Below are 265,355 nucleotides of genomic sequence, written 5' to 3' on the forward strand. Positions count from 1 at the left end.
AAAATACAGTAATGTAATTTATGATTTTCAGACCTGTAGCTATGTGGCAAAAGCCACTTGTTGCCATTTGAAGTTGACCCCCAAATGAGGCAGTGGGGGGGGTGTAATTGAACTGTCTGTGAAAATGCCCCCGCTGTGTGCACGATCACTCAGAATGGGACTGACTACTGCCACGTCAACAGTGCCACCGGCGCTGGGCTGGCGCCTCAGAGGGCGTGCTAGATTCTTTGGTGAGGGAACGGGATCAAAGAGCCCAAACCCGCTGCTGCCCAGACAACTGGCCTGCCCACCACGACGGCTGTAAAGTGGCTTTCCACCGGCATCTCCGGGACCTTCCCCGTGTTCTCCCCCGTCAAGGACTGGGAGGGACCCAGAGGCACGGAGTCCTACACTCTGCGCCCACTCCGTGATGGCGGACATGCGGCCACACCCGGCGCAGGGATGGGTCCGGGCAGCAGTGGAAAACAGTCTGGACAGTGTGGCTCGAGCAACAGCCTGATCCCTGTTGCTTCCGTCAGGGCAGGGCCCCGGGCGCTGGCACAGTGCTCCAGATGGTTTGATCGGCCCTGACTGGTTTCCACAGTGAATTGAAAACATCGCCGTCCAAAGCCCTCCGCTGGGCGGCGGGGTTGCAGCTGACATTATTTATTCCACATTTGGGACTCCTTGACTCAGCAGCCACAGCCACACTGTTTTCCAGCGGGAACTGCCCTGCTCCGCAGGCGTCACTGGTCCCGGTCTGCAGATGAGGACTGAAGACCAGAGAGGCGAGGTAAAGGACTCCAGGTGATGCAGCCTGTGAGCAGCAGATCCAGGATCAAACCTCAGCCCACCTGACTCCAAGCCTGTGCCCTGTCCAATCTCCTGTGGAGCCTGAGGCAGGCAGGGGCCCCGAGCGGAGGAACGCAGTCCCCTTGAGGAGTGGGAGGGGAATAATGTAGGGAGAGCGGGAGAAGAGGAGGGCGCCAAGGGCCAGATCTGTAGGACCCTGGAGACCACTGTGAGGTCTTCGGGTTTTCATCTAAATGAGATGGGAAGGCGCCAGAGGCTTTTAAGCAAAAGAGTGACATGATCTGATTTATATTTTGAAAGAATGACTCAGTGTCCTGCTCTATAAAATGGGCATAGCAGTGGTTCCTGCTCCAGAAGGTTGTCAGGAGAAAATGCAAGGGATTAAATGGGAGGGTGAGTGGAAGGGTCTTAGCTGGTGCCAGGAAGAATAGACCATTGAAGAGATATTGGCCACGAGGATGACAGGAAGGGTGGATTGAAGAGTCCAGGGTGGGGCTGGCAGCCCAAGACGCTAAGGACCGGGAAGGTTTGTGCGCATGGGCTCGAGTCCTACAGGCCCTGCAGTCAGCTTGGCAGAACTGACCCGAGTCAGGCCGCACGTCAGCTCTGCTGCTGCCCGAGAGCCTGCTGGGAGGTGGTGAGAGTGAAGAGGAGCACAGGGTTCTCCAAGAGAGCAAGAGGCAGCGAGGGTCTGAAAGTGGCAGGTCCAAAGACTCTCCATGTAGGAGGAAGACGGGACTGGGAGGAGGGCGCTCAGTCCGCAGGTAATGTTGCTGAAGCGCGTGCTGTCTAACCAAAGGAGGAGGTTGCTGTTGAGATGATGGGGGTCCGAGCCCTGGCGTACAGCCTTGGGGCAGGGGAGGATGCACATCCGGAGACCGCAGCCTGCCCCATCTGGCTTCTCCAAAACCTCTCCAAACAGGGAGAGGACATGTATGGGAAAGAACACAGAAGAGAAGCCCTGGCTGGTGCGGATCAGTGGACTGAGCGCCAGCCTGTGAACCAAAGGATCACTGGTACAATTCCCACTCAGGACACATGCCTGGGTTGCAGGCCAGGTCCCCAGTAGGCGGCGCTCAAGAGGCAGCCACACATTGATGTTTCTCTCTTCCTCTCTCTCTCCCTTCCCCTCTCTAAAAATAAATAAAATCTTTAAAAAAAAAAAAAGAAGAGAAGAGGGAAAAAACCACCAAGATCAATGTTAGGGAGCATAGCATCTCACCCAAGGAGACCATAACAGCCACCAGCTTGTGTAAGACGCTCTTCATTACCACCCACTCTCCAGCAAGCATTAGACTCCGCGGTGGCTGCTACCTGAAAAACGGGCTGTACTTCAGAAAAGTTGGGAGCTGTCTTTGTACCAATCCCAGGCCTTAGGATAGGTAGGAGCTGGAGAGACCGGGACACCAAACATGCAAATAGGCTGAAAGGTATAGAAAGCGAGAATGTTCTCTGCTTGACCTGCCTTGCAGGTTGAAGTGAGAAGTACTGAGGCCTGAAGAAGCTCCTTGCGCGATCAAGAGGCTGTTTGTTATTAGCAAGGATGTTATTGTGATGACGCCAGTGCCCCGCCTGTCAATGGACCGGCCCGCGCGGAAAGGGAAGGCCCAGGACAGGCGGAGGCCAGCGGGGATTCCTCGAGCCAAGAGGTTCCCTCTGTCCGCGACGGACAGAAAGGGTGACTGCGCAGCCACTTCCAGGTCCCGTGACCTGAGAGGAGTTACCGCGGAGGAGTGGCTCCCGAGGCCCACCCTCGCTGGTCGCAAGTTTTCATCTACTGAGTTCCCGCTGGGCGGCGCGAACTGCGCAGGGCCAAGCCTGCCGCAGACACGCCCCACTCCGGGCACGGGGACCTCCGAGGGGCGCTCTGTGCGTCATTTCCGCCCTCGTTCTTTGCCCAACGTAGAGGGGGAGGAGCCGGAGAAAGGCGCTCAATCTGTACGTCACTTCCGTTGAGCCTAGCGGCGACAACGGCAACATGGCTCTGAATGGCGCTGGTGAGGATCTGAGCTGCGGGGGTCTGCGGTCGCGGGGTGCGGGAGGTAGCCTGCTTCCACACGAGACCCAGGTCCAGCCCTGGCTGGGGTGGCTCAGTGGGTGGAGCGCCGGCCTGGGACCAGAAAGGTTGCTGGTTCCATTCCCAGTCAGGGCACATGCCTGGGTTGCGGGCCAGGTCCCTCCCTGGTTGGGGACCTGCGAGAGACAGCCAACTGATGTTTCATTTCTCTCTCACGTCGATGTATCTCTCCCTCTCCTTCTCCTTCCCTTCCCCTCTCTCCGGAAATAAATAAATAAAACTTCTTGAAAAGAAACCCAAATCCCTCGTGCCTTTCTTTCCCCAGAAGTCGACGATTTCCCCTGGGAGCCTCCGACCGAAGCGGAGACGAAGGTTCTGCAAGCGCGACGCGAGCGACAGGATCGCATCTCCGCGCTCATGGGCGACTACCTGCTGCGTGGTTACCGCATGCTGGGCGAGACGTGCACGGACTGTGGGGTGAGGACAGACTCAGGGTGGGGCCACCTACCAGGCTGCTCGGCGCTTCCCCAGCCTCTTTCTGGACCTCTTTGCCCAGCGTCTCACCCCTGCCCCTTGTGCTCTCTGGCCCCTAGACGATCCTCCTCCAAAACAAGCAGCGGCAGGTGTACTGCGTGGCCTGTCAGGAGCTCGACTCAGACGTGGATAAAGATAATCCGGGTGAGGGGCTGCGTGTATTTGGTGGAGAGACGTGGTGACCGCCTTGGGAACAGTAGGCCTGGGAGGTGACAGTGGCTTCCTTGAGTGGGTCGGAGGTAAGGTGCTTTCTCCTTTTAGCTCTGTAGAGGAGCATGCACTCAGCAAGAGCAGTGAGCGCCTCCTGTGTGCCCGGCACTAGGGAGACCCCCAGCTCAGTCAGGCGGAGTCCTGTTGGAAGAGATGAATGGAGGACAGAAGTAAATCTGATACGAAGAAGAAACTGAATGAGTTGCTCTGTAGAGTGGCAGGGAAAACATGTGGAGCACAGCAAGAGCAGAGCAGTAGAGAGGAAGGAGAGGTGGCGCAGGGCTGAGGGAGGGCTCAGGCGTCCTGACCATCCCCCCTGATTTCTCCTCTTTTAGCTCTGAATGCCCAGGCCGCCCTCTCCCAAGCTCGGGAACACCAACTCGCCTCTTCCTTGGAGCTCCCCGCAGGCTCTCGGCCCCCCCCTCAGCCCCCAGTACCCCGTCCAGAGCACTGTGAGGGAGCTGCAGCGGGGCTGAAGGCAGCCCAGGGGTCGGCCCCTCCTGCTGCGTCTCCAAACGCAGATGTCGTGGCCAGCACGCAGGAGGCGGTCCTACAGAAGCTGACCTGGGCCTCCGCCGAACTGGGCCCTAGCGCCTCCCTGGAGACTAGCATCCAGCTCTGCAGCCTCATCCGGGCTTGTGCCGAGGCCCTGCACAGCCTGCAGCAGCTGCAGCACTAAAAGCCCCTCCCCGCCAACCCCGCCCAGAAAAACCCTCTAGAAAAACAGCCGTTCCTCTTGTGTTGTTTGTTCTTTCCACGGTTCCGAGTGCATGCCAGCCCCAGCTCCACCCGCCTATTGGCTGCTTTTGGTCTCACCCTACCGCTCTCTGATCTTGATGCCCGGGGACAGGAGCTGGGCTTGTTCCGCTGTTTCCCCACTCGGAGGATGACGGGGAGGGAGAGGACTATGTGATAGTTGCCCCTCGAAGGCAGGAACGAGAGGGATGGGCCTCTGCAGCACCTCTGTAGCCCCCTGAGCCATCCAGGGCTCGTTCCCCACCCTTGAGTGAGATTGGAATCCAGGCCGCTTGGTTGCTTCTTCCCCGAAGCATCCTGGGACCACCGTCCTTTCCCACCTCCTACCCAGCGCAGGGACTCGGGCACTGACGGGGCGTCGTCAGGTTGCACAGTAGGAACCAAGTATCCTGATCCCGGACTTTAGATCCTTTACCTTGGGAGTTGCAGCTGGACAGAATAATGAAACACAGTGTTGGGGGGGGGGGCATAAAGAGCTGTGAAGGAACCGTGCCCGCCGTTTGTGGTGTCTTCCCTCTCTCCGTCTCCTGTCTATGCCCAATCCCTTTACTCAGCTTTTCACGATCCCGAGCGACTTGGGCCCGTGGCTGTGGCCCTTTTAAGAGAGGCCCCGCCCATGCGGAGGGGTTGGGTCAGGGGCGGAGTCGGAGGCGGCGGGGAAGGAACAAAGCCCGGCCTGCGGGCCGCAGCTGGGCTCGGTCGGTGGGGCCCTGGGAGTGCGGGGCCTGCGGGCGGAAGCCCAGGCAGAGCATTGGAGAGAAAGGCTCCATCGTCGTCCGTGCCGGCCGGGTCATGAATGGGCTGCCCCTAGCCGAAGCGCCGGGCGGTGCGGGCTGCGCCCTGGCCGGACTCCCGCCGCTACCGCGCGGCCTCAGCGGTCTGCTTAATGCGAGTGGGGGCTCGTGGCGGGAGCTGGAGCGCGTCTACAGCCAGCGCAACCGCATCCACGATGAGCTGAGCCGTGCGGCCCGCGTTCCTGAAGGGACCCGTGGCGCCACAGGCGCCGCTAACGCCGGACCTGCAGCCGGTCCCCTTGGGCCGCGTCGCCCTGTCAACCTCGACTCGGCATTAGCTGCGCTGCGCAAGGAGATGGTGAGTAGCTGGGACCCGAGCCAAGCGGTTGGGTGGGGGGTGCTGCTGCCGAACAGGGGAGTCCCGAGGTGGGGCGGAGCGCGGAGGCACGGAACCAGGAACGCCTGGGTCTCGGGACAGGTAGAAGCCAGGCGGACAGTTAGAGGGGATATGGTGACAGTAATTACATCTACTGTTTACGGCAATAGTTACCATGTATTTTTAAGTACTTTAATCGTCTTACTTCACCCTGCTAGATGAGCGTTACCTCCTTTCAACAGCTGAGGGCCAGTGACTTGCCTAAAGAGTCACCGCATGCAGGTGGCATCTGTGTCCCCCAAAACTTAGAAAGTGTGGAAAGATTGGCCAGGGCTGTGGTCTGAGCCGAGGGTGGCCCGGTCCCCAACCCCAGCCCACTCTGAGTCTGTTGCAGGTGGGGTTGCGGCAGCTGGACATGTCCCTGCTGTGCCAGCTGTGGGGCCTGTACGAGTCAATCCAGGACTACAAGCACCTGTGCCAAGACCTGAGCCTGTGCCAGGACCTGTCGTCCTCGCTGCACTCCGACAGCTCCTACCCTCCCGACGCCGGCCTGTCTGACGACGACGACCCTCCCGATGCCAGCCTGCCCCCGGACCCACCGCCCCTCACTGTGCCCCAGACGCACAATGCCCGCGACCAGTGGCTGCAGGACGCCTTCCATATCAACCTCTGAAGAACTGGGGGTGGGCGGGGGGCACGTACCCATGCGAAAGGCTCAGAAGCTCAGCCCTGAGCAGGTGCGCAGAGCAGAGGGCCTGCTTCTCCCCGCACCGTCTCACCCGCAGGAGGGCGAGGCCTGGGCGGCGCAGAGGCACAGCTGCCAGCCCCCTCTCCCGTCTCGGGTTTGCTGGCACTAGGGCAGGCACCTGGGCGACAACCTTTGCCCTTGGCACTGGACCTCCAGTTTTTCCATGTGTGCCCCCCACCGTGGCTAACCTGTAAGCTGGCGGTGGGGCTCGAAGCATCTTGCGTTCCCCTTGGCGGCTCTGGGATTGGGATGAGTGCCTGGCTGCCATGCCCTTTTCACCTTTTGCTGCTCTTGGCAGCCGCTGGCTCAGGGGCATTCCGCTTCCATTCCCCTAGACAAGGGCTCCAGGACCTATTCTTGCACCCACCCACAGCCGAGAGGGCCAAGGCTCCGCGCTGGATATTTAAGTTCAGGAGCCAGCCTCTTGGGCGCATATATAAATAAACACCCTCCGCGCGTGCCAGTGTTCTGACTGCTTGGCTCTGGGGCGGGAACACGGTGTATTTGGCAAGTGTGGTCCCGCGCTTCGCCGGCAGGTGGCGCCAAGGCTCTGTGAATAAAGGCTTGGCGGTGGCGGGATGCGAATCCCCCCTTCCCCTGGCCGGGCTGCGGAGCATTCCCAGCTGGCCCGACTTGGTGCCGCGGTTGTGTGGCTGTGGGCGAGTCAGTTCCCCTCTCTGGCCGGAGGCCGGAGCCCAACCTCCTTCCCCACTTCACTCGCTTTGGCCTCTCCTGGCCAGCGGGAAAGGAAGGAGAAGGAGCCGCCCAACTTGAGGAGAGAAACTTTCCAGTCGGGGAGGAGTTGGGGCCGCACAGGAAATGGGTGGGCCGGAGCCTGCAGGCCTAGGGGCCCCTCAGCGGGAGAGGGGAAGGCGCCTCCGGGAAGGGTCCGGGAGCCAGTGAGTGCCCCTTGGGTGGGAGGGAGGCGCTGCGGAGGCAGAAGGGTGTGAGGTCGGCGGTCCGCCAGACCTCCCAGAGGCCAGGCAAGCCCTGGAGGAGAGATGGGGGCAGGGCCCCAGGCTTTGGTACATAAGACAGGGGTGGCGACCCCAACCTCCCCCACTCAGTCTCCAACGGACTGCCTGGCCCTGCCCCACGGCACTCAGGAGCTTGAGGGTCTCTTACAGAGAAAACGGAGGACCTCACTGCTGAGACTGGGAGCCAAACCCAGATGTCCGGCCCTGAGGAGGAAAGCTGCCCCTTTGCGGACAGCTGGTGCTCACTCCTCAACGCCCACACAGAAACACCCCAAAACTTCTGAGACCAGGAGGAGACGGCCTCGAAGTTGCACACTTAGGCTTTTGGGTGGCTCGGACCCGTGCCCTGCCGCGCAGTGACTTGCCTCCTGCCGACCATTCAGCCGGTGCTCCTGGCAGAGGAGACACCCTGCTTAAACCGATTGTTTACCAAGCACCAGGCTTCTGTCCCTCCACAAACCTGGCTGAGCTCTGGCACTCTCTGGGCCTGACCCCTGCAATTCATTAGCAGGCGGGGCAGCCTGTAATCTAGGTGTAAACAGAACTGCTAATGCCCCAGGCATACTTTCCAGGGGAGGGAAACACATACACCACACCGCCCCCGAGATAACGGATTCCACTACATGAAGCCTCGCAAAATCGGCTGGGCTCTGTGCTCGATGTAAGGTTTCTAGGTACAAATGCAAATTCCCAAGGTTTCATGCTCTCAATTACTCTGTAAAAGGCAGAACTATAATCATCCCCATTTAACGGAGGTAGAAACTGAGCGTCAGTGTGACAGTGCTTTGCCCAAGGTCATGCACTTTTTGGAAGTCAGGATTTGAACCTCCAGCTGCTTGTGAGATGTTGGGAGTGTGTTCCCACTCGAAGCTGGGGAGTCGGGTCCTGAGACGGAACACGGGGTGCTGTCCACAGGCAGAGTCACCCAGGTTAGCGCTGGACTCTGTTCCCTCCTGCTTTGGGTAAGAAGTGGGGGCGGGGGGCAAGCGGGAGTCTGCCAGCCCAGTGTTGAGGACGGCGCTCTGGCTCAGACTCGCACTGTGACCCTGAGCAAGTCTCTTCCCTTTCCCGGGTCTCTGTTTCCCAGTTTGTAAAACGGGGCCACCAGGACGTACCCCACAGGGCTGAGGGCAGGAAGGGAGGCGGCCCCAGCCGCGCTAGCGAGGGCGGCACCAAGCTGCTGGTGGCCCTCTCCCCGGCACAGGCCGTGCAACGAGCGGGCGCTGCGGTTCTGGCGTCCCGCCCCCCCCTCCCCCTGCAACCTCTCGGTCGGTCGCAAAGGCCCCGGAAGCCTGGCTGCCCCGCCCCCGTGCCCGCGAGAGCCCCGCCCGCCTTCCGACGGGGGTGCGGCTCCAGGAAACGGCGCGCTCCGTGTTCAGTGCCACGGCGACCCGACGCGCCCCGGACGACCCCGACGACTCCGCCAGACCACCCGGCAGGCCCCAGAGGCAGCGGCGGGGACAGCAGCTCCGCGTCCGAGCCTCGGACACCATCGCACAGACGGGGCGGGCAGCGCGGCCGGGAGCCTGGGAGGCCATGGGGACCTGGGCGGGGCCAGCAGTCGCGGGCCAGCGGGAGCCCCGGGTCTGAAGAGCGCTAGGGCTGCGGGACGGCAGGGGCCATGACCACGGTGTGGAAGCGCCTGCAGCGCGTAGGCAAGCGGGCCGCCAAGTTCCAGTTCGTGGCCTGTTACCACGAGCTGGTGGTGGAGTGCACCAAGAAATGGTGAGTGGAAGGAGGCCCCGGGGACCCCCAGACTGGCTGAGACCTCATCAGGCCTTTGGAGCCTGAGAGAAACCTATCCCCAGCCCAATGGCTAAAGTGGCCCCTATCCCAGCTTGGGCCCTCATGTCCCAGGCACGGAGACCTCGCAACTTGTGAGCCCCCCTAGAATTGGGGGTTGTGGAAGCTTTGGGGGAGTGGGGTCAGGACTTCCGGGCCTGAAACTCTGTCTGCCCACACTTCCCTCGGCTGTGCGCGGGGCTGAGGGGAAGGAAGGCCTCATGTTTTCGGCCAGAGGGATGATTCAGGGTGGCGTGGGGAAAGGGAGAAAGTTCTGAGGTGTGCTGGCAGCCAGGCTGGGGCAGAAACCTTCGTGGACCTCAGCCCAGCCCAGAACAAGGATGCTGCGGCCCCCCCTCCCCTGCCCACTTGTTGAGCCAGAGGACACCCACCTCCTTCAGCCAGACTGGGCTCCGGGAGACTGGATCCATCTCCACGATGTCCTTAAAAGGGGAAACTGAGCACTGGGAGGGATGAGGAGGGAGGCAGGAGTGTCTTAAAGGGGCCCGAGGGCCTAGGAGGTTGTGGGTCTGGGAAGAGCGGACCGGAGAGGGCAAGGTGGGGTGGGGGGTGCAGGACCTGGCCCGGACTGCCACAGGGCCCAGGGGCATCTCATTCTCGTGTCCCCACCGCAGCTGCCTAGGCCCCTGCGTCACACCCTAAATATATGTGCTCACTGGTGTCAGCTTCCCTTGGCTGGATTAGGGCACAGCTGTGGGGATCTTATCCGCCAGGCGGGGATAAATTTAGGCTCCCAAGAGAAAGGGCTGCTGCTGGGGCAGGAAGGGACCTTGGGTCCAATGGGAGGGGAGTGAAAGGAGGCTGGGGTCCCTTGGGTAGCTGCCGGATTCCTGGTCTTGACTCGGACAGCCGGAGGGCCGGTCAGTCCTTTAGGTGAGGCCCAGAGAGTGCAAGAGTTGGCTGGGGTAACACAGCACAGGTCTGATACTTGAACTCTGGCCTCTGGCTTCTACCTTCTATCCCAGCACCCCGGGTAGGGTCGGTGGATGCCGGGCATGGTCCTGGAGAACAGGCCAAGGGTGTGGGCATTGTCAACGCGTGTGAGTCACAGGAGACAGTCAGGGCTTCCTGGGCTTCTGAGCCTGGAGCACAGGTTAAGAAGCTGCCCCTGCCTAGGTCACAGCTTCCCAGGAGGGCGTGCCCAGCCTGAGTCAGGCTGCTTGGCCAGGCTCCGCCCCCCCAGGCACCCCTTGCCACTTCCCCTTTCTGGGAAGGCCCCACGGATACCCTTGCTCAGCCATTGCCTGCAGTTTGGGGCTGGGGCAGGAGCCTGGCTCCAGGCCAGAGGCCCTGAGGGTCAGCCATGTGACCTTGCCTGGCCCCCAGTCTCTCCAGGGCTCAGCATCCTCAGGAGTTGACAGAAAGCCATTTATCTCGGCTCAGACCCCAGAGGGGCAGGGAAGTGGGTTAACCCAAGAGTCCTGGTGTGGGACCGGGTACAGGCAAGGAGGACTCTTGGGCTGCCCTCAGCCATACCCACCCCCCTGGGCGGCAGCAGTAGGACATTATGAGCCAAAGAGACCCTCTCCCTCCGAGGCCTAGCCACGTGTCAGCTGTGTCTGGGACTGGGCCCTGCACAGGCGACCCTCCTCCCTCTGTCTGTCCCCTCACAGCTCCACCTCTCTTCTGACTGCCCCAGCACACGCTGTGCAGCTTAGATACAACCTGGGCGTCTTCCTTGATGCCCCTGTCGGGAGCCAGTGTGCCTGCAAAGCTAGTCCAGGGCTCCGGGTTTGAGAGGTGGGAGCGTGGCTGGCTCTCTGGGCCCCTGGGCCCAGCAAAGGACTGGGCTTGGAAGACCCTGGGAGGGTATCTGCCTCTCTGGCCGCCTCCCACCCTCTGCCCCCCACTCTGACCCCAGGACTCCCACCAACCTGGGACCTCGCACTTACCGTTCCTCCTATCTGGAGACCCCTCCAGACCCTCACGCAGCCCATCCCTCCCTGATGCGGGCCTCTTTCCCTGCCCCTGCTGCTGCTCTCAGCCCCGGAAGGGTCTCGCCTCTGCCTGGCTCTGCCCTGCCCTGCCCCCACACGAGACTGGGCATGTGGCATGCAGTCCGCAGACAGCTGTGACCGAATGCACGCCTTCTGCCCCGCGCTGTGGCTCTCGCAGGGCCCTTGCTGTCTTTCTCTGTGTCTCTCTGTCTCTGCGTGCTCGTCTCTCGGTACATCTCTTTCTCCCTGTCTTCATAACCCCCGCCAACCCACACCGGGCCTTTGCCCTTCTGTTCCGGGCCGCACCCTGCCTCCGCAGCCCCGCCCTGCTCCCCGTGGCTCCAGATAAGGGGTTGTCCGTTCCCTCTCCTGGGGGAGGGGGTTGGGGGCAGAGGGGAGACATTGGAGATGGAGAGGCTGGGCAGCCTGACTGAGCAGTCCCCTCTCCCCCCACACCCCCAACCCAGGCAACCGGATAAGTTGACGGTGGTGTGGACCCGGCGGAACCGACGCATCTGCTCCAAGGTGGGGGAGATGTGAACTAGGGCAGGGCCGGGGAGGGGGGCCGGGTAAAGCAGGGGAGGGCTAGTAGGGTCACAGAGTCAGGTTCAGATCAGAATCCACAGGATGGAGAGAAAGATGCGGTCAAGGTTGGAGACAGGGGCGGAGGGGGAGGGGAGAGTTAGGATTGGAGGTATTCAGACGGCTCCTTGCAGGCCCACAGCTGGCAGCCGGGCATCCAGAACCCGTACCGGGGCACCGTGGTGTGGATGGTACCTGAGAACGTGGACATCTCCGTGACCCTGTACAGGGTGAGTCTCTAGCCCCGCCCCCAGAGGGGAGCGGGCTGGCAATTACAGCCCCAGGGAACCACAGCGGTCCCCGGTGGGCTGTCAGTCCAGCTAGGAAAGCACAGAGGGGTGAACGGAGCATCCCCTCCGAACGGGACACCAGGGGCCACCTCCGAGTGAGTGGCCCAGAGGTCTCCTCAGAGGTCGCATTTGCCAGCCACGTGCAGTGGGAGAGACAGCTGGGACCGGAGAAGCTAGGGAGGGTCCCAGGCAGGAGGGACCGGCGTGTGCGAAGGCCCCAACCAAGCTCCTCCTGTCCCCGCACTGCCCCTGCCCCAGCAGCCCCCGTACTCACCAGTGCCCCCTGTTCCCAGGACCCCCACGTGGACCAGTATGAAGCCAAAGAGTGGACATTTGTTATTGAGAATGTGAGTGGTTGGGGCAGTCTGGGGTCCGGGGTCCCGGAGACTCGGGGGCAGCACTGGCGCTCATTCTCCCGGCCTCTCCCTCTCCCCGCACACACAGGAGTCCAAAGGGCAGCGGAAGGTGCTGGCCTCGGCCGAGGTGGACCTGGCCCGCCACGCGGGGCCCGTGCCTGTCCAGGTTCCGCTGCGGCTGCGGATGAAGGCCAAGTCGGTGAAGGTGGTGCACGCGGAGCTGAGCCTCACCCTCTCGGGGGTGCTGGTGCGCGAGGGCCGTGCCACGTGAGTGCCTGCCTGCCCACCCTCCCGGGCCCTGGTCTGCAACCTTTGACCCCAGCCCTCACCCGGCCGTCCGGCCCCCCCAGGGACGACGACATGCAGAGCCTCGCGAGCCTCATGAGCGTGAAGCCCGTTGACGTGGGCAACCTGGACGACTTTGCTGAGAGCGACGAGGAGGAGGCTAGCGTTCCGGGGGCCCCCGAGGCACGGGCCCGTGCCCCCCAGCCAGGTGGGCTCACAGCCTGCGGTGGACTGAGACCCCCAAAACCCGGGGGGGGGGCGGCGCTGTAGAGGCCACTTGCTGCGTCGGGGGCGGGGCCAGCTTGCGCATGCCCAGCGATGGGAGCTCTCCGTTGCCCAGCCTCCCCTGCAGCCCTAGCCGCGCGGATCCGGCCCCTGGTCCCGCGCCAGCCCGGGGCCGCAGCCAAGCCCCACAGGATGCATTCCCGGGCCCCTCGTGGCCCTCTCCTCTCCCCTGAGTGGGGGCCTGCCCAGCTCAGTGTCTGCCCCAGATGGCGGCACCAAAAGTGCACAGAGGGGCCGCGGTGCAGTCCCACCACCTCCGCCGCCCCCACTCCGCCCAGTCACTAGTTTCCTCATCCCACCCCTCAGCTCCTTAAGGCTTTTGTTCTGTCTCTCCTTCTGGTCTCTTCTCCTCTCTTCTCTGCATTCGTGGGCCTGTCTCTTGTCGCAGGCCGGGGCGGTGCCCTGAGGCCGGGGCTGTTCCCAGGTAGGCCCAGTGCTCTAGGTGGAGGGAGGGGGTCAGACCCGCAGGGCTCTGTCCTGGGCTCACCTGTCCCCCCAAACCCTTCTGCAGATCCCTCTCGGGAGCTGAAGACACTTCGTGAGGAGGATGAGGGCCGAGTTAGTCGGCCCCAGCAGGCAGGTGAGGCCCGGGCTGGGGTTGGGTGGGGGCTGGCTGTCCAGTTGCAGGGCCCGAGCCTCAGCGCCTACCCCTCCTCCTTCCCCAGCTGCCAGCCCTGCCAGTGCTGAGGATGCCAGACCAGCCCCTGTGAGTGGCCCTGCGCCCCCAGTCAGGGCCTCCCGGGGCCAGGGGTCGGCACCCGCTACTGTAGCTGGGGGCCAGGTGGGGCCTGAAGCCCCAAGGCCCCCTGGAACCCCGCTGGAGACAAGGTGAGCTTTGGGACCAGCCCCATGCCCCCTGCCCTGCCCACGCTGGGAAGCTGCAGACCCCCTCCCAGCCTGCCTTTCCAGCGCCCCAGCACCGGAAGGGTGGGGGTTGGGCTGAAAGTGGGGGGACAAATGGCTCCCCAACACCTCCTGCTGCTCTCTCCTCAGGTCCTCAGAACACCCAGGCCAGGATGTGGCCCCCGTCCCGGCCCCTCGGCTCCGGAAAGGCTCTGATGCCCCCTGGCCCTCAGTGCCCCCAGGGAAGGAGGAGGCCCCCAAAGCCTCAGGGGCTCCCCAAGCAGGAGCGGGTTCTGCTGGGGAGGCCCAGGCTCAGGCAAGCCCTCAGGAAGGAGCAGAGGCCCAGGGGGCCAGGCCAAGCCCAGGCATTGAGAACAGAGGCTGCAGAGACGCTTTGGGGGGACAGAAAGCCGAGGTTGAGGAAGGCGCCATTGGGAACAGGACAGAGGCCAATGGGGTGGACACTGAGCAGGTGTCAGGAGTCAGAGGAGTGACCCCTCAGAGGTCAGAGGTCAGAGCTGGGGAGGCTGAACAAAGTTCGGAAGTTGCTCGAGTGGATGCTGAGCAGAGGTCAAAGGTGAGACCTGTGGACACTGCGGGACCAGAGGCTCCAGGGGTGACATCTGAGGCAGGATTCCAGGGAGCTCCTGAGGCCCCTCTGGGGGGCTCTCAGGAGAGCACAGGGGTCAGGCCCGGGAATGAGGCTCCTGCTATGCAGAGCTCACCCCCAGCAGAGCCTGCAGGGCGTTGTGGGCATTTCAGCAACTCCCAGGGGGCCAGGGCTGCGGCAGGCCAGGAGAGAGAGGGTGCAGAGGTGAGAGGTGGGGCCTCTGGTGGCAGAGGGACAGGCCTGGAGCAGGGCCCCTCTGTTGGAGTAGCAAGCGCCGGGCCCCAGGTGAGCAGGTACCAGAAAGCTGCACCCACAGCAGACCAGGGGGTGATGTCTAGGGATCTGGGGCTCCAGGAGGCAAGAACTGGGGACTTGAGGGTCCTGGGAACAGAGACGGGAGTGGCAGAGTCAGAAGTCTGGGGGACCCAGGAGACAGAAACAGAGGGATCAGCGTTCCCAAAGAGAGAGACTGGAACAGGAGAAGCTGAAATAGTTGAGGCTCACGAGGCAGAGGCAGCGAGGTCGGGGCTCCTGGAAGCAGAAACTGCTGGGGTGGCAGAGCCTGAGAAACCAGAGACCCAGAAGTTGGAGGCTGGGGCTTCAGGAGTTCTGGAGACAGAGTCTAGGGTGGCAGAGGCTGCGACATTGGGGACCCCGGAGATAAAGGGGTCTCCGGGGGCACTGAGGATAGAAGCTGAGGTAGCAGAACCTGTCATATTGGGAGCCCAGGAGACAGAGGTGGAAGGTTTGGGGGTGCCAGCAATAGAAGCTGGGAGGGCAGAGCCTAAGATATTGGGGACCCAAGAGACAGAAGTGGGGAGTTCCGGGGTCTTAGCAATAAAGTCTGAGATACCGGGGACTCGGGAAGCAGAGTTAGGGGGTTCCGAGGTTCCAGGGTTCGAGTCTGAGACAGCAGAGGCAGAGATATCGGAGATGCAGGAGAGAACAGCGGAGGGTCCAGGGGTCCCAGGGATGCAGACTGTGACAGCAGGGGCCCAGGAGACAGGGGGGGACCATTCAGGGGTCTCGGGGCTGGAGGCTGAGATGGCAGAGGCTGAGCGACTGGGGACTCAACAGACAGGAACTGCAATTTTGGAGGCTGAGAAGGCTAAGATCTCGGGGTCCCCGGAGGCAGAGACTGGGCTCAGCCTCGCAAAGGAGGCATTCGAGGCGCCAGTTCCTGAGCGTGGAGTTTTAGGGTCCCAGGGGGCAGAGGCAGACACTTCCGTTTTGAGGGTCCAGGAGGTGGAAGCTGAGGCCAAGTCTGGGGTTTGGGGGGCCCGTGAGGCAGCGATGGAGGGCTTAGGTCTTCCAGAGAACCAATCTGGTGTTTTTGAGGCCCAGGAAGCAGAAGCCGGGGTCTTGGGAACAGAGAAGGGGGAAGAAGCAGAGACCCGCCTGACTGAGGCGCAGGCGGCCAGTGGGGCAGGGGCTGGGGTGCCCGGGCCCTCAGGGGCCTCTCCCCCAGAGGAGCCTGAAGAGGACAGGAGGCTGCCGGGCAGCCAGGTAGGGATGGGGGCCGCCGAGGGCCCAGTCTTCTGCTTCCCACTAACCTGGGGCTGAGCTAACGGCGGCTCTGCATGGACCCACCTGGTCGACCGGGGTGGGGTGGGACAGGGGCTCGGCTTCGAGGAGCCCCCTCACCCCTTCCCCTCAGGATGTCCTGGCTCCCCCACCCTGTCTTCCCTGGGCTGCATGGAGTGGGGTACCCCTCCGCTGATTTTCTGGGCTGACCTCGGGCATGGCTGCTGATGCCCTCTGACCTTGCCTGGGGGTCGCTGACCTCTCAGTCGCCTTTGGCAGATGACCCAGGAGCTGAAAACCCTTCTGCCTGGCTCCAAGGCTCTGGCCCCTGCTGACTCCCGTGAACCCAGAGCTAGGGTGGTTTTATGCCCAAGGGGCTGAGGGCCCAGGTTCACGTTCCTCACGGCATCCCCATGTCCCCAGGCGCTGCCCACCCTGGTCAGCTCCAGCCAGTCCCTACTGGAGTGGTGCCAGGAGGTCACCGCTGGCTACCGCGGCGTCCGAGTCACCAACTTCACGACGTCTTGGCGCAACGGTTTGGCCTTCTGTGCCATCCTGCACCGATTCTACCCAGACAAGATGTGAGCGGCGTGAGGGGGGTAGGGGTGAGCTGGGGGGCCTGCCGGGAGGGCGCGGTGAGCCCAGCCTCTGACCGGAGCTCTCTCTGCAGAGACTACGCCTCCCTGAACCCCCTCAACATCAAACAGAACAACAAGCAGGTGAGAGGGGAGGAGCCGTGCCCGGAGAGCGGGTGGGGGGGGGGGGTGTCCCTCCATCTGTCCGTCTGTTGGCAAGGAGCCCAGGCTGGTGGGCCCCAGCTGTGGCTTGTGGAAGTTCTGCCTCCTTTTATGCTTTTGGTCTTTAATTGTTCATTTTTGTTAGTTTAGGTGTTTTTTTTTTTTTAAGCTTATTTCCACCAAAAGCCATCCTTTTGCTGAGTAACGTGCAGCCCCACATTTCCTCCAATAGGAGGGTGAGGGCGCTGCTAGGCCAACCCTGGCCTGCAGGCCTCGGGGACCCTCATCAGTCCAGGGTGGGTCCACACTGTTGCTGGGTAACACTGCTGACCCCAAGCCCACGGTTCCTAGGCCTTCGACGGCTTCGCGGCCCTGGGCGTGTCTCGGCTGTTGGAGCCCGCAGACATGGTGCTGCTGTCCGTGCCGGACAAACTCATCGTCATGACCTACCTGTGCCAGATCCGTGCCTTCTGCACCGGGCAGGAGCTGCAGCTGGTGCAGCTGGAGGGCGGCGGCGGCGCCGGCATGTACCGCGTGGCCAGCGCCCCGTCCAGCCCTCCCACAGACCTGGACACGAGCGGCCTGGCGCAGCGGCTGCGCGAGCACCGGGCGGAGGCGCCAGAGGAGACCAAGGAGGCCGCGAGATGCGTGGATGGGGCAGCTCCCGGGGGGGCCTCTCAGGACCTCGCAGCCGAGGCCGCCCAGGAGGCGCGCTCTGCGGAGACCCCGGCCGACGGCTCTGGAGCCGGAGCATCCGTGCCGCCCGCGGAGGGGCTGGTGAATGGGGCTGCGGCGCCGGGCGCAGGGGCCGGCGTGCGGCTGCGGCGGCCGTCAGTGAACGGGGAGGCGGGGCCGGTGCCCCCGCCCCGCGCACACGGCTCCTTCTCCCACGTGCGCGACGCCGACCTGCTGAAGAAGAGGCGCTCCAGGCTGCGGAACAGCAACTCCTTCTCCACAGAGGACCCCGATCCGGGGGCAGTTGCCGGAGCCGGGGCTGCGGTGAGTGCCTCCCCGTGGTGTAGGGGTCCTAGGGAGCACAGGGGTGGGTCCCGAGGGCCGCCCAGGGCAGAGCTGGCGTGATGCCTGGACTCGGCTGGGCTCGGGGAGGCGATTTCTGATCAGAAGGCCCGTGGTGCCTGGGGAAGAGCCAGGCAAGGCCCACCAGGCCCGGAGCGGCTGCGGGAGCTGGGTCCTGGCCATCGCTGCCAGCCTTGGGTGTGTGACGCAGACTCCGGCCCTCCGCAGTCCGCGTGTGGTGGGTGCGCTACACAGATTCACACGGACTGCCGAGTCCTGTGGAGGGAAAGGGACAGCGCGGCCACTCCCTCCATAGGAGAGTGCCCCGACCCTTACCTGGACAGGCTTTTCTTGCTTTCCAGTCCCATCACATCAAAGAAGGCCCTCAATATTTCTAGATTTAGTGAAGTGATTACTTCTTACAGATAACAAAAAAGGAGAAAAAGTTGCAGATGCAAGAGGATGATAAAAACCACGGATTTGGTTACATTCCGTCCTTGGGACATCTTAGCAGGGACCTGAGGGAGCTGCTTCAGAGATACCCATGAAACAGCGGCTGTCTTAGCTCCGGGGGAGGGGGTTTCAGCAAGAGCGAGCCTCACAGCAGCCTCGGTACAATGCAGGCCTGGTTCCCCAGGGAAAGCCGGTCTGCACGCCTGGCTCCTGTGTGCCGCCTCGCACGGGCCGGTTTTCCAGATCAGTGCTGGGCTGCATTCGCCACTGCCATGCTAATTGGTTCCCTGTCGGTATGGTGGGTTTTTTTGTTTTGTTTTTTAAGATTTTATTTATTTATTTTTAGAGAGGGAAAGGAGGGAGAGAGAGAGAGAGAGAGAGAAACATCAATATGCGGTTGCTGGGGGCCGTGGCCTGCAACCCAGGCATGTGCCCTGACTGGGAATTGAACCCGCGACACTTTGGTTCGCAGCCCGCGCTCAATCCACTGAGCTATGCCAGCCAGGGCTGGTATGGTAGTTTTGAAGTCCTGGCCCCAGTTTGTGCGGTCACGGGCTTTAGTAGGAGATTCCTGGAAGGCCTCTGCTTGTCAGGGCTCAGCACAGCACTCTGTAAGGACTGTAAACTAGGCTGGGGTTTTTCTCCCCCTGCAGGTGGCCAGGGGTCAGCCAGCAGCTGTGGCCCCCCTGGAAGCTGGGGGCAAGGTTTCCATACTCAGGGGGGCTGGTCAGGGCCTCCCAACCCCGAGAATCTCTGACTTGGGCCTGAAACTCCAGATGCGGGAGACCAGCTTCCCCTTTTCTGTGGCAATGGGAGGTCGGGATCCGAGGCCCAGCTGGCCGTTCTGTCCTCCCCTCCCCCGCAGGCCTCAGACCGAGGGCTGCCAGGGTGTCACGTGGTCACCGCAGCTTTTAAAGGGGAGACTGTCCCAGAGAGGGCAGGGGTTTGCGCAAGGACTCGGAGCCATCGAAGTGCAGGCCATGGGCTCTCCGGGGTGGGGGAGGGGTCCGCCCACTCACAGAGTCCTTCCTGCGACAGCAGCAGGAGCAGCTGTTAGGCTGCTCCGAGGCTTCCGCTGCCCGGGGCTGGCTCCTGGGCTAAGGACAGCGGGGAATGCACTGGGAAATGCTTTCTGGAAGAAGCGGCCACTCGGGCCAGGCTGACGGAACGGGTGGGCTTCCCAGGGGAAGAACAGGAGGGGAGGGTCTAGAGTGGGAGGATCTGCACACGCACAGATGTGGCAGCAGGAAATCTCGGATCTCCTGCAGCGAACTGCCAGGCGTCTCCTGTCGGGCCTGCGGGTGGTGGCGAAGCCAGCCCTGGGAAGCTGGGACCCTGAGGGCAAGCTCAGAGGCCCAGTACGGAGCCTGTGATGGGATGGGAGACAGGGCGGGCCCAAAGGCCCCATAGGAGTTGCGATAGATGGGAATCAGAGGGACACAGTCACCCCGGCTGGCCTTTGGCCTCCGGACATGGCCTTGCTAAAGTGTCAGTGGCTCTTGAATACTAAACAGGGGGCTTCTGGGCCCAAGTTCCAGCGTCTGGTTCTTCTAAGCCAGGACCCCCTCCAGCCCTTGTCCCATCCCCAGGAGCTATTCGACCAGTGGGAATGGAGGGGGCTTCTCTTTGGCCACTCCCACCCCCCAATGGCCCACGTGAGCGGTGGAAGGATGTCAGGCCCGGCCCCACCCTCGGACACTCCCAAAATCCTGGAGTGGGATGAAGTCAGGCACCTTGAAGCTGGGGTGGGGCTGAAGCCAAGCCATGAGGAGGGCAGTACCCTCTGCTGCAATTCTGCAAGGCTTCCTGGAGGAGGGGCCATGCAGAAGGGTGTAAAAGGGGAATTTGGGTCAGACAGGAGGAAGCGTTAGAATTCCCATCAGGGCTGGCGCAAGCAAGCTCAGTTGCTGCTGAGGTTGAGGTTTCTCCGACGTCCTGCCTCTGCCTGCCTTGTGGCTGAGCTCTTGCCCTGCGCCTGGACTGCCCCTACAGCCCCTCACTGACTCACCCCACTGCCCCTTCCAGGGACGGGTGACTATCCCATTTTGCAGATGAGAACATTGAGGCTCAGGGAGACGAACAAAGAGGCAAAGCGAGTTGGTATAGATGTGAAGGCAGGCTCTGAGTGTGAACTGTTAAATGGTGTCCTCTTCTGGGCCCAGCACTGTGGACTGGCTGTGTGACCCTGGTAAAGCCACTTACCCTCTCTGTGCTGCTTTCCTGAAGATGAGAGGCAAAGGCGTGAAAGTTCTTTGCAAAGTAGCCCGGAGGTACCACTTCAGGGCGCTTGTTCAAAAGGGAGCAGTGTGTCCCCCAGACGCCTCCCTGGAGCCCGGCAGCACCAGACGGGGCTGGGCCTTCTTCCCGTCTGACACGGAGAGGCCCGGCGGCTGAGTTCAGGCCAGAGGCAAACAGCGAGTGGGTGGCGGAGCTGGGGAACAGATCTTTAGCCTAGACGGCCCTGGGCCCGGGGCCGGGCCCTGTGTGAGCCTCATCCCTGACTCCGTCCCCTCGCCTGTGAAGGGGAGACGGTGGTCACCCAGCCTCCCAGGGTGGTTGGGAGAATTAAATGAGCCAATACATGTACAGTGCCCAACGTGAATGCTTCATCGATGTCAACTGTTATTTAGTAATGTTAATATTACATGTTTTAAGATTTTATTTATTTATTCTTAGACAGGGGAAGGGAGAGAGCAACATCAATATATGGTTGCAGCTTGCACGCCCCCTACTGGGGACCTGGTCCGCAACCCAAGGCATGTGCCCTGACTGAGAATCGAACCAGCAACCCTTTGGTTTGCAGGCTGGCGCTCAATTCACTGAGCCACACCAGCCAGGGCTAATATTACATGTTTTGTTGTGGACAGAATGTGTTACTGTGTTGATCAGTGCACCCTGAATACATTCTCTGGGCCCTGCCCTGTCTGCAGGGGCTGCCACTGGTCGGGCAGACATGGGTGACCCATAGCCGCCATGGGGCGAGGGCTGGGGTCAGAGCTGTGATGGGGACAGCCCAGCAGGCCGTGGAGGACGCACCTGCCTAGCCTGAGGTTCAGGGGGCGCTTTAGGAGGCGTGATGGCGACGGAGGAGGAGGGGGCAGAAAGCCCTGCGGGAGCCTGAAGGGGCCTCGGGAGGAGCTGGAGGTGAGCCAGATCGTGAAGGTCAAGTTGGTGTATGACAGACTCCGTGCTGGGGAAGCTGTTTGGGGAAGCGAAAGTCTATGGCTGTAGTGGGAGAGGGCCGTCTGGGTGGGGTTTAGGGTGGTGGGAGTCGAGGCCAGAGCTGCCAATGGACCTTGACAGCAAGGCCAGGGCTGAGGTGGGTGCGGTGGGGGTTTTTGGAAGACCCTTGGGTTGTGGCTTGGGGGCAGAGTCAGCTGGCAGGGCGTGGGCAGTGGCTGGTGAGGAGGCACCCAGTGACCCAGGCCAGAGGGGATGGCATCTGAGCAAGGGGTGCCTGGGGCCACCTCTCAGAGAGGGGCAGCATGGGGTGGACAGTGGGTTGATCAGTCCCTTGTCCCTGCTCTGAGACCTAGAAAGGTGGCCAGAGCAGGAGCCATCGACGGGGCCTGGCTATCAGCTGAGCTGACAGTGGGGAGCCCCCAGGTCTGACAGTCTCGGGGGGTCACCAGGGGCAGGGCAGGGCACGTCCCTCCGTTCCAGGCTAACATTGGTAGTTTCAGCCAACCTGTCTTGTTCTGAGAGATTCGTGAAGTGGGGAAGGCTCTATGCATAGGAATTGATAACAGGAGAGCGCCCCCTTTTGGTCAGGGGTGGAGGTACTGGCTCAGGATAGCCACATCAGGCCAGCTGTGTCACTGTGCTGGGCCAGCTGTGTCCCTGGCCAGGATGAAGATGTCGGCGCTAGGTGACGGGAGTCAGAGATGGCCTGAGGGAGCTCCCTGGAGGAGGGGGCAAGAGGGGGAAGGAGAGGCCCCAGCCGGCCCCTCGCAGCCGTTCACCCCTGACTCTCACCCAGGCCCTGTGAGGCCCCAGGAGCAAGGATGGTGAGGCTCAGGGTGTGCCACTGGACTGACCCAGGGCCACGGGGCCAGAGACGGTGAAGGCCGTGGACTTCCTGGGAGGAGGCACTCTTCCTAGAGGGAGTGGGGCTGGGGTGCTGTGTGTGCAGGACGGGAGACAGAGCTCGGGTGGGCAAGTGTGACATTGAGCACCCTTACCCCTACGAGCGAGGCTCTGGCTGGCCCCCAGGCGGGGTTGTTGGGGCACCCCTCCAAGCCCTCACTGTCTCTTTCCTCCTCTGCAGGAAGGCCCGATCCCCACCCCCAGCCCTCCCTCAGCCACAGCCACAGCCCCACCACAGCCCGCCGGTGAGTAGCTTTGAAGGGGTGGTGACCCAGCTCAGCTCGAGCTGCTCATAGATCCTGCGCTGGGGGCCTCCTGGGGGCAGGTGTCAGTTGGAGGTGCCTTAGCCCGGTCTCTCTCTGCAGGTGGCAGTCCCCCATCAGAGGAGCCACCCCCAAGCCCAGGGGAGGAGGCTGGGCTGGTAAGGTGGGCTGGGGCGGGAGGAGCGGATGAGTGGGCTCTTCCCATGCAGGGCCTGGGCTGAACCCTGCCCCCTCCCCCATGTTTCACCCCAGCAGCGGTTCCAGGACACGAGTCAGTACGTGTGTGCGGAGCTGCAGGCCCTGGAGCAGGAGCAGAGGCAGATCGACGGGCGGGCAGCCGAGGTGGAGACGCAGCTGAGGAGCCTCATGGAATCAGGTGGGCCGGGCACCTGGAGTCCGCTCCCCGCTCCCCGCCAACCGCCACCGGACCCTCCCAGTCCTGCAGCCCTCCCTGACCTTGGGAGGAGTCGGGGGGAGGCAAGACTGGGTTCTGGGTTCATCGTTCCCGTTTACAGCTGGGCACGCCAAGGCCCTGAGCAGGGGAGCAGTTCGCTGGAGGCGCAGAGCCCTGGCTTCTGGGGTGCCACAAGGGAGCAGGTCCCTGCCGCCACCCCCTGGGTCAGTGGCAGGCCTGGTGACTGTCTGGGCCTGGTACAGGTGCCAACAAGCTGCAGGAGGAGGTGCTGATCCAGGAGTGGTTCACGCTGGTCAACAAGAAGAACGCTCTCATCCGGAGGCAGGACCAGCTGCAGCTGCTGTGAGTGCGGCCCCTCACTCGTAGTCCTGGCCCCGCCCCTCGCTCGCTGGTGGCCCTGGCCCCGCCCTTCACTCCCAGTCCTGGTCCTGGCCCCGCCCCAGCGCCCCCAGGGCCTTCGGAGCAGAGCCGCTCAGCTGCTTTGGTTAGAGGGACTCACTGCTTTCTTCTCTCCATGAAGAGCTTTTTGAAGAATTGCTCAGCCAATCTTAATTTTTGTCCTATCGAATTTCCTGTATGAAGTGTGTACCTTCTTAAATGGGTGCTGGTTTTACTAATGAGAGAAAAATATGCAGATAGCTCTGGGCTGGGTGCCCCAGTGTGACCCTGTTCCATTACAGTTAGGGCAACTGAAGCCCGGAGATCTCAGCTGGTTTCCTGTGTGGGGTCAGAAACCATTGTAGTCCTGCGTGGTGGAGGTGGTTTATTTTGGATCACTTTTCAGAATAAGTTTAGTTAAATGCTTGCTTTATGAGTAATGATCATGCAAATAATCCCACTGGGGTTGTCTTTATTTTTAAAAACGGGGTGGGGGTTGGGAGAGACAGTGTGAACCTCCAGCAGTTGGAACGGAAGAGGCGACTGATTCCGGGTTATAGCTCTGCCCCCAGCCCAGCCCTCCAGGAACTCACTGGTGGCGAGGTGGAGGGGGGCCAGCGAGTGGTCAGCGCCCTGGGCTCTCCCTCCCATGCCCCTTCCCCTGAGCTGGCATCTCTGCCCCCCCAGCATCGAGGAGCAGGACTTGGAGCGGAGGTTTGAGCTGCTGAGCCGAGAGCTACGGGCCATGCTGGCCGTCGAAGGTGGGAGATGGGGTCGGAGGGCCTGGGGCCGAGGATGGGGCAGCGGGCGGTGCCACCTGACCCTCCGCCTCTCCCGCCCTCAGACTGGCTCAAAACGGCGGCGCAGAAGCACCGAGAGCAGCTCCTGCTGGAGGAGCTGGTGTCGCTGGTCAACCAGCGCGACGAGCTGGTCCGGGACCTGGACCACAGGGAGCGGATGTGAGTTGGGGGGGGGCCCGGAGCGGTGGGGACGAGGGGGGAGGAGTCCGGGAGCGCACTCCCAGGGGAGCTGGGTCTGGCCCGCCGCTCGCTGACTTGCACCCTTCCGTCGCAGCGCCCTGGAGGAGGACGAACGCCTGGAGCGCGGCCTGGAACAGCGACGTCGTAAGCTGAGCCGCCAGCTGAGCCGGCGCGAACGCTGTGTGCTGAGCTGAGGCCGCGCCGCCGCCGGTGTCCTCGGCTTTTCTGTCGCTGCTCCCGGCGTGCGCTGCGGGCGACCGAGCCGCTCGGCTACCGCACGCGGCCTGTAGGGGCCGCCGTCGCCCCTTTACTCGGAGGGGTAGGGCGGCCTTTCAGGCCCAAAAGGGGCAGGAGCGGCCGGGCGGCCGCGCCGTCGGGCCTTATTTATTTGTCCGTGTGTGTGTGTGTGTGTGTGTCCGTGTGTGTGCGCGCGCGCGCACGTGTGTGATTGGGGGTCCCTGGGGCGCCTTGCAGAACCCCTCCCCGAGGGCAGGGTGCGGGCTGCCCGCCCCAGGGGAGTAGGATGGGCGTGAACTGCCGCGCCCACGCTCCTTCTATTGCTGTTCCTTGTGAGGAATAAAGTTGGACAGGACGACACGGGGCCGGCTCTTTCTCGGGACTGCTGGGGTTTTCAGTAGACAGAAGGGGGTGGTGTTCTGGCAGGTAAGGTTGTCTCCAACCCTAAACGGGGCTTCGTGGGCCTTGAGGTTCCCAGATGCCCGAGGAGGCAGGACCTCAGCCTCGGAAGGTTGATGCGGGTTTGGGTTGTTGATCACCGTAGAGAAAAACCATTTTGAAAGAAGAGAGAAAAGCACGGTTGGGGTTGTTACCTATTTTTTTTATTTTACTTTATTTACTTTTGGAGAGAAGAGAAGGAGAGAAACATCGATGTGGGAGAGAGAATGTCGATCCGTTGCCTCTCACACGCTCCCAGCCAGCAACCTGGCCTGCAACCCAGGCAGGTGCCCTGACTGGGAATCGAACTGGTGACCTCTTGTTTTGCAGGCCAGTGCTCCATCCACGGAGCCTCACCAGCCAGGGCCCATTGTGTGCTCTGAGGTCCTCACGCCCACCCCTCCCCTCCCATCTCTGGAGGCTTCCTCCTCAGGCCTCTTCATCTGAAAGGCATTAACTGCATCGCCTGACACCTGTCAGCAAGCCGGGGCCTGTTCTGGGGCTGTGGTTGCCGGGGGCAGGGTGCTCAGAGCCAGTGCGTCCTGGCCTAGGATGTCACCTTGGTCTTCAGTGGTCGAAGGGCCACTGGGCCCGAAAAACTTCACCATGGCATGGACCTGTGGCAGCTCCAGGAATGTCTCCACTGCCAGCAGCATGGCCAGGAGCCCCAGGAGCAAGTAGCCTGGGGAAGAGAGGTTGCTAGGGCAGCTTTTGGGGTGCTGCTGATGCTCCCCGCCCACCTAGCCTGGTGACCCACCCTGGCACCTGATGCCACTCACAATTCTGCTGGCTGGATTCTTCCAACTACAGTTCCCTCCACCTATGAGGCACAGCCTCCCCAGTGGCTTATGGGAGTTGTAGTCCAGACTCCTCTTCCCTCCTCCATTGGTGCTCCTTGGCACCTGGACTCACCAAGAAGTGCCATCTCGCCGAGGTGGTAAAGCACTGGATTCAGGTCACGGCCACGACCGGGCAGCAGGTCCCCCAGGCCGATGGTGCTGAGGGAGCCGAAGCAGAAGTAGACGGCCTCCAGCAGGCCGCCGCCGCCCCGCAGACCCCACAGCACCAGCGCTGGCAGCAGCACGAAGGTGCCGGTCACTAGCAGGCCTAGCACAGCTGCCTGCAGCAGCGCAGCCCTGGCCGGGGCCAGCTGCCAGCGGACAGCTACCTGGGCAACCGGGCGCCCGAGCAGAGGCAGCAGGCAGTGGCGCAGTGTGGCCACGAGCGCTAGGGAAGCTGGCAGCCCCAGGGCCGCGTACACCACACAGAAGGCCTTTCCACCTGCGGAGAGCGGGGCCATGCTGCCATAACCTGGACAGGAGCAAGACAGTGGGCAGTGAGCACTTGAGTGCAATGCCTGCTGGGGTCCCCACTTCCCCTAATAAGCCTCAGCTGAAGGCTGCCCTCTAGTGGCTGAAATTGCCAGAACTGTTCAGGCCCATGCTCTGGCTGGCTCTGCTCCTCCTCCACTGGGGTTCTTGGGTAAGTCCCTTAACCTCTCTGGGCTGCTCTTTTACCTTCTGGAAAGTGAGAGAATTAAAAGAGGCAGTCTCCCCTCAGTCCTCTTGCCTGGCTTTCCAGGATCCTCGGCTCTGCCCTTGACCAATACTTCCACATCCAGCAAGGCAGAATATCACCCACTCTTTGATTTCCCAAAGGTGTATCGAGTTATCCTGTGTGCGGGGCCTTGCGCCGGAACTTGTGTCTGCTCAGGCCCTGCCATTGGATGCGGGGACACAGGCAGGGAAATCTGGTGAGACACGTGATGGGAAGAGCTGCAGAAGAGGCAGCGTGCGTGGGAAAGGGCATTGGGCGCTGGAACAGCCCGAGGGGAGCCCTGGAGAGGTGTGAGAGTGGGAGGGGGAATGGGGTCGGCTAGTCCGAGGCTGCGAACTCCGGTGCCTGGAGGAGCCCGGCGGCGTGAGGTGAGGGAGCAGCGGGGCCTGGGGTGCGCCACGGGGCGCGCGCCCTGCCCGGAAAGGCAGGCCCTGTTCCACTCCAGCCGGTATATTGTCTTGATGTAAGTAGGTTTCTGATTTCTCCAAATGAAGTTGGAAAACAGACTAATTAAAAAAAATATATTTAGAGACTTCGCAGATCAAAAAGACAGCAACAACAGGAAACCGGGCTGTGGTTCCGGGGGCTGAGAGTCTCATTGCTTTGCCTCTCCGGGCCTTCACACCTGCTGTTCCCTGAGTCCCTCGCCCTGTCTCTGTGCCCTGACTGGCATCTCATCCAGACCTCCTCCCCCCCTCCCCCGGGGACCTCTGTGGGGGTGCTCCCGCACTCCCCGGGTTCGTTGCATTTGCCTCCATCTGAGAATCCATTCTTGCTTCACTTTGGGCCCGTGGGTTCCGGGCACCTCTCCTGGGTCTCAGAGGGTGCCTGGGGGTGGGGCTAGGGGCCACACCCCTCCTGGCAGCTGAAGTTGAGGCACCAGTTGGGGTGTGTTGGTGGGAAGAGTCTCGGCTCTGATGTCAGGCCTAATAGGGCCTGGGCTCTGTCTGGCACCTTCGAGCTGGGGGAAGGGCTGCGTCCCCGGGAAGCCCAGGGAATGCTGGAGTCAGGAGCCCCCTCCTGCCCAGCTGCCTGGCAGCCTTACCCGTGGTGGTGAGGATGCTGGCGGTGAACAGCAGGGCTGAGGGCAGATCCCAGGTCCCGGCCTCTGAGCCATTGCCCAGGCTGGAGACCCCGTGGGCCTGGGCCGCCAGGGCGGTGCCCAGCAGCTCCTCCAGGGCCCCGGTTGGCAGACATGCCCCATACTCCGCCTGGAAAGTGGCCAGCTCAGCCCTGAGTTTGGCCTGGAGCCGGAGTGCCGGAGGCCCCTCCAGGGCCTGGAATACCACAGCCCCGAGCCCTAGAGCTAGCCAGTGGGCCACCATCAGTAGCCCACATCGGGCCCAGGGCCTCAGGCCCCCCATGGTGCACCGCCTGGGAGTCTTTGAGGTGTCCTGACAGCCGGCTGCTCCACCTCAGGCCCCGGGGAGGGGCTGGCAGGTGGGGCTGGGAGGAGGTGCTGCGTGGGTGGCTGAGAGTGAGGAAAGCTCAGGGACACAGTTGGGGTGAGTGTGAAAGGGAGGGAGAGGAGGCAGCTGAGGCCTGGAGGGGAGCCGGATGGCTCCCCTCGGAGCCATTTGTTGCTGATTCCCCGAAGCTGGGGCGGTGAGGGTGGGGTGCAGAAGGACGAGGCCCAGAGAGGGGACGGCTGGCTCCAAAGCACACCGCGGTGGTGCCTTGCTCGCCCGGTCACATGTGCTGCACCCACCGCTCAGCAGGGGCTCCCATCCCGAGAACACGGGAAGGACAGACACAGGTGCCGTCCCTCCCGGTGTTCACACAGGAAACGTGTTAGCAAGGGAACACAACAGGTCCCACTGCCGTCCACGCCCTGAAGGAAAGTCTTGGGTAATGGGTGAGCTCTGCGGGAGGGGAAGGTCAGTGGGGCGGCTCCTGTGAAAGTGACGTTTCAGCTGGGGGGCCAGAAAACACCAGTTGGGGGGACAGAGCTGGGGAGAGGGAGGGGGCCAGCTGTGGGGGAGCCCAGACCACGACTCCCACACACCGTGGAACCCCATGGTAGTAAGGAAAGTGGGAGTGAGGCCAGCTGCCAGGGTGGCTCCCTCCTCCTGTGTCCAGACCCTGGGAGAGACAAACCCAGGGCAACCCCTGGAAATGCTGCCCAGAGGGCTGTGGGTTCGAGTCTAACCAGCTGCCCAGGTTGGGAGCAGCTCGGCCAGGGAAGGAGTCCCAGGGGAGGCAATGCCGAGCCAGCCCCTGAGGATGAACGAGGGCCTTGGGCAGCAGTGAAGTTGCTTGCAGTGGTGGGAAAGGCCTGGCGGGGGGCCAGGGAGGCTGACAAGGGCTGTGAGAGGCTGACTCGGTCCCGGGAGGGGGTTATGGGGCAGGCCCCCACCTAGGCCCAGGCCAGCTGCCGGGGACATGAAGTCACCACGGTCGTGTGACGGGTCGGATCCCTGGTTACTTCCAAGAAAGGGGATAGGCTGGGCTTCAGGAGACAGCTTGGGGAGTTTATTTGGCTTCATTGGATCCCGAGGCCAAGGCCCCAGACCTGGCCGGGGCAGCAGAAAGGCACCCAGAGAACCCCGGCCCCAGATGACCCCCGGGGCGGGGGGTCCAGGCACTAAGCCCTGGGGCAGGGGCCACAGTAGCAGGACTTGGTCAGAAGTGCTGGTGACAGCCGAGGCAGCCCCTCTCCCTCGCGCCTCCCCGCCTCCCCTCCTTCCTGCACTACCCCGGGGGGCAATTCCCTGAGACAGCCTGTGGTTCTCCCAACCGGCCGGGTACAGTGTCAGGCCCCAGTGGGGCAGGTAAGCTGGGGGACCCACAGGTTGCAGGTATGTGGGGGTGCAGGCCCCCCATCCAGTGTGAAGGCTTCCTGTGCAGTGTAGTGTTCCTGACCCCCAGAGGGGGCGGGGTCCCTGGGGGGAAACCGAGGCAGTACGGAGGCTCGCCTGGCTCCCGTTCCAGTGTATGCTGTGGCTCCTCCAGGACAGCTGGAGCTCGGGGGGCAGCTCGGCCCGCTCACGGCCCCGCCTCCGGCACCCACGGGGCCTGGGCACCCATGTCTTTGGTCTGGGCCCTGCAGTCCTGAGGCCCGCCCCGGAAGGGGTTGGCAGGCGGAGAGTCCCAGAAGGGGTCTGAGTCTGGGAACAAGGTCCAGGGTGCCCGGCGGGGCGCAGGCTGTGGCGAGGGCAGGGGCGAAGGCCGTGGCCCGGCGGACACGAAGCTCCACGGGTCGATGCGGCTGCGAAGGGGCGAGGGCCGAGGTCGGCTGATGAGGCCCAGGGGCGGCGAGCGCGGGGTGCCCGGGGTGCCCGGGGCGGAGCGCGATATCCCTGGAGGCGGGGAGACGGTGCTTCCTGCGGAGGGCGGGAGAGGGCACAGGGTCAGGCGGCCGCCTCCCCCTGGGCGTCCCCAGGAGGCACTGCCCTGCTCAGGGCCCCGGCTTGGGCCGCGGTTCAGAGCCAGGCCTGCGGAGCAGACAAGCCCGGGCTTGGACCCGGCTCTGCCACTTCCTAGTGGCAGCTGTGAGTTGCTCACTCGCTCGCTCTGTGGCTTCAAGTTCCTTGTTTAGAAAAACATATCTAATGAGAGGGGCTAGTTCGCAGGGTGCTTACGGTGACTGAGTGGGACACTCTCTGAAGCACTGGAAACAGCCCCTGACGACCGTCAACAAGTAGGGGTCTGCTGTCGTCACCGCTGTCGTCACCACTTCTGTTATTTCACAACTGGCCCGGCCCGCCCCACTCCACCCCTGCCCACTGGGTGACTGAGCTTAGAATTCAGTTCCTTTCATGCGTGCCCCACGGCCTGCTACTGGGCCCAGCAGAAGGCTGTGGGCCTGTGGACCGGGCCTGCCCGCCTCCTCCCTCACCAAGCATCAGGCCTGCAAAGGCCCACTCACCACGCCGCTCTTCCTCGCGCCGGGGGCTCTTGGCTGATGGCTGGCCTGCTGGGATGCCCAGGTCCAGCAGCAGGGGCGCGGGGCTGGATGGGCTGGGGCTCAGCCGGGAGCTGGGGGTGCTGGACGTCTTGGAGGAGAAGCGGGCGAGCCGGGAGGGGAGCGGGGAGGGGGGCTGGACCGGAGACGCTGTGGGCTGCGGTGCGGAGGGCATTTGTGGGGCCTCCCCTCGATCTCGGCTCGGGCCCCCGGGGGGCTGCAGGTCACGGCCAAGGCCCAGCGAGGCGAGCAGGGCCGTGCCACGCAGCAGCGCGCGCTGGATCAGCTTGGGAGTCCCGGAGCCGCTGCTGCGCTCCGCCGGGGCTGGGGCAGGCCGCCGTGGCTCCTCCGGCTCCTGGCTCGGCCGTGGAGGGTTCCCTGGTGGCGAGGGCGGGGCTCAGGTTAGGCTGTCTTCAGGAGGGGAGCCCTGGGACCCCTCAGTGGCTCTGGTACACAGACTGGGCACATCTTCCCTGACCAGGCTGGCCGGGCCTCCCTCCCCCACCCCACCCCCCACACTAACTAGCCTTTCAGAAGTTGGGGGCAGGCAGCAGTGAGGGGAGAGCAGTGCAGGCCAAGGAACCCGCAGAAGCAAAGCCCGGGAGGCAGCCAGCTGCCCTGGGGCCCAGAGATGGGGAACCGGGGGGAGGAAAGGGGTCCGCCAGGAGGCAAGCTGAGGCCAGGTTACAGGGGGCCTCAGTGGTCTCCGTGGCCAGCCAGGGGCACCTGGAGGGTCCCAGGGGCAGGACCAGGACCTGTGCCCACCTCCCTCTTGGCCGGGCAGAACCTGGACCCTCTGCCTCCCTGTCCCAACTCCAGCAGTAGCTTATCTGGGGGCGCAGGCCAACCCCGAGGTACACCTCAACGTCCCTGTTCCAGGAATGGGGAAGCGGAGGCTCGGAGCTGCCAGTTGTGTGTGTCCGGCCACGCTGGGTGTTATGTTGCCTGACCCCCGTAGCAGTGCCAGGCTCGGAGAAGTTCAAGGCTGGCCTGAGGCTGCACGGCCAGCATGGGGTGGAGCTGCTCTCTGCCACTTCCCCAGACTCTGCTCTGGATTTCAGGACACCTGGGTCCTACCTGTGGGCCCAGGCAGGCTGCCACTGAGGAGGTGGGGAGGGTCTATGATGGCCTCCCCCAAACCCCAATTTTGTCAGGTCCTCCTTGGTTCTAGGACCTGCCGTGACCCTCCACTGCCACTAGAATAAAGTCCAAACTCGAAATGAAAACAAACAAAAAAAACACTCCAAGCTCCTCGGCTGGGCCTCCAAAGCCCCAGCGCTGTCCCTTCGGCCTCCCCCTTGCTCTTTGGGCCGAGCATGGAGTGGGCCTGCCTGGAGCAGAGAGGAAGAAACTCGGGGCTGGGAGATGAGCTTCCAGTGTGAACCAGGGCTGGGGGTGGGAGGGAGCCCTGTTCTCAGCCACAACCCCGACCCAGTCTCTGCGACTCCTGAGACGGGTCTCTGTAGAAAAAGTTATTATTTCTGGGCCCTTCCTGAACTGGCTCCTTGCTTATTTTTCCAGTTTTGCTCACTCATTCATTCAACAAACTTCTGCTAACAGGTGTGCTGGAGCTAACTACTTCACAGATCCAGCAGGTGCAGGCCAAGCCCCTCCCACCCCTCCCCGGCTCTAAACCCCACTCTGAGCTGCAGCCAGGCTTCCCCTTGCTCAGGTGCGGTGAGCCCCACGCCTCCCAGCGCACCTCTCCCACTCATCAGGACCCAGCTCAGGTGTCACCTCTGTGAAACTGATACCATGAGCTAATACAAACACAGATTTGACCCTGGCTGGTGTGGCTCAGTGGATTGAGTGCCAGTCTGGGAACCAAAGAGTCGCCGGTTCGATTCCCAGTCAGGGCACACGACTGGGTCGCAGGCCAGGTCCCCAGTAGGAGGGAGTGAGAGAGGCAACCACACATTGATGTTTCTCTCCCTCTCTTTCTTTCCTCTCTAAAAATAAAATATTTAAAAATAAATAAAAATATATATTTGATCGTCCCCTCAATCCTGGCACAGAGCTCCTAAAACCCTGGGAATTTTCTAAGTGGTAGAGTGATAAAGGTAAAAGGAGCATGTTTTTTTCCAAAAGGAGCCCTTTTTAAATTCATAACAAACCCTTTGTAACCACTTGGGGTGACTTCCGGTGAGCTGTAGGGATGCCGGAAGTGTCATTAGGAACTGTCAGCCCTGCCCCCTCCAGGGAAGGGAGAGGCTGGAGACCGGGTTCAACCCCCCGATCATCTTGTCCATCAATCACACCCACTAAGTGAAGCCGCTCCCGGAGCCCAGCTGGAGGGGTCCCCAGAGAGAGAGAACTCTCGGAGAGGGCAGGTGTTGGCCCCGCCCCTCCCACACCCCTGCCCTGCACACTTCTCCGTTCTGGCTGTTCCCGACCTGTGTCCTTTACACAGGGGCGTCCCACCTGCAGCCCACGACGGCTACAAACGCAGCCCAACGTAAAATTGTAAATTTACTTGAAACATTACTTGAGTTTTATTATTTATGTTATATGGACATTTCCTATATTAGTGATCACAAATTTGGGACCCGCTTGACAATTTTGAAAGATTATCAAAAGGGCCACTGCATAATTAGGGTTACTACGTGAGCATTTCTGCTCATCTCTGGTGGTGGATCTCACGAAAATTATGCATGGGCCTTTTTTTGCTCATCAGTTTTCGTTAGTGTTTGTGTATCTAGTATGTGGTCCAAGACAATTCTTCTTCCTCCAGTGTGGCCCAGAGACGCCAAAAGGCTGGACACCCCTGCCTTACAACTGACTGGTAATCCAGTAAGGAAACTTTTTCTGAGTTCCGTGAGATGCTCTAGCGGATCACCAAGCCTGAGGACGGGCTTGTGGGACCTCCGAGTCAGAGCCCGTCGGCCAGAAGCGCAGGGGGCATCTGAAGTAGGCGCAGTCTTGGGGGCCGGAGCCCGTGACCTGCGAGGTCCAAGTAACTGCCTCTAGGAAGACAGTGTGGGAACTGAACAGCAGGACACTCAGCTGGTGCTGGAGAACTGGTCAGCGTGGGGAAAAACCTCACACATTTGCTGTCAGACGTGGACTGAGGAGAGTGTAGAGGAAAGCCAGTTTTTCCCTCTCTTAGAAGCCTTCCCACAATGCCCCCACCTGTGCGGTGACGGCTCGGCTTGGCCGTGCGCGGTGCTGCCCCGCACTCGCCGCTTCTGCTGCACGTGTTCATTTACGAACCTGCCTCCTCCTCCCTCCCGCCCTCTCTGGGACCCGGGCCGTGCAGGTCCAGGATCCGGACTCGGACAGGCGCCTGGCTCGTGAAATGCACCGACACGTGTTTGACAGGAAAACCCGCTCTTACGGCCTGGCAACAACCACGTAAGGTGACTGCTGTGACCCCATTTTCAAGGTAAAGAAAGCCATCACTTACAGTGAGTTTAAACAGAGTAGGGGAAAATATGTTTCAAGTAAGCAAGAAAAACGGGACAAAGCTAAGTTAAGATGGAGAGCACTACACAATATGAGTGGAAAGAAGTTACTGCAGTAAACGTCACCAGTTCGATTCCCAGTCAGGGCACATGCCTAGGTTTCAGGCCAGGTCCCAGCTGGGGGCATGTGAGAGGCAGCCAATTAACGTATCTCTCACATACAGATTTTTCTTTCCCTTTCTCTAAAAAGAAGTAACTAAAATCTTTGAAAAATGGTAGTTATCAGCTCCAGGGCAACAAGCAGCACAGGGCAATTTCTGTCGACAGGCAAGTGCCAAGCGGCCCTCTTGGCCTTCCAAGCCTCAGTCCAGTTCCTGCAGCACAGCCAGCTTGGGGTTAGCGGAAAATGGGGTGCCAGACAGGGGTGCAGGCCCCTGCCTCTGCAGTCGGACCTGGTTGAAACCACTGTCCGCTGTGTGTGCCCTTCATGTATCAAGCCCCTTCACTGCTCTGTGCCTCCGTTTTCCCCTGAGTAAAGCAGAGCTAGTAATAACATCCACCTGACGGCGCTGCCCGGCACACAGGGGGGACTCGATAAGTGTTAGCTGCTGTGACTGCTGTGACCAGGAGCGCGGGCGGTGGCGGAGGCGCCGTGCTGGGCGGGGTGAGAGCAGAGAGTCTACGCTGTTTGCTAAAGAGGACGCTGGTCTGACAGCGCTGAGCCAAGTCCTGCGTTCTGGCCGCGCAGAGCAGGGGCAGCGGGGGCTGCAGCTTTCCAGCCCTGCCGATGCCGGACGGCATAGAGCTGAGCCCTGCTCCCGCTCACACGGGAGCCCTGCTCTCTGCCTGACCCCTAGCTTGCCCAGAAGTTCGTATGTTGGAAACCCCTTTTTTCATGTGAAAGCTTCCGAAGAAGCTCACCATGAGCATGGCAGCCAGGGTCAATCTGGGTTCAAATCCTTAGCTGGGGGTTTAGGGAGGTTATCCCATGTCTCAGAGCCTCAGTTTCCTCACCTGTAAAATCGGGATGATAATAGCACCTGCCTTACAGGGCTGTGTTGCTTGGATGGGATGCCTGGCACACAGCAGGTGCTGTGATCATCACGGAGAGAACAGAAGCCCAGAACTGCCCCAGGCTCGGTGAGAAGGGGCTCTGCCCACGCGGCTCTGTCACCCCACCCTCCATGCACAGGCTCCCCAGAAGAACTCTGAGCAGCACAGTGTGGCAGCTACTTGTCCGCCTCCACCCCACCTGGGAAGTTTGCTTCCCCTTTCTCAGCTTAGTTTCCCATGGGTCCCAAATTGAGGGGGTACCATTCCATCTTTCTTCCCTCCCTCGAGTCTGCTGAGGGCAAGTGACTACCACGGGGCTCAGAAAGAGCCCCCTTTCAGGCCAGGCCTGAACCAGGGACCAGATTCTGGGCTCCCTGAGGCATGGGCTGTACCCAGCTCAGTTGTGGGCCTAGAGGTCGGAACTGGGTTTGCTGTACCTGCCGGCTTCTGGGGATCTCCCCGCTCTACCTCCAGAAAGAGCGCAGCAAGAGTCTGCTGGGGGGCAGCAAGGCCACTCACCATTGAGCGTCGGGGGCGTGGAAGGAGATCCTAAGGGGGATGAGTCATCTGAATCCAGGTACCAGGTGGCTTCGTCCATGCGGGACCTTCTCCTGGGTACAGGAGGGGAGGGGGTTGTGCTTCGTGGACCTCAGGACCGCTGAGAGGCACACGATGCTGGAGTTGGGGGCGCTAGGGCACTCACCTCCCATTCTGGGCTTCCCCGGGCTTGGGGGAACTGGGGCCCCAGGCCCAGCACGCTCGGCGCTCTCCATTGCTCGAGTCCTCCTGACGCCGGGGGGACTGGCGGCCCCATGCCTGGCCAGGTTCCGCAGGCTCCACTGTCGAGGGAAAATCGGATGGAGTCCGAGCCAAGGCCAAGAGCCCTCGCCCGTGTTCTCTCCCATCATGAGTCAGGTTCCAGGGGTAATGCCAGAGGATGGGAGCCCCAATCCATCCCCAGGGTGGGCTTTGGGCCACGGAGAACTGCGAGGATGTGGGGCTGGGCAAGTGGGTTTGGGGCCAGGGGCAGGCAGTGGGGTGGGGCATCTCATCTGGTCCTTCACCAGGCACTTGCTGCTCACCAGTCAGTACAAACGCAGCAGAAAGCTGCTGGGTTTTAATTCTGACTCTTATTAGCCGTATAACAGTAAGCAAGTTTGTTTTCCCCACTTTTCTTGCTTATAAAACTTAGTAACAAGAACAGCTACCTCACAAAGTTATTGTGAGAAATTAAGTTAATATTAGCAAAACATTTAGAAAAACGAGGAGTTGTACAATTAGAAAATACTAGCGTCATACAATTCTCTGACTTCCAAAAAACTAGTAAAATAAATGCTGGGCGGGGAACTCAGGGGTGCCAGGCTAGACTGACAGGGGAGGGGGACGGGCTGGGAGGAAAAGGAGACCAGCAGGGTCCCCCCCCCCCCCCAGGATGAGCTCTGACGGGAGAAGAGGCAGGGGCAAGGACACAGAGAGGAGAGGTTTCTTACACTGGATAGCCCGAAACCGGGGAAAGGTGGGCGAGTCCCCAGCTCCGACCTCAAAGACGTTTCTCCTCCGGTCCAGGCCGGGCGAGGCCTGCACAGTGATGCGGTGTTTGAAGTCTGGGTTTGGGAAGCAAGCAGGGTGCGTGTTTGTGGTGAAGGAGAACCAAGATCCCAACCTGCAGAGACCCTGGGTCGGCTCGTAGGCAGGACAGGGACCCGGCCTGGCAGCACGGTGGCTGTGTGACTGGGGCTAGCCTTACTGCCGCCCTGGGCCCCAGGCTCTCTCGGTGACCCGGTCTCCACCGCCAGAAAAGCGGAGAAGCTCGGCGGAGTCGGAGATTCCCGGGAGCCTGCCCGCCCCGCCCCTCGGCCTTCCCAGAAATTCCATAATCCCCGCCCCTCCCGGGCCGCAGCCACTCCCAGGACGACATGCAAATATCCCCGCCGGGACACGCCCACAAACACGCCGAGTCCCAACCCCTACTAGCCTTCAGCTCACGGACCCAATCCGACGCGAACGCCTAACCCCACCCCTCCATCCACGCAGCCAATGGCGGGAGCCGAGCGGGGAACAGCCCCTTACCGAGCGGCATGCTGATGCGCTCGCCTCCGTCGCGCGCTCGGAGCTTGCTGCGCTTGAAGGTGCCGCGGCGGCGGCGCACGTGCGGCCGCTCGCGGTCCACCTGCTGCAACAGCAGCGTCAGCTCGCGCTCGAACACCTCCAGCTCCCACTGAGCCAGCAGGTGCTCGCGCCGCCGCAGCTGCTCTGCCTGTGACCGCTGCTCACGCGCTGCGCGGGTCAGCTCCTCCTCGCGGCTCAGTAGTTCCTGTGCCCCAGACAGTAAAGGCGGTGGGGTTAGCGGGGAGAGAATGGGGCGGGCACCAGGGAGGCACTCCTTCCGGGCGTCTTCTTCCAACCCCCCGGACCCTGACTCCTCCCACCTTTTCCTTCGCCCGCAGCTCGTCGAAAAGGCCCTGGATCTCACGCTTCCAGCCTTCCTGCATGGAATGGAAGGAATCCCGCGGCATTTCCCGCAGGACTTGCGCCTCTAGCGCCTCCAACTGCTGCAGGATGGAGGCGAAATCGGGCCTGCGATGGGGGTCCTGCGCCCAGCAATCTGGGGACACAGCGTGGAGGGGAGACAATAAAAAGGCCTGTGGGTGGATCTGCCTTGGGCCAAGGAGCTCTGCTCCTCACCCTCCCGCGCCATGCCCTTACCGGCCATGAGCTGTGCGAAGGGCTCGGGGCAGGTGGATGGGATGGGCAGTGTGAGTTTGTTCACAGCCACTCCGTAGGCCACAGCAAGGCAGTCGATGCCACGGTAGGGCACCTCCCCAGTCAGCAATTCCCACAGCAGCACCCCAAAGCTGTAGGGGAGACAAACGGTTTGTGCACTCTCCTGTACTCACTACCATTTCACCCCAAAACAACCAGGAACTAAATGGTTTGCCCCCCACCCACCCACCCACACGTCTGCCTGTCTGCCCAGCTCTAGACTCTGGTAGCCCCACTGCTGGCCCCATCCAGCCTCCAACCAGCCGCACCTCCAGACATCGCTGCCCTTAGAGAAGGTGGAGGCCTTGATGACCTCAGGAGCCATCCAGGCATAGGTGCCCGCAGCACTCATTTGTGTGGTTTTGTGCCACTCGCGGGCCAGGCCGAAGTCGGTGATCTTCAGGGTCTTGTGCTCCATGTCATCACCCTCGATGGGCTGCAGCAGCAGTACTAGGGAAGAAGGGAGGCAGGGTGGTGGTTGTTCCAGGCTCAGGTGGTGGGGACAAGGGAGGAGCTGGGAGCAAACTGTCATCTAACACACGCCTGGCTGGGTACGGGTGGGGGGGGGGGGCAGAGAGGTGATCTTGCCCTTGGAGAGCTTGCTGCTGGGTTTAGGGCAGAATGAGACAAAAATAATGTTGGGCAATGCTTACAGAGGGACCACTATAAGCCAGGTGTTTTACACTCCAACATAGCAGTCACACACAAAAAATCTGTCAGGCAGACATGATTATCCCCATGTTACAGACAAAGAAACTGAACAAGGAAATGACTTGGCTAAGGTCATAAGCAAATTAAACAGATTCCAACCTAGTCTGAGTGGTTCCAAAGCCAGTCCTGTAACTTTCTCCTAACACTGTGTTGGATGGAAACCAACAGTAGAGCAGCCACAGCCTTTATGGCTTCAACTTACAGAGAAACCCAAGTCTTGTCATTTTGCTAAGGCACAAGTGTGAATCAGAACCTCCCTTGGGCTGGGGGGCAGGAGGGAGCCCTTTGGTGAGAAAGGAAGCCCAACAGGCACTGCAGGCCCCTGACGCCCAGATCGCAGTGTGGCTAGTGCAGCCACTCCCAGGGGAGAGAGGCTCCAAAAGATAACTACTAGCACAGTCGATGTGGAGAGAAAGGGAGGGGTCTGAGAAAATGATGGTTCTTGGCCAGAAAGGAGGAGCTTGGGATAAATGTAGGAGTGGATGGTTAGGCTTGGCAGGGGCTTGTGGCTTGGACCCAGATGGGGCCACCGTACTCTGTACAGAGAGAAGCAGCTACTTGCAAACCTCTCATCAGGGAAAAACATGGCTCCAATGAGAGAGGTTTTAGAAGAACAGAAAGAGGACCAAGCCATAGAACCATCAAGGCTCTGAAAGGGCCTCTCTACTTTTCTGGCTGGAGACCACCACACCGGAGAGAAGTGCGAGCCGAGCCAACCATGTTCCCAAACGTGGCATTTCAGGGCACATCTCTCGGCTGGCTGTCCTGCCCAGGTGCCTGCACCGTAACAGGGGCAGCACAGGGTACTCGGGGTGGAGTACCTATATGCCACTCACTAAGGGGCGGGCCCCAGCACCTACCACAGCCCAGTGAGTCAGAGAAGACTTCTCAGAAGAGGTGGCAGAACCAGGGTATTCACTTTTCCAGGCCTAAAGTCACAGCTCCTGATCCCGCTTCTGGCCAAGCTCTTTGGGCCTCATGGGGGCATCCGGCACTGCTACCCAACCCTGCCCTGATGCCCTCCGCTCCCGCGGCCTCTGGCTGCTTGCGCTGTTTCCTTCAGGGTTCCCCCACCCTTAGCCTTTTTGGTGCCAGTGTTCCTCAGGGCCAGGCCTCTCTTCCACCTCTGCCCACTGCCCCCAGACTGTCTCGGCCTCTCCCAGGTGCCAGCCAGCCATTGGCATCTCCCGTACTTGCAGTCCCAGGCCAGAAGTCAACGCAGCTGCCCACCAGCTGTCCTACCTGGTGTCCATGTGCCCTCAGCAGCCACCTTCATCCTCCCACCATGCCCGGCAACCCTTCCTGCCACTTATCCCCACTCAGAGAATGGCCCTGCGATCCGCCCTCCCCTCTGAGCCTGCCTGGGGCTGAGTCCCGAACGGTTAATAAAGCTGGGGGAGACAACAAAAGCCACCTCAGAGGACTGTCAGGAGACCTCACTTTCCGAAGCCTTCGCACAGGGCCTGACGTCCAGCACGAGGGTGCTGAAGCCAGTTGTCCTAAACGTTCTGTCGCTCACTAGCACCCCTCTGCAGACTCTCTTCTCTGTCCTCTATCACAGCTTACTCCCAGCTTCGCAGCAGCCTCTGGCCTGGCCGCTGAGGCTCGGGACCGGACCATTTGGTAAACCCTGTACGAGCTCCTTCCCAAGAACCACGACAGGCTGGGGCAGGTGGCTGGAGTGGGACCAGGCAAAAGGCTCCGTGTGCCGGGGTTGGGGAGGGACTCCTGCCACCTCTGGTGCCAGGACCCAGCTGTCCTCTTGAAGACCAACCCTTGCTGCTTTCTGGCTGGGTCTCCAGCCACACGTGGTGCCTCGCAGACTAGTGGAGTGCTTTCTGCACAGCATCTCAGGCTGGGAGGCCAGCCTCTCCTTTTTGGTTAGCTAATCTGAGACCCAGGTAACTTCCCCAAAGTCTCAGGACTTCTCTGTCCTGGTGGCCCTTCCACCCCCTCCCGTTCTCAGCGTGACCTTATACCCCAGAGCCTCCAATCCTCCTCTGCACCTCCTGCTTTTCTGCAAGCGCCTTGAGTTTGTCCCAACCCAAGCTACTCTTCTGGCGACCGATGCAGATCTCGGGAATGGGGTGGTCAGGGGCCACCCAGAAGAGAGGGGGCTAGAGAGCTCCCTCTCGGTGCCCCCTCAGGGCTTCCTGGCCCCCAGTCCCCTCCCACGCCGGCCTCTGTGGGGCTCGGGAGTGGCCTAGGCAGCTCACACCTCTTCCGCTTCCCTCCCCTGGTCCCTACTTCTCCTTTCTGGGGGCCTGGCCCAGGTCTCCAACTGGGGGGGGGTTCCTTTGGGGGAGAACTGGGGGAGGTCGGGCCTAGGCCGGGCTGGCTGGTCAGTCCTGTGACTCGTGGGCCTGGAGAATTCCCCCTCCACTCCCCGCCAGGCTTCCTCACAAGGCCCCCATTGTCCAGGAAAATCATGCCATTGTTTCCTGCCTGCGCCCCCCCAGTCCAGGGACTCCCCCGCCCCAATCCCGCAGACAGCACCCCAGGCCTAGGACTGGGGTTGCAAGGTGGGAGACCAGGCTCAGGGAGGCCGAGGGCACCCTGCCTGCCCTTAACCACCGCCCAGGCTCTGGGAGAGAAGCAAGGGAACTAGAGGGGAGTGGGGGTGCAATCCCTGGCTCTTTCCTCTCCCACAAACCCCCCACCCCCCAGCTCTTTCCTCCCCTGCAGGCAGCTGGGTTGGGGAGGGAGCAGAGGCTGGAGCAAGGGCAGGAAGCCGCTCAGGGGCAGCAGGAAACGCAGGAAGCGGTGGGGAGGGTGGGGAGCAGAGGCCTGGGCTATTGTTCCATTTTCTCTGGAAAGAAAACTGGAGGAAAAACAGAAGACGGAGTCCCCTCCCCCTGGGGCCTTCGGGGAACCCCCCTCAGGCTGTGGCAGGGAGTGAGGGTCCCTAGGCGGCTAGGACACTGAAGTGAGGCCGAGAGGGGGAAAACGCCCCCTGCTCCAGATGAGAGGAGCGGGTGGGGCGGCTGGCAGACATCCCCTGGCCCCTCCAGCCCTGGCAAGGACTTGGGTATCACCGGGTCCTTGTATTAGCCGCCCCCAGGCCCCTTGTCCGTGCTCAACCCAGGCCAGGAGCCTCAAAATATCTATGTTCGCCCCTCCAAGAGCTGCCCGTGCCTCTCCAGTAGCCCCACTGGCTCCTCCTGCGCTTCCTTTTACTCTGTAGACTGCACCCCGGGCCCCACCAGACCCAGTCCTGGGTCCCACTACTGTGCTGGATCCTGCCTCCCGGGCTTTGCCCTTGTCCGGCCCTGTCTGGACATCCAGCTGGGAGCCCCTGTGAATGCTGCCTGCCTTTGGCCCGGTGCGAAGCTCGCCTGCTTGGGGAAGCCCTCCGAGCCTGTCACTCCTCGTCTTGGGCCCCCGCTGGGCAGTGCGTGGGGCCTGAAATACCTGCATGCGGAGTGTCCAGTCCCACCACGCCTACCCCGAGGGCTGGTCCCAGGAGAGGTGGGCCCACCCCCAAATGTCCACACTCACGGCTGAGGACCCACCGTGTGCTGGCATCAGGCACCGGGGCTTGCCAAGTCTGTCAAGCCATCTCCCTCGCCCCGTTACTCCCTCTTTACAGAGTCTAAAACTGAGGCTGTGAGTTGAAATAACCACCTAGAGGCCCCGCAGCCAAGGGGAAGGCTATGGCCAGAACTCCAGCCCCAGCCCCAGGACCACCATGCTCGCCCCTCGGGGCTCTCTGTTCTGGAGCACCTGCCCCTCACAGGCAGAGGGGAGAGCAAGGCACCACCAGCACAAGGGAGTGAAAGTTGGGGGACGGGGCATGAGGAGCGCCAGCATCCGGCGCTCTGCTGCCTTGAGGTGGTGGCCATGGCTGGGCAGGAGAATTACGGCCCAACTAAGAGATCGAAAGTTTTTAAATTTGGCAGCTGTGGGCTGGGTTTAAGGACTTCTGAGGCTGGGGTCAAGAACTTTGGTGCCCCGGTACTCCTGCTTTGGGGACAGTGGGCATCCCAGTCATCCCAGTCACCCAGTCATCCCCCAGGGCATGAGCTCCTGCCTCTAGTATCACAGCAGCCAGACTAAGACAGGTCTGGGGGCCAGGCACCTTTCAAAGGAGCCCCCGGGTAGGTTCAGCCGAGAGCTGGCAACCTGAGTATGCGGGGGCCGTGCCACCCTCCAAGCATGCCCCCGAAAACTCACTGTTGTTGGACTTGAGGTCTCGATGGATGACGGGCACCAGGGCCTCACAGTGCAGGTAGTGCATCCCACGGGCAATCTGCACGGCCCAGTTGACCAGCACGTGGGGGGGTACACGCCGCCCAGCCAGGGCCCGGCTGAGCGGCCCGCCAGCTGCGTACTCCATCACCAGGCACAGGTTGGGCTCCTCGAGGCACACAGCCTTGAGGGCAATGATGTTGGGGTGTGCCAGCATGGCGAAAAGCCGGGCTTCCTGGCGCACACTCTCAGCTGTCACACTGATGTCCTCATCAGGGTCCTGTCGAGCTGCCTTCACAGCTACCAGCTCACCTCGCCAGCTTCCACGGTAGACCTTGCCGAAGCCACCAATGCCGATCACCTCCTCCAGCCGCAGCTCCTGGAAGCTGGCCACCTCGCAGGGGGGCGGGCCGCCCCGAGACACATAGTTGGACGGAAAGATGCCTACCTGGCCGCCTACCTGGCCCGCCCACCAGCCCTCATCGCCTGAGATAGCTGCATCCCGGGATAGCACCTCCACACGGTCACCCTTCCGCAGGGGCAGCTCATCCTGCCCATTGGGCTCGTAGTCGAACAAGGCTGTCCACACAGGGTTGGCGTAAGCCGCTGCTTTCGGGGACCCCTCTGGCCAGCCTCCACCGGTGCCCCCGCTGCCCCCGCCGTTCCATGACCCCAGTGGGCTCTTGAGGAAGAGGTTCTTCAAGGGCTCCATGGCTGGGAGCCGGCGTTGGGGCGTGTGGGGGACCTTCCCTGGGTGCCCCTGGTCTCCACCCCTGCTGGCTGCCGAGGCCCTAGTCCCGGAACCTGGGCATCCGGGCCTTGGCCCTCAGCCCCAGACCCACGCCTCTCTGGGGAGCCAGGCGTGTCTCCTCCTGGCCCGCCGCATCTTGGGCTTTTTGAGGAGGGCCACCCAGGGCAGTGTGGTCAGTCTCGGGGGGTGGGACCCCGGGGTCTCGGGCGTCTCACCATTGCCAGCTCAGAAGGGCCCAGGCGTCCCTCAGTCCTAGAGCAGTCCTGGGAGCTTGGTTCCAGCAACCGCCAAATGTAAGGTGGAGCCGGCAAGGGGCAGCGCCCGGGCTCCGGGTGGGTCTTTTCGCGCAGGGGTGGCTGGAGTGTCCCTAGTAGGGCCAAGCTGCCCCTTCCTGGCCCAGCTCCCTCGGCCCGATGGCTCCAACCCCCGTTCCCTTCTTCCTCCTCCCTTTGTACTTTGGCCCCGGGGGCGGGAGGCAGAGGTGGAGGGTGGAGTTTCACTTTTTTCCGCTCTTCTCCCTCCTGCAGGAAACAGCATCAGATGACGCGAGCGGGTAGCACCGCTCCCCTCCCAGAGGCTGTGGGAGACTGAGCCTGGGGAGTTCTCGGGTCGCGGTCGAGGAGAGGCAGGAGGAGGAGAAGGGTAGCCCCGATTCCTGTCGAAGTTGTCTCTGCTAAGGACGGGTCACCCCCACCCTCTGCATCAGCATCGGCAAAATGGGGTAAAGAGACTGGCGTGAAAGTGGGACAAATCCGAGTCTGGTCTTGGCTCTGAAGTTGTGACCCATTGTCTCTGCGCCCAGTTCTCATATCTGAAAAGGGGAGACCAGAAGCTCTGCTTTGCAGGGCTAGTGGGGTGGGGTGGGGGAGATTGGAGGAGGACGGAACTGGCTGCACCTCAAACTCTTGGAACGGGTTGTCTAAGGCTCTCTCCTCTTCCCTTCACCTGGGAAAAATGCACTTCTTCATGCCCGTTCACCAGTGGGCAGAAACCTGAGACTTGTCCCGAACTTTGCCCAGTGATTGGATTCAGAATAGCTAAGCCGTCCTCACAACCACAGGGTTGACTCCTTGCCTTGGTCCTGTCACTTTAAGAAAAACGACGCTATCCTATTTCGACTATTCCCGCCTGTTCTGGTGGATCGCTCTATAAACACCAAATCTGAGCTCTGACCCGGAAGTAGAGGCAACTCCAGTCGACAGACGCTCCTGACGTTGGAGGTCCAGCAGTAAATGGGGCCGACCACGAGGGGCGTGCTCCAATGGCGGTGAACTCTCACTGTAGCCCTGAGGAGTCCACGCCTCCATTCTTTTACGCACCTCCTGTAACTCACTGGGAGAGCTTTGCGCCTATTAACTCCGCCCACTAACAGATCCTTCGCCAGGGCGTGTGGGCCTGCTCACCAGTGGTTGGTTCTTCGACCCACACCAGAGCATCTTTGGTTCCACCCACTGGTGGTTTTCGCTTGGTTGGCAACGCCTTTGTGTTGCGCATGCGCTCAAGCACTTGTACGTTTTTGGACTTCACTTACAGTTGGATTCTGCGCACGCCCAAAGGGCTCCCTGGCTTCCAGTCACTGCTCCGCCTTCCTGCGCTTGCGCATTTATGCCGTCCGGTTTTCCTTTTCCGGGTCCCCACCGGGCCCTCCGGGCGCATGCGCCAGTGCAGGCTGGCGGCTCGCGGCTCCTTCTTCCGGCCTCCCCCTTGGGCCGGCTCCTGCAGGAGCGGGGCGAGTGCTGATCCCGAAGCGAGTGACCTGTGACCCCGGAAGTGGACCTCAGGGTCCCGGGGCTCTCCCCGGGCCGAAGCCGGGGCGCCGTCGCCTGCAACGCCGGAGCACCCACCCCACGCCCACCTCTGGATGCCGCCGACTGGTGCCCGGCCCGAGCCCCGCGCCTGCTTGCCTGCTCAGCTCCTCCTAGCAGTTCTGGGCCGGGGGTGGGGGCCCGGACCCCACCCCTGATGCGGCTCCACCGCCGCGCCCGGGCCTCGCACCGCTGACCGCCCCGGCCGGCCCCGCCCCCTGCCCGCACCCTCGTCCCGCCGACCCCTCTTCCCCGCTGGGGGAGAGGCCATGGCGTGAGCGCGCGGCCGAGCCCCTGGGCCTTCGGGCGCCAGGCGGGGCATGGGCCGGGGGCCGCCCCCATGAAGGTCCCGAGAGGGGGGCGCGCGCAGAAGCGGCGGGGCCATGGGGTCGCAGGTGTTACAGATTCTGCGCCAGGGGGTGTGGGCATCGCTCACCGGCGGTTGGTTCTTCGATCCGCACCAGAGCACCTTCTCCAACTGCTTCCACCTCTACGTCTGGATCTTCCTGCTCACCTTTCCCTTCTTGCTGTACATGGTGAGACGCTGCCACCATCTACCCGTAACTCCCGCCAGCGAAAGTCCAGGCAGATGGGACAGAGGGTTGGCAGCCTGGCAGGGATTTGGGACTGCGCCTTGGGTGCCGGGGTGCGAAGGGAGGAATCTCCGCAGAGTTTGGGATGTATGGAGAAGGAGCCAATTTTTTCCTTTCCTGGGTTGGGTGACCTTGAGCACCTGGTAGTTTCTCCCGTTAGAGGACAGAACCCCTGACGTGGTATTTGTGCTAGTGTCACTGAGAGGTGATGAAGTCTTTGTGAATTTGTGACTCCTATCTCTAACTGTCATGGTAGGCTCACCCCATGGGGGCAGGGCTGTTGAGGAGGGACCCGACTTGCTTTTGCTGACATCTCCAGGTCCTGCCTCCCAGCTTGATAGTGGCTGGTGTGTACTGCCTCGTGGTGGCTGTCATCTTCACTACCATCAAGACTGTGAACTACCGGCTGCACGCCATGTTCGATCAAGGCGAGATCGTGGAGAAGCGCAACTCTACCCTGGGGGAGCAGGAGGAAGAGCCTGCTCAGGGGGACGGCAATCTGCTCAGGTGGGTGGGGCAGGGGCTGTGTTGGGGACTGAGGATGCTTGGTGTCTGGGCCTGAGCGCGGAAGGATGGAGGAGGTGCTTAGGGGACCTGGGCTGCATGAGTGGTTGAGTGCTCATTCTGTGGACTGTGGAACTGTGAGGGAATTCTTGAGGAAAGAAGTGGTGGGGATGGCAGAGGAAGTACTGTGTGAAGAGGGTAGGGCAGCTCAATGCCAATTCCCTTTTCTCTGCCAGGGACCCCGGTGTGGAGATGACAGTGTTTCGGAAAGTGAGTTCCACACCCCCAGTACGTTGTAGCTCCCAGCATTCCGTATTCGGCTTCAACCAGGTCTCGGTGAGTAATCCCCGCCCTCAACCTCTCCCGCTCCTCTCCTGGGAGTCCTCTCCCCCCGTGGGTGTGTCCTGGGCCTGTGTCCTGCCCTGTCTGCTCCTTCACACCTTCCTTTGCCTGCTCAGGAGTTGCTGCCCCGGATGGAGGACTCTGGGCCTCTCAGAGGTAGGGGGCTGCCGCTCAGGGCCGAACGTGGTGGTGCGGAGCGGGGGTGGCACGCAGCTGTCCGGGGTCCTGCTGATGCCTTTGGGGCCACGGTTGCAGACATCAAGGAGCTGGTGCGGGAGCAGGGCAGCAACAACGTGATCGTGACCTCAGCCGACCGAGAGATGCTGAAGCTGAGCTCGCAGGACAAACTGAGTGAGTGGGCGCCGTGTGGCAGAGGCCTCGGCGGGGGTTGGGGGGTGAAAGCTAGCTGTCTTCATCTTTGAGTCACCCCCACTTTGCTCCTCTGGTGCTCTCTTTGTTCTGGGTGGGCTTCCTGAGGGTCCTACCCTAGCTGGTCTCTCAGGGAAAGCAGAGGCCACGGGACCCCTCAGCTGCCGGTTGCTTTCGCAGTATGCCCTTCGTTCACTGTCTGTCTTCCTTTCTTACAGTTGGAGACCTTCCCCAGACACCCCCGGGGGCTGCCCCGGACCCCTCTCTCCCCAGCACGGACTCTTCGGAACGTTCTCCCTTGGGTGGAGGCGGAGCCCCCTGGAGCGGGAGCAGCATTGCTGACACCCCTATGAGCCCCCTCCTGAAGGGGAGCCTCAGCCAGGAGCTGAGCAAGAGTTTCCTGACCCTGACCCGGCCTGACCAGGCCCTGGTGAGGACCAGCAGTCGACGGGAACAACGCCGGGGACTGGGTGGCTACCAGCCCCTGGACCGGCGGGGCTCGGGGGAGCCCATGCCCCAGAAGGCTGGCTCCTCAGATTCCTGCTTTAGTGGCACCGACAGGGAGACGCTGAGCAGCTTCAAGAGTGAGAAGACCAACTCAACCCACCTGGACAGCCCGCCTGGTGGGCAGGCCCCTGAGGGCAGCGACACAGACCCACCCTCGGAGGCCGAGCTGCCGGCCTCACCAGACGCTGGAGTCCCCTCAGATGACACACTGCGTTCGTTCGACACGGTCATAGGAGCAGGGACGCCGCCGGGCCCGGCCGAGCCGCTCCTGGTTGTGCGGCCCAAAGATTTGGCCCTGCTTCGGCCTGGCAAACGGCGGCCACCCGTGCGAAGACAGTCCCCGCCTGGCCGTGCCCCTCGGCGGCCCCTGCTGGACGGCGGGGGCTTCTTCGAAGACGAAGACACCAGCGAGGGCAGGGAACTGAGCCCGGCCTCCAGCCTCCGGTCTCAGCGCCGCTATAGTACCGACAGCTCCTCTTCCTCTTGCTACTCCCCCGAGAGCTCTCGGGGTGCAGCAGGGGGGCCTCGGAAGCGACGGGCCCCCCATGGGGCTGAGGAGGGGACTGCTGTGCCCCCCAAGCGGCCCTATGGGACCCAGTGGACACCTAGTACTGCCAGCGCCAAAACACACGCCCGAGTTCTGAGCATGGACGGGGCGGGGGGCGATGTTCTGGTGGCCCCCCTGGCTGGCTCCAAGGCCGAGCTGGAGGCCCAGGCGGGGGTGGAGCTGGCTGCCGGTGAGCCCACTGTGCTGTCTGCCGAGTGCCGCAGGGGGCCCGCTGCCAACCAGCCCGGCTGGCGGGGGGAGCTGCAGGAGGAAGGTGCTGTGGGGGGAGGTAAGTGCCAGCTCCAGGGCTGGGAGGTGGGGCTTGGTTTGGGGCAACGGGCGTGCCGGCCGGTCAGCCCGGCCGGTCTCGGGCAGCGGATGGATGTGAACTCGGCAACTGCGGGGCGCTGTCTGCCAGCCTTCCCAGGTGAGCGGGGCTGCGGCGGTAGGGAGACAGGCAGATCTCGGACGTCTCGCATTCGGTCCTGCAGGTAGCACCTGAGCCTGTGCCCCCTGAGGACTCAGCGTCCCGGGCCACTGGCAGGGCAGGGCAGATCATGTCGTCCTCATTTCCGAACGTGGGGACTGGCATGAGTGGTCAGGCTGGCTGGCTGAGCCCTGCAGGCCGGGCATGGCTGGACTCGGCCCGACCTTATCTTCAGAAGGAGCACCTGTCCCGCCCCTACCCCGGCTCTGCCCAAGCCACTGTCACTGATGCTTGGGGGTCTCTCTCTGGGCAGCAGCCGAGGAGTCTGGGAAGAGAGACCACTCAAGCAATGTGAGACGGACCCAGGCGATCCGGAGGCGCCACAATGCCGGCAGTAACCCCACCCCTCCAGCATCTGTCATGGGCTCACCCCCAAGGTGAGCGCCTGCCACTGGTCGGAGGGCGGTGGGGCCAGCTGGCTCTAGGTGGCGCTGACCCACGGCTCACCCTCTCCAGCAGCCTGCACGAGGCTCAGCGGGGCCGGGCTGCCTCCCACTCCCGGGCGCTGACGCTGCCCTCCGCCCTGCACTTTGCATCCTCGCTGCTGCTCACTCGGGCCGGCACCAACGTGCACGAGGCCTGCACCTTCGACGACACCTCCGAGGGGGCTGTGCACTACTTCTACGACGAGAGCGGTGAGCCCCTCGCTGAGGTCTGTGGCCCAGCCCGCAGCCCCAGCTGGCCTGGCGCTGCGTAGAGTGGGACCCCCGCACAGGGTGGCTGAGTGCAGGGCCCAGGCCCTTGACCGGCAGGCCCTCCCCTCTCCAGCTCTTGTCCTCAGTGGCTGGGCTCCCATCCGGAGGGACACAGCTCCGGGTTCTTCTCTTGATGGTCTTGGTGCCCACGTGGGTCGGGCCTTGGTGTTCCTGTCCCTGACGCGTCGCCGCGTGTCCCACACCCCCGCTCCAGGTGTGCGGCGTTCCTACACCTTCGGGCTTGCTGGAGGTGGCTACGAGAACCCTGTGGGGCAGCAGGGGGAGCAGGCAGCCAACGGGGCCTGGTGAGTCTCTAAGTGTGGGCTCTCCTGGGCCTGCAGCTGGGGGGCTGCCGTTTCTGGGAACTTTCTCTGCAAGGCTGAGTTGGAGGCCCAGGCAGGGGTGGGGGTGGCCCTGCCTGTCTTCCCCGTCGGCGGTCTCCGTTCACTGGTTGGGAAAGGGGGGTTTGGGCTGTGTAGGTGTAGGGAGCGGTGAAGGGCAGGCTTATAGGGGTCCCTTGGGTCCCTGGCTCCATGTCACTTCCAAGCAGGAAGCTTCCAGGGCCTTCCAGGAAGCCCAGGGACACCTGCCTCTTCTGGATCCCTCCATTCTGTGCTTGTTCTGACCGAAGCAGCCCCCCACCTTGTGGTCCCAGTTATGGCCTGGTGATGGCCTCAGCCCCACCCCGTGCCAGGGCTCACCAGTGGCCCTGACCCACGTGGCTGTGGTTCCTGCAGGGACCGCCACTCCCATTCCTCCAGCTTCCACTCAGCTGATGTCCCTGAGGTGGCCGGTGGCCTGAGCCTGCTGCAGCCGAGGCCCGTGGTCCTGCAGGGCATGCAAGTGCGCCGAGTGCCCCTGGAGATCCCGGAGGTGAGGGTCTGTCGGGGAAGGACCTGTAGGAAAGGGTAGTGGGGGGTAGGTCACCTGCCCAGGTGTCTGCCTGGCCTTTGACGGCTGGCATAGGGTTTGCATGTGTCTGAATGGTTCGGGGAGCCACTCAGTCAGCAGACACGGCTGGAGTGTCTGTCCTGGAAGGAGCCGTAGTCACGGGAGGGTGGGTGTTAGCAGTGCTCCCTGTGGAAGGGGTGGTTTAGCTCACCAACTGTGGCTGCTGCCCCTGGTTTGGACAGTGGGTCATGTGGTCAGCCTAGCACCGATGCATTAAGGACGTGTGGAACGTAGGGTCAGGGTTTAAAGGGTGCTCACAAGAGGAGCACCCAGGCACCTGACACCCAGGGCCACAGGCAGACCATGGGCGTTGCTCCAAAGCCCCAGGTGCCCTCGCCTGGTGCGTGTGACCTCCTTAACTTTTTCGTGGGGCGGCGGCGGCGGTGCCCTGGCACAGCTGACAGCCGCCTCCAGAGGCATTGGCAGTGTTTCTCTGGCTGTCCATTGTGTCCCCAGGGTCCAGCTCAGGGGCAGGCCGCGTAAGGACTTGTTGAATGAAGGACACAGGAAGCTCGGAGAGGTTAAGAAGTTCACCCAGGGCCTCACAGCACTGACATGGGCAACAGGCCTGTCCTCAGGGCCGGTCTTGGGTGTGCGCCAAGGCGGGCTGATTAGAGTGACCCCGATGGCTTTGTCTGTGGGGGGGGGCATTTGCACCGAGTCCTGAAGGACAGGGCGGATTTCAGGGAGCCCAGCAAGAGGCAGGAGATGGTGCCTGAGTGGAGAAGACAGACACAGGAGCTAGTGACCCTGGCCCCTGGCAGCCCCAGAGGTCCCTGCCAGCAGCCACTGAGCCATGTCCTGGGAACCTGGAGAGCCGAGGAGGCCCTTGCAGTGTAGAGTCAGGGCAGGCACAGGGCTGCTGGAGGGGGGGCACTTTCTGTGTTGGAGGAGGTGGTCAGCCAGCCAGTGTGCGCTGGAGGGCGGGGGGTTGCAGCCGCGGTGGGCCCTGTAGGGGCAAGGGGCTGATGGTGGCGGCTGTGGGGACTGCAGTTTGACCTGCTGGACCAGGACTCCCAGCACGAATCCCAGGAGCAGACGCTGATGGAGGAGGCGCCGCCCCGCGCCCAGCACAGCTACAAGTACTGGCTTTTTCCTGGCCGCTGGACCTCTGTGCGCTACGAGCGGCTTGCCCTGCTGGCCCTGCTGGACCGGTGAGCGCCCACCTGTGTTGGCCCCCCGTCCCTGGGATGCCCCTGGCCCCGGCCTTGCAGCTCTCGTGAACACGTGGAGAGCCCGACCGCCGCAGGTCACTGGGAGTGCGAGGGGGGCTGGGGTCAGTGGTGGGGTGTCTAGGTGCTTCTGGGAGTCACAGGGCTGGCCACGGGGGAGATGCTCCAAGCAGTTTTAGTCCGTTATTTTATTTGATTTTATGGACTGTTTGGGTAAGTGGAGCCCTGTAGCTTAAAAAGCTGGAAAATCACTCGTCTTTCTTTCCGCTTCTCAGGAAACAAAGGCCCAGAAAGTCAGATAGTGGAGTCAGGGGCCCTTGTTGTCTGTAGGGGCACTTCCGGCCTGGAACCCGTGTCCCGGCTTCCTGAGTTCTGGGTTTCTCAGGGCCCCGTGGCCAGTGTGTGCCGGGCACTGCCTGTGTGCGTAGCATGACATGCCTGAGCTGGAGACAGGTCCCCGGGGCGGTGGCATCTGGAGCGCTCAGGCTCTGGAGGGGACAAAGATTGAGAAGCAGAGTAGCCAAGGGGTGGCCTTCTGGAGCAGGTGTAACCTGGCCATGCCCTGAGAGGTCATAGGTCAGAGCATGAGGGCTGGCACAGGCACAGGTCCAGACAGGGGCCTTGGTGGCCGGGCTCTCCCCTCCCCCCCCCCCCCCCGTGCCTCTTGGCCCCATAGGTGGTGAGGGGGTGGGCGTGCCCTGACCCTGCTGTCTCCCCAGGACGCGGGGGCTGCTGGAGAACATCCTTGGCGTCGGCCTGAGCAGCCTGGTCGCCTTCCTGGGCTACCTGCTGCTGCTCAAGGGCTTCTTCACAGACATCTGGGTCTTCCAGTTCTGCCTGGTCATCGCCTCCTGCCAGTACTCCCTGCTGAAGGTCAGGCCCGGCTCCTCCCCCGCCGCTTCCCAGACGCGGCCCCTCCCCGTGGCCCACCTCGAGAGGGTTCAGCCAGCTGAATAAAGGGAAGATGCCTGAGCCCCCGTGTGGCCAACCCCCGTCATAGAAATGAGAGAACCGAGGCTCTGTGCGGCTGGGGTCCTTCCCTGGTCACTGATAGCAGCCCAGTCACAGAACGAGTGTTTCCTGGGGACTCTGGCCCGCCCCGGGTGCCGGCTCTTGTGCCAGTGTAGCTCCCCTCTCTTCCAGAGCGTGCAGCCTGACGCGGCATCCCCCATGCACGTGAGTACCTGGTGCTGGAGGGGCAGTGCCCGTGGGTAGGGGGCGGGGCCGAGGCCAGGTGGGGAGGGGGTGGGCTAGCCCCAGGTCCTCCTCCTTCAGCCCCTACCCGGCCAGGGTCCAGTCTTGGGTCCAGGGCCTCCTGTCTTGGGTCCAGGGCCAGGTCTGGGAATGGGAGCGTGCACGTGCATGCGTGCACGTGTACGTGCGTGTGCAGGGTGGTCCGTGGGGGGGACCCAGCTCCTCACAGGCCCGCTCCCCAGGGCCACAACTGGGTGATAGCGTACAGCCGGCCCGTCTACTTCTGCATCTGCTGTCTGCTCATCTGGCTGCTGGACGCCCTAGGCGCGGCCCAGCCCTTCCCGCCCGTCACCCTCTACGGCCTCACCTTCTTCTCCGCCTCCTTCTTCTTCTGTGCCCGTGACGTGGCCACCGGTGAGACTGGGCAGGGCTGCGGCGGCCCCGGGGGGAGTGCGGCCCAGGGGCAGTCCCGCGGCTGACCGGGCCCTCACTTCCCTCCTGTCAGTGTTCACCTTGTGCTTCCCGTTCGTCTTCCTCCTGGGCCTCCTGCCCCAGGTCAACACCTGCCTCATGTACCTGCTGGAGCAGATAGACATGCACGGCTTTGGGGGCACAGGTACGGCGCACACGGGCGACTTGGGGGAGACAGTGCGGGGCCCACGAGGGCCCACGAATCGGGTCTGTGACTCCAGTCCTTTGCTGAGCCTGCCTCTTCCCTGCCACTCCCCTCCACTTCTCGGGCGAGTTGTTTGAACCCGAGCTTGGCAGAAGCTCCGGAGGCCCCTCCGGGCAAGGAAGAGCAGAACAGTGGGCTGGGGATGGGGTCCCAGGGCAGCGGGGCGAAGGTGAGGGGGGGCCAGCAGACGGAGGTGGGCCTTGAGCTGCTGTTTCCTCCCTCGTAGCCGCCACCAGCCCGCTGACTGCAGTCTTCAGCCTCTCCCGCAGCCTGCTGGCTGCTGCCCTGCTCTACGGCTTCTGCCTCGGGGCCATCAAGGTGGGCATGAGCTGCGGGGTGGGGGCATGCCAGGCCCTGGGTGTTGTTGGGATGGGGCTGTGAATTGGGCTCAGCTCAGCAATGGCTTCTCCCATGGGGTGGGCAGCACACCCCCCACCCCTGTGCCTCCCCTGACCTCCCCTGACCAGCATGGGTTCTCTCCCCAGACTCCTTGGCCGGAGCAGCACGTCCCGGTCCTCTTCTCGGTCTTCTGCGGCCTCCTGGTGGCGCTGTCCTACCACCTGAGCCGGCAGAGCAGTGACCCCACCGTGCTCTGGTGGGTGCTGCCAGTGCCTGTCTGTGTGCACACACGCGTGTGTTTGTGTGTGTCTTTGCATGGCCAGGGGTGGGAGCGCGTCTGTGGGTCTGTGCACGTGCCTGTCACCAGCGGACGCTGGGGCCCCTGGGAGGAGATGGGGTCTCTCCAGACCAGGCACCCAGCTCTTCTCTGCCAACCCAGGTCTCTGATCCGGAGCAAGCTCTTTCCCGAGCTGGAGGAGCGGAGCCTGGAGACAGCCCGGGCCGAGCCCCCCGACCCACTGCCAGAGAAGATGCGCCAGTCAGTGGTGAGGGCCGGAGTGTGGGGTTCCAGTGTCGGGGTGGGGGCTGATGGGGCGGGGCCAGCCCCTGGGTGACGGGCACCCTTGCCGGTTTTTCCTGGCCCTGCAGCGTGAGGTCCTGCACTCTGACCTGGTGATGTGCGTGGTGATCGCCGTGCTCACCTTTGCCGTCAGCGCCAGCACCGTCTTCATTGCCCTGAAGGTCCGTGTGGCGTAGGCCATCCCCTCACTGTTGGTCCTTGCGGGAGCCTGCTTGACCTGAGGGCCCTGGGCAGCCGTGGCCTCGTGTCCCTTGGGCCCTGCCTGGCCTCTGCCCAGCCTCCTGTGGCCCCCCTCACCCCGCCCCCCTTGGCTGAGCCTCCGGCCTCTCCCTCTTGCAGTCAGTGCTGGGGTTCGTGCTGTACGCACTGGCCGGGGCCGTGGGCTTCTTCACACATTACCTGCTGCCACAGCTCCGCAAACAGCTGCCCTGGTTCTGCCTGTCGCAGCCCGTGCTGAAGCCGCTGGAGTACAGCCAGTACGAAGTGCGTGGTGAGTGCGGGCCCCGGGCCGGGAACCCTCCGCCCCACCCGCACCGGCAGGGGCAGCCCCTGTCCGCGCCGCCCTGGCCGCTCTGCTGCCCCCCGTGCCCTCTCCCGCCGGCTGGGCCCCAGGCGGGGCCCTGCTGCTCTCACCCGGCCTGCTCTTCCCCTTGCTGCTCGCCTGTCCCCCCAGGGGGTGGGAGAATTCCAGGGCCTCAGAGAGATCTCTTGTCCAGAACTAAAAACTAGTTAGCGGTGGACTGAGTCTGCCTGGCGCACACTTTCACTTGGGCGGCGGCGCAAACGTGCCCTAAGCCTGTATTTAAAAACATCTGGATTTGTTATACAAAGGTCCACGTTTCTTGTTTTTTTTTAAAACAATGGAAGATTTAGGCTGCTGGGCCACTTTCTCCACGTGGCTCCAGTTAGCTCACACCAAGTGGCAGTGGCCCCTTTAGGAGTTGTGGGGAGCTGGAGCCACCATGTACTGGGCCCCACCCAGCCTGCCCCTGCTGTGGTGGCACGTTCCCTAAGCCCCTCACGCGCCCCGCCTGGGCCTCCTCACCTTCGTCCGAGTGCCCAAGATCACCTCCCGACTCCATGTCCTACGGTCCGCCTTCCCTCCGGGCTTTCTCCAGGGGCACGCCCGCAGGCCCTGCGGGGGAGGGGAAGTGTGGAGGGCCGGTGCTGGCCAGTAGTCACGCCTCGTGTTGCAGGCGCTGCCCAGGTGATGTGGTTTGAGAAGCTGTACGCCGGCCTGCAGTGCGTGGAGAAGTACCTCATTTACCCTGCCGTGGTGCTCAACGCCCTCACGGTGGATGCCCACGCTGTCGTCAGCCACCCGGACAAGTTCTGCCTCTAGTGAGGACACCCCCGCCCCCAGCCCCCGTCTACATCCCCACGTGACACCTGGGGAAACTGAGGTCCAGGAAGGGAATGAGACCTGCCCCACTGCCCAGCAAGCGGGTGTAGGACCTCAGCTCCAGACACCCTTTCCGTTCGGCATTTCCTCTTCGAAAGCAGATGTGTCCCGAGGGGATGACCCTGTTCTCTGAGCCCTCGCCGGGCACCTGACACCTGCCCCTCCCCCCAGCTGCCGGGCACTGCTGATGACCGTGGCCGGGCTGAAGCTGCTGCGCTCGGCCTTCTGCTGTCCGCCCCAGCAGTACCTGACCTTAGCGTTCACCGTCCTGCTTTTCCACTTCGACTACCCGCGCCTCTCCCAGGGCTTCCTGCTCGACTACTTCCTCATGTCCCTGCTCTGCAGCAAGGTGGGCCGGGCCGTCCGTCAGGAGGACTCCTCTGCCCGGGTGGGAGGCTGGGGGGACGACTTCCCAGGGGCCTGCGCCCCCCGTGCTGCCGCTCCACAGCAGCCCCACGTGGGCCTCCGCAGCGGCTCCTTCAGGGGCCAAGAGGAGGCTGTGCTTTGCAGAGGTCCTGTGCCCTGCCTCGGGTCCCCCGGAGACCTGGCGGCCAGCCAGGACCGGGGTCCAGGCCTTTCTGACGTCAGCCCTTGCCCCAAATCACAGTACTTGACTGCCCGCCTGTTAAACAGCGGCTGTGTCTCAACCTTGACCTCGGGACAGCAGCCTCTGGGCTCTGCCCCTTTGCCAGCCGCGGCCCTGGGGCCGAGTTTCCGAACCTCCCAGCGCCTGGGTGCGTGTAAACTTCTCTGCCAGGCTGCAGGGTTCCCCAGCCAGGGGTGGGGGGTCACACCGGACCAAGGCCTGTCCCAGGCCCTGTACCAGAGTCTTGGCAGCCATGCCCGAGCTGGGGCCACAGCGTAGGCCTGACCTTTGTCACAGTCCCACGGATGGCCTGGTCCAGCGCTCTGGTCCGGCCCGGGACGGTGGGGACCCAAACTGTCCCCTCTGCGGGCAGTGCCTGTGACTCCGTGTGGACTTGGGTGTGGCGGTGGAGGCCCCGCCCCCTCAGGCTGAGAGGCACGGCCTGAGCAAGTCATTTGTCTGCCCTGCTCCCTCTGAGCCTCAGCTTTCCCGCCTGTGAAGGGCGGCAGCAGTGGAAAGCTTCCTGGATGTTTGTATGAACTAAATGGCCAGTGTCCCCTTAGAGCGGTTGCCTTGGTAACAGGTGCTTTGAGCCAGGTCCACGGAGAAAGGGCGGGAATGAGCCTGACTGGACCCCCCCCCCCGCCCCCCCGCTCCCCGCCAAAGCAGGCAGCGGGGCAGCCCCACGGCTCTGAACGGGCGAGAGGTGGACCCCACCTCTGTGAGTGACTCACCTCTCTTGCCTTCTCCCCCTCGGACCCTGGCAGCTGTGGGACCTGCTGTACAAGCTGCGCTTCGTGCTGACCTACATCGCGCCCTGGCAGATCACCTGGGGCTCGGCTTTCCACGCTTTCGCCCAGCCCTTCGCCGTGCCACGTACCCGGCCTGCCGCCTGCCGCCTGGGTCGGGGTGTGCAGAGAGGGCCGCGGCTCAGGACGGGAGGGGCTCGGGGCGGGCGGCAGGGCTGAGGGGTGGTGAGGGGGTAGGGCAGGGTCCAGTGTCCTGGCCACGTCCTTGACTCGCGCCCAGACTCGGCCATGCTGTTCGTTCAGGCCCTGCTCTCCGCGCTCTTCTCCACGCCCCTCAACCCCTTGCTGGGCAGCGCCGTCTTCCTCATGTCCTACGCGCGGCCCCTGAAGTTCTGGGAGCGCGACTACAAGTGAGTCTCCTGGGGGACCAGCACCTCGCTCAGAGGGGCCCCGGGAGGCATGGGGCCGCCCAGTGGGGCTCGGAAGGCTGCTGGGAGGGAGGGAGGAGTTGGGAGCCCAAGCTGGCTGGGCTGCAGGCGGTCGGTCCGATGAGGACAAACCCCTGGCCAGGCCGGGCCTCAGGCTCATGCCCTGGGCTTCTTGGCAGGGCGCGGTCCCTCCGGCCCGTGGATCTCAGCCTCCTTGCGTGGGGGCCCGGGGAGGATGTGGTGGTGGGCTGGAGGGACGCGTCCCCCGAACGCTCTGCAGCCTGCTCCCCTGGGCCCACTGTGACGCCGCTCTCTCCCCGAACAGCACTAAACGTGTGGACCACTCCAACACCCGCCTGGTCACGCAGCTGGACCGGAACCCCGGTGCGTGCCCGGCCATTCTGGCGGCTCTCGGGCGGGGCCTCCTGGGGTGGGGAGCCTGGCTTACCTGCCACTTTGTCCACTTGTCTGTCTGTCTGTCCGTCCTGGGGCCCAGGCGCTGACGACAACAACCTCAACTCCATCTTCTACGAGCACCTGACGCGCTCGCTGCAGCACACGCTGTGTGGGGACCTGGTGCTGGGCCGCTGGGGCAACTACGGCCCCGGCGACTGCTTCGTCCTGGCCTCCGACTACCTCAACGCCCTGGTACACCTCATCGAGGTTGGCAATGGCCTCGTCACCTTCCAGCTGCGTGGCCTTGAGTTCCGGGGTGAGCCGCTCGGCCTGGGTCTGGCGCAGGGCGCCGCGCTTCGTGGTGTGCGCCGGCCGTTCTAGCCCAGCTCCGCCCTGGGTTGCAGGTGCCCCGGAGAAGGGCACCCTCCTCCCTGGGTGTGCCCGTCCGAGCAGGGGAGTGGCAGCGTCCCCTCGGGCCAGGCTCCGTCCCTGCCCTGACCTGGGGTCTGTGGTGACAGAACAGGCTTCTGTGAGGACAGCTTGGGCCTGGAGCTCGGAGCTCTGCCCCCAGCTCCGCTGGGCTGCCCTGTGGTCTCGGGCTTGGCCCAGGCCGGGTGCCACGTAAAACCCCTGGCGAGGGAACCAGCTCCCTGTCCATAGTCGGACGCTCACGTCAGTGCCCCTAAGGGTGCACAGGGCTCTGAGCACAGCTCCCGACCTCACAAAAGGGAGCGCAGTCACTTCTCTTTGTCTCGGTAAATGCGAGACCAGAGGCCTGTTCCCTCCACTCCTGCCCCGCTGCGGCCGCTGGGAGTCAGGAGGAGGAAGGGGCTCGTGCTAATTTGCTCGCATACCGTCTGGGTGGGAGGGGAGTGGTGCAGGCCTGCTGTGCCGGCCCGGTCGCTTGCTGGGGAGAAGGCAGGCGGGGGTGTCCAGTGGCGCCCTGACGGGGCGGCCGTCCCCCACAGGCACGTACTGCCAGCAGCGCGAGGTGGAGGCCATCACGGAGGGAGTGGAGGAGGACGAGGGCTGCTGCTGCTGTGAGCCGGGCCACCTGCCTCGCGTCCTGTCCTTCAACGCGGCCTTCGGGCAGCGCTGGCTGGCCTGGGAGGTGACGGCCAGCAAGTACGTGCTGGAGGGCTACAGCATCAGCGACAACAACGCTGCCTCCATGCTGCAGGTCTTCGACCTCCGCAAGATCCTCATCACCTACTACGTCAAGGTACGGCGCGGCGGCCGGCTGGCGGGGGCCGGCCTCTCCCGGGAGTGCTCGGAGAGTCCCTGGCACCGTCTTCCGGGTCGTTGGGAGCCTCTTGCCCCAGGGAAGCGAGGCCTCAGGGAGTTCAAGCACTTTCCCTCTGAGGGGGCGTCGGGGGCAAGTGGGCAGCCCCCTGTGGTGGGCTGCTGATCTCGGAGGTGCAGGTGCTGAGGCCAGCCTTCCAGACCGCCGGGCCCCCTGCTCCGCGTCCCACCAGCGCAGGGTGACAGGAACGCTAACAGTGGTGGCGCTCACAACAGTGCAGGGGCAGCTGCCAAGCAGTGGTGCTGACCTCGCCAGGGACCCCTCCTGGGTTGAGCTAAGCCCACCACACCCTCCAGGACAGGCCACCCCATCTCAGATGTGGCAGTTGGCTTGCAGAGGGCAAGGCGATCCTGTCTGAGGCCCCAGGATTAGGAGAAAGGGGCAGGGCCAGGCTGACACCCTGGGCCTCCCTGTCTCCGCCCAGATGCTCCGAGCCTGGCCTGAGGGTCTTGAGACCCGTTGGGGGTGGTGGGGGTTATGGGGGCACTGGGGAGGATCCAGAAGGAGCTGGGTTCTGGGAAGCCTGGGGTGCCACTTCCCTGTCATGCCTCAGTTTACCCCCTTGAGAAGTGGTGATCATTGTAGCTCTGTGTGATGGCAGGAACTGGGATGCTCTATGGCCCCTGGTGTAAGGGCCCTTATGGGAGTGGGGTCGGGTGTCACAGTCCAGGTCCCTCGGGCTCTCTCAGTGTCTGCCCTGGGGCTCCCTGTGTGGGGCCTGGGTGGGTGAGCCTGCCCACCTGAGCCCTCCTGTGCGCGCCCTAGCTGTCCTTGCGCCTCCAGTGGACATACCATCATCTGTCATATATGGGAGAGCTGTAATCTCTGTCACTTTTCCCTCCATCCACCCACTCCTGAGGAAGGGTTTGTAAGGCCCTCCTCACCCCTTATTTTTACCAATAAAGCTGTGGTCCAAACAGCGACCTTCCTAGCCCCGGGCTACTCAGGGGTCATGGTCCTGGCTACCTTCTCTTTCCACCCCAAGAGAGGTGCTATCGCCCGGCTCACCCTGCAGCCTCCCGGGGCCCAGCCCAGAGCTGGCACAGCCTCCTTGGGGCCGTGCCCCAGGCGCCCAGCCAGGCCCAGGCCTGGCAGGCGGGAGGAGCCCAGTGTGTCGTCCCATAGGGAAGCCAGCTTGCCATGCCGCCTCAAGGGCGAGGCAGAGTCTGAGCAGGTGGGCCAGAGCACCTGGGGAAGGCTCCACTGAAGGTAGAGCATGGGGTGAGGTTTGGGAAGACCCATTTTGGCTGCCAAAGGCAGGGCCTAGGGGACCAAAGCTATGCAGGGCAGCCCCTCCTGCCCAGGGCACTCCAGAGATGTGGCCTGTCCGGCCCGTGGGGTGGGCAGACCAGGCAGAGCCCAGGCGCCCTCCTTACACTGTTTCATCCGCCGTAGCAGCCCTTGGACGAAGCGGGGCTGGGGTGATGGGCCCCGTTTATGGTGGAGGAAACCACTCACAGACCTGCCCCTGCAGTTAGGCAGGGTGGGGGGCAGGGAGAAGAGGTGCTGCTGTCGTGAGACGTGTGGGGGCTCAGCGAGCTGGCCCGTGTGGAGGCACACGTGCTCGCAGACAGGAGCTGGGGCAGCCAAGGACCAGTCTGAGGGCTGGGTCCCGGGGTGGCTGGAGTTCCACAACCCACACCCGCAGTGGCGGGAGTTAACGGAGCACTCCCTGCGTGCGAGGCCACCTCCTCCCCGCACTCCCGGAGGTCTTCTGTCCTGTTCTTGGGGGCTGCGGTGGGAGCCAGGCCAGGGAGGTGCTGTCTGGGCAGAAGGCCGGTCAGGAGCTGGTCTGCCCGGCGCCCAGGGCGCCCCACAGCCAGCTTTCCCCCGCCCTCCCCAGTAGGCTCCTGGAACCCATTCCTCTCCTTCGGCGAGGGGGCGGCCCAGCCCTCCTCACGCTGTCCAGCCACCTCCCCACAGCCAGGTGGTGCTCGGGCTACTTCCTTTCCCGCCGCCACGTGCTGGGAACCCGTGAGGCCCCGTGTGCAGCCGTGGCCTCTAGGTGTCCTCAGGGAGCTGTTCAAGAGCCTCGGCTTTTCCCGGCCTGTACTCCAGTCATTTTTGCCCGGGCCCTTGGCCTCCCCACGCCCCACCTGCTAGACACCCCTACCGCCTGGGTGCCCTCTGTCCACGGCCAGCTGCACGGCCCTCCCCACCCTGGACTTCCCGCCCGTTCCCCAGGCAGAGGGCCAGCCCGGCGGCTCCATCCCAGGGCGACTCATGGAATCCCAGTGACCTCGCTGGCTGCCGGCTGCCGGCCTCACTGCCCCTCCGTCCTTGCTGTGCCAGCTGCCTGCCTTCCCAGACCTCCTCTCCACTTGCCCAAACCCCTGCCTAGAAGCCAACAGTCTTAAGGGGTCCGGTAGCCACCCCCCCCCAACTTTGGGTGCAGGATGCCTTTTTTTTTCTGAGGGTAGGTCCTGTCACTGTTGCACTTTAGCTGCCCAAAGAGACCCTTGACCCAGGCCCCACTACCTCAGTCTGCCCCTTCAAGACTTCTGAGATCCGGATCCTGCGATGTCATGGCATTAAAGGTCTGGGGTGCCCAGCCCAGCCTGCAGTGCTGTGTGAGTCTGGTGCGCCTGGGCCTCGGCCTCCCCTACAGATGGGGCGCCTTCCGAGTGCCCGTGTGAGCACCGGCCGCAGGGCAGGACGCTCTGTACGGACAGTGCTTTCTGTCTGCTTTCTCGCTCTCTTCCCTGGCCTAGGGGAGAGGGGCAGGTTTGCCTGTGGTTCCAGGGAGCTGAGATGGGGCAGGGGCGGGGGCGGGGGGGTGTTCTAGAAGGCAGGTGTCGGCTCAGTGTGAGGGAGAAGCCTCTGTACCCCGACACTTCCTCCTGCAGGGGCCGGGGCCAGGGCGCCGGGCCAGCCCCGACGTCTGCCCTCTCTCCTCAGAGCATCATCTACTACGTGAGCCGCTCGCCCAAGCTGGAGGCGTGGCTGAGCCACGAGGGCATCTCGGCGGCCCTGCGGCCTGTGCGGGCGCCGGGCTACGCCGACTCGGACCCCACCTTCTCCCTGAGCGTGGACGAGGACTACGACCTCCGCCTCTCTGGCCTCTCGCTGCCCTCCTTCTGCGCGGTGCACCTCGAGTGGATCCAGTACTGCGCCTCGCGGCGCAGCCAGGTCTGCCACCACTGCCCCGGGCTGCCTTCTTCCCTCCCTGCGCGGCTTCCTGTCACTCTCCGCCTCCCTTGGCCTGGGCCCCGGCCCCAAGTTCCCCGCCCCGTGTCTAAGCTGGGCCCTGGGGACGGGGTTCGTTGTGCCACAGCCCGTGGACCAGGATTGGAACTCGCCGCTGGTCACTCTCTGTTTTGGCCTGTGCGTGCTGGGCCGCCGGGCCCTGGGGACAGCCTCGCATAGCATGTCTGCCAGGTGAGTGCCCGCAGGTCCAGCTGGGCCTGCTGCCCTCCCCTCCACCCCGTCCATGAGGGCTCCAGGCCAGAAGCCCCCAGGAGCCACCTCAGTTGTTCCGTTAGTGTGGCTCTCTCGCGGGCAGGCACCTCCTAGCTGTGGCCTTGTCCACGCCTCGCCGCCCTGTGAGGCACCCTAAGAAACCGACTTCCCTGTCAAGATGGGGAAACTGAGGCTGGGCGTGAAGGATGGGCCCGGCTCCGACCACTGCGCGTGGAGCCGGGACGTGGGAACCGCGGCGCTCACCTCCCCGCTCCTTCTCGCCCAGCCTGGAGCCCTTCCTGTACGGCCTGCACGCCCTGTTCAAGGGGGACTTCCGCATCACCTCCCCGCGGGACGAGTGGGTCTTCGCCGACATGGACCTGCTGCACCGCGTGGTGGCGCCTGGGGTCCGCATGGCCCTCAAGCTTCACCAGGTGGGGGAGGTGTGCCCCGGGCGGGTGGGCAGCTGGGGGGCGGAGCCCCTTCCCGGGGCGGGGCCCCTGACCCCAGCCCTCTGGTCGTCCCCGCAGGACCACTTCACGTCCCCGGATGAGTACGAGGAGCCGGCCGCCCTGTACGATGCCATCGCAGCCAACGAGGAGCGGCTGGTCATCTCGCACGAGGGCGACCCCGCCTGGCGCAGCGCCATCCTCAGCAACACGCCCTCGCTGCTGGCGCTGCGCCACGTCCTGGACGACGCCTCCGACGAGTACAAGATCATCATGCTCAACCGGCGCCACCTCAGCTTCCGTGTCATCAAGGTGAGGACAGGCCGGCCACCCGCCCCGGCCCCCCCCCCCCCCCGCCCCCAGCTCCACCCCCTGACCCTTGCACGTGACCCCGCAGGTGAACCGCGAGTGCGTGCGTGGCCTGTGGGCCGGGCAGCAGCAGGAGCTGGTGTTCTTGCGCAACCGCAACCCGGAGCGCGGCAGCATCCAGAACGCCAAGCAGGCGCTCCGCAACATGATCAACTCCTCCTGTGACCAGCCGCTCGGCTACCCCATCTACGTGTCGCCCCTCACCACCTCGCTGGCCGGCAGCCACCCCCAGCTGCGGGCGCTGTGGGGCGGCCCTGTCAGCCTGGGCGCCATTGCTCGCTGGCTTCTGCACAGCTGGGAGAGGTGAGCCCTCGCCGCCGCCCCAGCCCCAGCCCCAGAGGCCAGGGGAGGTCGGGGTCGTGGAGCAGGAAGCTGAGGCTAGAGAGACGAAGCCACTCCCTCCGAGGTCTCAGTGAGAAAGTGCTAGAGCCAGGAGAGGCCCTGAGAGCTGACCCTTCCCAGAGCTGTCCAGGCTGGGCTCCACCCCACAGCCGAAAGCAGCCTTTAGCCTTAAGAGCCGTTGACAATGCCTTCCTGAGACGACCCTGTAAAGTAGATGGGAAACTCTCCCAGAGACAGCACTCCGGGGCCCAGGGTAGGCAGGTGACCACCCACCCACCTCTCGGCCGCTCCCACCCCAGGCTTCACAAGGGCTGTGGCGCTGGCTGCAACAGCGGTGGCAACGTGGACGACTCGGACTGCGGTGGCGGCGGTGGCTTGACGTCCCTCAGCAATAACCCCCCCTTGGCACACCCCACACCTGAGAACACAGCAGGTGAGCCAGCAGGGCCCGGCTGAGCCGGAGGGGAGAGGGCCAGCCCGGCTGAGGTCTCTGTCCTCTTTATCTGTCTCCCACAGGCACTGGCGACCAGCCCCTCCCACCAGGCCCTGGCTGGGGCCCCAGGCCTCCCCTCAGCAGTTCCGGCGATGGGCGCCCCCCTCCTCTGCTGCAGTGGCCGCCCCCCCGGCTCCCTGGGCTGCCCCCCGCTTCACCTGCCCCCACTGAGGGTCCCCGGCCCTCCAGGCCCCCCGGCCCTGGTCTCCTCTGTTCTGAGGGTCCCAGTGGGAAGTGGAGCCTGGGGGGGCGGAAGGGGTTGGGGGGACCCGAGGGGGAGCCAGCCTCAGGGAGCCCCAAAGAAGGCACCCCCAAATCTCAGGTAAGTGTCCTGTGGGCGGGGAGGGTCCTGGGCAGCCCAGGTGTGCTCTCCCAGCCAACCTGCTTCCCCTCCCGCAGGCACCCCTGGACCTCAGCCTCAGCCCGGACGTCAGCACCGATGCCTCCACCCCCGGAGTGGCCCAGGACGCTCCTCGCGTGGACAGCAGTGCTCCCGAGAGCGGCACGCCCACGGGCGCCCTGGGCGACTGGCTCAGCCCCGCCGAGGAGCGGGAAAGCCCGGCCGCCCAGCCCCTGCTGGAGCACCAGTACTGAAAGCTCGCTGCTCTCCGGGTCCCCGCGCGGGATTCAGTGACTTGGACCTCGGCCTCTGGCCCTCTCCGCTGGACCACAGAACTGAATGGTGTTGGCGTCCACATCTGAACCCTGACCTCTGGCTACCTCAGCCAGAGCGCCAGAACCGAGTGGCCCAGACCTCTCACCTTGACCCCTGATCTTTCGTCCCTCGTCCAGGGCCTGGACTCTCCAAACTGAGGCCAGCAGCCTCCCAGCCAGGCCCTAAGAGCCAAACCCATGGGCTGGTCCCGCTTCGAGCCCATGGCCGGGACTGACTTGGCCTCTAGCCCTGCGCTGCCTGCAGGGGCAGCCCCTCGGCCTGGACCTGGGGCTGAAATGTGGGAAGGGTGGTTTCTGTTTCTTTCTTTTTTTTTTTTTTCCGTGCTTCAGAGACATCAGAATTAATAACACTATTTTTGATTTTGGTTGGTGGTTTCTTTTATCTGGGGATGTTTGGGTAGAGGTTAAAGGCCATGGCCAGGTCAGAGTGGATGAGCGTGGAGATGGGGAGGAAGGATGAGGGGCTGGGTTATGATGGAGATCAAGGTCAGACCAAGGCGGGGATCGAGTAGACCTAGGTCCCATTCCTCACAAGTCTATTTCCTTTCCAAGCCTTGATCTGAAGTTTGTTCAATTTCTTGCCTCTATAATTGAAGACTTCCAGCTCCAGGGTCTGGCTCCTACAACTATCAGCCTTGACCTTGGCCAAGATCTTGCTCTGAACTCTGTCTCCAGCCATAAGAAAGATGACACCTGCCTAAGGTGTTTCCAGAATAAATGTGTGTGGGCATGGTCAGCGCTTAGCAAGTGCTGGAGGCAGAAATAGTCTTGGTACCTGAGCACGTGTCGCCCATCTCGGGGAGCTGGACACCAGTACCCTGCTCCAGCCCTCCCAGTTGGTCTAGGGGGACAGGCCCACTTGTTCCCGTGTCTTAGCCCAGGCTGGGACAACCGGACGGCTTGCAGGGTGGGCCTAGTTCTGGCCACACTCTACTCCAGCAGCGGCGCTGCAGCCAGTTGCAGGGCCAGCCTCGCCCCGGCAGCTGTGGCCACGCCCCCGAAGTAGCCCCGCCCCCAGGCGGAGCCGCCGGGAGCGGTAGCTGGAGAGCCAGCAGCGGGACTCCAGCGCGGGAGGCGGCCGCCGGGCGGGAGCCCCAGAGGTACCGGCGGGCGCGGGGGAGCAGAGGCACCACGATTGGGCTGGACAGGGGATAACGTGGACTGGCACGGGCTCGGGTGGTGTGTGTGTGGGAGGGGGTTCCTCGCAGCGTTCGCCGCCTGTACCTTCCCAACCTCCCTCCCGGCTCCAGCTCGAGTCCGGAGTCGGCACATCTAGTCCCTTGCCCCAGGCCCCCACCCTGTCCTCTGCATGACTGTCCGAGGCTGTGTGAGCTAGTGGATGGGGCTGTCCCTGATTCCTCGGTGGCACTGGCGACTGCCCCTGCTGCTGGCTGTGTACAGGGCTCCCCCTGTTTGGGGGCTCCCCTTCTCTGTGGGCGGCCTTTGCACACCGCCCCCAGTCCAGGACCAGGCCTGGGAGGAAACATCTGTCGCGCCCCCTGGCAGCAGAAATGGGGTCGTGACCTCCAGATGTGCTGGGAAGCATCCAACGCCTCCTCCTGGGGCAGTCCGGCTTTCCGGATCTGTGGGGGCGGGGCCAGCCCCCCCCTCCCCCAGTGACACAGGCCGAGAGGAATGTCCCGGCCTCAATGGACCTTGTGTGAGGCTGCTGGGTGGGGGGCAGAGCCCAAGAACACCCCCCAAGGCAGGGCCAGAGCCGGGCACTGGGCCAGAGAAAAGCCGTGCGCCTACAGGCAGGGAGCTCAGCTCCCACGAAGCAGAGGCCTTCACAGACCCCTCCCTCACGGCCCGTCTCATCCCCACCCTGGCCACAGCCCAGGGCCAAGAGTTTGGCACATGGAGGTGGGGCTACATCTGCCTCTACACACTTCACGCACGGCCAGCTTCACTCCCGGCATCCTCCATTCAATCTCCCTGCAGAGCTGAGAAGGGACGGGAATGGTTAACCCCATTTTAGAGATAAGAGGACAGAGGCTCAGTCGGGGTCAGCACCAGAGCTTGTCCCGGGAGCAGCAAAGGAGGAGGCACTCCAAGCTTTGGAGTCAGACTAGCCTTGCTTGGTTCTGGAACTTCAGCTGAGGCGTGCACAGAGCCCCTGCCGCACCCCCCACCCCCGGCCCCCCGGCCCAGCCCCACGCCCCGCTGCTGGACGATGTTCAAAGACCCGCTGGCATATGCCTGCACCCCCAGAGGTCAGCTCCATGCCGGGTTCACCGAGGGGTGGCTCCCCGTCGTGTTCTCACACTACCCTGCACACCTGCCCCTGACCTCAGCGCATTTCCGCACCTAGCGGGTCTGTGGAGCCCGCGGTGTCTCAGCACTCTTACATCCTGTGAGCGCACCCCCACCTGCCCCCACCTGCGCACGCAGGGACATGAGTGGGCAGGCGCAGCACTGCCTGGGCCCCTGGAGACTGAGACCCAGGTTTGGATCCCAGCTCTGGCCAGAGCGTCCCCTCACCTGGACCCCAGTTTGACTGCCGTGGGACTCAGCCCTCCGCGTCGGCACCGGGGAGGTCAGGCAGACATCCCCTTGGTGCCCAGTCCCAGCCAAGGGGCCTAATCATCGTGACTCACTCGCCTGCCTCCAGGCGCGGCCTCAGTGGCTTGCAAGAGGGTGAGCCAGGACCTGTCCTCTAGGCCAGGGTGACTCGGGTCCCATGACTGAGGTGGTATGACCCCACCACCTTCCTCAGGATGTGGGGCTGGGCAGGGGGCTGGGCCCAGAGTTGGGGCCACTTCCTGTGCCAAAGGAAGTCCTCTTGTCATTTCTGCTGTCCTGCCAGTGCACCCTGGGAACCCCTGTGTCCTTGAGGTTTTGAGGCTGTGAGGGACTGGGCACTGAGGCCTGGCCTCTGGGTGCTCACCTCCTCCGGGACCCCAGAGGAAGTGGGAGGGGCAGGGAGGAAGGTCTCTGGGGACAGGACGTCCTCCCTTTGTCAAGTGGGCAGGACCCAGACACCAGTGGCCCCATGGGTTTCCCGTCCCAGCCGAGACAAATCGTCTGTCCAGCTGGGCCAGGCCTTGGTGGGGACCCTCCGTCTGGGCCCAGGCCAAACTGAAGGTATGTGAGTGGGAACTGGGGGGCACTAGCAGCCCCAGGGCAGCCCCGGCTCCAGATCCGCAGGGCCAAGGCCGCCCCCTCCCCCCCGACAGCCTAGCCCCCGACAGCCTAGCCCCTTGCCCTGCTCAGCACCAAGCTGGAGGAGGGGGCTGGAAACCTTAGCCCCAGGCAGACGAGGAAGTGGCCAGGAAAGCGGAAGCGGCTTTGATGGTCTCAGAGGGGACCGGAAGCCAACGCGAGTGGTGGTGGAGGACTGAGCTGGAAGCCCGGGTTCCTGTTTTCTCCCCCGCCCACTCTGAGCAGCCCCCTCCTCCCCCAGGGCAGGAACCGGCCTGGCGGCTGGGAACCAAGCAGCCACCACCAGCCCCGCCAATGCGGCCGGGCCCCCGGAAAGCCAGGCCCACTGCACGCCCATGTGGGCAGGCGGCGTTGGGAGCCCTCGGCGGGGCACGGCCCCCGCGCCCACCGATGACCTTTTTGCCCGAAAGCTGCGCCAGCCAGCCCGGCCCCAGCTGACGCCGCACACCTTCGAGCCGAGGCCGAGCCCAACCCGGGGCCCACTCCTGCGAAGCGGCAGTGACGCGGGCGAGGCCCGGCCCCCCACCCCAGCCAGCCCCAGAGCCCGTGCCCACAGCCATGAGGAGGCCAGCCGCCCTGCTGCGGTCCCCACTCGCCTCTTCGCTGACCCGCTGGTGCTGCTGGGACTGCCCCCGGAGGAGCCGGAGCCCGCCTTCCCGCCGGTGCCCGAGCCCCGCTGGTTCGCGCACTACGACGTGCAGAGCGTGCTCTTCGACTGGGCTCCGAAGCCTCGGGGTGCAGGGGGCCACACGGAAGCCGGCTCGGGGTCCCTGGCCTCGGCTGAGGGCCAGACTGCCAGCTCAGACCTGCTGCTTGAGGCTCCTGGCTTTGTGAGTGAGCTTGGGGGCGAGGGAGAACTGGGCCTGGGCGGACCGGCGGCCCCGCCCCTGCCCCCTGCACTGCCCAACGCAGCTGTGTCGGTCCTGGAGGAGCCACAGAACCGAACCTCAGCCTATAGCCTGGAGCACGCAGACCTGGGCGCCGGCTACTACCGCAAGTACTTCTACAACAAAGGTGAGGGGGAGGCCTTCGGGAGGGGCAGAGATCGCTCTCACCTGCAGTGCACCACCCAGTAGGACGCATGAGCTGTCCTTTCCCTGTCAAGTCCATGGCCATACGAAGGGTCAGCAGGCAAGTCCATGAGCCAAGGCTGCTCTGCTGGTCCCTGATGTAACCACCACCCTAAGGCCAACCCCAGCCTCCACAGCCAGGTGTGCCCCTCCGCCTGCATCTGGTCCATCCTCATACTCCTCCAGGCTGGGGAGAGATTCCCCTGCAGCCCGCCCGGAACCTTGTTCTCGTCATCAGTGCCCAGAAGGGAGGGTCCCAGACGTTCTGGAGCGCGTAGGCGTGGCGGGCAGGGTCTCACGGCAGGTTCTAGTCATGGGAGCAGGCCAGCATTGGCCCCCTGGACCTGAGACAAGGTGTGATAGGGCCAGGTCCCTGCAGAGGGGGCAGGGCATAGGGCCTGGAGTCTAGAACAGGCCCTTGGCTGGTTCGAGTGTGGGCGGGGCTTTGGAGGGGTGGGGCTTAGTCTAGGGTCTGCACTAGGTATGAGATGGGGCCTAAGCTGGGACTTAGTGATGGGCCAGGGTCCAGCGCGGGTGGGCAGGACAGGTGACCCACTGCCCGGGGTCCCCCCAGAACACCAGAACTTCTTCGGACTGGATGAGGCGCTGGGTCCCGTGGCAGTGAGCATCCGGCGGGAAGAGAAGGAGGGCAGCGGAGGGGGCACCCTGCACAGCTACCGGATCATTGTGCGGACCACACAGGTGGGCTGGGGTCATGGGGTCAGACCACGGGTTTCGTCCTCAACGACCTGCATGGATTCTCAGTGCCCCTACGTTCCGTCCTCAGCTCCGGACGCTGCGTGGCACCATCTCGGAGGAGGCGCTGCCACCAGGGCCTCCGCGGGGCCTGTCCCCGAGGAAGCTTCTGGAGCATGTGGCGCCCAAGCTGAGCCCCACCTGCCTACGCCTGGGCTCAGCCTCGCCAAAGGTGCCTCGCACGCTGCTCACACTGGACGAGCAAGTGGTGAGTGGCCACAATGCCCCCGACCCTACTGCCAGACCTGGTCTGACCCAGCCTGCCCGGCGCCCAGACACCCAGCCTGACCCTGGTCCTGGACGGGACTGTGGCCTTAAGAAAGCTGGCTTCTCGGAGAGAGGCCATCAGAGGTCACCTTGAGCTTTTCCTCTCAAAATAAAATCTAGACCAGCAGTATCCACATGGTCTGGGAACCTGTTAGAAACACAGATATGTGGCCAGGTCCCAGACCTATTGAATGAGAGCCTGCTCTTCAAGATCCCAGGGGTTTGGGAGGGAGCTGGGGTTCAGGAGCTGGGCTGGAGGTGGGGCTGCAAGGGTCAGGGGAGATGAAATTAAAGTGGGGACTATGGGCGGAGACAGGGTTAGTGTGAAGACGGCGGGGGGGGGGGGGGCGGAGCTGGGGGGAGGGGGTACAGGGCCTGTCTGCATGGGGCCGCAGAGCCTTGAGCTGTACAGTGAGCCCCAGAGGGAGAGGAGCCGGGAGCAAAGAATGAGCAGAGATGGTGCGGGGTTCAAGGCCTCCAAGGGCCGGGGTGGGGGTGCCTGGGACTTGAGGGAGCAGGGGACAGGTTGGCTTTGAGATGAGGGTGACAACACGAACATTTATCAGGATCAGGTACACCGTGTTCAGGGCCCTTCCCGTGAATCACCTCCTTTGTGGCCACACGAGAACCAACACCCTCCCAGTCCCACCCCACCTGTGACCTCCTCTACCCTTCTGAGGACTGGGAGCAGGACACACCAAACCCACGTGACAGATGAGGACACAGAAACGGCTTAGAGAGGGTGGCGCTCAGGGCCAGGCCGGAGGGCGGCCCAGCCTCCAGGCCTGCGCCCCACCCACTCCCCCCGGCCCAGAGGTGGCAGCGGGGAGGGACTGAGGCCTGTGTCTTCTCCCTGTGCCTTCCCCGCCCCCCCCCAGCTGAGCTTCCAGCGCAAGGTGGGCATCCTGTACTGCCGGGAGGGCCAGGGCTCGGAAGAGGAGATGTACAACAACCAGGAGGCGGGACCCGCCTTCATGCAGTTCCTCACCCTGCTGGGCGATGTGGTGCGGCTCAAAGGCTTTGAGAGCTACCGGGCGCAGCTGGACACCAAAAGTGAGGCCCCGGGGGGCTGGGGGCTGAGAGATGGGGGCAGGCTCCTGCTGAGGGGCAGGATGCCTTGCTGAGAACCAACTGTCTCGTCGCTTCTCTGTCCCTTATTGTCGTAGTAAGGTTGGGGACAACAGTGAAGAGTTCTTTGGGTAGGCTGGGGACATGGGTCAGTGGCTGCAAAGGCCAAGCCATGCATGGGCTGGGGGAGGGGGCTGAGACTGTCCCCAAGGCCTTGGTGCCCTGCTGCCTGAGCTGGGACCCAGGGAATTTGGGGACACCACCCCCGTGTCAAACACACATATTCTACCAGCTCAGGCTTCCGGGAGTGCCTCTGCCTGCCGGTGGGAGGGCCCCTGGGGCCCCCGGGAGGGGATTTTGTTCCACGCACGCTGTTCCTGGGCCGACATCTGTCCTCTAGCTCCTCTGCCCTGCCTCCCTCTGAGCAGGCCATTTCTTCTTCTTCTGTGTTCGTTCTGTTTCAACACCCTCAACCCCACCCCGGGCTGGAGGCTGGAATCTTTGGCGGGAGGGAGAAGGGAGCAGCCAAGGCTGAAGCCCTCACGGCCTGGGCATTGGCTGGTGGCGTGAAGGGGCTGCCCACCTGCAGCTTGGGGACACACGGGCTCCAGACTGCACTCGGGGCTGGTCGGTTCAAGCCACCCAGATTACCTTTTCTCTCCCTCTGTGTCCCGACTCCCTGGCCACAGCGGATTCCACAGGCACGCACTCGCTCTACACCACGTACCAGGACCATGAGATCATGTTCCACGTGTCCACGATGCTGCCTTACACCCCCAATAACCAGCAGCAGGTGGGAGGGGGCTGGGAGGGAGGTGGGCGTGGTCGGGAGCTTCTGGGGAGCCAGGGAGGGGGCTGTGGGGCCCGCAATATTTGAGCTTTGGCCTGAGCTCTGTCCACCTTCAACAGCCCTCCCAGCCAGTCACCCTCCTCCAAGACCCAGGGGCAGGTGGTGGAGCCACCAGTGCCCAGGCTCTGCCCTGCTCGAATGAGGTGGGACTTGGAGGCAGACATGCCCCACTCACATGCCCCACCATCTGACCCCCAGCTCCTGCGGAAGCGCCACATCGGCAACAACATTGTGACCATCGTGTTCCAGGAACCGGGCAGCAAGCCCTTCTGCCCCACCACCATCCGCTCGCACTTCCAGCACGTGTTCCTGGTGGTGCGCGCGCAAGCGCCCTGCACCGCGCACACTTCCTACAGGTGGGCGCCCCGGTGGTCTCAGTTCCGCCACTGGCCAAAATTTCCTGGGTCCTTCCCGCTGCCCCTGACTATCACGTCCCTCCCCGCAGGGTGGCTGTGAGCCGCACCCAGGACACCCCGGCCTTTGGTCCGATTCTGCCCCCTGGAGGAGGCCCTTTCGCGGCCAACGCCGACTTCCGGGCCTTCCTGCTGGCCAAGGCGCTCAATGGCGAGCAGGCAGCGGGCCACGCACGCCAGTTCCACGCCATGGCCACGCGCACGCGCCAGCAGTACTTGAAGGACCTGGCCACCAACGAGGTGACGACCACGTCGCTGGACTCAGCTTCGCGCTTTGGCCTGCCCTCCCTGGGCGGCAGGCGGCGAGCGTCCCCTCGCGGCGCAGGCGCAGAACTGCAGGCGGTTGGCGCGTTGGTGTGGGGCGTGCGCGCTGCGCCCGGGGCGCGCGGCGCGGCCGGGGCCCAAGCCAGCAGCCCCGATGGTGCCGAGGTTCCCTGTCTGCTGGGCATCTCTGCCGAGGCGCTGGTACTGGTGGCGCCGCGAGACGGCCGTGTAGTCTTTAACTGCGCCTGTCGCGACGTGCTGGCCTGGACCTTCTCGGAGCTACAGCTTGACCTGTACCACGGCCGCGGGGAGGCGATCACCCTGCGGTTCGACGGGCCCCCTGGGCAAGCCGTAGGCGAGGTCGTGGCGCGCCTGCAGGTGAGACCCAGGAGCAAGGACGCTGGCTGCCCGGGTCCCTGTGCATGTAGGGAGCGGGGCCTGCTTTGGAATCCTTCCCTCCCACCGCCTCTCCTGAGAAAGGGAGAGTCAAGGGGGTCAGACCCAGCCCATTTGACCCCCTTGGCAAAGCTTGGCAAAGCTGAAACTGGGGGGTCCTCGGACAGGTGACCCTTGTCTCCGAGCTACTGGGCTATCATCTGCCCGGCGGCTTGCCAGCGCTCTCCTGGGGGGCAGAGCGGGTGGGGGGAAGTCTGTGTGGCCTGGGATGAGGTGCTTGGGGCTGGTGCTGGGGTGGGCCCTCCCGGGGTCAGGGGTTAGAACCACTTACGACATGCTCTGCCCCAGCTGGTGAGCCGTGGCTGCGAGACCCGGGAGCTGGCACTGCCCCGTGATGGCCAAGGCCGCCTGGGCATCGAAGTGGACGCCGAGGGCTTCATCACACACGTGGAGCGCTTCACGTTCGCGGAGACCGCGGGGCTGCGGCCCGGCGCGCGCCTGCTGCGTGTGTGCGGCCAGACGCTGCCCAAACTTGGCCCCGAGGACGCGGCTCACCTGCTGCGCACAGCGCCCAAGGTCTGCGTCACCGTCCTGCCCCCAGACGAGAGCGGCCGGCCTCGCAGGTCAGGGCACCGGGATGGATGCGGAAAGGTGGGAGGGCCAGGCTGCTGGCCACCACGCAGTGCCTCCTGCGTCACCATTAACATTCTCAGGAATCCAAGATGAAGGCCTTTCCGGTTTGAGAGGATCCCAGCCTCTCAGTCCCTCTGAGCTGCACTTTCCTCGTGGGGAAAATGAAGCCAATTTGTTCTACTCAAACTTTATTTATAGGCCCTGATATTTGAATTTTGTATGATTTTCACGTGTCATGAAATGTTCTTTTGACTTTTTTCAACTAGTTAAAAACATAAGAACCATCCTTAGCTGGCACTCGTACAAAAACAGGCCCGTCTGGGACAGAAAAGGCAAGGGGCTGTGTGCGGTGCCAGCAGGAGTTCCTGGTCTCCGTGCCGGGTGTTGTTATCTACGCTCTGGAAGCGAGGTGCAGCACGACTACCCCCACCTCGCAGGTGGGGAAATGGGTGCCCGGAGTGCCTGGCCCAGGATACCCGGGGCAGCACTGGGATCCGAACCCGGATCTGGGACAGTGGCCAGCAGCCAGGCACACGGTTGCCATTGTCAGGGAACCTGAAGAGCTCTCCTGGGAGTGAGCCTCAGACACAGCCGGGAGCAGGGCTGGTGCCGAGGGCTTCCCCGGGCCGGGGCGTTGCTTCCTGAAGCTGCACCTTCTTTCCCGCAGGAGCTTTTCGGAGCTGTACCGGCTGTCTCTGCAGGAGCCCAGCCGGCGGGGGCCCCCAGAGCCAGTGCAGGACGAGGCCCCTGGAGTGACCCTCATGCCCCTCACCAAGCAGCTGCTGCGCGTGTGCCTGAGTGACAGCGGCAGCCCGCCGGGGCCCGGGGACCTGGCCGAAGAGAGGACGGAGTTCCTGCACAGCCAGAACCCGCCATCCCCCTGCAGGTGCTCCCTCCTGGCCGTGCCTCCCATCCCACCCTGGGAGGCTTGGGCGGGTGGGCCTCTGCAAGCGAGGACCGTAGGGGGCAGCTTCCAGTGCTGAGCTTCCCCCGCTCTCCCCAGCTCCCTGTCAGATGAGGCCCCAGTGCTGCCCGACACCACCCCGGACCTCCTCCTGGCCACCACGTCCAAGCCGCCGGCACCTAGTGCTGGCAGGGAGACACCACCCACTGAGGTGAGCAGACACAAGGCTCTGGAGCCCTGCAGGCAAGGTGGGCCCGGTGGGGCCAGTGGGCATCACAGCATCCATGCCCATTTCTGCCCCTCAGGACAGGCCAGCCAGTCCCAGTGGGGGTGAGGACGGCGGTGACCCGGCTCCGGAGCTGAGGGCCTCCTTCTGGCCACGAACCTTGTCTCTTCGAAACTCCATCAGCAAAAGTGAGTCTGGAGCAGGGTGGCGTATAGGACAGGAGGCGGGTGGGGGAGGCCGGCCTGGGCTTTCCCGTCTGAGCCCACCTCCTTGTGCCCAGTCATGTCGGAAGCGGGCAACGAGACCATGGAAGACGAGTGGCAGTCCATCTCGGAGATCGCGTCCACCTGCAACACCATCCTGGAGTCCCTGTCCCGGGAGGGTGAGACCACTGAGCGGGGGAGCCACGATGGGGCTCTTACTTCCTTCACAGCCTGCTCAAATGCTCCCTCTTTCCCCGCAGGACAGCCCCTCCCAGATAGTGGAGATGCCAAGGAAACCCCAAAGTCTGATGCTGAGTAAGGCCCCCCACCTTGACCTAGCCCCTCACGTCACCTGTGCCCCATCACTGGCATTAAGCACTATCCCGGGGTTCTGCTTTCACGTGCGTGTGCGCATATGTCGGAGGAGACTGGGGGTGGGCCCCTCTCACGCAGCTGGGTCTTGGAGCCAGCCATGGCGCTGCCCTCTGCCTCCGTCCCCCTGAGTCCTGGCCCCCATGTCCTCAGGCCAGAACCCGGGAACCTGTCAGAGAAGGTCTCTCACCTGGAGTCCATGCTCAGGAAGCTGCAGGAGGACCTGCAGAAGGTGACAGGGTGGGCTGGGGTTTGTCGGGGAATCACAGGGCCGCCCCAGGGAAGGGGCTGGCTGTCCTGACTCCCGCTCCCTCCCCCACCCAGGAGAAGGCAGACAGAGCAGCCCTGGAGGAGGAGGTTCGGAGCCTGCGGCTGCAGGCCAGGTCGTAGGACGCAGCCACCCGCCTGCCCCCGGCCTCCCAGCAGCTGGGCTCACCCACCACCGATGTGGCCTGAGCCCTTGGGTCCGGCCCTAGACCCAACCATGGACCTGCTCCGAGCCCCCCGGGTCCTTCAGGGCCCAGGGGTCCCACTGGGCCTTGGCCCCCTCAGGAACTCTCCCTGCGCAGAGGCGCGTCTGAGCACTGCCCCCGCTCCCCAGCCCGTTATCTGGTGGCAAAGTTGTCCCTACCCCATTCCTGTTTGTAAATATTCTGCGAAGAAAAGGGGACTTCAGGGAGTAAAGAAGCCACTGCTATTTGTGCTTGTTTGTGTTTGATGTTTGCCACACGACAGGGTTTCACCCCCAGAGGCCCCAACCAAGAAGGTCCCAGGAGCGGTCAGAAAGGCGGGCCCTGGGGACAGTGGCTGGGGCTGGACTGGTCCTCAGTGAGGGGCTCTCTGTTGCTGGGCCCCCCTTTGGCTTCCCTCCCACAAACACTTCTGTCTGTTGGGAAGCGTGTGGCCATGCCCCGCACCTGTTCTGCTGAGTTGTCCAAGCTAGGCCCAGCCAGGCCCCTGCCCCGGGACCAAACCCGAGGGGCTGCGGTCAGGGGCAGAGGGTAGAGCTACAGGACGGGAGAGCTGGCACTTAGGAGTCAAGGAGAGCCTGGACCACAGCCGTTTGTGAAGGCCCTCTCACCTGGCAAGGCCCTCTCCCCCAGAGCAAGCCCCGCCTTCCCTCTCTAGAATCACTGAGTCCCTGCACCTGGCACTCCCTCTGCCGCAGGGCCGGGGCCAGCGGGGCCCAATGCCAGAGGGGCAGTGTCTGTGCCTCAGTGGCCTGGGACGTGTTCCACGTGCTGGAGGAAGGGGTCAGCCTGTGACCCCTTGTTCTTCACCAGGCTGGGCCCATTCCCACGCGTGCCATCAGCAGGTCTGAACTTGGAGTTCATCTAAACCCTTTGTTTTCTGGATCTGAGGCCCCAACAGGGCACTGACTTGCCCAGCATCACATGGCTAGTCCAGCCCCTTCTGCTGGCTGGGGGAGACTCACCCTGCTGAGGCCCAGGCGCTGGGTCCAGCCATTAATGTAGGCTCCGTCAGGATGAAGTAGGCTTTGAGAAACAGCATTAGAAGGTCAGGTTTTGTGGAGGAGGTAATATGAGGGCTGATTTTTGAAGACTGAGTCAAAGGTATCCCTGATAGGACCAGTCTGGGGGCTACTGGACGGGAGTCGGGGCACAGGCAAGGACCCAGGGTCAAAGAGGCTGGAGCTGAAGTTGAAACGGTGGTGAGAGCTGACTCGGGCTCCTGGGGCAGCAGTTCCCAACACTGCTCAGCTCTCGCCTGGTGCAGACTACACTGGGCAGCCCACGCGTGGCAGTGTGGGAGGCTCCAGTCCCTGTCTGGTGTGCATCTGCAGAAAACCGGTCATGACCGGTGTTCGAGGGGAGAGGACCGAGGTGAGAGACGGGTGTTAGAGCCCTTTGGCTGCACGGAGAGCAAAGCCAGGAAAGAGTCTGCAGCAGCAGCCCCAGGTGGAGGTTGTTGTGGCTTAAACTAGGCGCTAGTGGGTGGAGGTGGGGAGAAGTGGGAAGACTTGTCAGAACCTGGTCAGGGAGCGGACTTGGGGAGAAACTGCAGCATCCAAACTGGTAGCCACGTTTCTGGCTGGAGCCCCCGGAGGAGGACAGGGCCGTGGCTGAGACGAGGAGGGCAGGCTAGGAGTGGCTCTGGCATCTGGAACAAGGCTCGTGTGAGAGGCCCGAGGGACGTCAGAGTGCAATGTTCAGCGGGCTGTCAGGCAGAAGAGAGAGATCTAGGCTAGAGATAAGGATTCGGGACAAGTGAGCCACGAACAGGATGAGGTCACTCAAGGAGTGTGGGAAAGACCATAAGAGGGCTTCCGGGGGTCAAGGAAGGGCACTGCAGGACAATGGGAGTGCCAAGAAGAGTGAAACTAGGCATGGCCGGAATATCCCTCCGTGCCTCATGTTGGCCACGTTTTGGGGAGCTTCGCCACCCACTTCCTTGGTTCAGCAGCCTTCTCACCAGGTAAGGCACCTCCTCGAGCTCGTGTTGGCGCCCACAGCGCCCACAGCGCCGCGGCTCCATCCAGCCCCGCTGTTCCATCAAGCCCCCACTCCCCTGGGGCTGCCCCGCAGGGTCGCCCAGGTCCTGACCTGGTCAACACGACCGGGCTCCGCCCCTCGCGCGGAAGTGGCCGCTGGTGCTAGTCCGAAAAGCCCAGTGTTCCAGGCCCCGCCCCCGGCCCCGCCCCCTGACGAAGAGGCTGGGGCGCGCTGGGTCGAGTTCCCAGCTGCAGACGTTTTCCGGTTCCACAACTTCCCACAGCCCGTCGGCCCGTTCCCCTTGCAGGCGTTGCCCGTCAGCGTCCGCACCCAGGGCAGACCGTGTTCTCATGGGACTCTCCAGCTGTTGAAGCCCGTCCCACTGATAGCTTGCTCGCCCCTGCCTTCACCCCTCCGCCCCAGTGCAAAGCCCGGAACACAGAAGTCATGCGCCTCAGGGCAGGGGTTTTCCCGCAGCACTTCACCCAGTTCCCTGGTGCAGCGTTCTAGCTGTACGCATGCGCACTCGGAAAGGCAGCGCCAGCGGGCCATGGGCTTGCGCCGAGCCCGCTTTGCTGCGCATGCGTCAGGCTGAACCGGAAGTGCCTCTGCTCTAGCCCTCTGAGATGTATTGTAGTTTGACTGTTTGGGCTTCCTGGAGCTGCGGATTGCAGATTCCTTAGGTCCTTGGTCTTAACCAGAACTGGGTATCAAACCATACACCTTCACCTGGTACTTCTGCAACAGATGCACTCTCTCCCTCGACATCCCAAAAGATGAAGTCCAAACGTCTTATGCCCAGTGTTCTCGATCTTTCATGACCTGGCCCCACTGACCATTTCCAACCTCATTATCTTACCCTGCCCACCTGCAAGTGCTTCCCAGCCCCTCTTTGATAACCACCTTCTGCTGCTGATCCACAGGCTAAAGCTCCCAGCAGCCACTGCGTCCTGCTGGCCTTTCACTGCTGGAGGAATCCCACCCACCTTGGCCTACTATCACCCACTGGGCAGCGACTGGAGGTTTTGAAGGGCACCCTCAGACTGCGAGCTCCCAGATAGATGACAGTGTAAATATTCATCCAAGTCTGTATCACCAAAGCCCAACCTGATGTGACCAACAGGGAGGGTGATGAAAGAAGGTGGACCTCACGTAGGCTTGGCAACAAATTTATTGGTTCAGAGTAGAAAGAGCAAGAGTGAAACTGCTTGGATTCTTCAGTAAAAACTGAGCCTCTCAACTGGAGAGCTGCCAGCCTGCCGGCCCCTCTGACTCTCCAAACCCATCCTATTAAGGCACTTAGAAAAGGGGGGGGGGGGGGACGACAGAGAAGCCTCCGACTCAACATCCTGGATCACAGAGAGGGCCAGACCTGTCCCTCCAGACTCTTCAGCCACAGCTGAGCAAGGAAAGAGCTGGTGGAGACCTCAGCAGGGCACGAAGTCCAGCCCCTCAAACGCTGGTGGTAGGCACAAGAACAATGCCGGCATCATGGAAGAGCTGGTGACAGGGGCATTATTTTGGCTCAAGTGTAAATGAAGCCATGATTTAAGGAAGACACTTGATAATAAGGCTTTATGGCCTCCAAGGCCATAGTTCCAGCCTGACCCTTTAAGAGAGTACTAAAAGCTGGAGGGTGGGCGTGCAAGACCCCAGAATTCCCTATAGAAAGGGAGCTGAATATCAGGATAGGGACAGGAAGAGTTTGACTTCTCCCAGCTTCCCCATTTCCAGAGACGTTAATGCTTCTACTTAAGCACCTCCATAATGAGATAGATATTGCCAATAAAAGAATAAAAGGCACCCCCCCTCACCATTAAGTCATCACCCAAAGTTGAGGACAGCTGGACCGCACATCTCGATTCTGTTAAGTGCTTGCTTTGGGAAGGCTTCGATCTCCTGCAACCCAGTGCGCTGGGCAAGGCAGGTGTCCCCTCTTTAGGAGCTGATCTGACTCAGAAGGGCCGACAAGTCCATGTCTGCAATGGAGGCGAAGTCTTCATCCCCTGAGAGGAGGCCGTTGGGGAGCCCAGAGGGCCCCAGGGGAACGGGAGCTGGGTCAGGGGGCCTCTGGGACCCTGTCACCAGGCGTGTTATGGCCTCGGGGTACTCCATCAGCATAGGCTCTGCTGCGTGGGAGGCCATAGATACACCCTGGTTCAGCAGCTGCTGAAACTCGGAGTTGTCGACGGATGCCAGGTCCGTGAACACGGCTGGGTCAGTGTTGTTGCCCAGCAGGGACCCCAGGTCTTCGTCAGCATCAAACTGCAGCTGTAGCAGTGCTTCTGTCAGTGTCCCTTCCCCTGCCTGGGTGGGCTTGGGGACAGGCGGGGCCATGGCCTGAGCAAGGCTGGAGGCTAGGGCTGGGACAGGGGCTGAAAGGGCTGGTGCCATGGCTGCGGCAGGGGCTGGTGCCTGAGCCAGGGCTGGGGGAGGGGCCGATGCCAAGGCAGAGGTCTGGCTTGGGATCTGCCCCGGAAAGACCATGGGGGAAAACTCCTCAAAGTTGATAGTGCTGAGGGATGGCGTAAAGGGATAGGGCTGGGGAGCTGGAAGAGAGACAGAGAGACAGGGGTCAGAGAAAGCCTGAAGCCCACCCGTCCTCTGTACCCCAGCCCGCCAACAAGGCACAGGATCAGCCCCTCCCAGTACCCTTTACCCAACCTGCCCTGGCCCGCGGGGTCCAGTTCCAGCCTCGCCACCTCCTCAGAGCCCTCCCTGCCTACTCTGTCCTAGAAAGCTCCCCAGACTTTCAGAGGAAGGGATGCTTTCAGAGATCAGCCGGTAAAATGTCATCTTACAGCCGCCAAACTAAGCCCCGAGAACACACGGCCCAAGGAGTACCCGGCGAGTGCAGCCTGAAGCAGGCACCCGTCCCTCCTCTGAGCCCCACACCAGCACCTACTTTTTGCTGCTTTAGATGTGATTTGTTTTGTTTCCCTAGTGCCACTGAGAGCTGAGGGCAGAGACTGTCCACTTTTTAACTCGGTGTCCCTGGGCATCCAAAACATGGTTTTTAACTGGCGGAGTGGCTCGAAGATGTCACTGCGTGTCAGTGTCCCCAGGACTCGACTGGTTCCTGGGCCACACTTCCAAAGCGTCTGTAATGGGGCCCTGGGACCTGCGCCTTTACCACCCCCAGACGGCTCTGGCACAGGTAATGAGGCCCCACGCCCTGAGAAACGGGCCCGACACACAGCACGCTTCAGACGCCTGCGGGTGAGGCCGACGGCCCGCCCCGCTCCCAGAGGGCGCAGAAACCACAGGCTGCACAGACCCCGGCCTGCAGCCCCGGTTACCTGGATTGCGGATGGAAGTGGAGCTGCGGGAAGGCACAGCGATGCGCCGGGGCGGAGGCCGGGGGTCAGTGGGTCCTGCGGAGCAAGGCTGGGTCAGTTCCTGGCCCCCCGGTCTCCCGCCTTTGTCTTCTAATTCTCCCCTCCACCCTCCTCACCATTGAAAGGACTCTTCTTCATGATGCTCTTAAAGGTCTCGTAGGTCCTTTTGCGTTTCTCCTCAATCCGGTGACGGTCATCTGGGAAAGTAACGGGGAGAAGTGAGTCTTACTCTCCTCGGCTGGCCCCCCCAGCTCTCCAAGGGCCCTCAGCAGGAAGGCGATGTGCCAGATTTTTAAAGACCCTTTCTCCAAACCTTCCCAGTCAATGCGAAGAGCTGCTAACACTCAACGGCTCTAAGAATCCCACAGCAGCTTTCTGAGAAGGCCTCCGCTGTCGGAATCTGCCTCTCTGAGGGCCGCACGAGTGTCTCTGATAGAGGGACGGCGCACCGCAGGAACAGGAGCCCTTGGGGCGGGGGGGCGGGGGGGGCCAACTGCAGCTTGTTCTCGCACTCGCACCGCTCTTGTCCTGAGCCAGGCCCGGCGGGGATCCCTCTGCACTCCGGGGCAGTCGAGGCAGGATGGGCTTGTGGGAGGCTCCCACAGAGGCCTACTCTCCTCTCTGATGGCTGACAGTTCAGCCTAGAGCTTTCGGGGCTGTCCGTCTAACTACCGCAACACCGGGGGAACTCCGGAGTCCTCGCCCCCGTCAGTCCAAAGCCCGCCTCCGCCTGTCTCCTCAAGAACCTGGCTCTGCCTCCTCCCGTGTTCCCTTACCACCTGTCTGCCCTGTCACCAAAGCCAGAAACCGTGGTGTCGTCCTCAACCTCTTCCTCTCACTCCCACCATCCACGAACTCATCGCGTGGACCAACCATCTACTCCGTGCCAGGTGCCGCCCTAGCCCCTGGGGGCCACAGCCCTGAGTAAGCAGACAAGGTTCCTGCTCCCGAGGGCTGACATCCCAGTGACAGGGACACAACCGTATACAAGTGACAAAAGCACTAAGGAAGAGACCCAGGGTGACGCTAACAGTACTGAAGTGACACCAAGGGGCCTGGCTTAGGGATGGCCAGGAAGGCACTGGGGAGAGCCCAGCGCGCGGAGACCTGGGGCAGGCGTTCCAAGCAGAGCAGCTAGAACCCGGGTCCTGAGGCGGAACCAAGCTCGATGTGTGTGAGACACAAAAAGGCCTGCGGGGCTGAAGGGCGGCCGGGAGGACAGCAGCCCGTGACGTCGTCGCTCCCTGCCACCTCCTCTGCGCGGTGCAGGCGCTACCTGCTCTCCTGGACCGCTGTGACATCTTCCAGCGCGGCCGCCCTCCGCCAGTCTCCGCCTCTCAGAGCCATTGCTCACTGTGGCCCGAGCGAGCTCCCAGCTCTGTTCCTGTCACTTCTCTGCTTCTAAACCCACGTGGCCGTCCGCTGCCTTCTGGACGGAGCCCTGGACTGCCTGCGGCCTAACACTCACGGCGCTCCTGCCTGGGCTTGCTCCCTGCCCGGCGTCGCCTCCCACAGCAACGCTGGCCCAAGCACGCCGTGCGCGCTCCCACAGCCCTGCCCTTCCAGGTGCGGGTCCGCCTGCCCAGGAACGCGCTCCTGTGTCTCTAATTTAAACACCGCCTGCTCCACGCAGCTGCCCCCAGCTCCCGCAGCACTCCGCACACACCTCCCTCCGTTCCACGTCACTCTGTGACTTGAGGATCTGTCTCTGCATGTCTGCCTCATGGGACTGAGCTTCTGAAGGGCAGGGAACACGTCATTCACCCTTGTGTTCACAGCACCTGGCCCGGGCACGGGCACCAAGTGGGTCCTCGATACTCGATCATTATTTGTGGGATGGACTGACAGTGGTTTGGGGCGGCTTTCCAAACCGAGCTGGACTGCTCCCGGGTGGAGAACACTCTCGGGTGAGATGACGGGCACCAGGGAGAGGACCATTCTGGCTGCCCCCGCTGCGGTCAGAGGCCCAAAGGCCTTGACCAAGCCATGGCTGTGTGACAGTGACAAGAGACGCCCAGTGTGGCAATAGGACCCTCGAGCCAGACAGCTTGGGCTGAAATGTTGACTCTGAGTCAGCAGCTATGCGACCTCAGGCCACTTGGATGCTATCTGCTACTTCAAAAGACTCATGGAAAGACAAAACCAGGTAATTCACTGGTGTGCTTGAAATACACGCAAACACGTGGTAAGAGCTCAGGGAGCCTTGGGTACGGTTATTACTAATTGAGGCAAGAAAGAGACTCTGACGCCGTGAAAATCCCGCCCAGCTCCAGCTCCTGACCCTCAACCACAGCCCCAGCCAGCCAGCCAGCCCCGGCCTGGCTCTCCCGGCTGCACTCTCTCTCCCCGGCCGTGTACCTGTGTCTGGCAGGTACTGGAACTCCATGGGCTCGCTGAGCTCCCGGTCAGAAGGCCGCCGCAGGTGCATGGAGACGCGCACGGGGGCCTGCAGGCCGGGGTCGGCGTAGGGAGGTGTCCGGAATACGATGGCCACTTGTCGGTGCACGTCGGCTTGCGAAAAGGAGCCTCGGGCCTCCCAGCCCGGTCCCGTGAAATACACCTCGATGTCCTCTGTGGGGGATGGAAGGGCAGCGCTGGCCGGGGTGCTCAGCTCACCTGCAGCCAGCGCCCACCCGGGGTCGGCACTCGTCTCCTGAGACACATCCCAGCGCCGCCCCCAGGTGCTGGCAGGCGTGCTGAAAGCCAGGTGCCCGACACTTGCCGTCTGCGCTCAGCCTTGCCCCTCACCTCCTGCTCTGGAGTCCGGCCCTGCGTCCTGACACGTACCTTTCTGCACTTTGTCACACAGCAGGAAGATCTCATCCCCACCGAGGCAGCTCCCGGAGTTTCGGTTCACTCGGCAGATCTTGAGCTCCGCTGTGTTGGGGGCGCCTGAGGGTGTGGGTGTAAGGAAGACAGCCCTGAGCCGCCGAGGTCTCCAGGACTGGGCCACGGGACGTGCGACTTCCTGGTCCCTCCGGTCAAGACCCTGCAGGGCCTGCCCAGGCTGGTGTGGCTCAGATGGCTGGGCGTCAGCGCCCAAAGAGAAAGGTCACTGGTTCAATTCCCAGTGGGGGCACACGCCTGGGTTGCAGACTCGGTCCCCGGTTGGGGTGCAGTCCCTGGCTGGGGTGCATACAGGAAGCAACCGACTGATGTTTCTCCTGCACATGCAGGTTTCCCTCCTTCAATTTCCCTCTCTCTAAAAACAAATAAAATCTTTAAAAAAAGAAAAAAAGACAGGAATTCTTTGTCTTTTTTTTCTTTAAAGAGAGTAATGTGTTTTGTTTTGTTTTTAAAGATTTTATTTTTTAAAGAGAGGGGAAGGAAGAGAGGGAGAGAAAAATGGGTTTGCAAGAGAAACATCAGTTGGTTGCCTCTGGCATGTCCCCAGTCGGGGACCAGGCCCGAGACCCAGGCTGTGCCCTGACTGGCAATCAAACCAGCGACCCTTCAGCTCACAGGCCGGTGCTGGACTCAATCCACTGAGCCACACCAGCCAGGGCAAGACAGGAATTCTTGCTTTAAAAAAATCAATAAATACGGCAATATTCACAGCTTGCTAACTGTGCCTTCACAGCCAAGGTCCGACCCCTCACTCCGACCAGTTCAGCGTCTACTTACCTACTGGCCTCGACTGTGTGCCCAGCGCTGCTCTAGGCAGGGAGAACGCAATGACCCACAAGACCTAAACCTTTCTGCCCTCGTGGAGCTCAGGCCGGGGGGAACCAGTCCGACACACCTCTGCTCTCCACCGGACCCACGCAGCCTTCAAGGCCCAGTTCATTACACCCACCTTGGCAACGAGCCCTTCCCTCTGGACCCCTACTGTTCGTTCCGGCTTCCTGTCCGCAGGGCTCAGAGCCCTGTTATTCCCCTTCGCTCTGCCGGTTATTTAAAGACCACAGTTAGTCTATGTCGGAACTTCCTGCGAGCTCTCATCATTGAATTACTACTCTCTAACATCGTCTTGTTCCTGGGAGTCAACTTCCCGGAGTTACTGATGCGGCGCCGGCACGCCAGCCCCCATCACATGTTGGAGACGCCTGTCCTCCGTGTGACGCCCTGCCAGCCTGGAGGCTAGGAAGGGCAGCTCGGGTCTCCCTTGCCCTGTCTCCCACGCCAGCAAGGCCGGACACGGAAGAGACGACCAGCACGCCAGAGGACTGAACACAGCCACAGGCCTCTCGTAGGCCGCGTCCACCCGACTCCCCTCCCCTTGCAGGCCTCTCCCTCCCAGGTCACTCACGGTTGTCAAAGATGGGATGAGAGAGGACAGGTGACAGGCGGAGGGGCCTGCCCGACGGGTCCCGCACTGTCACCTGGAAGCAGAGCCGCACCGCGTTCAGGTCGTAGTCTCCACGCTGCTCCTCTATGGGAACTGCCGGAAAACCACAGTCAGGAGAGCCGGGGTGGGGGCCCTGGGCTGGAAGGGCTGCTGGAGGGCGTGTGAATCGGGAGTCCCAGAGGAGGGAGAGAAGGCTCTAGACCCATCACTGACCTGTGTGACCCCGGATGTCATGTCCCTGCTCTGGGTCTCAGTGTCCCCAGTGATAAAATGGGAGTGTACTGAATGGCCAGCGAGATTCCGTGTGTGTTGTGAGTCTCGGCCAGTGTGGGAGGCGGAGGCCGCCGCCCCTTGGCCCTCACCTTGGAAGGGGTTGTTGTTGGTCTGGATGCGCTGGCGGACGGCCTGCTCCAGGTCCCGCTTCTTCACGCACTGGATCCCCAGGTTCTGGAAGCTGAGTCCCCCCACCAGACATCAGTCTCACATCCCCAGCAGAGCCCAGGCCCTCCGGCCTTGCCCAGCCGCCCTCCCCGCCCCGCCCCCTTGGCAGACCACCGCTCCGTGCTCAACCCTCTCAAACGGCTTCCTGCTGCTTACTTGGGCTGACGAGACCCTCTGCCCTGTGGCCCGGCCTTGGCCGCAGTCCCTGCCGGCCCTGCCCTCAGTCACAAGGGCCCCGCCTCTGCTCTACAGACATGCTCCACTCATCCCCACTGCAAGGCCTCTGCACTCGTCCACTCGGCAGGGAACGTTCTCTCCGCGCTTCCCGGCTCTTCCCAGCGTTCCTCAAAGCCTCCAGGACCTCCCCGTTCAAAGTAATGAGAACAGCTCCCTCGCCTCCCCCACTCCGGGCTATTCTGCCAACTTGTTACTGTTTTATTTTCATCATTAAGTTACTTTTGAACAGTATCTTGCTTGTGTATCTATGTATTTATTATTTACAGCCAGCCTCTGTCAACCGGTATGAGGCCCCAGGAGAGACTGCTGGTTCTGTGGTTTTCCTTCTCGCTACAAGAGACGTGACACTAAGGGTGACACTAAGGGACGAGCTGTTCCAGCTCCCCTCAGGGGCTGGGCGCTCAGAGGCAATTACGGACCCATCCCGTCCCACGGAGCTGATAGCTGATAACTGCCTGGGGGAGTAGACACATAAACAGATAACTTTAAAACAAAGGAAATCTGCTTGCAGAGCTGGGGACAGAGCCGCACTGAGGGATTTGGCCCTCTGTCCAGAAAGAAGTGACACTGTACCAGTGGCACAGCGGCTCCTCCTCCGGTCCTCCCTGCTCGCCACGCCCCAAGCCCTGCCAGCCCACAGGCAGCTGACCTGTGGATGCAGCGGTCCGGGCAGAGCTCAGCCTCGTAGTAGCCATCCCGGCAGTCTTTCCCCACGAGCTCGTGGGGGTGAGGCCGGTGAGGGGGGTCCTTGGTGACCAGGGAGATGCGAACTGTCCCTGGCCCCGTGTAGCCATTGATCTGTCCAAAGTACAGAGAGCACCCTGGAGGCCCAGGAGTTCCGGAGCCAGCTCCCAGACTTCAAGGGGGCCCGGAGGCAAACTCACTGGGGATCCACCGTCTCTCCCTGCCCCCCCCCCCCCCCCCCCCCGCGACCCCACGCCCCACAGCCTGCACTGACCTTAATGGTAGGGTGGGTCTTGGTGGTATCCGTGCTCCTCTCGCCGGGGATGCTGCCCGCTGAGCGGCCCTCGCACTTGTAGCGGAAGCGCATGCCCCGCTGTTTGGGCTGCTCGATGATCTCCACATAGGGGCCGGAGGCCTGGGCTGGCTCTGCGGAGACACGGGCCGGCCGGCCTCCCTCAGGCGGCTGCCCCCCTGCACCCACCCTGGGGGGCTCCTCCACAAGCGCCGTGGGAGGACAGTCCACTTACCGGAGGGGAAGATGAGGGGGAACAGGTCTGAAAGAGGAGGGAGAAAGGGTCAGCACAGGCTCACTTCCCGTCTCCGCCAGGGAGGGCCTCCCAGGGAAACTGAGTCAGGGCCTGCGCCCTAGAAGCTGTGGTGAAACTACGGGGTGGAAGTACAAGAGCCAGAAACACCTGTTTCCTGCGCCAACCCTGGGTATGGCATTCTCCCTTCGCTGGGGGAAACTGAGTCAGGGCCTCTTCCAGTTTCAGAAGGAAAACTAAGGGACCGCACTCCCCTCCCGGGATCCCGAGAGGAAACTGAGTCAGATGCACTCTCCCCTAACAGGGGCACTAAGTCAGAACTGCCCCCACAAACCCCAGGGGGAAACTGAGTCAAAGCTCGCTTCCCCCACCTCTACCCACTCGGCCAGGCCCCATCCTCCCACAGGCGAAAGTGAGTCAGACCCCACAACGCCGGCCCCGCCCCGCCCCGCGCCACCATCCGGCCGGCCGCTCCCTGCACAGCGCCCATCCGCGGAGGCAGGGGCGGAAGGCGCGGAGGCTCCCGCCGCGGTCTCCGCGGCCTCGCGGCGGCCACCCCCCGGGGGCAGAGGGCGCCCTCACCGTCCATGGCCGGGGTCCCAGGGTCCCGGGGGCGGGGCCGGGGTCGCAGCTGGGCCCGCGGCGAACGCTACAGCAGAGCCATTCGCCAGAGGCGGAAATGCGCCGCGCGCGCCCGCCGCCGCGTCACTGCCGGGAATCGGCCGCGCCTGCGCGCTGCGCTGCGCCGCCGCCGCCGCCGCCGCCGCCGCCCCTCCCGGGGCTGGTAACCCGTGCGCGCCGAGCACCGGGAGGCCGCTGGCACGCCTTCTCCGGGGGCTGGGTGCAATTGTGCGCCGCGCCGGGGATCGAGAGGGTTCTCGTCCGGAGGCCGCAGGCGGGGTGGCTGAGCTTAGTTCTCCCCTCGGTCTGGGCCCCGCCTGGAGGGCGGGTCAGGCGATTACTCACAATGTTTTTAGGGGATTTCGGGGGCCCCTCCTGCGGATCGGAGGAGTTTGATGATGTCACCGGGCCAATTCTGGAGCAAAGCCAGGGTTGCTGGGCTGCAGGGAAAGGCCCGGGCCTGCTCAGCCCGCAGAGGCTCGGTGGCCGAACTCCACAGGATTGCACAATCGCTAAAAGGTGACTCTGTGATTGTCGCCGCAGAAGCACTTTTTGATCACCCATCCACTCCAACCTACATGCAGCGGGGTGGGGGGTAGCTCCCGGACCTCTCCACCTGGCGGTGTTTGGGTAGTGGGCTACGCGGAGCCTCCTACACGCCAGAGGCAACCGATACTTAGCCTGGCATCCGCTCCCAAGGCCGGGCTGGGCCGAGGACTCGTCGCCTCTCCGACGCAAGCATCACACTGCCAGCCTTCAGAGGCGTGGGTGCGCAGGAGGCGCCCAGGGGTGTATCTCCGGAGCCTCGTCTCTGCAGCCCGACGCCTCTGTCTTAGAAGATCCGGGACTCCCGGGACCCGGAGTGTCAGGCCGCCGCAGCTCGTCTCCCTAGGGACCTCCTGTTAGGGTCCAGCTGTGGGCCAAAATGTTTCCACTAATTGTCCCGTGCCCCCTTAGCGGGGGTATGTCAAGCTCAAGGCGGCGCTCGTGCGGGATGGGGCGGAGGCTGAGGCTGGAGCACCCCCGCACCGCAGGCCATTTCCTCACCGCGCAGCGAGGATGCTCCACTGCAGGCGGCCGAGTCTTCCCCAGGTGGAAAAAGACTTTATTTTCTATGAATTCGTTCTAAATGAGGGAATCATATGGGAATTGGAAAAGACTGGAAATTCTGACTTGCTTTCTCAGGCTCTGAAAAAAACAGGAAGAGAAAAGTGAAAACACCACCCCTCCCACTCATTCTAGTTTCTCATGTGGCTGGCCCAGAGTAGTAAAGTAAATTTACTTTTTTGAGGAGGCTGACTTCAGATGACAGAATACATGATAAACTTTGGTTAATAACATGCAGTCATTGAACTGTACATAATTGTCTTTTTTACATAATCCTCTTCTTAAAAATTCATATATATTTATAACTTAATAAATTGAATTCCATGGTACCCACTGCGAAACTCAAGGGGCTGGAAAGAACACCACCAGGATTTACATCCACCCATGTGCCCCAGACCTGTCCATCATGCCCAGCCCCCTGTCCAGGGCACCACCATTCAGAATTCTGTGTTTCTTATTCCCTGGACTTTTTAAAAATCTGATACAGTTTTTTTTTTAAAGATTTTATTTACTTATTTTTAGAGAGGGAAGGGAGGGAGAAAGAGAGAGAGAGAGAAACATCAATGTGTGGTTGCTGGGGGCCATGGACTGCAACCCAGGCATGTGCCCTGACTGGGAATCGAACCTGAGATGCTTTGGTTCGCAGTCCGCACTCAATCCACTGAGCTACGCCAGCCAGGGCTTGACTTTTTTTTTTTTTTTAAGAAAAAAAAAATTTACTCACATATACATGTCTGCACAATATGTTGTTTGATTTTTGCTTAGTTTTTTTTTTTTTTTATTGTTCAAGGTTTTTGGTTTAATTTAAAATTTTTATGAAGATGGTATCATATTGTCTCTGGCCTTTGTTACTTGCATTTTTCACTCAACACACTATGAAGGCTCGTGGGTTTCACAGTTCACTGACTCTGCACAGCTGTCCACACTCTGCTGTGTAAACACACCACATGTTCTTCATGCATCTTGAGGATGGCCATTTGAATTTCTAGTTTTATGCTATTATAAGCAGTTCGATTAAGAGCATTCCTGTGAATGTCTCCTGGTGTACAACTATACAAGAGTTTCCTTGGGTGCATGATGAAAAGTGATTTATTAGGGTATAGAATTTCCCTTTATCAGTTTTCTTTTTTTTTAAGATTTTATTTATTTATTTTTAGAGAGAGAAGGGAGGGAGGGAGAGAGAGAGAGAGAGAGAGAGAAATATCAATGTGTGGTTGCTGAGGGTTATGGCCTGCAACCCTGGCATGTACCCTGGCTGGGAATTGAACCCGCAACACTTCAGTTCGCAGCCCGCGCTCAATCCACTGAGCTACTCCAGCCAGGGCTCTTTATCAGTTTCCAAAATAAGCCTGGCTGGTGCAGCTTAATGCACTGAGTGGAGGCCCGCAGACCGAAAGGTCAAATTAATTCCTTGGGTCTCTAGCATCGTCCACAATTGATCTATAAGCATTTTTTAAAAATACCTTAATGGCCCTGGCTGGCGTAGCTCAGTGGATTGAGTGCGGGCTGCGAACCAAAGCATTGCGGGTTCCATTCCCAGTGGGCACATGCCAGGGTTGCAGGCCATGACCCCCAGCAACTGCACATTGATGTTTCTCTCTCTCTCTCTTTCTCCCTCCCTTCCCTCTCTAAAAATAAATAAATAAAAATCTTTAAAAAAACTTTAAAAAATACCTTAATGAATGCATGGATTTCAACATATTTGATATGCTATAACCTATTATAATTATTATTCTTGCTGAGGTTCAAATTGTTTCATATTTGGCCTGTGGGAGCCTTTTCAAGTGGGTCCTCTGACACAGCTGATGCAACTTCGGTGCTGCCCGAGGTCTCCAGTCGGACAGCTGTTTGTAGGAATCCCTTCCGGTCGGGGGAAGATGATACCTAAAGACCAGCGTCGGAGCGCTAAGAATACTTATTGTGATTGGGCTAGTCATTGTAGACATTTTCAGCGAACTGTGAGGTAACATATACAAATTTTTATATGGAATGCACCAGGAATTCATACTGACATCTCCTTCACAGATTTAGGGCCTCAGGGTTTTAACCTGAATCATCTTATGTATCATTCCCATGTTTAAAAAATCCCAATTCTCTTTTTACAGAAACAGAAAAAAAATCCATCCTTAAGTTCATGTGGAATCTTGAGGGACTCTCAGTAGCCAAAACAGTTTTGAAAAAGAACAAAGAGGAGTCACACTTACTGATTTTAAACCTTACTACAAAGCTACAATAAATAAAACAATGTGCACTGACCAGTATGGCTCAGGTGGCTGGGTGTTGTCCCACAGAGGGAAAGGTCACCAGCTGGATTCCTGGTCAGGGCCCGTGCCTGGGTGGCTGGCCAGGTCCCTGGTTGCGGGTGTGTGAGAGGCAGCCCATCTATGTCTCTCTCAAACATCGATGTTTCTCTCCCTCTCTTTCTCCCTCCCTTCCCCTCTCTTTAAACATAGAATCATAAAAAAAAAAAATGTGGGCTAAAAAAATAAGAATTAAAAAAGAAAGAAACCCTGGCTGGCGTAGCTCAGTGGATTGAGCACGGGCTGCGAACCAAAACATCGCAGGGTCGATTCCCAGTCAGGGCACATGCCAGGGTTGCAGGCCACGGCTCCCAGCAACCGCACATTGATGTTTCTCTCTCTCTCTCTTTCTCCCTCCCTTCCCTCTCTAAAAATAAGTAAATAAAATCTTTTTAAAAAAGAAAGAAAAACTAAATAAACAAAGCAATGTAGTACTGGCATAAAGATACGCATCTAGACCAATGAAATAGTGTAGAGTCCAGAAAAATAAACTCTCCGCACATAATTGAATGATTTTCAGCAAGAGTGCCAATGGTAGGAAATGTTTGCAAATCACTGTTCAGTGAAGAAAGGACTATCTTTTCAACAAACGGTACTAGGAAAGCTGTATTTCCATATGCAAAAGAATAAAGTTGGATCCTTACCTAACACCATATATTTTTTAAAGATTTTATTTATTTATTTTTAGAGAGGGAAGGGAGGGAGAGAGAGAGAGAGAAACATCAATGTGTGGTTGCTGGGGGTCATGTCCTGCAACCCAGGCATGTGCCCTGACTGGGAATCGAACCTGCGACACTTTGGTTCACAGCCCACACTCAATCCACTGAGCTACGCCAGCCGGGTTAACACCATATTTTTAAAAAAAATGGATTAAAGAGGTAAAATTATAAAACTGTTCAAAGAAAACATAAGGGGAAAGCTTCACGACACTGGACTTGGCAATGGTTTCTTGGATATGACATAACTGGACTTCATCAAAATTTAAAACTTTTTTCACATCAAAGGAAATTATAAAGCGTTTAAAAAAAAAGCAACCCACAGAATGGTAGGAAATGTTTGCAAATCACATATCTGAGGAAGCTCAATATTCAGAGTATATACATAATTCCGAAAACTCAACAACAACAAAAAACAAACAACTCAATTAAAAAAAATAGACAATGGACTTCAACAGACATTTCTCCGTGGATGATATAAAATAGCCAGTAAATGCATGAAAAGATGCTCAATAGAAAAGCTATCAAGGAAACACAAATAAAAACCACAACAAGATACCACTTCACACCCATCAGAATAGCTATTGTCAGAAAAACAAAATAGCGAGTGTTGGCAGGGATGTGGGGAAACTAGACCCCTTGTGCATCGCTGATGAGAGTACGATATAGCGCAGCTGCCGGAAAACAGTATTGCCGGAAAACAGTTCCTCAAAGAATTAGACAGGATCACCATATAATCCAGCAATTCCGCTGCTGGATGTATGCAAAACAATGGACAGTAGGAACTCAAACGGATACTTGTACATTGATGTCCATAGCGTTCTTCACAATGGCCAAAAAGTAAAAATGAGGCAAATGTCCATGGACAAATGAATGAATAAACAAAATGCAGCCTACAATGCCATGTTCTTCAACTTTAAAACGGAATGAAATTCTGCTATATGCTACAACGTGGATGAACTTGGAAGACATTATTCTAGGTGAATTAAGCCAGATGCAAAAGGAAGGACATTGTATGATTCTATTTATTTATTTTTTTCATTTAATTATTTAATAAAACCAAGTTTCAAATTCTATTATTTAGATCAACATCTTCTACACTGAAAATAAAAGATTCTTTTAAAACCCCTGGAGTTAAAATCTAATAATAAATATGAAGCTGATATTCAGGAAAAAAAAACTATTTGTGACCATTAGTATTTTTTGTCATCCAGATGATTCTATTTATATGAGGCACGTAGAATAGTCAAATTAATAGAAACAGAAAGTAGAATAATGGTTACCACTGACGGGGGTAGCAAGAATGGGGTGTTACTGTGTTTGGGTACTGCATTTATGTTGGGGGTGATGGAAAGATTCTGGAGATGGTGATGACAATTGTATAACAATGTACTTAATGCCACTGAACTGTACACTTAAAATCGTTAAAATGGCCCTGGCTGGCGTGGCTCAGTGGATTGAGCACCAGCCTGGGAACCAGAAGGTCACAGGGTCACATCCCAGTCAGGGCACACGCCTGAGTTGCAGACCAGGTCCCCAGTAGGGGCGCATGAGAGGCAACCACACATTGATGTTTCCCTCCCTCTCTTCCGCCCTCCCTTCCCCTATCTCTAAACATAAGTAAATAAAAGCTTTTAAAAAGTAGTTAAAATGGTAAACTTTATGTACATTTTTAAAAAACCCTAAAATCTCAATGACACCAATTATTCACTTGATTTACCTCACACTGTACACCAAACACTCTCAGAATAACAAGACCAGCTCTACCACCAATAACGTGATGACCGAAACAGCACATAATCTTGCAGTTCTTGTTCTTAGTGGTCTGCTTTCTGACACTATTCATTTGATTTGTCCTACCTAGAATTTTATAAAATGAAATCATACAATATGCACTCTTTTGAGTCTGGTTTCATACGTCATCTACTGTGAAGTTTCCATGAAAAGTTTTTGTTGTTTTGTTATTGCGTTTTTAGAGTTCTTCATACATCTGGAGTACAAGTCTTAAATTTGCAGCACGTGTATTGCAAATAGCTGCTTCCAGGCTGCAGTTCACCTTTTTGTCTAGCTAATGATGTCTTTCTAAGAGTAGATTTTTATTTATTTCGTAGTCTGTGTCTTTTATGGCTCGTGCCTATTTCCTATGAAAGAAATTTTTGCTTTCTCTAAGGTTACAAAATTTTTCTCCTGCATTTTTTTCTAGAAGTTTTACAGTTTTATTGTTATAGTTTAATAGTTTTAGTTTTACATGTAGGTCTATGATCAATTTTTAATTAGTTTTTGTGTAGGGTATGAAGAATCAAAGCTCACCTTTCACAAGTGGATGTCCAGCTGTCTTAGCTTTAGCTGTTAAAAAGCCTATTATGTCACCGAATTCTCTTCACTTTGTCACAACTCATTTGACTACATATGTGCAAATCTATTTCTGGACTATGCTCCATAGATCTATTTTGATACATTTCTATTCTTATGCTAATACTGTACTGCCTGGTGAGCTTCTGATCTCTTTCTCTTTTTTTAAAACTGCATTGGCTATTCTAGGTCCGTTGAATTTCTATGAGCATTTGAGAATCGGCTTGTTGATTTCTACCATTGGAGCCTGTTGAGACTTTGAGATTCTTTTTTGAATCTATAAAATTGAATCTCATTCTTTTTTTTAAAAGCTTTGCTAACTTTTTAAAAAAGATTTTTATTTATTTTATTTTTAGAGAGGGAATGGAGGTAGAAAGAAAGAAAGAGAGAGAGAAACACCAATGTTCAGTTGCTGGGGGCTGTGGCCTGCAACCCATGCATGTACCCTGACTGGGAATCGAACCTGGACGCTTTGGTTCACAGCCCGTGCTCAATCCACTGAGCTACGCCAGCCAGGGCTTGAATCTCATTCTTAAAATAAAAAAGGCTGCTTAGAAACAGTACATTTAAAAATTTTTTTAAACATTTATTGATTTAGAGAGAGAAACATCAATTTGTTGTTCCCCTCATCTGTGTGTTCATCTGTTGCTTCCTGTGCACGCCCTGCTGGGCATTGCACCTGCAACACTGGCACGTCGGGACAATGCCGTAACCAAGTTATCCCCCATCCCCAGGGCCGAGATAGAATATATTTTAAGAAAAAGGAAAAAACAAAAACAAACAATGAAGGAAAAGAAAAAAAAATTAAACAGTTAAAAAGAAGGAAACCAGCTCGCATAGGGAGAAACTGGAACTGGTGCGCGCTGCTGGTGGGATATAAAATGGCGCAGGCACCGTGGGAACAGGCTGGTGACCAAGCCATCCCACTCCTGGGTTTACACCCAGAAGAACTGAAAACGGGGACTCAAACAGATGGGTACGCCAATGTTCACTGCAGTATTACTCACAAAGCCCCAGAGGTGGGAACGAGTCAAACATTCATCAACAGATGAGTGGATAAACAAAGTCTGTACATACAATGGAATTTTATTCCATCATAAGAATGAATGAATTTTTGACACATGGTACAACATAGATGAACCTTGAAGACATCGTGAAATAAAGGGAAACCTCACCAAAAAGGAGTCAGAAGGCCAGTAGGAGCTCTCACATAGTACCACTGACCTCAACTACAGAATTGTCCATGACAGACCCCAACAGCATTGCCAACAAGAAATAATGATCAATTACAGGCCCCAAGGACAAGAGATTTACATTGCTTCTCCTACAGGAAATCCACCACCCCTGCAACTCCGCTAATGAGAAACCTTCATCTCCCTGAACTGTTGCCTTTCTCCAATGGACTTTTGTTCAAAACAACTCCTCCCAACTTTCTTTTTTCCCCTCCATAAAATAACGTTCCTCTTTTGTTTGTCAATTTGCCTATGGCTTTTGCCATAGCTCGCTTGTCCAGAATTACAATTCTTTGTAGTTCCTGAGTAAAGCATTTTTGGTTGGTAAAATAACTGACTGTTTAAGGTCAACATTATGCTAAGTGACATAAGACAGACACAAAAGGACAAATATTGTTATGATTCCACTTATTTGAGGCACCTAGATAGGCAAATTCATAGAGCTAGAAAGCAGAGTCCAGATTACTGGGAATTAGGGAGGCAGAATGGGAAATTGGTGTTTAGTGGGTACAGAGTTTATGCTGGGGATGATGAAAAAGATTCTGGAGATGGAGATCCTGTGGTTGTGATTACATAACACTGTGAACATCCTTAATGCCACTGAATTGTACGCTTATCCGTGGTTAAGAGAATAAACACTCTGTTATGTATATTTTAACAAAATAAGAGTTAAAGTTTTATTAATAAGTTAATGATATATGATCTACCTGCATTTAAAGATAGAAAAGTATGAGGGTGGGTCAGGGCCGGAATCTTCATTTTGTTGTTTTTAAAATGTGTCTCGCCCTGGCTGGCGTACCTCAGTGGATCGAGTGCGGGCTTCGAACCAAAGCATTACAGGTTCGATTCCCAGTCAGGGCATATGCCTGGGTTGCAGGCTACGGCCCCCAGCAACCGCACATTGATGTTTTTCTCTCTCTCTTTTTTCCTCCCTTTCCTCTCTAAATATAAATAAATAAAATCTTTTAAAAAATAAAAAATAAATAAAATGTGTCCCATTAATCTCCGTCCATACTTGGGCTCACAAGGGCAACAGTGTGTCTCCTGAAATCAAGTGGAGGTCCATCTTTCACTTAACTTGGTCATTCAACCAAAACTGACTGCACGTCTAATATTGGCCTCGCACTGTTCTAGATGCTGGATGGGGGTGTGGACAGGACAGCCCCGAGCATAACACAGTCCGTGCACTCAGGGAACTCATATTCTGCTTGGAAAATACGGGTGATAAATAAACACCTTAAAATGTAATGTATCAAGTAGATAAGTGCAATGATGAAGAGGAATTATCTGATAATCTCTTATTAAAGAATTGTGTATTTATGCTCACGTGGTGTGTTGGTCTGAGTCTTTCCTTCAGAGAGCCCTGGTTTGGGTGTCTGGGCAGTGCTGGCCTTAGAAAGTGAGTTGGGAAGTGCCCTTCTGTTTTCTGAAAGAACTTTTGTAGGATTGGTATTATTTCTTCCTTAATGTTGATATAATTCACCAGTAAACCCTCTGGACCTGGTGGCTCCTTTGTGGGTTTTAGTTTATGAATTCATTTTCTTTAGACACAGGACTATTTCTGTTTCTTCTTGAGTCATTTTTACAACAGCAGGCACAAGTCGGATACTGAAAACCCTTAACCAGCGTTTGTGGTTAAAGACCTACTGGTTTTTCGGTGCTCACCGAGCACTGAACACCGTGCCCTACCGGCACACCCGTCCCCCACTATTGTCCCTGTGACCGACAACATCTCTCCTCTGCTTCAGCACCTTTAGGAGAGCGGCAGAAGGGAGACGAGGTCCTCTGTGCTGGTGACACTGCACGTACAACGGAAGGCAGGGAACGCCTTGAGGGGGATTGCTCAGCCTGGCCAGACGCCTACTTCTCTGAGCAAATGAAACTGGAAATGATGGAGTCTGTGCTGCTTGTCAATGCCGGAACCCATAAGTGGAGACAAGGATTGAATCTTTATGGGCGCTTTGTTCAGAGGGCTGGCGATCTGAGAAAACGGCGGGTTAGGTACCCTCCAAACTGTCTTAACATCTTATTTCAAGCCGATCTTTTTATAAGAAGGGTAGATAAGGGATTTGGGAAAAAGGCTAATTGGGTAAGAGTTGCAGTCCTGCAGTGATTTTCCTATTATTTCTTTATCTGTTGACGAACAGTTCTTTATCTCCCCGCCAGCCTCCCCTCCCTGAAACACAATGGCCCAGATACCATCTCCGCTGCCTGCAGACTCCCTGGAGCGCAGGGCTGAACTGCTCGTCAACTTCCTGGAGCCGTGTGGTCATGCATTCCAGTTCCTGGAACAGAACAGCTCTCCGTGAGCATTAATCACTTAAGCCTATCAACTCAGGTTAAAACCTTTAACTCTTGAATTCCCCTATGACAAACACCTCAAACCCAAATCGCTGGAGCTAATGCATAAGCGTGGGCCTGGCTTTTTTCCTCCGTGAGCTCCTTTTCTCTGTCCCAGGCTGTTTTTGACCGCAGGAGCCCCTCCGGCCCCGGCACTGAGAATGCTGGCAACGTGGGGCAGGAAGACCTTCGGAAGCGACTCCCGGCCGGCGCCTGACGGGTGTGGGAAGCTGAGCACCAGTTCCTTGCCCCCGGGGTGGGCCTAGTCCAGTGGAAGGCAGATTTTAAAAGTTTAAATGTTTTTATTTTTATTATTTTTCAAACCTAATTTCAGATCATTTTTTTCAAGTTTCTGTAATTCAGGTTTTTTTTAAGATTTTTAAAATTTATTTTTAGAGAGGGAAGGGAGCCAGAAAGAGAGAGAGAAACATCAGTGTGCAGTTGCTGGGGGCCGTGGCCTGCAACCCAGGCATGTACCCTGACTGGGAATCGAACCTGCAATGCTTTGGTTCGCAGCCCGAGCTCAATCCACTGAGCTACGCCAGCCAGGGCCAGACAATTTTTGTTTGCCTGGGAAACTCAAGAAAATAAACTAAAAAACAGTAAGATAACTAAGGAATATGGCTGGGTAACAACATTTGTATTCAGAAATTGAAAGCCTTCACATATCCAAAAAAAAAAAAAAAACAATTAGAAGGTATAATGGAGGAAAAGGATCTTTTTACAGGAGCAATGACAAAGAAGTAAGGCATTACTAGGATTAAATTTAAGAAGTAAAGTTCAAGATTTACATAAAGAAAACTTCAAAATGCTCCTGAGAAACGTGTACACACACACACACACGCACACACGCTACACGAACAAATACAAAGGTGAACTCAGCAGCACGGAGGTGTCAGTTCTCCCCTAAGTCTGTTTTTATTTATTTCTGGACAGGTCTTATTACACGCAGAGGGGATGGGGCTCCGTCCTTGGCTGTTGCCTTTGTCACCGCTGCAGGGACCCCGCTCAGCTCCTCCGTCTTCCTCTTGGCCGGGACGTGTATCCCCACCCTTTTCTTGACCAACTTCATGGCCCTCCTGTCCGTAGAGACCCGGGTCAGCTCCATGGCACGCCCGACAGGGAACAAAGCCACGCGCCTCTCGGAGGACCGTGTCCCGCACAAATTCGGTGTGCCGGGTGAGATGCCTGCGGCGGCGGCTGTGCCATGGTTTCCTCACGCCCTCGGTTGCCCTGTGGCCCTTGCCAAGGCCCAGGACCACGGGGTAAGGCAGAGCCAAGGCTGCTGCCCCTCAGTCTCTCCCCTATGCCATTAAAATTATATATGTATAATCAACAGGGTTGTGGGTTTTTTTTAGCTAAACAAGTTAATTAAAAATTTTTTACATCTAATTTTATTTTATTTTAAAAATACTTTTGAATTTTTCAATTACAGTCGCCATACAATATACATTAGTTTCAGGTGTACAGGATAGCAAATACACACATATATAGTTTATGACTTCATCTGCCCTGGTAAGTCTAGTCCCCATCTGACACCACACAGTTATTACAATGTTATTGACTATATCCCCTGTGCTATACCTTACATTTCTGACTTTTTATAATTCAAAATTTGCACATATTAATCCTTTCAACTCTTTGCCACCCCTCCCAACCCCCTCCCATCTAGCAACCATCAACATGTTCTCTATATCTACCAGTTTCTGTTTTCTTTGTTCATCTGTTTTTAAAGATTTTATTTATTTTTTGCAAGAGGGAAGGGAAGGACAGAAAAAGGGAGAGAAATGTCAATGTGTGAGATACATCGTTTCTCTCTCGCACCCGCCCCCCAGCTAGGGACCTGGCCCACAACCCAGGCATGCTCCCTGAATGGGAACGGAACTGGCGGCCTTTTGGTCCTCAGGCTGGCACTAATCCACTGAGCCATACCAGCAAGGGCTGTTCATTTATTTTGTTCTCTAGAATCTGCATATACATGAAAGCACATGGTAAACCTCTTTCCGACATTTACCGTCTATGCCCATCCACGTTGCTGTACATGGCAAAATTTCATTCTTTTTCAGGGCTGAGTAATATTCCATTGCACATATGTGCCACCACCTCTCTCTTTATCCATCAATGGACATTTGGGTTGTCTCTGTACCTTGGCCATTGTAAATACTGCTTCGATGAACATAGAAAGATGCATGTCTTTTTTTTAAGAGTTATTTATTTATTTTTTAGAGAGGGAAGGGAGGGAGAAAGAGAGAGAGAGAGAGAAACATCAATGTGCGGTTGCTGGGGGTCATGGCCTACAACCCAGGCATGTGCCCTGGCTGGGAATCGAACCTGCGATACTTTGGTTCACAGCCCGCACTCAGTCCACTGAGCTATGCCAGCCAGGGCAAGATGCATGTCTTTTCAAATTAGTGTTTCCGGTTTCTTCAGATAAATACTCAGAAGTGGAATTGCTGGGTCCTTCTTTGTCTCTTGTTATATATAGTCTTTGTTTAAAGTCTATTTTGTCTGATATATGTATTGCTACCACAGTTGTTTTTTTATTTCCATTTGCATGAAATATCTTTTTTCATCCCTTTACTTTTAGTCTGTGTTTGTCTTCCAGTCTGAAGTGGGTTTCTTGTAGGCAGCACACAGATGGGTCATGTTTTCTTATCCATTCAACCACCCTATATCTTGCAGCATTTAAGCCATTTACATTTAAAGTAATTTTGATAGGTATATACTTATTGCCATTTTATTATTCATATTTTTGATGTTTTCTTCTTCTTCTTCTTCGAATAGTTCCTTTACCTGGTTCCTAATGCCGGCTTCGTGGTGAGGAACTCCTTTAGCTTTTTCTTGTCTGGGATAAAATGTTTTTAGACATATAGCTCATATGTAATTTTACCAAATGCATATATGGTCTGTGATGGTTAATTTTATGTGTCACCATGACAGGGTCTCAGGGTGCCAAGATATTTGATTATACATTGTTATTTCTGGAGATACGTCTGTGAGGATGTTTCTGTATCTTTTTTTATTTAATTTCTCCCAGCGTGTGTGTGGTTTTTTTTAAGACTATTTATTTATTTATTTTTAGAGAGGGAAGGGAGGGAGATACAGAGAGAGACAGAAACATCAATGTGTGGTTGCTGGGGGTCATGGTCTGCAACTCAGGCATGTACCCTGACTGGGAATCGAACCTGTGACACTTTGGTTCACAGCCCGCGCTCAATCCACTGAGCTATGCCAGCCAGGGCTGTTTTTGTATCTTAGCACTGGAACTGGTAGACCAGTGAAGAAGACAGCCCTCCCCACTGTGGGCGGGCATCATTCCATCTGCTGGAGGCTGGAACAGAGACAAACAGGCAGAGGAGGAGGAGAAGTTGCTGTCTGACTGTAAGAGCTGGAACATCCGCCTTCTTCTGTCCTGGGTCTGGAACTTCCACTGGCTCTTCTAGTTCTCAGGCCTTCCATCTCGGACTAGAACTTAAACCATCAGTTCTCCTGGTTCTCCGGCCTTTGTATTTGGAATTGAACTAGACCACCGTCTTTCCTGGATCTCTAGCTTGCAGATTGCAAGGAGGCAGGGATGAAAACTGTGCTAATTGCAATACATAGCAGGCTCTGAATACACATTTATTGACTGTTATCAATGAACGGCTGATTTCAGCAGCCTTCTGATCCGTTATATTCTGGTTTTATGTCCTTCAGTCCAAAGACACTGTTACCATGTAATCTTTCTAAGATACAGACCTAATCATCCTCCACTCGTATCTTCAATAGAAATCACACTGGACTGAATACATGAAAACGTGTATATGTAAGGATACTCTTTTTGGTACTGTTTGTAATAGAGGAAAATTGTAAATAACTTGAATATTCATTTGATAGGGCAATTGGCTGTGGCAGCTAAGGTGCAGCTAAACAAAACACTACGGAGCCATCAGATGGCGCTGTGGAATATTCAGTGACAAGTGTTCACTTTATGTGGCTCAGGAAACACTCTGGTCACACAACGGCACACACAGGAAGAACCCATTTTGTATTTGACACAGCACAGGAGTTTACAAAGTAGGAGGTGGCAGCATTTTCTGTAAAGGGCCATATAGTAAATGTTTTAGGCGTTATGGGTTAGAGATTTATATTTCAGACATAATTATAAAGTTTTAACGTGGAAGAAATGAGAGTCTAAATGTGAGTCAGTGTGGTTACACTCCAATAAAACTCTTTGTGAACACTGAAATTTGAATTTCATAATTTTAACGTGTCATGAAATATTCTTTTGTTTTCCTAACCGTTAAAATATATAAACACTAGTGATCTGAATGATCTTAATGTCCACCCCCCTCAAATGATCTGAAATTAGGTTTTTTCCCCTCCTTACTGTGGTCTGTGTTTCTGAAACACTTTCTCCTTCAAGTATATGCATGGCCCCGCCCTTCCCCCTCTAAACCTTGACTAAAGTAATACCCTTCCAGCCAGGCCTGCCCTGAGCACCCCACATGAAATCACAACCTGCCTGCCCAGCTCCTTTATCTTGTTCGTTCTTTTCCGTTCCCCAAACATTATCAGTCTTTAATAAACTAAATAATTTACTTTTACATATATTTACTGTTTGTTACATAAACCCTTCTTTTTCCTCCTAACCCCCAAGAATGTAAGCTCTATGAGGGCAAGGTTCTTTATTCACTGATGTATTCCAGGCTCCTAGAATAGTGCCTGGCACATAGTAAGAGATTAATTTGTTGGATGTCTGAATGAATAATGTGTTATTTTTTTAACTGGAAACTTAATATACAAAACAACAACCCAGAAAGATTCCGTAAGTCCCCTTTACGCAAGGAATGAAATCCACACACTGGGCCAGACCTTGAACTTCCTTCGCAGTCCCACCCACTTCTCCAGCCTCCCAAACCTTCCAGATCCGCCCCCTACCAACATGCGCTGGTGGATAACTCCCAGCGACATCTCCCACGGCCGCTAGAGGACGACGGAGTCCCGCCATCCTCAAAGCCCAAACACTAGTACCTAGCGAGCGGCCCTGCACCCACGTGACCAGCGTCGCACCGGTGAGCGTCACGTGACAGACTAAGCTTTTCCCCCAATCACTGGGCACGTTGTGGGGATTCCACCCAGGACCCGGCCCCAGGCAAAAAACACCCCATTCACTGGCCAGTCAAAAGGGCCGGCCTTCCGCTTCCAGTCGGTCGTTGGTGTCTTTCAAGGGTCGTCGTGTACAGTGGTGTCTGGAAGCCCGGGCCTAGAGCGTGCTAAGTCCCGGAAGTGACGTTTCCCAGAGGGGCCGGAAGTGGCAGTGGAGGGAGGGAAGATGGCGGAGGTGGTGAGTCCGGTGCCCGGGGCGGGGCGGAGGGAGCCAGGGGAGGTGGGTAGAGCCCGAGGACCCCCAGTAGCCGACCCTGGCGCCGCGCTGTCTCCCCAGGGGGAGATTATCGAAGGCTGCCGCCTGCCAGTGCTGCGGCGAAACCAGGACAACGAAGATGAGTGGCGTGAGTGACGTCGGGGGGCGGGGCTAAGGAACCAGAGGGCGAGGGGCGGGAGTCAACCGAATCCCCGGGAGGGGGTGGGGCCTCAAGAATTCTGGGGCGGGCGGGTCGCAGATACACGGGAGGGGCGTGGCTTGTTGCGGCTTCGAGATAGACAGGGCGGGGCTTGGAGAGGGGGCGGCACTTGGTGACTAAAGGGGCTTTGGAGGAGAGCTTTTAAGTGCTGGGGCGTAGGAATCTGGCCTGGAAGTGGAGTTCATGTCGTAGGAGGGTGGAGCCTCGTGGTCTGACCCTCCTAATGCCCCTATGCTGTTCCCACAGCCTTGGCCGAGATCCTGAGCGTGAAGGACATCAGTGGGCGGAAGCTTTTCTACGTTCATTACATTGATTGTGAGTGCTGGGCTAGGGTGAGGATGGGGGTTGGGGGGCGGCCTCTGGCATTCCTTCCTGAGCCATCCTCACTGCTGCAGTCAACAAACGCTTGGATGAATGGGTGACCCATGAACGGCTGGACCTGAAGAAGATCCAATTCCCCAAAAAAGAGGCCAAGACCCCCACGAAGAACGGACTTCCTGGGTCCCGCCCCGGCTCTCCAGAGAGAGAGGTGGTGAGTAGGTCCCCTACTTCACCTCTTCTTTCTTGCCTCCTACTTCTGTCACCTCTTGGTCTCAGTGGCTCCTGGATGGGTTTGAGGCAACACTTTCCTACCCTGCCTTTAGCTTGCAAAGGATGGGGACCAGGTTGCAGATGTAGCTTCCAGAATCCAGCAGCTATTCCCATGTCCTTGAGAGGGTGGGGTTTGATGACACCACGCTAAGGGGCTCCTACTCCCCTCTCCCATCCCGCCACCATCCCCACCCCAGAGGAAGACCCTGGACCTATCTCTACAGCCGGCCTCCGCCCAGGCCAGCGGGAAGACCTTGCCAATCCCGGTCCAGATCACACTCCGCTTCAACCTGCCTAAGGAGCGGGAGGCCATTCCCGGCGGTGAGCCCGACCAGCCGCTCTCCTCCAGCTCCTGCCTGCAGCCCAACCACCGCTCAACGGTACCCTCAGCAATTCCAGGGACCTTGCTTTCCTCTCAGGTCCCACGTTCTCTACCCTCTGACCCACCTTTCTTGGTTTCTTTCTGCAGAAACGGAAGGTGGAGGTGGTTTCACCAGCAACTCCGGTGCCCAGCGAGACCGCCCCGGCCTCAGTGTTCCCTCAGGTGAGTCCTCCAGGCCACCATTCTTCCCTTCCTGTCTTCTCCCCTCCGGTAGCCCCTCTCAGACTCGCCTAAAAGCCGCCTCTTCTGTTCCTACCACCTCACCTACAGAATGGGTCAGCCCGTCGGGCCGTGGCCGCTCAGCCAGGACGGAAGCGAAAATCAAACTGCTTGGGCACTGACGAGGTAGGTCTGGGGTAGAGGGAAGCTGAGTGAGAAGCAGAGGATGTAGACGGGTTGGAGTTTTTTGTGGCTAGTTTAAAAAGGACCAGCAGGTGGTGGGCAGCTGTGGCGGTGGTGGTGGGCTCGGGAGCTAAGCAGAGCTGGTTCAGGTCAGTCATTGGGTGATCCTTCCCAAGTTTTGGATGAAAACTTCCTAAGTCTTGGTCTCTTTATCTGCAGAGTGGGGGTTATAGGACCTCCCCCATAGGGTTGCTGTTAGGCTGGAACAAGGGAACCTGAGGCAGGGGAGGCTGTGTGAGCTGTAGTCTCCTGTGACCGGTACCCTCTGCTGGTCCTGGGCAGGACTCCCAGGACAGCTCAGATGGCATACCATCAGCTCCGCGCATGACTGGGAGCCTGGTGTCTGACCGGAGCCACGACGACATCGTCACCCGGATGAAGAACATTGAGTGCATTGAGCTGGGCCGGCACCGCCTCAAGCCGTGGTACTTCTCTCCGTACCCGCAGGAGCTCACCACGTTGCCAGTCCTCTATCTCTGCGAGTTCTGCCTCAAGTACGGCCGTAGCCTCAAGTGTCTGCAGCGTCACTTGGTATGAGGGGTCCCAGGTGCTGCCCTACTAGCACCCCAGTCCTTCTCCCACCCTGACCCTCCTCTCTTCCTCAGACCAAGTGTGACCTGCGACACCCACCAGGCAACGAGATCTACCGCAAGGGCACCATCTCCTTCTTTGAGATTGACGGGCGTAAGAATAAGGTCAGTGGCCGAGGGACAGTGGGGACACCTCAGAACCTGCAGTGTGGGGAGGTCAAGTGGATAGCTTCTCACTCAGGGAGACTCCGACTGGCCTGGCCAACAAGCGGGCGTCCTCCCTTTTTACTGAGTTCCGCTGAAGGGCAGCTGCGGGGAGATGCGGCCAGGGTCAGATCCCACCTCCGCTCTCGTAGAGCTCGGTCTGTGGGGAAGGGAGACACACCAGTGGACACTTAGATGCTGGTGGGATAAGTGTCATGGAGCATGACTTTCATGAAGTGGGTTATTAGGACCCAGAGGAGGCGGTCAGCAAAGCTTCACAGAGGAGGTGACTTCTGCTGAGCCTTAACACGAAGGACAAGGCGGGGAAGGGACTCCCGAGCAGTGGAGTTCTGAAGGGCAGGCACCGCTGCACTGAGGTCATGGGTGTCGAAGGCAGAGACTCCTCTGGCCGAAGGGCAGAGAGGATGAGGGAAGGCTGTTAGAAGGGACAGGGCTCAGGTGGTGCAAATAAGGTCACCTGGGGAGCTAGGGACACCCTAAGTTTGGGACTTCAAAACCTGCTTTAGTCTGCCCTGGCTGGTGTGGCTCAGTGGATTGAGTGCTGGCCTGCGAACCAAAGGGTCACTGGTTCGATTCCCAGTCAGGGCACACACCTGGATTATGGGCAAGGTCCCCAGTTGGGGGCAACAGGCAACCACACATTGATGTTTCTCTCCTTTTCCCCTCCCTGCCCCCTACTCTAAAAATAAATAAATACAACCTTAAAAACAAAAAATCTGCTTTAGTCTGTGGCTGTGGGGAGGAAGGAGTAACCTGGAGGGATCTTTGAGAAAGAGACTCTGCCATTCCTGGGGCCTAGTGGGTGGGAGGGAGCGCTCATGCTTGGGTGCCGGGGAGCTGGAGAGGAAGATGCTGCTTTAGGCCACCGCTCTGCATTAAGTGTGGACTTGGGCATGTAGATAGCAGTGCCTGGCAGGTAGCTAAAAGGTCATGTCTGACTGAGCCGGCCTGCAAACTGAAGGGTCACTGGTTCGATTCCCAGTCAGGGCACATGCCTTGGTTGCAGATCAGGTTGCTAGTTAGGGGCATGTGAAAGGCAGCCAATCAATGTTTCTCTCACACTTTGATGTTTCTCTCCCTTGCCCTCACTCTAAAAAGTGGTTTTTCAAATTGATTTTTAGTTGGAGGGGAGTGATAAAGAGAGGTAAACAATGAGTTGCCTCTTACATGCCCCCAGTCGGAACCCAGACCTCAACCCAGGCATGTGCCCTCACTGGGAATCGAACTGGCAACCTTTTGGTTCGCAGGCTGGCCCTCAGTCTACTGAAGCACACCAGCCAGGGCAAATAAAATCTTTTCAAAACAATCTAAAAGTAAAAAGTCATGTCTGAAATGCAGGATAAATTCTGTGCAGAGGTAAGAATAAGATTAACAGGGTGTTTGGGGGGATGGGGGAGCTCCTAGGGTGGTTATTTTTGTATTTGTAAACTCCAGAACCCCTTACTCAGTCGTAGACTCCAGGTCAGTTCCCGGGGGTGTGCCTGCAGGCAGAGAGGTTGTGTCTTCTGACAGCCGGGCTCCCCAGACTGGCACAGGCAGAGCTGGTTCATCAGCTTTGGCCAGTCTGGGGGACACGTCAGTGCACTGACCGTCGTTAACTACAGCGGAGGGCAGCAGCAGGGCCCCAGGGCAGGTCCACGGGCCACACGACACTGTGAGGCAGCCCGGCCTGGGCGGCGGGAACAGCCTGGCTGATGGACTAGGTCAGGCCTCGGGGAAGAATGCGCATCACCTCTCAGCCTGGGGTACAGAGCAGCTCCTGGTTGACCCTGGCTCACTGGCCTGCTTGAGGCAGGGGGCCCAGAGTGGTGACGGGCCTTCCCTTTGCAGAGTTACTCCCAGAACCTGTGCCTTCTGGCCAAGTGTTTCCTCGACCACAAGACGCTGTACTACGACACAGACCCTTTCCTCTTCTATGTCATGACGGAGTACGACTGCAAGGGCTTCCACATCGTGGGCTACTTCTCCAAGGTGCGTGCGCGCCTGGCCCGGCCCAGCCCTCAGCCCTGAGCCCTGCGCTGGGCCCAGCCCCTTCCCCCCACTCACTGGCCCCCCTTTTGCAGGAAAAGGAGTCCACGGAAGACTACAATGTGGCCTGCATCCTGACCCTGCCTCCCTACCAGCGCCGGGGCTACGGCAAGCTGCTGATCGAATTCAGTGAGTACATAGGCTCGCAGCCGGGGGCTTGTGCGGGCGCCTCACGTAGGTGTGCCAGGTTGCCGTGGTCCTCAGCTCTGGCTATGTGCCCCAGTCCCCGCGGCCAGAAATCCCGATGGGCTCTTCCGAGATTCTGTCCTTCTCAGGGTGGCTGCCCTGCCTGTCTGCGTCAGGGTCTCAGCCCCTCACTGCGCCCCGGCCGAGGTTCCGAGTGCCATCCAGCTTTCCCCAGATTTGACTCATCTGTTCCTGCCCAGGCCCACGGGCAACACCAAGTGAGCCGCTGTCGCTCCCCCGTCTGCTACTGCAGTCGTGTGGTTTCCTGAGCCTGGCAGACAGCGGACGTTCACGTGCTGTGAACCTGGTGCAGTCGCCCTCGGGAGCACGCCCACACCTCTTGCCTCCCAGGCGTGCGTCGCCTACACTCCAACGGTCCCTGCGAGATTTGCAAGCAGGGGAGCGCTGGGCGGCAGCCGCCCCGGGGCTAACCCCCTGGACCTGTCCCCAAGGCGCTCTTTTCTGACTTCCCAGTGAGGCAAAGGGGCCCCGCCCAGCCTCTGCCTTGTTGCTTCTTCTAACCTGAACTCTTCACTGTTTCACTGTCCCTAGCTTTTTTTTAAAAAAAATTTATTTACTACTAAGTTTTAGAGAGGGGAAGAGAGGAAGAGAAACATCGATGTGTGGTCACCTCTCGAGTGCCCCACTGGAGACCTAGCTCACAACCCAGGCATGTGCCCTCACTGGGAATCGAACTGGCAGCCCCTTTGGTTTGCAGGCTGGCACTCAGTCCACTGAGCCACACCAGCCAGGGCTCACTGCTCCCAGTTTTAATAAATGTACTCTCAAGAAAAAAAAAATCCTGTTAACTTAGCAGAGCTGTAAGCACTGACTCTCAGATACGGCCCAGGTTCCCTGCATTCAGTTGGATCGGCCTTCTCCTCCTTCAGGAGCTCTTCACAGTCCCAAGGCTCCCTCTGCTCCCCAGCCTCCCACCCCCGTGTGCTCAGCTCAGCACTCACTGGCACAAGCAAGCGCTACGCTGGAAGACGGGGAGGGAACCTTAGCTGTTTGGTGGAGAGTCAGAGGTGTGACTCGATCAAAGTCATAGTCCATTTGAGAAATTTTATTGGTAGAACGATGCCAAGATGGGGTCACATCTTCAGAAGGTCCTCAGCCTGGTAAAGCAGGCAAATGCTTAAGAAGTCTTGGGCCTCAGACTCAGCGGAGAGGGGGTGCAGGCAGGGCCGCCGAGGTGTGCTCAGCTTGGCAGACTGGGCGTGTGGGTGTTAGGGGAGGCGCTGAGGAAGGGCCGGGAGCCCCCACAGCCGAGGAGGCCGTGTGGTGGTGTCCCACTGACCCTGCGGGAGCCTACATGCACTGCAGACCCAGCAAGAGGAAGCGGGGCCCCGTGCTTCCTCTCTCCCAAGCACCAGCCTCTGTCCTTCTCACGGAGTTGCTTGGTGGAAGCCGTGAGGTTAGGCAAGAGGGCAAGACTGGCTGATAAAGATGCCCCAGAGGGAGGAAAGCAGAATGGGCTCTGGCACGACAGGGAGCAGTTCTGACTGAGGGTGAGGAAGGGTCTCCACTAGTGGAGACACCCCAGGGCCCTGGCGGGGCCAGTGAAGACGGCCTGGGAGACACGAAGCCACGCAGGGTTTCCTAGTGCCTGAGGTCTCACCAGGAACTGCCTGCAGCAGTCAGAGTGGGAGGGAAAGAGCGTGGGGGCCGTCACCTGCCGAGGGATGGCCTCCCTCCGACTTGGAAGCACTTTGGTGCTCTTTGCAGCCTCAACCACCTGGTCCGACCAGTCTGTCTTAGAGCTGCTGGCGCCCCTCAGGTCACAGCTAGAGGGCCTTAACTGACCGGAAGAATCCATGCATCTCTGGCCTGAAGCAGAGTGGGGTCTGCCCTCCTCACATGCCCAGGCACAGAGAGAGAGCAGGGTGAGAGGGGACACTGGAGGCCCTTCTTTCCATGAGCCATTTCTCTGCTGCCCCTGCTGTACCTCTAAACCCTCACGGGCTCCTGAGGGCCCCCCACCCAGCTGATTGTAGCTCCTCCTCTCGGTGCACGCGGTGTTCTCCACTGTGCTTGGCACACGGGAAGAGTGGGTAGTCGGTAGTCCTTCATGAGGAAATGGAGGCACAGAGCAGACGAGCCGCACACCCAGGTCACGGAACTACCACGCAGCGGGGCCGGACCGGGAAGCGGGCGTCTGCCGGTGCAGCCGGTGCTCTGCGGCACTGGTGTGTGAGGCCGTGGCCGCTCACCCCTTCCCTCCTTCCCTCTCCACTGCTGTAGGCTACGAACTCTCCAAAGTGGAAGGGAAAACGGGGACCCCTGAGAAGCCCCTCTCGGATCTTGGGCTCCTATCCTACCGAAGCTACTGGTCCCAGACCATCCTGGAGATCCTGATGGGGCTGAAATCTGAGAGCGGGGAGAGGCCACAGATCACCATCAAGTAAGCCTGGCCGCACCTCCCTGGGGCGCATGGTCTTCTCCCCGGCTGTCTCCCCCTGGGGCTCCCGTGGACCCTGGGCAAAGAAGAAGGCCCACGGGGGACCTGCTCTTTGCCCTCCCACAGCGAGATCAGTGAAATCACCAGCATCAAGAAGGAGGACGTCATCTCCACTCTACAGTACCTCAACCTCATCAACTACTACAAGGTAGGGGGGCGGGCAGGGGAGAGAGGTGTGTGCGGGGCGCAGAGTGCACGCCCCGCCTGGGCTGACCTGCTCTGTCCCATCTCCCGCCCAGGGCCAGTACATCCTCACGCTGTCAGAGGACATCGTGGACGGGCACGAACGGGCTATGCTCAAGCGACTCCTCCGCATCGACTCCAAGTGTCTGCACTTCACCCCCAAGGACTGGAGCAAGAGGGGGAAGTGGTGACCAGGCACTGCCGTGGTAGCACCGACGAGCCGCAGAACTGGAGCTGACAGCCCATCCTGTCCCCAAGGGGGACCTGAGGGAGATGGACCGGGCTGAGGACAGTTCCACAAGGAGAGGACAGGCCTGGTAGGGGCCGGACGGTGCCCAGCACCAAAGTGAGCTCAGGGCTCAGGTCATCTCTGAGGTCAGCTGGCTGCAGGCCCAGGCCTGCTGTGAACCAGGGACCAGAGGGAGCCAGGGAGATGTGTACAGTGAGATGGGGGTGGGGCACTCTGTACAGAGGGCTGCTGGATGTAAAAATTTCTTTTGTAAAGTAGGAGTGGGGGGTGGGGTGGGTACTGGCTGCAAAATTTTGGCCTCTCTTCCCTCCTCTGCCCCCTGGCAATAAATTGTTTCCAGAGGCCAGAGCCGTGAAGGATTCTTGTAGGGGAAAGGGTAGTGCTGCCTTGTGGGCTCCAAGGTGTGGGCAAACTCACAGGTGTGGTGAGGAGGTGGTTATTAGAGTGATGGAATCGGCAGGTAAGAAGCGAAGAGCTGGTTTATTGGGTGAAGGGATCGGTGGCTTTGAGCTTCCAGCTGTAGTTCTCAGTCCCCCGGCACCTGTGCGTGAATCTGCAAGAGGAGTCACCTTTACTACTGGATTTCTGGGATGGAGCGGCTGGGGGACCCACGAGCTCCCAGAGGGACCCAGCTGCTCAGAATGATAGCCCCTTGTAGACAGGGTAGAGGGAGCCACACTGCCCTTCCCCAGCCCAACCTTCCAGTCAGAGCCCAGCTCCAACAGCCCCATTGTGCTCCAAAACTGTACAGCCTCAAATCCACTTACGGGCAAGATTCTGGGCAACCCAGGAAATGAAGCTGCGGGGGGTGTGGATGGGCCTGGAAGGAAGATGGCCCATCTATCTACTCACCGCTGCAGCGAGGCTGGGCCAGGTTAGGGCCGCACGCACTTTGGCATCCGGGCCAGGGGCAGTCTCCAGGCCCCACACGGTGAAGTGGCTGAAACTGCCGGAGGCTCTGATAACGCGGTCCTGGGAAAGGGGCGCGGCTCAGCCTCGGGGCCGCTGCTCCCGCCCGCACCCCCTGCCAACCCTGGGCCCCTGAGCTCACGAAGTCCCGCTCCAGGGCCGCCTCCGGGGGCTCCAGCAGCTCCTGCTGTTGCTCGTCATTGTCCGACCCCTGCGGGAAGCCCTGCTTCCTCACCAACACCTCTTCCTTCTCTTCCATCACCATCACATATCCCGCGAGGCCGGGCGGCACCTCCACCTCCTCTCCCCGCAGGCTGCGGCCCCGAAACGACACTTCGAGTCCTGAAGGAAGTAGGAGCAGGGCATCAGTGAGGACCTAATCCAGGCCCACTGGGCCAGCCCAGTTGTGGCCCTCGCACTGCTGCCCCCGGTGGACCACGATTCCCAGGAGCCGTCGCGCCCGCTCTCCCCGACGGGAGCGCGCTGCTGGCGCAGGGGCTGCCGGGAGCCGTAGTCCGGACGCGAGCCCCTACCTTCGGGACCCTGACGGATGGCCGGGGTGAAGAAGCTCCCCACGGGGGCAGGCCGGTTAACGGGGACGTCACAGGGTAGAAGGTGCAGCGTGGCGGGAGTGGCGCTGCGTAGAGTGTCCGGGCGTAGGTGGACTCGGCGCTTCTCCACGCCTTCCTCGTCGCCGCTCTCCATCCTCCGCTGCTATCCCGTAGCTCGCGGGCTAAGGCCAAATCTGGCGCGAAGCCTGTCGGAACGCCCCGGACAGTCAGCGCAGGGCCTCCTGGGAAGTGTAGTCTTTCCTTGAGGTTCCTTAGCAAGCACCGCCTTCCTGTGTTCTGTTCAAGTCCCGGGATTTTTTTCCTTGAAATATTTCTCAATTGTATATATTTTTTATTTTAACTTAAAATACTGTCAGTTACAGTTGACATACAATAGTATGTTAGTTTCAGGTGTTGAATGGTTCCAAAAAGTACACTTTTTATGTTAATTGTTAGGAAGGTTGGTTTTTTTTTTTTTTTGCTTTTGCTTTTTAAAATTTTACCAGGACATCAACTGTTTCTAATGAATTGAAGATATTTCATCCAAATTTGTGGTTTGCCTTCTAAACCTGTGTATATTTGATTTTTATTACACATATGAATTTTATCTTGTGTAGTCAAAATCACCAACCTCTTATTTTTACGTCTTAGTTTTCACAATACTTTTTATTTTTTGGTTTCTTAACTCTTCTATAATGTTTATATGTATTTTTAAAAAGATTTTATTTATTTATTTTTAGATAGAGGGGAAGGGAGGGAGAAAGAGGGAGAGAAACATCATTGTGTGGTTGCTTCTCACCCCCCCGCCCCCGGGGGACCTGGCCCGCAGCCCAGGTGTATGCCCTGACTGGGGATCCAATCTGCAACTCTTTGATTTGTAGGCCAGCGCTCAATCCACTGAGCCACACCAGGCAGGGTAACATTTATATTTGTATAGATACCTACCTTAGGTATGTGTTGTCAAGTTCTCTCATAGAACAATATGAACAGTTAATTAAGCTTAAAATTGTGCCCTGACTGGTGTGGCTCAGTTGGGCTTTGTCCTGCAAAGGGAAAGGTCACCAGTTGGATTCCTGATCGGGGCACATGCCTAGGTTCTGGCCTGGTCGGGGCATGGATTAGAGGCAACCGATCAATGTTACTCTCTCTCTTCCTCTCTACAAAGTAAGTTTTTTTTTTTTAATAAAATTGCATTAAATTCATAGATTTGAGAAAAACACCCCCACTCGTCTGGAGCTGGCCCTGGTGTTCTGCTGAACATGAACCATTTCAGACATGAGGGATCAAGAGAAAAACAAGATCCCTCTGTAATAATGTGAACATGGACCAAGGCACGAACGTTGTCCAGACCACAGAAACAATGAAACATCTCTCTTGGATTAGATGTGACTTGCCTCAGTCTAGTTAAAATTTGTCAACATTATTCCATCATAGAAAAGCTTTGATGGAACTTTTTGACACTTTTTGACAGCATCCCATTCAGAGAAAAGCCTTGCTTCTTTAAACTCTCCCCTAAATCACCTATAAATCCTTCCGAACACCCACTTACTGAGATGCCCCGCAGTGCAAAAGTAATAAACCCACTTGTTCAACTACACATGTGTTCTTGGTGGTCTTTGGCTGGAGGGTGTTGATATATTAATTTAGAGAGTCTTGCTTTAGTTTTCTATCAAGCATAAGATATATAATGCCAACTTCCGGCCAAGATGGAGGTGTAGGTAGATATACTTTGCCTGCTCACGCAACCAAAAGAAGAACAATAAATTTAAAATCAGAAAACCAGAACTGCCAGAAAATTGAACTGTACAGAAGTCTGACACCCAAGGAGTTGAAGAAGAAACATTCACCCAGACTGGCAGGCGGGGCACAGACTGGCAGCCGAGCAGAGAGGACGCACGGCAAGGTGGTGGCGGGGGGACCAGGTGGTCCCACATTTGTGTGTGGATAAAATGGGAGGAACAACTAGGGAGTGAGACAGACCACACAACCCAGGGCCCCAGCGCAGGGAAATAAAGCCTGAGACCTCTGATTGAAAACACCTGGGGGTGTTGAGGCGGCAGCGGGAGAAACTTCAAGCCTCACAGGAGAGTTTGTTGGAGAGACCCACAGGGTCCAAGAATGTACACAAGTCCGCCCACCCGGGAATCAGCACCAGAAGGGCCCACTTTTCTTGTGGGCAGTGGGGGAAGTGACTGAAAACAGTCAGAGAGTGGAGCAAGCACCACTGTTCCCTCTCAAACCCTCCCCCACATACATCATCACAACACAGCGATGTGGGTTGCCCCGCCCTGGTGAACACCTAAGGCTCTGCCCCTCACTATGTAACAGGCACAGTGAGACAAAAACAATGGCCCAAATGAAAGAACAGTTCAAAGTCCATAAAAAAAAAACACCACAAAGCGACAAAGAGATAGCCAGCCTATAAGATGAGCAGTTCAAAACACTGGTATCAGGATGCTCACAGAATTGGTTGAATGTGGTCACAAATTAGAGGAAAAAATGAAGTCTATGAAAAGTGAAATAAAGGAAAATGTATAGGGCACCAACAATAAAAGGAAACTAGGACTCAAATCAACAGTTTAGACCAGAAGGAAGAACAAAACATTCAATCAGAAAAGAATGAAGAAACAAGAACTCAGAAAAATGAGGAGAGACTTAGGAACCTCTGGGAAAACTTTAAACGCTCCAATATCCGAATCATAGGGGTACCAGAAGGAAAAGAAGAAGAGCAAGAAATTGAAAACTTATTTGAACAAATAATGAAGGAGAACTTCCCCAATCTGGCAAAGGAAATAGACTTTTAGGAAATCCAGGAAGCTCAGAGAGTCCCAAAGAAGTTGGACCCAAGGAAGCACACACCAAGGCACATCATAATTACATTACCTAAGAGTCAAGATAAAGTGAGAATCTTAAAAGCAGCAAGAGAAAAGGTACCTACGAAGGGGTTCCCATTAGACTATCAGCTGATTTCTCAAAAGGAACCTTACAGGCACGAAGGAGCTGGAAAGAAGTGTTGGAGTCATGAAAGGCAAGGACCTACACCCAAGATGACTCTATGCAGCAAAGCCATCATTTAGAATGGAAGGGCAGACAAAGTGCTTTCCAGATAAGGTCAAGTTAAAGGAGTTCATTATCATCCAGCCCTTATTACATGAAATGTTAAAGGGACATATCTAAGAAAAAGAAGATAAAAAATAGGAACAGTGAAATGACTCACAGCTATTAACAACCAAACCTAAACACACACACACACACACACACACACACTAAACAAACAACTAGAACAGAAACAGAAACACAGAAATGGAGATCACATGGAGGGTTATCAGCAGGGGAGTTGGTGGAGAGAGAGGGGGAAAAGGTACAGAGAATAAGTAGCATAAATGGTAGGTAGAAAATAGGGGGAGGTTAAGAATAGTATAGGAAATGTAGAAGCTAAAGAACTGATATTTACGACCCATGGACATGAACTGGGGGAGGGTAATGCAGGTCGGAGGGGGTGTGCAGGGTGGAGGGGAATAAGGGGGGGGAAATGGGGCAACTAATAGCATAATCAATAAAATATATTTTTAAAAAGATACATAATGCCAATTACTTATATCTTCTTTTATGTCTATCTGTATATTTGTGAGGTTTTCTTCATACACAATAGTTATATTTTAAAGCTTATTCCTACATTATATTTGCTTCTATTACAAATTAGATCTTTTTTCCATTTTATTTTCTGATTATTACATAGCAGAGTTTGGCAAACCTCACATATAGTTTCCGTCACAGCTGCTCAACTTTGTCATTCTAGCATAAAAGCAACCATAGACCATATGTAAATTAATGTGTATGGTTATGTTCCCATAAAACTTTATTTGCGAAAACCAGCAGTGGGAAGCCCAAACATCGGTGTGACTTCCTTTATTGTGACATTCGCTTTATCACAGTGGTATCGAGCCCAACCCGCAGCATCTTCAGGGTGTGCCTTCCTTTGTGTCATTCGAAGAATTGGTCCATTTCCTTTGAGTCATCAGATTGTGGCCACAGAGTTGTCCATGTTTCCCTGTCCTTTTCCTGTCCACGGGATCAGCAGTGATGACCCTTCTTTCACTTCCGGTATCTGTCGGCCTCCTGGACCGGGCCCAGAGTGCAGCATTAACTGACTTGGGGGCGCTCACCAAAGGGCACCGCCTGCAGGGAACAGGCAGCATCTCCCTTCCTGATTCGTGCCCGCCGTTGTCCAGCAGGCTCACGACAACAGTCGTCACGGGCGGGGGATGGGAGTAAGGCAGGGGGAGCTCAACACGAATTTCTCCTCAGCAAGGCTGATCTGACTACTGTCACTGATAGATGGGTGATGTCCCAAAGGAGAGGCCAGCACCGAGCTGTCCGTAGAGCAGAATATACCCCAGGAGATCAGCCAGACGCTCAGTGTCAGGGTGATGCCATCGGGTCCCTTCCATTATGAAAGTGGCAGAATCCACTGCCGCTGCTCCTGGAGATGGCTGTCCTCCCCGACCACAGTGCCTCAGCCAACATGGTCATGGCCCCACAGGACTGCTTCCCGGTGTGATCGCTCTTTTGGTTACAAAAGAAGTAACGGGACTGGGGCCATGACCGTGGGCATCGCTGGCCTCACCAGGAGCCTGTCCCTGGGGCAGCAGGCTTGCGCGAGTAGTGGTCTGCTGGTTGAAGACTCGGTTATGCCGTCAGCGGAAGACAAGATCTCGTTAGCTAGTTTCAGGCAGCTGTCCTCACTCTAATTATACCCATGAATTTTTAAAAAGATTTTTTTTTTTAGAGAGAAGGGAAGGGAGGGAGAGAAAAAGAGAGAGAAACATAGATCAGTTGCCTCTCGTAGGCACCCTGACCTGGGCCGAACTCACAACCCAGGCATGCGCCCTGATTGGGAATGGAACCGGGACCTCTCACTTTGCCAGAGGATGCCCAACCCACTGAGCCACACCAGTCAGGGCTGTACTCGTGGATTTTAATTTATAGAGGTGACTGCATGATGACAGGGAGAGGCCAATGCCATTGAAAGAAAAGTTCAGTGTTCCTTACAGTTCCCCCAGAAACAAGAGGCCTGGCCCGCCATGCAGGGCCACGTGAGCGGGCACTGGAGTTGGTCAGGAGGCAGAAAGAAGAGAGGGGACAGCACAGGCCACAGCACGTCTTGGGTCTTGCGAGGGAAAGGTAAGGTGGGATAGGAGAAATAGTTTAGGATTGGCTAGCTTAAGTAATTCCAGCAGAGTTCGGGGCGCCGGGCCTGGGCTGGCTGCTGCACTGCTGGTTCCCATGCACTGCAGGGGACCGTGCAGGAGAAGGTAGGAGCTCTGACTGCAGTTGCTTCCGGCCAGAGGACGCCTGGGTAGCGGAGAAGCTTCAGGAGACTCGGCTCCTCCGCGGGCACTGGCAAGGAGGACTCCCTTCTGCAACGGCTCCTCTGCGCCCTCTGCCGGCAGAGCTTAACAATGAGGCAGCTGGGAGAGATACTGAAAGGGTCCAGGCTCGTTTTCACACAGCAGGCAGTGAGGAGTGAATTTGGAGCAGAGAGGCAGCTATACAGCCACCAGTCGGCTTATCTTCTTGTCCTCTCGCCCTCTCTCTCCCACGCTTTTAGGGATATCATTTCTAATTTATGACGATGCATAACATTTTTACTTAGCCATTTACCTTCAGGCCCACCTTTGTTTTAGTCTTAGATCATGATATATCCACAACTATATAATGAAGTTTATCTATATTTGTCATCTCCTAGTTGGATGAAGTGCATTCTGTATCAGATTGGCTTACGGGTGCATTACTACTTATTGAAAAACAGACAACTCTTTCTTATAGCTTTGACACTTGAAGGACAATTCGTGTGAATATAAAAACCTAGGTTTAAGCCCTGGCTGGCATAGCTCAGTGGATTGAGTTCAGGCTGCAAACCAAAGTGTCGCAGGCTCGATTCCCAGTCAGGGCACATGCCTGGGTTGCAGGCCACGGCCCACAGCAACCGCACATTGATGTTTCTCCCACCCTCCCTCTTTCTCCCCCCCTTCCCTCTCTAAAAATAAATAAATAAAATTAAAAAACAAACAAACCTAGGTTTACACTTTTACAAATATTTAAAAGATGCTGCTCCAGTGTTGTCTTGCTTCACGTGTTACCATTCTAACTCTTTTGTACGTTGAGTTTTTTTCCCTGAAAAAAAAAATCTTGAAATCTTGCAATTTTATGAAGATATGTCTCAAAGTTGATTGTTCTGGGTTAATTTTCCAAGGTTCCCAGTGGGCCCTTTGAAGGCACAGATTTTTCTTTCCTGGAAGGTTTTCTTAGAATGCAGTACTAAACATCAGTGCTGGTTCATCGTTTAGTCTTTATCCAGGGACCCAATTACACCAATGCGATTCCTTCTGAAACTGTCTTCTGTTTCCATTCCTTTCTCGTGACCAGCTGAGACTCCCTCACCTGATTTGCATTCTCTGGATTGTTGCTGTGTCTTTCTTCAGGGCCCCTTATTGTCCTGTTTCTTTTCTCTTGTTCATTTGTTCCTGGGTTTTGTCTATTTCTGTTCTTTTAAAACTTCTCATCCAAGGTGGTTTTGTGTATCTTCATGTGCTTTTGAGTCTGATTCATTTTGTTTACAGTGTAGTGTTACAGCTCTGCTTCCAGACTGCTTGTCCAGGGGCGGGGTGTGTGTGAATCATCTGTGGTGGGTAAATAATGAAATTTGCTTTCTGATATTTTACAATAACTCTGTATATATCTACATGCAATCTTCTTTCTTTTTAAAAAAATATTTGATTTTATTTATTTATTTATTTTTAGAGAGGGAAGGGAGGGAGAAAGAGAGAGAGAGAAACATCAATGAAATGTGCGGTTGCTGGGGGTCACGGTCTGCAACCCAGGCATGTGCCCTGACTGGGCATCGAACCTGTGACACTGCTTCGCAGCCCTCGCTCAATCCACTGAGCTACGCCAGCCAGGGCTGCAATCTTCTTTCTTATTTTGAGAATTTTTATGAGTTTATTCGAACCAAACTGACACCAGTGCCAGGGAGCAAGAGCTCACATAGTCCCTCCTGAAACTGTCCATCTGTATGTCTCGTTCATTTCCGTGGTGCTGGGTGGTCTACAAGGTCCCTGTTTCATGTGCCCCCTTCTGTTAACACTGCAAAGTCCAGCTCCCGGAATGGATTTGTGTGCAGAGTGGGTGAGGAGTTGCAGGTCCTCTGATTTTGTTGTCTTGCAAAACCATGAAATTTCTCCATTTACTTCCCCTTTCACGCCCAAACAACTCCTTCCTTCCTTTTTGTGTGTTTCGCTCCTCCAGAAATTATGTGTTTCAAAGGCTGCCCCTTCAAGCTGTACATACTCTGAAACCCCCTTCCCTGGAGTCCAAGCCCTGACCCTTCAGGCACTTTTTGACATCTCAGACTCACGGTGGACTCAGTCTGTCTGTCTGGTGCCGTGTGAGACCGAGAAGAGCCCCCTCGCCCTGTTTGCACGAGTCGAGTCTGTGTTACCTGCAGTGCATCCCGCAGCTGCCCCGGGGCTCGGGCGTTCTGCCCCTCGCTTGCTTTAGGGGGTTGGCATACACCGCCTCCAGGGTCCGAGAGTCTGAGGCTGCACTCTGAGGCTCCTCGGTTTGTGGTCCCAGCTCCTGTAGCTGGAGGAGCTGGCCAGGGGAGGGGGCCGGTTTTTGCAGTTGAGCCCCAAGGAGCAAGGTTTGGGTGGTGTCTTACCTGTCCTGCACTTGGCCCTAAGGGCCTTTGAAGGGTTACACCTGTGATTCTCGGGGTTTCCGTGGCCTTGTTTGATGCCTCCGCTCTGGGGCTGGCAGAGCTGCCTGCACTCGACAGGGCCTCCATGACCTCCTGATGGAGGTGGAGATGTGTGAGCACCATGTGGGAAATTCTCTGATGTGCATTCTCACCTCCGCAATTTCCCGCTGCAAATGGAATGGTTCTTGAAGACGGGGTAGCCGTGGCTCCTGGGGTGAGGGGTGCAAGGCTGGCCGTAGGCTCCCTTTCTCCCCACTCAGATTTTGTCCCTTTCTGTCATTTCTCGCAGACTGTGGGGTGGAGAGGGGAGAACAGTTAGAAGTGCGGCCAGAGCCCTGGCTGGCGTAGCTCAGTGGATTGAGCGCAGGCTGCGAACCAAAGTGTCGCAGGTTCGATTCCCAGTCAGGGTACATGCCTGGGTTGCAGGCCACGGCCCACAGCAACCCCACATTGATGTTTCTCTCTCTCTTTCTCCCTCCCTTCCCTCTAAAAATAAAATAAAGTAAAATCTAAAATAAAAGTACTGGGGAGGCCAAAAATTAAAAAAAAAAAAAAAAAAGAAGTGCAGCCAGCAAACCCAGACTGGGCAGTGTGGGGGGGTCCCTGTGCACCCTAAGTCACACCCACAAAACCTGCCATCTTCGCGCCTCGGAACCGGCTGCTCTAAAAGGGTGACGGGTCCCGATTGCCAAGGAGGAGACTGTTGCTCCTACACAAGGTCTGGTGTCGTGCCCGCAAGTTCCCTGGGCCATCTTTGAGGACTGCCAGGCTGAGCGCTAATGTTCGTGAAAACTAAAACGACCCAGGATTGGCAGGATCACCAAGACCTCGGACCCTCCGGGAGTGAAAGCCACCTCACAGGGTCAAGGTCCTGGAGGGCAGAGGGAACACGGAGCACGTGGTGGAGAACATGAGCTATGAACACCACTCCAGGCTGACATGGAAAAACGAGGATGCCTGGGCATATCTGAATTTCAGAGAAACAACCAATGTTTTACGTGTCCGGGGCAATGGTTGGGGCATACTTATACTAAAAGATTATTTCTCTGAAGTTCCAGCTTAACTGGGCATCCTGTATATTTTTATTTGCTAAAGCTGGAAGCCCTAATTATGGACACGTAACTTGTCACCTTGTCACGCGATGCTTCCTTCTTCGCAGGTAAGGGACAGATGAACCAATAGCCTTCCCGTGGCTTTCCGCATGTCATACCGTGTGTGGTACTGACGGCTAACTTCATAAGCCAATGCATCTGCTATTGTTTATCAAAGTGAATGGCTTATGACTAAGCCGTCAGCACCAGGGTATGTAGGCCCCCACGACCACCAAGGCAGGGCAGACGGCTGGAGGGCCAGCACCGGCCCGGGAGGTTTCGGCCCAGAACCAGCACGCTTCCCGTCTCATTAGCCAAAGCTGGTCTCGTGGCCGGGCCTGACCTCTGCGTGGCAAAGGCCGCAAGCACGCCTGGGTGTGGGACCAGCAGCAGCTGGGGAACACCGCCAGCCAACATCCACACAGGCGGACGGAGACTGAGGGGGTTTCGGGGGTCCCTTTTGGGACGTTTGGCTTGAGGAGGGGTAGCTGTGCGGGAATCAACTGTTGTTGCTGCGGTCTTTGGTGAGTTTGAGTGCGAGCAGAGGTACGTGGGTACTGAGTGTGCGAAGGGGTGAACTGTCGTGGGTGTCATGGGCTGGCTCGCCCTGTGTCCATCCCCACCTCCTCGCACGACTTCCCATAGTCAGGATGCGAAGCTGAAAACCGTAATTACTCTGACACATCTCAGTCGAAGGAAGCACGTGCGAGCCCTACGATCCAGCAGTTCTGCTTCCAGCCGGGACCCTAGGGAAGCTGTCGCATAAGTCTCTAAGGATGTCCACTGTGGGCGTACTTGTGGCTGGTGGGGTGGGAGGGTTAGAGGTCACCTGGTGCCCCGGCACTGGAAGAATGGGGGGGACAGAATGGGATGGAGGTGCAGATGGGTAGAGATGGACAAAAGGGTGGCCAGGGGGTTCTTACACGGGCTGTCTTAACCTTGGACAAAGGACTAATACCACCTCCTGCACCTGAAGTTAAGCAGTAAACAAGCCCTGGCCGGCGTGGCTCGGTGGGTTGGGCCTTGTTCTGCAGAGTGAAAGGTCACTGGTTTGACTCCCTGTTGGTGCACAAGCCTGGGCTGTTGGCCAGGCCGCCCGGTAGGGGGCGCACGAGAGGCAACCACACATTGATGTTTCCCTCACTTTCTCCCTCCCTTCCCCCCTCTAAAAATAAATAAATAAAATCTTTAAAGAAAAATAAAATAGAAGAAAACAAGTACATTTTCCAGACTCACTTGCCACTAGGCGTTTGCTTGGGAAATAGATCCCATTCCTCAGATGCCTCCGAACAATGTGGCGGAAGGAGACGAAGCCCCGGCCGTTCAGCGGCTGTGCAAGGCCCCGTCTTTCCGCAGCAGCAGCCTCAGGGCCCTGGCTGTGCGGGGCTCCCCGCCCCGTGTCCCGGGCTCCGGGCCCAGCTTCCTGGGCGCTGAGAGCCGGACTGCAGGCAGGGCCCTGCATTCCGGAATGCAGCAGCCCCAGGGTGGACTTCCGGAGGACCGCTCTCCAGCCTTCCCGGAGGTTTTCCCAGTACCCGATTCTATCTTAAACCCCGTCTGCTGCAAGCGGCTGGGGAAGCTTATTTCCTGGAACCGAGTGCCTCCTGGCTTGCGAGGGCTTGCCCGCATCACACTGCAAGTTGTTGCTGGGGCTCGAGCTCGTGACAGACGGCCTGACCTGACCCGTAATGGCCCCACTGGTCCCGGGCCCCTCTTCCCTTCCCCAGCCCGCCCGCCCGCCCGCCAGGAGGGGTAAGACTGATGCATGGGAACCCGCGGACCGGGAGCAGAGGACGCAGAACAGGCCCTGCCCCGGGGACCTTAAGACCCAAGCCTCTGGCTGGCCGCCACCCAGCACTGCTGACTGCTGCCCCTGTGGCTTGCTGGGGGCCGGCCGGGCAGAGGACGGGGACTCTGTGTCCTGCGCAGAGCTCTGCTCTGACGGTGTGGTAACAGAAACCTGCTCCAGGGCGACAAGACGTGATTGCCAACCAGATGGGTGACTATTGGAAAATCACTCGGCCCCTCTGGCCCGCAGGTTTCCTCATCTGCGGGGCCCTGCCAGGCTGTCGCAAGGACGAAATGAGGCAACGCGTGTGAAACACACCGGCCCGGCGTCTGGCAGCGGAGCTGGCCTCAATACGTCGGAATCTGGAGTATCTTACGTATTTGGTAAGACCTAGAGGAGCCGACTCTTATCTGGGAAGACTCCTAGGATCACTGAAGGGGTTTCCCGGCTGGGGCGAGGAGGAGCCAGCTCAGTTTTAGCCCAGACCACGGGGCCCCCCCCGTCTCAGATCCAAGACCACGGCTAGCAGGCCCTTCTTAGAACTGGCTCCCATCCCAGCCGGAGGGAGCCTCCCTCCCCAGGGAAGAGGCCGCTGCAGCCTCCTTACTGATACTAGCCTCGGCACCTCGGAGCCAGGGGCCCTGCAAACCTCAGGAGTTGAAAAGCACTGGCCCACAGGCCAGGGGGCCCAAACCTAGCGCCAGGCTCGTGCCTACACTGCTGGGTGGCCTTGGGCAAGGCCAGACCCTCTGGGAAGCAGAAATAAGGACTTGTTTCCTCCTGCTTCCTGGGCAGGAAGGAACTCTGGAGCCCTGCAGCCTGGGGTTCCCACTCCAAAGGCTTTCTTGGAGCCTCTGACCCCACATCTGTGGTCCTGTTCCCAATTAGGGCCAAGAAAACGAACCACGAGGGTCATTAGTGAACGTAGTTTTTAAAAGAAAAGAACCATAGGAGTGTGTCCTGGTCTTCAGCTGACCCTCTTCCACAGGACCCCACAAGGGCCACAAGCCTGTTCCCGTCCAGCCCGGCCCTGCCCGGGGTCAGACAGCCGCTGCCAGCCCCCGGAGGTAGTCCCCGACCAGAGGCAGCACCGTCCAGTCATCGGTCCGCAAGACCACGGGCACTCCGTCCTCCTGGGCTGCCTCCAGCCGCAGCAGCAGCCTCGAGTGTGGGGGCAGGCGGATGGCTACGTGGTAGCTAGTGGGGGGCTGGGCCACCACCACGAAGGGCTCCAGGTGGCAGGACACCAAGGCCTCCAGCCCCCATGGCCCAAGAGGGCACCACAGGCGACTCTCAGTGCCCTTTGGCAGGCAGGAGTCCCAGAGTTCCTCAAAGAAGCCCAGCCCGGCCCCCTCAGGGGGCTGGGGGAAGGGCAGGAAGAGGTCAGCGAATCTCACAGGCAGGGGTGGCAGGTGGGCATAGCACGTGAGGCCAGTGGGTTTGGTGTAAAGGGCGCGGATATCCAGCTGCGTGGGAGCTGGGCGCCGGGGCTGCAGGGGGAGGAGCAGAGGCTGGGCGGGGCGGCCGGGGCACAGGCAGGGGATGTGGACAGCCTCCAGCGGGGCACAGAGTTGTCCTTCCACGCGGAAGCGCAGCTCCAGAGAGTACACGGGCTCCAGCACCTCCACCTGGAGCTGCAGCACGGGGGTGGGGCCCTCGGCCCTGTAGGGCCCCACACTCAGCCGAATCGGGGCCGGGGCCTCTTGCACCATCAGCGCAGCGGCAAAGCCCTGGTTCTCCGCCACCAGTGAAGAGGCCAGCGCAGGTGTAGCAAGTGAGGGGCCCAGGGCCACTGCCAGCTTGGGCCCGGACAGATGGCCCAGGAGGATGTAGTAGAGGCGGGCATGGTCCCTCCCATCGGGGTCCTCCAGCTGCCTGGCCAAGGCCTGCAGCAAGTCCGCCAGGCCTCCCCTGACGCCCGCCAGCAGCAGGGCCCGGCAGGCCCGCAGCAAGGCCTGCTGGAGGCCCCAGTCCGTGCAGTGGGCAGCTGCAGCCTGCAGGAAGCTGAGGGTGGCACTCTGGGCATCCTTGTCTGCCACTCTGGCCAGCATCTGCAGGTGCCAACGAAGGGCCTCATCTCCACCTGGCCTGGACACCACCTCTTGCTGCAACACCACCCTCAGGGGCTCCCCCAGCTCAGGGCCCACTCGATCCAAGAAGTCAACGAAATGGGGAGCCAGCGCAGGCCGGGCTCGGTAGAGTTGGGCCAGTCCGTGGGTCAAGGGTGTCAGCACTGTGGGTTGCCCGGCCAGGCAGCGAGCAACCAGGTACGAGGCCTGGAAGCAGAGTGTGGCCAAGGCCCGGGGGCCCCCACTCAGGGCTGCCCTCTGCTGCAGGCTGGCCAGGAGCTCCTCCAAGTAGCGCTGGGGGCTCTGGCCCTGGCCTCTCCCCTCCTCTTCTCCGTCCTCGGCACAGAGCAGGCACAGCAGATGCAGGCGGGCCAGGAGGGCCATCGGGTCGTGAAGGAGACTCGGCAGGAGGCCCCGGCACAGCTGGGGCTCCAGCAGCAGCGGGGTGGCCTCCTCACCTGCGGGGCCCAGCGGGCAGTTCTCTGGGAAGTTCAGGAGGCAGTGAAGGTAGAAGAGATGGGTGGGCAGGGGCAGGGCTGGGTGCTGGGCGGCCACGGTGAGCCTGCGGAGCAGCAGGGCCTCGTCCTGGGCTGTGAACAGGGCCTCGCCGAAGGCTGCCTTCAGGGCCAGGACGGCGTGCAGCAGTGTCAGCTGTGCCGTGCCCAGCAGCCGCACCAGCTGCGGCTTGAAGAGCACTGGCGGCTGTCCCCGCAGACCTCGCAGCGCCCAGCCCAGAAGCCACAGGAGCTGGGCCTGGGCCACAGGAGTGAGCAGGTACGAGGTGTCCAGAAGCTGGGCCACTGCAGCCCGCAGCTCCCGGGCCTCCTCAGGACTGGGCTTGAGGGCCGAAAGGCCACACTCCTCCTTCTCAGCTGCCGGCCAGCTGGGCGCTTGGGGCTGAAGGTGGGTGCCACCCTCTGCAGTGAGTGTCCAGTTCCAGGGGCCGCCTGCGGTGAGAGATGCCTTGACGGTGAGCAGGTCCTGCAGGCTGGCCCCAGCCCTAGCCTGTATCACCAAGGCGTTGCGCAGGGCCTGCGCCAGCAGCAGACTGAGTGGTTGGACGGGGCCCACCGGGCCCTCCTGCCCCAGCAGGCCCCGCAGCAGTCCCAGGCAGCCCCCCAGCAGCCCAGGCTTGCAGCTCTCCAGCTCCCGCAGGCACTCATATGCAGTGGCCTGCAGGGGTCGCTGCTCTGAGGAGGGACCAAAGCCTCGTCCCAGATCTCTGCCCATTGCCAAGCCCAGCAGTAGGGGCAGGAGCCGGAGGGAGGCTCCCGAGGTGGGGCCCAGGGCACCTCCTGCCACCAGGACTGTGGTTGCTGCCAGCAACAGGGGCCGCCGCAAAGCTGATGGCCGTGGGGGTAGAAGGACCAGGGTATCTAACAGGGAGGTGGCAGCTGCCTCCGCTGCAGGGGCATCTGGCCACAGCTGGGCTGGGTACTCCAAGCTCAAGGCCAGCAAGGAAACCTGGGGGTGGGAGATTTGGAGAAGATGAAGTTCAGGGCGCATGGGCTTGAGGTGACCATATGGGCCAGGGTGGGTGTGGTGGGCGTGCAGGGCCTACCTTGGTCTGTTCGCTCAGCTTCTCACTCCTCAGGTCGTTCAGCAGGTCACCGCCCAGATCCTCACCCTCGGGACCTGCCATGAAGGCAGACGGGCTGGCCCGGAAGGCGCCCAGGCGCTGGGCCCAGGTTTCCCGGCTCAGAGGCCCCATGGTCAGGCACGCGGACCTTTGCAGGGAGGAGCGAGGAGGGATCAGGCCAGCGGCCTCGAGACGAGCCAGCCCTGAAGGAGGGCCCTGCCACTCCAGGGCGCTTTGCAGATCTCAGCCACCCTTGCAAACGCGCAAACGCCAGCAGGGACCCCGCGCCTGAGTCCCGAGATGAAACCGAAAGGTTCCCAGGGTAACACCCGGACGGGCCGCCAGGATCCCCGCAGGGCAGAAACGGGGGAGAGCTGGGGCAGGGGCACCGGGGCGGGCCGCCGGAGCGGGGTGCGTGCCTAGAGCTCATTAGGCCGCCCGCCGGAGGCCGGCACCGAAACCACAGCGCCGCCCTGGTCTCCAGTGCCCGCGGTAACGGGCCGGCCGCGCTTACCTCGCCTGACTCAGCCGCCGCCGGCGCTCGAGCCAGCTGGCTCCTTCCGGGCGGGCGGCGCGGGGCGGGGCGCGGGGCGCGTGGGAGGCCGGGCTGGGGCGGGGCCGGGCGGTAACGGGGCCACCGCCTTCCTCTCAACCCGCTGGCAGGTGCCGACTCGCCGGTTTCGCTGGGGCTGAGTAACTGTCCCGCTGGGTGCAGGCCCCCGTTCACCGAAACCGCCGCAGGCGCGGGCAGGGGCGGTGGACTTGGATGGTCCCTGCTCCCGGATGCCGGCCCCCCCCCACGCGCAAGCTGCAATCCCAGGGCCCTTGGGCGACAGTGACTGCAGGGCTGGCGACGGTGGCAACTAGCCCGCCTCGCGCCGGCGCCCGGGCGCACTGCACCCTGCTCCAGCCTGCGCGGCCTGTGGTGGGGGGCGTAGGGTGCGGGTCCTGGTGCTCCCAGTGTGGCCGCTGAGGTGGGGGGCAAGATGAGGTCTCAGGGAGCCCGCAGGAAGCTCGCGCCCCGGCGCTGGCAGAACCGGTCCGGCAGGTGCCTCAGGGCTTGGCTTGGCTTCTCTGACGCCAGCCAGGCCCCCAACCCGCTCGGCTTGGGGGCGCGGAGCTGGCGCCCGGGTCACAGCGGGAGGAAGCTGTTGACCTTTGCCATAGGCGGCACCGACGGTCGGTTATGATCAGGGCAGCTGGGCCAGGGTAAAGCTGGAGGGACAAGACCATAAACCGTGGTGAAGCCAGCAAACAATGGGATGCAGACGTGCGGACTGGCAGGGCTGCCGTGTCACGGGGTCAAGGAACGGCATGCCCAGCGCCACGGAACACTTAGGCCTCACGGGGAAGACCTGAGGCCAACCAGGGTGGGAACCCAACACTCTTCAACCTACAGAGGGCTAAAGCCAGGCTTCGGGGGGCCAAGAGAGATGGGCTTCCCTAGCAGCCTGTCCTGGGCCGGGGACCCAGGCTGCCCATGCCCCAGTGACCGCAGGTTTCCAGGGTACAGAACTGCGGCTGTCCGGACCCCACAGCCGGCTGACCTAAGGCCTCTGGCTCTTATTAGCTGGCTTTGAAGATGTAACAGGCCTGAGCCCCCATGCTAGCAGCTGCCGACTAGCTCCTCTCCTTCCTGCAGGCTCCCGGTCCCTCCCTCCCTCCCTCCTCCTGCTGCCCCCCAGGTGGGAGGTGGTGGGAGCGGAGGGGTGGCTGGAAAAGAGGCTATCTGTGTGCTGGAGGGACGGAGACGAGGACCCACCCCGAGGGACAGGTCCAGCTGGAAAGCCCGGTCCCAGCTACCGCGGACCCTGGCTCCACAGTTGACTCACAGGCGGCCGCCCCAAACCACTTCCCTCTGGGTGCCTCAGTTTCTCCATCCATAAAAGGGGAGTGACGACTCCCGCCCGAGAGGCTGCGGGGTGGGGCGTCCCGGCTAATTAAGCCTAAGATGAAAGAGGCCGGGATGAGAGCCGCCCCGGGAGGGAGCCTGTCTGGTTTCCCCTGTCTGAGGCCCAGGGGGTGCCGATAGCCGCACATCCCGGCCCTCACCGCTCACGGGGAGGGAGGGCTGATGATTACACCCCTTTTGCAGTTGAGGAGACAGGCTTCAAAGGGTCAGGAGACCCGACGCTGGCTCTGGCCCCCACTCAGCCTCCGACAGCCACCAGCCTTTCTGAGCCTTGGCTCTTGGGGGCCCAGGGTCTGAAGGGGGGGCACCTATATGTGGTGCCCAGTGCTGCGGTGGGCGCATCCACGTGGGCTCACAGCAGCCCCGAGGGGCCCAGAATGGGTACCATTCTTCACAGATGGGGACATAAAGGCCCAGAGAGGTGCAGCCACTTGCCCTAAATCACAGAGCTCCTAAGAGGTGGAGCCTGGACTTCAGCACACAGCCCCTCGCTGACCCTGACTTGGGGCTCCTCCCACACCAGCTACCCTCACCCCTCCTGGGTGTCCAGACCCCGGGATGGGCCCTGCCCTGTTCCTTGGTGGGGGGGGGGGGTGACGCCCTGGCACAGGCCGGGCGTAGAGCGAACGCAGGCCAGCGGCACTGAGGGCATGGATGTTCCGGCCATCTGCTGTCGGCGGGCCTGCCCCTCGAAGTGACCTCCCAGAGATGCCCAGGTGTGGGCCACAGCCAGGTGGCTGAGAAGGGACCTCCCACTTGACGCCCACACCTTGCTGCTGGGTGTCCGCCCTCCCCAGTGCAGCCTAGTTCTGGGGAGAAAGTAGACCCGAGGCTTGGACGAGGGCCAGTCAGTCTCCTGAGGGGTCCCGAGCCTCAGGTTTGTCCTCCGTGACACGGGGGAGGTGGCCCTGGCCAGGCCGCTCCATCGCTGGAGCGGCGTCCCGATGAGCCAAGGCTGCAGGGTCTGCCCTGGGTCAGGGCGCCCGTGGGAACCGACCAATGAACGCACGAGTAAGCGGAGCAACAAATCGGTGCGGGTTCTTTAAATCCTCTCTCCCCCTCTTCCTCTCTCTTTCTAAAATCAACAGATACAAATTTCAACTAGGGGATGCAACCCATCCTCACAGCACTGGGAGCCGGGGGCACAGGGATGTTCTAACAAGAACACGCCAGCCGTCAAGCCCACGGACAGAAAGCAGGGCGGTGAGCGCCAGGGGCCGGGAGGGATAGGGTGGCTGGCGTGCACGGGGGGGTCATGGGGGGGCGAACTCTGTGATGACACGAAAGCCCCTGAATTGTTTACTGGAAGAGGGTGGGCTCACAGTACATGGATCCCCCCCAAACAGCCACTAACGTGAGGCCAGAGAGGTCTCTCGTGTGCGGAACGTGCGCGGGGGCAGGAGCGCCGACAGCAAACGTGCCGCAGAGAGAGCGGGGCAGAGGGGACGAGGGACGAGGACCGGGCTGAGGTGGCCAGCCATCAGGCAGAGAGACGCGCTCTAGGCGTAAGTCGTAGCAGAGGACGGGCCTGAACTGGGAACAGGCTTTGGCCTGTTCAGTGGACGGAAGGCACGTGGCGTGGCCGGAGCCCACGGAACCGGCGGGAAGGGAGAGGCGTGGGGGCAAGAGGCAGCAAGCCCCCAGGACGTGGCCCCACTGGCTCGGTCAGGAGGCTGGTGCCAGGGCACATGAGAAGTGACAGGGGCTCAAGGAGGGCGGTGACCGTGAGACAGAGGGGTGACGCCGGAGCTGATGGGACTTGCTGGTGGGCGCGGGTGTGGGCGGGGGGACACGGGAAGCAGGGCGACTCCAGGCTCTGGCCCGAGTATCCCGGCCGGTTCCAGCATCCGAGCTGGAAAAGGCTGTGAGAACGGTGAGGAGGAAATACAGTGCCCAGGTCAGACATGCGGCCACAGGGGTGAGTCTAACCAGGCTTTCGGCCGCCTCCAGCAGGGCCCGCGCCCCACCCCCACCCCGCCCACCGCACTGTTCCCGAGGCTCCAGCTGGCCCGGGGAGCCTGCTCCTCTGCCCACGGCCCCCCAGCTCCTGAGGAGGAGCTCTCTGCCCACCTGCAGCCCCGCACCCCATTCCCTAGCAGGCCCTATGGGGCCTGGCTCACCCTGGCAGGGGACCGAGAGGCCCACGGGCAGGAACTCAGCAAGAAACGAAGGACGCAGAGCCACCCACAGCCCTTCAGTTTGTTAGGGGCTTTGTGGCCCCCGCAGCGCTGCTGTCCGACAGGGCTGGGAAGGCCACTGTCCAGGCCGGGCAGAGGCCCCGGTGGCCAGGGGCACTGCTGGCCTGCCTTCAGGCTGAGCCCATTTCCTAGGGCTTCTAGCCTTCTGGGCAAACACAAGTTGACGGCGTCACTCGACAGCTCTGAGGAGCAGAGCCAGGACTAGGAGCCACACATGTGTAAACGGGGGCCCTCACAGACTAGGTGGCTGGGCCACGTCCCTGGAGACAGAGTCTGGGGCACCCGGTCGGCCCGGTGCTCTTCCTGCTTGTCCCCCCAGCGCACCTCGGCCTCCAGAAGCTGTCCTGCCTGCGGCCGCCACACCACCCAGCCTGCAGCAGCCTTCTCTGAGGACCGGAAGGGCTGGCCCCGGGCCTCCTCTCCCTCCACCCCACCCCTGCCCTGGCTCCCTGGGGCTTGGGACGGCGGCCAAGCACCGGAGGCAGGTACCTGCCACCACTCTTTGGGGAGCATGGTCCTCACTTGCCTGCTGGGGCCCCCCCTTCCTTCAACCCCTGTCCACGACACCAACGAGGGGCGTCCACTCAGAACGCCGGGAGTCGGCACTCACAGCTCTGTGGGCAGCTGGCCCAGGCCACCATCGCCTCCTGCTCGGACTGGGTGGGCAGCCTCCCTTCTGGCCGCCACCCTCACCCCCACCCCTGACACACTGCATTCTCCCACGACCGGAGTCCGAGCCCACCCACCGCACCGCACCGCCCCTGATGCTCCAGTCCTGCCTCTGCTACCTCAGTTTCCCCCCCGCCTCCCTCCCACTCCCTGGAGATTCAGCACCCCGGCCCTCACTTCATCGAGCGCATGCTGCTTACTCCCGTGCTGGGGCCTTCACGCCGGCTGTTCCACCTTTGGGTCAGGCTCTTCCCTGCTCTGCCCAGCTGGCTCCTGCCTCTCATGCAGATCTCGGCGCCCCCACCTGTCACTATCCCACCACTAGTTAAAGCCCTGTGTCACACTAATCGTTTCCTTAGTTTTCGGTTTGCCTTGCACCACAGAATCCCCAGTGCCTAGTACATGGGTGGTGTTCAACTCACACTTACTGGCCCTGGCCGGGGAGCTCTGTTGGTTAGAGCATCGTCCCAAGATGCCAGGGTTGCAGGGTCAATCCCTGGTCGGGACACACACAAGAATCAACCAATGAACGCATCAAGCCGTGAAACAACAAATCAACCTCTCTCTCTCCCCCCCGCCCCCTCTCTACAATCAATAGATAAAAATTAAAAAAAAATGCTTGGTGACTAAATTAAGGAGTGAATGAAGGATACGTAACTGGCACTGTGCACACAGAGCGAACAGAGCCGGTGGCTGGAGCTCACAGTTCCGCTTGGTGTCTGCCCAAGTTCACGCACGTTGGTCCCAGAGCTGCCCGTGAACCACAGGCCACACACTCCAGCAGCCTGAGTCAAATCCGACCCACATTAAGTATTTTGTTTGACTCATTATGTGTTTTCTTTTTAATTGAGTCAACTTTTAAGAACTGACAGCGTTCACACACAAATCTGGATTTTCTGCCTTTCTTGGAAAATGGGCAGACATGGCTGCAGTGGGTTTCTGTGCTAGAATGACATGCCCGTCCCCGCCCGTGCAGACGGGCCCATTCTCCATGGTCTCTCCCTGACAGTCGGCGCCAGTCGTGTCACCACTGAACTCGCACTGTCGTTCTCCTTATAGGAGAGAACTCTGTGTCCCGGCTGATGTGGCCCCCGTCAGCTGGACCACTGTCCTGTTTACTGAAAGGTCGCGGCTTTGATTCCCGCTCAGGGCACAAGCCTAGGTTGCGGTTTCTGTCCCCCCGTGGGTTTCGGTCCCCCGGGTCGGGGCACATACGGGAGGCAGCCGCTTGATGTCTCTCTCTCTCTTCCTCTCTAAAAACCACCAACTGTATCCCCAGGCAAGAAGGCTAGAAGCCCTAGGCAATTACACAAAGAACTTTGGTCAGTATCCATGCCTGTCCCAAAACTTGGGACGTGAAAGTCTGAATGGGTCCCATGATTTATTCAGTCAACACAGGTCACTGCTAGCCCACTATGCGCCAGGCACAGTGGCAGGCGTGGAGACGGAGCAGCGTGGATGAACATCCCTCCCTCCCGCAGGCCTCATCCCGGATGCTGTGTAACTTGCTTCCTGCAAGTGGAGAGTTTGAGCTGCTCCCCGTCACTGCCCCTGGACACAAGACTGCCTCTTGTGTCCACGGGCAACCCTGAAGACTGCAATAGAGTATTCATTAAGCGCCCACTGTGTACTAGCCCGCCCCTGCCAGGATCAGGTACAACCAAAGTGCTCAGTAAGTATTTACTGAGTGAACGAAATACATACACCTCTCCCCTAGACACGCTCTGTTAGCCCATCTTTCTTCAGGATTTATTCAGAAGATAAGCACATAGTAGGTGCTCACTTACCGTCGGTGGAATGAAACAGCACTGGCTAAGAGCAGAAGGCTGACGGGCAGGCAAAGGCTGCCCGAAGGCAGAGCCCTGGGAGAGGGGAGGGAGGTGAGCGCTACCCTCCCCTGCCGGATCCACATTCCCCTCACAGGGACCCTAGGAGGCTGGTGACAGAAAACAGGGTTGAAAGGAAAGCCCCTTGGCTAAACGTACAGATTCCAGGAAGGAGTGGAGGAGGAGGTTCGCTTGCTCCGCAGGTCCACACTCCCCACCCAGCCCGATGCTCCACAGAAGTCCTGGGGGCGGGGGTTAAGGGCCTCTGGAAGCCTCCCCACCCCTTGAGAACCTATCCTCTTTGACTACATGCCTTAAAGCCGTCTCTTAGTAGGCTACCCCTCTTTTCACTCATGACTTTTGAACCCAGTGAATTCATTTTTCACTCATTTCCTCCTAATCTGTTCCAGCAAACATTGCATATGTGAGGAAGGTGTGCGTGCGTGTGGTAGGGACCCTGAGATGTTTATTTTCCATGGGGTAGGAAGGGGGCTACAAAGAGCAAGGGGTCCCACCTCTGCCCTTTGTCATTTGGTAAGAGCAGCTCTGCTGAGGCCAAAGTATCACAGTGACAAGCCTCAGGGAGGCTGCCAGGGCGTGGCAGGCTGGGGGGAGGGTGGGTCCTTCCAGCCGGGCCTGGGGACAGGCAAAGCAGGATGAATGGATGCAGGGCGGAGTGGGGGTCTCAGGCAGAAACTCGCCCAAGGGTGGGCTACGGGGAGAAGCAGACGAGGGCTTCCTTCCTGGCTGCAGACAGGCTGGGCTTGACTTTGTAAGGGGACCGCGGCCCTCTAGCCTTTCTGCGCCTGAAATCCATCCATTTGGAACAAACATGAGGGTTTTATATGCGTGTGTAAGCCCTGGGGTCTTTCGGGATCTCGGTGGAATCAGAGCGGTTTTAAACGCCCCTTCCTCCACGAAGCCTTCCACACTTTCCGGCCAGGGATCGGCGATCAGCGATCTTCGCTTTCTATTGCGGCCCTGTGCGTAGCCGCCCGACCGCCCACCGGCCGACGCACTCCTGCGGCCCGGCGTGCCCTCCCGCGCGGAGCCCGCGCCCAGCAAATAGTACCTCTGGGCTGAACCAAGAATCGCTCAGCCAGGCCTTTGGAATCCTGGGCCACCTGGACCCAGGCAGGGTTCAACAAGTGTGGGCCGGGCCGCCCGTTCCCGCCCGACGGTTTCGTGCCTCCCCAGGCACCCGGGGCGCGCCGGGCCGGGCCGGACCCAGTTGGGCGAGTTTCATTTCATCACCCCAGAGCGTGCGAGCGCCGGTGCAAATAACGTTGCCTCCTCCCCTCCCCTGCTCCCTCCGAAACTCCCAAACTCCCGTTGGCGAACGCTGCACCCCGGCGGGGAGGTGCGCGCGGGCGGCGGCCGGGCCGGTTGGGCAGCCGGGTGCTGAGTGCCCTGCACCCGCCCCCCGCCCTCGCCCAGCCACCCCGCCCAGGCCGCGAGGCCACCTCACCAGCAGCGGAATGAAAACCGGTTCGACAGGTAACAAATAGGTGGGTTGTCACCGTTATTTCCCAACGCATGCGCTGTCGTTCCCCGGGCCACTCCAAGCTAATTAGCTCAGATCACCCCTGCTCCCCGCCCCAGCCACCAACACACACCGCCGCGAGCCAATAAAGCGTGAACCCGTCCGTCCGGCTCGCACTTTAAGACTTCCCGGGCGGCCGCGGGGGACGCCAGTCAAGCCGGGAGACGCTTACCTGCCGCTTACCCCTCGTCCGGTGCACCTGGCTGCAGGGAACCTCTTTCCGTGGAGTTGGATACGCGCGCGCGGAGTCCCGGGCACAGTCTCTTAGTGGAACGCGGGGGCGCTTTGGCGACTCCTGCCCTGACGTGCCCCCTCCCCTTGGCCGTCTCCAGCCGGGCTCGGGAAACGCGGGACGGCGCCAGCTCTGCTTACGGAAGCGGACGGTGCCGGGCGATCGGGGTTCGAAAATGCCTCGCGCTTTTCTGGTGAAGAAGCCGTGCGTCTCCACGTGCAAGAGGAACTGGAGCGAGCTCCCAGATGAGGAGCGCGGCGAGATCTACGTTCCAGGTGGGTCGCCGGCCCGCGGCCCCTCGCCCCTCGCTGCCCTCCGGCCTGGGGCCCCGTCGAGGCGGCGGACTCGCGGGCGCAGTGGTGCGAACCTGGCGGCCCGCGTAGTTGGAGCGCCGGATTTAATGTTTAAGCGGCCGCAGCCCCGTTAGCCTGCGGCGCGGGGGGGAGGGGAGGGGAGGGGAGCGAAGGGGCGCCGGAAGGAGATGCCGGGTGGGGGCTGGGGGCCGGGGCCTCCTGGTGGGGGCGAGAACGGTTCTCAGACTCGGCGGCGGGGCCAGAGCGGGCCAGTCCGAGACGGGTCCGGGCGATGCCGCCCTCCCTCCACCAGTCCGGGCCGCGGCGCAAGGGAGGCAACGGGGTGTGTCACCGCTCAGGGGACCCTCTACTCTCGCGTCGTAAATCCAGAGAGTCGGGACTTTTATGAGGCGGGAAGAGGGCACTGGAGCGATGCCACTTTGGGGGGCAGGGAGCGAGCTGGAGTTTCGGCTGAGATTTGTGCAGAATGTGAAGACTGAGTGTAAGCCGCCTTCACTGATCGCCCCCTCTTCCCCAGCACACTGGTGGCCTGAAGGTCGCAGTGCGGGGCGGGCGGGCGGGCGGGGTGCGCGGAGACCGTGGGGAAGGCGCTGGCCTGCTCCCTACTTGCCCTGAAGACGGAGGTGTAATCATTTCTAACGCGCCTCCTCCAACCTTGCGGAGAACACAGTTGAGCTAAAAGTTGTGTTAAGGAGGCTGCCCCGCAGCTAGGGGACGAGGCCCGGGGGAAGCTGGTGCACCCAGCTTATTTTTGGAAAGCGCCTTGACCGAGGCGTCGGAGTTACTCTGAAGAAGTAACCTGAGTTGTTTCCTCCTGCCGTGGCATCTTCCTCGGTTAGCCCCGGGAACGCTGCTGCTCCTAGTGGCCTCCCCCGCCCCCACCCAAACCTTCTGTCTAGAGAAAGCCAGTTTCCTTCGGAACGCCCCCTCCTCAGGCCTCGGGGGTGGAGCGGGGGTGTACGGAACACCCAGTCCAGCGCCTCCAAGGGGGGAGAGGTTGTAATTAACCAACCGACTTTGACCCTTGATCCGCTGGCTCCCTGGCACCGCCCCAGGCTTTGTGGGAGAGTGGTGAAATGAGGGCCGCGGTGGCCCTAGGGGGGCTCTTACCTCAATTTCTCTCCTGAGCGCATTTTGGAGAGGGTGGGTGTAGTGAGATCCTCTGGCGTGACCTACCAGGGTGCAAAGGCCAGAGGCGCTCGGGTGTTTCATAGCCCAACTTATCTCAAGCCCTGAGACCCTTTTCCTGTGGCCTCCTTAAAACAAGGGAAGCTGTTCCCCGGCTGGTGTGGCTCAGTTGGTTGGAGTGTTCGCCCACACACCAAAGGGTTTCAGGTTCAATCCCTAGTTAGGGTGCCTACCTAGGTGTCCCCCCCCCCCCCGTCCACTCCCCCACCCCCGGGGGGGTCCCGGATCAGATGTTTTTCTCTCAAAAAGTAGTGAAAAAATGTCCTTGGGTATGGATTAAAATTTAAAAAAAAAGGCAAACAAGGGACTGTGCCACAAGTCTCTGGTGACGCTGGTGGGGTGAATGAGACAAACAGGGGTCAGTGGCCCTTCAGCTGAGGCGGACTGGGGTGGGGCCAGGCTTCTGCTCAGAGTTTCTTGCTGCCCCGAGTTCCCGGCTCGGCCCTCGCTTCCAGTAAGGCCTGCCGAGGGCCGCGAGCCGCTTCCTCCCTGCTGAGCCTCCGCCCTCACCTGTGTTTGACTTGCTGCTTAGCTGCTCCTCGGGATCTGATAAACTGAACTTGGACTGTGGTAAAGGTGAGCCGAGAGCCTCCGTGAGGCTCAGTGTGCTGTTATTTTTAGTTTTGCCTCACGTCGCAAACAGGGGCAGATCATGTGTTGGCTTTTACAAAGGACAAAGAAATTCCGTTTGCTGAAATCATTGACTTCTTTCGCCCTAGTGATTTCCCCCCGTCACCGTGCCAGTGGCCACAGTGGGAGTGGTGGAGGAGAGCTTCTGGGTGTCTGTGTCACCTGCTGCCGCGGCCCCAGGGAGGGGGCCCTGCAGGCCGCTCTGCAGGGTGGCCCCCGGACGCTGGAGGCGGGTGTGACCTGGAGGGTGCACGCAGGAATCCCGGCACACGCCCTCCTGGCTCTGGCGAGGGGGGAGTCCGGCGGGGTCAAGTAAAGGGCAGAAGTTAAAGAACTTAATTTTGCCTCAAAAGTCATGTGGCTCCCTGGAGAGGTTTCCCATAGTGTTTGGAAATGAGAAATGGAATGTTCTCGGGCCACGCTCCGGTACCTCGAATGGCTGCGGCGGCGGGGGGGGGGGGATGTTTTGTAGTGGCCTGTCCCCAGGCTGGGCCATCCATCACCAGCCGACTGTGACCCCAGGAGCCAGCCGGGCACGTTTCCTTCACCCCACTCCACAGACTGGGCACGTTGTGACCAGCTAAGCGTGGACCCCCGCTGATCCCCCCGGAGAGGCCAGGGCGGTGCTGGAGGTCCGACCTTCCTGCCAGGGCCCTCTGCCACCCCCAAAGCGTCAGGGAGCTCCTGGAGGGAGTCTCCTTCGCTGACTCGGGCGCTGGGCCCCGCCTGGCTGGCTCCGGGGCCCCAGTCCGACGGGCACTCCAGCCTCGCCCTGAGGCACAGTCCAAGAGGTTCCCCCGCCCCCGGGGACAGAACTTTTTCCTTGGGCCTCACTCTGCCCCCAAAGCCAGGGAAAAGCCCCAAAGTGGCTGGAGGGCCGCGGGGGGCAGGGTGTGCAGGGGGTGGCTCCACTCAGGCTGGGAGCGAAGAAAGGGCTTGCAGTTAAGGTTCAAATGCTAACCTGCTTAGGCCCTTCACTCCCCCTCCCCGCCCCTGGTCTCCCAGCGGTTCTCCTTTGTTATGTCAATATTGACCGGGCAGTGCCGGGAGTGATGCCGGTTCCTTGAGGATGGACGCTGCCGCCGCCTGTACCCAGGGGCTAAATTCCATTCCTGGGACCGAAGGGGAAGCTCCGAACAGGCCCCCCAACCCCCCTGCGCGCAGTGCACAGTCTCTCCGGGCCAGAAAGGCTCCCCAAGGCAGACGGATCCAGGAAGCTGGGGTGACGCCCTCCTGGCTAGGCGCATCTGGGGGCTTCTTCCAGACCCCCAGCCGCCAGTCCCGCTGCCTCAGAGCCTGCGCTGGCTGTTCTGCCAGTTCACCAGCACATGCGCCCCCCACCCCACCCCCACCCCCACCCCCACTCCGGAGGCCGCCAGGCTAGAGACTGGTGGTTCCTGCCCCTGGCCCTGGTGCCGCAGGGTGGGCACCTGGGCCCCGCACTTTCCAGGCCAAGTCAGAAAGGCGGCTCAGGGTCCCAGCATGCACGTGTGGGGGCGGGGAAAGGCCGGCCTTCTGGTGGTGGTGATTCCTGTCATTCCTGGGAGGTACTGGCGGTGAAGGACACGGAGGCCGTGCTCTCCAGGAAGCGAGGCCGGGAGGGCGGGAAGCCAGACAGTGGACGGGCACAGAAGACCAACGTGGGCCTGGGCAGGGGGCCAGATGGGACTCCTACCCGCCCCATAGGGTGCCGGTGCTCGAGCTGCCGAGGTGTTTGTCCTGACTTGGGTGACCCAAGGCGGGCTCCTGCCAGACCATTGGTCCCGGAAGGAGAGCTGGTGAGGGCGAGCCCTCTGGGCCAGGGGAGGACGGAGCGACGCGTGGGCTTTGTTGCTGTCCGGGTCCCTTCTGGACACTGTTCACCTCCAGCAAGTCCCGCACGGAGTCCCACAGGGATGCCCGCTCTGCGCTGGACAGGAGGGCGGGAAGGACGCCCAGGGAGCACAGCCCCCTGCTGGCCAGTGCCGTCCACCTAGTGTGAGGGCCGCGGGGCACCGCTTCAACCTCGCTGTGGACGCGGCATGAAAAGTGGTTGGGAAGGGGGCAAAGAGAATGCCTGAGAGGAAAACTTGGCATTCACGGAATGGAAACGCCAGGCCGGAGGCAGACCCATTGTGTTTCCAGGGCTGCGGTCTTGGCAGTTGGCTGGCACCGCCTTCCTTTTGGGCACTGCGGGCTGACCTGGTGGGGCTGGAGGAGGCTGGTACAGGCCCCCTGCCCTTGCCGATAAGGGTGTCGGGCCGCCTACTGCCAACGCGGACTGCGCTCCCCCAGCGCCAGCTCGGCACCAGCACCAGCCTCGTGGCCCGAGACCAGGCTTCCTCGCATCTGCTTCCCTCGCTGTCTCTCCCCAGAGAGCTGGGGACCAGCCCTGGTGCCCGGCGCTGGCCTGAGGCCTTAGATGGAGCAGGACTGACACTCTGTCCCGAGTTTGGGCCAGTAGCTTTCAATCCAAGAGAGATGGGGCTTGCTGAGGGTGAGGGAGGGGAGGGCCCTTGGGTGGGAAGCGGCTCGAGGTCAAGGTCGTGCAGGCGGAGACGAGTGGGGCCAGCAGCAGGGGAACCTGCAGGTCCCCCGGGGAGTGAGGAGAGGGCCAGGCCGGTTTGGCCTTGCCACACTTCACGGCTGTGGGCGGGCAATGAGTAGCCACAGCGGCCACCGCCTTGCCGGAAACATCTAATTAGGGGACAAGCAGGGCCCGACCAGTTCTGCTTCCTGCCTCCCGCCGCTCGGTGATACCCAGTGCCGCCGGGAGCGGCACGCGGGCCAGCACTCCCTGTGCGTGCAGCAGCATCAGGGACGCGCTCTGGGGGTGGTGGGAAGACCGGTTGGGCCGGCGGCTGGGATGAGGCAAACAGCCCCACCCTGGCAGCGCCGGCTGCCCGCTCTGGGGGTAGAGGGGCCCAGAGGCCTGGCTGGGCAGGCGCACAGCGGCCCCAGCCCCTCGGCACCGCCGTTTCCAGGTTTCTGTGAAGGGAAAGAGGGAGGCTCGGGGTCTCCTCCAGAACTGGCTTGGGTCCTTGGAGCCCTACCTAGCACGGACCTCCCGTCCACAGAGCCGGGGAGCGGAGGGTCTCGGCAGCTCCCCTCGCTGCGGCCCGTGTGCGGGCGTGTGGCCTGGCCCCGGCTCCGAGGGGCCTCGCTCACGCCCTCCGACGCTGAAAGACAGAAGAGAGTGGACGTTCCTGTGTGTCTCTGCCTGGACTGAGGCAGATCGCCCCGCTCCTGCGTATGCAGACCACCGTCACTGTAGCGAGAGGGACCCCGAGAGCTCGGGACTGACTCCCGGTCCCCCGGGGCTCCGGGAGGTGCCAGGCTAGCTCGGAGGGCCAGGCCAGAGCCAGGCACCAGTGAATCAGCTCCCGGAATGAGGTGGCTCATTAAAGTCCCCGGACAGACGGACGCCAGTGCCAGCAGAACGGGTTCTGGGCGGCGGGCCGGCGCACTCTTCCCCCCCGTCAGACCTTTGTTGTGTTTTGAGGGGGCGAGAGCCAGGGCCTCTCCTGAAACTGCGTGACTTCGGTGCTCTCCTGTTCGCCCGCTATCAGTGCGTTCCTCTGCCTTCCCTCACGTCCCTGTGTGTCCCCCGCGGGGCTCACCGCAGTGTCCCGGGAGAGCAGGGGAGGGCAGCAGCCCCCCTGCCCTGGGGCCTGGTCCGCTCTGGCTCACGGGCTGTGGGCAGCCGGGGACAGAGGCCCTGACCCCCTAACTCGACCTTCTCGGTCCCTCCCCCTGAAGCTCATTCATCCTGTCTGCTTTGGCTGCTCCTGATTTTCCCTTCTGAGGCTTGGAAACCGTTCCTAGTGTGTGAGTGTCAAGTACAGAGCTTAACTCTCGTGGAAGAGAAATCTTGACTAAAACCGAAACACTAGCTGGGCTTGCCCCAGCTGTCGTCAGCTTGGGACTCGTTTCCTCTGTGTCACTCGGAACACTGTTCCTCCTCCTCCCCAGTCAGGACCAGGGCCAAGCCTCCCCGGCCCCGTTGAGTGTGAGGTGTCTGTCGCGGGGTGTGGCTGTGTCAAAGGCTGCCAGGTATCGGTGCTGCAGAGGGCGGGAGCCCAGCCCTCACCGTGCCACAGCGAGCGAGCGGTCCCTGCTGTGGGGGAGGGTTGCGTAACCGCTGGGCAGGCCGCCCAGGAGACTGTTACGCAGCATCCACCTGCTGCTCCGTGACCTCCTCCCCGCTCCACCCCACCTGGCCCGTCTGCCCGCCAAGCTGGGCCAGCGGGGAGTAGGGAGCCTGGAGCCCTAGTGGGCCACAGTCGTGGGGACTGGCCGGTCTGGAGAAGGAAGGGGCCAGGATCACCCCTCCCCCAAGGCCAGCCGTTCAATCTGCCTGGAGGAGAGGCCCAGGGTGGCCCAGGCCAGCAGAACCCTTCTTGGGTGGGGACGAGTCCCTGGGCGCGGGGCCTCCCGTGGTGCCCTTTGTCCAGGCGGGGAGCGCACATGAGGCCCTGGAATCCAGAGGGACTGGCCCAGGCGGGGCAGGCAGACGGCTCTGGAGGGGTAATTGGCAGGGCAGGTTCGGTCCTCCCAGTTCCGCTAAGACACAAGTTACTCAGCGGGCGGGCTTGTGGGTCGTGGCGCTTGGCTGGCGTCACCTGTAATTACCCTAATGGGGCAGCAGGGAGGTGCGGCGCGTAGTGGGCTGGGGGGAGCCCTGCTCCGCGGCATGCCTGTGAGGGGTGGGAGGGAGGCTCCAGGTCCCAGCCGGCTCACTGCCCTCCTGGAACACCGCGGGACCCTCCTTTCCCCCGCCAAGCCCCTGACCCGGCTCTCCTTCTCTCTGCAGTCAGCCTGGGCTTCTGCTCGGCACAGCCCTACCTGGAACCGGAGCCCTCGGTGGCTGAGCCCCCTTCCTGCCCCATGGCTTTGGACATGAGCATGCGGGACTCTGCCGGCTACAGTGTGGCCCCTGGACCCTGCGTGGTGGCCCAGCTGCCCTCTGAAGACACGGGCCGCTTGGCAGACGCCCAGGGCAGAGACCACGGCTTCTTGCGCACCAAGATGAAGGTACGGACCTCACACTGTCTGGAGAAACAGCCGCGCTGGTGGCCCCGTGTGCAGCCTGGAGGGGGGTGCGCGTGAAACCTAGGTAGACGCTGGCCCTGGACCTGGGTCCAGGCTTCTGCAGAGAAAGTGGACCTCGCTGGGGCCTAGGAAGGGGCGGGAAAGGAAGAAAGGTGGGTCCTGAGTGAGAATGGTGAGCGTGGGCTGGGAAGAAGCAGTGGGGTGCCAGAGACAGTTAACCCTTTGGAGTCTGCTCTGGGACTGAAGGAGAGCCCTAAGGAAAGCCACCTCTTTACACGGAAGTCCTAGCAAACTCAGGGAGACGGGAGGCCAGCATAGCAGCTTCCCCCAGCCCCTCGTCTGGGCTGCCGTGCAAGCGAGGTCTGGAGTCCGCTGGGTGGCTGACTGCCCGCCTTGCCCAGGTGTGCCGCTTGCGGCAGCACCCGAGGCCTTGCACCTGGGGCAGGCCAGGTGGGTGCCCTGCTGCGCTCAGCCGCGGAAGCGGGAAGTTGTGTGCCAGGCGACGGAAATGCCCCTGCTTTCGAGGAGCACGCACAGACAACAGGCTTGTCCCTGGCTGGACCTGCCTTCTGGAAAGCTCCAGGACGGGGAGCACCTGCCAGAACCGATCTAGTGGAAGGGTTCGCAAAGCACCGTCCCGTGTGCCAAAAGACTGGGAGAAACTGGCAGGGGCGCTATTCCTTCCTCTGTCACCTGCAGAGGCCAGATGTGTGTGTAACTCAAGGGGAACCACCGAGACCTGTGCCGGGCTGGCTGGAGAGCCGGCGCGGTGCTCCCGGTCCCCTGCATGGCCCCCCTCCCAGCCGTGGGCCTCAGCGGGCAGGGAGGGCGAGCAGAGAGCCCAGAGGCCGCGGGAGAGCCAGTGCGCTGGAGTGAGTCCTGGTCTTGACTAGCCGGCAACAGCGGGCACCCAGCCAGTGCCCGAGCAGCGCAGCAGGAGGGGGAGTGGTGTGGCTGGGCGCACCCGGTGCCCAGGGGCCCGGGAGGCGTTGCCAGCCACGGGCACCCCACGAAGTACAAACAGCCTCAACACCGACGGAGGCGGAGTGCTGCGGCCGCATCTCCACTTCTGGATAGATTCGAGATTTTCCATAAATACAAAAAAGAAAAATGTGTATAAGCAAGAGAGTCATTAGAACAGCAAAGGGACTCAAACCGCACCACGTCAGGCCTGGCCCGAGTAGCACCGGGGGCCGTGCTGCCCCGGAGGCGCCCGCAGGCTCACCGTGGCGGCCTCAGCCCCGGAAGGCTGCCCCACAGACCGGGCCACCGACATTTCCCCTGTCCCAAGGCACAGAACAAGAAACTACAGGGAAGGGTGTGGGCTCGGTGGAGGGAGAACTTTCTAGCAGGCAGAGTTGCTGAGGACAGACTGGGCTGTTGACTTATGTAGAGAGTTGGCCGCTCATCTCCACAAAAGGGGGTCTGGGGGGCAGCCCTGAAAGGGGACTCGGGAACCGCCCAGGAGGCAACACGGACCCGGAGGCTCCCCCAGTCCCGTCTCCGCTCACCTCTGTGCGCTGTGGCACGGAGATGTGGCCTCTGGGGTGGGTGGTGCTGTTCTCAGGGGGCCCGGGGGCCGGCGTCTGTGGCCTCCCAACCGGCCCGTCTGTGGTCCTGGTGCTGTGTAGCTCACGGAGACTGTCCTCGCCCACAGGTGACTCTGGGGGACAGTCCCAGTGGGGACCTCTTCACCTGCCACATCTGCCAGAAGACCTTCACCTACCAGCGCATGCTGAACCGCCACATGAAGTGTCACAATGACGTCAAGAGGCACCTCTGCACCTACTGTGGGAAGGGCTTCAATGACACCTTCGACCTGAAGAGACACGTCCGCACCCACACTGGTGAGCGGAGGCCCGTGGGTGGGCCCAGGCCCGTGGGTGGGCGCCTGCCGAAGGCCTGCTGTCTGGGGGCGACGGGTGGCCTGGGAGGGGACTCGGGGCAGAAGACCCCCTCAGCTCGGCGGCTAGGTCACTCGGGGAGCTGGCGATGGACGGGCCTCCGTCCCTTCCTCGCCCCCAGAGTCGGGCAGCGTGGCCTTCCTGGGTCCGGGAAGCTGCCCTCCGGGTCCCTGACGCCCAGCCCTGTCCTCCTTGCAGGCGTGCGGCCCTACAAGTGCAGCCTGTGCGACAAGGCCTTCACGCAGCGCTGCTCGCTGGAGTCTCATCTCAAGAAGATCCACGGCGTGCAGCAGAAGTACGCGTACAAGGAGCGGCGGGCCAAGCTGTACGTGTGCGAGGAGTGCGGCTGCACGTCCGAGAGCCAGGAGGGCCACATCCTGCACCTGAAGGAGCACCACCCCGACAGCCCGCTGCTGCGCAAGACCTCCAAGAAGGTGGCCGTGGCGCTGCAGAACACCGTCACCTCCCTGCTGCAGAGCAACCACCACCTCTGAGCGGCCCGCCCTGGCCGCGCCGCCCTGCTGCCTCGCCGGCCGGCCGCCCTCCTGCGGCCCCTTGCTGGAACATGGTGACCAGGACTGGAGCCCCCCGGTGCACGTGCCCCCTCGTGCCCCGAACTCACCTCTGCTCGTGTTCGCATGTGTGTGTGACGGGCGGAGGCCGATCCGAGCCCGGGCAGATGTGTGTAAGTCTGGCGCAAGGGGCAGGCTGGGACTTCCGTCCGAGAGGAGGTACAGCAGGGCGGCCCTGTGACGCCTCTGGAACACAGCGGGGGTGCTGCTGGCCCCTCGCGGACGGCAGAGACAGGGTCGCTGGCAAAAAGCGCTCTGAACTACGGCGGCAGCAGCGGAGCAGGCGACGACACGGTGGGCGGTGGTGCGGACGCCCCGGGCCGCCGGGGCTCCGCGGGGATGCGCACGGGGGCGTGGCTTTGAGCTGTGCACATGCGCACAGAGGAGGTCTTGCCACACATCACCTCATTTTTTAAAATCAGCGACAAAGTGCCAAGGAAATTTGATTTCCTTTTTTTTTAAGATGGCAAATGTACAGATATTAATATATTTTGGGGCCGACGATGACTGTTTTTAAGTGAGAACGGAGCTGGCTTATCTCCCTCCCCGTGAGGTCCTATTTATCCAAGACGTTTTCCAAGACTCATCCCCTGGCCTTGGCCCTGGGGCGGCTGCCAGGTGCCACAGCTCGGTACTGCCTGGGGCGTTCACCTGGGTCCTTCCTCGGGCCCTGCCTGGAGGACGCACCGCGCTGGCAGGAAGGGCCGTCCCCTGCTGCCAGGACAGCCTATCACGTCTGCTCGTCCCTCCCACGCCGTCCCTAGGCACGCCTGGGGGGCGGCGGGCCTCCTCGTCTCCCGGTGACAGACCTTGCGTGGAACAGCTCGCCGTTCTGGAGGTCGAGGCCTTGCCCAGCCAGAGCGAGCGTGAGGGGTGAGCCGGGTGGACCGCATCTCCGAGATGGCTGGCGGCGCTGAGGAGAGGGGGGGCCAGACAGCCGGGCCCTCTCTCTGACTGGCTGAGTGAAAAACACCTCTAGGACAACGGCCAACAAACTGGACAGAAGGACAACCAGACACATCAGAAACCTGGTGCGGGAGGACAGTATTAGATGGCTAATAAGTTATTTCCGTCACTTTCTTTCTGACAGTAAATAAGTTATATTTGTAGCTTCTTTTCTGTTTTTTGGAATTGCGAGGCTGGTTCTCCAGCTCCTAAGGGGAGAGCTGCCATCTCTGGGCCTGTTGGCTCCGCCTGAGGGACTGGCCAGGCCCCCCTGGCTTGGCTGGGCTTCCTGCTGATAACAGAAAAGGGGGCGGGCCCAAGGGGAGAGCCGGGTAGGGGTGGGGGCCGGCCTGCTGGGCGGCCCCCAGAGCCAAAGCCCAGGAGAAATGAGCCCAGGCCCAGGACCCGCCCCGCCGAGGGCCAGGGGCCTCGCCTGTTCCCTGGGAATGGAAGACTCTTGCTTTGCTTCACTGTAGAGCGTGTGGGAGCTGCCGTATTCTGGGAGTTCTCTAGGGTAAAACAACACGACCTGGAAGCTGTTTGTTTACACGTCTGTATCCCTGTGTTGGTTGCCAACCGGAGGGCGTCACAAGGCTCTGTGTTATCTATTTTATTTTGTAACTTGCTCCCCAGCTATTAAAATCAAAGAAACTTTTTCTGTCTCTTTTTTTTTTTCTTATAGGCCTCTTTTTCCACTTGCATAAAAATTAATAAAAAATGATTGATGGTTTCTAGTCAGAGCTTTACCCTGTCACGGGTACCAATGGCCTCGGACAAGGACCTGACCCAGACAGATTAAGTGGCCTGCCTCTGGCCTCGGCAGTCAATGCCTGCTGACCCCGGGCTGTGGCAGGACTGGCACCCCCGCCCCCCCGCCACCACCCAGCCCTGGGGCTCTCTTCACCTGCCTCATGCTCCCACATCCTGACACAGGACTCTGCACTGGGCCACTGCCCCCTGGGGGTCCAGCCTGGCTCCTCTTTCCGGCAGATGAAGGATGAAGAGCCACTTCCCAAATAACAGGGCAGAGTTCATGTCACTTCCGGGTCAGACACCTAGCTGCAGGGAGGGCCCCGCCTGCACAGCACTTGTTCTGTGCCAGGTACATTCGTGTGTGATCACGTTAGCCCACCTGATCCTCCAGCCGCCCTCTGGGTGCAGGGTATCGCCACCCGGCCGAGCGAAGTTAGGCAGCCGGCCCAGAGCTCACCAGCGAACCAGCGGTGGAGCCGGACACAAACCAGCCTGGCCCGGGCCTCTGCTGGGAAGCGCGGTGCACACCGTGATGCAGAGACCCGGAGGCGGTTCGAAGGAGAAGGGAGTTTAGAGCTGACCTGATCTTCCCCGTTACCGACCCGGAATGTCTCAGGGAGACCTGATTGCTCTGGGGACGCGGGAACCCAAGTCCCAGTTCAGTGTCCTGCAGCCACGTTCCCCCAGACGGGCGGGGAGGAGTGGGGAGGAGGGGGGGAGCCGCAGGGGAAGGAGGCATGAAGAGGGTCGGCGCTTTGGTGCTGGGAGGAGAACAGAACGCACCGATCTGACCTCTCGGGCTCCCAGGGAGCAGCTCAGAGGGCTGGAAAGGGCCACCGAGCCTCCTTACATCTCTCTGAACAGCCAGGCACAGAGGATGCCTCTGCGTCGCTACAAGCCCCGGTGTGAAAGGCCGACCGAACCCCACTTTCGCGTGTCCCAGGATGAGCGGAGCTCGTTTTTGGGAACCCAGATGAGTAACTGCTATGTACCCTTTAGGAGGAGCTGGGGACAAGCTCCCAGAAAGCCAGGGTTGGGGAGGGGGAGGGGTCCTAGGACTCCCTCTGAGCTCTGCTCTCCCCCACTCCTCAGAAAAGCTCAAGCGTGGGACACCACTCGGACAAGCCCCTCCCCAGCAGGCCCAGGCCGGCGCCAGGTTAAGGGCCCATAGTGATCGCCAGACTTCGTAGTGCCACAAGGTAAACAGGTGCCACGGTAAGATGGGTGCCACAAGGGAAACAAGGAAAGCACAGGGTTCCCCCACCGACCGGGAAACGGGCCTGGTGCAGGAGAGGGAAGAGGTTGGTGCAAGTCAGCGGATAGCTAAGGACAAACGGTGTGGCTGGGCTGCAGATGCTATGGAACCCGAAAGAGAGTCTTGTACCTGAAAGAACAGACCCTTAGAAGAGATGGGACCCAGCGGGGCTGGGAAGTGGAAGATCTGAGTAGAACGAACGAAGAAGGAGCTGTTTTGGGGAGGAAAGAAGAAGAGAGGAGGTGGGCAGAGGGGCTCAGGGTAGCCATGCCTCAGAGATACGGTGGGCCGGGCTGCAGACCACCTCGATTAAGTATCTCGATAACATAGATTGTGGTCTTTTTGCTGGTGGAGGGCCCTGACTTCAGTTTGCAAAAAGCACATCTGTGAAGCAGAGTGCAGGAAAACGGGGTCCGCTTGCCTTCGCCCCAACAGTCTGAGTGTGTGCGCCATTCAGTCGGTGCCCCCATGTGTGTGTCTGGACCGTGTGCAGGCGCCAGCAAGAACTGGCAACAAGACGAGACTGTGAGAGGCAGGGGAGCTGGCGGGGACCGGGCAGGAGGGTCTTACGGAGAATGAATTTTTAAACCAAAAACAAAGCGACTAAGTACAGGGTGGGGAAACTTGACAAGAAGTGCTATAAAGGTTTATGCTTTATATTTTTATGTATTTTCTATGTTTTATACAATGAGCATATATCATTTTTACAATCAGGAGAAAATTAAGTTATAAACAATTTAGGGGGTTTTAGTTGATTTGAAATTCAGCGCGTCAACGGGGAGATGGGGCTGCCCCCTGAAAGGCTGACGGGTCTTGGTGACCAAGGCCACCTCCCTCTGCCTGGGGCTGCTCCCCAGGCAGCGCTGGCGGGGAAGATCAGGGACCGGGTGCAAGGCCCAGCCCCGCCTGGGCTGTCTGTGCAGCCTTCAGCAAAGGACCTATCCTTTTCGGTTTCCTCTCTGTTAACTGAGGTGGGGTCCTGAGTTCAAAAGTCCTTTTCTATTATAAAGACTTTGTGTCTCTAGCCCCCCCTCCCCCAATAAAGCCGTTTAAGACACTGGCAAACCACAGCGGTGAGGAAGAGGTTCCGGAGGCTGTGAAACTGCCCTGCGAGGGGACACACAGCCGCCAGCCTGAAGCAGAGGGAAAGGCCGGTGCAGCGGTTCCAGGTCGGAACCTGGGCCGCGAGGGGAGAGCTGCAGGTTCCGCAGGTGGGAGGGGGGCAGACTCCAGGGCAGGGACCCCCCTGCACAGCCTGCCCCGGCGTGGCCTCGGGGGAGGGCGGGAGCCCCCGGGGGCCGTCACTGGAGGGCCGCCGGCCAGGCCTGGGAGCCGTGGGTCAGGGCCCCCCACGGGACTCGGTCACAGGGCTGAAGGCCTGACAAAAGCATCTCCCAGGCTCTTTCCGCCCACAAAAGTCTAAAAGGTCGGAACAAAATACGGTGGCCACGACCTCCAGGCTGAACCAGCACCCCACAGGGAAAGAAAGGGAAGGGAAGCGCCAGCAGGAGAGACGCAGACGGCAGGCTCCTCCTGTGCGCTCTGAACTTGGGGCGATGAGGACGTTGACTCGCCCTGGGCAGGGGCTCCCCTCGCAGGGCCCCTGGCTCTGGCGCCTCCCCCGGGGCCACCCAGGACGAGTCCGCTTCCTCGGGCGAAGGCAGTCGCCGGACACAGGCTGTCCCAGGCTCTCCAGGTCTCAGACCAGCCTGCCCCCTTTTCCGCATGCCAGCCCCCTCTCCAGTTCCAGAGTCTGTTTCGACACTCCAGCCCCCACCCCCTGGGCCAGCGCCTCCCAGGCCTTTCGGTTCCTGGGACCCATCCGTGCGTCCCTCTCAGTCCCCGTGGAGGCTGCTCTCCTTGCCCGGCAGCTCTCCTCCTGGGTGGCGGGCTCCCCGACCCCCGGGGGCTCGGGTCCCACACCACTGTGGGCCGGTGCTGGGGGCTGCCCTGGTCCTGGGCGAGGGCTGGGCGAGGGCTGGGCGAGGGCTGGGCGAGGGCTGGGCGAGGGCCGTGCGCCCAGAGTCAGATCTGCCGGCTCCAGCTCCGGCTCCTGAACGTGCGGGCTGGGTTCCCATGAGTGACTTCCTCTGCTCCTTGCCTGTCCTCTCCTCTCACAGTGGGTGAGAGCGCCACTCCCGCCCGGGCCAGCCTCTCCGAGCACAATGAAACACAGGCCGGGTCACGGACAACGTGCCCTGGGCACGGGCTGCTGTGGCACGGCTCACGGGCAGTGTGGGCCGCCGGCGGCGCTCCATGCCCTGCCCGAATTTCAAGTGCAGGCACCCCGCCATGTCTTCAGACCCCACCTCTGACTTCAGATCTCAGGGGCAGCTAACCTACCCCCCCAGCCCCTACCACCACCAGGAGAAAACCTGGGCAAAGCTGCCCAGAGCAGGGAGCCAGCCAGTGCCACTGGCCCGGCTGCTGGGCCGGCCCAAGCCACGGGCCACACTGCCTGTAAGCCTCGCGCCACAGCAGCCCGTGCCATTCCCCGGAGCAGAGGGACCCCAGCTCTCGGGGCAGGAGAGCACGCCAAGGGAGGCTCCTGGGGCGCTGCGAGATATCGAGATGCCGGTGCCGCACAGAGCAATCCCGGGGTCCTTGGGACGGGCGGCGGCTCTCGGCACACAGCAAACAGTCCTGGACATCGGCCAATCGCCACTGCCCAGCATGGAGCTCCTACTAAGTGCACGTGCTGCGCTCTTCTCTGACATCATCACGAATCCCCACAACCCTGGGAGGTAGTTATTACTGTTCCTATTTTTAGACAGGGAAGTTGAGGCTGGGGAGTTTCGAGGTCTTGCTCAAGGTCAGGTGGGTGGTAAGGGAGGAGGCCAGCTTCTGGCCCGAGGGCTTTTGGACTCTGGCGGCAGGGCTCTCGTCTTCCAAACTAGCGGCAGTTGTGGAACGGGAGACCCTTTCAGGTCCGCGTTCAGGGGCACTCCGCGCCTACTGCGTGCCCAGCCCCTGGGGAATACGGAGATCAGTAGGGACTGGGCCCCGAGCCCGAGCCCCTCCGGTCAGTGGGTGGAAGGGACAGGCGCAGTAGTGGGTGGGAACCGAGGAGAGCAGGAAGGGGGCAGGGTGTCCCCAGGCCCTACCCTCCAGCAGAGATCTCTGAAGCCCCCAAATGTCACCATGTCCACAGAGTCCAGAAAAGGGATGGGGGAGCCGGACGCAGCTGAGCCCCGCACACCATCTGTCTGGTGTGTGCGTGCACCCCCACCCCCACCCCCCACCGTCTCTGCAGCCCAGGAGAGTGGAGCCACCACGGCCACCTGGCAGCTGGGACTGGCTCTGTACGGAGCATCACACTGTCCTCCCAACAAGTACGAGAAAGAGTGTTCTGGAAACACCAAAGCCCAACTGAGGGGCAAAAGGCAAAGTCCTCAGAGGGACAGCAAGGGGCCCGACAGCGTCAGGGTCCAGCTCACGCCACAGCAATGCCAGGTGTGCTCGTTCCTGCTGGCATGGCAGCCACTGCTGTCTGGGACATTCCTGTCAAACCTGGAGAACAGGCGCGAGGGGACTGGGCGCGGGCCAGGATGTCCCAAACCCGGAGGAGCTGTGACAGGGGCTCCTGCCATCCGCCCCCGTGCGCACCCTGACCTCCTCCCTGCAGCCCCAGTTTTCCAGGATAGCGATCTTGGTAAGAAACTCATCCTGCCCTCACCGCCTGGACTCATCCAGTCCAGCCAGCTCCCGCCCGGCCCCCTCCCTGCCTCCCCGGCCTCGGGGGGGGGGGGGGGACTCCAGGTAACAGGCCCGGGCGCCTCCCCTCCCCACGAGCAGCAGCGGCGGCGGCGGCGGTGGTGAGCTGCTGGAGGAACCCGGGAGAACTGGTAGAACCCGTGTCCCTCTGCCCGAGGCACAAACGAACCTGCCAGCGGTAATAACAGGGCAAAGGAGCGGGCCCGCCTGAGACTCGGGCGAGGAGGGCAGGCTGGCTGCCAACAGCCAGGCCGGAGCCCCGGCCATTAGGGCCTTACCCAGAAGCGAAAAGGGGTCCTTGGAGAGTGGGGTTCTCTACATTCCTGCTCTGCAGACCTGGCTAGTACCCCCCAACAAGACGACCCCCCTCTGACACTAACACCCCTGATACCCTCTCTTCCACCGTTGTCCCAGGAGTTCTGAGACGTTCAGGTCTGCAGCATGAAGCAGGAACCGCTGGGGGTCCGCCCGACCCCCCACCCCCCAGGCAGCAGCTGGAGGAAGTGGAAGAGGGGTGAGGGTCTGCAGGGCAGGGCGGAAGGGGTGGGAGTCACCCTCACGGGCTCTGTGCCCAGGCCCAGAGGACCCCGGCTTCCCCAAGGAGGCCGGGGTGCTGGTGGCGGAGGGGGCACTAGGGGGAGAGCCCTCTGCATTTTCATTATTATACTGTTTGTAATACTATTCACTATTATACTATTTTCATTACTATACTATTATAAGTATTATTATACTTATTATACAGAGCAGGTCTGCTCTGTTTGGGGGGCATCTGTTAAAGAGAAAAGGGAAAGAAAAGGGCAAAGCATCCGTGGTCTGGGTGGGAGAGTCAGGGAAAATCCGTATGTATCCAAATTCGAACGGTGCCTTAAGACGTGATGCCGATTTTGGCCTTAATATTAAGAGTTCTTACGTGTCAGTGAGGAAAACATGCACCATTAGAGACCCGCATCCTGACCGGCGTGGCTCAGTTTGATGGGCGTCGCTCCTCCGAGAGGAGGGTCGCCGGTTCGGTCAGGTCACATGCCTGGGTTGAGGCGGGGTCGTCCCCAGTCAGGGCGTTGGCGAGAGGCAACCCATCAATGTTTCTTACCTTGATGCCCCGCCTTTTCCCTCCTTCCCCTCTCTCTAAAATAATAAATAAAATCTTTTTTTTAATTAAAATTTATTTATTTTTAGAGAGGGAAGGCAGGGAGATAGAGAGAGAAACATCAATGTGTGGTTGCTGGGGGTCATGGCCTGCAACCCAGGCATGTGCCCTGACTAGGAATCGAACCTGCAACACTAATAAATAAAATCTTAAAAAAAACATCTGGCAGAGTGTAGAGGAGCTGTTCATGGAAGAGCTTCAAATGATCAAAATCATAGGAAAAAATTCACCTTCATTCAGAATCAAAGAAATGAACATTAAAATCAGACACAGAAGTTAATCATAAAATAGTATAATAATGAAAAATGGAAACAATAGAAATGTTTAACTCAAGAATGGTGCCATTAAACGCCATTAAAATGACAAGGAAATATCATGTATCCATGAACTATGTTGTGATACAAACATTCACTGACAGGAACACGTTAAAAGCGGCTCCCCAAACAGCGTGACGAGCAGGCATGTCCCTGTGTCCGCAAACACGAGTCAGCACGCACGCGCATTGCTCACGGTAGCGGGATGGTGCTCAGCGGTGGAGGTATGATTTTTACTCTCGTCTGTTTGTCTATATTTTGTGATTTTTCTACAGTGATCCGGTATTGCTCTCATAGTGAAAAGAAGCCTTGGAGATTTTGAAAGGGTCCCGGCAGAGGACATGGAGGAACCACTTGCTTCACGTGTGCGCCGCTCACGGAGAAGTGGCGAGCCTTCTCCCACTCAATCATGGGAGTGGGGGTGAGCGGGGCGGGGACGGGCGGGAGGGAGGCTGAGGTCTGAGGTCCCCTGGGGTTCAGAGATGGGGTAAGGAAGGAGACCCCGGGAGTCCCAACTCTGATGATACTCTGAAATCCCCAGGGGCCTGTGACCTTGAGTAGAAGGTCAGAGGATTGGGAGTCGGAGGACGTGAGTGACTCCCATTAGGGGTCGACCAGTTGACCCTGAGGAAGACACCCTGTTTCCCTGAAACTCCAGGTCTGTGCAGGGGCCACGACAGTGATGCAGACTTATCGTGAGGATTAAACATGACAATTATTTGCTTTGCACAGTAGAAAGCCACAAACAAATGTGAGACACGGTAGTTCCCAGCACTCATCTCTGATTTAACCTAAGCAGGGCAGGTGGCCAGCAAGTCTGCCCTGGCTGATGAGAACTCTCCATGGGCTAGGGTGAGGGACAGTTGTCCCAGGCAGTTCAGGCAAAGTCTTGGATTTCCTGGTCCATAGTAATGGAATATAAAAATACAAAATAAAATAAAAATAAGCTTCCTCTGCGCTCAGAGGAAGGTGTTTGGGGCCCTCTGACTACTCTCCGAGTGAGGGGTGTATATATGGCTCATGAGGAGAAATCCCTGGTTAGTCGTGCCCTGAGCCCTGGGAAGGAGAAGACGACCCAACGTGCGGAGGTCTGTGACCCACCTTCACCTGTCCTTGTTTACCGGTGTTTTGGCAAAACGTCTGGGGGCTGAGTGGGTGGACCGAAGATGCCAGAGCGTGTTACCTAAGGAGACTGGGAGAGGCCGGGTGGTGGCCCTGGTTACATGGGTCCCGCCCTGCAAGAGCCTGGGGAAGCGGTGGCTTCTGGGCGGAGGGTAGGCACGCTTGTGGATCCGGGCCCCTCTCGTTCGTAACTGGCTCGCTGCTTCTTGCCCGAGTGCCACTCGCGGCTCTCACGCACGGTGGCCCAAAGGTCCTCGAAGTGCACGGCCGTCTCCGTCACACGAGATGAGAGGGATTTACTGACCAGGCGACAGACAAGCTTTCTAAGTATTGACCATGTTGGAGACTTATTTTTTATTTTACTATTGTTATTATTTTTAGAGAGGAACGGGTGGGAGGGAGGGAGGGTGAGACAGAGAGAGACACACACAGATTTGTTGTTCCACTTACTAATGCGTTTGTTGGGTACTCCTATATGTGCCCCAGCCAGAGGTGGGACCTACGACCTTGGTGGATCAGGACGACGCTCCAACCCACTGGACTGCCCGGCCAGGGCAGAGGTCACTCCCAGTCCCTCCCTCCCTCAGATGAGATGCAGAATCTTCACTCTTCTTTTCCTCCTTTCCTTATACATCTTGGGCTTCCCCCTCCGCTTTCCTTCCCTTTGTCCCCTTTTCTTCCGATTGTCTTCATTGCTCTTCCTCTCCTTGTTCCTCAGTGTCCCTCTCCTTCTCCTCTCACCCCTCTCTGGTTCTAGATCCAGCCAGCATCTTCCTCCGTGCTCTTCATGTCACAGGCACCCCCGAGCGGAGCCGCCCGAGGCCAGCGTGTCCGTGTCCTGTGTGGGAGCACAGAGGACGGCTGTGTGATGAGGTGGCACGGAGGGCAAGACAGCACTGGCCAGCCGTGCGGGCCACGCCTTCCCACCCGGGCCACCACCGAGGCTTTGGCTTCCCGAGCTTTATTCCTTGTTCCCTCTCTGGTCCCTTCCTCAGTCCTCCTGCCACCTCTCCTCCCCTGTCCCCGGCACCTCCCCCTCCGAGGGAGCCCTCTGGTTTTGCTGCACCTTGCGCTGGTGCTGACATGCCCCAGGCGGAGCCTCCTGCTCCAGGGGTGGTGTGTGCGGTGCACAGAGGCGCCACGGGCCCCCTCGTGCTCGCCGGCAGTGGGGAGAGGAGCCCTGCGCTCAGCTCAGCCGCTTCCCTCCCGTTCCAGGCTTCTCCGGGCTCCTCGTTTATCCCCGCTACTCAGCCAGGTGCCGGGATGGGAGCTTTTTCTGTCCCCTTCATTCCTAGAGCCTCGCCCCACTCTGTTTTTCCTCATCTGAATATCGTTTCGAAATCTCCTGCCCAAGGGGTTTCCCAACACCTCTCAGCCTTGAATCAACCTGCTGTTTACAGCACACCCAGATCGGGAACGGAGATGTCAGGGGGACCGGTTCTGACACTGCACCCTGAAGACACTCCTGCGCCCAAGATAGCAACACCTGGACAAACAAATCTGTTCCCTCCGCGCTTCCCGCGAGGGAACAAACCAAGGAGGCTCCCGGCTGAGAGCAACAAACCAAGGAGGCTCCCGGCTGAGAGCAAGAACTGGCTGGAAGGCAGATACCGACTCAGCTACACTCTGCCCCTGGGGAGACAGCTGGAGGGTTGTTATACACGCAGGCCCAGCCTTCTGCAGAGGCGATCCCGTCCATGCCCGGAACGGAGTTCTCTGCACCCCGGAGTGCCCAGACCCTCTCAGGGGGCCACGCACCCGCAATACAAATCTCAGTTCCCCACCCACAGCTTCATGGGCCAGATCTCTGGCCACAGGGACCCTGAGCCAGGAGGAGCCTCTGGAACAATCACAGAGAAGTGGGTCAGGGTTTTGTGTTTTTTTTTTTTTTGAACAAAGGAAAACAGGTTGTTCTCTGCACACAAAGGTGACCCACTACCTGCCTCCGTAACCTGAGCTCCCGCTCACCAGCAAGGAGGGTGGGCCCGCGTCCCAGCCCGGTTCGGCCCTCGCCCAGAGGCAGTTGAAGGGCCATTGTGGGAGAGAAGTGGCGGCCTGGGTCTCTACATCAGGTCCCAGCCAACAAGACATTTCATGTCTTTTCTTGATTTTTATTGTAGAAACCTATTCAAAGCCCCAGCTCCGGCTCCAAGGCCCGGAGAGCCACCCCCTTGACCAAAGGAGCAGAGAGGAACACGGGTGTCGGGCCGGCCTGCGAGGCTCTCGTCACCCTCTCATTCATTTGGGTGAGCGCTGTGGGCCGGAACAAAGCCTTTCTCCCTGCTCCTGCAGTCCGGGGAGAGGAGTCACCCGATGCCGCAGCGGACTCCTGCTCTTGGCATTGGGTGTCAGTCTTGCTTCACCTTGACTCAGCTCAAAGCCCTCAACTGACTCGAGGCCACCATCACAGAGGAGACGACTTGCTCTCCTCCTCCCACCCCACTACCCTCACACGCACACGCGAGCGCGCCGGGGCGGGGCCCGGCTCTCCTGGAGGAAGGGGGAGTGTCGGGTGAAGGATGACAGGAATGCCACTCGGCCAAGGTCAGGAGGCAGGGCCTTGTCCTCCCCGAGCAGGGCCTGGGTGGAACCTGGGCTCCTGGAATGATTGGTTGCTGACTCCTCCAACATTTTCCTAAAACTCCGAATTGCTCATGCAGCAATCCAATGGTACACACACACACACACACACACACACACACAGTAAGAGTCACCTGACACCCAACTGGCCACCTTTGGTGGCAGAGACACAGAAACTACCACTTGTAGCTACAAGGTTTGCCGTCTCTCCCCTTTTCGACACGTCAGTTCTCAGGCCTTTGCCAGTGCCAGGGCACAAATTCACCAATGCTTTCTGCTAAGGACAGCTTCTGGCCACCAGATGAATGCTGTTTCCGTGTACTTAGCCTGGTCATTGGCATCATTAGACTTCCCCCATCCGCTCCATGGCCGCTGCCCCATCTGCACCGTCTCTCCTGGCCCCCGCTCTGCTCCCCTTTCCTCACTCAAACAACTGCCAGGCTCCTCTCAACAAGGATTTAGTGAGCTGCCCCCAGACTCTGGGCTCGCTGCAGAGCCTCCCTCTGTAAACCCCCCCTCTCCCCACATCGTCTCTAGAAGACGCCTTTGTCCTCCAGGCTCTCCTGTGGGTGAGCAACCCTCCCGGGCACGGGCACGGTGGTTTCCCCTCGGGGCACGGAGACCTCACATCCTTCCCACGAGGGGAAAATCCAACTCCTCCCCGACCCATGGGGATGGAGAAGGTGGGGGAGTCTGAGAGCCCCCGACCAGCACAGGCTGAGTGAACAAAGAGCCGGTACCCACGAAGAGCTGCTGTGGAGAGGGCCGCCCAGCCGAGCCGCAGCCCTGCTTCCGCCAGCTGCTGCCTGCCTCGGGCCACGCCTGTCACCAGCCGACAAAGCACGGCAACGTCTAGCGTGCACGGCTCACCGTGGCCTTGACGTTCTCTGATCCCTGGCCAGGTAACTGAGCAAGAGGTCTCCGGGAAGGTGGAGCTCCCCCCCCCCCCCCCCCCCGACCCCGCCACCCCCCTCCCCCCAGCCAGCATTCTGACGCTTCCACCGACGCACAACAGTGCAGGGCTCACCACTTCCCTACCGCCCGGCCTCTGAAAACAGCTTGTAAACGTGCATCAGAGGGAAACAATCCTTTCATTCCACCCCTTATTAGTTCCTGGAAATATGCAGCCTGGCGAGTCTGCTGGAAATGACAGAGGGCTCGCGTGATAAGGAGACACAACTGGCCAAACTGCCTTTCATCCTCCTTCTTGGAGATAAAAGTGTAGACGCCAAGGTCAGGAACGAGCAGCACCCACCAACCACGCCAACGGGAGCTGCGTCCGCAGCGTCTCCTCCTTCCCTGTGGGCAGCCCCCAGGGGAGCCAGCGGGAGCCCCGGATGGACGGGAGGGGGTGGTCTGTGACCTGCCCCCAGCGGAGCGGCCCGCCAGGTTGTCCTCTTTTTGAAGTTGCTCGGATTGCTTTATGACCGCCGTCTCATTGATCTCACCAACACCCAAGGGAGGAGAGAAAGGAAGAGAGCAGGAGCCGTCTGGTTTTAACAACAACAACAACAACAACAAAGAACGGGGCAGAGGAGCCTTTAGGTGAGCTGTTCACCTGGAAGGTCAGGGAAGAAATGCAGACTCCAAACCCCTGGCCGCACGGCCACAGCAGATCAGACAGAGGGCTGGCCGTGTGTGTGTGTGTGTGCGCGTGCGCGCAAGAGCGCGCGGACTGATTTCTAAAGACAGGCTGACTTTGACCCCTCTTGAAAGGATGCCAAGGTCCAAACCCTCCTGCCCTGTCCCACTCAAGCGCTGTAAGTAACAGAGACGCTCACTAGAGTGATTAGGAGAAGAAACTGTCGGCTGAGTGTTTTGAGAAGGTGCGGCTGGGTGCATTCTGTGTGTTTCCCCTAAAGCAGACCACGCAGGCAGTCGAACACGCGGGTTTAACGAGCTCATAAATTGAGAGTGACTCTTCACGTCTTACAGTGAGGTCTGGGGCTCAGCTCTTCTGCCTTCGACATCAAAGAGGCTGCCACTGGGCGCTCGTCACTGAGCACTTCCTCCCGAGGCTGCTCCACGCGTTCCTTCCTTGGGGTGTCCTCCTGCCCAGGTAACTGGCCCAAACCATTCGGCCCCCCTGTCTCTCGGAGGGAGAGTACGACTCCTGGGAGTGAGAGATGTCTCCTGATGTTTTATCTCCTTCCTTTTGTTTGCTCCCTGAAAATGCCTCTTACACAGGGCTGATACCTTTCATCAACCTCCACGCTTCTTATAAGAGATGGGGCCCTGTCCTGGTTAATTCCTACAAATTGGAAGGGTTTTCTCATGCTCAAGTTCAAGCACTCTAGTCTCAGCAGTCACTGTTTTCCATAATGCTAGTCTAGCCTTTTCTGTCTACAGTATTTCCAAACATGAATTTGACTGAACTGAAAAGACACTGCACGTTTAGCGCAATTTGGCAAACAAATAACGTCCTGTGCCTCGCTGACGGGCTGAGTCCAACGCAGGAAGCCACGCCGTCAGCAGCGTGGCCCCACAGAGGACTACAAACCCCAAACCGCCGCAGGGGCACACGTGGTGACGTCATTCACCTGGGACTTGGCCGCCCTGGCTGGCTCTAAAGGTGCTCTCCCTTCCCAGCCTGTCTGGCTTTCAGAACTCATTTTCAGGATGCCACCTCGCTATGTGACCCTCTTTCTGATCCGGGCCAGCCTGGAGACTGAGCGAGAGCAAGCCTGCAGCCCCGGGCGAGCCTCGTTAATATTCCTGGCTGTGCGTGACCTCACTGTGCCACACACGGAGCTGCCTAGTAATTAGGCGGACGGACAGGCAGCCTTATAACCAGGGCAACTGTACATACGCTGACCTCAGCTCTGGGTTCCAGTGCTTCCTCTCCAGGACGAGAGCACTCAGAGGGAGCGTCTCGCTGACGACAACACAGCAGAGCTCCCCTCATGCCCCGAGGCAGACTCCTTCGTCCTCGGTCACCCCCGGACGTCCCTCGACTCTGGCGTCTGCCCCGCTAGCCTGAGCTTCGGCTTGTTTTGTAGATCTGTTATTCTCGTGGGTTCTTCTGTGTTTCTGATGATATAACCGAGACAAAAAAAGAAATCCTAATCCTACGTACGCTGGCTGACGGGTAAAAGCTTTAAGATAAAGGATTCTTGGGAACACCATCACGACATCCAAAGAATTCGTGGCACAGAACTTCCTCATGCCACTGTGTCACCTGCAAACCAGTGGGAGTCCCGGACCCGCCCGTCCCCAGCTGCCCGAGCTCGGCCAGCCAGATAGGCATCAACACCCTGCGCTGGCTCCCACCCTCCCGAGACAGCGCCCAGCCCGTTCCCTCCCTCCCAGGGCTCCTCCGAGCCGGCGCCTCTGAGGAGTAGCAGTCCTGTCCAGGGGGTGCCAGCGCCTTTCGGGGAGCCTGGCATTGGTGCGCAAGTGCCGCCGCCATCCCTCTGCCTTGGGCAGGCACAGAGGGAGGGTTTGGGAAACCGGGGTGGCCCGGGGTGCAGCAGCCCAGGTCTGAGTGGGGAACGGTGCCCAGTGGGCACGGAGAAGGCCTGGGAGAGAAGGGAGCTGCCTGGCACGTCGCGGCACAGGCCTGAGCTGGGCGGCCGAGCCAGAAGCTCAGTGCCGAAAAAGAGACGCATTCTTTGTGGTGATCAGACTCCCAGATTGGGTCGGCTTGCTTTCTTTTTACAAAACTCATCTCTATAGCGTCTGCTGTCCTCTGGGCGTGCGAAACTCACTTTCTCTTCTTTTTCTTCTTCAGGCCTCTTCCAGGGGCAAGAGGAGGGAGAAGAAACAGGTGCTGAGTCAGCGTCAGGTTAGGTTGGGAGTGGACGGACCATTGTCCGGACGCGCGTCAAATCTAGCTGATCAACACGTGGACCTGACGTCTGCCCGTGTTTGAACAAGGCCCCACAGCAGTGAGGCACCGAGAAAGACATTCTTGGCCTTTCGGAGCTTTGGCAGGGACTGGCCGGCCAGCAGGACTAGGCCTGCCCCTAGCGGCAAGGTCCTCTGCGCAAGGTCACATTTTTCTACAAGGAAGCCTCAGCCCTTACTTGATTTTCATTTAAGATGCACCTCGTACTGGTAACAGCGTTTGATAGTTAGCCTCTGGTTTTTATTTCCTTTTTTAAAAAAAGATTTTTATTTATTTTTTAGAGAGAGAGGAAGGGAGGGAGAAAGAGGACAGAAACATCGAGCGGCTGCCTCATGTGCAGCCCTGACTGGGGGCCTGGCCTGCAACCCAGGCACCTGCCCTGGCCGGGAATCGAACTTATGGGACTTTTGATTCACAAGCCAGCGCTCAATCCACTGAGCCACACCAGCCGGGGCCGTCTCCGGTTTTTCTGTCCTCCCTACCACTTCGGTGCTCCAAAAGGGCTTCATATTTAAGTAAGCCCAGGGAGGAGTCTCTGGCCAAGAGCAGACTGTAACATTTCTGTAAAACGGGGACGTGTTCCCAGGTTCATTGGCCTCCCCTGGGGCTGGCACCAATCCCTTTTTTCTACAACTGGTTTCCATTGCCGCCTAAACCCCAAGAAGGTAAACGACCCACTGCTGTCTGGCCACATCACACGTTCTTTAAGGCCCTGCACATACAAGTAATTCTCGCCAAAGGGCTTGCGTCGTAAGGAAAGGAGAGGTCGTGGGAAACACTGACCGATGCAGGGAGCTCCGGGGATCCCGGCTCAGCTCCCCCACCCGCTCAGGCCAGCCCTCAGGGGATCACGCCTGTCACTGCCGCCCGGCCTCTCTGGTGACCACGTTTTCAGAACTGACGACGAGTGGCAGTCTGATGTGTGGCCTGGCAAAGGCCAGTGTGTCTTCTTCTCAGGAACTGAGGCTGCCTGGGAAAGCGGATGCCACGTGGCTGCATCAGGGACGTCTCGGTCATTCTGCCCATCAGCTCTCTCCCCCACCCCGGATGCCCGGACTTTGTCAGAGTGAGGGCAGCAGATGTTCAAACCATCCTCCACAGGGACCTGCCCGCAATTTTCATTTTCGTTTTTCCCGCCGAATCAGTCTCCGTTTTTAAAAGACTCTGTCAGCAGTAAATGGTCATAACGTCCCCTGCCGATCCAGGCAGGGGGGGTTATTGCTCCGATCATGCCGGCTCTTCTCAGATTAAAAAGTAATTTTTCCAAAAGTAGGGTATCTGGTTAAAAGTCAACCACAGTAACCGAAAGCTACTAGAACCCGGACTTTGGACGAATGCCAGAGAGGACAGCTCCGGGCATCTCCCCGGGAAGGAGGGGAGGGGCTCCCCGGGGGAGGGCGGCCCCGACACACGCGATCGCGTAACAAACAAGACGCAGAGAGACGCTGGAGCCTGTCCGTCCACCCTGCTTCTGTTAGAAGGCTCTTTTAACAACGTTAGGAAAGCGAAACCAGCTGTGGGCGGGGCGGAGGCGCCGCCAGCCGCCCGGCCGAAGGGAACCTGCCGATTGCGCCCACACGACGGATGTGCCCGCTGGCACAGCGGTGGCACCGTGTGGCCTCCGGGAGGACGCCAGCTGCCTGAGCGGCTCCCGCCGGGGTGGGGGGCTGCACCTGCGCTGGTGACCGCCAGCTCATCGGTGGAGCCGGTGAGCGCTACCAGCCCTGACGTGCTGTTATTCCACAGCGTGATTAAGAAACAGTCACCCAGCAAAACAGAGATGCACACGTCAGTGTCGGAGAGACAGCCCGAGGGAGCTGAGGGCCCGGTCAGGAGTCTCAGTGGCGGGCTAGGAGGGAAGGGGGCATGAGGGCAGAACCCGGGCGGTCTGGGGAGGTGAGTCGGAGGCCAGCGTAGCAGTGCCCTCTCCTGGAGGGCCGGGAGCACGCCCCGCCCCGTGGGCTGTGGGGCTGCAGGACAACCCCTGGCAGGCCCGCGGTGTGGGACTGCTTCCACCCAGGTGCGCCACTGCCCCCTGTCGGACTCGGTGCTCTTCATTTCGCCGTGTGGGCGGCCGGAGTGAAACTCCAGGTACAACGCCCACCGGGAGGCCTGGAGCCAGACACAACCTTCCAAGGCTCAGTTTCCACATCTGTAACAAGGGAGTGGTGGTGACATCTGTCCTTGTGTACCTCAAAGCGCTGGTATCAGGAGGAAGTGAGTGAAAGACCGTTTTTGCCTTTGCCTGCCTTCCTACCTTCGGCCCCAACATAATCCAGGTCACTTTGCTGAGGTGGTTTTTCTCTCCAGTGTCTCTGAACTCTGAGTAAGCTATAAAAAATATGTGGTCATGTTATCCTGAGCTTTAAAGCCATTTTACAAGTGGTTTCTCACTTCTAGTAGCTTTAATAACTTCACAAATATTTTAAACATACTTTTTAAAAAAGGTTTTATGTATTTATTTTTAGAGGAAGGGGAAGGGAAGGAGAAAGAAAGGGAGAGAAACATGCGCGAGATCTATCGGTTGCCTCTCACACGCCCTCAGCTGGGGACCTGGCTCACAACCCAGGCATGTGTCCTGAGCAGGAATCGAACCCGCAACCTTCCAGTTTGCAGACCCAGCGCTCGTTCCACTGAGCCACACCAGCCAGGTTTAAACGCACTTTTCACAGCATTTTTTTCATATAAGCATTTATCATAATTTGAATCAATTTTCTGGCAATCTGTTCAGTGTCTACATCCCCCACTAGACTATGAGTCCCCTAAACACCGGAACCGGTGTATCCTCTGCCATCCTTGTATCCCTGGTCCCTACCCAGCATGGCGCCTACTTACAGTGAGTGCTCCGGGATTATCTGTGGAATAAACACGTGGATGAACCATAGGAACTGGGGCAGGGCAGCCAGAAACAGAAAGAGCAAAGTCAGATATTGGGTGGGGGAGGAGGTCTTTTTTCAAGAGCAGTAACACAAACCAATCTTCAAAACAAAAGGCAGGGTGATAAAAAGATTCGAAACTAGAGAGAGGCAGCGCTTGCACGACTGTGTGAATGCACTAGATGCCGCTGGACTGTATGCTCTCAATTGCGTGTTTTGTGAATGTCACCTCAGTCATTAAAAAAAATGAAAGGACCGAACTGTAGTGTAATGATCACTGTGATCCATGATTTAAACGCTTCACAAACACCTGGTGACGTCGACATAAAGAGGATAAGTTTCATACTGTGCTCGACGGTTTACAGAAATATCTCCCCACGAATGGTTTCACTACTTCCCCCCGACGCGGACGCGGACGTGCAGACCCGGAGAACGAGCAGCGCGGATGTCCAGCGAGTGACTTCCTGTTCCTCAAACAGGCCAGGCGCGCTCACCACGCAGAGGCTCTGTCCCCGCCGCCTGCCCCCTGGCCTCTGTGGGGAGGACCCCCCCCCAAACAGCTGCTTGCCCCTCACCTCTTTCTGGGCCCTGCTCTGGAGTCATCGCATCGAGAAGGCCGTCCCCAACCACCCATCTAAAAAACCACGCACGCAAGCACCCCCGTTATATTCTCTGCCTTGCCCGGCTTGGCTTTCCTTCAAAATTCTTAGCTCACGTGACGTACTGATGTAAGTGTTCTGTCTTCTTCTACGGCAGCATGAAGTCCAGGCGATCAGGGATATTTGTCAGCTTGTTCCCTGTTAGAACCCCGACATCTGGAATAGCGCCTTGTAACAAACAGGGGCTCACTCCCCGTTTGTTGAATGAATAAGCAGGAGAGTTTTACTACAAACTCGGCCGGCTCTTCTGGGGGAGCCCAGGCTTTCCAGGCCAAACCACAGGAATGAAATCACGATGCGACTGAGCGAAAATACCAGTTGTTAATGTACTGTAACAAGTCGCCTGCCTGTCGTATGCCTGGCACAGTGCGAACCACGTAGTATTAGGCGTTTGTCTGTACATCAGTAAGAAACCGTGGATTCTGAGCAATACAGACACGAACAGAACTGGCCACAGCACACGTCCAGGTCCCAGCCTAGGCGTGCGCATCGCGGTGGGGAGTCTCTAAGGAGGAGAGGGAGAAGGAAGGAGAACGTGCCGGGCAGGGGTCGGAGTCCAAGGAGCAGCCGAGAGTATTCTGTGTGGACACGGCTGCGGGACCAGATCGATCTGCAGCACGAACCTTGTGCGGTTAATTCTAGCTCCCGGGGAAAAGCGGGCAGGGCTGGCCTCTTGAGAGTTGGGTCCGGGCAGTCTGACAGGATGAACACTCTTGCAAGATGGATGGTGAGCCTCTGAGACCCAGGAGCCTCTAAGAAATGCGTGCCCTGCAGCGGCAGCCCCCTCCTCCAGCTCCTGAATCGGGGGACCAGGCATGATGGGAAACTGGCGTCACACAAGGACGAATGGTAGCCGGCAAACTCCTGAAGCTCTGGTGTCAGCTCTATTTCTTGAGCCCGTTTAAACCTGTGTCTCTAAGCGTAACTTACAAACTGCACATAAATCCACACAAGCATAAATTCCATCCTTTCTCCAACCTGACCACTGGCACCTGTGGGAGACTGTTACCTCCCAAGTGTAACAAAACAGCCCTGGCTGGTGTGGCTCAGTGGATTGGGTGCCTGCCTACGAAACAAAGGATCACCGGTTCAATTCCCAATCAGGGTACATGCCTGGGTTGGGAGAGGCACCCACACACTAAATGTAACAAAATAATTAATATGGACAAATATCTGTTTGTAATCCTGTGCCTCACATTTTAACTTAATGGTACAGAAACAATTTCAACATTTAACAGATCATAAACTTTTAGCCCTGGCTGCTGTGGCTCAGTGGATTGAGTGCAGGCCTGTGACCCAAAGGGTCGTGGGTTCGATTCCCAGTCTAGGGCACATGCCTGGGTTGTGGGCCGGGTCCCCAGTAGGGGGTGCGAGAGGCAACCATACACTGACGATTCTTTCCCTCTCTTTCTCCCTCTTTTCCCCTCTCTAAAAATAAAAAATAAAATATAGAACTTTAAAAAATGTTCTGAAATTGAATTTCTGAAGAAAATTTCAAGCTGTGTAAGCTATGGTAAACACACACACACAAGTACATGCACACATATTTTCACCAAAAGTGTCCTTATTATTCGCCTAAAGTACATGGCTCAAAATTCAAGCAAATTACTCTTTACAAAACAAATTAAACAGATAAACATCATAGCATGATTTGTGTAGCTGCCACTACTTTGGCCACGTTCCGTGGTACAGCTGATGTATTTCATTTGATGGGGGGCTGGTTTCAGGAACCATGACCGTCCCCTTCGTCCTGCACTACCGTCCATGAGCCCCCTGCTGTGGGCGCTCGAGCGTGGGCAGGGTATTTAGTTTTTCTCAATTCCCATGGCACGTAGAAACAAAACGAAACACACTGTTGTTTTTACTTTATAGGCACTGTGTTCCTTAAGGTTCAAAAAGAGTATGTAGCCAATAGTGGAGGCTCGGTTCGACACGAGATTAAATGCTCAAGTGCAGTCTGGCATGAAACTGGGCTAGCCTCTGCGGAGGTGGGTGGGGCCCCCAGGCCTGGCTCTGGCCAACGGGAATCCCAGGGCCCAGCCAAAGGGGTGAGAAGGGCCAAGAGGCTGCTACGCGGGCCTGGGGTGGCCAGGCCCTCTCATTTCTCAAGGAAGCCAGAAACCCAGTTTTAATGTGAGTCTGTAGGTTTTTAAATGTTAGCAATTAGTCCTGAAAATAGTTTCTGGTCTAGTTTCAGGTGTACATAGCCCATAGACCTGATTTCAGGGCTCTGTACACCTGAAACTAATATCAGACAGCACTGAATGCCAACTGCAACTGAAAAAGAAAAAAATATTCGAAGGGCCCAACACAGCACATGTGTGGCCTGATGTGGCACCCGGGCGGCCTATGTGTGGGCTCCGGGAAGAAGCAGGTGCTTCCAGTGAGTTCCAGGCCCAAGCCCGCCAGTTGTTACCTGCTCCTTAGGGTGTTCCCTCCGCCTCCCAGTCACTTGGCGCTGAGATGCAGCCGGCTGCCGAAGCTCCTGCGAAGTGGCTAAGGGCGCCGATTTTCTTGGGTTCGCATCCCGACCGCCGTCACAACGCACCTGCCCTGTCTAACACTCTGATTGACCACTCTGGGCTCCCGCTTCCTCATCTACAGAATTTGGATAATAGTACAACCCTCACGCCCTGGGGGGTGTGGCTCAGTGGATTGAGCGCTGGCCTGTGAACTGGGAGTTTGCAAGCTCCAAGCTGGTCGGGGCACGTGCCTGGGTTGGGGCCAGGCCCCCAGCTGTGGGCATGAGAGAGGCGACCAGTCCGTGTTTCTCTTGCACATGTTTCTCTCCCTCTCTTTCTCTCTCCAGGGGGTTTTTATAAATCCCCTTTCCATTTATTTGTACAAATAAATAAAGTGCTAAAAATGAATAACACAACCCCTCTCACAGGGCTACGATGGGATTGAATGAGATACTGCGCGCGAACTGCCGACATGCAGAGTAAGGCTGACAGTGCGGATCAGCCACTGTCATCTGTAAGCGTGGCACCTCCCTCCTCACCATCCATGCACAGTTAATCAGCACACCCTTTTAAAGAGGGCACCGGAAGCCCTCTCCAATCCATCCTGTGGTTTTCGTCCCCAATTCTCTGCCTCAGCTCGTAGCCTCATTCTCTCTGCCCAGACGGCTCACTGCGGTCCGGTAACAGCACCTCCTGCCCCGCTGAGCGCCTGCCCTGTGCCAGCCAGAGCGCCACGGGCGCCCCACTCCGACCCGCTCCCGTGCTGAAGCCGGTCGGTTCTGACCTCTCCGCTGCGTAAGGTACGTAAGGCAGAGATTGGTGGTGTCATTCTCCCTGTCACCTATGAAATGAAAGCTAACTGCCTCAATCCTCTATCCCAGGCTGTCTCTGCTGTCCCCAGCTCCCATCCGGCCCGCCGCTGTAACCGTCTCTGTGCCCCAGCCGCACCAAATTATTATGTCCTTGCCTTTTCCTGACGAGCCATCCAGTTTCTGGTCACTGTACCTTGGTGACACTATTCCTTCCGCTTAGAATATTTACTTTTCCTCTTGTCACTTAATGTTGACCCCTCCTCAGTTTCTAAGTTCATGCCAAAATGGTCATCTCCTCCATGGAGCCTTCTCTGGTCACCCCTCTAACCGGACCCCGTGGTCAGGTCCTCCCTCTTCTGCGGCTGCCACTGCCGTGGGCACACGGCTCCCCGTCAACCCACCTCACCGTGCGTAATAATCCACTTGTCGAGATGTCTGTCTCAACGTGAGGAAGGAGGACAGGACCCGGCCCTGCACCTTGGCGCACGCCCGCCTGGCACACAGTGCCCGCTCGGGGCTTCCTGAGTGAATGGATGGGACTGACTAAGAGGGCGTTTGAATAAAAGCCCAACAACAATGCCACATTAAACACACCCTGTTGCAAGAAACAGGGATCTTCGGGAACGTGCAAAGAGAGACTAGAATACTAAAAATACATCAGATCACTCAGGAGCCCTCGAGTCCCTGAAATGTAAGCATTTTGGTTAATTTTAGTAAAAAGGGATGTTATAAAGTTCTAGCTATCTGGGCAATTGAAAAGATCTGTACTGACCTGGCTGGCGTAGCTCAGTGGATTGAGCGCAGGCTGCGAACTAAAGTGTTGCAGGTTCGATTCCCGGTCAGGGCACATGCCTGGGTTGCAGGCCATGGCCCCCAGCAACCGCACATTGATGTTTCTCTCTCTCTCTCTTTCTCCCTCCCTTCCCTTTCTAAAAATAAATAAGTAAATAAATCTTTTAAAAGAAAGAAAAGATCTGCACTTACATGGTGGCTGCCATTCGTCACGGCATCTTGATCTTCGCTTTTTCTTTCTGTGGCTTCAGTGGGATGCATCTGATATCACAGGAGAAGACGTGTTCCAGCCAGAGAAGAAGTCTGATTGTTTGGTTCGTAGCTGACGTACCATTCCGTGCAATCTGGAGACCCACACGGCCCCGAGCTGTCCGTCTGGACCGCAGGCCCGTGCAGGCCTCTTCTCCCCCAGGAGGCCCCAGCAGTGTCTGGTGGCACAAGGGCGGCTCACAGTCGGTGACCTGCCAGGTCTGTTCGTTGGCGAGCCCAGGGAGGACACGGGGTTGGTGTCCCGCAGCCAGTCCGTGGGGGGGTGTGATTGTGGGAGAGTGGCATCTGCTTCTGATCTGACTTTCACGCCGAGACCTCTGCTTGGGGGAAAATAAAAGAGGCAAAACCTTCTCCGTGCTCGGAGAATCCCCAGAGAACACTAGGAGCAGATGATCTCAGCAGAGGCAGAGAGCTGGGAACGAAGATAAACATCATTGTTGTTTGGCGTTTGTGGTCTTAAGCACGTGCCACTGAAGCACTCATTCAACAAACACTCACTGAATGAATGGAAGGGCTGCTGCCCAGCCTCACTCCCCACCCCGCAGGCAGGCTCAGAGCACTGGCTTTGGCGGGCTAGGGAGCCGAGGAGGCCGTCCAGCAGAGAGGTTTCCGGTGTGGCTCTGGCGTCAGGCCGCCTGAGACCAGGGCCGGGCACTCACAGTTTCTGGTGGGTAGAGTTGATAGAGTAATAACAGTGCCTACCTCAGAGTGCTGGAAAGATTAAATGACAGAGAACCTGTGAAGTGCTTAGCACGGTGCATGTGAAATTATTCTGATTACTGTATGACAAAAGTTCAGTAAATGTGCCCTGGCTGGTGTGGTTTAGTGGACTGAGTGCTGCCTGCGAACCAAAGAGTCGCTGGTTCGATTCCCAGTCAGGGCACATGCCTGAGTTGGGGGCCAGGTCCCCAGTAGGGGGTGCATGAGAGACAATCACACATTGATGAGTCTCTCCCTCTCTGTCTCCTGCCCTTCCCCTCTCCCTAAAAATAAATAAGTAAAATCTTTTTTAAAAAGTTCGGTAAACGTTAGCTATCATCATTCGTCAGAAAGACCCTACTACTGGACTTGAGCCTTCCGTAGCTTATCCTGCCCACTCTGTCCACGCCCAGCATCTCCACTTTATTGTCCAGCTGCGGGATCAGAGTTCCTTGAGAACGGAGGAAAGAACAAGCGAAAAACTTCTAACCAATAAATAAGCGGGAATATGGAGGCACAGAGAAGGAAAGGAGCCACAGGCACAGAACTTCCGGTCACGTACAGCGGCTCAAGCCTAAAGATAGGTGGGGGCTCTCCACGGCCACGCTTGAAGGGACAAAACAAAAGGGAGTGCCTTCAAACTGCTGGGGAAATTCTATACATGGTCACGCTTCCGCTGTGGAATGAAGACTTTTTAGGCATTTGAGGCTTCAAAGAATGTGAGATATTCTAAGGGACAGGGTTAGTTATTACAGCAGTTCCCCAATAGATGTTAAATGCTACTGAGCCAGGTAAAGTCACTGAATGTGACGAACTGTTTCAAACCACAAGCCCATGCTGAGTGCCTACTATGTGTTGGTTTGGCAGCGACTGGGACAGACAGACATGTGTTGATTTGCTCATGGAGCTCACACACTAGTGGGGGAGAGATACGTAGTGAACAGCTACGGAAGGAAGACTCGGAGTCAGAGAGTGAGGAGGGCTCCAGAGACAGAGAAACCGGGGCCTAGAACTCCAGCTTGCAGGACACAGGAGCTGCCGCAGGCAGGGGGACAAAAGAAATGACAGCATCTGGACACAGTCAGAGAAATCTAGGATGTTGGACATCTATAAGAACATAGGCCTGAAACTCCTTAAAAAGTAGTCAAAACTGTTAAAATACAATAAGAGGGAGATTAATGCAGATTAAAAAGAGTTAACAATCCAATTCCAAAAAATGAGCCTTGATTGGATCCTGGGCCAAGGAAAAACAGTTATAAAAGATGGTTTGGGAATAAGCAAGGATATTTGAATATAGACTAAACATTAGGTGATATAAAAAAATTGTTACTAATTATAACTTATTAAATTAGAATGTAAATATATATATTTTTTAATTTTAATCATTATTCAAGTACAGTTTTCTCCCTTTTACTCCCATTCCAGCCCACCCACCCAACCCTCCCCACTTCCTTCCCATTACCACCCTCCCCCTAGCTTTTGTCCATGTGTCCTTTAAATTTGTTCCTGTTAGAATGTAAATATATTTTTAAATTAAATGTATTTAGGGATTACGGCTATGTAGGAGAATATGTTCTTAGGAACCACGTGCTGAAGTCTGCAGCGACAGAACAAACAGAGCAAACTGGTACCAACTGTTGGATCCAGGTAGAGAATATTTTGTTGTTCGTTGAGCTTTCAACTTTTCTGTACATATTAAAATGTCCAGTGTAAGCCCTGGCTGGCATAGCTCAGTGGATTGAGCTCGGGCTGCCAACCAAAGCATCGCAGGTTTGATTTCTAGTCAGGGCACGTGCCTGGGTTGCAGGCCACGGCCCCCAGTACCCACACATTGATGTTTCTCTCTCTCTCTCTTTCTCCCTCCCTTCCCTCTCTCTAAAAAAAAATAATAAAATAAAATCTTTTGTAAAAATGTCCAATGTAAAATGTTAGATAAAAAGGAATACGAGGGAACACTGAGGAAAAGCAACATGACGACTGGTCGAAGGAATTCTGCTATAGAGGGAGGATATTAGGCTCCCAGAGCTGGTTACTAAGGCACCCCCAACTGGGTGGCTTAAAAGACGGGAAACTGATTTTCTTACAGGTCTGGAGGCCACAGGTCTAAAATCAAGGTATCGTCAGGTCACCCTCCCTACGGAGGCTCCAGGGGAGAATCCCCTTGCCCATCTGACATCTGGTGGCCGTTGACATCCCTAGACGTGTGGCCGCATCACTCCTGTCTCTCTCTCTGGGGTCACATCGCCTCCTCCTCTTCTGCACGTGCCTGATCTCCTGTCTCCCTTGTATAAGGACACATGTGGTGGCATTTAGGGCTCATCCAGGTTATCCAGAATAAGCTCCTCCTCTCAAGATCTTTAATTTGGTCACATCTTTTGCCACATAAGGTAATTTTCACAGGTCCCTGGAATTAAAAAGTGAATGTATCTTTTGGGGCTGCTTTTACACCTGCCACAGGGAGCAAGAAAATAGGGAGGCATGTAGAGGGGAAGATGGGGTCAAGAGAGGTTTAGTTTTTGTTTTTTTTTTAAGACGAGAGAAGTTACAGCATGTATATAATAACATTTAGTAGAGTTCGTTGTGCATTGCAGTTGTAGGGCAGAGGTAAGGCGCATTTGTTCATCGTGTTGGCTGCTTTCAACAGGAAAATCTGTCAAGAAAATAGCAAGTTACCCTCAAGGTGAAAATTAGGGTGACTTTTTGAGAATTCAATTAAGAACAATTGCGATGGAAACAACAATACAAATAACTGAGACAACTTCAAATCAAGGACGAGCAGTTCACATCTGATGGGGAGGTGAGGGGAAACTGTGGAAATGATGACCACGGTGAAGTGATTGAAACAGTGGAGCCCAGCGATTATTCTGGGAATAATCAGAGGGAAGGTCAATGGGGACGCACATGGTCCAGACACACAGGCCGGGTGAGCGGCCTAGCCCGCTAGAGGGTAACACTGGCTCTGAGGGAAAGGAAGGCACAGAAACAGCAAAGAGAGTAACTAAAACCCAGCACGTGCAGTCCCTCTTATGAGACACGGCTTCCCACTTTTTTTCTTCTTTATTTTCTCACCTCTTCTCTTGCTTTTGTCACTTCAGAGCCCCTCGCTCATTTTTAGGAACCTCTTCCAGAAGTTTCCTTTGCTCGCTCCAGCCTGCGTCTTCTCCTGCGACTTGCTCTCTCCTTGATCGAGCAGCGGTGTTCTGTTCTTCTCACCATGCTGACCAGACCCTTCCGGCCCGCCCTACATCTCCTTCTCCAGCATTCCTCAACAAGCTCCTCGGTCACAGCTCTTCTCCAGAAACCGACCCAATTCCCCTTTACCTGTCAACACTATCAAATCTTCTTTCTCCTCAAAATGTTCCCGTCTCCCTCTTCGTCCATCCATCACTCCTCTGTCCCCTCTGGTCCCCCTCTCTGCCTTCACCCCCGGTAGCTCTTCATTCCCACTGTCTTCTTTTAGGCTTATGTGCTCTCTTCCCCTTTCCCACATTTGTCCCTTCGGGGGCAATGATGTTCTGCTTGGCTCTGATTTCCCCTCTGACTTGCAATGCTTCCTCCGCCTGCTTCTCTTTCCTTCTTTAGCTTCAACCCTTCGTCTGCCCTATTCACCAGCACCTGCACCTATACCCTCTTTCTCTTCCATAGAAACAGACTCATCAGTGATACCATTCACTCCAGTGAAGACATCCTCCTCAACTTCCGCCCCCTCCTCAGTCCCCTCTAGTTCTCCATCATTCCTTTCCGCCCTTTCAAAAGGAATTTCCATCTCAGCGCTAGTAACTTCTATCGGTCTTTCATGCCTAGTAACTTCTACCAATCTTTCCATCTTCTCTTCATGTGTGCTCCCCATTCCTGAACCCTTCAGCTTCTCTCCACTAGTCCCCAGCTTCTCCCTCCTGGGTCCCAGCTTCTCCGCACTTGACCGCAGCTTAACTCCAGTGGGTCTCAAATCCTCTCCACTGGTACCTGGCAACTCTCCCCTGGACCTCCGCTTCTCTCCCCTGAATACCAGCCCTTCTCTGCTTGACCTCAGCTTCTCTCCGCTTGGCTTCTCTTCCATCAGCTTCTCACCACTCCACCCCAGTTTCTCTCCCCTCCACCTCAGTTTGTATCCACTCGCGCCCAGCCCTTCCTCACTGCGCCCTAGTTTATATCCTCTGGATCTCATGTCCTCTCCACTGGTCCCCTCCCCATGAACCCCAACGCCTCTCTGAGCCCAGACTCCCTTCCAGACCCTGTTGCAGTCCCTGCACTCTCAGATTCCGCCCCTGCTTTGCGGCTGACTCCTCGCTCCCCCCACATTTCCTTTGGGCTGCCTTTCCCCAGACCCGCCGAAGCCTGTAATGAATGCGCTTGCTGCACTGTGCCGTAGCTTCACGTCCTTCCTTTCCTGACTCGGGCCCGACTTCTCTTTCAAGACCGTCTTTTCCACGGCTCCCAGCCCCGGTACTGAGACTCAAGCTTCAGATCCCACATCCCACGCCTCTGGGTCTTCCCACTCAGGGGCTCCATTCTCTTCCCACACATATTGAGCCCGTCCAGGGCATCCACATTTTTTCTCGCAGCATCTGTGCCCCTCTGCTGCCCGGCTCCACTTGGAGCCACCCGTGGGCCCGGGCCTGGCCTCGGACGCCCCGGCCGCGGGCTTGGTCGTGCCGCCTCGCCTCCCTGTGCGGCTCACGCCGCCGCTCCCCCGCGTCTCTGGGCGGAAAACCGAACGGAACCCTTTTCTCCGCAGACATTAGCCCTTGCCCTCGCTCGCAGCCCATCGCTTCCTCCCTGGTTCCCCATTACTTCCCCACCCCACCTTCGCACGACCCCACCTTGCCCCCTACCCCACTAACCCCTACCCCCTGCCCACTTGCCCGCCACTCCGCCCCGCCCACCGCGTGGGGGCGCGAGACTGGGCTACTGCGCACGCGCAGACCGCGAGCGACCGTTGGGAGGCGAGGCCCCGGAGCCGGGCGGGCGGGAGGCCGCCGGCCTGGGGGCGGGGCTGACGTGGCCGGAGACCTCCGAGACCTCCGAGCTGCCAGTGCCGGCGCCCACGCTGTAGTTTGTTCCCGGCCCTCTCAGTTCCCCAGTTTTTCTTAAAAGCTGGCTCCAGACTCAGGAAGGACAGATGTTGCAGCCAATGGCTTCTGGCAGGATAAACCTGGGACCCAATCGAAACGGGGTGGGGACCACGCCCCACTCCAGGTGACTCCTTGGCAGGGAGAGAAGAGTGTCTCCGTCAGCTGATAGGATCTCCACTTGGTCCGTCCCGCGGGGCGAGTAACCCGGGACAAAGCAGCGGGAGCGCGTGCGCCAGCCACGGAATCCTCGTGTGCTGCAGCCGAGGAGAGTGATGGGGGAGCATCAAGAGGCTGGGAAGGAGAGCGAGGTAAAGGCAGCCCCCACACACCCCTACCAACCTCCACCTCACTCCATGACACCCAATGATACCCAATCTGGGAGGGGGGTGTGTGCGCACTTCTTTGCGTGCAAGCGTGAGCAAGAGGGTGGGGCGCCTCTGTGGCACCTGCAAGGAGATTGGTGAGGATGCCAAAGGAAGCAAGGTTTTACCTTTGCTTTTACAGATGGACAGGGACCCACCACTGCCACTCCTCACCTCCTCAGGACAGACTCCTGCTGGCTTGATGGGGAAGAAGAAGGAGGGATGTTAGGAATTGAGAAGGGGCTGGGGTCCCTTGTTCTTTCCCAAGGTCGGGGGAATCCTGTTCAGCACCAATGGCTTTACTTTTGAATCTGTGTTCATATGATCATAAGACCGTTCGATCTTTATTCTTTCCTCTTGACTTCAACAAGTAGTTACTGAGCAACTTCCCACCAAGGATACACATAAGGTGCATACTTTCGGGGGTTGGAGGCATGTACGTAGTTAGCTATGGCTAAGGGGTCAGGATGGAGCAGCTGTGGTCCATCCTTGACATCCATCTCCCTCAAGCGGTGCAGGTCAGAGCGGAGATACTAAGGCAGCAGGAAGGAGACAGGGGACTTAGGGACCTACTGCGCTAATGAGCTAGATTATGTGTGTTGGCGGGAGCAGGGGGCGGTTGGACACAGGAAGAGCCTTCCCTGGGGGTGTCAGAGAAGCCAAGAAGTGAGGAGTTTGGACAGATGAGGGGGGCTGAGAGACACAAAGTATGGAACAGAAAGTATCTGTTTCAGCATTTATCTATATTCATACTTGTGGTTAAATATATATATATATATATATATGTCTGGCATATAGTAAGAACACATTTTCTTTGGCTATAGTGTTAGCTATTATACTATTGTTGTTGCTGTTGCTATTCCTGTTATCATACGGATGCCATGTGCCCTAAACACGTGCTAGGCTATCGCACTGACAAGGCGCGCCCCCAGCCTGTGTAGGCGCCAGCCTCTGAAGCTCTCCAGAGTAAGCATCGCCCTCTCTAGATTCCCCTTTAAGTGCAGAGAAATGAAGGAATCATAAACATATATGTAAGTAAAAATATAATACAAGAGAAAATGAAATAATATAAAATATTGAATCTTTACTAATCTAATAGAAAGCAAGCAAGAAAAGGAACAAAAAAATCCAGATGGAACAAAGAGAAAACAAAAAGCAAGATGGCAGGTTTATAGCCTACTGTATCAGTAATTTCAATGATTATGAATGGACCAAATGCTCCAATAAAAAACCAAACATTTTCAAAGTGGATTTAAAAAAAGATTTTATTTATTTATTTAGAGAGAGGGGAAGGGAAAGAGAAAGAGAGGGAGAGAAACATCAATGTGTGGTTGCCCCTCACGTGATTCCAGATGGGGACCTGGCCCGCAACCCAGGCATGTGCCCTGACTGGGGGAATTGAACCAGCAACCCTTTGGTTCACAGGCCCGCAGTCAATACACTGAGCTACACCAGCCAGAGCTATTTATTTATTTTTAGAGAGTGGGGCAAGGAAGGAGAAAGAGAGGGAGAGAAACATCAATGTGTGTGAGTACATTGATCGATTGCCTCTCACACACTCCCAGCTGGGGACCTGGCCTGCAACCCAGTCAGGTACACTGACTGGGAATCGAACCAGCAACCTTTTGGTTCACAGGCTGGCATTCAATCCGCTGAGCCACACCAGCCAGGGCTCTACTAATTATTAAAAGTAAATAAATTTAGCAAGTTCCTGGACAAAAAGTAAAGAAATTGTGTGTTTCTCTATACTAGCAACAAACAAATAGAAAATGAAAGTTTAAAAATTATTTAAAATAGCAACAAAAACAAAAAAATCATTGAATACCTTGGAATAAGTCTAACAAAAGATGTATATGCAAAGCCTCTACTGAGAAAACTGTAAGACATCAATGAGAAAAATGAAAGAAGACCTAAATAATTGGCAAGATATTCATGTTCCTGGATCGGAAGCTTAAATATTGCAACAATGTCTTTTCCAAATTGATCTATAGATTCAATATAATCTCAATAAAAATCCCAGCAAGTTTTTTTGGCCTGAAAATTAACAAGCTGATTATAAAATTTAGGTAGAAATACAAAGGACCTTGTAATAGCTTCAATGATTTTGAAAAAGAACAGAGTTCATTCTGTGTGATTTCGGGGTTGCCTGTCAGTCACAACATTCAGGACAGTGTGATATTGTCCAAAACACAGAGACGCAGACAAGTGGGACAGGACAGAGAACACAGAACTGATCACACTCATGAGGTCAACGGATATTCTACCAAGGAGTACAGCGAAGCAAATCAATAGTGAAAAGGCAGCATTGAAACAACTGTGCTAAAATAACTGGCTGTTTATATGGGAAGAACAAATAAGCCAAACCTTATGCTACATAGAAAAGGAATTGAAAATGGACCACGGACCTAAATATAAAAGCTAAAGCTATTAATTTCTAGGAGAAAAAATAGAGTATCTTCATGATCTTGGGGTAAGCAAAAGTTTCTTCAAGAGGACACAAAAATCCTAATATTAAAAGAAAAAAAACAGATCTATTGAGCCTGTGAAATTATAAACCGTCAAGAGAATAGAAGAGGAACCCACAGGGTAGGAAATGTTGGTAACACATGTAACTGACAAAGGGCTGGTCTCCAGTGTATATAAAGAGTTCCTACTAATCGATCACGACACATTCTGATTTTTATTTTTTTTAAGATTTTATTTATTCATTTTTAGAGGGAGGAAAAGGGAGGGAGAAAGAGAGGGAGAGAAACATTGATGTGTGAGAGATAACACCAATTATTTTCCTCTCACATGCACCCAACTGGGGGCCTGGCCCACAACCCAGGTATGTGCCCTGGCTGGGGATCAAACTGGCAACCTTTCGGTTTGTAGGCCAACACTCAATCCTATGAGCCACACCAACCAGAGCTAATGTTTAGGAGGACGGTAGTAGAGGCCCTGACCAGGTGGCTCCGGTGGTTGGAGCAGCATCCTGTACGTCTAAAGGCAGCGGGTTCAGTCTCTGGTTGGGGTGCCTACAGGAGGCAGCCGATCGATGTTTCTGTCTCACATCAATCTCTCTCTCTCTCTCTCTCCCCCTGCCTCCCCCTCTCCCTTCTCTCTGAAATCAATTTTTTAATTATTTTTAGAGAGGGAAGGAAGGGAGATAGAGAGAGAGAGAGCAACATCAATGTGCAGCTGCTGGGGGTCATGGCCTGCAACCCATGCATGTACCCTGACTGGGAATCAAACCTGCGATGCTTTGGTTCTCAGCCTGTGCTCAATCCACTGAGCTACACCAGCCAGGGCCTGAAATCAATTAAAAAAAAGAGAGGGTAGGACAGAAACAAAGATTTGAATAGGCACTTTATAAAAGAAGGTATCTAAATGGCCAATGGGTACATAAAAAGGTGTTCAACATCATTCCTCCCCAGAGAATACAAGTTAAAGCCACAATGTGCTATTACCATACCGCCACCAGCATGGCTCGAATGAAAAGGACTAACAGTTCTAAGGATTGGCAAGGACCAGGTCCAGAGGGAACTTGCATATGATGTTGGGGGAGCATACATGAGTACAATCACCTTGGAAAGCTCTGGCATTATCTATGAAAGCATTTTAAACGCATGCCTACCTTAGGGCCAAGCAGTTCTCATACCCAACAGAAATGAGTATGTAGGTCCCTCAAAAGACATAGAAGAAGGTTCATAGTAGTTTTCTTCCTAATAGCCCCAAACTTGAAATAATCCAAATGTCCAAATGCGGAGTGGATATATAAACCACGATGTGTTCATAAAATGGAATACTACACAGCAATGGAAAGGATTACCGCACTCAACAACACGGACAGTAAGAGAGGTGGGCGGCTTCCGTTTCCGTGCTGGCGAGCAGTGCTTGAAGGCAAAGTGGCTTCTGAGCCTCCTCCTCCTCCTTAGTGTCACTCAGCACAGTGAAGCGGCGTATTGCAGCTGGTGTTCAACAAATGCTTGTTGAATGAGCTCGTGGACGACAGAACTGGCAGCTTGGTGCTTCGTGATTCTTTTCCCTTGGAGAAGCCCAACTGCTTTGCCTACAAGCCGACACCTTCTTGGCACTGAAAGGGAATGGAACGGTCCCAGGAACCCCTCAGAAGAGGCGGGGACTTCTCATCCAACTCTACACCCAGGGAAAGGGAGCCCGAGGGCACCCGCTGGGGAAGGGGCAGCGGAGGGGCAGGTGGGAAAGGGTCTGTTGTAAGGTCCTCTGGGTGCAGCCTGTGACCCTGGGGCATTATAAAAGCCGTGCTGCTGAGGTGGGTTTGGCAGGAGGACAGAAGCCCGCAGTGAGGACGGGCAAAGGGGCCGCCCCTCTCCTGCAGCCCTCCTCTCTGTCAGCGGACCGACAGGGAGACAGCGCCCGGCAGGCGGAGGTCTCTGATGCAGTGAGCGAGCGGGACGAGGTGACTCACTGTTCGAACCATGGCGAGGCTGCACAAGGAGCCAGGGGACGAGTTCAGGTGGCTGCCACAGGAAGTGTTGGGAGCCCGAAGAACCTGCCTCCCTAAGCCTCTGCTCCCCCGGGGGATGCTGGGGAGACGCCATCATAGCCTGTGGGCCCCGTGCCTCAACCTGGCTCCTGCCCCATGAGCCTCTGAGAAAGCGGGTATCTTGGCTAGTCTTTAGTCACCTTCAGCTGAGGCCCCAAGTCCTAACCTTCCCCTGACCGAAACCATGGACCACTGAGCCCCCACTGGGCCTCACTGGGGATGAGGGCTTGGGGAGGACCAAAAGTGGGTGCCTGGGAAGTCTGGTGCAGGGTTTGGGGAGGGGAGGAGCCGGGACCCAGTTCTCAGCGGGGCGGGACGTTCCTCTGGCCACACGGATGCCTCGGTCCATCCGCCGGCCTCATTGTGAGGGGCAGGCCTGGGCGTTTGGGTGAGGGCAGAAGGCTGGCCCCGCATTCCGGGTGTGGGTGGTGGCCTTCTCGGCAGTGAGTGGTCTCCTGGCTCTGCCCCTCTGAGCAGCACCCCCCACCCCCCAGCTCCTCCAAAGCCAGACTTCCCAGCTTCGAGGGAAGAGCTGCAGCAGTTGGGTGAGACACAGCTCTGTCACTCAGTTTGCCAAAATGAAGCAGGGGCTAGAAGCGTGAGTGCCACCTCCTTTCCATGTCTATGACAAAGCTCCAGCCCCAGCCCTCTCAGAACCCCGGCTGTCCCCTGTGGATGTCAAGGGACCCTGACTCTGACCCCAGGGCTGCTCAGGAGGCAGTGGATGATGAGAAGTAAGGAGGGCACTTGAGCTGCCTGCTCTTCTCTGCAGAGAGCACCTGGCTCCCTTAGAAAAGACACTTGCAATTGTCCTGGCTGGTGTGGCTCAGTGATCTGAGTGCCGGCCTGTGAACCGAAAGGTCACCAGTTCAATTCCCAGTCAGGGCACATGCCTGGGTTGCAGGCCAGGTCCCCAGATTGGAACAAGTGCAAGAGGCAGCTGATAGGTGTATCCCTTGCACATTGTGCATTGATCTCCCTCCCTTCCCCTCTCTCTAAAAATAAAATCGTAAAAAAAAAAGACAGTTGCGACGCATGAAGTCTTTCTTCAGCGCCTGGCACCCCACCCTGCAGCAAGACTAAAACTTCCTTTTTTTCACCCTCGGCTGAGGACTCTTTTTTTTTTCTTCCCCCTATTGCTTTCAGATAGAGAGGAAGAGAGAGAGAGAAACGTCTGGACTGGGAGGAAACCCACAACCTAGGCCATGTGCCCTGACCAGGAGTCGAACCCATAATCTTTTGATTACGGGACGATGCTCCAACTAAGCCATGTTGGTCAAGACCAAAACTTCATCTCTTTAGGAGATAGCCAGGATGTGAGCTGGTCCAGAGTGCAGGGGTCACCCCCGGGGTGGGGAGGGGGGAATGGTTCTCGGTGGGCTCAAGCCTCTTGTCAGCTCTTCAAGTGACATGTGCCTGGGGTGGGATGGGTAAACGCCCACCCCAACATCCCACTCTCCCCACGTGTGCCTCAGCTGTGTCCCAGGGAAGAACCGCAAGGAGCAGATGAAGCCCTCGTCACCAGCATGTCACGTGTCAGGGTGACCCCCTAGGCCCGTCTGGACTTAACCTGGGGCCTCAAGTCCACCGCAAAGACGGAGGCCCAGGGGGCTGTGGGAGGGAAGCCACTGTGGGGCCGGGCCTAGAGGGAAACGGTAGTGCCCCCGGTGCCGTGCCCCCGGTGACTTGGTGGGTCTTCTCTTGCTCCCTTAGGGGGGCGCGGGACTTGGAGCACGAGAGAAACTTCCTGCTGGGGTGTCACACCTGCCTCCGGGTGCCCGCCTGGGGGCAGACTGAGTCATGCACTCCCACGAGTGTATGCAGGGCCCAAGGGGCCCTTTATTTCCTCCCCCTGTCCCCACTGGTCCAACTCCCCAAGGGAGAGGAGAGCAGAAAATAAGCTGTATCTGTCCACAGCCACAGACACTGGGGTGGAGCTCGACACGCAGTGGGCTCTGAGGGCGGGCTCTCCCCAGCCGGCCGGGCGGACTGTCACATCCCTGACTTGGCTGCCCTGCGCTGTCTGCAGACAGGAAGTCAATGAGCTGCCAACAGGACGCCCCGCTCCCCACTCCTGGCACTTCTCTGCGCCTGTAATACTGTGCGCGCCCACGAGGGGTCCCTCTGCGGGAGCCTGTGTCTATCTGCTCCAGTGCCTCCTGGGATTCAGGAAACAGGAGGGAGGTTCACCCGAGGGTGGGGTAAGGGGAGGGAGGCTTCAAGCCCCCCCTAAGGCCCCTGCCCTAACTCCTCCCCACCGCCTCCTGGGAGCTTCCTCAGGCTGGCAGAGCTCTTTGAAAGACTAAGGGTGAGCACCGCCTTCTGTGTTGAAAGGCTAACCAGGGAGAAAAGAATCCCGGGAAACGGTAAAGCTCCAGGATAATTTGGGGATCTTCGTGTTCACGACTCCCTGGACTGATCCTCCAGACCGGTTTCATAAAGACGTGCAGCGGGCCCTGGCCAGGGAGCTCAGTTGGTTAGAGCACTGTCCTGGTACACTGAGGTTGCGGGTTTGATTTCCGGTCAGGCCACATACGGGAATCAACCAACAAATGCATCAACAACACATACATTTTTCTCTAAAAAAAAAAAAAAAAAAAAAAATTAAAAAATTTTGCATTAAAAAATAAAGAGGGGTAGTGGAAACAGGGATCCGGCCTCAAGTGCAGGCCTGGTGACGGGGGGAGGTGGGTGGGAACCACGTGCCTCTGGCAGGCAGCATGGTGCTGCCAGCACCCCGCCCCAAACCCACTCTTCCTGAACTCCTCTCCGAGAACGCCACTGGAGCTTGCCAGTCTGTCTAGAATGTGTGTCCACACCTCTTCCCTGCTCATGGTCCCTCAGTGACCCTGCCCCTTCCAGAAATTGCCCAAGACACAAAGCACAAATTCCTTCGTGCATTTAGGCCTTCTGTGACCTGGCCACTGCCGCCCAAGCGCGCCCACTGAACTGCTGGTTCCTTGAGCACACGCAGACGTGCAAAGACTTTAGCTGCTAATCCTACTCAACCACCAAGATCCAAGTCAGACACCACCTCCTCTGTGAGGCCTGCCCTGGAGCGGTTACCAAGTGATGCTAGACAGAGGGGCAGCAGCCCCCCAGGAGCACGGCTGCTCCTCAGCAAGTGCCCTCCCCAGTCCCCACCTTCCTGATTCAGAAGCTGGGATGACGGAATGGCCTCCAACGAGGATCTGAGCTGTCAAGACATGCTGAGATGCGCGAGACTCGCAGGCAGCCAAGCTGTCTCTAACCTCAGGCTAGAGGCCACTGGGGCTGGGGCAACCGAGGAGGGAAAGTAGATGGGGGGGGGGGGGACGACCCAGCAACCCTGCTGGCCCCAGGACCTGTTACACTGGCGGCTGCAAGCTCTAGCCCCCAGTGAGGCTTTGGGCAAGGCCTGCACCGGGAAGTGCGGGCTGTCAGAGAGCCACCAGGGACTGCACTGCTGGTGCCCCGAACGCTTCTCGGGCTAGCAGGGCGGGCCCTGCAGCCCCGCAGTGCCTGCCACTGGGCTGCCTTCCTGCCAGGGTTCCCATTCCTCCCCTCTGCTCTTCAGAACCCACGGACTTCGAGTCCTGCTGAGCCTCCCCTTTCCGCAAGAACCTCATCGGGCTGGGAGAGCTGGAGCTCACACAGGCCAAGCTGAGCCCTCCAGCCTCGCTGACCCCTCTTGCTACCCTCCCTGTCCCAGGCTCTTTCCAAGTGTCCAAGGGGGCTGCTGGTTAGAGGAGCAGGCAGCTGTGAGCACTCCCCTGCCCTCAACAGCAGCAAGCCCCCAACAAATGGCAGCTGTTACTGCCCAGGACAGGGATGAGAGGAGGGTGGGGACAGTTAACCGAGGCACATGGAGAGCAACACCCCATCTCCGGAAGGGAGCATGGTAGCACAAACAGGGGACACCCAAGACCTTTCTCCTCTTCAGGCTAGAGGCTAGCTAACAGCTTGTTTCTCCAGAACACCCTTTCCGCCCTCAAGGGGGAGCCTCAGAGCAGCCAGACTGCTTTGGGACATTCTGTGACGTCTCCCAGGCCCCACCCCAGCAAGATGCCTCTTCCCCACCCACGGCAGCCACTAGTTCTGCCGTGAATCCCAGGGCAAGCCCAAGCCCCACCCCGCCCCGCCCCAGGGCCCTGCAAGAGCACAGGAGGGTGACAAAACCATACTCAGTCACAGGTGTAAGTAGAGCCCCAAACTGGTGGGGGCCATGACCTTCCTCCCCAGAGGGCTGAAGAACAGCCTTCACCCACCTTCTGGCTCTGAGTTGAGTTCACTTGTCCCCAGCCTGTCTATCCACAAAGGGCCTGGTTTTGTAACAAGATGGCCTGCTTTGTCCTCACTTCCCAGTTCAGGGCCTACCAGGCACACTCTCGCAGGGCACTATGGACCAGATCCTGGGGAAACAAGATTCCCACAGCATCCTCACCCATTTTCCCGAGTACCACCTGACTCTCCATGCGGAGGTTCCAAGACCCAGTACTTGGAACCCAGGAATAGCCTTCAAGGCATGGCCCACCTAAGACCAATCACAAGTCCTCTGTATACCCATTTCCTAAACAGTAAAATGCGACCACCCTTCCTGCCTGCCACAGGTACTGACAGGCTCCAAGAAGCAAGCAACCAGCTCCCACTTGAGGCTTTTACTTCCGCTGACTGGGACGGAGGATGGGGGTGCGACTTCTGGGATACCTTCCCCTGCCGGGCAGGTTAAAGCCCAAAGTACAGGCTGGAGAGAGCCCGCTGCAAGGCCAGCAAAGGGCTTGAGGCCCTGGCCAACACCTCCTTAGTTAAACAGAGGAAGGTGGGACCCAGGACACCTGAGTCTGAAGTCCTGGGCCCCACCTAGCCAGCCCCACCCTGGACTCCCGCCACATCTGCAGCAGGCCAAAGGCCCAGCTTGGCTTCTGACTCACAGCAGCCACCAGACCCAGCCCTCATCAATGAGTCAGCCACCCAGGGAAGTAGAGAAAAGACCAGAAAAGAACCTTGAAGGTAGAGAAAGTCACTCAAGAGGTAATCTGTGACTTGCAACTTCCCAGCCCACATCTGGGAAAAACTGGGCAGGGAACCAGAGAAAGGGGCCTCGCTGCCCCGTTGCCCGCCAGGGTCAAGGCTACAGAAGAACTTCAGACACAGAACCCCTTCTGTTGCCAACAACCCCTGCGGATGTGCCCTGACTACTTCCTGAATAGCCAGACTACTGGCACCTGTCAGGAGGGAGAGCTGGCCCGTCACTGGGACCGGAAAGGGCATGGGGGCTGGTTGGGGACAGCGTACAGAGAAGAGACGCTCCCCTCACTCTCCCAGCCTAACACCCCACAAGGTCCCCTGGGCCCCGATCCTGAAACACACACCCTCTTAAGTGAGACTTTTATTATTATTTTTTTTAATTGAAGGTCCCTTACTGGTCCTGCTTCCACGAGTGGCCACGACCAGGTGGAAAAGGGGAGGAGAACCAGGTGGCATGGGGAGGGGTCATCTCCAACACATTCCATTTGTACACAGAACTAAACAGACAAGCACAGAGTCACTATGCGGTTAGAAGTTGGCAGCACGGGAAAGGGGAGGAACAGGTGGGGAGTTGGGGTGTCGTTAAAAAAAATACAGGCTGCCCCCAAACTGGGGTGCCTGGGGGGACTTGGTCTGCTTCAACCCAAGAGGAATCAGAAGATCAAAAGCAGTTTGGGAAGGCCAGAACCGTCAGGGGTGAAGGGGGGAGGAAGGTCCAGGGGGTGGGGGGCTGTTTGGCAACTGGGTGAAGGGACTGCCCTCCCCCTGCTGGGATCCCCCCAGCCCCTCCGGTCTGGCAGGAAGGGGGCAGCCGGCAACCCCCACAGGCAGGTCTCGGGCTGCCGGATGCTCCAGGCAGGGGGCTGGAGGGGGCTCACAAAGGCTTGCCCTCCAGGGAGATGACAGCACTGCCCCCCAGCTTCTCCGCCAGAGTGCAGCGGTCCTTGACCTCCTCGTAGCAGTTTGCTTGCAATTCATGCTTGATCCCTGTGGGGAACAAGGGGGAGTGTCTGTGAGCAGGAAGCACTGAGGTGGGGTTTATGGCTGGGAAGAAGCTAATCAGAACAGATGGGACAAGGTTACCTTCCAACCAGGCAGGGAAGGGGAGGGAGAGGAACCTCCTGGGCCATGCCAGTCACCCTGCCCTGCAGCCAACGCCTGAGCAAAAGTGCATGTCGCACCATAATTACTGGTTCTTACCTGTCAGCTTCTTCTTGATGGCATCCTTGGAGCTGGCATAGATCATTTTGCTCTTAAGGGGTGCAGACTCAGGGGCCCTAGAGAGAAACAGGAAACTTGCAACAAAGTCCTGTCCAAGTCTAGGAAGTGTCCCCGAGCTACAGACGACTCGGAGAGGCATTTGAGCTGGCCCCTAGCATTTGAGCTTTTATCAAGTCCCCACCCCAAACACACACCTCCGGTTAAGTAGGAGACACAGAGTCCCCATCCTGAGAAAGGGGAGCGGGGCAGGGCTAGGACAGGTGACTGCATAGGGAGCTCACCAGAAGATAAACACCAGGTCCTCCTTCTTGCTCTCCTTGGTCTCGTAGGTGGCGTCATAGAGGGCATAGCGGCAGTCTTTGTCCGGCAGCATCTTGACAAAGGTGGCGTAGGGGTCATCTACAGTCTGGCCCACGTCACCTACCAGGATCTCCTTGCCCTCCTCCAGGATGATGTTCTTCTTGTCTTCACTCAGGCAGAAAAGCACCGCCTTCTTGCGCTTCTTCACCTCCTCTGGTGTCGAGGACTTACGCACCTTCATGTCATTGAACACCTTGATGACTCCATCAGAGACAGCCACCCCGGAGGCCTGGGGGATGAGCCACACAGACCTTGTAAGGAAAAGGTTTCTGGGACTCCGCCAGAAGCTCCTCCTTTGCTTTCATAGGAGACCCATCTGGATGCTAGAAGAGTACAGACCTCAGCCCCAGAGGTCACTAACCCTCTTCCCAAAAAAACAAGTGACGATTTTCCCACCCACACCACTGTTAAAGACCTCTGATCACCTAAATCAACATCATCCCTCCTCACCCTGACAATGTACAGGCTAAAATTTAAAGACCTGTGAAAAGCAGAGGGTTTGCCTGTGACGTGGGAATGGAATCGCAAGGCTCCACAGGCTACTGACTTGTTTCTACACTCACAGTACTCCGTCTCAGCTTTTGGAAAAAAGTGCTGACTCAGAACTTCAGAAAGGCAAAGGGGACACGGACACCACACAGCCAGCCATCTCTTCTCAAAAAGAACCAGGACCCCACGCAATGCTAAATGGGACACCAAAGGTGCTTAACAGTTCTGGCAAGTTCATCAGAACTGCTCAATGCAGTTAGTACACAAATTATCCTCTTCCCCGCTTGAGTCTTCCTCAACCAAGACAAAAATTACAACCTCTAATTATGACGCTACACAACTCCCTGTCGTCTGGAATAAATATAGGCCTCAAAAGCCACTAATAGAAGTAAAGAGACCAAAGCCAACTGCCCACGGTCCTTGAGCACCTTTTAAATTTCAATTGTGGTTCGTGTTGAGGGACACCCGGAAATGCAGCTACTGTCCACGGAGAAATCTGCTGCGCCCCCCCCTCCCGGAACTGCAGAGGAAGCCGGACACGTGACTCAGCCGCTTCCGGAGTAGGCGGAGAATGGGGTATCAGCTAGGCTCGGCCTCCTTTCCGAGAGAAACCCCTGCCCAGAGGCAGTAGCACCTCCAGGGACTCTCCCTGAAGGAAGGCCCTCTACCAGGCAGCATATCAGCCCCCTAGGCTGCGGGCCGGAGCCTGAGCAAATTACACGACCTTCGTTCGGTACTCGCAGCCCTCGGGCTGCACACAGGGGGCGGGGTGGTTTCCGGGCGGTGGCCGCCTGGGTCACTTCCCTAAACGCGGCTCCACCCTCAGGCCCCATCCGGGGAAAGTCGAAGGCCCTGCTCATCTAGGGCTTCGGGCCGAGTGGCCAGCTGAATGTGTGCGCACGCGCCGACCCACAGCGCCGTTCCAGCCTTTGCCGAATGTACAGGGCGGAGAACCCAGCTGGCTAAGGGCTCACTCGCTCCGGAGCAGGGCCATGGCCTCTGTGGTGTCCGCTGCATATCGCCCCGTGCAAGCCCCTCATCCCAGGCTCCCGCGCCCGAACCCTGCCGCCTCCGCATCCCGCTAGCCGCGCCGCCTCCGCTCCTCCTGGACGCAGGCATCCCTACCACCTGCTCTCGAGGCAGACCCGCCTGCCGAGGGAGGGTGACGCGGAGACAGGAACAGCCCTTGGGTGGGGCGCGCGTGCCAAGACCGCTCGCGCGCTTTTCCTTCGCCGCCCCTGGGCCGAGTTAGGGGTACCGCCAGCTCCCGTCGAGTGCGCGTTCTCGTGAACCGACTCTCTTCGGCCCCGCTGTGGCGCGCGACACCGGTTACTCTGCGAGAGGAGCGCGCGCGCGTGCCCCGGACCCCTCCCCCACGACCGGTGTCCGCGCGGGCGCAGCAGCGGGGTGGGGGAGGGGAGGAAAACCCAGGGGGCGCGCGAGCTACGTTCAAACCAGCCCCCCCCAAGCGCCCGCGGGCGCGCACGCGCGCCCCAGTGCCGACCGCCCCTCAGCACGAGACCCTCATCCCGCTCCAGGCGCTGGGGGAGGGGGTGCCCACGTCGCTCCCCCTTTCCCTCCCGCGAGCGCAGGCGACCGACTCGCAGTGGCCTCCCCTCGGGCATCGTGGCCTGGCGCTCACCATGTTTCCGGAAGCGAAAAGGAGATAGTGAGAAGAGCCTAAGAAGAGAAGAGCCGATGCAGCTGCTGCCGGGATCCGACTGAACGCGGCCTCTCCCGGCCCCTTCCGTTTAGTATGATCCGCACAATGAGGGGCGGGGCGAGCTTCCGGCGCTCCTCCTGCGGGCTGACGGGTAATGAAGTCCGAGGGTATTGCACCGCCCTCTAGCTTGCTCTTTTTCGTCAACTGGCCACATTGCATACTGGGAAATGTAGTTTGGGGGAGGCGGGGTTACGGCACGGAGCACGAGCCCATTGGTCGAGTTTCCCAGGAAACGCTCTGAGCTCAGAAAGGCCCGGGTCCTTGGCTCTTGGTAATGAGTCGAAAATGAGCCCGGACTTTGCCGCTCTTCACCCCGTTGCGAAATGTTTTTTTATAAGATCCATCTTGGCACCTCTGGGTCCCTTGATCTGAAAAATTTAAGTAAATTAGTATTTTCGTCTCTGAATTGAAGCTACTATTCATTGGCCTGGAATCCAGTCCTCGAGCAAGGAGAATCACAGGTGTAAGGCGCCTTCCATCTAATAAACATCCATTGAGCACCCTCCATATGCAAAGCCATGCTTGACCCTAAGAGGCAATGTGGAACTTCAATAAAATAAGAAAAAAATAAAGGAAAGTATACAAAGTAATGTTTGAAAATAGTTTTGTTCTTGTCTTAAATGTTTAGCAAGTTCACGAGGCAATAAAGGGAGAAGGGCAGGGGTTTGTGCATACAATTCAAGGACTCTGCCTTTTACTAGACAGAAAAGAGGAAATACACATTAAATCAGACTCGAACCTCGTTCTCTAGTTGATAACTAGAAATATGATTAATGTAACACCTACAAAAATGAGACAAGCTCCGTGGGAACATAGGCTGCACAAAATGAAGCTGGGCTGAGGGACCCCGGAAGATTTGTTGGCCTGGAACAATGATCATGACCTCACACTGTGCAGGTAGAGGAAACAGGGTCGCAACCAAGAGAATTAGGGCCGTTGATCCCATAAGTGGAACAAGGAGTGTAAATGAAGAGGTGGAAGCCCGGTTTTCACGATAAGGGGAACTGCCGGGAGTGGGGTACCCGAGATAGCCACGGGTACCTCGCAGAGCATGTCGGGGGTTGTAGTCGGAGAGATTACGCCGCACCGCCCACCAACCGAGCTGCGGGGAGCCTCAGGTAAAGGTGACATCTCGACCCCCCGCATCCAGCTAACGATCCTGCCAAAAGAGGCTGGCTCCACCTTTTTGGAGCTTCAGAGTTTCCAAAAGCCACGAGTAGGGGGTGGGGGAATATCGCAGTTACCCTGGAGACGCGCTCCCGCCCGCTCCTAGCCACGGGATGCCCTAGATGTCCTTATTAGGACAAGAGACTAGAGTGGGCGGGACCAAACCTAACGCTGGCTGGAGGCTCCTTATAAGGCAGCAAAGGGAGGGAGGCGGGAATTCTGCGTAGGCGGAGGGAGTGGGCGGAGTCTGAAGGAGCGGCAGATCGGGACAAACACCTCGCGACTTCCGTTTTAGTTCTGGGGTTTATCCAGTTTCCTGGCCGAGACCCTCGTGCGTAACCCAACTTATCAATACCTGTCCCTCAGCCTGGGATCTCTTTGCATGGATTCCATCTTTAAATCTCCCTGAGAGTCCCTCTCTTCAAATGAGTCAGTAAAACGTCCAAGTGGTGTCCGGGCTTCTAAACCCCAGCCTGCTCCTCCGAATCTAACCACCTGCCGCTCTCAGTCACCTCCCCCACACCTGCCAGGATGCCCAGCACCTGCTCCTTTTCCCTCTTCTAATTGTCCTGTCACCCTCCCCCCATCCTTTGGCCTTCCCTGCACGTCCCCGACTTTGCACCCCTCCGCAACTGCCCTCTTTCATCTCCACCCTCACTCAGCTCGGGAGCACCTTTTCTTCCGAGGGACCTTCAGCTTCTCCTGCGTTAAGTTTGTGCCCTTATCCCCTGCACACCTTCCTAGATATCTCCCCTGCAAATACATCTGCACCTGTTTGTGCTCCCCACCACCTCTCCGGCTCTTCACGAGCCCAATCTCTGCCCAGCCTCCTGTGCTAGGGTGAGGCTGAAACTGACAGCCTCGGTTACTTGCTTAAGCACCACCCCAGCCAGCCCTCCCAGCCACAGAGGGCACTGTCCTCCTTTCTCTCGCTTGCACAAAGAAGACCGCTCTAGAACCTGTCCAGGGAGGAAGGGGCGGGTCAAGTCTCCGGGGGCCTGGGTGGGGCGCGCCCAAAAGGCTGAGAGGGAGGGGCGGGCATGGGGTGGGGTGGAGAGAAAGATCACCGAGGCAGTCCTCTCTTTAGAGTAGAGCAAAAACGGGAAGGGAAGCCTGAGGCTATTTAGTGCCCCTCACCGGACCACGTGATTGGAGAGCTCCCGCCCTTAGCCCTCTGAGCTAAGGGTTCGAATCCTTTATCCAAAACTGGAGGCAACCCAGTCCCACCGATGTGAGGCGCCAAAGGACCAGTCCTGGGGCTCATGGCGGTGCCGGTCCGCCTGGCCCGGAAACGCCCGCTGCCGAAATGCCCCAACCCGCTCTTTGTACGTTGGCTGACTGAATGGCGGGACGAGGCAGCCAGCAGGGGGCGCCGCACACAATTTGTATTTCAAAAGGTGGGTTGAGTTCCGTCTGGGCCTCACGGGGGGCGGGGGGCTGGTACTCGCAAACCCAGACGACCAGGGCAGCCTTGACCCGCTACCGCACCCTCTATTCGCTCCAGGCTCTGCGCTCACTCCGGCGTTACCCACTGCCCCTGCGCAGTGGCAAAGAAGCTAAGATCCTAAGGCATTTCGGCGACGGGATCTGCCGGATGCTGGACCAGCGGCTGCAGCAGCACCGATCATCGGGCGGTGAGCGCGAGGGGAGGGGGTCCGTGCTACCCGGAGCCTGCCTCAGGAGCAGCCTCCGTGATCATCTGGGATACCTTAACGCCCCACTCCTGTCCAGGTTGCTCTTTGAGCTTGGGTTAGTGGCTGGCTGTCGCAGAGCCTCGCCTCTCTCAGCTACCACACGAGCTGGCAGCGTCCCAGACTCTCTCGCCTGGATTCTGGTGAGGTCCTGAGTTAACGTAACGCTCTTCTGCTCCTGCAGGTGATCATGCCCCGGGTTCACTTGCAGCAAACAGTCCAGCCCCGGAAGGGCCACCTGCCGAAGTCCAGGACTCTTCCGTGCCAGCAGAGAAGGGGAAAGGAAAGGTGGGAGCACCAGGAGTAAGGTTTTCTGGCCTGGGGGACTTAGCAGGCTTGGGTCCAGATGGCCCCACCAGTGATGTCTGGTATTGGGCAAATAAGTTATTCTTCCTGATACTTATTTTTCACATGTGTAGATGGGTATGTTGATTGACAACAGAGTCATTTGGAAGCGCTCCACAGTCAGGCTATTTAGGGGGCCAAGCCCAGTACACTGTGGGGGTTGCCGTTACTGAGTTTTCTTGTCTTACCACCCTCGGTCTGCAGCAGGTGGTAGAACAGAGTCCGGGCCAGCCAATTATGCTACCTCCGCACAGCTCTCCACCGACTCTTGCCAGCTTTGCAGATCATCTCACCATCTGGCCTGTCTTGTGGACATGGGAACCGAGAGGCAGCTGAGTGGCTTACCCGGGCCATGCAGCCAGCTGAGAGAGCGCCTGAACCTCATCCCTGCCTGGGGTTCGGTCTTCAATGCACAGCTCTCTGGTGTTTGTGTTCAAAGCCCCTCTGTACCTTGCAGGTTCCAGCCCAGCCCAAGGTGGGAGGCTCTGGCAGCTACTGGCCAGCGCGGCACTCGGGCGCACGAGCCGTACTGCTGCTGCTCTACAGGGAACACCTGGTGAGTGCTGGCTACACCTGAAGTTGGGGGACCTGAGTCCGTGGGGCTTGAGGCTCTCGGAGCAGACTGGCCCAGGCACTCACTGAACCTGCCTTGGTTACAGAATCCTAGTGGCCACAGCTTCCTAACCAAGGAGGAGCTGCTGCAGAAGTGTGCGCAGGAGGCTCCTGGGGTGAGCACTGAGATGAGGAAGGATGGGGCTGAGCGGCTATGGATCTCTCCCCAAGCCTACCAGAGGCTGCCCTGCTTGGGAGCAAGCAGTGGTGTGGGGGCACAGGGGGTTAGTTGGGTATGCTAAGGGTCTCCCCCTCCCCCGTGCACAGGTGGCCCCCAGGAGTGCTCGACCCTGGCCAGCCCTCCGCTCTCTCCTCCACAGGAACCTAGTGCTCAGGACACACCAGCCAGCCAGGTAGGGCCAACTACAGAGGGTGCAAGGGGCAGGGAGGGGGCTGGGCCTGATGTCCTGAGTGGGGCTGTTATCACCCAGCAGCTCGCAGGCTTCACAGCGTCGAAGCTGGGGAAGGGAGGCCTCACCCCCAGGAGCCCACACTGCGGGCGTACCGGGAGGGTCTGAGCGACCAAGCAGTGAGGGGGAAGGGGGCGTGCCCCAGATTATTGGAGGAGCAGAAAGGCTTTGCTAAGGACATGGCATTTGACATTTTTTAGAATTCAAAGGGTAGAGATGCAGGAAAGACATTCCAGAGAAAAAGGAACTGTATGAGTAAAAGTGGGAGGGAGGAAAGTTTGTCTGAGACGTACTTATTGCACCCTCAAGGAATGGCCCCGCGCAGGTCCAGAGAACGCTGACCTGAGGGGCGAGAACACAGCCCGGGGCAGTGGGAATGGAAGCCACTGGACTTATTTGTGCAGGGTACCCAAGGGGGTGGTGAGGCCAGCCTAGCTGGGGGCAGGCAGGAGAGCCTGCCGGGTGTGAAAGAAAAGGAGCGATCTGTGTCCTGTGTTCGTCTCCTCCACCTGCCAGGTACTCGCTGACTCCAGAGGGCCTGGAGCTGGCCCAGAGGTTGGCGGAGTCGGAGGGCCTGAGCTCACAGAACGTGGGCGTCGAGCCAGAGCCAGAGCCGGAGGAGCCTCCGGGGGAAGAGCCGGCAGTGCCAGGATCAGCCTCAACTGAGCTGTAAGCAAGGGGGGAGGGACGGGGGGAGTTCCAGAAGTGAGGCCCACACCCCAGCGGTCTCTGTCACCTACAGCTGAGCTGCGGCTGCCCCACTTCCCCTGGGTTTGGAGGGACACTGCCCCGGCACTGAGGTTCCGTCCTCACACACTAACACCCCCTTCCCTAGCGGCGTCAGCGAAGGCAGCGTCCGGCAGCCACCGCTGGAGCTGAGGCCTGGGGAGTACAGGGTGCTGCTGTGTGTGGACGTCGGTGAGGCCAAGGGGTGAGTGAGGTGGAGGGAAGGGAGGGAGAGGATGCTGGGGCATCCCTGGCCTGCCCTGACCTAAGCTTCCCACCTTGCGATTGCAGGGCGGGGCACAGGACAGAGCTGCTCCGGCAGCTGCAGAGGCTGCACGTGACCCACACCGTGCGCAGACTGCACGTTGGGGACTTCGTGTGGGTGGCACAGGAGACCAGGCCCAGCGACCCAGGTAGGGGGTGTGGACAGTAAGGTCAGAGGGTGTCAGAGGCAGTGCCTGGTGGGTGGGGGGACACGAGCCAACAGGAACCTTGGCCTCTCGGCAGCCAGACCTGGGGAGCTGGTCCTGGACCACGTTGTGGAGCGCAAGCGGCTGGACGACCTGTGCAGCAGCATCATCGATGGCCGCTTCCGGGAGCAGAAGGTGCCTTTTCCAGTCTCTCCGAATCCCCTACTCCCTGCCTGCTCTGGAGCCCCCTTCTCAGCGGGAAGGCCACTTTGGGACAGCCTCGAGGCAGAGCTCCTGGAACTGCAGCCACGCCCCATTTGAGCTGCTCCAGGGCCGCCCTGAGATCAGGCTCCCTCGGGCCCCTCCAGGGACACAGCAGGTGCACAGGGGGTCTGTCTGGATTGAGGAGCATATTGAAGACCCTGGAGTGTCCGGCCCCTGCAGTCTGGCATAAACAAGGCCCAAGGGTCCAGGAATGCAATGGCTCTTTCTCAGTACTGGCTCCTTGGCTGGTGCCGTATTTGGACCACGTACCGGCTGGTGGAGGCTTAAAGAACGGGCATCAGTAAAGATGGTGGGCGGGCTTTCCGTGCAAGAGTGACAGCGTGAACAAAGGCGTGGAGGCCACTCTGAGACAGGCAGAAAGACTAGGGAGGATGAAGGGTGAATTGGTGGGACCAGCGTCCCGTGAAGATGTTGAGTGTGATGTGACAGACAGCCCTGACCCGCCCCCCGCCCCCCACCTTTCTGTTCCCCCAGTTCCGACTAAAGCGCTGTGGCCTGGGGCGCCTGGTGTACCTGGTGGAGGAGCACGGCTCAGCGCACAACCTCAGCCTTCCCGAGAGCACGCTGCTGCAGGCTGTCACCAACACTCAGGTGAGTTGGGAGGGCAGGGTCAGGCTGGCAGGGGTCCTGTGGCCTGTGACTTGGGCCCAGAGCCACCTCCCTCTGGTGGGTCCTCTTGCCCCAGGTCATCGATGGGTTCTTTGTGAAGCGCACAGCAGACATTAAGGAGTCAGCTGCCTACCTGGCCCTCCTGACACGGGGCCTGGAGAGACTCTACCAGGTGAGTGGGTGCACGTGTCTGGCCCTGGTCGGTCCCTTAACTGGGCCCCGGGATCCCTCAAGGAAGGCGAGGCGAGTGAGATCCCCATTTCTCACGTTGGCCCACTGGGGCCTAGGATGTGACAAGGACTGGCTGAGTGGGGTTTCCCTAGAGCTCTGGCCTGGCTTCAACCCCCTCTCCCCTCAGGGCCACACCCTACGCAGTCGCCCCTGGGGAACCCCAGCGCAGCCCGAACCAGGGGCTGGGCCCTCCCCAAATCCCCTCTGCTCACTCCTCACCTTCAGTGACTTCAACGCGGGAGCCATGAAGAACAAGGTACTGCCTCTGCCCAGGTCCTCCTCAATGCTGCCCAGCCCCAGCCCGCCCCCGACCCCCGGTCTGCCCCTGACCCCCGTCTGCCCCCGACCCCAGGCCCAGTCCGTGAGGGAGGTGTTCGCCCGGCAGCTGATGCAGGTGCGGGGGGTGAGCGGAGAGAAGGCAGCGGCCCTGGTGGATCGGTACAGCACCCCCGCCAGGTAGGCCCCCCCAGAGCCCCTTAGGGGTCCGTTGCCCCCACCCTCCCTGCATGGGATTCAGCTCAACCAGTGCAGAGGGTCTGGTCCTGTGAGGGCTGGACAGACTCGGCTGAACCTCGGGGAGTCCCTGCAGGTCAGGTGGCGAGGAAGACAGTGCCAGGGAGAACCAGAGGGTATCTCAGGTGTTGGCGGAGCCCCCAGGAGAGAAGCATTCCGCCTGGTGCAGCAGAAACGGCATCCCTGAGGAAGGGGTCGGGCCATGAAGACTGGGCCGAGAACTTGAAGGACATTTGCAAGAGCAGGAAGGGAGGGCAAGCGGGATGGAGCAGGGCATTGAATGCCGGGCTCAGGAAGTACGCCGGTAGTTCTGACTCCCTTAACCAGTGCAGACCCCTTCCTGCCTATCTCCTGTGACTCTGTTGGCCCACGCTGCTCAGGTGGGCCAGCAGCCAGCCATTGGCAAGGCTTAGACACTCAAATGCCCCACCCCCTCCCCAGCCTACTGGCCGCCTATGATGCCTGTGCCACCCCCAAGGAACAGGAGATGCTGCTGAGCACCATCAAGTGTGGGAGACTGCAGAGGTGAGACAAGGGGCGGGATCTGGAGGGGATGGCTGGGGCCGAAGGCGCCGTGGTCCGGGACCTGACCCTCGTCAGCCTCTCTCTCCGTGCAGGAACCTGGGGCCTGCTCTGAGCAGGACCTTGTCCCAGCTCTACTGCAGCTACAGCCCCCTGACCTGAGGTGTACCACTGGCCGGACCCCAGCCCCCATCTTCCCAGGCTAGCCGGCCTTTTAACCAGAAGCTTTTGGGTTACAATAAAAATCGAAGTGTTCGCAGCTTGACGTGTTATGGAGGAGACGACAGGCTCCCTGGCCTTGTAAAATATCCAGGCGGTTTTTCAACTGAGCCCCTCAGGACGCTGGGGTTTCCTGGTGGAGCAATGAGACTGGCAGGGAGGTGTTGCAACTTTGAATCTACTTTATGTCATCAGAGGGTCCCTGGTCAAATAACATTTCCTTTGATAAAAGGTTCTGTAGCTTGGGGGTGGGGGGGGGAGGCTTAAAAGGCACTAAAGGTCCAATTGACTCATTTTTTAGATTGGAAAACTGAGGCCCAGAGGAGCTACTAGGATTTGTCCAAATTGATCATTTGAGGCCAAGGCAGGATTGGAACCCAGGCCCTCCCAGCACTGCCTGGAGCAGGGTTTCCAGCCCAGCCCAGGTTTCTGCTGGGGCCCGAGTCTGCAGCCTCCTTACCTCCTCCCTCCCCAGGGGGTGGTTCTGATGCCCACGGCAGACCAATCCCAGCCTTGGGAACACAGCTCCCGACTTCTGTCCCCTCAGCCTGAGCTGACCCCTGCTTTAGGCGGACTCGGGCCGCCTCCCACCAGCCTGGCCCCTCCCCCAGTCTGGGGTTCACTGCAGTCTCACCCGCCCCCCTCAGCCACCAGCACTCCTTCGTTCTCCCTTTATTGCCTTTCTCTCTCTGTCCTTCACAATAGCACCCTCCCTTCCAGCAGAACGCCATCATCCCTGAACCCCGGCTCCTGGGCTCCAGGGGCCTCCCCCTCCCTGACAGCTCTCCCCACTCGTCAGAAGGCGTAGGCCCCCACGAAGACCGTGAGTCTCAGTACCGAGCTGGCCCGGTAGCTCATGAGGGAGTTCATGGTTACCATCTCGAGGTCCAGCACGTACTCCCGGGGGCCTGTCACGGGCCGGGCGAGGACCAGCATGGCACTGACGTTGTTGATTTGCTGCGGAGCACAGTGGGTGGGGGGGCACGTAGATCCTGTCAACTCGCACGCCGGGACCCTCCACCAGCATCCTCCCCCCACCCTGTTCCGTGCTCACAACCAGTTGGCTGAGAAGTGGGGAGCCCTGGCCAGGCGGACCCCAGGCTGTCCTCTGGCTCTGTGACACCTTTGATATCCCCTGCATCCAGGCTCCGCCCTCAGGAATCTCCCAGCTAGGTCTTTTGTCTAACTAGGGCCAACTGGTGACTGGGGGCCAGGCATGAGACTTGGGGGAGTGGTGGGGCCTTTGGGGACCCGGAACAGGTAGACTCCCCTTCAAAGCTTCCAACTTCGGAAAGAGAAAACAGGCTCTGACACCAGACGAACCCTTCTCACTGACTCACCTGGAGCCCTCCCTCCTAACAGCTCCACCAGCAGAGCTGAGTCTGGCCCCAGGCCCCTGTGCCAACGCTGCCCCGCACTCTCCACATGCTTGCCCTTGCCCCTAACCTCAGAAGCCCTCTCTGCCAGGCACTTGTTCTAAGGGTGAAGGAGTTGGGGCCAGACACAGAAACCAGCAGGGGGACTCAAACCCCAGTGTCTGAGTGCCTCATTAGAATGACATTGAACCACCTGCAGAACTGAGAACACCCCTACCTTTCTACAGAAATCCCACCTCGAGCTGGGGCTTTGAGAAGAGGCGGGGCATGGTGGCCTAACTGAATCTGCCACTTAAGGTTTCCTGGAATTCAGGTTTCAATTATGCGTGTCATTTGAGGGGGTGGGGTTAGGGGAAAGCCGTACCCTAATGTAGAAGTCCCCCTGCGAGTTGCCGGCACGGATCTGGAAGGCATTGTAGGCACCGGGGTAGACGGAGGTTGCCTGGATCTGGAACACGTCGGCGGGCACGCTCCGCTCCGAGGTGATGCTCATGTAGCGGTGCACGATGGACGAGGGCTGCTCCCGGCACAGGGGGTTGGCGGCCGGGCAGAGACAGCGACTAGGGGTCCCGAGAAGGGGGCACGAGTGAGGTCTTGGCCCGTTCCCCAAATTTGGCCCACCCTCAAACTTACTGATCCCAAAAGGATCCTCCTTCTCCTAGAACAGTATGCGTGGTTGTCATGGACTGCAACTCCCATGAGTCCTTGGGGCACTTGCCAGCCCGAACAGACACCAGCCGCCACCGCAGAGCCCAGTGGGAGTTGTAGTCCGGGGGGCGTGGCAGCGCATTAACTCACTTGTCAGACACCTGGACATAGGGCTCCACACAGCGGTTGGTATCCACACAGCGGTAGCCCCCATAGAAGTTGACACAGGTTTGGGCCTCAGAGCACTGGTGTGCGCCAGATTCACACTCATCGATATCTGTGCCAGGGGAGAGGGGCTGGAACCTGGACATCAGGGCACCGACCCCTGACACCTCCCTGCCCACTCCACCCGGACAGCCTGTACCTTGGCAGAGGCGGGTGGCCAGCAGTTGGTAACCCTGCGGACAGTGGCAGGAGAAGCGGCCAGGCTCGTTGACACAGCGGTACTGACAGAGGTAACTGGAGTAGCTGCACTCGTCAATATCTGGGGGACAGTGGGGAGGAAGACTCTCGGTCAAGGGCAGTCCTCTCGATTCAGTCCCACAAAGGTCCACAGGGACAGCCACGCCTCCTGCTAGGCTCTGTGTGGGAAGACAGAGCAGCATGAAACCAACGTGCAAGGCACAGCAGGGGCGTAGAGAATGCAAAGAAAGGCCCCAGGACTGAAAGGCGGAGAGCTACATGAAAGCACCAGAGGCTTGGCTTTAAATCCTGCAGGCTGAGCTTTGGAAACCTGTTTTCCTGTCGATGAAATGAGCAGGTTAGACCAGGGGTCCCCAACCTCCCATCCCAAAACTACCAACCCCCTCCTGCCAAGGTCCCTGGAAAAAACGGTCTTCCATGAAACCAGCCTCTGGTGCCAAAAAGGTTGGGGACCGCTGGTTAGACTGGCTGAGCCTCGAGGGTGCAGGCTGCTCTGGTTTCCAGGGGTTTGCCCCATTTCTGCAGCCCACGATCAGCCCAACAGACAGTCACCGGCTGTGAACTGGGGCCTGCATGGGCAGGAGCCTGGTTTTCTGCTCTGGTCTTCCCACGCTGCCCAGCCCGAGCCAGGCACCAGTGGGGCCTCGCTCAGCAGCAAAGCACGGTGTGAACAGCGTGCGTGGCCAGGCAACAGGGGATGAGAAGCTGGAATGGGGCCCTGGACCCATCTTGCCCTGGTGGTGTGCCCTCGGGCAAATCACTTAACCTCTCTTTGCTGAAGGACTTTATACTTACTATTTGCCTGTAAGCTTCTCAACACACCTTGAAGGAGAGATCAAGGTCCTCATTTTGCAGAAAGGGGAAAAAATCATACTTACCTCATAGGATTGTTGGCGGGATTAAATAAAGCCAAGTATGTTAGGGAAGTTCCCTGCACAAGGAAGGTTCTGGGTAAATGGTATTCACTTAAAGTGTTGCTGCTTGGGACTTGATAAAGCCTGTCGTCATTTCCTCACTTAATTCTCAAGGCAACCCATTTTACAGATGAGTAAATAGGTTGAGAGAGAAGAGTGACTTGTCACCACTTGTCACCACCCACATCCTAGCTCAGTCTCCCCACTGAGCAACAGTGGGGACCTAACTGCTGTCCCCTGTGCCTTTGCTACCGGGATGGGAGTTGTGGTGGGCAGGCCTGCGGGTGTGCTGCAACCAGCTGGGGGTGGAGTCTGTGGGACGTACAGGGGTGCAGAATGAATGGCACCTGGAGGCATCCAGTAGAGGACCGCGTGGCAGCAGGCACAGCATGCCGCAGGGGGACCAACGGCGGAACACCCGGCAGGGGCGGAGCTCTCACCACTGCAAGAGAAGCCGTCCCGGTGCAGCTCGTAGCCCTGATGACAGCGACACAGGAAGGTCCCGTAGGAGTTGAAGCAGCGCTGCTCACACGGAGCTCCCATCTCACATTCATTCACATCTGCGGGTGCCGGGGAAAATGAGAGGGGTGAGAGCCGAGGAGCAGCCCAGGGCCCCCATTTCACCTGTTTACCTGGGCTGCTCAGGAAGGGAGCCCCCCGCCCCACACCACCCTGCCCAGGACGCAGCAGCCCGGCCCGGCCCAGCCTCACCCACACAGGAGCGGTTGTTGGGCCCCAGCTGGAAGCCCGGCTCGCACTGGCAGCGGAAGGAGCCGGGCAAGTTCACACAGCGGTGCTGGCAGTAGCGGTAGCGGCATTCGTCTATATCTGGGATGGAGGCGGGGGAAGGGGGGCTGAGGTCAGAGGTCAGGTGGGCCCAAGCCAGCTGCAACTCAAGGCCTCGCCACCCACCCGCAGTCTTGTCTGCGTCTGGGGGCCGGGCCGGGCCAGGCCAGCCAGGACTCACACACACACACCTGTGCAGTGCTATGCCTGGCGACCGAGGTGGCAGGGGCCAGGGGCGAAGCCTGGGGGTGGGTTGAAATGGGGACCCACCAGTGCTAGAGGGAGAAGCAGGCCAGGGGCACAGAGCAGGAACTAGCAAGGCGGCCCCTGGACTCACCCACACACTCGGCCCCCGTCTTGCGGTAGCCTTCGGGGCAGGTGCACTGGAAGGAACCGGGCAGGTTGTGGCAATCCTGGCTGGGGCGGCAGTCGTGCAGGGCCTCGGCACACTCGTCCACGTCTGCGGGCGACACCACTCAGCCCCTGCCTGGGAGCCCCGCCCCGCCCCGCCTGACGGGCACCTTGATGTTGCAGGACCCAGGTCAGGAACCGCTCACGTGGGCGTGTGGGTGGCCCACCCCCAGAACAGGAACACGTGGACTAGACCCTCCCAACAGCGCGAATAACAGTCCACCAGCCCGGAAGCCGACAGGACAGGCAGCCCTAACCGTGAGCGCCCCGGCCAGGGAAGTGCAGGAAACAAGGCCCTCCCCACACTCCCAGGAGCACTAGCTCCAGGGCCTTCCTCCGAGGTCCCTGCCGCCCAGGGGTGAGGCCAGATCAGGAGCAGGAGCAGGGCAAGGGGCAGAGGCTAAGAGGCAGAGCTCTTGCAGTGCCTGCAGCAGTGGAGGGCAGGGTCCCAGCGGCTGGCTAGGGCAGTGGGACAGGAGCTGGGACCGTCTGTGACAGGCCCCATGCAAAGTGAGGATCTGGCTGAGGGGCCAGATGGTACCCCCCGTGGCCCTGAGGAAGCTTCTGAGCACAGGAGGAACGTGAGGTCTGAGTGTTTAAGGTGCAGCGGGAGACACGTGGTAGGAGGGCGGCGAGCCTCTGTGCCGGGGGGAGGGGCCCTTACCCACACAGCTCTCTTGCTCATCAGGCTCATAGCCTAGTGGGCAGGGGTTGGGGTGTTGAGCGGGGGGCACTGGCGGTGGTGGTCCCTCGCCATGCAGGTCATTGATGACGGCAGCTGAGCGGGGCAGGCACAAGTAGCCCCCATAGTGGTTGATGCATTTCATTTCCCCCTTGCAGGCCTCGGGGATGGTCAGGCACTCGTTGACATCTGCAGAGAGGGGCCTGCTGGGCACAGCCAGTCTCTCGGGCTGGCCATGGGGGGGTGGGGGGGGTGGGAGCCCAGCTTGGCCCTCTCTGAGCTGTGCGACCCAGGCAGGGCCTTCCCTCTCTGCTCAACAGGCTAAGGCTGCCTGCCCAGGACCCCTCCCAGGAGTCTGCCAGGGCTGATGGTGGGGCGGCTGTTCCACAGTCACCCCCATTCTCTTGCCCCTAAGAGAATCTCTCCCTCCCTGAGATCTGACCTTGGCTCAGCCCAAGAGTGATGTGCAGGCTTCCTAACACATCCCCGCGGACACGGCCCGCCTGGGACGTGACGGGACACAGCTGGGCAGGAGGGTGGCTGGAGACGACGGTGTCCCTGGGGCAGTGCCAGTGCCGGGTTGCTCTCCTGCCTCCTCAGAGGTGGGGGCGGGGTGCCCTGGGTCTCTCTGAGAGGGAGGGGCCTGGATGGCTTCTCTACCCCTGGCGGAGCTGGCCCCCAGGGAGCCAGCGCTGGCTTTGGCAAGACAGAGCCGGGCAGCCGGCGGACAGGCCATCGGCCTCCTGCGGCAGCTCTCGCAGCCGGGGTTGCCATCCCTATCCCTTCCTGGGGGGTGGGTCAGTCCCCCAGGCACACTCACCCCGGCAGTGCTGGCTGTCAGGGTCCCACTCATAGCCATCTGTGCATTCCTACAAGGGGACCAGTGGTGGCCAGCGTTCACCCCCTGTCCCCTCCAACTGACCAGGCCAAGGCCAGGGCCCTGAGCCTAGCCACCCTCCCGGGACTGCTCCAAACAATGGCCCCAGCTGCTCCACCAACCAGGGGAGGGGAGAATCGTCCCCAGCAGGCACCCCAGGATCCTGGTCTCTGGTCCCTGCCCAGCCCAGCCCAGGCCAGTGGCCCCACGGTCCCCACCGTGTAGCTGTCAGGCTCCTCCGAATCCTGGGGAGACGCTGCCCCCAAGAGCAACAGCAGCAGCGCCCAGAGCAGTAGAGACCCGGGGAGGCAGGAGGCGAAGGGGAGCATCCTGGGACTGGGAGGTGGTGGGCAGGGGTCAGGGCGCCCCTGTCACGGCACCCCCATTCCCTGTACCAGGACTCAGAGCCCTGGCCCCAGCCGCCTCCCCCTCGGTACCGCACTTAGGACCCCGGAGTCTCCCAGAGCCGAGGGCTGACTCCTCACGCGGGCCGACTCCTCAAGCAAGCCGGGGTTCGGGGCCCACTCGCCCGGGGCCGCCCCGCCCCCGCCCGGTCCCACAGCGGCGCGGGCAGAGGAGCGCAGGCCTATCTGCTCCTCGCTGACGCCGACTGGGCCGAGGCTCCGGCTCGCTCTCTTCCCCCACGGACAGCCACTCACTTGGGCCCGCGACGCCCCCGCGGCCCGCGGCTCCGGCGGCTCGGCTGGCTCCGGCAGTGCCTGCGGGCAGACGGACGGGCAGACGGCGCAGCTCCCTGGACGCGCAGCCCCAGGAAGCGCCCCCCGCCCGCCCGCCTGCAGCGGCGCGGCCCACCCCGGCGCCTCCGCCCGCCCCTCGGCGGATTCCTGAGCCCGCGCCAGGGGGAGGGACCCCGACCCCCCGCTTCTCCGCCCCTGGCCGGCCGCAGGCCCCCACCCGGTCCCCCGCGGCGCCGCCCGGAGCCGCCTCTCGGCTCTGGGCCAGGGTCCCGTAGCACTAGATCCTGGTAGCACTGGCCCTGATACCAGGCCCCCAGACTCACCCGGGAGTCCCCAGGCCCTCACTTTGTGCACCCCTCACACTGCGCACCCAGACCCCTACCTAATCTGCGCCCCTAGAATTCCATCCTGTGCGCCCACATCTTAATGTGGAGGCCCCCCGACTCCTGGCTGAGCCTCCCAGGATGTCGTCCTGGGCTCCTAGAGCTAACCTAATACTGGGGCTACCAGGTCCTCTGTTTAGACCCTAAAAAACTGTCCTCGGTGCACCCGGAAAGTCACTCTGGAAATACTACAGCTTCCTTCAGGGTCCCCAGACCTCGCCCGAGGACGAGGCGCTCCCAGGCCCAGAACTGTTGGTCTCCGTTCCCTCCCCGTCCATCCCCAGGGCCGTCTTCAGCCCGGTGGTCCCTTCACTCCAGGACAGCCTCCGCGAGCCCTCGGTCCTGGAGGCTACAACAGTTTGGGGGCGGGGGCTGCAGTTCCCTTTTGGCCCAGAATGAATGGAAGCCCCTGAAAAGGCGGACAGGGCCAAACTTGAGTGTGCAGAACGCCAGGATGTTGTGCCAGAGCCTTCCCAGCCCTCCTCCCACCCTCGTTCCCTAAGCCCCTGGGTCTCCACCTCCTCCCCCCAAGCGAAGGGTGCGCCTTTGGGGGTGGAGTTTGGGCGGAGCTGGCTCCCAGGAAGGGGCGGAGCCTCTCCCTGCGCACGTCTCTGGGCGGAGCCGGACGGGAAACGGCCGCGTGTCCAGGCATCCCGGGCCTGGGGGCAGGCGGCAGTTCGCCGTCCCCTCCCTTCCCTTTCTTACCGGTGTATCCTCACTGTAGCCCCGAATGCAGCCCTGCTAGGGGAGGGGACGTACCTAGGAAGGGACATTTCGGTGGGCCCCAAGGTGAGCTCTAGATTCAGAGTGAACTGGAGAGCGTCTTCCCCACCCTAAATGCTTCCCAGCTGCTTGGGTGAGGAGGCTAAAAATAATAGCTGTTTAAACCCAAAAAGATAGACATTAACAAGGGCTGCCAGGCACGTGGAGAACGTGGAACCTTCGCACAATGCGGGTGGGAATGTAAGATGCTGTATCGCTTCGGAAAAATCCTGGCAGGTCCTCGACACGTTACAGGACCCAGCAATTTCATTCCTAGGGATATACCCAGGGAAATCGAAAACGTGTCCACACAAAAACAATGTAGAGAGCAACACTACTCATAGCAACATTTCTCTTCATAGCAACATTATTCGTAAGAACTAGAATGTAGAAAGTTTCATGTCCATCGACTTATGAATGGATAAACCGGAAGATTAAAAAAATGGTGGAATATTATTCAGCCATAAAAAGGAATAAGGGACTGGTATGCACTACCACGTGGATAAATCCTGAAAACACTGTACTGGGTGAAAGCAGCCAGACACAAAAGGCCACGTGTTCTGTTTATGTCACAGCCAGAATAAGCAAATCAGGGAGACAAACTAGGTCGGCCTCTAGCAGGGGAAAAGGTCATGGGGAGTGACTGCTGCTGGGTATGGGGTTCCTTTGGGATGATGAGAACGCTCAGAAATTAGATAGTGGCGATTTGATGATTGCACCATTATGCAGATACACTAAAAACCACTGAAGTGTCCACTTCACAAGGGTGTTTTATGGTGTGTGAATTACCGCATATTATCTCAATAAAGCTGTTATTGAAAATAATATGAAAATATTATTTTGAAAATAGCCCTGGCTGGTGTGGCTCAATGGATTGAGTGCCAGACTGTGAACCAAAAGGTCACTGGTTCAATTCCCAGTCAAGGCACAAGCCTGGGTTGTCAGCCAGGTCCACAGTGGAGAGCGCTCGAGAGGCAACCACATGCTGATGTTTCTCTCCCTCTCTTTCTTCCTCTCTTCCCCTCTCTAAAAATAAATAAATAACATCTTAAAAAAAAAAAGACTAAAATCTCCCAGCCTCGTGGGGCTGGCATTTAAGGGGGAAAGGAGTGGGTCACAGAGGGAGGCCACCCAGCCCCACACGCCCAGTCTCTCCTCCCCAAATTTCCACAACCCCAGCCCCACAGAGACGGATTTTATGACACCCCCCTTTGGCGCTCACAGTGAGACCTCAAGCCCTGAGGGCTGACGTACACGGGCCTTAGTCAGAGGTCACACGCAGCCCGAGGCTAGCTTGGGGCACCTGACAGGCTCCAGAACCATGGAGCCCGGTGCTGCTCTGCGGACGGTCTGTTTACTGAATTTTAATAAAAGCAGCACAGCGGTTTTTTCCAACTGGAGGAGTCCCTTGGCTTATTGTCTGGGGTGGCAGTCGGGGTGGAGAAGCAGCAGAATGGGACAGATTGCTAATGAATGAAGAAACGAGGTCGTGAGCACACGAACAAACGAGGCCACGAACAAACGAGGCCCAGGATCAGAGCCCTTCCCCGTTCACCTCCCTCCCGTCTGCATGGATGGAACCCCTAGGAAACGAGTTTCTTCTCCCCTATCTCTGGTCTTGGGGGCCTGGTTCCCAGCCTGCAGCCTCACAAGGGAGAACCCCAACCTAAGGACCCCTTAAAACCTAGGTAGTCCCTGGCTGGTGTAGCTCAGTGGACTGAGTGTGGGCTGCGAACCAAAGTGTCGCAGGTTCGATTCCCAGTCAGGGCACATGCCTTGGTTGCAGGCCACGGCCCCCAGCAACCGCACATTGATGTTGCTCTCTCTCTCTCTTTCTCCCTCCCTTCCCTCTCTAAAAATAAATAAATAAAATCTTTAAAAAAAAAAAAAACCCGAGGCAGCAGTGACACGTGCACCCCTGCCCAGCCCTGGAGCTCACAGGCTTGGCCTTGCTCTGTCTGAGATGCCAGTCCTCTCTCTTTCTGTACCCTGACCCCCATGCAGATTGTGATGGGAAGGGGATGAGGAACAAAAGGAGGCCAGAGTCGCCTCGGGCTGTCCCCTCCCCTTGCATTTGCTTGTTTAAAACCCACGATGAAAGCCCTGGCTGGCGTAGCTCAGTGGGTTGAGCTCAGGCTGAGAACCAAAGTGTCGCAGGTTTGATGCCCAGTCAGGGCACATGCCTGGGTTGCAGGCCATGGCCCCCAGCAACCACACGCACATTGATGTTTCTCTCTCTTTCTCCCTCCCTTCCCTCTCTAAAAAATATAAATAAAATCTTAAAAAAAAAACCATGATGACTGATTGTTTAGTCGACAACACCCATCAAGCCTGCACCGAGCTCAGCTACATCCTGGGGGCTGGGGACACACCGCAGACACTTCTGGCATGTTGGGAAGGAGGATGCCAGGCAGGCGCAGACACAGCGGGGGCTCCAGGGGTTGCAGGTCACATCAGAGGCTGGGAGAGGGAGCAGGAGGGCTTCTTGGGGGTGACCCTTGCGGCGCTAAAGGAGCTTTGTAGGATGAGCAAGAGTGCTTCCCCTAGGGCGCACTGGCCACCCTCCCTCCACACCCTGTCAGTGGCCAGCGGCCTCCCAGAGCCCTCTGGGCTTACCCGTTGCAGTGCTCATGGCTTTATGTCACGGCCTCTTAGACCCTGTTTCTTTAAGGACAGATCCATCTCTGGATCCCAAGAATTGCCCAGAACAGGGTGGGCAGAAAGCCTTTGTTGAGTAAAGAAAAATGGATGGGAGGGGGTGTAGGCAGGCAGAGGGCTACATAGGGACAAAAGCTTCAGTGCCTTTCTTCATTCAAAAGCTTTAAAGCTTTTTGCTTGAGGGGTCTGCCCTCCCCTCCCAGCCTGGTTTCTCCTCCGTGGTTTCTCCAGCTCCGCCCCCTCACCCCCTCCAATTTGGTGTGCACAGCTTCCTGCCTACTCCACCAGTCTGGTCCGCAGCAACATGGCATTGACTGTCTGTCTCTCCTGCGTCCTGGCCCTGTTGGTGGCAGGCCCGGCCCAAGGCATCAGAGGCCAGGTAAGTGCCCACAGTCCGTTTCCCGTGCCCTTCCCTCTGCAAGCCCCACACCTGGGGCTCACCCCTCCAGAATCCACTGTGTGCCCATTTCTCAGAGGGAGCGACTGAGGCTGGAGAGGCGATTGATATGCCCAAGCTCGCACAGGGAGACAAAACAGGCTAACTGGCTGATCCCCTGGCCCAGTCCTGGCTGGAAGCCACGGCGTGACCCCAGCAATGATTCCTTTGCTCAACCCCCTCCCCCTCCACCCTTGCTTCCTTCTAGGAGCCAGGTCCTCGGCCACTGGAACTGAGAGAGGCCTTCACTTTGTTCCAGATCCAGTACAACCGGACCTACTCCAACCCAGCAGGTATCATGGCACCCGTGCACACCTGCAGTCCAAACCCACTTCTGTTTAGCTGCTGAGGAAATCAGGGCCCGGGATGAGGAATGGGCTCGGCCAAAGCTCTCAGTGGGACGGCGGCAGGGTTTGGGGTGTGCTCCCCGTTTCCCGAATGCAAAGAGGGACAGGGTCATTCTTGGCTACGACCAGGGAGGGAGCTGGCCGCTGCTGGGGGTCTGCCCCGTCCTAGAGGGTCCTTCGCCTGCACAGCCACGGTCCTCACTGCTGGCAGTGGACAGGAGACCATCTAGTCACGAGTTCACGTAGCGGACACCTAAGGATGCGCCTTTTGTCCCCGAGCTGGGGACCCCTTCTCCACCCCGAGTTGCCAACCCTGTTACTGCCCTCTCTCTGGGCCTCATCCACAGAGCGATTACCTGTGGGTGTCTTTTAGCCCATGTCATGGACCTGTACCCCACCCTCCCCCACCCCTGCCACCCTGCCGGGTCCCAGCCCCAGGCCTGTGGTCAGAGGTGTGAAGGGGGCGACCTGACAACAGGAAACCTGTCTGTGGTCTCCGACCACCTACTTTCCTTTCTGAGTCACTTGGTCCTCAGACCCTTTACTTGGTTTTCCCCCAAACATGGGCAGAGATGTCCTTCCTGCATCCTGGGGAAACCCATCCCTGGGTGGGCTGGGGAGCTGTTCCTTCACCCAGGTACCTGCAGCCGAGCCTGCAGGGGCCACAGGAACCAGCCCTCCTCTGGGTGAGTGTGGGAGGGAGGACGCCCAGCTCGTGACCACTTCCTGCCCCTGGGGGGCTTGGGAGCCGGCCTAGAAAGTCCTTGCTTTGGTCCAGAGTACGCTCGCCGCCTGGAGATCTTTGCCCGCAACCTGGCCCGGGCTCAGCGGCTACAGGAGGAGGACTTGGGCACGGCGCAGTTTGGGGTGACTCCGTTCAGTGACCTCACAGGTACTGAGACACCTTCTGGCCCCTAGGTGGCGGGTGGGGAAGCAGAGCCTTGTCCAGGGGGACTGGCAGATGGACAGGACAGACTGTTGGCATTCATTTCCCAGAGAGGGACCCTGAAGACCATAGGCCTAGGTGCTTGACCCAAACTGCCGAGAAAGCAGGGACAGGTACCCCGGAGGCCCATGTCCCAGCTCAGTTCGAGGCTGAGGTAGCAAGTGCAAGGGAATGCACCCCAGCAAGGAACTTGGTCTCTGTCTACACCCGAGCATCCCAGCCTTTGTCCCCCAGGGCGTTACGGGGACGCAAGTGGCCGAGGATGTGGATGGCTGGAGTGGGAGAAAGCAGAATACGGGGGAAGGGGGAAGGGGTCAACGAGGTAATCTTGGTGGTCCCGTCTGTCCCTCAGAGGAGGAGTTTGACCAGCTGTATGGGAATCGGAAGGCAGCTGGAAGGGCCCCCAATATGGACAGAAAGGTAGGGTCTGGTGAGAGGGGCAAGTCAGTGCCCTCCACCTGTGACTGGCGGAAGAAACCCGGCATCATCTCATCTGTCAGGAACCAGGTAACATGCCCCATCCAGCCTCAGTGGTGGGAGGGAGAGGAGAGGGGCAAGGCCCAGCCCCCCTACCCAGCCCCCACCTTCTCCCCACCAGGGATATGATTGTGGCTGCTGCTGGGCCATGGCGGCAGTGGGCAACATCGAGGCCCTGTGGGCCATTAAATACCAGAAATTTGTGGAACTCTCCGTGCAGGGTATGGCTGGGAAAGGGGCATATGTGCCGGTGGGGGGACGGGGCCTGGGCTCGGGCACCCACAGGCCCCTTTCCCACCAGAGCTCCTCGACTGTGACCGCTGTGCCAACGGCTGTGCCGGCGGCTTCGTCTGGGACGCGTTCTTAACTGTCCTGAACAACAGTGAGTGCCCGCCTCTCTGGGGGCCGCGCGCGGGGGGTGCTCCGGGGCGGAGTCTCCTCCCGGCCTCATTCACTTCCAGGTGGCCTGGCCAGCGAGAAGGACTACCCATACCAGGGAAAGGCCGAAGTCCACAAGTGCCAGGCCAAGAGGTACAAAAAGGTGGCCTGGATCCAGGATTTCATCATGCTGCCAGAAAACGAGCAGAGTACGGGCAGGGAAGAGACCCAGGCGGACGCGGGCAGGGGGTGACGGGGACGGATGGACCAGGACCAGGCAGCCAGACTGGGCTATGGACGGGGACGGAGGACAGAGGGTGGGGGGCGGGGAGATGGAGGCAACCACGAGCCGGGAGCAGGGAAGACAGGGCGAGCACGGCCTGACGGCGCTTCTGCCCCAGGTATTGCCCGGCACCTGGCCACGGAGGGTCCCATCACTGTAACCATCAACAAGGAGCTCCTGCAGGTGGGAAACGGCCGGGACGGGGGGAGGGACATACGGGGGTACGGCCCCAGACTCAGCCCCTCTGCCCCTGCAGGTTTACCAAAACAATGTGATCCAGCCCGCGCCCGGCACCTGTGACCCTCGGCAAGTGGACCACGTCGTCCTGCTGGTGGGTTTCGGCAAGACCAAGTCGGTGGAGAGCAGGCAGGCAGAGGCAGACCTGTCTCAGTCTAAACCTCGGCCTCGTCGTCGCTCCATTCCCTACTGGATCCTGAAGAACTCCTGGGGGGCCAACTGGGGTGAGGAGGTGAGTGGGGTCAATGGGGAGGGGAAGGACAGGACAGGCCTCTCCCCACCTTCTGGCCCTAATGTCGTCCGACTTCCTAGGGTTATTTCCGGCTGCACCGAGGGAGCAATGCCTGTGGCATCACCAAGTACCCGTGGACTGCCCTAGTGGACGCACCGGCCAAGAAGCGGCACGCAGTCTCCTGCCCTCCCTGAGCCCGCCTCTCAGCTCTCCCCTGCCGTGCCAGCTGCCTCCTCGCTGGCCACGCCGGAAGTCTTCCCCTGTCCTCCCAATCTTCTTGCTATGGGCTGAATAAACCAATGGAAGAGCCTGGATTCCAAGTGGACTCAGTTGGGTGGGGAAGAGAACAGACTGTGCAGAGACACCACTCCCGGACCCCTCCCGGCCCCTGCGGGGCCAACGCACGCGCAGATCCCTACACACCGTAACACTCAGGGGCACACACGTGTACCCGCCGCCCACGGCCCCCGATGTGGACCTCTGCACAGGCTCCTCCAAAGTCATGGCAGCTTTATTGGCAGTGCGGGCGGGGCAGTGGGAGGGGGCCTCAGTCATGATAGAGGCGCAGGAGGCAGCCCTGGAGGGTCCCCATGTAGCGGTCCCAGAGGGCCTGGTGCCTGCAACGACAACAGCGACGGCCGAGGTTGACCGCAAGCCCCCATGCCAGGACGCTGCTCCGAGCGATCTGTGTACCTTCCCTCTTGGTCCTCACCGTGTTCTCGTGACCCTTCCCGTTACCGTCCCCCATTTAGACATGAGGAAAATGAGGCACGGACGGATAAGGAACCTGCCCGAGGTCGTGTCACAGCTTCCAGGGGGTGGAGCCAGGACGCTGGTCCGCAGAGCCTCCCACCCCCGGGGTGGCGAAACAGGGAACCCTGAGTCTGCAGGAGGGCCAGGCTGGCGAGGGGGGTCTCTCACCGGAAGCCCTCCAGAGAGTGGGCTGACGCTGAATACTGATTCAAGAAGAGCCGCACGTCATTCAGTGGCCAGTGGTCGGATCGGCAGGGCTCCACGAACTGTGGGTCCGAGGGAACATCTAGTACTGGTCCAGCTCAGAGACAGGCCGGGTCGGGGTGGAGTGGGCGGCGGGCAGGGGAGCTCACCTTCTCCACGAGGTCCACAAACAGGTCTCTGACGTCCTTATTGTGGATCAGCTTGGCGGCCACATTCACCAGCCCCCGGGACAGGTTCTGCGGGGCAGGGAGCCTGGTGGTTCTGCCTTCTGCCTCTCCAAATCTATCCACCTCCCACAATCAAATAACTCCCCAATGTTTAGGAGCCGGCTCCCCCCATTACAGGTGGGCAGAGGGAGCAGCTGCGCCACCTGCTGGTCAATCTGGGGCATGAGCAGAGTTGCCCGGTGGGACAGGGAACTGGAGGCGGAAGATGCCCAAGGGACATGAGCTGGTTTGGACCACAGACCTTGAAGTTGGCTTCCATCTCGGAGAAGACACTGAGCTTTCCCCGGAGGGCGGTGCACACCAGGCTGCAGGGAGACAGGGTCAAACCTAGAGCTGCCTGGGCCTCCATTTCAGGCCCCACTCCATGGAGCCCCCTCCTCAGAGTCACCTCTTGTGCAGGTCCAGAAGGTCCTTGTCAGCCACCAGCACCTTGAGCTCCTTCAAGTCCTGAAGAAACTCCTTGTCTAAGTCCACGTCCATGTCATCCACCTGGGAGTCTGAGCAAGGCCCATGGAGGGAGTTGAGGGGGGGAGGGGGACAAAATGCCCTCCTGTGACACCCAAGCTTTGCTCACCCACCACACGGCACCCCCACGAGACAAAAGGGAAATCAGAGTGTCAGAGAGGTGGAACGCCTTGCCAGGCCACGGAGAGGTAGTGGGCTCTTTGCAGACAAGGGAGTGTGGGGATACCGGACCCTGAGCAGAGGTGGCTGGGGAGGGGCCCTGGAGGACAAAGAATGCCGGGAACTGGGGGCCTGCGGGAGAAAGCGCCGGTGGGGTAGCAGGCCCTGAGAGCGCGGGGAGATGTCCGGGCACCTGGGTCAGTGGGGGCCTCACCGACGGCTCCGAGGGTCCAGTTCTGGATCATGAGCTCCGCACAGAAGGCAAAGTCGCCGAAGCTCAGGTACTGCAGCTTCTTCTTCCCTGTCTCGAAGCGGTTGTTGGCAAAAAAGACGATGGCTGCATAGTCCCTGCAGGGACGGGACAGCAGACCTGTCAGGGCTGCAAGTCCCCTCTTGGTGAGCGGCTCCCACCTGCAGCATCTGCTGGGCATCTGAGGTCCGGCCTCTCCCTGCCCTCGCTCACTGCAGTGACGTGTTTCAAGTCACCTTCCTTTGGGCCTCCTCGTCCATGAAAAGAGGTTTCAACCCAGGTCCCCAGAGGGATACAGTGGAAGACCACAGTGGTAACCGTTACCACTGTTACCACTTACTGAGCACTTCCTGAGCCCCGGGGGCTGTGCCACATGCTTTATATGTGGCACCTCACAACAGCCCAGCTGGTCAATGGCGGGGCTAGGATTTGAACCCAGGGCAATCTGATCCACACTGCAGATCAGGAGTGAGATAACCGTTCCCCCAACACAGCCAGGAGGTCAGGTGGTTGGGGGTGGGAAAGATGGACCAGCCTTGGGGTCCAGGGGAGTGTGCAGAATGGGGGAGATGGACGGGTCCTCGCCTGGCGCCTCACCTGGCCAACCGATCGGAAAGGAGGAAGTGTTGCTGGATGTTATCCACCAAGGAGCCCCGCATTTCCTCCACCACCTTGAAGACTCGTTTAAAGTTGTCAAACTGCAGGCAGTTAGGGGAGCGAGGACTGGTCAGAGGTCGCTCACCCAATAAACTGTTTATTGAACGCCACCCCTCACCTATCTCCCCATGCGGCTACAGCATCTGTTACTCCTTCAGGAAGTTATCAATTCAACAAACATCCACCAGCTTTTGCCGCCTTGCCTCGGATAAACGTTTACTCATTTCTACTTTAGCATGGCGTTCCCCAGTTCTTCACAAGCTTGTGCTGGAACGGACCCTGCTGGCTAAGGCCCAGAATGGGGAAAAAAAAAATGAGCAAATGCTAAGCTGTAGGCAGGGAGCTCACAGGAGACACAGAGTAAAGACGTGAAATTACAGAAGGGTTACTTCTCACCGGCGCCACCAGAAAGTCTTGTGAAGGTGACATCTGACCCTGACTTGGATTTCAAGGAGTAGACACGGCCAAGAACAGAGCCCTCCAGGATGGGGCAGCATGAGCAAAACAAAGCCGGATGCTGGGGAAATGTAAGCCTGGGGAGGCTGGCAGGACCAGGTCAAAGGAAAGCATGAAGGGCGAGGCTGAAGAGTGTGGCTTATCCAGGAGGGAGTGGGAGCCACTGCACGTTTATGGACAGACAGGAGGAAGCTATGGTCAGACCCGGAGTTCTGTGAGGTCACCCTGGTTGCAGAGGAGAGGATGGCCTGGAAGGGGCACACCAGGGAGAGGAGGCTGGGTACGAAGCAGCTGCCACAACAGAGGTGGGCAGTGGCCAAAGGGGTGGAGTGAAGGGGTGGACTATAGATGGAATGCTGTGTGGGTGAGGGGGCTGCAGTGCCCACCTGTCTTCGGCAGCTCTTAAGGGTAATGCCTGTTTTGGTGCTGATGTCATCCAGGTCTTTCTTGGTGCCCTTGGACAGCTTCTTGCCCAGGACCTCTCGCACAAAGGCCTCATCAAAGGCATAGTACCTGCGTGGAGGCAGAGGACACTACTGACTTTCCAGAAAGGAGGGGAAAGGGGGCCTGGGTTTGGCCCCTTGTGCTCTCAACTTTCTCACCGCCTGGGGAAAGCCTGTCCCTCCCTGGACCTCAGTTTCAGCCTGCAAAATGGGTCTATGGTCAGAGTGGCCGGCATCCCACCTCTCGATGAGCAGCGCCTGTCGGGAGGGTGGGATCTGGAAGATGAGCTGGTGCAGCAGCTTGGGCGGTGCGTGTAACAGGCGCTCGAGCATGTGGAAAGTTCGATAGTGGTCCATGGTGTCACTCTGTAGCACCGCTGCGGTGGCGCCCGTCTGCTCCAGGATTCCCGAGCGCACCCTCAGGGACACAGCGTCGTTCACTGGGGAGTAGGCGCTAGCATCAGGCTTTACCCCACCGACCTCAAAGCCCCTCCAGGTATTCCAGCCCCTATCTCCATACATCCCTTATCCTTCTGCCCGCTTCCCTATAAGATGTCCAGGCTCCGCTCCTTCACCCATCCAAAACAACCGCTCGGCCTGATGGCCTCCCCCAGAGGGTCCCCCCACAGACCCGAGTAACCATCCAGCCAGAGGCGATACACGTCCTCATCAATGAGGGTCGTGTTCCCTACGAAGATGTCCAGCTCGCTGGTCATGGCTACGCCCGGCCGGGAGCAGCCGCAGCGCCCCAACCGGAGCAAGAGCAGCCCGGGCCGGGCGCGCAGCCGCCGGGCCACTTCCGGGAGCGCTGAGATTCCGTACCGGCACCCGGAGCCACGGGAGGACCACTTCCGGGACAGAGAGGGTGGGGCAGGCGCTGCGAGGGAAGAGGTAGAAGCGGTGGAGTAGCTCCCCCTTTCTGCAGAAAGGGGAATCCCAGGCTCCTCTGTCCCCACACGTACCCGGTCCGTACCCCGGCCTGGCCAGTCTCCCCCATTTTGGAATCCTTCCCGGTCACTTCCTCTTGTTCCCCCCACCCCACTTTCTCTTTTCCGGCCCCCCCTGTGTTGACCAGTATCCTAAATTTAGGAGTTTCACAGGGCTCAATCCTAAATCTTTTCTGCGCAGTAAAGGCGTGTAACTGACTTCCAAAGGCCTTTGCTGGAAGCCCCTCAGTCCATCCTGCAGATGAACATCTCTCCTGGGCTGGAGCACTTGCTCTTACGCTTTTAGCACCCACCACCCTCCCCGCCCCACCACTAACTAATGACCTCTCTTATTCTGCAGCTCAGAACTCTGCCTGGAAGCCCACATCAGGAGGGCAGCCTATCTGTGCGTGTTTCTTTCCACGCTGCCTCCCCACAAGCCCCCCAAAGCGAGATAGACCTGTCGGTCTCCCCACTCTATTTCTTCCCTGCGTTCCTATCTCAATGACAGCCCCAACACCCACCAAGGTCTCCTAGCAGAAACCTGGGCTTTCTCTCAGACTCCTCCTCTCTCCACATTCAGTTCCGCTGATTTGCCTCCTGGATATTTCTAGTATCTCTTGTCCCCCCACCCCCACTGACACTGCCCTGGCGCCGTCCTTCTGCAAAGCTCTACTGCCCAAGGGACACAGTGTTCTTACTAATCTCCCTGCCTACACTCCCCCTCATTGTCCACCCCACACAGAGCAGTCTGAACAATCGTTTTTAAAACACATATTTTAAAATGTTACACCCTTGATTAAAATCCTTCCTGCCCTGTGAAAATGTGCCTAGTATTGAAAGCCCTTAAGAATCTGGCTTCCCACTGCCTTTGTTTCCTCCCTCTCTTACCACTTTCTCCCTCTCTTACCACTTTCAAGAAGAAATCAGCGTCGTTCACCATGCTATTCCCGCTCCCTGAACTCACTGCTTGACAAAGCCCTATGCATTTTCAGGGAGCTTCAGATATCTAAGGAAAACTTTTTCGCGGGGAGAGCTCCCTCAGACCCTGTCTGTCCCTATTCCATTTGCTTCGTGTTTAACTCACCTTGTCTTCCCTGACTACATTAAGACTTGAGGACGGGATGAGTATCTTAATCAAGTTTATTTCTGCATGGATCTTACACAAAATAAAGCTTTATTGAACAAACGAATCCCTTGTATGTCCCCCCGCCCCGGGCAGAAAACGCCCCGTGAAAGAGAGGGCAGGCTGATAGTGAGCCAGGACTTTTGGCGTTGGGAGCGATGCTCAGTGAGCCCAGAGTCTTTCTGGAGATCGAGCTAAACAAGGAAGGGTATTAAGGTGATAGGTCTGAGTTCTGTCTGGGATGGAGGGCGGTGAGCGGGAGAGTTCCCGGGCAGACACCTGAGTCTTGGTTCTGAGAAGGAGCCGAGAGGCCTAGGCTCGAACTTGAGAATTGGGAGGTACGAGGCTCCTGGTTTCGGGGTGACAGGCGCTGGTGCAGGGACCCACAAACCCGAATATCAGGGACACTGCCGTAGGGAGTGGGCGGGGAATCTGCTCCGTCTACGCTAAGGCTCCGCCCCTTTCCGCGGAGGCTTCCCCGGATTGGCCGTCCTTCCTTCACGTCACGTGGCCCCGCCCCGGCGCGCGCCCCGCCGCGTGCCCACCCCTGAGCTGCTGCTGCAGCCTACGCTAGCCGGCCACAGCCTGCCGCGGGCGGAGCCGGGTCCAGACCCGCGCGGGGCTCGACGTGGGGCACCTGGACCGCGGCAGCGGGCAGGCGATGCTCCAGAGACCTGAGCAGTCATGGAGGCCGAGGCAGGCGGCCTGGAGGAGCTGACGGATGAGGAGATGGCGGCGCTGGGCAAGGAGGAGCTGGTGCGGCGCCTGCGGCGGGAGGAGGCGGCGCGCCTGGCGGCTCTGGTGCAGCGCGGCCGCCTCATGCAGGAGGTGAATCGACAGCTGCAGGGTCACCTAGGCGAAATCCGCGAGCTCAAGCAGCTTAACCGGCGCCTGCAGGCCGAGAATCGGGAGCTGCGCGACCTCTGCTGCTTCCTGGACTCGGAGCGCCAGCGCGGGCGGCGCGCTGCGCGCCAGTGGCAGCTCTTCGGGACCCAGGCATCCCGGGCTGTGCGTGAGGACCTAGGCGGTTGTTGGCAGAAGCTGGCCGAGCTGGAGGGCCGCCAGGAAGAGCTGCTACGGGAGAACCTAGCGCTTAAAGAGCTCTGCCTGGCGCTGGGTGAGGAGTGGGGCCCCCGCAGCAGTCCTGGTGGCGTGGGGGGCTCAGGCACCGGGCCGACCCCGGAGCTCACCTTGCCCCCCTGCGGGCCCCGCGACCTGGGCGATGGAAGCTCCAGCACCGGCAGCGTGGGTAGTCCTGATCAGTTACCCCTGGCTTGTTCCCCAGATGACTGAGGGCGCAGCTTCCTTCGCGCCGACGCCCGCCCGGATGTCCCCCCAAGCGCCGCGGTTGCGGTGTACCTCGGGACCTGGAAGCCGCCCGGCTGCGCACGAGGGGCCGCTGGCATGGACTTAGACACCCTGGCAATGAGGAGGGCCCCTTGCTTTCGCTGGCGGGGCAAGAGGGGACTGGAAGCTGGAGCAGAGGGACTGGCAAGGGGCTGGGTGGCGGCTAATAAACTGGGACGGAAGCAGACCCCATGGGCAGCGTCTGTTTGGCACTCGCCGGGGTTAGGACAAGGGCGGGGACATTGAGACGGGGTATCGTGCCCCTCCGGAGGGGCTACACAACTAAGGTGTCTGATCCTTCCCCATTACCTCGAGCCTGGGGAGGGATATGGGACCATGGAAAGCCGCTGGCTACAACCCCCACCCCCGCCCTGCCTGCAGGCACCGGTACAGGCCGTGATCCGGCCCCTGAAGTGGCTCCAGCTCCCTTCCCTGCTCTTTCCTGTCCAAGACAATGGGGCAGGAAGCAGGTGTTGGGGGCCTAGAAGCCACTTAGCTGCCTCCTCTTAGGCTGGAAGGGGCCTAACAATGATAACAGCGCCCTCCTGTGGTACATGCGGGAGTAAGGTGGGGTCCCACCAGGAGGAGGAGGATAATCCTCTTGGCTGGCATCCCACAGCATTCTTCCTCTCAGTCCTGGTGATGAGGCGGAGCAGATGTAGCTTCGTTTGTCAGATAAGTCAGTGGAGGTCCAGGAATATCAAGTAATTTGTCTAAGGTCATGCAGTGAGTCCGTGGAGCTGAGTCTTGAACCCAGCACTTCTGGATCCAAATATTCTCCCTTTAGCCTCTGGAGCCAATGTAATGAGACGAGCTTCAAGCCTTTTATTTCATTTTGGCAGATTTGTATAAAAATACTCTCTTTAGGAAAATAAATAGCAGCTGCCTTTGCGGTGGAGGCTTAGTTACCCTGGAGCTAAAGTCTTCTCAGAGCCTGGGCTGCAGCTCAGCTCATCACAGAAGTCTCTGGCACCTTCTCCAGCTGTGCCATTTCTGGAGGGGCCGACAGAATGCCCTAGTTCAGTCACCTGGTGCTGCTGGCAGTGGGGCTGGGTGAGTTAGTGTTCTAGGCTGGTATATCACCTGTCAAGGGGTAGGGTTGGGTGGGTCACAGGAAGAAGGTGATAAAGACTTAGGGGAGGTCTGGAGGGGGTTAGGGCTCCAGAAAACCTGTAGGGATCTACAGAGTCATCCGGGGCTGCCTCGAGTTTTCTTGCACAAATGGGAAATATTTTGTCTCTGAATTAAAGGAAACTGTGCTAGAGACGCCAGCTCTAGAGAAGCGCCTCTAGACTAGGCAGCTTTGGTGGCCTCGAGCTGGCTCCACCAGGAAGCAAAATAGGCTCAGTCTCATCTGGTAGGATGGAGAAGAACCTGCAGAGGTTGAGCATGGAATACAGCCCAGGCCAGCTGGACCAGTGAGTGTGGGGATATTGGCTAGGTGGCACCCGCAGAGAGAGGGACCAGTATGCCTCATAATGCCAAGAGGGTAGGGGAGCCGAGGGGGTCAGAGGACGGGTCCCCACTGCTGCTGCTGCTCCTGCGATGGGCTGAGGCACAGGGCTCAGGGGTGCTGGGGTAGGTGAAGACCAGACTGGGGGTGAAAGGAGTCAGAGAGGGTGTGGTCACGAGCGTAGGAGTGTGCAATGCTTCGGGTTCAAGCACAGGCCCCGGGGAAAGGGAGATACAAGGAACAGGGGCTGGTGCGCTGCTGATACTGCCTGTGCCGCCAGTGTCACTCTCCTTGGCTCCCGGGATTTTGCAGATGGGGCGGTGGGCTTCGAGCACCAGCTCCAGCCGCTCCTTCTGCTTCTGTAGCTCCTCAATCTCTCGCTGCAGCCCTGATTTCTCGTCCTCCAGCTTGTCGGTCTCCTGTAGGGAGAAGGTCAGGAGTCAAGAAGCTGAAGTTGGAATACCGCGTAGCCTTCCAGATGGTGGTGGTGGTGATTGGGCGGTTGGAAGTAGGGTGAGCGGGGGAGTCTCCAGCAAGTCTGGACTACAATTCCCATGAGGCCCTGGGAGAGTGCAGGACTCCAATCAAGACCCGGAGCGTTTTAGGAAATTGTCGGCTTTAGCTCTGGTCGGCTGTTGGTCCGAGTACTTTTTCCTCGTCCTTCTGCCGAAGGACTGCCCCTCCAGTGTCCCCTGGGGCCCCACAGGCACCCTCCGCACCGACCAGTGCTCACCGCTTGCAGGAAGTCGGTCAGTTCCTTCCTCCGGTTCCTGCACTTGGCCGCGGCCAGTTTGTTCCGCTCGCGCCTCACTCGACGGCGCTCCTCCTCCTCTGGGCTGATCTGGGGGATAGAGGGACCAGTGAGGTGTGTCCCGGGCCACTGGCTGCTGGGCACTCCCCTAGTGCGGTTGCCTAATGGTAGGACCCTGGTGGAGGGCATGGCAGTGCAGGGGCACCGTCTTCCTGCACTTCCAGGACCACCGCGCACCAACGTGTCCCCAGAACTCCAGCAAACTTTCACTAGTCAGATTTCTTCCTCGCACCCGGCTTTTGCCCACTACGATTCCCCTCTCGGGAGGCACAAACCCGAACCCTCTTCATCTCCCAGGACTCAACTAAGATGCCTCCGCCTGCAGGAAGCCCTCTCTCACTCCCCTGCCAGAAGTACCGGTAGCCTTTACTCCTTGGAGCCTTTGGGAGGCAGCCACTCTTTTTCGAGGGGCTCCTATTTTCAATCTCTTTATAACCAAGTCTCCTTTTCTCCAGGGGCTGTAAGCGCTAGGAGGAGCTGAGTGCTGCTAAATTGTTATTTATTGGAAAGCTGTGTGCCGGCATAGTGCTTTTCTTAGATTCTTTTTCTAAACTTGATTCTTTTAGAAGAGAGGGAGAGAAATATCGATATGTGAGAGAAACATCAATCAGTTGCCCCTCACCAGTCCCCAGCCAGGGACCTGGCCTGCGACCCAGGCATGTGCCCTGACCAAAACGGCAACCTTTTTGTTTGCGGAGCAACACTCAGCCAGGTGAGGCACACAGGCCAGGGCGCTTTCTTAGATTCTTAACACAACTTTCCATGTACGGAACTGAAGCCCAGGGAAGATGAATAACTTGCTTTGGTCCTAGAGCAGAAGTTAAAATCCTCTCACTCTATTCAACATTGACTGGAGGGCCAGCTGATGGAGACCATCTTCCCCACAAAGGACCCCGCTCACAGCTCACAGCCCCAATCTGAGAGGACCCAGGACCAAAGTGCCCTCAGGACAGGGCTCAGGGAGAAAGGCCAGAGCCTGCCCCCGGGGCTCAACCCATAGTCCTCTTCCGGGTGGTCCCGAAGGCCAGCCAGGAAAGCCTCCCCCGGCACACCTTTCCCAGCCAGTAACACATCTTTCCCAGGATCCCAGCCTCCCTCCGCATCCTCTACCCAGCTGTTAGAGCAACCTGCTTAATGTGCAAACCTCACCCACTACCATCTCATATATTCACATGCTCCAGGGTTGCCCTTGCTGGTGTAGCTCAGTGGATTGAGTAGCTAAAGGTTGGGGTTCGATTCCCCATCAGGACACATGCCTGAATTGAGGGCCAATGGATAATATTACACATCAATTGTAATATATCCACATCAATGTTTCTCCCGCTCTCTTTCTCCCTTCCTTCCCCTCTCTCTAAAAATAAAAGATAACATTTTTTTTTTTGTAAATGCTCCGGGAAGAGGAAAAAGGTGCTACTCCCTTAAAGACTATCTCATTTATTTTGGAAAGGACATTATTAGCAGCGTGTGGGTAGGAACCCTGGTTGAGGAGGCAAAAGTTCCCACCTCTCTCCTTCAAGCCTTCGCTTCGCTCTGAGTGAGACAGTGTGGCTTGCTGGTTAGAGTCTAACTTTAGAATTGGGCAGACCTGTCTCATTACTCAACACTTGTGTGATCTTGGGCAAGTGACTTTACCTCTCTGGGCCTTCATTTCCTTGGCTGTAATATGGGGAAAACCAGAGTACATTCCCCGGAGGGTGTTTGTGAGGTTTTCAGTGAGACAGGGAAACTGAGACTCAGAGAACAGCTAAAGGGAACCTTCCTTCTGCTCTTTCCCAGCTGCACGGACAGAGCATAAGCTCACCCTCCCGTTCATGTCCACAGGTGGGTACCCTCTACTGTCCATGTGCCTTTCCATATGTACCGTACATGTTCTCACTTCCACTGACGTTCTTTTTAAAAATATATATTGATTTTAGAGAAAGAAGGAAAGGAGAGAGAGAAACATTGATTTGTTGTTCCACTTATTTATGCATTCTTTGGTTGCTTCTTATATGCACCCTGACTGGGGATTGAACCCACAACCTTGGCATATTGCGTAGATGCTCTGACCAATTGAGCTACCCGGCCAGGGCTCCACCTCCATTCTTGCTTGTGCCATCCCCTCTGCCTGGAATGTCCTTTCCTTCAACTCTATCTATGCAAATCCTACCCATCTTCCTAGGCTTATATGCCTCCACCTCCAGGAAGCAGTCCCTGATCCAGAAGGGACCTCTTTGTCCTCTGGGTCTTCCTAGAGGCTCCTCTCACTTTCCACCTTGGCCAATAGTCACTAGCGGTGCTACCTTCTCCCTCCTTCTAAGCCTGTGTCCTCCTTCGGGGCAAGAGCTACCACACCCCTGTGGGCATCAGAACCATGCAAGGCCTCTGCTCCTTACCTGTTCACAGGGCCGGCGACGCACGCCTGGAGGTGGCCCCAGGGCCCGGATGACTCCTGGCCGGGGCTGTGGGTGGCTGTACTGGGGATAGGCCAGAGGTCTTGGGTAGCTACCAGGTCCCAGGAAGTGAGGCTGAACCATCCACTGCGGCTCCTGGCTGCTACTCAGCGCGCTGATGCTTGGCACGAGGTGAAACTTCTGAGGGATAAGACATGGAAGATCAGGGGTGTAGTCTGTGTTCATTGAGGGGCTTCCAGTGGACAGAAGCCACACTGCTGTCCACCCTCGAGACAGACACTGAGACACCAGAAAGGGCGAGAGCACAGCTTGGCAGTTAGAGAGACTGAGTGACAGCCCCTGTTCCTGAGCTGTGTGGCTTTAGGCAAGTCACATAACCTCTCTGTGCCTCCATTCCTCATCAGAGCTAATACTTATAAAATACGAATTCCAGGCTCTGTCCCAACCACTTCACAAATATTGACTCATATAATTTGCACAACAGTATCTTCATTTTCAGACAGGAAAACGGTTGTCCTCAGACACACAGCCAGTAAGTGGGAAGCGGGGCTTGGCCCCAGGCCGCTGGGCTCTTTGCCACTCCCGAGAGAGTGTACGTGACAAGGCTGGTCAGGGCTGTGGAGGACAAGAGCCACGGCTCTGGGTTCAGGCTGTCCCAGTTCTGATCTTGGCTCGGGCTACTTACTGGCCGTGACTTTGGGCACACTATTTGACCTCAGTGTGCCTCAGTTTCCTCATTTTGAATATTGTCATAGGCGAGGATTATGGCATTTCATCGATGCTAAGAGTGGCCTTTAGTAGCCCTGAAATCAATTTAATTGGCTTTTTTTTTTTTTTGCCCCTGAGCGAGTGCACGTTTCCCAGAGGTACGGAACCCCAGGGTCAATGAGCGGTGGCGTGGGCAGAGCAAGTCCCTATTCCATCTCCTGCTCCAAAAATCCATTTAATTTGTGGTCCTCAGAGGATGTATCCTCTTGAGCCAAAAGGCCAAGAAGCGATGATAATTGGCAACTTGAAACAATTTAGCGGCACAAAATAATGGTGGGTTTTCAAATCAATAGGGTCTGAGTTTCTGTGAAATACGGTAAATAAGGAGAAATCCGCCCAGCAGGATGCCCGGTTGTAGAGTTAGAGCTCCAGGGATTACCTGCCACTATCCTCTTTCAGCCAGAAATGAGAGGGATGGATGGAGATGGGGGTTCAGTGTTTGGAGACAACTGGGTTCTAGCCCTGGGGCTGGGCTCTGGGTGTGTGCGCCCAGTCCTCCGGGAAAAGGCGGTTCAAGCCCAGGCAAGTCCGTGCAGCGGTGTCCCTGGCCCGGCACTGGGGGCCCAGTGGCCCAGTGACCCCAGTTCCGGGCTCGAGGCACCGCCGGCGGTATCTCCTGCTCCCGAGGTTGTCCAGGCCCGGGCTGCTCCGGGCCAGGAAGGGAGGGGCACCCCGGGTGAGTCAGCCGCCGTGACTCGGCCGCCGTGACTCGGCGGAACGGACGCCGCTCCTTCCCTCCCCTAGCGACACGTGCTCGTGGCCCCTCGACAGGAAATGGGCACCTGCAACCTCCGGGGTCCCCCCAACCGCCAGTGGGCGCCAAGAGTCGGGGGAGCGGGAGTTGCCCGCCGCATGAACCCCGCACGTTCCCGCACCTTCCGTTTTGATTGGCCCCAACCTGTAATGGAAGGGGTCAAGAGCCAGTCTGTGGAGCCCACCAGATTCCACGGCACGGAGAAGGGGGTAGGGACTTGGCGACGGGGTAGGGAAGGACAGGCAAATGGACAGATACACAGACGACCACAGGCAGTGCCGAAGATCCCCGGTCTGTGGGGGCTAGCCTGTGGACGGATCTAGCCTCCTTCCTGTGTGGGACGCCTGGGTCGCAGCTCAGATCCCGAATCCCATCCCGGGAATCGAGTCCGAGATGAATCAGACCCTGTGATCCTGTCAGCGCTAGGGTTAACGCAGGTGCCGGGACCCCATTCCAACGCAGATAGACGGACAAAGAAATTAGCGCTGGACAGGAGGAACTAAAGAAGTTACGGGCAAGAGGAAAGAAAGACGGAGGGACAGATAGCAGACAGCGAGAGGAAAAGGGACGGCCGAGAGAGGGGACGCTCGCAGGTTTTTGTTACACCTACCCCCGCGCGCGCGTCTCCCTGGGCTGGGGGGAAGGTGTCCGCGGACGGCGGACGGTGGGCAGGACCCGCGGCACGGCACCTATACCAGGTCCCTACTGCTGCTCCCGGCCCCAGTCCCAGCGCGTGTCGGAGTGGACCTCTGCGTCCCAGGCGCTGTTTCCCCCGGGTACCCCAGGCGTCGGCTCCTTCTCACCTGCTGGCCTGTCGCCGGGGGCTGCCCCGGGCCGCCGTACGCACCGCTGGCCCCGGAGCTGGGTCCGGGTTCCCCGAAGTCTCGGAACATGCCCTGCGCTGGCTGATCTGTGGGGTCAGCGTCGGCGGCTTGGGTTCTGACTCACCCGCTCCTCGCGTAGTCTTTTCTTTTTATGAATGAAAAGGGCTGAACCACTTCAACTAGGGGGTGGGGGCGTGGCGCAGCGGCGCGGGTCTCCTCGCGGCTCCGCCTCTCCCGACGCGCCACCTTTTGCCGGTCCGCACCGAACTGTTTAACGCCTCCTAAGGCCCCGTGAGGCCTTTTCAACGGGAAAGTGGAGGATTTGGCGTCCCCTAGCCCCAGCGGCGGGTCCGCCCCCCTCTGACGTAGCTGCCCATACATGGTGCAATTTCCTCGCCGCGCCCAGGTGAAGCGGAGGATTCCCCGGAGGATTACTAGCACCCGAGAGCTGCCGGGAGCCCGCCCCGCCCGGCTCGGCCCGCCGCGCAGTCCCAGACGCGCCCCACTCCGGGACTTGCTCCGGCAGCCTTCTCACGGCCTGGTCCGGCCTCGGTTTCTTTATTTGTAAAATGGGACGAAATACTCATATAGCTACCCTACTGCGCGTAGGAGTTGGAATAAAGAATGTGAAAGGGTTTGAAAACTGTAAAGTGCATTATAGATGTTATTGATGTTATTATTATTATTATTATTATTATTATCATTAACTGGGTGCTTACTTCATGCCAGGAACGTACTACTACCACCCTTGCAAGGCTACACATCGTGGCGTGGAGCCCTTCCACTGGTATTGTTTTAAGATTCGAGGATAATAAAAAGTAACTAAATAACGAACCAGCGTTACAAAAATGCTTGTATATTTTAAACGCTTACAGTGAACAAGTTAATGTTTTGAATTACCCACAAGTCCAGTGCAAAAGAATTGGGCTACTCACAGGAAAATTTCAGAACCTATAACGAGTTCTAATTTAGAGCCCCTCTAAGCAGCGAGAGCCTACAGTGGGACATAGGTGTCCTGTGGCCTGAAAAACACCTTCTTTAAATATTGTCTGTGCTCTTCCACGGCTGTGTGGTCACCAGCCTTGTTTGAAGATTATGTCAAAGGTCTGTGTGACCATGAGGCCACGGTCAAATGTCAATAACCAAAGGCCAGCAACCCTGGAAGGTAGGTTTTACCTGGAAGGCAAAAATCATCATCCCATTTTACAGACGGGAAAACTGAGGCTCGGAAGTGTTGAAATGAAGTGCCTAAGATCACTGAGAGAGTGGCTGAAGCAGGCTGCCCCATCAGAACCAGGGCAGCTCCAAGCCCAGACACCTTTTCACACCTGCAGAATGTCAGGGCTGAGGGGACCACCCCAAAGTTTCGTCCCAGCTTCCAATGCCACATGGCTTCAGCGAGAGAGTTGGGCTCTCCCACTTTCGTCTGGTACCTCCATGGAGCCCGCTCCAGTTTCGTCCTCAGGGGAGGAAGGTTTCAGAGAGGTGGGAGCCTAGGTTGCCTTCCTTGGGGAGAGAGGGGGCAGGGAGGGGACTGTGGGTACACACAGGACTTAGAACCAGAAGGCCAGCTTGGCCCTGGGCTTCCAGTCCCAGTGCTACCATTTTCTATGTCTGTGACCGTGGGGGGTGACCTTCCCTCTGAGTGCCAGTCCCTGTGGGAATAATTGAGCCTCCTGCTGACCTCATGGGGCTGCGGTGGGATCAGATGAGATCACAAATGTGAAAGTGCTTTGTAAGGTGTAAGTTGCCGCACACCCAGAAGGTGATTACCAGCCTGGTGCCGCTCCCTTGCCCCTGTCCTCAATGCTTATCTTTCTCTAAAAAGAAACCAACAGCAGTTTACAGCGAGCAATATAGGGGTGTATGTGAGAAAGTGAGATATTTTTTTGAGGCAGTTTGACCCACGGAATAGCACATGCATGTTGGAGTCAGACAGCTCTGGGTTCTGAGTTTGAATTCTGCTCCTCGCCCACTATGTGACCTTGAAGAGGCAGACAATCTCTCAACACCTCTGTTTGCTCATCTGTAAAGTGGAGACATAATGGCAATTACATCTCAGAATTGCTGGAGACTGGAAATAACATAATATCCCATGTGTAGCACGGCATATAGTAAGAACTTGACAAATATCCAAAATAAACACACATGTTAATACAGAGCCCCAGGATTGAGAGCCCTTGGGGGTCTGATCCTACGGTACGGGCACTCGTGCCGTGCATGTGCCCACACACACACACAGGGACTGGTATCTGGACTCTTTGGGTAAGTCCAAGCTGGACAGGGTGACACGGGACCAGGTAGGGGCACATGCAAGGTCTGAGTCAAGTCAGCCTTGACTACCTCCATCTGCCTGCTCCCGAAACAACACCCTGCCTGCTCCCGGGACAGCCTGGGGGCCGTGACTGAGCGGGGGCTCAGGTCTCAAGTGTGTGTGTGTGTGTGCGTGTGTGATTACACGGCTCTGAAAGTCCCTTCCTGCTCTAACCGTCGGTGGAGCCACAAGAAGGTCTTTCAGAAGCAGCACATTCCAAGCTCCTCAGTCACTGACTCCCGCCTCGTGGCTGCAGAGACGTTCCTGGCTCCTGACCTCACCAGCTCCCGGCCAGGCGAGGATCCCAGGGGGCGCTGATCCGGGCAGTTTGGGTGCCTGGAGGTCTGCGAGACCGGGTCCTGTCTCCCGGCAGCAGCCCTGTGAGCTGGGCTCAGTCACTGCCCCCCTCTTCCCCCAGGAGCCCCATCTCTTGGGGCTGCAGTGAGGAGAAAGGAGGCCATGGAGGCGTGTGGTTTGCATCCAGCAGGTTCTGTCAGTGCCCCCAGGGCCTTGGAGGTGATGTTTGTTTTTTCAGTTTCCACTCACTTTCAAATCAAACTTTATTTATTTTTAAAACGGAGGGGCAAGCCACCCAACATACAATTAACCGTTTTAAAGCATACACTTCAATGGACTGCTGCGCATTCCCAGTGTTATGCAACCACCACTTCCATGCAGTCTCAAAACTGTTTTCGCCGTCCCAGGAAGACACCCCATACCCTCTAATTAATCACTCCCTCCTCCTCCCCATCCCCCGGTGGCCACGCATCTGCTTTCTGTATCTACCGCTTTGCCAGGTCTGGACACTGCACAGCAGTGGGGTCCTACAGGATGTGACCTTTCCCATCTGGTTTCCTCCATTTAGTCTATGCTTTCCAGCTTCATCCATATTGTAACGGGTATCCCATCCTTTTTATGGCTGAATAATATTCTATTGTATGGCTACACTACAACTCATTTATTCATAAGTTTATTCATTTATTTTTAATTTTATTGTTGTTCAAGTACAGTTTTCTGCCTCCCCCCCCCCACCTCTCTGCCCCGCCCCCCCAGCCATCCCCACCTCCCTTACTTATTCGTAAGTTGATGGATATTTGGCTGTTACGAGTGATGCTCCATGGGTATTTGCATCCAAGTTTTCGTGTGGGCACATGTGTCCATTTACCTTGGGTCATCTGGAAACTCCGTTTAACTTTGCGAGGAACTGGCAGACCGTTTTACAAAGGGGTTGTGCCATTTCACGTTTGTACCAGTGTGCACGAAGCTCCCAATGTCTCCTCATTCTTGCCGACACTTATTATTTTCCATTTGCAAAATGAAAGACGTCCTAGAGGGTGTGAAGTGGTATCTCACTGTATCTGATTTGCATTTCCTTAAACCAGCCGTGTCCCTTCATGAGCAATAAATACCTTTTTTTGTGCTTGTTGGGCATTTATATGTATTTTTTTGGACAAGTGTCTATTCTAGTCCTTTGTCCATTTTTTATTGGATTGTTTGATTTTGTTGTTGAATCTTTTGAGTTTTTAAAATATATTCTGGCTACCCAACCTTTATCAGATATTTGAACACTTACCCCTATTTTTTCTTCTATTGATTGCATAATTTTGGTTTTTATATTTAGGTTGTTGACTAAATTGAAGTTTAACATACAGATAACCCTGTCGGGTAGCCCTGGCCAGGCAGCGCAGTTGGTTAGAGCATCATCCCAATAAGTCAAGGTCGTGGGTTCAATCCCCAGTCAGGGCACATATAAGAATCAACCAATGGGTGCATAAATAAGTGGAACAAATTGATGTCTCTTTCTCTCCCCCTTCCTCTCTCTCTAAATTAATTGATTAAAAAATATCATACATACCCCTGGCTGGCGTGGCTCAGTGGATTAAGTGCCAGCCAGCGAATCAAAGGGTCACTGGTTCGATTCCCAGTCAGGGCACATGTCTGAGTTGAGGGCCAGGTCCCCAGTGCAGGGGCATGAGAGGCAACCACACATTGGTGTTTCTCTCCCTCTCTTTCTCCCTCCCTTCCCCTCTCTCTAAAGTAAATAAATAAAATTTAAAAAATATATATCATACATACAGTAAAGTGCCCTCATCCAGCATGTTCAGCTAAGTGACTTTGCACATGTATGTAAACCCATGTAGTTACCTCCCTGGCCCAAGATATAGGACGTTCCCAGGAGCTCAGAGGCCCCTCACGCCACCTCCCACCTCCAGACCTCACCCATGGGTAACCCCAACTCTGACTTCCATCATCGCAGATTGGTTTTGCCTGTCCTCGAACCCCACAGAAATGGAATCGTACCACGTGTGCTCTGTTAGGTTCGGCTTCTTTTACTTGGCCTGTCTGCGGCACTCGTCTGCACCCCCCGGTGAGGCTGTTGCTCGGTGTTCCCTGCCGCCGTGCGGCAGTCCACTGCGCGACCGGGCTGCAGCCGCTCCCACCACCCCTCTGGTGGTGGTTTGGAGGGCTCCTCCCGTCTGGGGCTGCAACGGACCAGGCCGCTGTGAGCATTCTCTGCCCGTCTGTCCCCAGGCGGCCACCTGCCCTGGTTTCTCTTGGACACATGCCCAGAGGTGGACCTGCTGGGCCATAGGGCACATGTTCGCCCTCCGTTCTCTCCAGCAGGTCCTCAGAGGGGCCGTGCTGTTCCCCACCCCACCAGCAGCGGGCAAGGTCTCTTCCTGCCGCCCCACACCTGGAGGTGACATTTCAGTTCCCTTCAACAAACACTATTCTCACTTCGTTCTGGCCCTGTCCTTTCGCTTCTGGGTGCTCTCCACAGCCTCCAGCCCGCTCTCTCCTCTCAGTGCTCACCCCGCGTCCTGAGGGATGGCTGAAACCCTGACAGCGTTGCCCTGGCGGGGAAGCTCAGCTGGTTACCGGGTCGTCGGATACACGACTGATCCTCGGTCAGGACAGGTACAAGAGTCACCCCATGAATACGCACCGCCACATCGATGTTTCACTCTCTCCCTTCCTCTGTGTAAAATCAATCAATAAAGTAAAATAATAAGCCCTGGCTGGCATAGCTCAGTGGATTGAGCTTGGGCTGTGAACCAAAGTGTTGCAGGTTCAATTCCCAGTCAGGCCACATGCCTGGGTTGCAGGCCACGGCCCCCAGCAACCACACATTGATGTTTCTCTCTCTTCCTCACTTCCCTCTCTAAAAAATAAATAAATAAAATGTTTTAAAAAGATGTTAAAGAAGAAATAATACCAATGCTATAAAAAAATAAAATAAATAAAGTAAAATAATAAAATCAAACCCGACATTATTCACAGAGGAATCTTTTAAAACCCTGAGCATTTCACCCTCAAACTTGGACCCTCCCCAAGTGCTGGCACCTTTTGCGTGGAGACGCAGGAGGGCCTAAAGCCTGGGAAGGGGTGGGGTGGGGATGCTCCACACACCCCATTTTCTTTTAGGGTGCAGTTGGTTGGGGGGGGGCCTAGCGGGACTTGAGGGTAACACTAGTGGCTCGAGTTCATTGCGCTCTGATGGGGCAGACAGGGTTCAAAGCGATGGATGAACCCTCAGAACAACCTGCAGAGAAAGAGAGTGATAATGCACCCATTTCACGGATTCAGGGATGGAGACACAGAGACATTAAGCAACTTGCTGAAAGCCACACAGCCAGGATTTGAACCTAAGCAGTGTCCAGAGACCAACCTTCTCACTGCCTTGTTAGTTCTGTCTCTCAAAAGAGGCCAGACTTCTTAACTCGGCATTCTAGGCCCTTCCAGGCCCTTCGTGCCCCGGGCCGCCTGCCCGGCCTCCTCCTGCACCAGCACCCAGTTCCTCTCTCTGCTCTAGGCTCCCTGCTGGACTGAGCGTCTCACCCGTGCGCAGGCCGCCCCCTGCCCAGGCTGTCCTCCCCCGCTGCCTCAGCTGGCCGCCTCTTTCATCCCGCAGGTTTCATTTCCCCTCCACTTCCTCGGGAGGCCTCCCGCAAGTCCCTGCTTTACAGCCCCATAGCACCATGCAGGGTATTACTTTCTTTTAAAAAATAGTTTTTATTTATTATTTTTGTAGAGAGAGGGGGAAGGGAGGGAGAAAGTGAGGAAGAGAAACATCAATGTGTGGTTGCCTCTTGTGCATCCCCTACTGCGGACCTGGCCTGCAACCCAGGGCATGTGCCCTGACTAGGAATCAAACCAGCGACCCTTTGGTCCACAGGCCAGCACTCAATCCACTGAGCCATACCATCTAAGGTTATTATTACTTTATTTTTTAACCTGCTTAGAATAAGGTTTAAAGATTTTGCATTTTGAGGAAATTACATGTATAGTGTGGAAGAGAAGAATTTATTTTAAAAGCTGATTTTTATTTTTGTACTTTGCCTTATATTTTTAAATTTGTCACTGCATCTCTTTTTCAACTCAAATACATTTCCGTGCCTCACGGTCCAGAAGCCACGCCAGGGCGTGTGGTGCAAACCCTCCCTGCCGCTGTAGCCAGTGTCTCGAGTATCTTTTTGCCCAGAAGGTAGCCTCCTCTCCATCCTGTTTTGTTCCTTGCTTTTCTGTTTTCTTATACCTTGGTAATCCTTCCACTGACTACATGAAAATCTGCCCTATTTAATTAATTAATTAATTAATGTTTAAAAGATTTTATTTATTTATTTTTAGAGAGGGAAGGGAGGGAGACAGAGAGAGAGAAACATCAATGTGCAGTTGCTGGGGGTCATGGCCTGCAACCCAGGCATGTACCCTGACTGGGAATCGAACCTGCAACACTTTGGTTTGCAGCCTGCGCACAATTCACTGAGCTATGCCAGCCAGAGCCTTAATTTATTTTTTATTATTATTTAAATCCTTACTCTGGGGTGTGGAGAGAGAGAGAGAGAGAGAGAGAGAGAGAGAGAGAGGGAGAGAGAGAGAGAGAGATTGGTTGCTTCCTGGTTGTGTCCTGACTTATGGAACCTGAAACCTAGGTATGTGCCCTGACCAGGAATTGAACTCGCAAATTTTTGGTGGACCGGGAATTGAATGCTCTAATCAACTTAGCCACCCAGCCAGGGTAATCTGCCCCATTAAAAAACAAAACAAAACGAAACAAAACAGAAAACAAAAAACCCAATTACTTTGTTGAGGTACATTTTACATTCAATAAAATTCATGCCTTTTATTTTTATTTATTTATTATTTTTAAAAAGATTTTATTTACTTATTTTTTAGAGAGGGGGAAAGGGAGGGAGAAAGAGAGGGAGAGAAACATTGATATGTGAGAGAAACATCCATTGATTGTCTCTCACACCCCCAACCAGGGAACCTGACTTGCAACTCAGGCAAGTGCCCTGAGTGGGAATCGAACCTGCGCCCCTTCAGTCTGTAGGAGGAAGCCCAACCCACTGAGCAACATCAGTCAGGGCAAAATTTACGCCTTTTAAATGTACTGGCATGCATTTGACTATTATATACCCCCTGTGTCAGCAGGTTCCAATCAAGATACAAAATGTTTCCACCCTCCAGAGAGCTCTCTCGGGCCTCTTTGCAGCCCCCGGGAAAGAATGACTCTTCCACTTGGGTGGGGGTGGGGAGCAGGCTTCCTGACACTGGGGCATTTGAGTTGGGGAGATAGTCCCCAAGTGGGAGCCTGTGGGCACAGAGGCCAGGGGTGGGGGGAGGGCGGCCTGAGTGTCCTGGACCCTGAGCTAGAAGGGGGGCTGACTGGGGCCTCCGCCAGGGCCCCTGACGGGCGGGCTGAGGAGCTGGACTCGGGCTGGGGGACAAGGGAAGCGCTGAGTGGCATCTGAGCAGGGACTGGTCTGTGCTCAGGTTGACGAGGCTGCAGTCTGGGGAGGAGGGGAGTCCCAGGGAGCCACTTGGTGGGGGCTGGGCAAAGGCAGGGGACAACGAGAGGGGGCCGATTCCTCCAGGGCCTGGTTATCACTCTTCCCATTCCCCGGATGCCAGCTGAGCACCCACGCATGTCCCTGTGCTGTCCTTTGAGCTCCCTGCCACCCTGCTGTCATGGCAGTCTTGTCCCTTCGAGGGAGGTGAGGACTCTGAGACTCCAGAGGGGGACGAGAGGTGGGCTACCACCTCCCCTCCTTCCCTGCATCGCCTCCCCGCCCAGGCCAGTGGGGGAGGGAGCATCAGACTTGGCCCCAGTCCCGGCGCATTTCTGATTGGCTGCGCTATCTCAGGTCAGCCCCTTTCTCTCTGGGAGCCTCAGTTTCCCCTTCTTGCAGATGAGTGGTTTACGCACTGTGATCCTTAAAACCAGAGGTTTCAGCGGCGGTCCACCAGGGGAGGGGCGGGTGGGATCTTGGGCCCCTCACCCCTGCTCCAGCCAGCAGGGCTCAGGAGGCCATAGGGGATGACAGCGGCAGGAAGTCCGAGTTAGATGGCCCGGCTGCGAGTCCCAGCTCAGCCAGTCCCGGCTGTGCGACCTGGCCCACCCCTTTAACGTCTCTGTGCCTCAGTTCCCCATCTGTGAAAGGGGCGTGATCATGGCCGTGCCTGCTTTCAGGGTTGTCGTGGGAGCTCTGGGGTGGGTGGCACCCTGAACGGGACTGGGGCAGTGAGAAGTGAACACGTGTTGGTGAGAATTTTCTTGTTGTTATGTTTTGTGCTGTGTAGACCGTTTTCTCTGAGTGGGGGGCATCGAGGGCTCTCCTGTCCATGCCCAGGTGGTCCTGCCCACTCAGCTTGGCCCGCAGGTTCCTTGGAACAGCTCCTGTTCCCGGCAGGCCCGGGCCTAGGGTAGTCGGGGCCTGTCACTCAGCTCTTGGGCTCTTCCTAACCTCTCAGACCTGAGGCTTTCCTCCACCCCCAGACTCCAGGGTGCCAGCTCCCGTTCTGGGCCAGGAGGGGGATGAAATACTCATACTCGATGAAAGGCTGACGGGCTGGGCCGGGCCAGTAAAGTGCCCCACCCTCACTGGGAGGACCTCCAGGCACCCGTGTAAACTGAGTCATGGGGGGCGAGGAGGTGAGTCATGAAGCCTGTGAGTGGGAGCCAGATGGGTCAGAGTGTGCCTGAGTGGGGCCCTTGGCCGTCCTCCGTGGAACCTCAGCTCCCCTCCAACACCCAGCAAGTCCCTGCAGGGCTCACGCGTCCACCTGGGGCCCCGGAGGGCGTGCCTGAGTGAGTGTGGTTTCGGGGAGGGGAGTGGCAGACAGGAAAGGGAGGCTCTGGCTCGCTAGGGGGAGGAAAGGACTGGAGTTTGGGAAGGAGTCAGAGCCCCAGCGAGGACATTTTGGCGGGAATGCTTCACTGCCCTCTCCTGGCCTCTGCAGGTTCAGCTGATTCGCCTCCCACCCCAAGGAGCCGGCTTTCTCCCCTTAGCCTGGGAGGATCCGGGGCCCCGGGGGTGGCATGTCTGTCTTCTAGGGTTCCCAGGAGCCAGAGCTGCTCCGGGACCAGGGACGCAGCCCCCTGCCACGGGGGTGTGTATAAGCGCTCTTGGGAGTTTTGGAGGCCACTGGAGGATTCCCAGCCTTGACCGTGGCCAAGTTACTCTCTGCTTCAGTCTCCTTCTCAGTAATAGGAGAGCTGTGAGGACCCAAATGAGAACTGCTTAGAGTAGTGCCTGGTGCGGGGGAGCTCTGTGTATGTGTTTGCTCTTACTATCTAAGCTGCAATGTTCTCATCTCAAAACACGGGTGCGGGGGCTCTGGCTGGTGTGGCTCAGTGGATTGAGTGCCGGCTTGAGAACCGGAAGGTCACTAGTTCAATTCCCAGTCAGGCACATGCCTGGGTTTCGAGCCAGGTCCCCATTTGGTGGCATGCAAGAGGCGTGCCACCGACCGATGTACTGTATGTCTGGCACATGGATGTTTCTCTCCCTCTCTTTCTCCCTCCCTTCCCCTCTCTCTGAAAAAATGAGTGAAAAAATGTGGAGAGGATGCCAGAAGTGTCCTTAGTCCAGCTGTCACTCGGGTTCCAGTCCCCAGGGAAACTGCCCCCTATGCCCTGTGTCCCTTTCCAACTCGGTCCCTCTGTCCAGCCGGGGGCATTTTCATGCCCTGCTGGGAGGCCAGTCAGCAAGGAGAAATGGGTCTGATGGGATCTGAGGCAGGTGCCCTCAGGTTACCCCTCAGTGTCCGTCGGTGTCTGGGGGACGCATGGCAGAGAAGTGGGGAGTTTCCCTCCTTGGATGAATCAGCTGCGTGACCCAAGGCTCCGTCTCTGCCAGGGCCCCTCCCAGCAGACAGGAGTGGGGCGAGATTGCCCTGCTGGGAAAATCCCCAAAACCTTGCCAAAGCTTTGGCTGAAGCATTATCCCCATTCAGCTGTTTCTTGTTCTCCCTGATTCAGCGCCCCAGCTGGGATCGGGAGTTAGCCAACGATTCTCCCCATTTCCTGGCCAGCCCCTCGTGAGCCTCCTCCCTGGGGCTTGGGGGTTCGAGGTGCATGTGAGGGAGAGAAGGTGGGGTGTGGGGCATCGCCCCCTCTGACCTCAGCCATCCTCCCTGTGGTTTGTCAAAGGGGGCAGAGCACAGGGGCTTGTCCTACGTTGCCCAGCCTAGCCCACCCTGGACGGGGCCACCTCCTTACTCCCGGGCGGGAAGGGGTCAGATAAACAGGGCGGAATGTCGTCAGCTTGAGGGGATGGGCCTTGGGGAGCCCTTGGCCTGGCAGGGGAGCAATCCCCACGGCAGGCCCGGGAGGTCCTTCCTGCCCAGCCCGGCAGTCACTGTACTCTCCGGGCCTCAGTTTTGCCACCAGTAAATGGGAGTTTTAAGTCTTGGCCTGGCCTCTCCCCCAGGCGGTTCTGAGGACCCGGCGTGTGTGTGTGTGTGTGTGTGTGTGTGTGTGTGTGCTGTGCAGATCAGACCCTCCCCCCCCTCCAGCCTTGCTGGGTCTCGGTTATCTTGGCAGCCCCCGCGGCACTTCCTCGCAGCGGGGGCCCCACGATGCACCTGGGCTTCGCTACTGATGGCCTCGGAACTGAACCAGCTACCGAACCTCTCCCGGCCTCCATCTTCTCCTCTGCGAAGTGGTGACACCGACAGAGCCGGGCGAGGCTCAGATGAGATGGTAAACGTAGACACGCAGCCCAGTGCCCGGTCCAGGCTATGACAGAAGGAAGAAACAGGCCCAGAGACAACACGAGTCACGTTCATTCAATCCCTTCCGTATTCGGTCGTGATGATTTGGTGGGTGCACCAGGCCGAGGTCCTGCGCTGGACGCTGAGGCCACCCTGAGGGGTACAGCGCAGCCGCTGTCCTTGAGGGGCTCCAGACACACAGATGACAGACACGGGTGGGTGGGTGTTACGAGAGCCCTGGGCGCAGGTGGCTGGGGGAGAAGCCGTGGAGAGAATGAGTGCGTGGCTGTGGGCCTGGGGAGCGGAGTCAGCCAGGGGACCAGGGGAAGGTCAGGCCCACCAGGCAGAAGGGATGGCATCAGCAGAGGCGCTGGAGTGAGAAAGGCCAGAGTGTGTGCCAGAAAACCGCAAGCAGCTCGTGATTCTGGAACGTGAGCGGGAAGCGGAGAGTGGGGAGACGGGGTGGAAAGGACTGGCGGGGACCGGGTTCGAGCCGCACACTCACGCACCTGCCCTGCCTTCACCGAGCCCACATTCTGGGCACCCGGCTTAGGGGCAGTGGGGGACAGGCATCCCCCGAGGGAGAGCGTGTGCAGCCTCCCCATCCTCACTGCGTGGCAGGTGTGCCAGCAGAAGGCACAGCCCGAGGCTCAGGGCTGTGTGCAGGGGGTGAAGGCAGTGCCAGCCGGCTCCAGCGGGGTGGGTGTGGGCAGAAAGGGGCTCTTGAGGGACGCGGGGGCCGTTGGTGGTGGTGGGGTTAAGTCATGGCTTGGTCAGGAGGGTGGACTCTATGCGACAGGCTGGGGGGCCGCAGAAGGGCTTGAGTAGGAGAGGGTAGCTCTGCAGGAGAGCTGGGTGGGGGGCGGAGGAGGAAGTGGGAGGGACACGGGGCAGAGGGGACAAGCCGCAAAGGTTTGGGAGTGTGAGGAGTGAGCTCAAGCCGGGCTGTGAGGATGGCACAGGGATGAGTGTGTGAGATGCTCAGTGACAGAAGGAGAACCAGGTGGTGTTGGCACCACTGGGACATCTTCCCGGGACCCCAAGGGCTTGGCCCGGATCCTCATAAGCCTCGGCCCACTTTGGTCAAGTGCAGAGCACCGACGGTCCGAGATAGGCGGGGCGCCACACTCCAGTTAGACCACCCAGCTCCGGGGACTTCCCAGGGCTGGGCTGATGGGGGACTCAGGCCTTGGGGAGCCGAGGGTGGGGAGGAAGCTGGGGAGGGGGCCAAGTCAGGATCGCGTGACTCATCCACTTCCACCCAGTCAGCCCAGTGGCATCTCCGCTCCCCTGCTCCAAATTCCGATTTGGTGAGGCTGCTCGAGGCTGAGTCAGCTCCCGCACGAGAGCAGCATCCCAAGGGGCTTCCTGCCAGACGACCTGGCCTCCGACCAAGGCCAGGGCCAGGGGGTGGGAGGGGGCAGAGCCGGGCTCTAAGGCTACAGCAGCCTCAGCCGAGTGGGATGGCCCAGCAGATCACGTGAGTGAACGTGCCTGGTCGGCTGCGCAGAGCTCACTGAGGAGGAGGCCGGGGCCCTCATTCTGCCCGAGGAGGCAGGGAGCCAGGTGAAGCGTGGCTCCGGAGGCCTGGCTCCACTGTACGGCCCTCGGGGCACTCCCTTCCCTTCTTGGCTTCAATTTCCTTGACCACAGAAAGGTGGCAACATCTCCTTTAAACAGGTTGTGAGAATTAAGTAATGCATGTGGAAGTGCTTTGCCAATTGTCCAGTAACGGTCAGGGAAGGGGAGAGGCAAGGTGAACGGGAGGGCTCCCAGGGCCACTTCTGGTGCAGCCCATCCACCCTCTGTTCACCGGACCACGTGCCCTCACCTAGAACCGCCAGGACCAAGAGGGCACCTTTCTCTAACAGGCCTAGTAAGTACAACCCGTGGGCTAGCAGTGGCCCTTGGACTTTGCCGGGCCAAGCCTCCGGGTTTATGGGAAACCACCAAGAAACCAGTCAGAGCTCTCCAGGACAAGACAAACCAGGGCTGACTTTGCAGAGGCGCTCAGAGAGGTTCCCAGGCCTGGCAGCGAGGTGCGTCCTCTTGCTGCGGGCAGTTAGGAGGAGGGCCCGGTCAGGGCGGAGAGGCCGTGTCTCTCAGCCTGGCCTCTCTCCAGCAACCGAAGCAGGTACCCACCAACACAGCACTTTAAAAAACACTCGAGACACAGACCCAAGCTGGGCTTTATTGAAATGCCGAGAGCAGGCACATGACAAGGTAGTGAAGGAAGGCAGGAAGGTGGTGCAGGCTGTGAGGTGACAGGGACAGGCAGACCCCGTGTCCGTGGCCCTGGCATCCTCCTTCTTTGCCAGGGGTTGAGTGGGCACAAATCACCGCCCCGTCCGAAAACAATGCCATGCTCGGGCCTGCAGGGCCTCTGCGCCCTGGGCCGTGGAGGTTCCCAGGAGAGGGACCGGAAGCACTACGTTTTCTCTCGTGTGAGGGAGAAAGAGAAGAAAGGGAGGGCTGCAGGAGGGGCAGGGATACCCAAGGGTGAGGGTCGGCCAAGGAAGGTTCTCCTCCTGGGTGTCGGCACCCAGACTGAGGTCCTGGACGCCAGAGGGGAGCAGCAGCAGAGGCTGAGGGTCCAGCCCTCGGAGAGCCAGAGCCTCCGGGTGATGGGGACTTGAGTCAGCCCTGATCAGAGGGCAGAAGTTCAAGGGGATCGAAGATGCAGGCAGTTCCGGAGTGACCGAGTCCTCAAAGCTGGGGGACTTGGCCTCGTGGAGACAGGGAAGAGCAAGACGGGAGGATCCATCCCCAGCAGGGGGCCCAGAGGGTGGTGGTCCGCGCAAGGCCCTACTAGGTCAGTTCCACATTGTTGGCACGGTCCAGCACACGGGAGCCCCGAGCACTGCCCCCTAGCTGGAAACGGCTCTCATAGAGAGTGGGGCAGAGGTGCCAGCGGTTGGCCCGGTAGATGCCCAGGTAGGTGTAGACATCGGGCTTGTAGGTGAGCAGGCACTTGATGCCTGCCGCACGGATGGCGGCGTCTGCCTCCAGCACACCCAAGCGGTCCGTGAAGTCATCCGTGTACACGCAGATGACCTGGCGCCCGCCCTCCTTGGCCCGTGGGCTCACCTTGGCCACCTGAAGCCGGCCTTCCACCACGGCCCGAGCAATGCCAGCCCAGGCGTGGTCCAGCTTGAAGCCAGGCGCCAGGTGCATCAGCCACTTGCCTGAGAGCACCTGGTGGGTGATGGCCAGCTGGCGCAGAGTGGCTGGTGTGATGGGCCGCCCACTGGTCTGCAGAGCCTCCCAGGCTGCCTGCAGGCCCTGCACGTCGCCGGAGTTGGGGACGTAGCCCTGCCCATAGGCTGCAATCCAGCCCACTGGCTCAGAGTTGGGCGAGTTGGGGTCCCCATAGCGCGTAACTTGGGAAGGTGGGTACTTGGCCAACCAGGCATCCAGCTCGGAGGCAGGTGTGGTGCGTGCATCAAACACCAACCAGGGGTCCATGTCAGCTGCCATGGCCTCCGCCGCCAGGTGCTCAGCAGTGAAGCCATCCTCCCGGCCGCCTGGAGAGTCCTCCTCCTCCAGCTCCTCACCTGGCTCTATCCTGCTATGAGGGAACCGAGTTAGGGTTCATAGCGGATCTCCAGCTTGCTGGGCCCTAGTGGGTACCAGGCACCAAACTAAACTGTGTGGCTTTTGGCAAGGCTAAATGTAAACGTCCCAGTACCTCGGCTGCCTCGTATTTATAATGGATAACAACTGTTCCTGTCTCACAGTGCTGCAGACAATGATGTTACTACTACTCTCCCTGAATTACAGAAAAATGAAGCTCGGCCGAGAAGGGTCTTACCCAAGGTCACACCTATGGTGGTCGATAGGGGCCAAATGTTAATTCAGGTGTGGGAGCAATTGGCCCAGCTACCCTTCCGGGCCCCGCCAGTGACTGGCAGGTATCCCGAACGCTGGCATTCAATGCAGGGAGGCGAAGGAGCCCTGGTTCGCGCAGCACCGAGGCAGGCCCCACAGGGCCAGGCCTCCCGGGCGGCCGTTATCCAGCCCACTTAACAATGAGGACACTGAGGCCCAGAGAAGGCAATGACGGATCCGAGGCCTGGAGGGCGATGCTCGGGTTTGAACTCAGGCCTCTTAGAGCCTTCAGGAGGGCCGCGCCCCCGCCACTAGCTCCCACGGCCAGAGCTTGGTTCCCGCCCGGCCCTGCCCCCTCCCGCCGCCCTGCGGTCACCTTCGGCCTTCGCTGCGCTCGGCACCGGCCCAGCTCCGGGCCCGGCTCCGCTCCTGCCGGGGCTCCGCGCCACCGCCGCCGCGCCCCACCCCCGCCACGGCCGCCGCCGCCGCCGCCATCTTAGCGCCCCGCCGCTTCAACAACAACTTTATAGACAAGCGCAGCGCGGGGCGGGACCACCGGGCCGCCGCAGCCGCGCCGCGGGGCGGGGCCTGCCGGGGAAGAGGCGGGGCCGTGCTGACCTCAGGGGCGGGGCCAGGGGGGACCGGGAGGGGCCCGCCCGCAGGAGGCGGGGCTAACGTCCGCTCTTCTGGCCGGGGGAACCGGCAGGATTGCCGGTGCTGTCACGGGCTGACGCGCACCGCCTCGGAGGCTCCGAGGGAGGGCACTCTGGCCCTCTGAGCGGCGTCCCCACCGGCGGCGCTAGGACCGCGTGGGGCGCGGCGGGGGCGGAGCCGGCGGCACCAGGACCCAGGGGAACCTCGGCAGGCAGGAGGCGAACAGGCCCCGGGGCCGGGAGGCTGCTGGCGGCGGCGGCGCTGGGCCCGGCGCGGCGAGAGTCCCGGAGATGCCGAGCAAGAAGAAGAAGTACAACGCGCGGTTCCCGCCGGTGAGCACGTGGTCGGGGCCGTAAGGAGAGGGCTCGGCTCCCGGGAGGCTCGAGCCCAGGCCCTGCTTGAGGGCGGGCGCATCGCAGTGTTAGGGGGCCCAGACGCCCCGCCCCCTTCTCGGCCCTCCCCACATCGGTGCCCCCCGCCCCCTTTTCTCCGGGATACCCCCTCGCTTCCCCAACACCCTTCTCTGGGGTAGAGGTGACGGGATCCGAGCTCTCTGCCTCCTCCCCAGGCGCGGATCAAGAAGATAATGCAGACGGACGAAGAGATTGGAAAGGTGGCGGCGGCTGTGCCTGTCATCATCTGTATCCTGTCGGGGGCTGGCCGGGTCGAGGGGTGTGGGGAAGGGAGGCAGCCCAGAGTGGGCTGGAACTCCACTCCTGCGTTCTCCTTGACGGCCCTGAGCCCGGGCGCTGGAGCTCTTCCTGGAGTCGCTTCTGAAGAAGGCCTGCCAGGTGACCCAGTCCCGAAACGCCAAGACCATGACCACATCCCATTTGTAAGTGGCGAGGAGATGAAAGGGCCCTATGGGGCTCTGCCCCAGAAGTTCACACGCTTAAGAGAGGCTGTGCCCTAGTCGGGCCCCAGGGCCGGGAGGCTGCAGGTGGGAGACGACTGGGAGATCAGCAAGGCTTTAGAGGCCGGTGGGTTTGATCTCGGAGAGAAGGGGTTGGGCCTTACAGCACAAAGGCGAGGTCTGATGGTGGAAATGGGGTGGAGGTTTTCCAGCCTTCGTCCTTCTGACATCCCGAGCTTCTTGCTGCCCATTGCTGAGAGCCCAGACATCTGAGCCCTGCCAGATGCCGTGCCCTCCCCCCGCCCCTTTCAGGAAGCAGTGCATTGAGCTGGAGCAGCAGTTTGACTTCTTAAAGGACCTGGTAGCATCCGTGCCTGACATGCAGGGGGATGGGGAAGACAACCATATGGATGGGGACAAGGGTGCCCGCAGGTGAGGAGCCAGGGCCAAGTGTCCCTCGGTAGAAGGCCAAGGCCACTACAGGAATGGGAGGTGGCTGGGGGTGGTGAAGGAGCAGGGAGATGGACTGTACCTTCCCAAAGGGGCCGGAAGCCAGGTGGCGGCAGCCGGAAGAATGGTGGGATGGGAAGCAAAGGCAAAGACAAGAAGTTGTCGGGGACGGATTCAGAGCAGGAGGTGAGTGAGGCCCCCAGCCCTCTGTCCTGCTCCTCCAAGCTGGCCAGAGGCCTGATCCCATCCTCACCCGTGACCTCTTTTTACCTCGGTTGCTTTGTTCGTAAGTGGGGGCTGTGGAGGTCACCCTCCTGTCCCTGCCCCTCCAGGGGTCTAGGCTTTCCAGTGATGGGTCCATGCCCTTCTTGTCATCTCTGACCCCTGCCTTGCTCCCAGGATGAGTCTGAGGACACTGACACTGACGGGGAAGAGGAGACACCACAGGCCCCACCCCAGTCCAGCCACCCCCCTGCCCCCTTTCAGAGGTAAGCAGCTCAGTGGCTCCAGGAGGGGACCGGCAGACTTGTTCCTCCCACCTCCCTGGCCCCTTGCTTCTGTTGCAGATCTGGGGAATGGGAAGGGGGGAGCTAAGGTGGGCTTACAGACAAGAGACTGTGCTCTCAGAAGGGCCCTTCTCCCTGGCGAAGAAGGGAGATGGATGGGCCTGGGCGGGGGCTGTGGGACCTGGACTTGGCCCCTGTTTGGTTCAGAGGGCGTGGGCTTTGCGCTGCATGTGTGGAGGGTGGGGTGGGGCTCAGTGGGCACTGGAGAGTGACCTGACCTTCCTCTCCTGCTTTCTGCCCTGCAGCCCCCCAACACCCTTCATGCCCTTCACCTCGACTCTGCCTCTGCCCCCGGCACCCCCGGGCCCCTCAGCGCCCGATGCAGAGGACGAAGAGGACTATGACTCCTAGCACCCTCTGCCCCCCAGGCCACACCCCCTTTTAGTTGATTTTAGTTGTTCTGGGGGGAGGACAGCTGTTCTTAAATTTATTAAAAAAAGAAATAAAAGGGGACACCCGTGTCTGTCCCAGCCTCTGTCCAGGGCATTGTGGCCACCTTCCCATCCATCGCCTGCCTTCCCCACGCTGAGCAGTGAAGGGAGGGGCTGGAGGCCGTGCGTCTGCCGGGGCAGGACCAGGGGTGCTGATGGAATGAAGGTGGGCGGAGTGGTATGGGGCCGAGCCAGCAGGTGCTTGCTGGTCATGCCCGGGGACAACCTGTGTCTTGTTGTGTGACCCTGGGCAGGTCCCACCCTTCTCTGAGCAGTCTCTTCTCACCTCTCCGATGGAGACCCTTCTGCCCTGCCGTGGGCCACTTCACGGGATAGACAGCAGGAGCAGCAGAACTGTGGCTGGAGCACCGCCTGCCGCCGTGAGGGGTGGGGGAAGGGGCGGTGGGAGCAGTCGGGTGAGGTTGTGCAGGGTGTCCGGGCTTGTGCTGCGTGGGCTGTGCCACTGGTGCTCAGCCTGTGCCTGTTCCGGAGCACAGATGTGCTCTCAGGGTGCGACAGCTCGGTGAGGCCGGGCCGGGGGCCTGGGGAGCAGTGGTAGGACTTGCACCGGCTCGAGAGAGCTGGCGGCCGACTGGACGTGAGCTGACAGGGAGGGAACCCTCAAGAACTCGCGGGTTTCTTTCTGTGGCCACTTGGGCAGGGGCCTTTTTTAGTGGGGACACAGGAGGAAGAGCAGGGTTGGGCCTGAGGGTCCTAAGTTAGGCTCTGAGGGATCCAGGGTGCCTGGGGCTGCTGAGGAGGGGTGCAGAGCGGCTCCTTGGAAACTGGGGGCCTAGAGAGGAGGGGACCTCATGCTGCAGGGAGGGGCGGTCCATCAAAGGAGACTGAAGAGCAGCCAGACCCAGGGGCTCCCCCCAACTGGAGCCACTGGTGGTGCCCACCCAGGGGTGCTGGGAGGCGGGAGAGCCAGCTGAACGCCAGGACCCCTTGCAGGCGCTAGGGAAGCCTTGCCAGAGCTGGCTCGGTGGCTCGGTGGTTGGCGAGGTTGGTGAGGAGGGGGCGGAGCTGGCGGTGAGAAAGTGAGGTCAGCAGCAGCAGCAGCAGCAGCAACAGCAGCAGTGGCTGCGACACTGCCCCCGGCTGTGACACGGAGAGAGCAGTGGCCCAGAGCCAGGAGGAAGGGAGGCTTTGTTTCTGTTTTTGAAGATGCCTGAAATGCAAGCTTGTAGTGGTGGAGGGGCGAAGGGAGAGGATGCGGGAGAATCGAGGCAGTGAGGTGGAGGGTGCCCGAGGCAGCCCCCGCCCGCCGAGGGAGAGTGGGGTGAGTCGGTTTAGGCGGCAGGGCTGCGGGGCTGAGTTTTCACCGGAGGTGTCTGGCCTCTGTGACACGGGAGGCTGCCGGCACGTGGGTCCTGGCTGCCCCCTCCCATCTGCTCGCCCTCTGGGTGTGGTGGCACCTTTCGGGGAACCGCCTCTCCTCTGCGCAGCCTGCGGTGTGTGTGGCAGACCCCACTCCCTGGGGCTTACGGGTGGGAACGTGGTGCCAGCCTGGCCAGTCACAGCGCCACCCACGCCCTGGCCACAGTGGGCGGGGCAGGCAGGCCGTGACCCCTGGGGTTTCAGGCGGGACCTCGGGGAGAGGGCTTTGGTGTGGTCGTGGTCGCTGGCTCCCCTGTGGCTTGGGGGACAGCGGGAACCCTCTTGAGGGCCCAGGTGAGGGTGACGGTGGCCACACCCGGGAGGCAGAGCTGGTGGGAGGAAGGCTGGGCGCTGCTGGAAGCTGCTTCGGACCCTGAGGGGCGACCCTGGCCGAGAACAAGGCCAGCACGGTAGCACCAGCAGGCTCAGAGCCACGACGTCCCGTGACGTCTGACCACCTGCCCGAAGCCTGTATGCCTTAGGCTTGCTGGTTGCGTGAGCCCGTAAACACTCCCCCTTAAAGGCAGCCGGTTTCTGTGTCTGGGAACTGGATCAGAGCTCTGGCTGACAGGGACCACGAATGGGGGTGGGCCCGGGAGTGCAGTGGTTTCTCTGACATATGGGGGGCTCAGGCCCAGGGACGGTGGGCGCCTGGGCCCACAGAGTGGGGAGCACGCCCAGAGGCCAGGAGGGACAGCGGTGGGAGAGGGAGAGACCCTGTGAGCCTGCCGCTGGGGTCGGTCTAAAAGGCGAGATTCGCGGCTCGGGGTGCCAGGGCTGGGTGGCGACTGCGGTGGGCAGGGAGGCCAGGGTGCAGGGAGCACCGTGGTGCAGGGGAAAGTCTCGAGGGGGCGCAGGTGGGGTGGGGTGTCCAGGAGCCCTGTTTCTGCTGCAGGACCTCACAGGCCGTGGGGAAGGGCCTGGCTCAGCCTTGGCCAAGTGGTGGGGGTGCGGCCCCCTGTCAGAGGACAGGGCTTGGCAGCCTCTGGGCGCCTCCTGGGAGTGGGGCACGATGGCCCTGCCCTGTGGGCTCCCCTGGGCACTGGACAGGGGCAGCCTGTGAATGTCCCATCTGCAGAGCTACACCTGGGAACCCGGTGATTTCTTTCTTTTTTTTTTTTTTTAAGATTTGATTTATTTTTAGAGGGGAAGGAAGAGAGAAAGGGAAAGGGAGAGAAACATCAGTGTGTGGTTACCTCTCATGTGCCCCCCAATGGGAACCTGGCCCACAACCCAGGCATGTGCCCTGACTGGGAATTGAACTGGCGACCCCTTGCTTTATAGGCCGGCACTTAATCCACTGAGCTACACCAGTCAGGGCTCTTCCTTTATTCTCTATCCATTGAAGAGCCTTGAGCCTCAGGCCAAGTGTATCTGAGTGCCTCAGCCAGCCTCAGCTGTACCCTAGGGTGTGGGTGTGACCCATGTGTGAAATGGGGCAGCTTTTGAGGCCAGTGTGGGAGTCGAGGACCTTGACCTTCATGTGAAGGGTATCGACCCACTATCCCTGCCAAGTGGAGAGCCTCCCTGCACAGCCCGTCTGAGGACGCAGCCAGCAAACGTTCATCGGGCACCCGACACCATCACTCAGCAGGGAAATGAGATGCTGTCAGCTGCCGGAAGCCGGGAACTGGGAAGTCTGGCATCGCCAAGTGCTGGAGAGGAGGGGGCAGCCCCCAAGCTCACACTGCCGGTGGGGCTGTCAGTGGGCGCCACCACCTCAGAAACAGTGTCTCCTTGAGACTATCGACAGACACTCCCCGTGGCACAGCAGTGCCACCGCTAGGCACACGTCCACCACAAGACACGTGTGAGAATGCGCATGGCCCCCAGGTGGAAACGAGCCAAAGGCCCACCGACCGGCGCGTGGGCAGAGCATCGCTGTGTGCAGTGCAGCAACGAAGAACCGGCCACCTCACACGCAGCAGCGCGGTGAACCCTGTAGTAGTTGTGCTGAGCAGGGGAAGCCAGACACAAGAATATGCACTGGGACCGCGTTCATTTGCACGGATTCAGGGCGGGTGAGACTAGTCCTGGTGATGGGAGCGAGAGTAACGGTCACTTCCAGGGCCGGGGCAGGCTGGGAGGCACATGAGGGAGCCTTCCGGAACGAGCTTGTGCTTCGAACCGAGTGGTGGTTTGATGTAAAAATATATTAAGCTGCACACTTAAAATGTGTGCGCTTTTAGGGTATCGTAAAATTTGAATTTATCTGCTGAGACCCTATCACACAGCAGACGCTTCCAGGTAGTGGCGACTGTGGGAGCAAAACGTCCTTGGGGTTTGCTTCTGATGGGGAGACACAGAGAAGTTACATAGGATGGTACGGTGGGGAAAAGAGAGCATAATAAGGGGGGAGTGGGGAGCCCCGGCAGGAGGAGCTGCCCCGGCGGTTCTATAGGGGGCGCAGGGGAGACCCCGAGAGGGCGAGGTGTAAGTAGAAGGGCCCGCGAGGGAAGGCGGGCGGGCCACCGCTCTCTGCGGGCAGAGCAGCTGCCGGGCGAAGGCCAGGGGCGTTGAGACGCGACTCTGCCGGGTGTCCCTCTGTGGTCCCCTCACTCCCACTTCCTCAGGCATCACACAGGGGCCCCTGCTCAGGAGCCACCAGCCCTCTCCTCCGCCTGCCTTGGCTGAGGGGTGTCACTCAGCCAAGCCCTGTGCCACTGGCAGCCGCTCAGGGCCCCAGACGCTCTGTAGGAGGGAAGAAGGTAGTGGCGTCTGTGTAGGAGGGGCTGCTCCCCCACACCCGCCCCAGGGGCGGGGTGGGGGGGGGGAGGAAGGAGAGCTAAGGGATGGAGAGATCTTGCCCGACTGGAGGTGTGAGCAGGCCTGGCTGTGGGCCCTGTGTGGGCTCCCCTCTTCTCCTCTCCGGCTGCACCTTCCACACCCATCAGCTGGGGCTACCGACAGCGCCTGCCCCTCGTGGTCCCTGGGCAGGGCGAGTGTGGGGCCCTCTTCCAGCAGCGGTGTCACCGCCCTGGTTTTACAAACGGGGAGACTGAGGCTCTGAAAGCGGGGGCAGCGGTCTGTGTTTGCTCCGTGGCTCAGAGGCCGGCTGGGGCTTCGACAGAGGCCTGGGGGGGTGGGTGGGGGGTCCGGTGTGGGTGAAGCCTGCAAACTCCTCTCTCTGAGGCTCCCCACTCCCATCCCTTCTCAGGTTCCTCAGGCTTGGTCCAGGGCACGCACGGGACCAAGTTTCCACTCTTCTGGGCTATGAGCTCAGTGGCAGAGGAATGGCGCCTGGGTCACGGGGCTTGGTGCCTCCTCTCCTAGGGCACAGCTTTTGTGGAGAGTGGCAGGTGGCTCTGGACTCTCTCAGGGGGCTCCTTGGAGCTGTCTGGGGGTGGGTCAGGGGCTGTGTGATGCTCACCCTCCACCATCAGAGTGAGCTATCTTTCTCGTGAAACCGCGTCCTTCCTACTCTGTGTGCGTGCATGCGTTCACGTGAGACTTCTGCTCCCACCGCAGTAAATCAGAGCTGCAAAGGAAGGAAGATACAAGGTCCACCCTGGCTGGAGTGCCTCAGTGGATCGAGTACCAGCCTGCTAACCAAGGCATCACCAGTTCGATTCCCAGTCGGGGCACGTGCCTGGGTTGCTGAAGCGATCACCGGCCGGCAGTGACCTCGGAACACTGTGGATGGCTCGTCAACACGCAAGAAAAACATACACAGACACAAGCAGTTTCTGTGGGGAAGTAGGACCGAAATGGCCACTCTCTCTGGTAGAAAAGAGCGCCCGTTCCCCCTCCGGAGAGGCTTTCTATTGGTTTTGTTTGCATGAGAATTCAGGTAAAGCTCATTACTCTGTTGCTAGGAAGTAAGGATCAAACAATAGATAACAAGGAAGTCTGAGGGCCTATTTTGAGTCAGGGTCAAAGAGCTGTAAAACTTTGAGGAACAAACTTACTTCTTCCTTGGACCCTTATCATTGAACTGAGAGCATTCTAAACAAAGCAGGTCTCATGGGATCTTACATAGTCTTCCTTAAGCCTGATCACCCAGGAAACCCGCCCTTTCCAGCACAGGGCTGCACCACCCTGTCATTGTTTCAGGCTTAGGTGGAGCAGGGGAACTAAGGCAACCAAGAGATAAGGAGATTTTCTCCCAGACGATGAGGACTCAGGCTACGTCAAAGCCAAGGAGCGAGGGTCCATCACACCCTTTTGCTGTAGCCCCCAAAGTCCTTTCTTGGGGGCCTCCCACATGATCGTGCCTGTCTTAGGTCGTTCCCCCCTTGGGGAATCTTACCCGTCATTGGCTAACCGACCAAGCATTGGGGCTCAGTTATGAATGAAGCAGCAGAAGCAGCGCTCCTGCCAGGGAGATAAGCTTTTGTCTCCTTGCTGGCTTACAGTCCAAGGGTGTTCCCTTAACCTTACCCTAGGCGGGGGCTGCAGCTTCTGATACCAGGCAGGGCGGTTCCTAACAGGTTCCTAGTTGGGGGTGCGTGGGAGGCCACCACACATTGATGCTTCTCTCCCTTTCTCCATCCCTTTTCCTCTCTCTAGAAAGTAAATAAATAAAATCTTAAAAAAAAAAAAAAAGAAAGAAAATACAAGGTCCGGCATGACACGCGTCAGGGTGGCGGGACTAGGAAGTCAGATGAACCGACCGCCGGAGGGAGCAGGGACTGGGAGTCCGGAGTGTGGGGTACGAATGTGAACCAGAGGGACCTTTGAAAGGGCAGCTTTGCAGCCAAGTGCCCCCCACCCCGGCAGTTCCGCTCCTTGGTAAAACCTCACAAATGGAAAGACATGTCTTAGGCGTGGCCTGAGGTGGCCAAGAGTAGGAGGCTGGCGGTGTCTGTCTCTGGGGACCATGCGGCAGACAGAAATGTCGACCATTCTCCAGTGCACGTGTTGCGTGGAAAGCGGAGAAAGGCAGGACCAGATCCGCAGCACAGCAGCGTCTGTACAAACTAAACACAGGCCAGCACAGGACGCGGGTACATTTCTGCCCCGGGCTCTGTGACTTGAGCAAGTGACTGCAGCTGTCCGCGCTTCAGTTTCCTTGTCCGTACAGTGGGGGCGGCAACAGCGCCCCCTTCAGGGACGGGTGACGGTTACGTGAGAGATGACATGAAGCACTCAGCACAGCGCCCGTATTGAGTCCGCATTAACCTGGCTGGCGTAGCTCAGTGGATTGAGCTTGGGCTGTGAACCAAAGGGTCGCTGGTTCGATTCCCAGCCAGGGTACATGCCTGGGTTGCAGGCCACGGCCCCCAGCAACCGCACATTGATGTTTCTCTCTTTCTCTCTCTTTCTCCCTCCCTTCCCTCTCTAAAAATAAATAAATAAAATCTTTTTTTAAGAAGTCCACATTAAAGGGAGGTTTGGGGGGACCCTGGTGATGCATGGAGTACCCCAAACCAAGGAGCACAGACTGCTTAAGTCTAGGTACCCCATGTTTAAAGGGAAAAGTAAAAAATATTGCCAACTGTCTTTCAGAGTGGGCTAAACCAATCTATCCCCCGGATAGTGTCTGGAGAGGACACACAGAGAGTGGCCCTGCTGTGTGCCCAGGGTCACACGTGTTTTCTTGGTCCACTCACTCCACAACGTTCCCTGAGCGCCTCCTTGGTGCCGGGCACTGTTCTGGGCCCTGGGGGAGGAGCTCCTTCGGGGCTTCCGCGCTAGGTGTCGAGGGACCCGCTGCCGGCAAACGCACCCACAGCTGATATCAAGGGCAGCGAGTGCTGTGAAGGAAAAGAAAACGGGGGTGGGGTGGGGCAGGCCGGTAGTGTGCCCACCACTGGGGAGGGAGGGGCTGCTGCCCTGGTTTCCAGCCGCAGGTTCTTCCCCAGCCCGTCCCCGCGCCGGCTCCTTTCACTTTCCCCTTCCCCTAAGTTCTTCGGGTTTTGTTTCTGCCTCTGGGTTTCCTGCCCCCGCCCACCACCACCTTTATCTGGAATTATCACCTCTTACTGGCAGCTTGGGGGTGGAGGGGCGGGTGACAGACAATGGGGTGGGGGCCTGGGCCCTCCATGTCTCCTCAGAAGGCTCCTCTGCATCATCGCCCACGTGCTCTGACCCCTGGAGGTCCCACTCGCTGCCACGCTCAAGGGAGGAGGGCGCCCAGTCAGGGCGTGGGCTCCGGGCGGCACCCCCTGCATGTTAGTGCTAGCACTGCCCCCTCGGCCTGGCACTTAGCAGACGACCCGACCTCTCTGTGCCTCAGTCTCCTTACTATAAATGGGCACGGTGGAAGGGTGTGGTGAGCTTCGCCTGGTGTTCACAGAGACCCGCTGACCACGCGTGTCGCGCCAGGCTCCATTCTAGGCGCTGGCATGCGGCTGTGAAGGAGCCTGGTCCCGGGCCCTCTGTGCTTGACCTTTGGCGAGGGCAGGGATTCTCACTCCGGCCACGCACCGGAGTCACTGGGGAGCTCTGAAGGTGCCTGGTGCCCTGGGCCCACCTCCGAAGATTCTGATCCAGCTGGCTGGGAGGCCCGGGCCTTGGCGCATTTGGAAGGCCTCCCGTGGGGTTCTAACGCGCAGCCTGCAGCCGGGGTGGAAAACCACAGCTGAGAGGAGCCCTACGACGACTCTGAACGGGGCCTTGCTCCGAGACGCCCAGCAGACGATGCTGTTCAGTCGACAATCTTCCAGCGTTCGCTGCCCATGTAACCGGAAAGGACACCGGCGTTCGGGCTGCCTGTCACCACCAAACCCAATCAGCAATGACAGCGATTGAATCTTTACGGACGCTTTACTCAGATGGCCAGCGATCCGAGAAGATCGCTGGTTCACACCCTCACATACCATCTTGCCTTCTCTTTTCAGGCCAGACTTTTTATAAGGGGGGTGGGGGTGGGGTGGGGGCGATAAACAAGGAGCGGTGAGGGCTTGGAGATTCAGAAGCTGCGACATTCCTGTCCTGGGCAGTTAGCTGTTCCCAGGGGACGGTGGTCCTCCGTCTTCTCTCCCTGGAACACAAAGGTCTGGATGCTTCCAGTTGTCCCCAGGTGGTGATCTCTGGCCAGTGCCCCAGGAGGTCGGCTGTTTTCCCAGGAGCCAGGGACAGGCCTTATCTGTAGTTTCTGAAACAAAAGCTTTAACATATACATTACCTGCTAGGCTTATAACTTTTCACCTTAAGCTAAAATTTCCCAACTCTTGAGTCCCCTATCGCCAGATGATCCCAGCAGACCCCTCGCTGGCCACCCCGCCTCCAGGGCCCTGCTGGCTGCCCAGGCTTTCTCCTGGGCGGGACTGGAACATAAAAGTTTTAATGTTCATGAAACCTTATCTATTTGTTCCTTCGTTATTAGTGCTTGTGGTGTTGTATCTAATAGACCATTGCCAAATCTAAAGTCATTCCTATTTTTCCCCCTGAATTTTAATTCTTACCCTTAAATCTGGGGTTCATTGTGAGTTAATATTTGTATATGGTGTGAGGCAAAGGTCCACACTTCATTCTTTTACACGTGGAAATCCAGCTGTTCCAGCACCGTCCTCTGAAAAGGCTCTTCTCTTCCCCCTGGGTGGTTTTGGCAGCCTGTCTAAAATCAATGACCATAGGCCCAGGCAGGGCGGCTCACTGGTTAGAGCAATGTCTCAGTGTGCCAAGGCTGCGGGTTCGATTCCCAGTCAAGGCACACATAAGACAGACAAGAATCAAACAATGAACACATAAATAAGTGGAACAAAAAATTACCGTTTCTCTCTCTCTCTCTCTCTCTCTCATCAATAAATTAAAAAAATAGCCCTGGCTGGCGTAGCTCAATGGATTGAGCGCGGGCTGCGAACCAAAGTGTCACATGTTCAATTCCCAGTCAGGGTACATGCCTGGGTTGCAGGTCACGGCCCCCAGCAACTGCACATTGATGTTTCTCTCTCTCTTTCTCCCTCTCTTCCCTCTCTAAAAAATAAGTAAATAAAATCTTTAAAAATAATAAAATAAAATAAAACCAATGGACTGTAAATATAAGAGCTCTTATTTCTGGACTCTCAGTCCTAGTCCACTGATGTCCATGTCTGCCCTAATGCCGGTGCCACACTGTCTTGATTGTAGTAGCTTTACACTATGTTTTGTCACTGGGAAATGTGAGCCTTCCAACTTAGTTCTTTCTCAAGATTGTTTGTTCATTCTGGGTCCCTTGACTTTCCATGTAATTTTAGGATCAGCTTGTCAATTCCTGTAACAAGCAGCTGCGATTTCGATAGGGTTGGAGTTGAATCAGTTTGGAGAGTGTCCCCATCTTCTGGGTTAGTTCTTCCTGACAGACACTGTCTCCTGGTTCTTCATGACATTTTCCTCCTTCTTTGGGGGCTTGTCTTATTCACGTGTGTATATTCATTTCTTATTGGATGCCCAGCATTGTGAATTTTACACCACTGATCTGGATTTTATTGAATTCCTTTAGAGAGTGTTGGACTTTTCCTGGCAATTCAGTTGTTACATGGGGATTAGTTTGATCACATGTAGATTCATTTCAAGCTTTTCAATGATGGGTCCGGACGAGGGTAGCTTTATTAAGGGCAGCCTGCTTTGGGTGCGCTTCTCAGGCACGGCCTGTCTGGGTCTCTACTGAGCTTTTCCGTATGTGAGGTGAGATTTCTCTGCTCTGACTGGAGATGATCTCCTCACGGAGATTTCCAGTCTGGGGGTTCCCCCACATGCCTGCGCAGAGCAGTACCCCCCAAAGTTCAGGGGGCCTCTCTGCAGCATCCGGAGGTCTTTCTCTGTGCAGGTGCCGCTCTTGGGTGCCCTACCCCACAAATTCTAGCTGCCCTTCGCCTCTCCAGACTCTGGTCTCTGACTCCTTAACTCAGGCAAGCTCACTGAGCCCCTCCGTCCGTTCCTGCCCCGCACTGCAGGGAGGCAACTGGTTCCCTCCGGGGGGGGGGGGGGGGGGGGGCAGGTGGAGATGACCGGGAAGGAGGGGGATGGTATGGCTTGCTTCCTTTGCTCTCCTGCTCTCAGGGGTCACAGTCCTGTGCTGGCAGGTTTCTAACATCTGAAAGGAGTTGTTTCTTCTACTTTGTCCTGTTTCTCAATTGTCTGTGATAAAAGGATCGTTTCAGTCCATGTTACTTCCTCCTGGCCAGAGTCAGAAACCCCTCTCACTCCTCGGAACGCCCTTCATCCCTTTTGCAAGGCTCCCCCCACGCGCTGACCTGGATTACAGTTATGGGTGCGTGCTTTACCTGCCCACGCTTTGGGCCGCCCTCAAATCACGCCTCCATCTTTAGAGAGCTCCCCCCCACCCACGCCAGCCAGTTGGTGCCACCTGGACCGCTGTCAAAGCCCCTCCCTGGCAGGTCCCTGTGCATGGCCCAGAGACAGCCGTGAGACTCACAGCAGGACACGTCGGTATCCTTCCGCGGGGCTTTTCTACCCCTTGTGGGGAGAGTCCTCGCTCTGCTCTGGTGGCGAAGGTCCGAGGACAGCAACCCTACGCTGGCTACAGCCAACATCCCCGTCAGACAGACTGACGCAGACAGAGAGAAACAGAGACACAATGAGGAAGAGTGAGGCATACACACGCACGCACACGTACATGCATGCATGCACACATACACGCACGCGCTCACCCAGAGAGGCGACAGGATTTGATTCCCTCCCTCCCGGCAAAGCTGAGGTCAGCAACACCCCTGATGGTTTTATGACTTAGCAAAGCCAGCCAGTTGCTTACTTTGATCATTTATGGCTTAATTTCGTTCTGTCCATTGCAACCCAGAGGGGCCTGACTAGTGCAAGGCATTTTCTTGTGTTTGCTGAGCGGGTGGGATTCATTTGCATATGCACCTCCTTCCCGGTGCAGCTGAGGTCGCTTCCAGTGAGAGCGCGGAAGGCAAGAGAAAAAGGGATGCAGGCTGGAGAGCACGAGAATATAATTAAACAGAGAAAATGAACATCGGAACTTAAAAACATTGAATATATAAACCTGCAGCCCACAGCGTTCTCTAAGGCACTCTATTAACTGAATGTCACAGGTTTGACTCCGAGTTTCCTGGCAGCCAAAGCAAAAAAAGGGAAACACAGTAACTTAGCTCCCCCTCGCCACCCCCAAAGAAGACCGAGTCTGCATGTTGCCTGGGGGAAAGGAAGTTTTTCCTAGACCTTAGCTAAATTTTCCTTAAACTTTTCCTTTTAGCTCCAAAGGGGAAGTTTCCGACGGGGCTCTGTGGGGAGGAGCTGAGTGACGGGGACAGCCCCGCTGCACCGTCACCACTGGAGTCCGTGACAAGTCTGCCCTTGCCGTGTGCGAGCCTTGGAATGTAGGCCTAGGGAGCAAGGAAGGTCGCCCACTTTAGTTGTTAACTGGCGACCTGGCCTTGACCTCTCGGTAGCTCTTGTCCCAGTTGGTCACTCCCTGCTCTCTGAAACATTTCCTTCCCTTGGCTGGCAGCCCTCACGCCCCTGGCTCCCTTCTTCCCCACCGACCTCAAGTGGCGGCGGGGCCAGGCTCCCAGTCTCCAGGCCCTCTTCCCCTTTCCTCTCTCGGCCCTGCCCGGCCTGGTCCTGCAGACCCTCTCGCCCCGGCCCTCCAGTTTACTGTCTACGCAGCAGATGGAGGGGGTCTTTTAAAGATTTTATGTATTTCTTTTCAGAGAGAGAGGGGAAGAGAGAGAGGCAGAAAGGGAGAGGAACATCCATCGGTTGCCTCTCGCATGCCTCTGCTGGGGACCTGGCCCACAACCCAGGTGTGTGCCCTGACCGGGAATCGAACCAGCAATCTTGGGTTTGCAGGCCAGTGAGAAATCCACTGAGCCACACCAGCGAGAGGAGTCTTTTAAAAACACAGATCAGCTCATATCACTGCCCCTCTTAAAACCCTCCACTGCAATGGCTGCTTTGGCCAACCCAGATTGATGGGCTACAGTAAAAGATTATTTTTGTCTCCCAATGTCCCTCTAAAGTTCACAAGGGAACCGGCTTCTCTGCCCCCTCAAGGCCATGACGACTTCCTGTGCTGTGTGCTCTCACAGTGCGGCGGTCCCCTGAGGCCAGTGGGCAGGGTCTATCAGGAAGCCCAGCTTTGTGCGGCGGCTAAATCTCTAACCTCCATGCGACAGTCTCTCTCCACTTCCCCAGCTGTTTGGGCCCCATGGACAAGGAGCAGCAGACAGAAAGTGGATGCAAGGTTCTTCCTCCGTCCTGGGCAAGACGGCGTCTTGCTTTCTGGGTGACACTGGACTAAGGTGGGCTCTGACCCCAGGGGAGCTGTGATGGCTCCTTTGTAGCTTCCCCCTTGACTGCAACTCCCAGGGAGCGGGCAGAGCCTCCCTCTTGGCTGGTTCTGGTTTTCTCTGGACGGGCACACACAGACCCACACTGTTGGGTAACCCTTGCCTTGCCCACCGCCAGATAGCAGAAGCCCCCTGGGCAAGACCCCCTGATGCCCTGCCGAGGGTCAGTCCCCACCGTGGTTCCGCAGCCTCTCCTGGAGGTCTCATGGACCGCTCGCCCCCTGGGCTGCCATGACTCTGGGAAGCCCACCTGGAGCTCTCCACATGGCTCCTCGAAGCACTTCTCCCCGGATTTGGGACTAGAAGGCAGCCCCCCAGCCGTCCTCAGAAGGGAGTGCTGGAATTCAGTGCGGCGTCAGCTCTTTCAGACGACCCTCCTCGCAGAACCCCCTTTCCGGATCCGCCCTCCCTCCCTTTACACTCCCGAGTGGTCCAGGGCTTCGAGAGTGACACGCGATTTCTTTCTGTTTTCTTTACGATTCGGACCTCGGCCTGCGGCAGCCGTGTGTGAAGCTTCCTTCCCTCTGTGCTGGCCCCGGTGCCACTCCCCGGATCCTGTCGCACCTGCCATCACACTCACGACAACAAATCCAAGGTCCTTTCCGTGGCCTCCGGGCCCCACGTGATCTGGACCCCCGAGCTCCCACAAAAGTTTAAAATATCAAAATGTTAAAGGATATGACCAATAATTGTACGTCAGTCCATATACAATCTTAATCAGAGTGAATGCCTCCCCAGAAAAGTATGACACGCCAACATTGGCAGAAAAGCGTAAAAACACTGCAACAGATCGATACCCGCAGATACAGTTATAGCCGAAGACTCCGAGGTGACAGAGCCCTGATGGGGACACTTGTGCAGGGACGTGCCGCCGGGCTTTCCGGCCACAGATGGTCCTTATCTCATCCAAGTTGTTCCCGGACACAGAGAACGAGAGAAAGCTGCGCAGTTCCTCGTGTGACTCAGACCAGATGAGGACAGCGACAGAAAAGGAAAGGACAAAGCACGTCCCTCTGCACACGGATGTTACGCCATCAGCTCACAGACAAAATTATAGGAGAATGCCCACCTGGGGGCGGGGAAGGGCCTTCAGGCAGCCGAAATCCAGACCCCTATCCAAAACATGCACAGACCAGGGAGGGGGAGGGGGGAGTGGAGACAACTGCGCTTCAAGAACAATGATAAAAAAAAAACATTTATAGATCCATGTTGATATCAAGGGTTTCTGCTCCACAAGGGCCTTCAGAGATGGTGCTGACCGACAGATGGCTGCGACCTCGTAAATAAAAAACTCCTGCCAGTCAATAAGAAAAAGACAAGAGCCTTGGCTGGTGTGGCTCAGTGGACTGAGCACCGGCCTGCAAACCAAAGGGTCATGGGTTCGATTCCCAGTCAGGGCACATGCCTGGGTTGCAGGCCAGGTCCCCAGCAGGGGGCACACGAGAGGCAACAACACATTGATATTTCTCTCCTTCCCTTCTCTCTAAAAATAAATAAACAAACTCTTTAAAAAAGAAAGAAAGAAAAAGACAAGAGAAATGGACAAGAATTTAAACCACGGACTCACATAAAAATTGGCCCAAATGGCAAAAAATTAATGAAGATGTGCTTAAAGGAGTAGTCAGTGCTCTTCAATAAAAATTGCAGGGAGACAAGCCCTGACCGGTGTGGTTCGGCTGATCGGGTGTCGTCCCACAGAGAGAAAGGTCGCTGTTTTTGATCCCCGGTCGGGTCGAGCGTGAGAGGCAACCATGCAACGTGTCTCCCACAGCGATGTTTCCCTCCCTCTCTTTCTCCTTCCCTTCCCCTCTCTCTAAAAATAAATAAGATCTTAAAAAAAGAGAGAGAAATGCTTCATCAGGCGATTTCGGCCTGTGTGCGAACATCGCAGAGGCACCTACCCAGACCCAGGTGGCCTAGCGTCCCGCACACCGAGGCCGTGTGGCGGCGCCTACCACACTCCTGGACAGCGTGTCACTGTACAGAACGTGAGATTAACTCAAGCACAGGAGGAACGGATGCCATCAAGAGGCACGTGACACACAAGATGCGTGAAGCTGTTGCGTTTGGGGGAGTCTGGACTACGGGGGGAGGGTTGGGGCCGAGGCGTGCACACCCCAGGGCAGCTGGGAGGCCGCTGACAAGCTCCCTTGCAGAAGAGCGTGTGAGGCTGGAGACGCAGTCTGAACGCACCTGGTGAAAACAGTGCCCTGAGGAGCCCAGACCTGTCCTCTGCCAAGGATACCAGTGGCCCAGGCTTGGTGCAAAAAATCAGTTGTGTCAGGGTCTGCAGGGCCCTAGTTCTCTGAAAATGAAACCCCTGTGCCTTCCACCCGGGGTCCCAGGGGTGACAGTCAGTAGAAGAGGTGGATGGGGGGGATGGGATGACAGCTCACCAGAAAGAGCTGAGCTTACCTGTTTTGGGAGAGGAGAGACCTTCACCTGCAGCGTCCTTTAGGCTGCTGAGTAGGTTGGGCTGGTTGCGGAGGTGTTAGTCTGAGCGCAGGTGAGGGTCCGCAGCAGCAGGCGGCTGAGAAAACATGCCTCCGGGGCATCTGCTGGGGGGTACTTCCATAACCCCTCTCACCGGGCCGTGCTGTGGGCTCACTAACACCTCTCATACAGCCACCACGGGCTGCAGGGCTGTGTGTACCTGTGTGTGTGAGCCGACTCAGTCCTCACCTCGGCCCTGGGAGACAGAGGCCATCATCACCACCCTCATGACACTCACAAGGAAACAGAGGCACCGAGAAAGTACGAAGTGAGTGGAGGGGCTGGGATTTGAACCCCGGCTCCTCCTTTGTGCACATAGCCCTTATGTTCCACTGCCTCCTAGTGATGGTTAGTTGTCATTACAACAGTAAAAACAGACGTTTACTGAGTGCGTTGCCTTTGGGGTTTCATTTTCCTTGCAATAAACCTAAGGGATGGGCCGGTTCGGCAGAGAAGGGAAGAGACTGGTCCAAGGTCACAGAGCTGGTGAGAGGCCACTCCAGGGCCTCAGGCTGGTGCCGTGCCCCTGAGCAGCGGGTGGTAGTGGTCAGCACCGGCGTCCCTCAGGGGTTTACCGCAGCAAGGCTTTATGGCGCTGCAAGGCATTGGAGATGAGGCTCAAATTCTCTCACCCCCGAAGAGCTTTCTTCGGGCTTCGGTTCGCCTGCTGCCTTGCTCTGGGACGTGGCATTCAGCGTCCTGGCCTTTCCTGCCTGGCCAGGGCCTGGGAGGGCAGGCAGTTTGAGCAAGACCCCGTGAGAGTTCAGTTCGGTTCCCATAGGGCCTCCTCCGCCAGGGCTGGGGGCAGCCCCAGAGGCAGGTGGAGGGAAAGGGCCTGTCCCAGGTGCCGCCTGGCCATCCTCGTAGGGCCCGAGGGCCCTTCCAGGTGGCCGAATCTTGAGGTCCGTTTTACAGACAGGTGGGGAAACGCAGGCCAGGGAGAGACAGGGGACTCAGACCTGGTCAGTGTGGTGGCCTAAAGAGGCGGGACTTGGCCCTGAACTCCCAGGCTTGGACTGCTCCTCAGCATCCTGCTGAACTCTCCCATCCGGAAGGAAGTTGGGCTCCCGTACCCTGGCTGACCCTTCCTGGCCTGCTGTTCGCCAGGGCCCTGGAGACTGGCTGAGGACTGGTTGCCATAGAGATGGAGGGGAGGACAGTTCCAAGGCTGGCAGATGGGGGTGGGGGCAGGGCCGGACACCAATATGCTAAACGCCCACCAACAGTTGGCCAGGACCAGGTCGAGGAGGCCCGGGCAGGAACCCCGGCTCCAGGCTCCAGGGACAGCTCCAGGGCTGCTCAAGCTCCTCTCAGGCATCACCCAGGCCGAGCAGGTGAGGGCGGCCCTGCCGGGGGACTTCCAACGGCCCACTTCCAACCTTCCCAGAGGGTGGGCTGGCTCTCTGGGGTCAGGGGCGGCCAGGGGGTGAGGCAGGCCCTCGAGAGGCCGTGAGGCTGGAGCTGAGGCCCAGGTGAGAGTCAGGAGGCTCGAGGGTGGAAGAGTCTGAAGGGAGCCTGCCAGGACGGGGCGAAGGCCACAGGATGCCAGGGGAGGACCCCCAGGCCTCTGGTGGAGCAACGCTGCAGGGGGCGCAGCGTCGTGGGGAGGATACCGAGTTTCTTCCATGTCGGCTTAACAAATCTGGGGCCCTGAGGGGCATTCAGAAGAGCCGCCCAGGGCCAGAGGCAGCACAGTGCAATGGTGACAAATCTGGGCTGCGGGGACAGACTCAACGCGCCCAGGGCTCTGCTTACTGGCTGTGTGACCTTAGTCAAATGACTTCATTCTGAACCTCGGTGTTCTCATCGGCGTGATGGGCGCGATGGGAAGGTGAAAGATCTGAACTGCTGCTGTCTGAGTATCATGGACTGAGGTGGCTGGCAGTCGGCTTCAGGGCCAGCCAAGGCGCAGAGAAGCGGAGGTCCCCTGGGGAGGCGCGAGGTGCTCTAGGAGCCGGGCCCCCTCTCCTGTCTCTGCCCAGAGGAGGCCCGGGAGCGGTGACAGTGCGATTCAGGACCAGCAGCCGCGATCTCAGAGCGTAGGGCGGGCAGCGAAGAAGGACCGGACGTCCAGGGCCCGGAACAAGAAAGAGCATGGCTCTGCCGAGGCTGAGGAGTAAGCAGCTGTGGGAAGGGCCAGGGTGGGGGTGGGGGATGGGTAGGGGGGGGATGCTGGATGTCAGGCCCCGCTGGGGGCTGGCACCCTGACCCTGACCTCTGCCCCCTGCCCTCTCCCTCCTCAGCCTCTTCTTCCCCTGTCCTCGGAAACCCTCCTTCCCTTTCCAGTGGGCCTGGGAGCGCGTCGCCAGAAACAGTCAAGCTACGCTTCAGCCTGGCTCCCCTTCGGCCCCTGGCCAGCATGCCCTGCTCTTGGCCTTGGCATCCCCCAAGCACAAGTCCAGCTGCAAGTCCACTGCCAACCTCCTGGAGGCTTCCGGCTCACGCCGGAAGACGAAGGCTCAGAATGTGGAGACGAGTCGGCAGCTCAGAGCCTGGAGCTGCGTCCCCATCCCTTCCAGCCGAGAGGACGGCCGAGAGCTGGCGCTGCCCCGCGAGCGTGGCCTCCAGCCGCCTGGGAAGAGGTCAGGGTCCGAGTCGGAGTCCGAGGAGGCTGCTGAGCTGGAGACCCCCAGTGCTGAGGAGGCGGAGAGGGGTCTGAGCCCTGGGGATCTGCCCCAGCTCCCCAGGAAAGGGCCGATCCCCAGGGAGAAGTGGTTTGCAGAGGCAGCAGAGGAGGGTGAGGAGGAAGAGCACAGGCCGCCCCCCAGAAGGAGGGCGGGGGCTCGGAGAAAGGGGTGGAATTCCTGCGAGGAGGCCTCCGAGGGGGGGGAGCTGCAGTGGCAAGGGAGCAGCGCCGGCTCCTCCGGCAACCCCCGAGGACCACAGAGGAGGAAGGCAAGGGCCCCGAAGCCGGAGGGGACGAGGGACCTGGAAGAGCCGCGGCAGCAATTACAGCAAGACCTGGACTGTGGTGAGCGTGAGGGCCGATGCCCGGGTGCCCCAGGGGGTTCCACATCGGGGAGAAGGCTGGGGGGCCAGGGCCTGGGCCGGGAGTTCAGGCAGGTGGCAGGCCTGGGCTCCAGGGGCTGGGCGGGACTGCCCAGTCGGCGGGGAGAGAGGGCAGTCTCTAACTCCTCCCGCAGGGGCCGGTCCCAGAAAGCATCTCTCAAAGGCTCTGCGGGCTGCTGTCCAGACCTCCGACAGGAGCGAGAGGGCTCATGCCTCCGGGGATGACGAGACCCTCCTGTTCGTCAACTTCCCCAACCGCACCTTCCACAAACGGCAGGCGGCCACCAGGTGAGGGGGAGCGGCGAGGAGGCTGGGTGGGGGCCCAGGCGGAGCGTAGGGAAGGGGGCAGTTCTCCAAGTGACGCTTAGCCATCCATCCTCTCCTCCTTCCCCTGGACAGAGACTACTTAGTCTTTTCATCCGTCTTCTGTCCACCCACCCATCCATCCACCCGTCTGTCCGTCTGCTTGGCCCACTATCTATTGACATGGGCAACTTTTTCAGTCTCTTCCCGTCTTCTATCCACTCATAATTTACTAAGTGATTAATGCAGCACGTATGGAGTGTATGCACACTCATGGTCCTCGGGATATAAAGGTTGAAAACTCGGTCTAGACCGACGAGGCTCCGGGCCTGCGGGCGGAGCGACAACAATGGCGGCAGAGTCGGGTGATCGCCGTGCCCGGGGCTTGCACGGGAGGTGGGGGGGGGGGAGCGGAGGGCTCAGATGGGATAGCGCTCACAGCTGCCGGCATCAGTGGGGGCTGGGAAGGGCCTGAACCAGGTGGCCAGGGGAGTGGCGAGAGGGGTGTCCACTTGGAGGCTGGCTCCGTGGGCCTCAGTGATGGGTTAGAGGTGGCACGTGAGAATCCGTTTGGCATTCTGGTAGTTCCTTCCATGCTTACCATGTCATGTCCTGCCTGAAATCTGCCCGTGCCTCCTGTGCCCTCGGGACAAAGCCCGGTGCCCTCGGTAAGGAGGCTCCTGTCTCCATGCCCGCTGGTCAGAGTGGCTGTTGTGGCCCGTGCTGGCCCTCTCTGCTGTCCTGGGACTGGTCCTCTTCCCGCTCCACCCAGCTCGCTCAGACGCACCTTTCAGCTCTCCAGTCAGGGGCCCCCCCAGTTCTCTTCCGTGCTCGCCTCCGTCATGGCTCTCGCCTGCCGCGCTGCGTGGCGGGGTGCCGGGCTGTCCGTCCATCTGTCCCTGTGCACAGCCTGAGTGAGGGTGGGCGCCAGGCCTTGTCAATCACGGCCTCTCTGGTGCTCGACATGGGACCGGGAACGTAGTAGATGCTCAATAAAAACGTGCTAACTGAATAACTGCATCTACCCCTTTGCCTGTCTGTCCATCTTTCCATCTGACCACGACCCCGTTCTGCAGGAACTCCCCAATACCGAGTGTCTGTCCGGGCTGGGCACTGTTCTAGCTGCCGGGGGTACGTCGGCGGTGAATGTGTCAGGACAGATGAGAAGCTGTGCTCTTAGGAGGCTTACACTGTACTCGGGCAGAAGGAGAACTGACAAATGAACCAAGTGTTTAGCTGGAGCTGGGCAGTACCAGAGGGGTCGATGGGCCGGTCAGGGAGTCTCTCTGTCCCCGGCACGCAAGCCAGGGCCCGACTGATGAGAAGGAACTAGCCTCAGATCTGGGGGAAGAAGCTTCCAGGCCGACCGAGGTGGTGTCTCTTCAACCGTCCGCACCATGCACCCGCCCCTCCGTCCATCCATTTTGTTTCTTTTTTCCATCCATTCATCCATCCTCCTGTCCCTCAGACCAAAATACACGAACCTAGCCCCACACTGCCCTACCTGGTCCCTGACCGCCCCCCCCGCCCCGTGAGGCTCCTGTGCCCCCCACACCTCTCTTCCTGTTCTCCCCCACCCCGCCCAAGGAGCCTGCTGCAGGCCTGGGAGCGGCGGCAGCGGGAGGAGCAGCAACAGGCCGAGCTGCGGCGCGCCCGGGAGCAGCAGGTCCAGCAGCAGGTGGCCCGCTGCCTGGCGGCCTATGCGCCCAGAGGGAGCCGAGGGCCGGGGGCCGCCCGGCAGAAACTGGAAGAGCTGAGGTAGGAAGCCCGGCTGAGGGGGGCCTGGCGGGGACCGACAGAAGGTCCCAGGAGACCCAGTCCTCCCCTGCCCTCAGGCCTGAGCCTCCGCTGCCATCCTCCGGCTCGGGCGGGCTGGCTGGCCCCTTTGCTGCACTTCACAGACCAGGACAAGGGGGCTCAGGGCGAGGGGCTGGGCCAGCGTCACCCAGGGAATACCCATCTCTGGAGCTGTCAGACGCTCAGGTTCAGTGTGCCACGCGCTTTCAAATCTTGTTCTGTTCCAAAGCCAGGCATACTTGCCACAAAAATTCAGCTATTACCAGGAGTGGATGCAGAAGGTGAACAGCACCTATAATCCCACTCCTGAAGAAGGCAGTGTTCACGGTCAAGGTGAAGAGTCACCTGTTTTAGTCTCTTCCTATGGCTTGACCATTAAAAAAAGACAAATGCATATTTAAAAGAAAATCTCTCTGAGACTTATAACAGGCCCATGAGGTGGGTATTATCACCATCCCCATGAGTCTACGGATGAGGAAACAGAGGCTCAGAGAACCGAAATAATGTACCAAAGGTCGCAAGTGAGCGGCAAAGCTGGGATTCCAACCCAGGCAGCCCGTGGCCGCCCGCCCCACTGCCTGGGGGGGTCTGTGCCCACCCGGTCCTCAGACAGAGGGCACCGGGGTCTTTCCCCAAAGCCCAGCCGAGTGAACCGGATAACGCCGAGGTCACCGCTGCCGTGGACAAGGAGCACCTACTGGGCGCCGCTGGCACCAGGGTGGCCCCTTCCTGGCCCTGTCTCCCTTCCCCCTGGGAGATGCCTTCTGACCAGACCTCAAGTTCATTGCTTTTCACTAAGGCAGGAAGCGGAAGGTTTCCAACTCCAAGGGGCAGATGGCAGTGAGATGAGTATTTCAAACACTCACCTTTCATTTGCCTCTTGGGAGCAGGTGTTTCCCACGGGGCCTCCCGGCCCTCGCAGCCTGGGAACTTCCCTCCGTCTGAGCTGCAGCGGAGGCTCCCGCCTGCCCAGGAGGGAGGGCACAGAGAGGTCGCCCTGGGCGGGGAGGTGATGTGCCTTGCGTGGGATCAGAGGTGATGATGGCGGATGGGGCCGACATACACGGACACCGCCCCCTTCCTCACTCGGGCTCCCGGACCTGTGCTTTCTCTGAATTCTAACAGAAGTGACAGAAGGATCAGGCAGGAAAGCGCACGTGACATCACAGGCAAAAATGGAGACTGAATGGCAGCTCATGTTTCCCAGCGCCCCGCCCCTTGTAACTGCTGTAAATTCCCTCCTACGTGGCGAAGACTCCTTGTGGCAGTAACTTCTGTTCCTGGCCATGAGTTTTCAAATCTACCTCTCTTTTTAAAAATATTTTACTTATGTATTTTTAGACAGAAGGGAAGGGAGGGAGGGAGGGAAACATTAATGTGTAGTTGTCTCCCTCACGCCCCCTACTGGGGACCTGGACTACAACCCAGGCATGTGCCCTGGCTGGGAATCGAACCAGCGACCTTTTGGTTCTCAGGCTGGCACTCAGTCCACTGAGCCACAGCAGCCAGGGCTGAAGTCTATGTCCTTTTCCTGAACAGAGGAAGATTCCCTCCCTGGCTCACAGCCAAGGGTCCGGGCCCTGCAAGGCAGGCCTCTCCTGCAAGAGCTGGCCTCTCCTCCCCTCCCGCACTGTCTGTGGGTGCTGCCTCCACGCCCCGTGGCCTCCCTTTTGTGCCTCTCGGATGGGTACCCGGGCCTGTGTGTGATGGGGCCGGAGGGCCCTCCCGCTGTCAGGAGGCTCAGCTTGCTGAGCAGACACATTTCTGAGAAGGGCACAAACTGGATTTTGTAAGTGGGTTTGTGCTTCCCCAGCGGAAATCTTTCGGGATGTGTCCTTTTATTTGCAACACATTGTCTAGTTCCTGTGTCCCATTTCCTAAGCTGTCTGCTTATGGGAACCGCAGCAAATGCTGGCAAGCTTGTCCGATCCCTGCCACAGCACAGAGGAGAAAAGAGCCCAGAGCCCAGCGCAGGGCTGTGGCCAAAGCCACAGCTTCCTCCTCACAGGCGCAGTGTGCGAAGGTGCGGGCGTGGACCAGGGAGGGGAGAGGCTGCGCGAGCAGATGCCCAGTTGCTCAGAAGCCAGCGTTGGCCCCTCTCCCTCAGGGGCGGCTGGGAGGACGGGCGGGCCCTGGCTGCACAGCCCGGAGACTTCAGCTCGGGTCCCAGCTGTGCAACCTTGGCCAAGCCGCTCAACCCTCCTGAGCCCCAGGGGAGCTGCGGTAAAGTGGGGCAAACACTAATTCCTGCCCCAGTGACCTCAGGAGGGATCCAGGGCGAGGACAGGAGTGAAATGGCCTCGTAAAGGTGAAGGCGGGAGGACTCATAGTCCTCAGTGAAGACGAGTGGCTCACGAGTGGGGATGGGTTGTGTCCAGGGCTAGCTGCCCAGAGGCCCGTCTCCCCGCAGGCGCCAGGAGCGAGAGCGCTTTGTGGAGTACCAGGCCGAGCTGCAGGGCATCCAGCACAGGGTGCAGGCCCGGCCCTACCTGTTCCAGCAGGCCATGCAGGTGAGGGCGAGCCCGGGGCAGGCAGGCGGCCTCCTCCTGAGAACACGGCTTCTCACTGGGCCTGTGGGTAGGGGGTGCCGAGTGGGAGAGGGCCCCCTCAGATGGGACCCCAGGCTGCAGCCCATGTGGAAGCCCTGGACCCCCTCAGTAATCAGAGCCCCACTTGTCCTCGGCGGCCCTGGTGCAGAGCAGGACACCCCCCTTTCTCTCTCCCCAGGCCAATGCCCGGCTCACCGTGACCAGGCGTTTCTCCCAGGTGCTGTCGGCCCTGGGCCTGGATGAGAAACAGCTGCTGGCTGAGACAAGCAAGGGCACCTCCAGGAAACCCAGGTGAGGCCATCCAGCTGGCCAAGATGCTGGCTCTGTCCAGCTGTGGGGAGAAGGGGCGCCACCACCAGCACTCCGGGTCCCGCAGGGTCTTCTCCCGCCATCTCCCTGTCGCCCTTCAACTTGGGCTGGAAGTCTGGGGAAAGACCGAGGGAACTCGGTGGGCAGCCCTGAACCCAAGCTTCAGTCCTGCCCTGTCCACCCCGCATCCCCCCTCCATGACCCCGAAGACTCCGCCCCTCTAGCAGGCAGCAGGCACATCCCCAGGCTCTGCCCTCCATGTCACCCGAGGAAGGTGGGGCCAGGGTCATTCCCCCGCTTCTCCGTGAAGAAACTCAAGACCCGAGGGGCAGGGTCTCTCCCAAGGACACGGGAGTGAATAAGCAGCAGAGCCAGTCTGGGAATCTCGGCCATCTGAGTGGCCACACATCAAGCCTCCACTGTGGACTGGTTGCATGCCAGTCCCCCCTGTATACTGTCCCTAATGCTTTAGGGTAACCCGTTACAGAGCAGGCATTATGAAGCCTAATTCACAAGAAAACTGAGACTCAAGGACAGAAAGTCAGTCCCTCAGGGTCCCACAGCATAGGAGCCAGATTTGAACCCGTATCATCAACGGCAGTGCCCTTTCGCCTCCTACAGCCCGGGTGTCCCTGGGTGTGGGGCTGGGCAGCAGCGGAGCCCAGTGGCCTCTACCCTAGTGTTCATCTTTAAGGAGGCATAGGTCAACAGAGAGAGTGGAGCGCTGTTCTCAAAGCCCCCCAAGGACAGAATCCGTCGGCAGCCAGCCTGAGAGGCAGTCCACCCCAAGCCCAGACTGGAAATTCAGTCCCTTAGATAAAAATTAAAGGCTTTATGAAAAACACAGTGTGGAACTTCTCGTGGTGGTGGGAAGAGGCTGTGGGCTGGGAGAAGGATGTGGTGGGTGGGTAGGCAGCAGGTGGAGCCCGTCTCCCCATCCCCCGGCAGGGGGGGGGGGCTCTGGGTGTTTCAGCTGCCAGCACCCAGCACACACGGCCTTCTGTCTGCTGCCGAGAAGTGGGGCATCTCACAGAGCACCCCCCACCCAACCCACGCCCCAGTCTCCAGCACATATGCTGGGTCCTAGAAATTCGAAAGTGAATAAGGACAGGACGGCCTCTGCCTTTGAGAACTCCAGTCCGTTGGGGGCGTGGGGCAGGCCTTTGAAGGGGCAGTACGTCACACCACAGCACATGTATGCTTAGGGAGCGCCAGATGGCGCAACTGGGGGGTGGGGGTGGGGGTGCAGTCAGGAGGGATTGTGTGAACTGGGCTTTTAACTTTAAGTAACTTCAAGTTATAGCCCCTCTCAAGGGGGGAAACAAGCACACACACAGTTGTGCTAAATTTTGCACCCAATTTCAGGGGTTTCAC

At 58.8% G+C, this 265,355-nt stretch overlaps 22 protein-coding genes across 38 annotated transcripts; 12 read left to right on the forward strand and 10 right to left on the reverse strand.

The window, feature by feature from the left end:
- The first annotated feature begins 2,702 nt into the window (after positions 1–2,702).
- Positions 2,703–6,623, forward strand: ZNRD2 (zinc ribbon domain containing 2). Its single transcript, XM_028515568.2, has 5 exons — positions 2,703–2,789; positions 3,135–3,286; positions 3,403–3,487; positions 3,889–5,401; positions 5,814–6,623. Exons 1-4 carry the CDS (start codon positions 2,771–2,773, stop codon positions 4,230–4,232), a joined length of 600 nt encoding a protein of 199 aa, XP_028371369.1. The 5' UTR covers positions 2,703–2,770; the 3' UTR covers positions 4,233–5,401; positions 5,814–6,623.
- FAM89B (family with sequence similarity 89 member B) lies at positions 4,725–6,629 on the forward strand. Its single transcript, XM_028515570.2, has 2 exons — positions 4,725–5,401; positions 5,814–6,629. Exons 1-2 carry the CDS (start codon positions 4,751–4,753, stop codon positions 6,090–6,092), a joined length of 930 nt encoding a protein of 309 aa, XP_028371371.2. The 5' UTR covers positions 4,725–4,750; the 3' UTR covers positions 6,093–6,629.
- A 1,820-nt stretch (positions 6,630–8,449) lies between these two features.
- EHBP1L1 (EH domain binding protein 1 like 1) lies at positions 8,450–24,577 on the forward strand. 4 transcript variants are annotated; one of them, XM_036030208.1, is made up of 20 exons: positions 8,450–8,869; positions 11,352–11,409; positions 11,601–11,696; positions 12,050–12,103; positions 12,201–12,379; positions 12,463–12,605; positions 13,071–13,106; positions 13,194–13,262; positions 13,348–13,510; positions 13,676–15,641; positions 16,083–16,240; positions 16,330–16,378; positions 16,748–17,395; positions 22,134–22,197; positions 22,318–22,373; positions 22,468–22,591; positions 22,873–22,972; positions 23,696–23,769; positions 23,853–23,967; positions 24,083–24,577. In XM_036030208.1, exons 1-20 carry the CDS (start codon positions 8,766–8,768, stop codon positions 24,180–24,182), a joined length of 4,356 nt encoding a protein of 1,451 aa, XP_035886101.1. In that variant the 5' UTR covers positions 8,450–8,765; the 3' UTR covers positions 24,183–24,577. The 4 variants fall into 4 exon arrangements, with proteins under 4 accessions (XP_035886101.1, XP_035886102.1, XP_035886103.1 ...); XM_036030209.1 differs by lacking the exon at positions 13,071–13,106 and having other exon boundaries at positions 8,451–8,869; XM_036030210.1 differs by lacking the exon at positions 13,676–15,641 and having other exon boundaries at positions 8,457–8,869; positions 13,348–13,388.
- A 447-nt stretch (positions 24,578–25,024) lies between these two features.
- KCNK7 (potassium two pore domain channel subfamily K member 7) lies at positions 25,025–27,773 on the reverse strand. The gene is made up of 3 exons (XM_028515562.2): positions 27,266–27,773; positions 25,576–25,974; positions 25,025–25,345 (listed from the first exon to the last, which is right to left on the reverse strand). The coding sequence occupies exons 1-3, from the start codon at positions 27,582–27,584 to the stop codon at positions 25,140–25,142; spliced, it is 924 nt and encodes a 307-aa protein (XP_028371363.1). The 5' UTR covers positions 27,585–27,773; the 3' UTR covers positions 25,025–25,139.
- Positions 27,774–28,674: 901 nt separating this feature from the next.
- MAP3K11 (mitogen-activated protein kinase kinase kinase 11) lies at positions 28,675–44,549 on the reverse strand. Its single transcript, XM_028515554.2, has 11 exons — positions 44,395–44,549; positions 42,226–43,512; positions 37,611–37,791; positions 37,285–37,433; positions 37,008–37,183; positions 36,649–36,892; positions 36,069–36,182; positions 35,282–35,417; positions 35,098–35,189; positions 30,089–30,502; positions 28,675–29,543 (listed from the first exon to the last, which is right to left on the reverse strand). The coding sequence occupies exons 2-11, from the start codon at positions 42,950–42,952 to the stop codon at positions 29,206–29,208; spliced, it is 2,571 nt and encodes an 856-aa protein (XP_028371355.1). The 5' UTR covers positions 42,953–43,512; positions 44,395–44,549; the 3' UTR covers positions 28,675–29,205.
- Positions 44,550–44,645: 96 nt separating this feature from the next.
- Positions 44,646–64,708, forward strand: PCNX3 (pecanex 3). 3 transcript variants are annotated; one of them, XM_028514618.2, is made up of 35 exons: positions 44,646–45,332; positions 45,709–45,896; positions 46,130–46,229; positions 46,352–46,391; positions 46,491–46,586; positions 46,823–47,947; positions 48,399–48,522; positions 48,602–48,780; positions 49,055–49,145; positions 49,578–49,713; positions 50,785–50,945; positions 51,683–51,836; positions 52,107–52,139; positions 52,400–52,571; positions 52,663–52,773; positions 53,060–53,151; positions 53,319–53,428; positions 53,612–53,717; positions 53,821–53,913; positions 54,092–54,242; positions 54,949–55,093; positions 55,326–55,503; positions 56,508–56,616; positions 56,770–56,899; positions 57,243–57,301; positions 57,414–57,629; positions 58,282–58,535; positions 61,515–61,745; positions 61,891–61,994; positions 62,302–62,449; positions 62,546–62,776; positions 62,862–63,136; positions 63,475–63,608; positions 63,692–63,990; positions 64,068–64,708. In XM_028514618.2, exons 1-35 carry the CDS (start codon positions 45,180–45,182, stop codon positions 64,260–64,262), a joined length of 6,123 nt encoding a protein of 2,040 aa, XP_028370419.1. In that variant the 5' UTR covers positions 44,646–45,179; the 3' UTR covers positions 64,263–64,708. The 3 variants fall into 3 exon arrangements, with proteins under 3 accessions (XP_028370419.1, XP_035886100.1, XP_035886099.1); XM_036030207.1 differs by having other exon boundaries at positions 50,803–50,945; XM_036030206.1 differs by having other exon boundaries at positions 48,605–48,780.
- A 629-nt stretch (positions 64,709–65,337) lies between these two features.
- Positions 65,338–75,624, forward strand: SIPA1 (signal-induced proliferation-associated 1). 2 transcript variants are annotated; one of them, XM_036030214.1, is made up of 16 exons: positions 65,338–65,443; positions 67,747–68,519; positions 69,150–69,277; positions 69,363–69,539; positions 70,477–70,651; positions 71,356–71,459; positions 71,715–71,872; positions 71,962–72,571; positions 72,938–73,212; positions 73,890–74,108; positions 74,226–74,337; positions 74,432–74,540; positions 74,633–74,734; positions 74,816–74,870; positions 75,009–75,159; positions 75,252–75,624. In XM_036030214.1, exons 2-16 carry the CDS (start codon positions 67,841–67,843, stop codon positions 75,315–75,317), a joined length of 3,120 nt encoding a protein of 1,039 aa, XP_035886107.1. In that variant the 5' UTR covers positions 65,338–65,443; positions 67,747–67,840; the 3' UTR covers positions 75,318–75,624. The 2 variants fall into 2 exon arrangements, with proteins under 2 accessions (XP_035886107.1, XP_028372702.1); XM_028516901.2 differs by having other exon boundaries at positions 65,339–65,443; positions 75,081–75,159.
- A 2,909-nt stretch (positions 75,625–78,533) lies between these two features.
- On the reverse strand, positions 78,534–88,353 carry RELA (RELA proto-oncogene, NF-kB subunit). Its single transcript, XM_028516395.2, has 11 exons — positions 87,496–88,353; positions 86,896–86,922; positions 86,643–86,794; positions 86,334–86,482; positions 85,369–85,460; positions 84,968–85,099; positions 83,506–83,610; positions 83,077–83,289; positions 80,835–80,915; positions 80,680–80,754; positions 78,534–79,929 (listed from the first exon to the last, which is right to left on the reverse strand). Exons 1-11 carry the CDS (start codon positions 87,500–87,502, stop codon positions 79,319–79,321), a joined length of 1,644 nt encoding a protein of 547 aa, XP_028372196.1. The 5' UTR covers positions 87,503–88,353; the 3' UTR covers positions 78,534–79,318.
- A 14,370-nt stretch (positions 88,354–102,723) lies between these two features.
- On the forward strand, positions 102,724–110,729 carry KAT5 (lysine acetyltransferase 5). 6 transcript variants are annotated; one of them, XM_036030220.1, is made up of 14 exons: positions 102,724–102,907; positions 103,007–103,073; positions 103,392–103,460; positions 103,541–103,677; positions 103,934–104,116; positions 104,206–104,280; positions 104,389–104,463; positions 104,968–105,051; positions 105,126–105,215; positions 107,106–107,246; positions 107,339–107,432; positions 109,734–109,893; positions 110,017–110,098; positions 110,190–110,729. In XM_036030220.1, exons 1-14 carry the CDS (start codon positions 102,896–102,898, stop codon positions 110,322–110,324), a joined length of 1,404 nt encoding a protein of 467 aa, XP_035886113.1. In that variant the 5' UTR covers positions 102,724–102,895; the 3' UTR covers positions 110,325–110,729. The 6 variants fall into 6 exon arrangements, with proteins under 6 accessions (XP_035886113.1, XP_035886112.1, XP_028371970.1 ...); XM_036030219.1 differs by having other exon boundaries at positions 102,726–102,907; positions 104,803–105,051; XM_028516169.2 differs by having other exon boundaries at positions 102,728–102,907; positions 103,961–104,116; positions 104,803–105,051.
- RNASEH2C (ribonuclease H2 subunit C) lies at positions 108,535–112,051 on the reverse strand. Its single transcript, XM_028516172.2, has 4 exons — positions 111,826–112,051; positions 111,435–111,634; positions 111,236–111,355; positions 108,535–110,936 (listed from the first exon to the last, which is right to left on the reverse strand). The coding sequence occupies exons 1-4, from the start codon at positions 111,995–111,997 to the stop codon at positions 110,910–110,912; spliced, it is 519 nt and encodes a 172-aa protein (XP_028371973.1). The 5' UTR covers positions 111,998–112,051; the 3' UTR covers positions 108,535–110,909.
- Positions 112,052–123,389: 11,338 nt separating this feature from the next.
- Positions 123,390–126,968, reverse strand: AP5B1 (adaptor related protein complex 5 subunit beta 1). Of its 2 annotated transcripts, XM_028516131.2 has the most exons (3): positions 126,645–126,968; positions 126,113–126,278; positions 123,390–126,015 (listed from the first exon to the last, which is right to left on the reverse strand). In XM_028516131.2, exons 2-3 carry the CDS (start codon positions 126,260–126,262, stop codon positions 123,523–123,525), a joined length of 2,643 nt encoding a protein of 880 aa, XP_028371932.1. In that variant the 5' UTR covers positions 126,263–126,278; positions 126,645–126,968; the 3' UTR covers positions 123,390–123,522. The 2 variants fall into 2 exon arrangements, with proteins under 2 accessions (XP_028371932.1, XP_035886108.1); XM_036030215.1 differs by lacking the exon at positions 126,645–126,968 and having other exon boundaries at positions 126,113–126,638.
- Positions 126,969–134,685: 7,717 nt separating this feature from the next.
- OVOL1 (ovo like transcriptional repressor 1) lies at positions 134,686–145,492 on the forward strand. The gene is made up of 4 exons (XM_028516640.2): positions 134,686–134,785; positions 141,435–141,655; positions 143,331–143,520; positions 143,776–145,492. The coding sequence occupies exons 1-4, from the start codon at positions 134,686–134,688 to the stop codon at positions 144,069–144,071; spliced, it is 807 nt and encodes a 268-aa protein (XP_028372441.1). The 3' UTR covers positions 144,072–145,492.
- A 38,203-nt stretch (positions 145,493–183,695) lies between these two features.
- CFL1 (cofilin 1) lies at positions 183,696–187,314 on the reverse strand. Its single transcript, XM_028515984.2, has 4 exons — positions 187,060–187,314; positions 184,850–185,157; positions 184,548–184,624; positions 183,696–184,334 (listed from the first exon to the last, which is right to left on the reverse strand). The coding sequence occupies exons 1-4, from the start codon at positions 187,297–187,299 to the stop codon at positions 184,222–184,224; spliced, it is 738 nt and encodes a 245-aa protein (XP_028371785.2). The 5' UTR covers positions 187,300–187,314; the 3' UTR covers positions 183,696–184,221.
- Positions 187,315–189,365: 2,051 nt separating this feature from the next.
- Positions 189,366–194,921, forward strand: MUS81 (MUS81 structure-specific endonuclease subunit). Of its 2 annotated transcripts, XM_036030217.1 has the most exons (16): positions 189,368–189,704; positions 189,812–189,941; positions 190,183–190,301; positions 190,801–190,899; positions 191,003–191,071; positions 191,223–191,308; positions 191,882–192,034; positions 192,201–192,296; positions 192,383–192,504; positions 192,599–192,696; positions 193,261–193,377; positions 193,472–193,567; positions 193,754–193,882; positions 193,979–194,082; positions 194,581–194,664; positions 194,757–194,921. In XM_036030217.1, exons 1-16 carry the CDS (start codon positions 189,570–189,572, stop codon positions 194,821–194,823), a joined length of 1,704 nt encoding a protein of 567 aa, XP_035886110.1. In that variant the 5' UTR covers positions 189,368–189,569; the 3' UTR covers positions 194,824–194,921. The 2 variants fall into 2 exon arrangements, with proteins under 2 accessions (XP_035886111.1, XP_035886110.1); XM_036030218.1 differs by lacking the exon at positions 193,754–193,882 and having other exon boundaries at positions 189,366–189,704.
- A 126-nt stretch (positions 194,922–195,047) lies between these two features.
- Positions 195,048–201,817, reverse strand: EFEMP2 (EGF containing fibulin extracellular matrix protein 2). Its single transcript, XM_028515511.2, has 11 exons — positions 201,657–201,817; positions 201,216–201,333; positions 200,941–200,989; positions 200,103–200,309; positions 199,365–199,487; positions 198,953–199,069; positions 198,682–198,801; positions 197,269–197,388; positions 197,055–197,181; positions 196,621–196,816; positions 195,048–195,837 (listed from the first exon to the last, which is right to left on the reverse strand). Exons 2-11 carry the CDS (start codon positions 201,324–201,326, stop codon positions 195,676–195,678), a joined length of 1,332 nt encoding a protein of 443 aa, XP_028371312.1. The 5' UTR covers positions 201,327–201,333; positions 201,657–201,817; the 3' UTR covers positions 195,048–195,675.
- Positions 201,818–205,698: 3,881 nt separating this feature from the next.
- On the forward strand, positions 205,699–209,154 carry CTSW (cathepsin W). The gene is made up of 10 exons (XM_036030222.1): positions 205,699–205,877; positions 206,143–206,227; positions 207,060–207,173; positions 207,580–207,739; positions 207,834–207,925; positions 208,006–208,086; positions 208,166–208,291; positions 208,484–208,548; positions 208,622–208,834; positions 208,915–209,154. Exons 1-10 carry the CDS (start codon positions 205,803–205,805, stop codon positions 209,026–209,028), a joined length of 1,125 nt encoding a protein of 374 aa, XP_035886115.1. The 5' UTR covers positions 205,699–205,802; the 3' UTR covers positions 209,029–209,154.
- A 173-nt stretch (positions 209,155–209,327) lies between these two features.
- LOC114500470 (FGF1 intracellular binding protein) lies at positions 209,328–213,264 on the reverse strand. 2 transcript variants are annotated; one of them, XM_028517171.2, is made up of 10 exons: positions 213,080–213,264; positions 212,690–212,888; positions 212,392–212,518; positions 211,490–211,590; positions 210,836–210,990; positions 210,407–210,515; positions 210,260–210,323; positions 209,941–210,027; positions 209,756–209,853; positions 209,328–209,451 (listed from the first exon to the last, which is right to left on the reverse strand). In XM_028517171.2, the coding sequence occupies exons 1-10, from the start codon at positions 213,162–213,164 to the stop codon at positions 209,382–209,384; spliced, it is 1,095 nt and encodes a 364-aa protein (XP_028372972.1). In that variant the 5' UTR covers positions 213,165–213,264; the 3' UTR covers positions 209,328–209,381. The 2 variants fall into 2 exon arrangements, with proteins under 2 accessions (XP_028372972.1, XP_028372973.1); XM_028517172.2 differs by having other exon boundaries at positions 210,857–210,990; positions 213,080–213,262.
- A 1,756-nt stretch (positions 213,265–215,020) lies between these two features.
- Positions 215,021–216,034, forward strand: CCDC85B (coiled-coil domain containing 85B). Of its 2 annotated transcripts, XM_036030227.1 has the most exons (2): positions 215,021–215,617; positions 215,786–216,034. In XM_036030227.1, exons 1-2 carry the CDS (start codon positions 215,185–215,187, stop codon positions 215,791–215,793), a joined length of 441 nt encoding a protein of 146 aa, XP_035886120.1. In that variant the 5' UTR covers positions 215,021–215,184; the 3' UTR covers positions 215,794–216,034. The 2 variants fall into 2 exon arrangements, with proteins under 2 accessions (XP_035886120.1, XP_028373169.1); XM_028517368.2 differs by having other exon boundaries at positions 215,021–216,034.
- A 624-nt stretch (positions 216,035–216,658) lies between these two features.
- FOSL1 (FOS like 1, AP-1 transcription factor subunit) lies at positions 216,659–223,187 on the reverse strand. The gene is made up of 4 exons (XM_028517362.2): positions 222,830–223,187; positions 220,487–220,684; positions 218,034–218,141; positions 216,659–217,719 (listed from the first exon to the last, which is right to left on the reverse strand). Exons 1-4 carry the CDS (start codon positions 222,917–222,919, stop codon positions 217,321–217,323), a joined length of 795 nt encoding a protein of 264 aa, XP_028373163.1. The 5' UTR covers positions 222,920–223,187; the 3' UTR covers positions 216,659–217,320.
- Positions 223,188–236,332: 13,145 nt separating this feature from the next.
- Positions 236,333–238,555, reverse strand: C6H11orf68 (chromosome 6 C11orf68 homolog). 2 transcript variants are annotated; one of them, XM_028517242.2, is made up of 2 exons: positions 238,369–238,555; positions 236,333–237,732 (listed from the first exon to the last, which is right to left on the reverse strand). In XM_028517242.2, exons 1-2 carry the CDS (start codon positions 238,485–238,487, stop codon positions 236,973–236,975), a joined length of 879 nt encoding a protein of 292 aa, XP_028373043.1. In that variant the 5' UTR covers positions 238,488–238,555; the 3' UTR covers positions 236,333–236,972. The 2 variants fall into 2 exon arrangements, with proteins under 2 accessions (XP_028373043.1, XP_028373044.1); XM_028517243.2 differs by having other exon boundaries at positions 236,333–237,729; positions 238,369–238,552.
- A 119-nt stretch (positions 238,556–238,674) lies between these two features.
- Positions 238,675–240,970, forward strand: DRAP1 (DR1 associated protein 1). The gene is made up of 7 exons (XM_028515900.2): positions 238,675–238,978; positions 239,215–239,287; positions 239,388–239,481; positions 239,812–239,931; positions 240,042–240,135; positions 240,349–240,437; positions 240,761–240,970. Exons 1-7 carry the CDS (start codon positions 238,937–238,939, stop codon positions 240,864–240,866), a joined length of 618 nt encoding a protein of 205 aa, XP_028371701.1. The 5' UTR covers positions 238,675–238,936; the 3' UTR covers positions 240,867–240,970.
- A 16,088-nt stretch (positions 240,971–257,058) lies between these two features.
- On the forward strand, positions 257,059–264,823 carry LOC114500504 (testis specific 10 interacting protein). Its single transcript, XM_036029719.1, has 8 exons — positions 257,059–257,348; positions 257,997–258,130; positions 258,258–258,985; positions 259,158–259,311; positions 260,914–261,084; positions 263,534–263,633; positions 263,851–263,963; positions 264,676–264,823. Exons 1-8 carry the CDS (start codon positions 257,190–257,192, stop codon positions 264,806–264,808), a joined length of 1,692 nt encoding a protein of 563 aa, XP_035885612.1. The 5' UTR covers positions 257,059–257,189; the 3' UTR covers positions 264,809–264,823.
- The last annotated feature ends 532 nt before the right edge of the window (positions 264,824–265,355 follow it).

The sequence above is a fragment of the Phyllostomus discolor genome, chromosome 6 (assembly GCF_004126475.2).
Source record: "Phyllostomus discolor isolate MPI-MPIP mPhyDis1 chromosome 6, mPhyDis1.pri.v3, whole genome shotgun sequence".
In the NCBI taxonomy this organism is placed as follows: Eukaryota; Metazoa; Chordata; class Mammalia; order Chiroptera; family Phyllostomidae; genus Phyllostomus; species Phyllostomus discolor.

Bases quoted from the DNA above. Each gene is read 5' to 3' on its own strand.
- ZNRD2 (XM_028515568.2), top strand. The intron at 3,287-3,402 runs GTGAGGACAGAC...TCTGGCCCCTAG, and splicing joins AGACGTGCACGGACTGTGGG to ACGATCCTCCTCCAAAACAA. The intron at 3,488-3,888 runs GTGAGGGGCTGC...CTCCTCTTTTAG, and splicing joins CGTGGATAAAGATAATCCGG to CTCTGAATGCCCAGGCCGCC.
- FAM89B (XM_028515570.2), top strand. From the start codon at position 4,751: ATGAAACACAGTGTTGGGGGGGGGGGCATAAAGAGCTGTGAAGGAACC. The intron at 5,402-5,813 runs GTGAGTAGCTGG...AGTCTGTTGCAG, and splicing joins CTGCGCTGCGCAAGGAGATG to GTGGGGTTGCGGCAGCTGGA.
- EHBP1L1 (XM_036030208.1), top strand. From the start codon at position 8,766: ATGACCACGGTGTGGAAGCGCCTGCAGCGCGTAGGCAAGCGGGCCGCC. The intron at 12,104-12,200 runs GTGAGTGGTTGG...CCGCACACACAG, and splicing joins GGACATTTGTTATTGAGAAT to GAGTCCAAAGGGCAGCGGAA. The intron at 12,606-13,070 runs GTGGGCTCACAG...CTCTTGTCGCAG, and splicing joins GGCCCGTGCCCCCCAGCCAG to GCCGGGGCGGTGCCCTGAGG.
- KCNK7 (XM_028515562.2), bottom strand. From the start codon at position 27,584: ATGGGGGGCCTGAGGCCCTGGGCCCGATGTGGGCTACTGATGGTGGCC. The intron at 25,975-27,265 runs GTAAGGCTGCCA...GCTCCTGTCCAG, and splicing joins CAGCATCCTCACCACCACGG to GTTATGGCAGCATGGCCCCG. The intron at 25,346-25,575 runs GTGAGTCCAGGT...TCTCTTCCCCAG, and splicing joins CGGCGAGATGGCACTTCTTG to GCTACTTGCTCCTGGGGCTC.
- MAP3K11 (XM_028515554.2), bottom strand. From the start codon at position 42,952: ATGGAGCCCTTGAAGAACCTCTTCCTCAAGAGCCCACTGGGGTCATGG. The intron at 36,893-37,007 runs GTGGGAGGAGTC...TCTGGGGCACAG, and splicing joins AGCTGCGGGCGAAGGAAAAG to GAACTACTGAGCCGCGAGGA. The intron at 35,190-35,281 runs GTGAGTGCCCTA...TCCTGTACCCAG, and splicing joins GGGGAAGCCCAGAATGGGAG to GAGAAGGTCCCGCATGGACG.
- PCNX3 (XM_028514618.2), top strand. From the start codon at position 45,180: ATGGGGTCGCAGGTGTTACAGATTCTGCGCCAGGGGGTGTGGGCATCG. The intron at 47,948-48,398 runs GTAAGTGCCAGC...CTCTCTGGGCAG, and splicing joins GGAAGGTGCTGTGGGGGGAG to CAGCCGAGGAGTCTGGGAAG. The intron at 57,302-57,413 runs GTGCGTGCCCGG...CCTGGGGCCCAG, and splicing joins GCAGCTGGACCGGAACCCCG to GCGCTGACGACAACAACCTC.
- SIPA1 (XM_036030214.1), top strand. From the start codon at position 67,841: ATGTGGGCAGGCGGCGTTGGGAGCCCTCGGCGGGGCACGGCCCCCGCG. The intron at 74,109-74,225 runs GTGCTCCCTCCT...CGCTCTCCCCAG, and splicing joins AACCCGCCATCCCCCTGCAG to CTCCCTGTCAGATGAGGCCC. The intron at 74,735-74,815 runs GTGAGACCACTG...CTTTCCCCGCAG, and splicing joins GGAGTCCCTGTCCCGGGAGG to GACAGCCCCTCCCAGATAGT.
- RELA (XM_028516395.2), bottom strand. The intron at 86,795-86,895 runs GTAAGTGGACTG...GTGTCTCCGCAG, and splicing joins CCCCCTCATCTTCCCCTCCG to AGCCAGCCCAGGCCTCCGGC. The intron at 83,290-83,505 runs GTACGTGTCAGG...CATCCCCCACAG, and splicing joins GTGTGACAAAGTGCAGAAAG to AGGACATCGAGGTGTATTTC.
- KAT5 (XM_028516168.2), top strand. From the start codon at position 102,896: ATGGCGGAGGTGGTGAGTCCGGTGCCCGGGGCGGGGCGGAGGGAGCCA. The intron at 103,074-103,391 runs GTGAGTGACGTC...CTGTTCCCACAG, and splicing joins GGACAACGAAGATGAGTGGC to CCTTGGCCGAGATCCTGAGC. The intron at 104,117-104,205 runs GTACCCTCAGCA...TTCTTTCTGCAG, and splicing joins AGCCCAACCACCGCTCAACG to AAACGGAAGGTGGAGGTGGT.
- RNASEH2C (XM_028516172.2), bottom strand. From the start codon at position 111,997: ATGGAGAGCGGCGACGAGGAAGGCGTGGAGAAGCGCCGAGTCCACCTA. The intron at 111,635-111,825 runs GTAGGGGCTCGC...TACTTCCTTCAG, and splicing joins CATCCGTCAGGGTCCCGAAG to GACTCGAAGTGTCGTTTCGG. The intron at 111,356-111,434 runs GTGAGCTCAGGG...CCCCTTTCCCAG, and splicing joins CGGCCCTGGAGCGGGACTTC to GACCGCGTTATCAGAGCCTC.
- AP5B1 (XM_028516131.2), bottom strand. From the start codon at position 126,262: ATGGGGCCTCTGAGCCGGGAAACCTGGGCCCAGCGCCTGGGCGCCTTC. The intron at 126,016-126,112 runs GTAGGCCCTGCA...TCCCACCCCCAG, and splicing joins AGCTGAGCGAACAGACCAAG to GTTTCCTTGCTGGCCTTGAG.
- OVOL1 (XM_028516640.2), top strand. From the start codon at position 134,686: ATGCCTCGCGCTTTTCTGGTGAAGAAGCCGTGCGTCTCCACGTGCAAG. The intron at 134,786-141,434 runs GTGGGTCGCCGG...TTCTCTCTGCAG, and splicing joins CGGCGAGATCTACGTTCCAG to TCAGCCTGGGCTTCTGCTCG. The intron at 143,521-143,775 runs GTGAGCGGAGGC...TCCTCCTTGCAG, and splicing joins ACACGTCCGCACCCACACTG to GCGTGCGGCCCTACAAGTGC.
- CFL1 (XM_028515984.2), bottom strand. From the start codon at position 187,299: ATGCAATGTGGCCAGTTGACGAAAAAGAGCAAGCTAGAGGGCGGTGCA. The intron at 184,625-184,849 runs GTGAGCTCCCTA...GTTTCTCTCTAG, and splicing joins GACCTGGTGTTTATCTTCTG to GGCCCCTGAGTCTGCACCCC. The intron at 184,335-184,547 runs GTAAGAACCAGT...TGTTCCCCACAG, and splicing joins CATCAAGAAGAAGCTGACAG to GGATCAAGCATGAATTGCAA.
- MUS81 (XM_036030217.1), top strand. From the start codon at position 189,570: ATGGCGGTGCCGGTCCGCCTGGCCCGGAAACGCCCGCTGCCGAAATGC. The intron at 192,297-192,382 runs GTGAGTGAGGTG...TTGCGATTGCAG, and splicing joins GACGTCGGTGAGGCCAAGGG to GGCGGGGCACAGGACAGAGC. The intron at 193,568-193,753 runs GTGAGTGGGTGC...CTCTCCCCTCAG, and splicing joins GCCTGGAGAGACTCTACCAG to GGCCACACCCTACGCAGTCG.
- EFEMP2 (XM_028515511.2), bottom strand. From the start codon at position 201,326: ATGCTCCCCTTCGCCTCCTGCCTCCCCGGGTCTCTACTGCTCTGGGCG. The intron at 200,310-200,940 runs GTGAGTGTGCCT...CCCTCTCTGCAG, and splicing joins TGACAGCCAGCACTGCCGGG to ATGTCAACGAGTGCCTGACC. The intron at 199,488-200,102 runs GTAAGGGCCCCT...TGTCGCCCGCAG, and splicing joins TGAGCAAGAGAGCTGTGTGG to ACGTGGACGAGTGTGCCGAG.
- CTSW (XM_036030222.1), top strand. From the start codon at position 205,803: ATGGCATTGACTGTCTGTCTCTCCTGCGTCCTGGCCCTGTTGGTGGCA. The intron at 205,878-206,142 runs GTAAGTGCCCAC...GCTTCCTTCTAG, and splicing joins CCCAAGGCATCAGAGGCCAG to GAGCCAGGTCCTCGGCCACT. The intron at 207,740-207,833 runs ATGCCCCATCCA...CCAGGGATATGA, and splicing joins TCTGTCAGGAACCAGGTAAC to TTGTGGCTGCTGCTGGGCCA.
- LOC114500470 (XM_028517171.2), bottom strand. From the start codon at position 213,164: ATGACCAGCGAGCTGGACATCTTCGTAGGGAACACGACCCTCATTGAT. The intron at 210,516-210,835 runs GTGCCCGGACAT...GGCCTTGCTCAG, and splicing joins TGAGGCCCCCACTGACCCAG to ACTCCCAGGTGGATGACATG. The intron at 209,854-209,940 runs GTGAGCTCCCCT...TCGGACCCACAG, and splicing joins TTGTGGACCTCGTGGAGAAG to TTCGTGGAGCCCTGCCGATC.
- CCDC85B (XM_028517368.2), top strand. From the start codon at position 215,185: ATGGAGGCCGAGGCAGGCGGCCTGGAGGAGCTGACGGATGAGGAGATG.
- FOSL1 (XM_028517362.2), bottom strand. From the start codon at position 222,919: ATGTTCCGAGACTTCGGGGAACCCGGACCCAGCTCCGGGGCCAGCGGT. The intron at 220,685-222,829 runs GTGAGAAGGAGC...CTTATCCCTCAG, and splicing joins CCCCGGCGACAGGCCAGCAG to AAGTTTCACCTCGTGCCAAG. The intron at 218,142-220,486 runs GTAAGGAGCAGA...TCTATCCCCCAG, and splicing joins GTCGCCGGCCCTGTGAACAG to ATCAGCCCAGAGGAGGAGGA.
- C6H11orf68 (XM_028517242.2), bottom strand. From the start codon at position 238,487: ATGGCGGCGGCGGCGGCGGCCGTGGCGGGGGTGGGGCGCGGCGGCGGT. The intron at 237,733-238,368 runs GTGACCGCAGGG...GTTCCCTCATAG, and splicing joins GAGCGCAGCGAAGGCCGAAG to CAGGATAGAGCCAGGTGAGG.
- DRAP1 (XM_028515900.2), top strand. From the start codon at position 238,937: ATGCCGAGCAAGAAGAAGAAGTACAACGCGCGGTTCCCGCCG. The intron at 238,979-239,214 runs GTGAGCACGTGG...CCTCCTCCCCAG, and splicing joins ACAACGCGCGGTTCCCGCCG to GCGCGGATCAAGAAGATAAT. The intron at 239,482-239,811 runs GTAAGTGGCGAG...CGCCCCTTTCAG, and splicing joins ACCATGACCACATCCCATTT to GAAGCAGTGCATTGAGCTGG.
- LOC114500504 (XM_036029719.1), top strand. From the start codon at position 257,190: ATGGGGGTGGGGGCAGGGCCGGACACCAATATGCTAAACGCCCACCAA. The intron at 257,349-257,996 runs GTGAGGGCGGCC...GTCTCTGCCCAG, and splicing joins GCATCACCCAGGCCGAGCAG to AGGAGGCCCGGGAGCGGTGA. The intron at 258,131-258,257 runs GTAAGCAGCTGT...CTCCCTCCTCAG, and splicing joins GGCTCTGCCGAGGCTGAGGA to CCTCTTCTTCCCCTGTCCTC.